The 219,649-nt window shown below is 43.4% G+C and overlaps 2 protein-coding genes across 2 annotated transcripts; both read left to right on the top strand.

The window, feature by feature from the left end:
• Positions 1–40,248: 40,248 nt before the first annotated feature.
• LOC119544182 (B-cell CLL/lymphoma 9 protein-like) lies at positions 40,249–44,743 on the top strand. Its single transcript, XM_037849405.1, has one exon. The coding sequence runs from the start codon at positions 40,335–40,337 to the stop codon at positions 44,388–44,390; it is 4,056 nt and encodes a 1,351-aa protein (XP_037705333.1). The 5' UTR covers positions 40,249–40,334; the 3' UTR covers positions 44,391–44,743.
• Positions 44,744–56,200: 11,457 nt separating this feature from the next.
• Positions 56,201–217,926, top strand: KIF5C (kinesin family member 5C). Its single transcript, XM_037849932.1, has 26 exons — positions 56,201–56,717; positions 118,654–118,744; positions 125,663–125,736; positions 131,876–131,980; positions 136,724–136,772; positions 137,049–137,104; positions 137,815–137,902; positions 139,837–139,961; positions 142,432–142,536; positions 142,883–143,031; positions 161,004–161,152; positions 170,177–170,352; positions 175,100–175,168; positions 178,219–178,425; positions 180,612–180,758; positions 185,109–185,297; positions 188,278–188,395; positions 190,433–190,509; positions 191,574–191,683; positions 193,842–193,943; positions 194,153–194,213; positions 197,042–197,113; positions 199,633–199,737; positions 201,449–201,665; positions 202,764–202,878; positions 214,128–217,926. The coding sequence occupies exons 1-25, from the start codon at positions 56,592–56,594 to the stop codon at positions 202,868–202,870; spliced, it is 2,874 nt and encodes a 957-aa protein (XP_037705860.1). The 5' UTR covers positions 56,201–56,591; the 3' UTR covers positions 202,871–202,878; positions 214,128–217,926.
• The last annotated feature ends 1,723 nt before the right edge of the window (positions 217,927–219,649 follow it).

Genomic DNA, 219,649 nt, shown 5'->3' on the forward strand with positions numbered 1-219,649 from the left:
TCTAAGTTCCTGAGCCAGGAATTAAACCTAGACATTCACCATACTTCTAACCACTGCCTCCGTCTTTAAGGTGAAAGAAGTATTTATTGTACTTTTCATTCCACTTATTGGTAACATCTATAACAGAGTTTTTAATTTTATTTAGGAAACAGCACTCTTACACCACCAGGAGATTAATGTTGGTTTCTTTCTTCCCAGCCTTAGTCCATTAGAGCCGATGATGGCTTCTACCCATCTGCCAAACAAACCCAAACCAATCAGTTTATCCTCCTCTGTGGGCCCTAGCCAGTAAGTTCTAGACCGCTAAATAAGCACATGGCAATGGGAGCTGGGTCTGGCTGAGTTTGGGCCTTACTTTCCCCATCTGTAAAATGAGCAACTTCCTGGAACTACACAAAGGAGGCCACACTGTGGAACATTGGTGAAGGTGTCCATGTACCTCATGTGTCATTCGTTGCTCACCAGGAAGTAAATGTGGGCTCTAAGGCTGGGCATGTAATTAGTCCAGAGCTCTCTTTCCAAAGTAAAATACTAAATTTTAAAAGGTCATGTCATCAAGGCTGAAGATAGTATGGGCATTTATATAATGTATAATATGGCCAAGCCTATGCTGAATTAATAATTCTAATCATCTTCAGTGACTGTAGGTTTCAAAAGGGTACAAGAAATACTTTTCAGAGGGGACAGTGAGGGGAACATGCAAGAGAAGCAATGCAGAGTTTGGAGAGATTTGGATTTTAATCCCATCTCTGCCATTTAACTGGCTGGCAATTTCATCTTTTATCTCTAAATTTGTACAATGAATGGGTGGAATTAGATAACCTCTAACAAGGATCAGTAACAAATCAGATCCTATATACCCTCCTACCCCTACTTTCCTTTCCCTATTTTCTGAAGGAGGAATAATCTTATTTCGAACATGGGCTTGAGTTTTATGACACTGCAAACCTTGACATTTTAACAGGGAAAAGGAAGGTGACAACACTAGGCCACTTATTTCTCAAGTCATAGATTATTTGGTACAGAATTGCAGATTTGGGGTTCTTCAAAATGGTTCTTCTATGACAAAGCAAAATTAAAAGTCATATATGTTATTAAAGATGTCTTGTTATTCTCATGACCCTTGTAATATCACTGCATATTTGAAAAAAGCCCCTACTACACTGGCAGACTCATTGCAGGGCAAGAAGAAGATAAAATATCTCTGAACACTGACCCTCCCTCAGAGAGAATACCTGTTATCCTCAGGAAAGCCTAGGATTCTACAGATACCTTTCCTGCTGGAACAAGAGACTGCAATCACAAAAAAAAATTTTTCACCTTCAGGGTACAAACTATTGACTTAATGAACAGCCTTCTAGAGTAATGATGCTTTCCATTTGCCAATATTGAAAACCTTTAAGCATTAGTGTATAAAAGAACACTGTGTTCTTCCTCTGCTCAGTTCCAGGGCCACAGGGCACACTGGCACACCCTGTTCCTGTCTTACTAATGCTTGTCTTCTGTGTGCAGCTCTCACTGCTCCAAGTAGGTTTTGGTTGGCCAAGTGAGCCCAGATTAAGGATGGCCAAGACTCAGGTATTTGGCTTTTAACATATTGAGGTTCAGGTAGGACATCTGTAATATCTACTGCTGAGTAGCAAAGTACCACAAACTTAAAACCACAACACATTATCTCAGTTTCTGTAGGTCAGGAGTCCCGGCATAAGATAGAAATCAGTGTGTCAGCTGGGCTGTGTTCTCATCTGGAGGCTTGAGTAGGGAAGGATCTACTTCCAAGTTCCCTCAGGTTGTTAACAGACTAGACTTCATGGTAGCTTGCTTCAAAGCCCCGTACTTCAGGGAAAGTCTAGACCCTCTTAAAGGGTGCACCTGATTAGGCCAGACTCATCCAGCATAATCTCGTCATTTATTCAAAGCCAACTGATAAGAGCTTTTAATTGCACCTGCAAAATCCCTTGACCTTTGCCACATTCTGTTAGTTAGAAGCAGGTCCCAGGACTCAGCCACACTCAAGGGGAAGGGATTGCACAAAGGTGAGGATTCTAAGAAACAGGAATCATGGGACCACCCTACAGTGTGGCCACCACAATATCTATATAGTTAGATTGACTCCATCCCACCTCAGTTTCCCCCATGTCAGGACATTGGATTAACTGTTGTGTCTTAGTGAACACACATATTTTTATAAATAAGGGGAAAATTTAATATATCCTCAAGTGCATATGTTCTGGGATTTTTTCAATCATAAATCCTGCAGCCCAGGATATCTGTCAGAAGTCCAGGTCAAGATTAGAGGTAAGACTGATGTAATCAGCAAAAATCTTTTTTGGAACCTGCAGTGGATGAGATCAGCTAGAGAGAGAGTAGACTGGGAAAAGGAAAAGCGTGAACAGCAGAAACTCAACATCTGTGTGCCCAAGGGTGAGGGGTGACAGGAAGAGACGGGAGCATTGGGCAGAGAGTGGAAAGAAGGGGTGTCTGATGATCCAGAGGGTCCTAACTTCCCATATTAGAGCCATGTGGAAAATCGAGTGCAAGTGAGGTTGGGATGGTTAGGAAACAGGTAATGAGAGTTTAGCAGTGATGGGAGTTTAGCATGATGATAAAAGTAGAGTACTAAGGACCAGTTCACAAAGCCTGGGTCCAAGTCCCATCCTGTGGTTTTGGGCATCAGAAGCACCTACGAGAGCTTTTAAAAATACAGATGTGTGGGTCTCACCCCGAGCTGGTTGAATCTAGATTCATGATACATGATTTTGTTGGTTGGTTGGTTTTCGTTTGTGTTTGCCTAGTTGGTTGGCTTTTTTGTTTGTAAACTCCAAAGACAGTATGGATTGCAGCTAAGATTGGGAAAAACTTGTCTAATCTTTCTGTGACTGGACAAATAACTTTACTGAACAGCCCAGAATTTATTTCCTCAGCTGCAAAATAAAGTTATCAAATTCTTTCCACAGCTCCATCAGCTCTAAGGATATACAGAGAATGTAAACTCACTGGGCAAGGTCCATGCCTACTTGGAAATAGTGTCGATTGTGATTAATTCCTTATAACAAATGCTCTTTCCTGCCCTTTTAAGGTTTTGAGACTGTATGCTGTTAGGAAAATAATTCTGTCTTGGCAGTTCATTGCAGAGTAAAATTATGATTACTTAGATTCCCTACAGCCATTTTTAAATTTACTTCACACCTTCCCATCCCATGCAATCTTAAGTTCCCAAATCACCCCCAGAACATCAGCACGCTGGGAGAGAGAATTGGTCTCCGTGGTCTAATCACCACTTTTCAGGTGTTCATTGCTTGCCAAGGGCAGAGAGGCTTCCAGGCCCTCTAGACCACACAGTCAGTGCACCCCTTCCAATCGTGATTTGTCACTGTGATATTTGACTCCAATGACAAAAGTTAACAGTCCTTAAGATGTTGGTTAGGAGAATTTTGCGTGCTTAATATTTATACATGTTGGGTTCCTCGGGGATTTTCCTAGGTCCTCTTTGCCTCTCTACCTCCCAGCCATGGATTTTAAATACCACCTTTAACCTGCTGACTTCAAAATTTTTATCTTTAGCCCAGAACTCTGCTCTGAATTCCATTCTCCTACATCCAAATGCTTTGTTGACATTCCTTGAAAGTCTTACAGTCATGCTCACACTTAACCATGTGCAAAATGGTTATTCCAACATTCCCCTCTCCATCCCACCCGCACTTACCCTGGTCTTCCCCATCTCAGGATATGGCACCACCACCCACCTAAGAGTCATCTTGGTTCCTCTCTTCCCTCATCTCCTCCCTTCCATTCTGATCCACCACGTCATCTGACATGAGCTCCAAAATATAGATTGAATTTGTCTTTGTCCTGACTACCACCCACTGGTCCAGACCACTGATACCACTAACACCGCAGCAGCCTCATAACCCTTCTCCCCACTTCCATTCTTGTCCATTGCCAATCAAAGCTTTTAAAAACCAGATTATATCAATTGCCAATATCTTTATATTGGAAAATAAAGACCTTCCAAAGGCTTCCCATTGCTCCTGACATCCCGGCTCCTACCATGACTGCGAGGTCTGGCGTGTTCTCACCCTGCACCACTCTCTAAACTCATCTCACATCCCTTTCCCGCTCACACCTGCCCACTGGTGTATCTGGTCATGGACTTGAACACACCATTCCTGCCTCAGTGACTTTGTACACAGAATTTCCTTCTTCCTAGAATACTCTCTTCACCTATTAGCACCTTCTTATCTTTTAGGTCTTGAGGATCCCCTCTTCAGAGAGTTGCTCGCTGACCATCCTATCTAAACAAAGTCCCCTCCTCTGCCACTCTCTGTTCCAGCCTTCTCCTGTGAGTGTGATGAAGGAAATAATTTGTGTTATCTTATTTGTGGATTGGTTCTTTCTTGTGTTTCCCTGAGACTCCAAAGGGTAAGGACTAGTTCTCCATTGTATTCATTGCCCTTGGCCCAGAGCCTGGCAAACAATGGTTGTTCAGCTACTTGTTGAACAAACAAGTGAATGAATAACAATTTCTACTAAACAGGGTGAAGAGCTTTCCTTTTAATTTATTTTTTATTCTTTTCATTGTTATTTCAAGCAAAAACATGGCAATCACTAAATAATAGTTTCATTGCTCTCAGACTTACTGGCCAAACTTTTGAAATCTAAAATAGTTTAGTTGTGCTTAAAATGATTGACCTAAAGCTCCAGAAACTGGGTTCCCTTGTGAAGCTTCCTTTTGTGGTTGCTATCTTCTCATATGGCTTTAATACAGAGTCTAGCAGATGGTTGTGGGTGGAGAGTGGCAGAAAATAGGCTTTAAGATTCCCAAAAGCTATTTTTCTACTTGTTTATTTATAAGGAATAAGCCATTGTACTCAAGTGTAAGAAAACCTAGGTTGGAATGCTGCTGGCTTCGTCCCGGTGTTTGTAAGCCGGAAATATTTCTTAATCAATGATTGCTGAAAAGGTTCATATCAAGGGTCTGGGGCTAATCATTGTTTCCTTCTGCATTGTGCTCTTGGGGTGTAATTTTGTCAAAAAAAAAAAAATCAGATTTCAATGCAATTGTCAGGAATTTAGTAACTTACCAAAGCTTTCTGTTTAAGCTATTGCAGAGGTAAGCCGCTCACTCACACCAAAGACACATCAGAAGTTTGCCAAAAATACAAATGCCGTTTATATCCAGCTGTTGATGTTTAACACCAGTTCTCTTCCAGAAGCAACTTGACATGGGGTTAATTTTCCGTCTGTCACCTGTTCTGCCTGGCTGTTGGAGAGAGCGCTGTTCTCCCCAACGGAGAAGAAACTTGTTTCGGTGCTTATGAAAGAGGTGAGCTCTTTCTCAAAGGCTTTTCCCTTTCTCCATTCTGTCCTGGGAAGAGATTGTATAGAATTTTTTTAACTAAAAAAAGGAGTCCTACCGGCGATCTAGTTACATATGAAGAAACTGAGACTCAGAGAGGTAAAGGAACTTGTCCAAAGTCACAGAGCTAGAAGGTGCCTGATCTGGGACTGATCCTAGAAGGAAGCCAATTCTCATGTGCTTTCCATTACACGATCTTGGTCCAACAAATGGTCGTTTAAAGTGGTTTCCAGTTTAGTCATAAGGTCTCGTTTTGAAAGAGTCAGGTGACTATGTTTCTAATTAACAGTTAGATAGTTTATTATACACATTATACAGGTCACTATATTCTTTGGGACACCCCCCCTTAAATACTGTGTGCTTTGAAATTAATATTTTAAATGTCAATTTGCATTAAGGTTGATGTTGAAGATTATTATATACATAGGTGGTAATTTGTCAAATTACACACTTTTTTTAAAAATTGCGAGCCAACTATTCCAAAACTTTACATGTATTCACTAATTCAGACTAATTTTGTTGGATTACAGATAATTATTTTCATGTATCTAAATTAGGTATGTCTTTCAAACTAGCAATTTCACTGGAAAGTTGGTAAATCATTAATTAATTCTGGAAGTAGTGAGCTTCTACTAATGACCTTCAAGAAATCTATAAAAGATTGTTGAAAGTTTGGATCACCCTCTGCTTTTGCTGCTTTTATTTACTAATTTTTCAGAATACCTTAATTTGCTTATCAGCAAGTAATCTATTGAGCACTGGCTGTGTGTTGGGGATATAAAGATTTAAGAGGCTTGGTCCCCTAAGAAAAAACGACAGATGGCATAAAGCAATGAGAAGGATGGGAATAGAAATCAATTGACTCAGATCCTTGTCCCAACTCCTGCTTCTGCACGTGTAACACTGAATCCCCTTAACAAAGTTCCCAAACTCCAGGACTTCGCCTTACTCAAAATAAAAGCAAACACACTCCTCTGGCCCTCTATACAGCCCTTCTTGCCCTGCTCCCTGCCCACCCTTTAGATCTAATTTATCTCGGTTCCTCTCCTGCGGCCTTATTGACCTTCTTAGTCTCCATGGCACCCACCAAGCGTGATCCTACCCCAGGGCCTTTGAACGAGCTGTGCCCTCTGTCTGGAACACTCTCTCTTCCCGTCTCCCTCTTACATTGCTCTCAGTTCAAATACCTCCTCCAGGGCCTTCCCCCACCATCTTTCCAAAGACTCCAGTTAATCTCTCACTTCACTCCTTTCTTTTCTTTACTTTTTCCTTTCTTTTCTTAATAGCATATGTACTACTTGAAATTATGGTGTGTATTTGCCCATTTACTTATTTGTTGTCTGTCTCTGCAATGCTGTCTCAGACTGCTTGTCTGTCTTAGTCTTGAGTTTATCTTCATCACCCAGCTCAGTAGCCTGGCCCATAGAAGGCCTTCAGAAAACCATTATTGAATGAATAAGTGAATGAATGTTGTTAGGCTGATTACAATATGATCGCCTTTACTTTTGACTCCTTGATCTGTCTTGAAATGTCAAAGTGAATTCAAGTCTCCAATTATTATTGTTTTAATCTATTTCTACTTGTGTCTTTTGTAGTTCCTGACTTACTAACTCTACATTGTGTTCTTTTGTGGCTGGATTTTCATAACTGTGTCAACTCACTGTGAAGTGTTTTTAGCTGAGTGCCCTTCTTTTTCATTTTTAATGATTTGGGGTCTAAATGCTGCCCCACCTGACATTAAGGTAAGGACCCCGTCTTTCTTTATGTCTGAATTTGCCAGATGGACTTTGGCCCGTCACTTTTTGTTTGCTTGTTTTTTTTGAAACTAACATTTATTAAGAACTTTGTGTCAGATACTATCCTAAGGGCTTACATGCAGTATCTCCTTTTTTTTTTTAAATTCAATTTTATTGAGATGGATTCACATACCATAAAATCTTCCAAAGTGTACAATCAACTGTTCACAGTACCATCATATAGTTGTGCATTTATCACCCCAATCTATTTTTTGAACATTTTCATTGTACCAGAAAAAGTGAAAATAAGAATAAAAATAAAATAAAGAACACCCAAATCACCTCCTCTTCTCACCCTATTTTTCATTTAGTTTTTTCTCCCCGTTTTTCTACTCATCCATCCATACACTGGATAAAGGGAGTGTGATCCACAAGGCTTTCACAATCACACTGTCACCCATTGTAAGCTACATAGTCATACAATCGTCTTCAAGAGTCAGGGCTACTGGGTTGCAGTTTGATAGTTGCAGGTATTTACTGCTAGCTATTCCAATGCTTTAAAACCTAAAAAGGGATATCTATATAGTGCATAAGAATGCCCACCAGAGTGACCTCTCGACTCCGTTTGCAATCTCTCAACCACTGAAGCTTTATTTCGTTTTGTTTCGCATCCCCCTTTTGGTCAATCCCACGATATGGTCCAGATTCATCCCTGGGAGTCATATCCCACATTGCCAGGGAGATTTACACCCCTGGGAGTCAGATCTGGCCCATCATTTTATTTGTAATCTTTCTGATTCACATTGTTTTGGGTATGTCTCCTGATATAGCATAGAGTTGTGTATTGCTTTTAATAGATCATGTAAGTCTGTTACATTTTTTAGTATGAGAGGTATGTTTTGTCTCACTTCTTTCTTTATAAAATATTTTATTTTATATTTAATGCTGATATTAATGTTCATGTGTTTATGTGTTTATTTCGTTATGTAGGTTTGGTTTCTTTGTTCATTTGCTGCTGTTGTAGTTCTCCTTGCATTAGGAAGCTTTCTGTTTTTGTTTTAGTGATTCTCTTTATACTTATGTCTTTATATGACACCTTTCCTTCCCACTTTCTTTAAATGGCATCTCTTGGTTCCCTACTAGGAGTGACATTTGATTAGCTAATGTCTTCCTTGCTTGCTGCCCCTCTCTTCTCTCTATCACTTGATTTTAGTCAATGATACTAACTTTTTTTCTTTTTTTACCTTTATGTTCTAAAAATAACACTTATATTACTATAAATAATACCCTATGATCACCGTTTATTCACATGAGGCTATCACTAATATTATTCTACTTCCTACTTTCTCTCTCATTTTTGTTGATTTTATAATTTCTTCATTGTTAGAACACATAACATTAACCCCTTATTTTCACTTTTATTTTAATTATTACAGTTTTTAATAGTTCTTAATATCTAGTAAAGATGACATTTTGTAATAACCTTGGTTATTCTTGAAACTTCTTCCCATATGAATTTTAGAATCAATTTCTCAAGTTCTAAGATAAACCTGGTAGGGAATTTGCTTGGAATTGCATTGAATGTTGGATAAATTGGATGGAATTTAATCCATAAATATCTTTGCATATTTGTTATTGATCTTCTTGCTGGGTGTGGTTTTTGTTGCTATTGTAAATTTCTTGAAAAACGATGGTTTCTGCATTAATCTATTGCTTGTTTTTCCGTAATAGCAATGGGATGCCTGACCTCCACTTCTTCCCCTTACTCCTCGTTGCACTTAACGCTGGGTAGTCCCCGTCCCTCTTCCTCCAGTGCACCTCCACCGGGCCACATGGCCCACCGCCATTGTCCCATCACACTGACCATCCATCCTGCAGATTCTGGCCAGCACGCCAGACTGTCTGCCATCAGGGCAGGACCAAGGTCATATTCTTCAGTCTTTTCTGATCTTTATGCTTTAATGAGCTCCATTGTTTTTGATGAAGAGGCTCTTATTTGAGTCTAGTCAGGTGTTGGGGGGGACCCTGAGCTGGGAGAGGAGACAGTCAAGACACAGGAGAATATGGAGGGAGAACTTGCAGAATTGGCAAGTGGTGAAGTGCGGAAGTAAGGGAGAGAGAGGGACGATGCCATCTCACTTGCTTTCTTCTTCACACTCTCAAGACCTGCAGAGGCTCGGAAGCGGACGCCACCTTCTCTCTCAACGCCCTGTCCGTCCCACACCTCTCCCTTCTACCCCCGGTTCTGCATCTGCAGTCCTGCAGGCCCTGGGTTCCCTGACTGCGATGCCCTGGGAATACTCCATGAATAAAGGAGTGAGAGCTGTTGCATATGTTATTGTCTTTGCACCCCTGGAGTAGGTGAGGATGGCAAAATCCTGCCCAACACGTGTTTGGCACCAACATGGCTAATGGAGGTGAACATGTTAAGCCCCAGGCCACGAGGCCCTCCTTTTGTGTGTACTAACCCCTTGGGCAGAAACACGCCATGTCTGCCAGCTACCTACGCTCCTCGAAGAGGGCAATTTGGCCTTCAGATGAGGCTACATTCTCTTTACTTCCCTTTCACAACATTCAAACTTTAAGTGATGTACTTCAAGTTATAATGTACTTAAAGTTATAATGACATAATGACCTCATCCCCTCTAAGCTCCTTGAGGACGGGGAGGGTCCGGCTGCCCCAACACCAGTGCTTGGCGCATGTTAGGCCCCAAATCAGTAACCTGCTGGGTGGCATGAATTGCATGAATGGAATTGTTTCTATCACTGCGAAGGAGAAAACTCCCTTTCTAAAGATCTTCCCTCTTCTGGACCATGCAGAAGCTTCTCTCTCCCATCTTAAAAGAGCCCTCCATTAAGGGCTCCCACCCCCAGCTCACTAGAGGATGTGACCCAGAATTTCAGATCACATTGGCACAGAGGCCGGAACTCGTCGTGCCCTTGACAAAAGCGTCCGGTGCAGATGGCTGCCAGCTGTGGCACGGTGTCCCCTGGAGCTCTGCCAGCCACCACTCCATATAAAATATGACACCCACCCGTTAGAGCCTGGTGGCAGCTCTGCTCTGCCCTTGGCACAGGCAGCCTCGGCCCCTTCTCCCTCACGATTACTGAGAAGCCTTCCCGCAGTGACACAGGGCCAGGGCTCTGGGATCCAGCACCAAGAAGCCTTTTGTGCTAATTTATAACCACAGTGCCCCAAAAGCCTAGCCTTGAGAATGTCTGTAAGGCACGCACACTTCCAGGGCTGGCAGCCACACGAGAACACCCGGGCAAGAGGGCTGCTGGGGAGCCGGTGCCCAGCACGGCGGCCACAGGGCTATTTGGGGTCCTTGATCCCGGCTCTCAGCGTTCCCATCTCTGCCGTTCCTTGCCAACCCAGGTTGCAGCCAGTTCCAGGCAAGAAGAGCTGGGGTCTTGGGCAACTCTGGCAGCCCCCATGGACTGCAGCAGCCCTGAAACATTGCAAATTGCTTCTGGGCCTCATGGCCCTGCGGGGTGGCAGGAACTGAGCTAGGTTTCTCCCTCTCCAGAAATTGCTTGAACATGAAATTTTCTCAGCCATGTCCACCTCTCCTGCCTCCCCCCAACTATCTTCTAAACCCTGGTGAGCATATTGCCAATCCCCAGTGAGAATATAAGTGTCATCCTCCAAAAGAGGAAGGTCCAGGACTGCGTTTTGCCCTGTTAGCACCCGCTGCTCAGGCATCCAACTTTTTATTTTTGCTGTTTTATGATTTTACTTCCAATGACTGTTAAGTTTGAAGACCAACACAGCGCTGTCCAATAAAAATATAATGCCAGCCACACGTGTAATTTAAATTTTTCTAGTAGCTACATTAAAAAATGTAAACAGAACAGATGAAATTAATTTTAATAAAATACTTTATTTAAACCAATATCTCCAAAATATTATAATGTCAACATGTAATCAATATAAAATAATTAATGAACTGTTTTACACTCTTATTTAGTCTGTTTCAATGTAGCGTTTTACATTTCTTCAGTTTTTAAATTAATATTAATTATAGCCAAATAAAAATTTTAAACTCAGTTTCCTCAGTCATTCTAGCCACATTTCAAGGGCTCAAGAGCCACGTGTAGCTAGGGGTTGCCATATTAGACAGCATAAGTAGCAACATATTGGACTCTAAATAAAGTAGGCAAGTTTTCTGAATTTTACTTCATTATCCTAGTTTGGGGCTCATCCACCTTTTTACAGACAGGACCCCTGAACCCTGGTGTCTTCTTTGTCGTCTCTTTTTCATTCTGAGGATGAAGCTCCCATTTGTTCAAGCTCCTGTTTCCTGAGCAGGGCTGCCAAGTACGGGTGTGCAGGTTATGTACTGTGGCCAGTTGTAGGGCTCATATCTGGCATGCATGGGGTTGGCCATGGGTGGTGCCTTTTTCTATGGGTTGATGAGACTGTGCCTGAGATCTTCCTTCTCATTCCCCCTCCCTACTCTTAGCACATCATGTAGCCCCTCCAGATACACTGGAGAATCTTGTGCCCCTCAAACAGAAGGTGGGATTCTACACATATAGATGCTTTGTCATTGTGCTAGAACATATCCTCCTTCCACAGGGAAAAATCTGCAAGAACCTGACTGGAACTGCCTAGAGCTGCTGTGTGAATCAGAAAAGGTGCTCCCCTACCTCCGAACCTCTCTGCTCCTGGGTGGCATCCTCCCCTTCACCCCAGCCCACCCGACTCCCACCCCCATTTGTACTAGAGTGTAAATGACTGAAAATTGCTTGAAGCAGGGCCCTTCCCAGGGTTTTCCATAATTAGGTAAGGCTCAAACTTTCCAAGAATGATGCTCTAGAATTTAGACCAAATCAATGATTCTCAAACTTAAAGGTGCACCAGAATTTTCTGGAGGGCTTGTTAAAATGCAGTTTGTTGGGCCCCACCCACAGAGTTCCTTGGTGCAGGGTAGGGCCTGGGAATCTGCATTTCTACCAAATCCCCGGCAATGCTGATGTTGCAAGTCCAGGGCCCACACTTTGAAAACCACTGCTGGGACCTGAGGTGCCCCTGGCTCTCATCTTCACCCTAGAAACTCCGGAGTCCTTTTTCCTGCAAATCATGGTGCCTGAGCTTTCTGGGTAGAGATTCTGCCCTGACGTGGATACTTTTGTTCCCCCTCAGCAGGTCTCTGGTATTCTCCATGTGAGAGCTTGTTGGCCAGGGATGGGTGTGCAGCCCTGTTTTGCACGCTCCTTGCGTCTGTGACCCTCAAGTGATGATGGTAATTTTCAAAACCCCACAGAAGTATTACATTAAATTCTTCCTCTCCCCACCCTCAACTGAGTGAGACCAGGGTTCTGATTCCAGAACAGATTAGGAGCTTTCCATCTCTTTGTTATGAATTGTAAATGTTGTAGAGAGAAAAATCAAAGAATGGTCTCTCCCTGGCTTCTCTCCTTCCCCACTGGATAAAGACGTTGGTTTTTCAGGAACCCCAGCTTGGCTTCTGAAAGCCAAAGCAGTGTCAGTGGAATATTGAAAAGCAAAGCAGGGACCCCCACTTGGTCCCAGCTTTCCTTGGAGAGCAGGGAGGCCTTAGTAAATGTCAGCAAGTTGAAAACAGTCTGCTGGAGAGGCGATTGGCACGCATAGTTGAACCTCTTGAGTCATTATTTCCAGGTTGTGACGGCCTGTCTGCCAGGACACTGTGGATGGGTCCCCAGATTGCTGCAGCTTCCAAAATTGGGTCTGGTTTTGTGAGTGGACGTCTGGATGTGCTGCCTCCTGGGGAGGTGGGGGTGGTGGAGAAAAGAGCAGATTTTAAAGTGCTTCTTAGATTAAAACCCAAATCATCTCCAGTCTGCACAGTGAGAACTGCCTGAGTCAGATGTGCTTTCTCTAGGCACAGTCCAGAAATGACTGATTCTGAGCGGTGGCCCCTGGCTGGCCGGTCACTTAACTCTTTCCAAACTGGTGGGCTGGGCAATGCAGCAGGAAGCCCAGAGCACATTTTGAATGGGAGGCTCTGAACATTAAATCACTTGGGGAGCTTTTTAAAAATGGTGCCTAAGAGTCTCCCCCTGAGTACCTCTTTGTTGCTCAGATGTGGCCCTCTCTCTCTCTAACTGAGCCATCTCGACAGGTGAACTCGCTGCCCTCCCCCCTACGTGGGACCCAACTCCCAGGGGTGTAAATCTCCCTGGCAATGCAGAATATGACTCCCGGGGATGAATGTGGACCCGGCATCGTGGGACTGAGAGTATCTTCTTGACCAAAAGGGGGATGCAAAATGAGACGAAATAGTTTCAGTGGCTGAGAGATTTCAAATGGAGTCGAGAGGTCACTCTGGTGGACATTCTTATGCACTATAGATAACACCTCTTAGGCTTTAATGTATTGGAATAGCTAGAAGTAAATACGTGAAACTACCAAACTCCAACCCAGCAGTCTGGACTCCTGAAGACAATTATATAATAATGTAGATTACAAGGGGTGACAGTGTGATTGTGAAGACCTTGTGGATCACACCCCCTTTATCTAGTGTATGGATGAGTAGAAAAATGGGGATAAAAACTAAAGGACAAATGGGGTGGGATGGGGGGGATGATTTGGGTGTTCTTTTTTCACTTTTATTTTTTATTCTTGCTCTGGTTCTTTCTGATGCAAGGAAAATGTTCAGAGACAGATTGTGGTGATGAACACATAACTATGTTATCATACTGTGGACAGTGGATTGTATACCATGGATGATTGTATAGTGTGTGAATGTATTTCAATAAAACTGAATTTAATTAAAAAAAAAAAATACATGCCTGGGCTCTTCCCCAGACCAATTAAATCAGAATCCCTGGGTTTGAAGCCTGGGCATCAGTATTTTTTTTGTTTTGTTTTGTTTTGTTTTGTTTACCCCAATCCCACCCCAGGTAACTAATGCACAGCCAGAGTTGAACATGTTGGTTTAAAGTCCGGCTCTGCCACTTACTGGCTGTGTGGTATTGGAAGACCATTTAACTTCATTTCTGTCACTGATACAATGTGGTGGATATTATTTGCCTCCCAGGGTGTGGTGAGTCACAGGGGCGGTCAGTGACTGTAGAGAGCTTAGCACAGTGGCGGACCCACAGTAAGTGCTCACTAAAGGATATATTCTATTTTGAGCCTGGGTTAGCAGTTGAGGAAAGACCATTGAGTGCAGAAATAGTTCAAAATAAAATTGAAAACAAAATCTGAGGAAATGAAATGGCAAACTACAGACTAGCAGAAAATATTCATAATCCATATATCTGATGAAGGACTTGTACCCAGAATATATTTTTTAAATCCCTACAAATCAGTGATGAAAAGATGAAACAGTGATTGGGGGCAAGAATGATACTGGAAGATGGATGAATGAATGCTTGAGGGCCAAGTTCACATCCGTCTGTTTTTGACTGGATCCCAAGAGGTGCCTGTGCCTCAGGGAGGGGCAAAGCATTTTAGGGGTAAAATTGTCAGAGGATGTGTGCCTTCTACAAGGAGTATAACCTCCTCTCTACTTGTGTTGTCCTCTTGCCAGTTTTGAGAAGCTTCCTGCTCTCCAAGGTTTGTGCAAATAAAATCCTTTGCCACAGGAAAGCCATTCCATGTGGATTTTCAACTTGTTTATTTACCAGAAACTTACCTCAAAGTGTGATGTTGTGATGTTTTAGTGCAGCTAGTACTTGGGAGCAAACCCAAAGAGGTTCCCACTGGCCAAATATTGAACAATTTAAGCATTGCTGAGGATGGTAAGTACAGTGGATTGAAGCACACCAAACATGTTTAAATGCATGAGTTTTTAATAGTTAAAACAGCAAAAATAACAAGTCTAATTGACCCATTAATTTGGAAACTGGTAAATAAAGGGGAAAAATTAAGCATATATCCTGCCTTCTTACCAGCTGTGTCACAGGATTAAACAATAGTAGACAAGGAGAAGTTTAGCTTTATAGAAGTATCCCAGCTTACAAATGAAGAAAGAGTAGTGGAATTTGAATATCCCAGTTTTGGATCTAGACATTGAGAATTGTTAGACACTAGTATCACAAAAAGAAAGGCAATCAAACATTATGTGCCTCCCGATGGAAGCACTCTCCACCATCTATCAAGCATTCTTGTTAAAAAAAAACATCTTGCTTGAATCTGATCAAGCGTCTAGATCTAACTACCAGTACAGAAGATGGAATAACTTGTTCATTGACACCTGCGGGATGCAATCAGCAAAATCCAGACTTGGGAAACTTTAGGACAAACAACCCAGTGTTTCAACAAATGAATTGGAAGGAAAAGAAAAGAGAGAAGGAAGGGAAACCTATAGATTACAATAGATTTTAAAGACACCAACCAATTGCAATGTAGATCCTCATTTAAACAAACTGTAGAAAAAAGAAAATATTAATGACATTTATGAGTTCTTTGGAATTCTGCATATTTACTAGATAGCGATATTATTAATTATTTCTTAGGTGTGATATTGATATTGTAGCTATATAAAAAAGGAGTCTTTATACCTTTTTGAGATAGATTTTGAGAAATTTACAGATGAGATTATGTGATGTCAGGGATATGCTTCAAAATGATATGGGAGGAGCAGCTGGGGTTGGGGCCCTATTAATGAAACGAGATTGGCCATGAGGAGCACTGGGGGATCTGTTATATTCTTTAGTCTACTCTTCTCTGTACTTGAAATTCTCCATAATAAAAAGTTTATTTATAAAGGAGGAATGGGACAAAATTTTGATTTTGTAATACCCTGTTTGAGCTTGAAGGTTATGGATGCTGATCAATATTCAATGCTGATAGAAAAACAAAGCTTAATATCTTTGTCAAAAAATGTAAGTATAACATCAGATAAATAGAGATAAAGATTATAATTTTTAGGTAACTAAGGGAGGGAAAGAACTAACATTCCTAAAACTCCAGTAAAAGGCAGAAGGGAGATAAAAGAACAACACAATGAGAAAGCTTTCTTGTACTTAGTTAATATGATCCCATTTGCGTAAAGAATACCTCTGTGTTTGGAAATGAAGAGAAGAAAAATGGAAGCCCAGACTCTTAATGGGGGTCACCTCCAAGGAGAGGAGGGGGATTTCGGTGGGAATTAAGAGAGGCTTTCAGTTTATTTTAGTTACTTAAGATTTTTTGAATTTTTCATGTAGCATATTACTTATATGAACTTTATTAAAATAATTTAAAAAGATGGCAGGCTGCCAGTTACACATAGGGACAAGTTGGTCTTGAATTTCAAACTCAGTTTCCTAGGAATCCACCTTTTTACATCCATCTCAGTTGATTCTAGGGCAGTAGACCAAGAATCAAACTTGGAGAAGCCCAGTCTAGCTGTTGGAGGACTTGGCAAGGCTGGGAAGGAGTGTGGGAGTGAGGCAGCGGCAGAGGTAGCTGGACGGCAGGCTACCGTGATGGGTGGAAACAAGAATCTCCAGACCCCCTGTCCTGCGTGTGTCCTGCTACCTCCCACCCCAGCCTGGAACTTTTTAGGTGTTCAATAAATGAATGCGTGAATAAGTGCACAAATGCATGGGAATGGGACTACTATAAGGATCACAAATTCCAGGTAAGGATGGTGGATGGGGGGGATGGCTGGGGGCTGCTGAAGTGGAGTGGAGATGAGGGTATTAGGATGGAGCAGATTGACATGACATAAATCACATGGGAACACAGAAGCCACCAGTGTGACAGCACGAAGCTCCCATTTCACCGTTTGTCAGAGACAATAACAGTATCTACCTCGTGGAGTTTTGTGAGGAGAACATGTATGCATCTGAGATGGTCATATATGTATTACTTGGCAATGTATTTAATGCCCAATAACTGCATTATTTACATTATTATTACTAAAACATTGCACTGGATGTCTGGGTCCTCAGTAAATGTGAAGGAGATTTGTAAATGGTGGCAATCAAGACAAGAAGGTGATGGAGCTGGGTGGCAGAAGCTCAATGATGAGGGATTTTAAAGAAAGCCTGTAGACATGAGGCTCTGGAAGCCACCAGGTAGAGCAAAGAAAAGACCCCCCAACTCCCACCCAAGAAACTTGCCAGTGGAAGAATGCCACTTCGGAAATAGTTGGAGCAAAGCCAGATGTTGCTCTGGGTTCGAGGTGGAATCAGTATATTGGGAAAACATCGGCACGAGTCCCTCCATCCTGTACTTCTTTATGACCAACCCTTCATTCTCAGCAGCACCAGGAATCAAAATTCTTGTGACTCTGGATTGTCCCTCCAATGGGTGAACTGAGTAAGATTATAGGAGATTAGCTGAATTTGGAGTTGGAAGTGTATATACCCTTTAGGTGGACAATTCAAAGTTTTTTTGTGAAAGGTCCATTAGATGCTATGGTTTCTTTCTTTCTTTCTTTCTTTCTTTCTTTTTTTTTTTTTTTTTTTTTTGTTAAAGACAAATCCTGAGGTATTTGGGCAAAGGCTTTTCATAAGTAATTGAGTTTGGACCCTCCTGTGTTTACCTGTTCTGGCCTCAAAATTTAGCTTTACTAGATAGATAGACCAACAATAAACTGCATATATTGAAAACTGTTCAACTGACATATTTAGATGTATGTATACACCTGTGAAGCCATCACCATGGCTAGGCTGATTTAAAACAAATTCAAAGTACAGCAGCTGTCTGTTTAATTACATGCACACTCACACACACACTTTCACACACAGCACACATAATGCACACCAACTCCGATGTTTTCACATGATAGGAAGGACTAATGACCAGAATTTACCTCTAGGGAGAGGGTATGCAGAACGTGCAATACTCAAAGGTTTGCTCGTTTGTTCACTTTAATAAAACTTTTATTCTAGAATAGTTTTAGATTTACAGAAGAGTTTCAAAGACAGCTTCCATAAACACCGCACCCAGTTTCCCTGATTGTTACCATTTCACGATACGATGGTGCATTCGCCACAACTACTGAACCAATATTCATACATTTTTATTAACTAAACTGCACCCTTTATTCAGGTGTCCCTCGTTTTTCCCTAATGCCCTTTTCTATTGCAGGGTCCCATCTGGGATATTGCACTATGTTTGGTTGTCCTGACTCCTGAGGCTCCTCTTGGCCTTGATGGTTTCTCAGACTTTCCTTGTTGTTGATGACCTTGAAAGTTTTGAGGGGTCATCTGGGGGATTGAATTTGTCCCCCAAAAAAGATATGGTCAAGTCCTAACCCCTGGTCCCACAGGGTTTTTGCAGATGATATTAGTTAAGATGAGGCTGGACTAGACTGGGGGGGCCTGACCCCCATGGCTGGGTCCTTGCAAGAAGGGAAGCACTGGACACAGAAGACAGAGAGAGGACGGCCGTGGACGGAAGGAGACACCGGGTCCTGCCCTGGACACCACCAGGCCGGCACCAGAGCCCCACAGCCCTCGCAGGAAGCGGGGCGCAGCCAAGGCCTGCAGGTTTCGGATGCTGGGACTTCAGAGCTGTGAGACAGTGAGCTCCTGTTGCTTCAGCCACCCAGTCCTCAGCACTCCGCTATGGCGGCCTGGGACACGAGAACAAGGACTGACGGAGATTTTATAAAATGCCCCTTAATTTGTGCTGGTTGGATGTCATTCTCATTTTTAGACTGGGGTGATGGGTGTCTGGGAGGAAGAGCACAGAGGTGACGTGCCCTTCTCATCCCATCCCATCAAGGGCCAGTGCTACACTCACGACGTCACCAATGGTGGTAAACGAGGTCATCAGAGGCGTCTGGTACCATATAAAATTGCCCCAAATTTATTTCCAGACAAGATTCTTAAACATTCTTGATTTTTTTTCTTTACATTTTTACTAGAGTTATGTTAGTTATTGGGTAGAACATAATTTATATATTTTCCTTGCTTCTTTTTTTAATACAGTTTTATTGAGATATATTCACATACCCTACAATCATCCATAGTGTACAATCAACTACTCACAGTACCATCATATAGTTGTGGATTCATCACCAGAATCAACTTTTGAATATTTTCCTTACTCCAAAATAAATAAATAAAAAGAAAGGTTAAAAAGAAAGGTTAAAAAGAACGCCTGAAACATTTCATCGCCCCCACCCCCACCCCATCTCACCCTATTTTTCATTTAGTTTTTGTCCCCATTTTTCTACTCATCTCCATGCACCAGACAAAGGGAGTGTGAGCCACGAGGTTTTCACAATCACACAGTCACACCAAAACATGCTTGACTTTAATGAGATAAAAGTAAATAAAAAATATTCCATTAAGTCTGATATAGTTATAATCGCTCTGTGGCTGCACAGATCCTAGTAAAATGATACAAGAACAGCAAAAGCGAAGCGCTCATTGGGCCCCAACTGTGCCCCTTTAACGATCCAGACTGACCCCAACTGTTTCCTGCAAGCCTGTGACCTCTTCCCTGATTAGGCCATAAAATCCTCCAGGGCAGGGATTGGGTCTTCAGATTAATTTGTCTGGGCCTCGACTCCAGCTCTACACAGCTCAGCACTTGCATTCAGTAGGTGGCCAATTCATGCTTGCTAAGAAGCTGAGCGGGTGCTTAATGAATGGTGTGGGGTGGGGGAGCCCGTCTCCAGGCCTTGCCTCTCCGGGCTGTCAGGCCCATCTCCACCGGCCTGGGCATCGCAGGAGAGGCTGTGAGGAGAAACCCACGAGAAGATATGGGCTCTGAGGGGGCAATTCGAGGGAGGCTCTAAGCAGGGGGCACTGTGCTCTGGACTGGAGGCCATCAAAAGTGGGGCAATTCTATGGTCAAGAAATCTCATCTATCGGGGGGCAGACTAGAGCAAGGCTAGAGCTGTATTGGTGAAGCAGCAGTGGTCTCTCATTTTAGCCAAGAGAGGGGGTGTTTGGTTATTTTGGGTAGCACAGTGACCTTGTTTCTGCCTCCCTCACTCAGAGCGACCGCGTCTGATGTTGGGGTTCTGAGAAACTGTTTTTGTCTGACAGGAGAGCTGCCTGGCCTCGCTGTGAGCAACAGCCTGGCTCACGGATGTCAGGGGCTGCTTTTCTCTTCTCAGTCACCTGGGTGCTCTTTTCCTCTTCCAAGAGCCTTATGTGGGTTATCTCCTGTGATCTTCACAACCACCTCCTAAGGAAGCTACTGGTCTTAGTTTGGGCTCCCACGTCCCAGAGCCCGAGACAAGGACTTGGCTGGGGCTTGTCTGTTAGAAAGGGAATCCCAGGTAGCAGGAGGGACGAACGAGGGGAAAGACACAGGAAAGGAGGGAAAAGTCGATCCAGACTCGGTTATGGAGGTTGCTGCTGCAGGCAAGAGAGGCTCCCAGCCCTGGGCCCCTCCGGATCGTCTCCCGAGACTGGGGAGGCTAAACAACCCCAGCCGGGCCGCTGCCCCTCTGGCTCCCTCCTCCTTTGGTTGCCGGTTGCAGCTGGGGGCAGTAACTTCCCTGCACTCACAGAGCAGCTGCGCCTCTGCTTCAGGAAAGAGTCCGAGGCGCAATGGCTGAAGCCTACCATCCAAGAATCCCCCGGCACGGTCCTCAAGCGCAGAGCTCTTTGCAGGAGCGTGAGCACCCGTGGAACCGTCCTTCCCAGCTGCAGCGGAAACCAGAGGTGGCCCACGGGAGGTGACCAGGTACCAAAAGGACCATCAGAATCATCCTTGTTTTACAGATGAGGGAACTGAGGCTTAGCGAGGTTAATTAGCTTGTTCAAGGTCGCACAGCTTGTAAGTTGTAAAGCCAAGACGTCACTTAGCCGTGTCTCTAATCCACCCCATATCTTTAATCATTATGCTTCTGTGGTCATTTTGTTTTCATGGCACTTAATGCAACGTGGTGTCTCACTTGTGCCCTCTGGTTTACGTTCAATAGCTCCATCCTCAATGCCTTTTCCTCTCGTCCCCTAGCCCATCACTTCTTGCTTGGCACAGGCCCCCCTGGTCCTTTCATCTCCCTTTCCCCTGTCGCATTGAGCCTCCTCCAGGCAGCACCCTGTGCCGGAAGTGCTCCTTTCCCCGCCCACCCTACCTAAGTCAGTTTTATCTCCAATTAAGTGAACAATTCTTGATATTCCCACCCGTGCCCCAAAGGTTGCCTGGATTGGGGATTGGGTTGTAGAATCTGTAGTGAGGAAGAGGCGATCATAACTTTCCTTCCCCCAGGTCAGGTTGCATGTGGGATTCCCACGGCTTCACCTTGTCAGTGCCCCCAAGGCTGGTTTCCCGTGCCCCACCCCTCACCACACCTGCTGACCTGTCTGTGGTGTCTGCACATCTTTGGCCACTCTGGTTTTGATTCAGCTGACCTTCATTCACCTTTCTGTCTCAGCTTCCATATTCCTAGGGGTCATGGGCCATCTCTGTACATCTGTTGTAAGAGTCATAGGACAAGAGGCTTGCTGACACCTTGCACCCAATTTTCCCAGGTTGGGTAAAATGATGAGTGGCTAGAAATAACACAGATGTCCATTGAGAGATGAATGGATAAATTAAATGTGGTATATGCATACAAAGGAACATTACTCAGCATTAAAAAAAAATGAAGTTCTGATGCATGCTACAACATGGAAGAACCTTAAAGACAGCATGTTGAGTGAAATAAGCAGATTCAAAAGGACAAATATTGTATGATTCCATAAACAATATCTAAGCAATATCTGGTTATACAAGCAATATCTAAGGTAAGCAAATTCATAGACCCAGAAAGTAGATTAGAGGTTACCAGGAGTCAGGAGTAGGGGTAACGAAGAGTTGTGGCTTAATGGGTTCAGAATTTCTATTGGGAGCAACGAAAGGTTTTGGTAACGGATGGTGGTGCGGTCGCAGTTGATTCGTCTGGGGGGGGGTGGCGGCCGGTAGCTAAATCCTAGGCTCCCAGGCTTGCTCTGAAGGTACCGGCGGCGGGGGCTCTTTCCCGGAGGCGAAGGCGAGGCGGGGGATTTGGCTAGGTCCCCGGCGGGGGGGCGTGCAAGGTGTGGAGGGCGGCGAGAAGGAACAGGCAGGACACGGTACTTGAGGGATGATGAAACCAAGAGAGAGAGCTTTATTAGGCGAGAACACAAGCTTATATTGGGCGATTAGAGGGCGGGGTAGCTATAGAGGTCGAAGGCTTGGATTGGTTCAGAGAGGGCGCGGAGGTTGAATGACAAGGGGCGGGAGTAGTTTTGGTACTAACGGTGGGGGAGTTGCTCTGGCAATGGGGAGTGTCAGGGGCAAGATAAGGGGGTGGGGAAAAGGCGGTTCCCTCCGGCAAGCCTCCCCTAACGGTGGTATTTTGGGTGAGGAAATGGGGCCTGCCTCCGGCTCCACTTTCTCAGGCCTGGGGGGCAGTGGAGGGCGCTGTCGCCCGTGCCCACCACCCTCCCCAGGGGCTGATCAGGTCCCCCAGCCCAGGCCCGCCAAGTCGAAGCACGTAATCAGTATCCCGCATTTCCCCCTTCTTTTCTAATTAAAGGAAGACGCTTACCGGAGAGGTCCGCTAAGGGATGAGGGAAGGGGGAGGCCGGGGAGGGGAAAAGGGTTGACGGTTGCTCAGAGAGGCTGGAGCTCGACGTTGGTGTGGCGCCCGGGCGCTCGACAGGGGCCTCGCTGCTTGCGGGATGGACGAGGGTGGCGACGCGGCGGAGGGTTAGCTTCTTCAGTGGAGGCAAGTTGTTGATACTGGACTTGCACAAATGATGAGAGGACAACTGGCTTTTAGCAAGTTGGCGACGTCTGCGGATAACCCAGGGTCCTAGGGTGAGAGCTAGAATAATTATTAGTAGGGGGCCTATGAGGGGGAGGAGGTAAGGGAGGAGGGAGGTAAAGATGTGGGACCAATAGTTGGCAGCTTCACGGTCCCTTTTGCGCTGTTCTAGTCCCTCTCGGACTTTCTTTAGGCTGTCTTCGGTGAGACCTGTGGAATTGGCATAAACACAGCATTCTTCTCCTAGAGCGGCGCAAAGGCCTCCTTCTTTGAGGAGAAGGTCGAGACCTCGGCGGTTTTGGAGCACTACCTCAGGGAGGGAGTTAACAGAATTTTTAAGATGGGAAATAGCGTTTTGTAGGTGATGAATGTCCTCGTCAACAGCCGCCCGGAGGTGAGTTAGGGCGGAACCTTGTCTGGCTAATGCAGCGATTCCGGTGCCAGCGCCTGCAAGACCTAGGAGGGAGGCAATCGTGAGGGCGGTGATGGGCTCTCGCTTTTGCAGAGGGGCAGGAGCTGCAGTTCTTTCCAGGCGGAGGAAGAAGTCTTCCTCGCTGTGGTATAGGACCCTAGGGATAAGGACAATTAGGAGGCAAGTTTCATTAGTTGTATTGAGGGTTTGCACGTTAAGGCAGGGGGTAAGTCCTGTAGAGGAGCAGAGCCATTGAGAGGAGTTGTGGGGAATAAGAAACTTGGCAGAGCTGCTGGGAGATGAGTAGTTGGCACAAGCTGTGAGGTTGGGAGAGTTACTTGAGCGAGGGCGGATGCACTTTCCTGTAAAGGAGACTGAATGAAAGGTTAGGGGGACGGCAGAGGTATTCCAATTGCATTCCAAGGGGCTGTTCTCTGTGTTTTCTGAAAAAGAGAGGTTGGAGGCAACTGGCTCATACAGGGGGGAGGAAGTGGAGAGGCAAAGCCAACAAGAGGAGGTAAGATTGGAGTTGGAGGAATTCACTCGGACTGGAGTCCAGGCCCAGGTGTACTGTTGTCATCTGGTAGACCAGGTTGCGGAGACGACGGCGTTCTCGTCTCGTTAGATGCGTGGTTGCTGGTGGCGGGCCGGATTGCCCTTCCTGGGATCCAGATTGGTTGTGCTGCATCATCTGGGAAAACACAAGCAAACCCGCGCCCCTGGGCGAGGAGTGGGGAGGGACCCTTCCAGGCATTATTCTCTGGGTCCTTCCAGTAAACCATCGGGGCCTGGGTGGGCCTATACGAGGGCCCCCAATGTTTATGTAGGGGCGAAAGCCCTTCTTTATTGAATGTGAGTAGATTAAGGTGAATAAGGGCTGCTATGATAAGGTCCCCTGGAGTTGCCTGGGGGAGCATTGCCCTTTCTTTTTCAATTTGTGTTTTTAAGCGGCGATGGACTGCTTCCACAATGGCTTGCCCCTGTGGATTATAGGGGATGCCAAAATGATGGGTGATGTTATATAACTGAAGAAAGGCCGCAAAGGAGGCACTGCGATAGGCAGGCCCATTGTCCGTTTTTAGGTCCCAGGGAATTCCCATGAAGAGAATTCCTTGTCTCAGGGCTTTGATATAGCGTTTGGCCGTTTCCCCGGCAAGGGGGACTGCATAACACATGGCCGAGAAGGTGTCAATTATTACATGCACATATTTGAGGCGTCCAAAGGACGGAACGTGAGTTACGTCCATTTGCCATCTAGAATTGGGCTTTAGGCCTCGTGGGTTGACTCCCTGAGGTTGCAGGGGGCCAAGCGGCGCAAAGGGCGCACAAGTTGCACAATTGCGGACAAGATGTTTACAGGTATCTAGGGGGAGGCCACATAGATGATGCAACGACGTAGCCGAAAAGTGAAACCTGGAATGCAATAACTTGGCCTGGTTAACAGCATCCCCCAGAGGGGCTGCCGTGTGAGTTAGCATAGCTTGGGTATACTATTGCCATTAGCCAGGGGCCCCGGAAGGCCTGAATGACTACGAATGTGGCTAATAATGGCAGCTGAATTCTCCCTGAAATCCTTCCAAGAGGATTTGCATGTCCGGGTTATCACGGATAAGTAGGCGGGTTTGGCCTGCGTCCAGGGGCCAAACAATTTTTTCCGGCGGCTCTCTAAATACATGAACAGCTAGAGTGACTAGATCTGAGGCTAGGCTGATCCAGAGCCGCACTGCGGGGCAAATTTTCCTAAGCCGGCTTTTAGCAGGGTGCACTCAAAGTAGAGGGCCTGGCACGGGAGTGGGGGTAGGGGCAGCGCTGTTCTAAGGGTTGCCTTGAGGTGTAGAAGGCAGCCAGGGGTTGTTTGCCGGCAGGGTGGGAGGGGCGGCGGCAGCTGCCGGTAGCGGCTCCGAGGGGGAGCTTGTCGAAGGGGGAGGTGGAAGTGGGAGGCCCCAAGCGTCGCAAGATGGCGGCGCGGTAGGCGTGGCTAAGACACAAGATGGCGGACCAGCCCCGCCCTGGGAAAGGGCGGGGTCCAAGGCACAAGATGGCGGACTAGCTCCGCCCTGTGAGAGGGCGGGGTCTAAGGCATAACATGGCGGACTAACTCCGCCCTGCGAAAGGGCGGGGCTTAAGGCATAAGATGGCGGACTAGCTCCGCCCTGTGAAAGGGAGGGGCCTAAGGCATAAGATGGCGGACTAGCTCCGCCCTATGAAAGGGCGGGGTAAAGCGCATGCGGTTTCCGGTCTGGCTTAGGGCTGACGTCATCACTAGAGCACTTCCTCCCCTCAGTAGAAGAAGGAGGAAGTTCGCCATTTTGGAGCAGTCTGGGGGGGCAGTTGCAAAGAGGTACACGGCGCCAAACAAAGAAAGAAACACACAAAGGACTACAGCAAAGTAATGGAGGGAAAGAGGGAGAGCGTTAGGAGGAATGGGGGTTATAGAAAAAAAGGACGAGAGGTAGACGGAAGAATGGGTAGTGGGGAAGGGAGGAGCGGCTCCGGAGCGGCGAGGGAGAGGCGGCCCCTGACGTGGAGCGGCGAGGGAGAGGCGGCCCCTGACGCGGAGCGGCGAGGGAGAGGCGGCTCCTGACGCGGAGCGGCGAGGGAGAGGCGGCTCCGGGAGCGGCGAGGGAGAGGCGGCCCTTACCTTGCAGGCGAGGAGAAGGGGAGCTGGAGAGGCGTCCGGGCGAGCGAGTGGCGTCACTGGACCGCTGCGTAGAGAGGACTTCCAAGTGCAGGGGCCCCACGTTGGGCGCCAGTTGCGGTCGCAGTTGATTCGTCTGGGGGGGGGTGGCGGCCGGTAGCTAAATCCTAGGCTCCCAGGCTTGCTCTGAAGGTACCGGCGGCGGGGGCTCTTTCCCGGAGGCGAAGGCGAGGCGGGGGATTTGGCTAGGTCCCCGGCGGGGGGGCGTGCAAGGTGTGGAGGGCGGCGAGAAGGAACAGGCAGGACACGGTACTTGAGGGATGATGAAACCAAGAGAGAGAGCTTTATTAGGCGAGAACACAAGCTTATATTGGGCGATTAGAGGGCGGGGTAGCTATAGAGGTCGAAGGCTTGGATTGGTTCAGAGAGGGCGCGGAGGTTGAATGACAAGGGGCGGGAGTAGTTTTGGTACTAACGGTGGGGGAGTTGCTCTGGCAATGGGGAGTGTCAGGGGCAAGATAAGGGGGTGGGGAAAAGGCGGTTCCCTCCGGCAAGCCTCCCCTAACGGTGGTATTTTGGGTGAGGAAATGGGGCCTGCCTCCGGCTCCACTTTCTCAGGCCTGGGGGGCAGTGGAGGGCGCTGTCGCCCGTGCCCACCACCCTCCCCAGGGGCTGATCAGGTCCCCCAGCCCAGGCCCGCCAAGTCGAAGCACGTAATCAGTATCCCGCATGGTGGTGTTGGTAGCATAATGTTGAGAGTGAAATTAATGCCACTGATTGTAAACTTAAAATGGTTAAAATGGCAAGTTTTACGTTATATATGTGTTACCACAATAAACAAAAAATTAGTGGACAGAAGGGAGCTATTTTCATGCAACAAAGTTGACCAGGTATCAGTATGCACGTGTGGCCATTTTGTGATAAGCTTTCAAGGTGTGTCTATTTTATCAGCTCCTCTTGTTGAATGACAACATATTTGCTCTTTCCTTTCTATCCCCAAAGAATGATCGTGAGTACATGTGCACACGTCAGCCTCCTGTGCCCCAGCCGCTGACCAAGAAGTTGATCAGGAAGGGATTATGCCATCTCATGAGCTTGGGCAGTTCATTGGTAAGGGAGGGGACTGGTGACCTGAGCAAATAAGGGTTGCTAGAGGAAAGAGACTTAGAGAATGATGTATAAAATGTGTAAATTTGGTCAAAGTGTTGAGTCCAGGATCTAAAATCAGGCAGGAGGCACCATAAAAATACCAAGGGTTCCAGTGGGCAGCTGGATTCAGAATCCAAGAGCACCCTTGAGCCAGCAAACTGCAAGTGGCATAAGGGAGGGGCAGGGGACACTGGACTCAGGGCAGAGGACCTCTCATTCAGGTCCCTCCTTTGCAGGGTGTGGACTGATTGCCAGGCAGGCAGTTGCAGCCAGAGACTGAGCTCTGCGGATGGACGGACGTTCTTAACTCTAGAAGAGATGAGGTGGAGCTGGGCCTGAGGCTCTGCCAACCTCTTGGTCTTGGCTTCTCCATCCCCTGTGTCAGGGAGGCTCTTCCTGGGTAGCTCAGGGCTGGGGACTCTGCTCCAGTTTAGAGGTGGCAGAGTCCACAAGGAGGCAGCTGACGGGTGCAAGCACTAGGAGGGACAGAGCCTGGGGAGGAGACCGGGGAGGGCTGGGCGCTCGTGCCCACCATGCTCCAGAGGCTTTGCTGTCCCTCCAGGGCTCAGCTGCCCAGAGTCCATTAGTGCTCAGAGCCAAAGTACCTTGGCCAGCTCAGCAGGCATAATGGTATTAAGGGGAGATGGGGCCAGTGCCAGACAGTAAAGTGCTGGAGCACCTCTTGGCACTCCTGTTTAAGAATTTGGAAAAGCCCGAGTTGATGAAGCAGTTTCATAATCTGATAAATTTTGGAGGAAGGTGAATGGGAGCATGAAGCCTGGTGGGGTTGCCTGAGGCAAATGTGGTTCTTCCCTCCTTATTGGGGTCTCTCCTCCTCGTGCAAAATCTCTCCCAACCACTATCATCAGTGATGTCTGCACATGTGGACTGAGCACCTGCCAGGCGTATGTGCAGGCACCAAGGATCAAAGAAGAAGTGAGAACACCCCTGCCCTCCAGGGGCTGGCAGTTGGGGTAGAGAGGCTTTTTTTAAGAGGGAGCCGAGACCAGGGCCAGGCAAGGGACTGGGATGCGGCCACTGCCCCGCTGCTGCTCTCCTGGTGACAGAAGGACCACGTCTCTCCTTTAATTTCAGTGCTGTTCTTGACTGCCAGCACCCACTGGTGCAGCTTTTTCTGGGGTCAGTGTTCTCGGGGATGATCCACATGCTGCCAGGAGCATCGAGCCAAGCACATTAGACAACTCACTAATCCTCTCTGAGCCTCAGTTTCTTCATCTGTAAAATGAGGCGGTTGGACTTTTGAGTGGACACTTACCAGAGGCCTTTTAAAGACAAAGTAGAGCAGCACTTCTCAAACTGTAGCATGCATTTGACTCACCCAGGGAGCTTGTCAAAATTCAGATTCTGACTCAATAGGTCTGGGGGGCCTGAGATCCTGCATTTTGAATGGTCCCAGATGATGTGGCTGCTGCGGGTCCCTGGACTACACTTCAAGGGACAAGGAAAAAGATCACATCACGTAGGAGGGTGGTGGCAAGAGCCAACACTTTAGTCAAACTGCCCTGGGTTTGAAGTCCAGTGCTACTACTACCACTGGGCTCTTCCTTAACTTCTCTGAGCCTCAGTTTCCTCATCTGTAAGACGGGGGTAACACTGCCTTCCATGCGGGTTTGTGGTGAAGGATAAATTAGGGTTTGTGAAATGGGTTGCATAATGTCAGCAAGTAGCAAATACTCAACGATTGATGGCTTTGCCTGTTCCTCCTTCCCAGAAACCCCTACATGCCTATACAACCACAAAAAATAAAATAAAATAAAATAAAATTTAATAAATAAAATCCAGTTACTTCCCCAGCCTGCCCTGAAGGGAGGAAATTGCTGGGGCTGGGTGCATGGGTGTTGGTTTTGCATCCTTGGACTGCTATAGAGACTCAGGATCTGCCTTTGGATTAAACGTCCCCATTGTGGCAAGGGGCTGCCTTCTCATGGGTACAGTGAGGCCAGTTGGCTCTGCCCTGCACCCTGCCCGAGGTGATCTGCCACACCCTCAGGTGGGCTCTCACACCCAGGGTGGCGGCTGCCTCGGAAAGCGACCTGCACCCTGCCACACTCTGACCTACTGTTTACAGTATAGTTCCTGAACGTCTTTGAGACTCATGCAGTGATGTACCTGTATCTAATTTGTGGATTGGCTTAAAATGTATTCCAGCCTCTCTGTTTTAATGGAAATGAAAACCATCCCACGATTCTTGATGCTGCCCCACAGACACAGAGGCAAAATGTCTTGTTTATTCTTGGGTGTGTCTCTTAGTCCCCATTTCAACCGAGGGATCCATTGATTGATCTCTTCCCTTGCAAAATGCTCTTCTCGTGTGCTCCTGGCTAACTAATTTCTATTTGGCATCTGCTCCCCCAAACCCAATGTATCAGCAACTCCCATCAGCTCTGCTTTCAGAATACGTCAGGAATCAGACCCTGGTTCTCCTCCTCCCAGTCGGAACACCTGCTTCTCTCGCTTAAACTTCTGACAATAGCCGCCTACCTGGTTTCCCTGCTTCCACACTCAGCCAACGCCCCTTCATTTTCCACATAGGTCTGTTTATAATGCAAATCAGATCGTGTCACTCCCTTGTTTAAAACCTTCCCATTACATCTAAAACCCCTTAACTGCCCACTGACTTCCATGGCTGACCTCTTTAACCCCGTCTCCTTGCATTCTCCACCTGCTTACTGTGCTCCAACCACACTGGTGCTCCTGCTGTTCCCCAAACCTTCAAGTTCATCCCTGCCTCGAGCAGCCCCTCTGGGGTGTGTGCACCCCGTCCCCCCACGTTGTCACAGAGCTCGCTTACACCTTCTCATCACTCGAGTCTCAACTGAAATGCTACCTCTTCAGGGCAGCCTGTCTCACTCACCATCACTCTGATTTGTTTTTTTAACCAGCTTTATTTCCTCCACAGCACTCATCACTATATGATGTTGTATTGTGTTAGCTTTGTGTACCTGTTCACTGTCTGTCTTCCTCTACTAGAATGAAAGTTCCCTGAGGGCAGGTTCTTAAGCACTGCTGTAGCCATAGAGCATGGATCATGGCAGTTGCTCAATAAATATTTGATGAATGAATGAATGAATGAATGAATACACTGCCTCACTGGGTGAAATTCTCTGTTTTCCTCACCATGCCCATCTTTTCCTTTTCTTCATAATGTACTACCCTTCGCCTTTCCCCCAGTAACCTAACCTCTCAGTGCGGCCAATTAATCACGTAGTGAATCCTTTTTTTTTTCTTTTTACATAATTCCAAACTTACAGAACAGTAGTAAAAATAATACAAACCCACAGAGAGAACCTCCAACATACCTCCCACCCAGATATCCGATCCACCAACTTTTAACATTTTGCCACATTTGCCATATCACTCTGTTTATCTATCCATCCATCCATCTATCCATGTCTATCTGTCTATTATCTATTTTCTAACCATTTAAGACTAGGTTGTATGCAACACACATGGAAATTTTAGTTATGCAAATGTAAAGCAAAGATCCCCTATTTAAATGAAGGTATTTGAGACTAACACTAAGGAGCTAAAATTTCTTAGGATTTAAGACAGTAAAATGCTGTTCTTGCTAGATGCTGAGTATTATCTCTGCAGACTGCTTTTAGAGAAAATGGGGGGGGGGGGCAATAATGATGGAACAGCCAGCATGGTGCCTGGGCCTTGGACTTGGACTGTACCCCTATATTAATCAGAGGAATGGGGGCTAGGAGATAATGGGACTGTGTACATGGGAGAATTTGTGAGACTCAAGGCTCAAGTCACACTTTCAGGTCAGGTGACAAAGTGTGGCTGAGGGTTAATAGTAAAAGGATAATACTAGTATTAATAATAATAATAGCAAACACTTCTCTAGGGCTATTCCATGCTAGGCAGTGGTCTAACACTTTATTAGTATTATCTCATTTATCCTTATAATACTCTATGAGGTGATGCAATTATAATCCCCATTTTACAGATAAGGAAATTGAGGCACAGAGCGGTTTGGTGGCTTGTCCAAAGTCACAGAGACATAAGTGGAGTGGGAATCTAAACCCAAGCTGTCTAGCTCCAGAGCCTGGGCCATTTCTCCCTCTCACATCTGATTAAGGAGAGAGTCCGTTTCCCTCCACCTCTACATGAAACCCTGAGGATCGACACTTCTGGTCAATGGCATCCCATTTCCCTCATGGAGCTGAATATTGCTGAAAAACAGGAAAGTGAAAAGTGAATGCTTTTCATCTATTTATTTTTTATCTGGCCACCTGATTGAACTCTTGTAAAATCTGTTCTATTAGATTTTCCACTAACTTCCCTGTGCTTTGGGCAGGTGGTAATCATGTTTTCTTCAATTATGTATAATTTCACTTCCACTTTTCCTATAGCCATACCTCCATTTCCATTTGTGGCCTTATCGCCTTGGCTCTAATTTATGGGGAAAAGAATGGAATTCAGTTTCAGAGTGGCTGTTGGAAGGATAAATATGAAATCAGAGAACAGAGGGGCCGAGTGGATGGTTAGGAAACTATTATAGTAATTTAGGTGTGATGTCGTAATGGCCTTGTCTAGGATGGTTGCTAAGGACCTAGGAAAGGAAGGCACGTATGAGAAAGATATTTTAGATAACAAATTTGCTGGACTTGGTGATGTGAGTGAACAGTAGAATAAATGCATCCTACCTGAAACCTAGTGCTTTACCTGATGGTGACAATTCATAACATACGTCAGTATCTATTGAAAACATATATCTGGTCATCTAAAAAGAACACAGAGGAAGGAAATGAATCATAAGCCTCAGCTTATGACAGCAAATCAAATCTTCGTAGTTCCTTCTTCGATCCCTGAACTAGCCAGCCCCATTGCCTGTCTGCCTGCCCCAGCCCCACAAACTTCTCCTTCTTCCTCCAAACCACCAATATCCTTTCCTGCTCAGGAGCATCCGGGCCGTCATGCATGCTGTTTCCTATTCTTCCAATGGTCTTTGTTTAAACTGCGCTTGCTCAGGAGCCCTCCCCTGACTTGCCCTCCCTCCCTCACACTGGGCCTGAGCAGCCTGCACTTTTGCTTCCAAAGCTTTTGCCACAGTCGCAGTTGGGTGGGCATCTGCATGATTGTTTGATGCTTGTTTCCCTCTCTAGACCATACGTTGCATGAGGCCATGAGCCGCGGTGGTATTTGTCCCTGCCGTGTCCCCAGTCCTATTCCAGGGAGCTGGAATATGGGATATATCAATAAATGTGTGCTGAAGCAATTCATGGCTATCTAAAGCCTATCTTAAATAGTTAACACTTGCATGGTACTTTTCTAGTTTATAGATGAACAATTTACATCTCTTGAGTCTCACCTGGTCTTCATGTCAACCCTGTGAGAAATGCAGATGTGGAGCAGCAGCGGCACCCTATAGATGTTTGATATTTCCATCTGTATCATCTCACTTGGTGCTCACTTAGACCCTTGGATTTTACAGTCCGGCAGAACTGGGCTCTGCACACGACATGCACTCACACTTCTCCATCTTTACGGATGCAGGACCTTCCCACTGCCAAACATGGCCCCTTATGTGGGGGACACCCCTGAGCCCCACCCAGACCCCCTTTACCAGACCACAGCCCTGGCCCAGCTTCTGGGAGAGTTTGCTGTTAACAGCTCACAGCAGTTCCCTTCTCTAGAGAGTTGCCCCCTTCCGAAGAACAGAGAACAAGACTCCTCATCTGGGAAGAGGCGGCACATAGTCAACCGCTGCCTGACCCAGGGATGCAGAAAGGCGCCTCCTTCCCTCCAGGTGGGATGATGCTGCGGTGCAATTAGTGCACCTGAGGTTCCTCACGGGACCAGGCTGAAGCTGGCCTCCTGGGGGGCCCGCATCCCTGCTTCCCTCGCTTTCCCCAAGGACCCCCATCTCAGATTCTGAATTGTCCGCCATTCAAGTCTCTGTCCACCCCACAGAGCTTTTCCATGGGAGAAGAACTTCCCTCTTTCCTGGAGGTGGGAAGACTGGTGAGTGAGTCCCAGTAGGCTGGTGGGTGTGGAGGGATCTCCACAGGGCGGGAATTTCCCCAGGGCTGAGGAAACCAGGAAATGGTCTTCCGTGAGGCTCCCAGGCCCACCCTTCATTCCTTAGTGAGCTGGCTCCTGCCAGTGAAGAGAAGCAATACTCATTCCTCAGTCTCCTTTCTCCCATTTCTAATGCCTGGGAAGAAAGGGAGGGGAGTCTTTGCGTTACACTTCGGGGCTGACAAGAATGGGACCCCAGTATCTTACATGCTGCCACTACTGGTCCCCTTATCTCAGGCTTCCAAACAGAGAGGCCCAAGGGGAAGCTGGAAGCTTCTCCCACCTGCCTAAGGTCTGCTTCCCTCTTCCATGTCTGGTGAGACCCTCAGGTGAGACCCTACCCCTTTCCCACAAGGACATAGGACATGGCTGTACTCTGGGAATGCCAAAGTCCACGCCTCTGAATTTAAGTAGAAAAGCCCAAAATTCACCTCAGAAATGTACACATAAAATTAGTTTTTCTCTATTTTTTGTTCCTCAACTAGACAATAAACTCCAGGAAGGCAGAAACCATGTCACGTTTATCTTTGTACTTACCGAGAAAGCAAGAATATAAATTGAGTTGGAAGAGTCTTTAGAAAATATGTGGTACAATTTCCTAGGACAGAGCCTTGTGGTCAATCTCATTGAACAAATGACCGAATGTTTTATTTTTAATAGGATCTCACAATAACTTAACCGAAAGGATATGTGATGGCTAAGTTCATGTGTCAACTTGGCTAGGTTATGGTGTCTACTTGTTTGGTCAAGCAAACACTGGCCTGATTGTTATTATGAGGATATTTTGTGGTTTCAAGTCATCAGTAAGTTGATTGCAACTCTGGCTGATTACGTCTGCAATCCACTGAGGAGCTTGCCTTCAACAGAGAAAAGTCACATGCAATCAGCTGAAAGCCTTAAAAGGAGAACTGATGATTTCAGCCTTCAGAAGGAAGAATTTCCATCTCTCCTTCACCCAGCCAGCTTCTCCTGGGGAATTCATAGAAAACCTTCATCAAACTTCCCAGCTTGCAGCCCGCCCTTTGGAATTCAGACTTGCCCATCCCCACAGCCATGTGAGTCAGTACCTATGATAAATCCCATAATATTTACATTATATATATATATAATCTTGTCTGTTCTGTTTCCCTGGAGAATCCTGACGAATGCAGATATTAAAGTGGGTATGCTAGTTAGAGCCAATTTTATATTAATATTTTAGGGCAGGGAGGCCTATAGGAAGACGTCTTTTAAAAAATCTATGTCAAGGGTTTGCCTGACATTTTGAAGATAAGAAGAGTGTGGACTATGATGAGAGTCTTCCAGGCAGAACTAAAACTTTTGCACAACAGTGTGTCTTATTCCTTGAATGGAAAATTCTCAAGCCATTTCTATGTGTTTCTGGAATAAAGTGAGCCAGTCCCAGTCTCTTTCTCTCTCCCTGGTCCCAACACCCATCCCCTTCCGGTTACCTTCGGCTGTTGGTAGCGTCAGCCACAGATGGAGACTGCAGATAAGTTACAAAGTGCATGATCCACTTTCAGATAAAGATGGGAGGAATTTATTCATTTTTTCAACTATTCACATTTTAAAAATAAACCAACTATCTCAGTTTTCTGGGGCTGCCATAACAAAGTATGGCACGCTTGGTAACTTAAAACAACAGAAATTTATTGTCTCACTGTTCTGGAGCTAGAAGTTCAAAATCAAGGTGTTGGCAGGGCCGTGTTCCCTCTGAAACCTATATCCTTCCTTATCTCTTCCTAGCTTCTGGTATTCGCTGGCAATCTTTGGCAGCTGCAACACCAGCACCTCAATCTCTGCTTCCATCATCACATGGCATTCTCCCCTTGTCTGTGTATCCAAATCGTCCTCTTCTTAGATGGACATCGGTCATATTGGATTAGGATCCGTCTTAATCCTGTTTGACTTCATCTTAACTAATTGCATCTTCAAAGTCCTTATTGCCAGATAAGGTCCCATTCATGGGCTGGGGGTTAGGACTTGAACACATCTTTTTCAGAGGACGCAATTCAACCCTTCCCTCCTTCCCTCCCTCCCTCCTTCCCTTCTTTTCTTGTGGTAGATGGTTGTATTAATGCCTCCAGTAAATGAACTCCTCATATCCACACTATTTGCCCTACAACTTTGCTGTTTCCTTCCCCTCAGATTCTGGCCTCAGCTATGTAACTTGCTTTGGCCAGTGGGGTGCTAGCAAATGTGAGGCAAGCAGAGGCTGGAACTGCCCAGCTGACTGACAGATTGGTGAGAAACAATAAATGATTGTTTTTCAGGCCACTAAATTTTGGAGTGTTTTCTTACACAACAACAGCAAACTAATATCCTCTCTCCATTCCTTTCTCCTTCCCTTCTTTTAAAATATTTTAATATATGTGTGTGTTGTGTTTCCTACATTTCTTCTTGCGTTGTAATTTAAGGACTGTGAAGGTTTATATATTTATGTCCCCCAGAAAAAGCCATATTCTTTAATGCATTTTTGTGGGGGCAGATGTATTAATGTGGATTGGGTTGGAGACTATTGGTTCAGTGTCGATGTGACCCACCCAACTGTAGGTGATAATTCTGATTGGATAATTTCCATGGAGGCGTGGCCCCACCATTCAGCATGGGCATTGTTTAGTTTATCAGACAGAAGGAGCTCACAGTGAGCTGGAGCTGGGACAGACATTTTGAAGATGGTCATTGGAAGCTGATGCAGACATTCTGGAGAACGTCATTTTGAAACGCAGCCTAGGAGCAAGCAGACGCCAGCCACGTGCCTTCCCAGCTAACAGAGGTTTTCTGGATGCCAATGGCCTTTCTCCAGTGAAGGTACCCTTTGTTGATGGACACTTTATGGCCTTAAGACTGTAACTGTGTAACCAAATAAACCACCTTTTATAAAAGCCAATCCATTTCTGGTGTTTTGCCTTCCGGCAGCATTAGCAAACTAGAACACGGACTGAAGCATATCTTCAAGTTTCTCTTATTTCCTGATCACCTTAACTAGAATAGAACCCACCATCCTCTCTAGCATTTCACTTGTCTTTGTTGCACTTATTACTACTTGACAGTGCATGCCATATCCTTATTGGTTCATTGTCTACCTCCTCCAGGAGAACGTAAGCCACGTGAGGGTTTAGACCATACCTGTCTTTTCACCATTGTCTCCCCAGCACCTGGAACAGTACCTGGCACACAGAAGGCACCTTATGGATATCTGTTAAATGAGTGAATGAATGTTTCAAAATACTGGAACAAAGCTCTCCAGCCAATATATATTGCTGAGTGCTTATATGATGGATTAAATGGAGTGAAAAAGAACCTAATATTTAAATTTTGAGCCTGGAGTTGGAATTTTGCTGAGGTGGCCAGATAAATGCCAGTAAAAGTGGACAAAGAAATGGTACAAACTGTTAGTTTTCATTTATCAGAAATAAGAGGCTGAATGTTGCCAATATGTGTATTGCAGGAGTAAGAAGTCCTTCAAAAAGGGCTGGGAGAATCATTTGCCAAATGGGTTCAAGCTGTCACCCCACCCACAACTATGTGCTTACACAAAGAGAGCGTGGGTGCTTCACTAGTGTTGACAGGGTTGGTTTTTTAAAGTACTATACCCAATTCATCTCTTTTCTAGGTCAGTGTCTTATTCAGTTAATTCTTTGAGAATTCAGTGCTTTCTCTTCTCTCAAAGGGGAACACGTCATTTAAGGGAAAAATAAAGCCACCCTCACATTCCTAAGTCACCCATAGAGCAGCTGGACCAAGTGAGTGGCTTGGCTTTCCCAAGCTGAGACTGTTGGCAACAGGCTGTACCAATGGCCATATCATGGGCTCTAAAATTAGATCAGGATTTTACTGACTGTAATTAGGTAATTTGCATGTGTGGGTGGGTGGGATGGGGAGCATTGGCAGTGAAAAGCAGAAGGAGTAGAATCTTCCAGAGTCTGGTAGAATTGAATCTGAAATGAGTGATCTCATGGCTGGCACACAGCATTGAATTGCTGCATCAGCATCCATTTCAGGAAGAATTCCCCAGAGGAAAGGATGAGCTCTGTCTCATGGCTTCTCTTACTCCCCAAGATCCACTGACATTAATGCCATGGTTGTTGCCCATGGCTTCCGCTTTCCTGAGACAGGCCCTTCCACCCCAATCCACTTGGTTAAGGGATTACTTCTGACAACCATGATTTTCCCACATGATGTTAACCTGGCCAGAGGTGATTTGCCAATGGGGGCACCTGACTTGAGTTAAGGCCAGAGTCCTACCAAAATGAAATCAGGTCTGAGAAAGAGAACTTTTATAATTCTCCAAGAGGTTGGACGTCCAAACTCTTCTGAGCTGACAGAAGCTGAATATTCTGTGATATGTGCTGGAGAAACCAAGGAACCTGTGGTGGATTGAATTGTGAACCCCAGTTTGGACATGTTCTTGGTCTCGGTCCCCATTCTGGTGGGTGTGGACCCACTGTAAATAAGATCTCATCAGGATGTTTCTTCATGTAAGGTGTGGTCCAACTGAATCAGGTTCAGCTTTAATCCGATACTGGAGTCCTTTATAAGTGGAGTGAAAGCCAGTCAGAAAGAAAAGCCATGGAAGCAGCCAGAAGCTGTAAGTCAACGAAACTTGGAAGAGAAAGGAGTTGGTGCCACCATTTGCATGGCCAAGTTACAGAAAAGCCAAGGTACCCAAAGATTTTTGGCCAGCCAGAAGAAACCAACCTGGGAGGAAGCAAGCCTTCCAGCCTCTGAAACCATGTGCTAATAAAATCCTATTGTTAAGCCTGTATGGTATTTGCTTTAGCAGCTGGGAAACTAAATAGAACCCAATAAATATCCTGAGACATAAAGAAGAAAGCATGTACTCAGAAAAGAGCACAGACAAAACAAAGAGTAAAACTTTACTGTGCTCAAGTCCCTGATTCCAGTTCATTTCTGAGCCCAAGTGCAGTGTAGCCTTATTTTCTCAAGAATTATAATTAATTCTCCCTCTGTTTTGGCTTGAGCTAAGGTAGATTACTGTTGCTTGCAACCCAGAGAGTCCTAACTTACCCTGGACTATGTACCTCGATTGCTGCCATTGGTGGTGTGACCAGTTTCATGCCCTGTGGGAAGTGAAATCTGACTCACATGCCCATAAGCCTCAAACGTCACGGATCAAAGGAACTTGAAGGGCTGGAGCCTTTCATCCAAGTCTCCAGTCAGGAGAAGGATCACCTGTTTGTGGGAGGGTAAGAGGTCCTCTGGAGAGTGATGAGAATCTCCAAACCTTCCCTGGCTTCACAATATTTCATTGGCGTTTCTCACTGTGTTTAGAACACTGCTCTCATGTGATACTTAAAAGCTTCCAGTGCCTTCCCACTGCCAGTTGCATGTCACCCAGACATGATGACGTGTTGTTCAAGACTTTCATTGACTTGGCATTAACCTACTTTTCCAGGCTGAGTCCCCATTTTTCTCCACACAGTTTTGCGCTTCTTGTCCGCTGAAGGTGCAAGTGCTTGCATGCCAGGTGCCTCTAACCCTTTTGGCAGGAAAGTGTTTTAAGGGTTTTGATTTATATTGCCCTTCCAGAAAAATTACATACATCTACCCTCCTACCAGTAGGATAAGAGAAGGCTGCCTTCCTGGGACACTTTACAGCACCGGAGATTATGGTTCTTTGTAATCTTTGCCAATTTAATAGGCATTCCTTTGGTTACTAATGAGGCTGAATAATTTTCATGGATTTAAGGATAATTTGTAATTCTTTTGTGACTTGTGCTTTTATGCTTATGCTAATTTTTCCACTATGCATTTATAGTTGCCATACTGATTTGTAAGAATTGTTTATAACAGTTATATCAACTCTTTGTCATACATATTGCAAAAACCTTCCCTAGTTAACATTTGAAAATTATATTATGTATGGTTTTTGATGGATAGGACTTTGTGTTTTTATGAGGTTAAATATAACTTTTTTTTTTTTAATCTCTGATGGTTGCTGTCTTGGGTATTTTGTTTAGAATGGCTGTTAATTTTCTTTCAATCTTTATAGCATTTCTCCCAACTAGATTGAGGCTCTTTGAGGAAAGGGGTTGTTTTGTTTTCCAAGTTGCATCTGCTGATTCTACTCTTTATCCAACTTTTGTGTAAGGGGTCAGTAGGTAACTACTAATTCATTTATTTGTTCCTTTGGCAGGCAGCCTTCTAAGATGGTCCCCAGTGATCCATGCCTCCTGGTACTCACATCTTTGCATAATTCCTGCTCTTTGAGCAGGTACTGGACCTAATGACTTGCTTCTAATTAATGGAATCTGGCAAAAATGATGAGATGAGATTGGGATATGAAAGACGGTGTTTTCTGTCTTGTTCTTTTCCTTTTCACTCTGTCTCCGTCACTGGCTTTGATAATGCCAGTTGTTGTGAGGCCCAGGTGACAAGCAACTGAGGGCAGCCTCTGGCCAACAACCAGCAAGGAATTGCATCCTGCTAAAACCACACAAATGAGCTTGGAAGTGGCGCTTCCCCAGTTAAGCCTTGAGGTGACTCCAGCTCTGGCTGACACCTTGACTGAAGCCAGAGAAAGAACCTGAGCCACAGGCCCCCATTATGTGGTACCTGGCTTCCTAACCCACAGAAACAGTGAAATTATGAACGTTGGCATTTTAAGCCCCTACATGTTGCAGTAATTTGTTATGCAGTAATAGATAACAAATACAATTGTTGGAAAAAGGCTTCTGGACTTGGAGTACTTTCCTTTGGCCCCTGTTGAAGAAGACCTCATCTCATTTACTGTTTCAAAAAGAAAGGGAGGCGCCGCCGCCGCCGCTGGCCCCGGCCCCGGCCCCCCGGGGCTGAGAGCCGCCCCGGACCGAAGCCCCTTCCCCCACTCCGCTCCTCCTCCCCCTCCCCAGTCCTGCCTTCGGGGACTGAATGTGGACTAGTTGGTGTTATCCCACCTTGACCTAAAAATTTGCTTCTGTTTGGGAGGCAGGGATTGTCCTTGAAAGTTCTTCTCTGTCCTGATGTAGAAGAGAGAACAAATTGGACATCTTGAAAGGTGAGGGTTGCCTTTGAAAAAGGGGTTCGGGCTCCTCACCTCCAGGATGAGCACTGCAGTGTCGTGACCCTTGGGGTTTTTGTGTGCCCTGGAGATGCGAGATTTTCCTTTGGCAGCAGGAGGCACACACCCAGAGAATGCTGGAGCTGCAAGGGGAAAGGACCCACTTCCACAGCAGAGAAAAACAAAGAGGAAAAAGGCATACAGGAGGCCAGCACTGAGGGACGCACCCAGCAGGCAGGGGGCCACGGCCACTGCTCTCAGCAGCTGTTTCTGCTGCAGCCCGAGAGGAACTCGGCAAGCCTGTCCCTGTTTGTGACTGCAAGCTCAGGATTTCAATCAATGCATTCCAGCACCCCTAAAGTGAGGAACTCTCCATCAGGAAACACACAGAGTAGCCCTAAGTCAAAGCAGGAGGTGATGGTCCGTCCCCCTACAGTGATGTCCCCATCTGGAAACCCCCAGCTGGATTCCAAATTCTCCAATCAGGAATGTAATTCTGCTGATCACATAAAGCCCCAGGATTCCCAGCACACACCACACTCGATGACCCCATCAAATGCGACAGCTCCCAGGTCTTCCACTCCTTCCCATGGTCAGACTACTGCCCCAGAGCCCACCCCTGTGCAGAAGACTGCCACCAAAGTGGTGTACGTGTTTTCTACTGAGATGGCCAATAAAGCTGCAGAAGCTGTATTGAAGGGCCAGGTTGAAACTATCGTCTCTTTTCATATCCAGAACATATCTAACAAGACAGAGAGAAGCACAGCCCCTCTGAGCACACAGTTATCTGCCCTTCGGAATGATCCAAAACCTCTCCCACAGCAGCCCCCAGCTCCAGCCAACCAGGACCAGAATTCTTCCCAGAACACCAGACTGCAGCCGACTCCACCCACTCCGGCACCAGCAACCAAGCCTGCTGCACCCCCGCGTCCCCTGGACCGGGAGAGTCCTGGAGTAGAAAACAAACTGATTCCTTCTGTAGGCAGCCCTGCCAGCTCCACCCCACTGCCCCCTGACGGTCCTGGGCCAAACTCAACGCCCAACAACCGAGCAGTAACCCCTGTCTCCCAGGGGAGCAATAGCTCTTCAGCAGATCCCAAAGCCCCCCCGCCTCCACCGGTGTCCAGTGGAGAGCCCCCCACACTGGGAGAGAACCCCGATGGACTATCTCAGGAGCAGCTGGAGCACCGGGAGCGCTCTTTACAAACGCTCAGAGATATCCAGCGTATGCTTTTCCCTGATGAGAAAGAATTCACAGGAGGACAAAGTGGGGGACCCCACCAGAACACTGGGGTATTAGATGGACCTCAGAAGAAACCAGAAGGGCCAATACAGGCCATGATGGCTCAGTCCCAAAGCCTAGGTAAGGGAACTGTGCCCCGGACAGATGTGGGAGCTCCATTTGGCCATCAAGGACATAGAGATGTGCCCTTTTCTCCAGATGAAATGGTTCCACCTTCCATGAACTCTCAGCCTGGGCCCATAGGACCCGACCACCTGGACCATATGACTCCTGAGCAGATAGCTTGGCTGAAACTGCAGCAGGAGTTTTATGAGGAGAAGAGGAGGAAGCAGGAACAAGTGGTTGTGCAGCAGTGCTCTCTCCAAGATATGATGGTCCATCAGCATGGGCCTCGGGGAGTGGTCCGAGGGCCTCCCCCTCCTTACCAGATGACCCCTAGTGAAGGCTGGGGGCCTGGGGGTGCAGAGCCATTTTCTGATGGTATCAACATGCCACATTCTCTGCCCCCGAGGGGCATGGCTCCCCACCCCAACATGCCAGGGAGCCAGATGCGCCTCCCTGGATTTGCAGGAATGATAAACTCTGAAATGGAGGGGCCAAATGTCCCCAACCCGGCATCTAGACCAGGTCTCTCTGGAGTCAGTTGGCCAGATGATGTGCCAAAAATCCCAGATGGTCGAAATTTCCCTCCTGTCCAGGGCGTCTTCAGTGGTCCTGGCCGAGGGGAACGCTTTCCAAACCCCCAAGGGTTGTCCGAAGAGATGTTTCAACAGCAGCTGTCAGAAAAACAGCTGGGTCTCCCACCTGGGATGAGCATGGAAAGCATCAGGCCCAGCCTGGAGATGAACAGGATGCTCCCAGCTTCTCAGCGACACATGGAGCCGGGAAATAATCCTATTTTCCCTCGAATTCCAGTTGAGGGCCCTCTGAGTCCTTCCAGGGGTGATTTTCCAAAAGGAATGCCCCCACAGATGGGCCCAGGTCGGGAACTTGAGTTTGGGATGGTTCCTAGCGGCGTGAAAGGAGATGTCAATCTAAACGTCAACATGGGATCCAACTCTCAGATGATACCTCAGAAGATGAGAGAGGCTGGGGCCGGTCCCGAGGAAATGATGAAATTACGGCCAGGTGGCTCAGAGATGCTGCCTGCTCAGCAGAAGATGGTGCCCCTGCCATTTGGTGAGCATCCTCAGCAAGAGTACGCCGTGGGCCCCAGGCCATTCCTTCCCATGTCTCAGGGTCCAGGCAGCAACAGTGGCTTGCGGAATCTCAGAGAACCAATTGGGCCCGACCAAAGGACTAACAGCCGGCTCAGTCATATGCCACCACTACCTCTCAACCCTTCCAGTAACCCCACTAGTCTCAACACAGCTCCTGCAGTTCAGCGCGGCCTGGGGCGGAAGCCCTTGGATATATCTGTGGCAGGCAGCCAGGTGCACTCCCCAGGCATTAACCCTCTGAAATCTCCCACAATGCGCCAAGTCCAGTCACCCATGCTGGGCTCACCATCTGGGAACCTCAAGTCCCCCCAGACTCCATCGAAGCTGGCAGGCATGCTGGCGGGCCCAGCTGCTGCTGCTTCCATTAAGTCCCCCCCTGTCTTGGGGTCTGCTGCTGCTTCGCCTGTTCACCTCAAGTCTCCATCACTTCCTGCCCCGTCACCTGGATGGACTTCCTCTCCAAAACCTCCCCTTCAGAGTCCCGGCATCCCTCCAAACCACAAAGCACCCCTCACCATGGCCTCCCCAGCTATGCTGGGAAGTGTAGAGTCAGGTGGTCCCCCACCTCCTACAGCCAGCCAGTCTGCCTCTGTGAATATCCCCGGAAGTCTTCCCTCTAGTACACCTTACACCATGCCTCCAGAGCCTACCCTTTCCCAGAACCCACTCTCTATTATGATGTCTCGAATGTCCAAGTTTGCAATGCCCAGTTCTACCCCATTATACCATGATGCCATCAAGACTGTGGCCAGCTCAGATGACGACTCCCCTCCAGCTCGTTCTCCTAACTTGCCATCAATGAATAATATGCCAGGAATGGGCATTAATACACAGAATCCTCGAATTTCAGGTCCGAACCCCGTGGTTCCAATGCCAACCCTCAGCCCAATGGGAATGACCCAGCCACTTTCTCACTCCAATCAGATGCCCTCTCCGAATGCCATGGGACCTAACATACCTCCTCACGGGGTTCCAATGGGGCCTGGTTTAATGTCACACAATCCTATGATTGGTCATGGGTCCCAGGATCCTCCGATGGTACCTCAAGGACGGATGGGTTTCCCCCAGGGCTTCCCTCCAGTACAGTCTCCTCCACAGCAGGTTCCATTTCCTCACAATGGCCCCAGTGGGGGGCAGGGAAACTTCCCAGGAGGCATGGGTTTTCCAGGAGAAGGCCCCCTTGGCCGTCCCAGCAACCTGCCCCAAAGTTCAGCAGATGCAGCACTTTGCAAGCCTGGAGGCCCAGGGGGTCCCGACTCCTTCACTGTCCTGGGGAACAGCATGCCTTCAGTGTTTACAGACCCAGATTTGCAGGAGGTCATCCGACCTGGAGCCACCGGAATACCTGAGTTTGATCTGTCCCGCATTATTCCGTCTGAGAAGCCCAGCCAGACACTGCAATATTTCCCTCGAGGGGAAGTCCCAGGCCGTAAACAGCCCCAGGGTCCTGGACCTGGGTTTTCGCACATGCAGGGGATGATGGGTGACCAAGCCCCCAGAATGGGACTAGCATTACCCGGCATGGGAGGTCCAGGGCCGGTGGGAACGCCAGACATTCCCCTTGGTACGGCGCCATCCATGCCGGGCCACAACCCAATGAGACCGCCGGCGTTTCTCCAGCAAGGCATTATGGGACCTCACCATCGGATGATGTCACCAGCGCAGTCTGCGATGCCCGGCCAGCCCGCCCTGATGAGCAGTCCTGCTGCTGCTGTGGGCATGATGCCTGGCAAGGACCGGGGCGCTGCCGGGCTCTACACCCACCCCGGGCCCGTGGGCTCGCCGGGCATGATGATGTCCATGCAGGGCATGATGGGACCCCAACAGAACATTATGATCCCCCCACAGATGAGGCCTCGGGGCATGGCTGCCGACGTGGGCATGGGCGGATTCAGCCAAGGACCTGGTAACCCAGGAAACATGATGTTTTAAGCTGCTAAGATTGGATGTGCGGATCCTTGTCAAGATGAGATTCCAGGTCCTGAGAGCTGCTTTGAGGGAGTTCCAGGAAAACTATTGGTCATGCAATAGGAGAACAGAGACCCGAGGGCTGCTGTGGGGGAGGGGGGATCTCGAGAATGTATGGATTTACCTGAAAACAAATTCATTTAATCAACAGGTGTGTTTTTTTTAAGATTTTATTTTTTAAAAATTATTTTTGTGGACTTGGGTATCCCGTGATGGCGCCTACTTTTGGGAATCTGTAGCCGTGCTTTGAGAATTGCCATCGGTCATGTGTTGCACCGTTCTCTGTATGTTTACGTCCTTTGGACTGGCTTCTCCCAGGACTCTTCTGTTTTTGTTTTTTGATTTGGGCTTTATTTTTTTGTGTCTGTACTGTACTATATTGTAAAAGGGATTTTAGCAGAGACTTTAGTCTTTGGGGCAAGAGAAGAACAGGAATGCTGGGCTGTTTATTTTAGGTGGAGAATCCATCTTCAGACCTTCGGACTCTTTTCTTTCGACTCCAGTGTATAGAAAAACCAAACTACGACCTCAGAGCAGAGTATTAATGAAAAGCACAAAAAAAGGAACTAAGTTCAGCGAGGGGTGGGGGGAGGGGGGGACTTTGTTTTTAAAAATAATTAAGCTTAGGACATTTGTTTTTCAGTTCAAGTGCTCTTCAGCACTGTCTGTCTCTCCCAATATAAAAACCCACCTCCACATTTCTCTCGTTTTTCCTCTCCCATCCTTCTCCATCTTGGTTAAGTGTTTCCTTCCGTGTCCCCCACTGCTGATTCCCCTGCCGCCTTCCTCTCTTTTTTCCCTTTGGCAGCTGCAATACATGGTGTTGTTTTGGGAAATAAATCTAGTGAAGCCTCACCTTCTATGCCGAGCGTCCTCCTGGTTTCAGGAGGGGAAAGGTCTGTCCTTGGGATGCTCTACGGTCTTTTTTTCCTCTTAGTCTTTTTCTTCCCCAACATACCCTTCCCTGCCCACCTTTGTTTTCTGTTCTTCTTTTATTAGGAATTCCCAAGTGAATTTTATTAATGTGGGAGTGGAACAGATGCTAAAAGCTATCCAGGATTTTTTTTTTTTTTTTTTTTTTTGTGGTTCCTTCCCTTTTCCTCCCCCTCCCATGCGTAAAACGTTCTGTGTAACCTCCATTAAATTTGGTACAAAACCACTCGCCAGAGCTGTGGTGTCAGAAAAATAAAATATATTGTTTCTTACAAAAAAAAAAAAAAAAAAAAGAAAGGGAGAATATCTTTAGGGAAACACATCAACCTTGGATGACTCTCAAGTGTCTTTAACCTACTTACAAGGAACTGACTTGCTGTGGATACTGCTGTGTTTTTCCAATGTGGGTAATACAAAACATGTCTGTCTATTCTTCTTTCCCACAGTCTGAGGAGGATGGAGCTGCTGACTAGAGCTCCCTTTGTTTTGCTGAGCACAGCGATGGGTTTGGGTCTTCAAATGCAGGACAGAGCTGGGACATCAAGGACCAGCTCTGCGTCAGGGAGGAGGGTCAGAGAGAAGCAGGAGCTGGGAGAGAGGAGCCACACAGGGTATCGGGATGGAAAGTGACCCTCTGAGGCTGTGTGATGGAGATGGGACCTGGAAGACATGAAGCCTATTAAGTGATTTTTAAGTAGTTCGTGGTGCAATAGAAATCCCTCATCTGTGTTTTCTAGTGCAGTTTTAGCAAAATTTACATTGCTCTTTAACGCTTTCCTGTGAGTAGATTTTTAGAGGAATTGCCAATGCTGAGTTCTGCATTCAGGTGGGGCCTGAATGAACTTAGACTCAGGGGCTGGAAGAAGTGGGAAGGACTAACATCAGGTCCCACTGGGATTGTGCTGAGTCAGCCGAGGGCAGAGGCTGTCGACACCAGGCCCCGCCTGCCCCTTGGGTCTGAACGTGACTTGGTTCCTGGTACCCGTAAACTGCCTGAGGATTGCGCAGTGCTCATTCATAGGTCCCCTCCTCCCCCCAGGACACAAGAGTTTGGCTTTTCTCTCTCTTCCCCTCTCCCTCCTTAGACTCAGTGGTTCCCTTCTCCTATTGTCCATGAAGATGAGGGCTAAAATCATAATCGAGTAAAATTAAGCTCAGTGTGTCAATTCTCCTTTCCTCCTTCAGAACTGCTAATGTCATGTTAAAGATATGTCACAGACTCACCTTCTTCCCCCACTGAGCTGGATTATCTGGGCATCTTGAACTGAGACAATAAATTTTAAAAGACATTCAGATTTGCTATTCCATGGCAATAGATTATATTTGCAAATTTTAAGGGAATTTCTCAACATCTTTATAAAAACATTTTCACCCATTTGTTTGGTTTTGAATCCTTAACAGGGCCAGATAATTTTTGTACTTGTAGGAGCGGCGCAGGGCCTGGGCAATCAAAAATGATTAAACCCACATGGTAACCTGCAGACACCAGGGTTTGAGTTAAATGGCTATCCTAGTTACTGCTAAAGGCAGGGAGCTGATGTGAAAATTGAAGCAATTATCTTGATCACTCAGGCAGAAGAATTTCTGAGGCTCTTTTTCCTTGAACAATCCAGATAATTGCTTCAATTTACACTTCTTACTGGCGGTAGAGACCTGGACAGAAACTGCTCTCTTGGAGTGAGTCTGATTATATAGGGAGACAGAGTGCTCAGAAAATGATTCTGGTAACTCGTGGGAGAAAAGGGGGAAAATAATTCACATGCTTTGGCCTCGATTTTTATCAGGCTCAAGCCAGCCAAATTGAGAAGATTCATTTTTGCCTGAATGATCCAGATAATTCCCCATTTTCGGTTTCATCTAATAATAAAGCTTTAGGGTCCTGCAAGTGCTGCTGGTGGAGGCATCAGAAGAAATTATTGCTGGTGAGCTTCAAGTCCGTTTGAGGTCCTTATGCTGTACCAGCTTGTGACTTTCACAGTTCACTAACCACTCTCAAATGACAGAAATCCTTGCAGGGAGAAGGGTCAGGAAGGAGAGGAGTAGGGTAAGTGCTGTCCTTAGTTAACTTAACCATGAGCAAAAATCAGGGCAGCAGAATGGAATTATTCCCAGAAGTAAATGGTTCATTTATTGGGAACCTAGGGGATTCACTTCTGCAACTGAAAAATCCACATTTGTTGAATGACTGAGTGAATGATGAATGAATGAAAGATGTGTATTGAGTTGTTACATCGTACCTGGCGTTATGCTGAGTTTTGGAATAATGATGTAACTTTATATTAATACAGTCTTTTTTTTCCTTTTTCTTGGGTGGGGTGAGTCTCCACTCTTTTTACAGCTTCTCCTAGCCTTTATTTCCAAAGCATTTTATCACATATTTCTTTTTCAATTCTCACTTATCCAGAACAGATAATATTTTTAGCAACATTTCAACAGATGGGGTTAAGAAAAAAAAGTTCGGAGAACTGATTATATGTTCCAGAGTCACAGAACTTGTTTGTAGCAGACCTGGAATGAAAAATGTAGGATCCTGAGCCCAAGTCTCCATCTACAAGGCAACATCATTTCTTCCAGGTTCATGTCCTCATTCATTCGTCCTTGTCATCATCTTCTTCATGATGGACCTGGAGTGATCATTCAAAAAATATTTATCAAGCACGAACATAATACATGATCCCACAACATAGATAAAGGAGCAAGACACACGGGAGACGTTTAACATGAAGAAAAATGCCATGAAGTGGAAAGAACTGGAGAATGAATCAAACAATAATATGAAAAGGATTCCAAGGCAATGAGTGATCAGGCACCCAGCTGGAGGTACTGACCGCTTGAGAAGGGAGAGTGCCCTGTGGGCTAGAGCTGCTCAGGAGGGATCTATAGAATGTTTTTATAGATTCCTGAGGGATCTTAGGATTCAGAGAGGCGGATAGTCAAGAGGAAATCAATGGGCCACTTGTAAAGAGTCAGAGCCCACAGATTGAGAATATCTTCTTGACCAAAAGGGGGATGCAAAATGAGATGAAATAGTTTCAGTGGCTGAGAGATTTCAGATGGAGTCAAGAGGTCACTCTGGTGGACATTCTTATGCACTATATAGATAACACCTGTTAGGTTTTAATGTATTAGAATAGCTAGAAGTAAATACCTGAAACTATCGAACTCCAACCCGGTAGTCTGGACTCCTGAAGATGATTGTATAACAATTTAGCTTACAAGGGGTGACAGTGTGACTGTGAAAACGTTGTGGATCACACTCCCTTTATCCAGTATATGGATGGATGAGTAGCCAAATGGGGACAAAAACTAAATGAAAAATAGGTTGGGATGGGGGGTGGGTGATATGGGTGTTCTTGTTTACTTTTATTTTTTATTCTTAGTCTGATTCTTTCTGATGTAAGGAAAATGTTCAGAAATAGATTGTGGTGATGAATGCATAACTATACAATCATACTGTGAACAGTTGATTGTACACCATAGTTGATTGTATGGTATGTGAATATATTTCAATAAAACTGAATTTAATTTAAAAAATAGTATTAACACACACACACACACACACACACAAAGAGTCAGAGCCCACAAAGTGTGCATGGTGAGAAGTTGGAGGGTTTGTGAAGGAATGTACTGAGCAGCAAGGGTGGTTTTTCCGTGTACAACAGCCAGGTTATCCTTCCCTTTCCCCCTCATGGTCACCTTCCTCTAACATGTTTGGGGAAAGGGTATTGGCCTCACATCCTCCCCTGTGGGAAAGCCACCTCTCCTCAGTGCCTGTGGCTCCTAAACTGCCCTCTTAGCTCTGTCGTGCAATATCCACTCTGCTCTGCTCACTGTCCATCTCCAGGATTCTGGTCCTCCCCTAACGTGCTGCTGCTGTCAGGGTCTCTGCTGGGGAGCAGGGGTGGGGGGAGGGGGCATGGGGCCCTTCTAGTCCCCACCCTGTGTGGTAATTCCCCCAAACCTTGGCACAAGACTGCTGGGTGCAAAGTTGACCAAGATAACTGGAGGAAATTTCACCATGGAGGGAAACCCTCAAAACCAATTTGAAGTGTGATTGTTTCCTGAGTCCAGTAGATTAGGATCATCCATAGGATGCAATAATCCTCACCAGGACATTTTCTGAAACTCATTCAGAAACCAAATTGGATTGGCAGTAGCATCTACACCAGTGCTATTCAATAAAAATGTGAGCCATGTATATAGTTTTCTAGTAGCCAACTGAAAAAAGTAAAAGACAGAGGTGACATTAATTTTATTTAACTATTTAATATGCTTCCTTTAGCCTAATATAGCCAAAGTATTTTCATTTCAATATACAATCAATATAAAATAATTGTTAATGAGATATTTTACATTCTTTCTCATGCTATCTTCAAAATTTTATTTTTATTTTTTTGTATTCACAACACATCTGATTTTGGACACCAAATTTTCATCAGAAATGTTTGATTTGTATCTAGATTTCAAAAAATTTACAGTTAAAAAAGTAGATACACATGTCCAAGTTGTTCCAAATACACTTAAAAGTTTTCTGACAATGTAATTGAGCATCAGCTTCTAAATTTAAATTTTAATTAATTAAAATGAAATAAGACACTGAAGATGGCAGCATAGAGAGGAGTGGAAGCTAGTTAGTCCCCCTGGAACAACTAATAAACAACCAGGAACAACTTGTAAATAATCTGGAATAACTGGGGGGGTGGGGACAAACGTGACTGTCCACTCATCATACACCAACCTAAATTGGGTGGAATGCCTGAGATCACAGCATAAAATCTGTAAGCAAAAACTGTGGACCCAAGCCGAGAGCCCCTTCCCACGTGGCAAACTGCAAACCCTGAGAGCCCCTTCCCTCATGGCAAACTGCAAAGCCTCACAGTGCTAGAGAGCAGCACTCTCCGAGTAAGCGAATATAGCTCAGCTGAGCTCCAATTGGGGTTTTAATTAACAAGCGTGGACTACTCAATACAAGCTATGAATCTCCAACAAGTAGACAGAGGCTTTAGGTGATGACTGACCTTGGAGAGCCAGAGGACCTCTCTGGGAGGGAGGGGGAGCCCAGAGGACCGTGTACTGTCTCAGGCTGACAGGTGAAATATGAGGGTGGCCGCAGACTTGGCCCTGAAGGAGGGATTTCTGTCCCTTTTTCGGTTCAGTGGAGAAAGCCTCAGCCATTTTCAGTTCCCAGCACTCTGACCCAGACAAGGATGGAGATAGCATAGGCAGAGAGACTATTCAAATGTAAATGACCTCTCCCCAGGGGGTGTATCTTCCCTAAGAGGAAAAAGGTGGGGCCAAGCTCTACTACCCGCCTTCCATTCAGAACCAAACCCCAGAGCATGGGGGAAAACAGCCATGGGCCACACCTCCGTAAACCAGTCTGGAGCTACAGGCTGACAGGCACCATATGCTGGGCAGAAAAGCACAGTGACCTGAGGCCTCACAAGGTGCATCAATCAAAGACACCCTCAGGGAAAAGGATACTATTGCCTCCTTTTAGACCTGAGCCTGTTCCGGTCCGGGAGAACCTGATTGGGGTGACCAAGGAAACCAGATACTTAGACAACAGAAAACTACAACCTACACTAAGAGAAACAAAGTTATGGCCCAGTCAAAGGAACAAACTTACACTTCAACTGAGATATAGGAACTTAAACACCTAATACTAAATCAATTCAAAAAGTTTAGGGAAGATATGGCAAAAGAGATGAAGCGTATAACGAAAACACTGGGCGAACATAAGGTAGAAATCAAAAGTTTGGAAAAAAAACTGGCAGAATCTATGGGGATGAAAGGCACAACACAAGAAATGAAAGACACAATGGAGACATACAACAGCAGATCTCAAGAGGCAGAAGAAAACACTCAAAAACTGGAGAACAAGACACCTGAAAGCCTACACACAAAAGAACAGATAGAGAAAAGAATGGAAATATATGAGCAATGTCTCCGGGAACTGAATGACTACATGAAACACAGGAATGTACGTGTCATGGGTGTCCCAGAAGGAGTAGAGAAAAGGGGCAGAAGCAATAATAGAGGAAATAATCAATGAAAATTTCCCATCTCTTATGAAAGACATAAAATTACAGATCCAAGAAGTGCAGCATACCCCAAACAGAATAGATCTGAATAGGCCTACACCAAGACACTTACTAATCAGATTACCAAACGTCAAAGATAGAGAATCCTAAAAGCAGCAAGAGAAAAGCAATCCATCACAAACAAAGGAAGCTTGATAAGACTATGTGTGGATTTTTCAGTAGAAACCATGGAGGCAAGAAGGAAATGGGATGATATGTTTAAGATACTGAAAAAGAAAAACCACAAACCAAGAATCCTATATCTGGCAAAACTGTCCTTCAAATATGAGGGGGAGCTTAAAATATTCTCTGACAAACAGACAATGAGAGTGTTTGTGAACAAGATACCTGCTCTACAGGAAACACTAAAGGGAGCACTATAGACCAAAAGGAAAAGACAGGAGAGAGAGGTTTGGAACACAATTTTGGGAGCTAGTAGCACAGCAATGTGGGTACACTGAACAAAGATGACTGTGAGTATGGTTGAAAGAGGAAGGTTAGGAGCATGTGGGACACCAGAAGGAAAGAGGAAAGATAGAGACTGGGATTGTATAACTCAGTGAAACCTAGGGTGCTCAATGATTGTGATAAAACGTACAAATATGTTTTTACATGAGGTAGAACAAATGAATGTCAACATTGCAAGGTGTTAAAAATAGGGTGGGATTGGGGGAAAATACAATCAATGCAAACTAGAGAACATAATTAATGGAAACATTGTATTATGCTTCCTTTAATATAATAAAGGCAATATATCAAAGCTAAATGCATATGGGGACAGGGGACATGGTGGAAGGGTATGAAACTCTTGGCATTGGTGATGTTGTCTGATTCTTTATTCTACTTTAGTTTAATGCTGTCTTTCCTTTTGGTGCTTCCTGGCTGTTATGTTTTCTTTTCCCCCTCTCTTTTTTCTTTCTCTTTTGTCTCTCTGCCTTCTTTGACTCCTCCTCCTTCTTCGTGGAAGAAATGGAGATGTCCTTATATGGATAGTGACGATGGTGGTGAATATCTAAATATGTGGCTATACAGGGAACCATCGATTGTTTACTTAGGACAGAAGGTACAGTGTGTGAACAAAACCATCTTAACAAAAATGGGTTGATGAAGAAAACTTGAGGACACTGTATTGAGTGAAATAAGACAGACATATAAGGACAAATATTGCAGGGTCTCACTGATTTGAACTAATTATAATATGTAAACTCATAGACGTGAAATATGTTACCAGGATATAGAACGAGACTAAAGAATGGGGAGTGGTTGCTTATTATGAGCAGAATGTTCAACTAGGGTGAACTTAAATGTTTGGAAATGGACAGAGGTGATGGTAGAACATTGTGAGAATAATTCACAGTGCTGAGTAGTGTGTGAATGTAGTGGAAAGGGTAAGCTCAGAGTCACGTATGTCACCAGAAGGAAAGTTGGAAGTTAAAATATGGGAATGCATAAAACAGTGAATCTTGTGGTGGACAATGTCCATGATTAACTGTACAAATATTAGAAATCTCTCTCATGAACTAGAACAAATGTATGACGCTATAACTAGAAGTTAATAAGAGAGGGGCATATAGGAAAAAACATACCTATTGCAAACTATATACTACAGTTAGTAGTATTTTAATGTTCTTTCATCAATAGTAACAAATGTACTCTACCAATACCATGAATCAATAATGGAGGGGGGGTGGTTAGGGGTATGGGAATATTTGAGTTTCCTTCTTTTGTCTCTATTTCTTTTCTGGGGTAATGAAAATGTTCTAAAAATTGAATAAAATATTGTGATGGATGCACAACTGTATGTATGATGGTACCATGGGCAATTGATTGTACACTTTGGATCTCTGGGTAATTGTATGGTATGTGAACAATCTCAATAAACACACACACACACACACACACACACACACACACACACACACACACCAAGCTAAGGTTTTGTAAAGCATGAGCTGAAAAACAAAACAAAGAAACAAAAAAATGAAATAAAACTAAAATTGAGTTCCTAGCCTCATTTCAAGTGCTTAGTAGCTGCTCGTGGCTAGAGGTTACTCTGCTGGACAATGGAGATCTGGAGAGTATAAGGCCACAGAACCAAATGCCATAATTGCTGTGATTATTTGATTTGCTATGTGTCCAGAAATGGTTCCGAGTTAGCCCAGTGGTAACAGCGTAGCTTGATCGTTACATTTTTTTCATGATTGAAACATAAATTGCTGTTTGACCTAATTGCTTACTGATTCCATTGTGGCCACACAGGTCTCCTTACTGTCCCTGGGCATGCCAAGCTTAATCCAATCTCCATACCTTGGCCCTTGCTGTCCTCCTCCCTAAATATCCTCTTGGATCAGTTAGAACACTTTCATCTGCAAGTGACAGAACATTGACTTAAAGAATAGTCATGTTTTTGCTCATGAACAAGAAGTCTAGAGTAAGGTGGGCATTGGGTTTGATGGCTTCTGGTGGCTTGATCATGCAATTGAGGACCCAGGTTTTCTGGTCTCTTGGCTCCCACTGTCCAGCTTTGGCTTCATCCTAAGTCAAGTTCTCCATGTGGTCACAGAATGTTTCCAGTAACCGGGATGGGGATGGTCCCTTTACCCACAAAGCCACACTCCTTCTATATTATGTCAGGAAGTATACTGGGTATTTTAAAGGCATTATTTCCTTTCATTCCCTCAAAAACCCTGTGAGATGATATTATTATTCCAATGATAGAGATGAGGAATCTGAATCTTAAAGAAATTCAGTATCTTGCCATGGTCATACGTCTAGTAAGTGGCAGAGCTGGGATTGAACACTCAGGTATAGCTTCCTCCTAAGCTGGATTCCTTACTCACTATATGCTGCCTACTAAGTGCTATCTGCTAGAGAGACAAAGACGAGGCAGATGTTATTACCTATGGAATTACAGTGATAGAGATATGCACTGGAGACTATGAGAACACTGAAGAGAGCCACCGATCCTACATGGGTATTTAATGAGTCAAGGAAGACTTCATAGAAGGGGGAGGGTTGAGTTGAGCTTTAGAGGGAAAAGGCAGTGTTGGCAAGGTAGAGTGGGCACTTAGTCGTTCTGCCAGTGCAGCACATACCCTTCTTCTGGGACTAGCATCCATTTTCTTTTGGGATTTCTCCATGATTTTACTTAGTTCCTAGATCTGGTTGATTAGTGTATAGGCAATCACCAACTCAAACCCAGGCCAATCATAGACTTTCCCTAGGATTTTTCAAACCAAAACTCAGAACAAGAATCTGTCCTTACATAATGGTAGAAGCCAAGGAATGAACCCCAGGGGGCTGTTGGAAGCTGGGTTTCCTGCCATGTGGAGGGAGGCTGTAGAGTGAGAAAGAGTGAGGTCAATAAGAAGAGAGAACAGGGAGCAGAGGTGGAGAGGAGGGTCCTGGCGGCCTGCCTTTCCCCTGGCTCAGTTGTTCAATCATATCTTGAATAAGCAAGATAAATCTGTATCCTTATGGTAAACCCCCTCTTTGCCTCATTGGCTCCAGTGGCATTTCTATTGCTTTCCACCACAAGAACCCTGACACATTTACTAATGTCTTAGTTTAAACGACCACAAATTGGATGACTTAAAACTACAGCACTTCAATCTCTGCCTCAGTCATTACATGGTCTTCTCCCCTGTGCCTGTATTAGTGACTCCTCTTCCCTTCTTATAGGACACCTGCCATATTGGCCCCATTTTAATTAATCACATCCTCAAAGACCCTATTTACAAACAAAGGCACATCCACAGGGCTGGGAGTTAGGGTGTGAACATGTCTTTTGGGGGGATAACACTTAGTAATGGGCACGAATGGGTGGAGGGACTTCAGGATAGCAAACGGCTTAAACAAAGTATCAGAAGCAAGAGGTAATGTCTTAAATGGAGGAAGCTACACATAGTTTGGTATTTGCCAGAGTGTAAGAGGCAAGAAGTGGCAAGAGATGAGGCTAAATAAGTAGGCAAAAATCTGATCATGGGGGTCTGGGTGTATCCTGTAAAGGACTTTGGACTTGATCTCATACAGATTCTGTTTATTCTGAAGAATCCTAAGTAGGAATCTATGTGGAATTCTATAATCTGAACTATAATTAATAGTATCTGAGAGTATCTTAACCTAGGAGTCACAGGCAGGCTTCAGTTATCCTGGAAACTTCCAAAAAAGCATGAAAATCATGTGGCTGTTTAAGGGTATTTTATTTTATGTTTTGCTGTGGAAACTTTACGTAACTTCCTTCAGATATTAACGGAGCCCCTGACCCAAAAATCCTTTCTATGTATAGGCATAACTGGTTTCCAGTTTTAGCTGGTTTCCAATATCCATGGCAAATCTCATCCCTCCACCCTGATTTACTCACAACTCTTTGTTCAGAACAAAGAAAATGCTCAATACTTGTACTGATTGGACACTGTCTTACTAAGTGGTTCTCCTTTGGGTTCAGGATAAGCAGTAAGAGATGGATATAGATCTGGTTATCTGCAGAAATTTTAACCGGGAATACTGGATATGACCTCCCATCCCGTTCTTGGTTTGGGCAGCTAGACCAGACCTGAAGGGTCTCGGAGATCACACTTGGTGCACGATCCTGTCACCGAAAGCTAACTGCGAGCATCCTTGTCCTTCCACCTGCAGATAGAGCGACTACAAGTCCCGAGATGCTTGGCTGGAGCGCAGAGCCGGGCGGGGGCGGGGCGGGTCTCCGCAGTGACGTCACCGTCCCCGGGCCGGCGGCGGGGCGGGGAGCCAGGCAGAGGGGCGGGCCTGGGAGGCGGCCGAGCGCGCTGGTGCTGAAGCAGGATGGCTGAGCGCGCAGGAGCCCGGGAGGTCTGAGCCCTGCGAGGCTCGCTCCCTGTGCATCGCCTAGTCTGCCCGCCGCGTGGTCGCGGGCAGGTGGGCCCGTGGCGCAGGGCAGAGCAGGGCTGCAGCTGGCGGCGCCGGGGGCTGGTAGGGGGCCCACCTTCTCGGTCTCGGAGCGGCGGGAGCTGCCCAGCCGACTGAGTTCGCGATGATCTGCTGAGAAGCGTCGTTGGAGGCTGCGGGAGGCGGCCTCGCTGCGGGCAGTGCGTTTTGCGGCCTCCTTCCGCGTGGTGCCGAGCCCCGGCCCCTCACCCATCCCCGCGCCCCCTCCCTGCCGCCGGCCGAGATGGCGGATCCAGCCGAATGCAGCATCAAAGTGATGTGCCGGTTCCGGCCCCTCAATGAGGCGGAGATCCTCCGCGGGGACAAATTCATCCCCAAATTTAAAGGCGACGAGACCGTGGTGATCGGGGTAAGTGGCAGGGGCGTTTGGCCTCCCTTCCCGCTTCGTGCCGCAGCCCCGCGCCCCGACGCCCCGGATTGAGCGTAGATGCTCGGGCCGCCCCTTCGGACATCCGCGCCGGGCTCCCCACTCTGCACCCCCGCCCCGGGTGGGCGCGAGGAGAGACCCCCTCCCAACCCCATAGTTTCCTCCAGGGCAGGAGGAGGGTCGGCTGTGGGTGTGGGGCGCGTCCCGGGTGGCATGGGTGGGTGGGTGCGGGGGGGCGAGGAAAGGCTGGGCGCCGCCATTGTTCGCGGGGTGGGGGCCCGGGTGGGCCTATTGTTCCCCGCCCTGGCCACGCTGCATGGGTAGCGTGTTCTAGGTACTCTCATGTCGGGGCGCCTGGGTTCCCGAAAGTATGAGTTCTGCAACCTACAAATGCTTCTAGGCGTCTGTTCGATTTATCGAACACTTTGCATCTTCTCCCGACCTTAGCCAAAAAAAAAGAAGAAAAGAATACTGGAAAAATCCAGGCCTCGGCTCTGAGCCTCCGTGGCCGTGTAGACGCGGCTTCCCGCTGTGTTTCACCTTGCTCAGCTCGCGCAAAGCTAGGGTGGGCGGGGGGCGCTGGTGGCCCTGGTGTCCCCGGAGGTCCGGTGTTTCTCCTTCAGCTTCCAGTCAACCCAGGCTCCCTGGACGTGGATCCAGGTTTGACCCCGCCCCACTGGGGCGGCCCCACTTTGTTTCCACAGACCCTTGAATGTGCTTCTCACTGGGTGGAGGGGAGGCCGGGTTCCCATGTATGGAGCTTGGGGGGCAAGAGCACAGCCAAATAGCCCGTCTGTGCCAAGACCGGAAGTTACCTGTGTGGTTAGGGGTTCCTTCCCTCTTAACCACCCTGCTCCACCTCCCTCCCTATTCCTGTCCCCCACACCTCCCCACTGGCCCCGGTCCGGGTCCTGGATTTAGCTCTCTCAGCTGCGGGGCTCTGGGTGGGGGAGGGGATACCATTGATTTTTAGTTTTTAAAGGAATATGTCAGTCTTGTCGGCATCCCTGACCCCTACGCGGTCCATAGCGTGGGGCTGCCGGTGCCCCCTTTGTACGCGAGCTGCGTGGGGAGGGACCGAGTTAATGGGAGCCTCCAGGTCCCCGCTGACACGTTCCTGGCAGCCCGCTCGAGGCTGCTGATGCAGCCTTCCCGTCCCAGCATTGATTAAGTGATGTCATCCCCACTACTGAGCATGCTCCTCCTAATCACCCCCTCCCCAACTCCCCCAGTGGCGGGTGTATTTAGGTCAAGTGATTGACAGGTGACAATTGACTGAGGGCTCGCGGGTGTCGGCCTGAGCTGTCTCTGAGCACCAGAGGTAGAGGTTGGCCCGGCGCCAGGCGCTCGCCAGCATCTTGGCCGAGGCTGTTTGCCGCAGTCCCCGAGAAGGGCCCCGGGGACCAGTAGGTACTACGGTACCAGTAGGCGGGCGCTCTCCTTGCGCCGGAACGAGGCAAGGCTTTGGCCTGGGGGCTTCATCCTAAACTTCCCTTAGAAAGGCAGCCCCCTTGATGACCCATTCTCCCCTCCCCATTTTCACAGTCATTAGGGAACCATGAACACCAAGTGCTAAGTGGGTGGGCTTTCGTTTGGAGAGCTGACCTGTGAGGCCAGGGAAGAGGGATTTTATCTCTGCCTAGTGTTTACTTGCAGAGAAGATGTATGCCACAATTATTGATGAGGAGAGAAATTCTACAATTAATGGCAGATTCGGGCTCATGACATATCCATAGCCAGCACCTGGGGCAGAGAGTGGTTTGTTTGGGTGACAGTTCTCAGCCCCAGTCTGCCTATTGTCTAATCTGCTCTTTCTGAGCCAGGCTGAGGTTTAGATGGAGTGAGAGTTGCTGGGGACACCTGGTACTTGCCCCTTGGCTGGTAACAAATTTTTAACAAATAATCGTGCAGCACTTGAACATGTCCTTGGTGACTCTATTTTATTTATTTATATATTTTTCCTCCAGAGGTTTTAAAGAAGAGCCTGGAGAAGTTTTCTTTTCTTTGTTTTTCTTTTTCTCTTCCTCTTTCTTCTAATAGAACAAAATATCAGGACAGATGAGGTGGAGTAATAAATCTTTGATCTATTTTCAAAGCAGAGATCCTTACTCTTAGGCTTATCTTTCTTTAATATTAATATAAGTGTATGTTATCTTCCCATCTAAATATATATTTGCTATTGACTGAATACGTTGATGCGAAGTCATCACATAAAATAAATTTAAACAAAAACCTGTGGATTTGAATATGTGTTGCTCTAACTGTAAAGTGATTTGTATAATCCTTTAAAACATGGACAGTTTTCAGGGTTTGTCTTTTTTAGATAAACTTCTTAGTGATGTAAAACCTTCATATACCCAAGTGTTGTAAGTATACCGTATACATGAATCTTCACAAAGAAAATGCCCCCTTGAAACCACATCTCAGATTAAGAAACAGAATATTTCCAGGACACCAGAAGCTCCCCTACTGCCTCATTTTAAGTCACCACATCCTCCCACCTCAGGGTAACCATTATTGTGACTTGTAATGCTATGGATTAGTTTTTTTTTTTGTTTGTTTGTTTTTTTTAACTTTATATACATGGACCCATATAGTATGTTCTCTTTTTTATATGACTTCTTGCACTCAATATTATGCATGTCAAATTCATCCATGTTGTAGCATGCAGCAACAGCTCATTCATTCTCATTCTTCTATAGCATTCCATTATATGAATATACCATAATTCATTTATCCCTTAACTGCTGGGGAATATTTGAATAATTGTTCACTTTGGGGCTAATATGGCTATTGCTGCTCTGAACATTCTTTTACATGTCTTTTGGTGAATGTGGGTACAGAGCAGAAGACTGCAAGATGCTAAAGGATGTTGGGACTTGGGTTGGCATGAGCTAGGACCTTTCTCATTCCTAATAAATAATGTGCCACTAAAGGAAGTGATGGCTCTGGCACCCTGTATCACGCTTTAGAGTAGAATGGTCCCCAGGTCAATTGAGTTGGAATCAGATGATGTGGTTCAATTGTAGGTAGAAAACTGCTTGTGGGTCTCCAGGGGTACATACTGTGGGGTTGACAAAAGAAGTCCAGAAGCATACAGAAATGACAATCACGTTCATTCCCAAGAGACAAGAAAAGAATGCCTTTTGGTGGAGTTAGCTGTTAGCCCAAATTCGAAAGCCCAGAGATACTTTGTATTGAAACCTCCACCAAAAGTTGAAGTCACTTATTTTCTTTAAAGGACTGTTCAATTCTTATGGAGGTGTATGCTAAGAAGGAGATTTTGCAGGTGGAGTTTCTAGATTTCTCTTAAGAAAATGTCCCTACAATCATCACCATTCCTGATTTTTTTTTTCAGCCCCCTTGCAAAGCTTCCTTTCTCTGATGGCCCGTCTCCCTACTTTGAACTCCTGTAGTATTTATTTTGGATAGCATCTCATACTTTTTTTGCTTTTTATTATTATTGATCATATGTCTAATGACATTGTAAGCCATCTATGTGCTTCTTTGTATTTCCCATGGTGTTGGCAACAGAAGACACCTAATAAATATTTATTGTTCTCTTTGTTCTGGAAATACTGACTTTGGTATATATAACTTATTTAGTGAACTTTTAATTGGTTGTCAACTGTGGTTAGTAGTCAAAAACAATTTTAAAGAGAAATACTGTTCCTCTGAGCAGGCTTGGTAAGATAGCATGTGCTACACTTCAGTGCTATTTCTAGTTTGGAAAGAACTGCATGCTTTCCAAATGCTAGTGGATTAGAAAAGAGACTTCCTCCCATAACATATTAATTCATCGGAAAAAAAATATTGGATTTACAGCATTTCTTGGACTACTTCTCCATTAGCTGCTAAAAACCCTGGTGAGTCACCCATTACTTTGGGCTCTGCTATTGGTTTTGATGGTAACTCTATGACTTGGAAAGTTCCCAGAAGAGTCCTTTGAAATGGACTTTTACACTTCACTTTCCTGTTGTTGAGCTTTCCTCTTGTTCACCATCCTGGAAAGCAGGTCTTTTCTCCTCCTGAGGCACTGTGAGTTCTGACTTGTGTTAGAGCCAAAGTGGGTGGGCAGGAAAGGGAGGGACAAGGACACAGGCTAAATTCCAAGTCTGAGTTATTCTGGAGATTAAGGTCAGAAGAAGTAAAGAATTATGGCCAGACCCTAGAACTTTTTTTTTCCCCCAAAGAAATGCTCTTTAGAAGCAAGAACATTTAAAAAAATTTATTTTAAAATTTATATATAGTAAAATCACTCTTTTGGTGTGCAGTTTCTGAATTTTGACAAATGTCTAGAGTCACATAAATATCTTGTATTATTTTTCTATTGCTGCTATAACAAATTACCACAAATTTAGCAGCTTAAAACAATACGCATTTATTATCTCACAGTTTCTATAGATCAAGTGTGGCTTGACTGGTTTCTCTGCTTAGACTCTCATAAGGCTAAAGTCAGTTTGTGGCAGGACTGTGTTCCTTTCTGGAAGGTCTAGGGAGAATCCGTTGCCTTGCCCACTCAGGTTTGTAGCAGAATTCAGTTCCTTGTGGTTGTCAGACTGTGGTCCCTTTTTCCTTGCTTGCTGGCTGTCAGCTGGGAGCCGTTCTCAGCTTCTAGAGGCCACCTTTAGTTCTTAGCCACATGACCCCTTTCCTGTCTTCAAAGCCAGCAACTGCAGGTCAAGTTCCCCTCATGCTTCAAATCTCTCCTGCCTCTTCCCTAGCATGTCGCTTTCACTGACTCTTTTGCCTCCTGCTTCTGCTGTTAAGGGCCTGTGCAATTACATTGAGTCGAAGATAAACCCCCATATATAAATATTTTTTTAAATTCAATTTTATTGAGAAATATTCACATACCATACAATCATCCATGGTGTACAATCAGCTGTTCACAGTACCATCTTATAGTTGTGTATTCATCACCACAATCTATTTTTGAACATTTTCCTTACACCAGAGAGAATCAGAATCGGAATAAAACAAACAAACAAACAAAAAAAACCACCCAGATCACCCCCCCCATCCACCCTATTTTTCATTTAGTTTTTGTCCCCATTTTTCTACTCATCCATCCATACACTGGATAAAGGGAGTGCGATCCACAGGGTTTTCACAATCACACTGTCACCCACTGTAGGCTACACTGTTATACAGTCGTCTTTAAGAGTCAAGGCTACTAGGTTGGAGTTTGGTAGTTTCAGGTATTTACTTCTAGCTATTCCAATATATTAAAACCTAAAGTGTTATCTATATAGTGCATAAGAATGCCTACCAGAGTGACCTCTCGACTCCATTTGAAATCTCTCAGCCACTGAAGCTCCATTTCGTTTCATTTTCCATCCCCCTTTTAGTCAAGAAGATGTTCTCAGTCCCATGATGCTGGGTCCAGATTCATCTCCTGGAGTCATATCCTGTGTTGCCAGGGAGATTTACACCCCTGAGAGTCAGGTCCCACGTAGGGGGGAGGGCAGTGAGATCACCCGCCAAGGTGGCTTAGGTAGAGAGAGAGCCACATCTGAGCAACAGAGAGACACTCATAAACCCCCTATTTTAAGGTCAGCTGATTAGCAACTTTAATTCCATGTGCAGATTCCCTTTTTACTATTATGTATGTAATATTACCATTGAAAGTTCCTGGGGATTAGGACATGGGCATCTTTTGGGGAGCAATTATTCTGCCTACCACACACTACTACAATGCAGATACACACACACACACACACCTCCTCCTCAAGTAAATTATAAGTGTCTCAGGGTCAGGAGCCTTTTTCATTCTTGTTAAATGTCTTTGTCTACTTTAGTTGTATAGTTGCTTAATAAAGAGTTCTTGATTGAAGGTTCCTTTTTTCCCTGATCCCTGCCTGAAATCAAGTCCTTAAATACCTTATATATCACTAGATTTCCCTCTGCCTCAGTCTGTGCTTTTCTAGTTCAACCCCCACCCCCACCCCCTAGTTAATGACAGTGGTTTTCATTCTTGGCTCTTTCCCCTGATCTTTGGTTTCCCTTTAGTCCCTGCCTCAGATTTCTCACCTGTGTCTACTTATTAAAAAGCAAAAACAAAACTCCCTACTCCCTAATGGTTTCTCTTGAGTGTAAAAAATAGCCCCTCGACAGATCCAATTTCACCTTACTTCTTCCAGGTTTTTTCACTGTGGCTTAAGCCTTAACCCATTTGCTGCACATCAACCAAGTTCCTTTCAGTAGGAATGGAGTTGAACTTGTGATTATTTGCACATATTACAGAGTTCTGGGGAGAGAATGAAGTGGTAGATGCCTGGTATTACCTCCCCAGCACCAAACCTGGGCATGAGTCACCCAGCCAGGATGAACTTCCCTGGTTTTGCCATTTCTTAGCTGTATGAACTTGGGCAAATTGCAAAACCACGCTGTTTGTTCTGTTTCCTTACCTGTGAAACAGGGATAATAACATCCTCCACTTTATAGCATTGTTGTGATGTTTAAGCGAGCTAATGCACATGGAGTGTAGAGCCCAGGGCCTGGCCTATTGCAGGCATTCAGAAAAGAGAAACTGGTACTAGACTCGCTACTGGTTAGTGCTCCACACTGCTGTCAGACTAATAATCTTGGGGAAGCCCAAACCCTTTCCCTGATGCTCTCAGGTTGGAACCAGAATGCCTCTGGGGCATTTGAGGCCCTCTGTGCTCTGGGCTTGCTTACCTCTCTAGCGTTATCCCCTAACCCCATGTTCCATTTATACTTCTGTGCCCCTAAAAGACTAGGCTGCTTGATTCCTCCCCAGACCCACCCCTCCACCCAGCTCCTCACACACATGCCTGGGATGGCCGCCCTTAAATCCTTTCTGCATGGCAAGCATCCATTCACCTTTAGCAGCTCATTGTATAGTGCCTCCTCTGAAACTTTTTCTGACCCTCTCCTCCCCCTGGCCAGTGAGAATAGCCACCTCCTCCTCTGCACCCACTGTACCCTGCACAACTCCCGTCTGAACTCCCCCAGTACTGTATTTCACTTATTTGGGTATATATGTTCTCTCCTCTTAGACTGAAGAGACTTTTCTTAGACTGAAAACCCCTTGAGGGAAGGAAACGTGTCCCATTTATTTCCATCTTGAAGGCCTGGAGCAGTACCTGGAACACAACAGTTGCTCAGTACAACCAGTCGTTTTGGAGAATTGAAACATGCTGAGTTCCTTGGCTGTCAGGGTTATTTGCCTGGATTTGTCACCTTGACCTCCGTCCAACTTTGGATATCATGGCTTTACTGTTATCCTCTTAAAGGAAATAGTTTTTTTGGAATCCTATTGTACTGCATGCCCACTGGAAAAAAAATCAGACCACACAGAAAAAAAGCATGAAGATAAAAATTACTTTAAATTTTACTAACCAGAAAATAACACTGTTAACATTTTATAGTATATTCCAAGCTCTTTTATTCTTACAATATACTTTTTAAGCACTTTTAAGATATGATTGTATTAATCTGTTTTGAAACCTGTTGTTTTACTTAACAGCATATCTCAGACATCAGCATTTTTAAAGGTTGCCTATAGTTCCATTATATGTATATTCAATATTTTAACCATCTAGTGATGGACATTTGGGCTTTTCTGTTTATTATCATTATTATTAAAAACAAAGATGTGATAAACATCAGTGCACACACCTCTGTGTACTTGACCAATTATTTTGTTAGCATACATTCCTAAAATTGGGATTGCTGGGTAAAAGGATGATTTTTAAAAAAAGGGATTTTAAAGCATTTTTTAAAGTTTTTGAGTTTTTGAGAGGGAGCAATTTAGAGATGATGAATTGTCTTTTTTTAAATCTTCCTTCTCTGCCCACCCCATGAAATTGCTGCCCAGCCACCAGTTTGTCTTATAAGGCATCCCTTCCTTCCTAAGCTAAATTAAATTCTTACCAAGAGTGTTTGCTTCTTTATGCGCTGTTAACCCACAGATCCAGAATACAGTAATGTCTTCCAACTTAGAATGTAAACTGTAGGATTTTATAGGCTTTTTCTTGTCACTTTCAATATCCTAAAGGATGTTATTTCTTGGAGATCATCAAAAGCTAAATCTATCTTGAGGCAGAGAGAAGGCGGGGGGAGGGAGGGAGGGAGGGAGGGGGAGAGAGAGAGAGAGAGAGAGAGAGAGAGGGAGAGAGAGAGAGAGACTAAGGTTGTAGTCTTAAAAAAAAAAAAAAAAAAGTATGAGGATGGAGGTGCCCTTTCTCCTTGGTGTTAACGTTGAATGGCAGGTGATGTGTTCTGGATAATGGGTGAGTTGTGAAGAGGTAAAATAGCTTTCTCAGAAAAGCTCTGGAGAGAGCTCATTTTCCCTCTCCCATGATTACTAGGTTTTCTTTTTAAAAACTTATAAAGTTTCAAACACACACCAAAGCGGAATGAATAACAAAATGTAGCCCCATGTGCCCATCAACCAATTTTAATGATCATCAACAAATGGCCAATTTTATTTTTTCTGTGCTTTCCTAACCTTTTCCTCCTACCTTACCAGATTATTTTAAAGCAAAACCTGATATCATTTTATCCATAAATGCTTCAAAATGTATTTCTAAAAGTAAGGGTTCTTTTCTCTCTTTTTTTTATTGTGGTAAAATATACCCAAGTTAAAATTTACCATTTTAACCATTTTTAAGTGTAAAATTCTGTGGCATTTAGTACATTCAATAATGATGTGTAACCATCCCCACTATATCCAGAACTTTTTCATCAACCCAGAGAGAATCTCTGTTCCCATTAAGCAATAACTGCCCATTCCTCCCAACCCCCAGCCCCTGGTAACCTCTGTATTAGCTTCTGTCTCTATGAATTTGTCTATTCTAGATACCTCACGTAATACAATGTTGGTAGTTTTGTGTCTGGTTTATTTCACTTAGCACAGTGCTTTCAAGGTTCATCCATGTTGTAGCATGTCTCAGAACTTCATTCCTTTTAACAACCGAATAATATTCCATTGCATTTATATACCATTTATCTGTTGATGAATATACCATTATATACATTCATCTGTTGATGGCCACTTGGGTTGTGTCCACTGTTTGGCTATTGTGAATAATGCTGCTATGAGCATGATGTCCGAGTATCTGAGTCTCTGCTTTCAATTGCTTTGGGTATTTACCAAGGCATGGGATTGCTGGGTCATGATAATTCTCTGTTTAATGTTTTGAGGAACTGCCAACAATGGCAAGGACTCTTTTTAAACATAACCACAATAATATCACAACCAAGATATTAAAAGTAATTCCTTAATATCACATACCCAGACAGATTCTCCCCATTACCTTATAATTTTTTTTTTTTTTTTTGTAGTTGGTTCCTTTAAATCAGAATTCTAAGTACTATTGCTTTCAGGTGAGGGGAAAGAGAAACGCTCACACATGTCCCTTGAAACAAAGAGGTTGGTTTTTGTTGTAGAGCCTCATGCAATGTAGAGCCAGGTGGGCTGTGGAGACACACGCGGAGCAATCAGGGCTGATCCACATCCCCAGGCCGTCTCCCTTAACAGTGGTCACATGCCAGTTATCCTTCTTAGTAAACCAGTGCTGGCCACGCTGTGTCACCCAGTCAGGCTTCACACTCTTCTAGACCTTCTTCCCCTTGCTAATTTAGTCAGCCTGTGTAAACGTCAGGGAAATGGGCAAATTATCTCCCATTTGTCTTCCTAGCCCAGTACTAGACCATGTTAGATCAGTAACAACAACATTTAGAGTAGTTCTTTTAGTTGTGTCCAGGTGTATTTAAAATTGCCTTTTTCAGTCAGTGAATACTTATCCTTGATGCAAATGGAATATTGGAAAATAAATTGACAGAACTTAGGAAGGGAAAACGTATGCAAGAACAGGATTTAATGCAACACAGTACTTTAAAGAAAAAGATTTGTAGCTCTTTTTTTATTTTTAGGTTTTTAAAATTCCTTTTCTTCTTTCCTCATTAAAAAAAAAAACTTTTGAAGGGCGATTGGGTTGGAGAAAAAGTACAATTGGAAAGAAATCCCAATAATTTATGCTTTAACTTCCTTGACTGCACCATTGGTGTAAGCGCTGCAGATCAATAATATTATTTTAGAAGCATTTTATTTAAAGATCTTGGTTACGCAGTTCCAGAGTGACAGATCTCAGGCATGCTTTTATCACGGAGCGGTATATTTCCCATTTCCAGGTCTTACTTTGTCCCATGAGGAAACACAGAGCAGTCGGCTTCAGTTCTCTGGGGAGGTTATATATATCATCGTTTTTCTCCGAACGAACTGTCTGGCACCTCACCCCTCTGAGATTATCGATTTTTTCATTTGGGAACCTGGGTAAATAACAACTCCAACTGACATCAGAAACCCTGGATAGTCTTGTGAGAAGGGAACTTCTGTTCCCCTTTTCCTAGCCGCCTCCCACCCCACAGAGAGGAACAAACGCCGATGTGATTGGCCAGCGGCCACGCCCTGATCCTCCTGGTTACTGGTGGGCAGGGTTCCGGGTGAGCGCGTCCGAGTCATCTGAGGAACGCGGCGGTGGGGAGAGAGGAGGGAGGACCACGGAGGCCCCCAGACTAGGGACTGGCCAGCTCAGCGCTGGGAGGATGGGTGCTGGTGCCGCCCCCAGGTGGTGCTTGGACACCTGCTGTCGTCGCTCGGGGGTAGAGCCCACCCCGTGGAGAGGAGGCATGCTTAGGCTTCTGGCACCAGTGTCATCACAACAGCATCAAACTCTACTCCTAATTAGTAGTAGTTTGTTTATATAACATTGTGAAAAAGTAGAATTTAGAAGGGAAGTGTTTAGCTCTTTGGTAATAATTAATTAATTAAAGGAACAACACAACCTACTAATTATCTGTTCAAATAAGTGGGGAAAAAAATAGACCAAACTATCAGATCCTATAGTAACAACAATTGCCTGTGCATGCATTTGTTAAATTTTCCTTTATAAATATGGCTCTTGGTAAAGACTGGCTTGAGGTTCCATTTTGAACAATATGTTCTGGTATAGACATTTATCCCAAAGAGTTTGCTGCCTTGAACAAGAGGAAAAGATATACTTGCTTCCGTAGCGCTATTAAAACCAAATATAAAGAGGTAGCTTATGGATTACTGGAAAACTTGAAATTAAGTTAGTTTTTTATTCCCATGAAAAGCGTTTCCTTTTATAAAGAGGTGTTTTTACGACTATCGAGTTTTTGGAGCTTCAGTCCAACACTGCCCTGTCCAGTACAGGTGGGCGCTAACCACATGGGGCTCTTTATTGCATGTGGGTGGTCCAATTGGGATGGGCAATAGATGTAAAATGCACACTGGAGTTCAAAAGACTTGGTAGAACAACAACAAAAAGAATGTAAAATATTGCCTTATTTTTCGTATTGATTACATATTGAAATGGTAATATTTTGGATATATTGGTTTACATATTACATTAATAAAATGAATTTCATCTCTTGTTTTAAATGTGGCTAGTAGAAAAAACTATACGTGTGGCTGGCATTGTGTTTCTGTTGGCTAGCGCTGCTCTACCATTTAGATGCGGAGGTTTGCAGGTAATAATTTCAGCTTCAGTATATTGAGGGCCTCCTGTGAGCTAAGCTCAATAGTAAGCATTGTGGACTCATGCTGATAAGTAAGACAAGATCCCTGACATCAATAACCATGTAGACTAATGCGAGAGAGACAAGTAAAAAAAAAAAAGTTGCATGATAAGAGTGTCCAAAGAGAGGTGGAAACAAAGCTTTATTGGAATTAAGAAGACATACAGTTGTATGCAGGGAATTGGGGCGATGTGATCCCGATCTTGAAGCCAGGGTAGGAATCTGCTTTGCGTGGGAAAAATTTGCTTCTTTATTTTCAGTTACTTTGCAATTCTATGTAGCTGCTTTACAGTTTTGTTTTGAATATTAATTAGAAAAGATTTGAGAAGGGTTATGTGTTGTAGCCTGGTCTCATTCCTCATCACCCTCCCTCGTTCTCCCCGCCCAGCAAATATTGTGACATTCAGGATCCCCGCCGCGATCCTCCTGCGCGGAAGGGGCCTACCCGGGCATCCTGTCCTTAAGCACAAGCAATTTGCGGCAGCGGGTGTGTGATGTGTGTGTAGTGGGTGACATTGAAAATACCAAAAGGTGACACGGGTGCGCTGTCTTTGAAAAATGTCACGATGCCGTGCCGCTGTCTGGCTTTGCTGGGATCGGCCGGTATCCGCCGGCCTTGGGAGGGGCCAGCAGGCCCGCGCGCCTCGCCCCTGCCGGCTGCCGGCTGCGCGCAGCTCCCGCCGCTGCTCCGTGTCTGCCTCCAGGGTTCTTTTTAATTTGCAGGCTAGGAGCGCCGCTGTGATTGCAAATCTGCCACTTACCTTCTGTCACCATTCTGTCGCTAATGCTAGGAATCACGAAACCTCTTGTCCTGGAAATGCATTTCCCTGTTGCACAGGCGCCTCCTAATGAAACCCCTCCACTCTACGGAACAAAAGCGCGCATTAGGAGGACCCCGGGGTGAGAGGCGCTGCCTTTGTCTCTCACAGGTGCTTCTCTTTGTCCTGGCGTTTGTCTGTGGGGGAGGTCGCTGTGCAGGTGAACGCTGCAGGGCTCTTTGGAGAAGTCGATTTTGTGCTGGAAGATCTCTTCCCCCAACCCCACTCCTGTTATCTGGGTTGGCACAGAACTGATTTTTCCTCCTTTGTAAATGCAGAAACAACAACAGGATCAACCATGATCTCATCACCTTGAATCATCCATTTTAATTGTTCCATCCTCCTTTCCTGTCTTGGTTGATAACTTAACATTTGAAAAAAAAATGTAATTCCAATCATAGATCCACAGACCTGCCTTCTTTCTCTTTTTACCCAAACTTACTCCATGATGGCTTCTCCAGGTTGTGTAATATCTGCATGGCTATCATTTTCAGTGACTGCTAAGTGTCCATTGAGTTGATAGATCACAATTTGCTAACCCATCTCGCAGTTGTTGGTCATTCAGATCCAAGGGGATGGTTTAGTGAACCTTGGCATGCACAGAGCTGTTGACCTTAGTTGACTATTTTCTAAAGGATAAATTCTCCTGAAGTGCATTTACTGGGCCCAATAGTGTGAACATTTTAATTGATCCTATTATATATTACCATATTGCTTCCCATAAGGAGTCCACCATTCCTATGGCCTCTGGGGGTGAATGAGCGTCCCATTTGGTAGCAAAATTATTTTTGAGTAAAAAGATAAATCATTTGAGGAGGTGATATCTGTAGAGCAGTGGTCTGGGATTCATGTGTCCTGGGTTTTGTTCCAGGCTTTTCCTCTAATATCTATAATTTTTAAATTAATACTATAACTCCTTTGTGATCTGTTTTAATTTGAACTATTGCTGTCGTGGGCACTTCCAGGGTCAAGCTGGTGGGTGGGGAATCTCCTGGACTGTATAGAGGAGAGAATGAGTGGGAAGGTCCTATAGCTGCCCACAACATCCATCAACTGGCAGAGCAATTACTCGGAGGTGTTGATTTACACTTGGGACTCACTCTGGGCTCTTTTCTCATGCTCACTTGGGTGATACAATTTTTTCTGATATTGTATTGGAGAAGCTTCAGAATGTCTCTATCCTAACGGTAGCACCCATGAGGATACATTCTACTTGGATGACATGGGGCATCAGTTCTAGGCTCCACTGTTTGTGGTAGGAATCCATCCTTGCAGGAGGTGTGGTGGTACCCCACAAAAGATGGGGGCTTCATGCTTTGATAATTGTATGTGCCCCAGGCCAGCATGCTCTAATTCTGGGGTAATCCACCCACAGGCTCATCATTGCGTGAGCATTACTGGCAGACCCAGGACTGGGACAGGAGAACTGAGTAAGGAAAACAAGAAGAAAGGCAATGTGAACAGGAAAGCTGAGCCAGAGAAAAAGGAAAGGAGTGAACATCTTTCTAACAAAATTTACTTTGAGTATAAAATGCTGCTTTCTATTGCATAGGTTTAGTTACTCAGAGATCTTCTGGGGTGCCTTAACATTGTGTTGAGTACTATTTATTCAAGAAAAGAATTGATTTATGAAAAGTTTACCTATAACTGATAAAATCATAGATTTTTAAAAATGATAAATTAAGATATGATCATGGTATAAAACTCAGAGAACATAGAAAGAAATAAAGAAAAAAGGAAGGGTAGGATAAGAATTTTTCCAGGGGAGGGAAGGTATTCACAGTGATCACTGTGTGTTCAAAGATGGGAGGAAGCAAGTAAGTTGCTTGAGATGTCAGGCTAGGCAGGAAGGGATCAGATGTGGAGGGTCTTGGAAGTGAGCAATTTGGTTAACTTGTAGCTCTACTCTAGCCTGTAGCCGGTTCACAATATTTCTATTAAACATTTCTCCTTAAATGTCTTAGTTTCCTGGCTGTCATAACAAAGCACGACAAACTAGGCAGCTGAAAAGAACAGAAAGTTATTCTATCACAGTTCTGGAGGCTAGATATTTGAAATGCAGGTATCATCGGGGCACGCTCCTTTTGAGGCTCTAGGGAGGAATCTGTCCCAGTGCCGCTTTCTTAGCTACTGTGGTTAAAGTCAGTCTCTGGCGTTCCTTACCTTGTAGACACACCACTCCAGTCTCTGCCTCCATCTTCACATGGCATTATCCTCTCGGTCTGTGTCTCTGTGTCCATATTTCCCTCTTATTATAAGGACACCAGTCATACTGGATGAGGGCCCACCCTCATCCTTAACTAATTGCAGTTGCAAAGACCTTAATGCCTCATAGGTGTGGGGAGGGAGGGGGAGTTTAGGACTTGACCCTATCGTTTTGGGGGAACACACTTCAACAGCGGTCTCTCAAACAATCCTTTCTTGCTCCCCAGGAAGGGAAGTTACTGTTGATGTTTGCTTTTCATGCAAAAAGGAAAAAAGGAAAAAAGGAAGGGTAGGATAAGAATTTTTATTGCTGGTAGCACAATGCAAAATGTTACCACCCATCCCAAATGAGTTTCAACTGACTTATCATCCAAAGTGTTAAAATATTATGTCTTGTTTAATCCCCTGATTAGGGGAATGAAGTGTTCTTGCTACTGGTTATCATATATGGATCATCAAATTTCAAGGAATTTGCACACAGTAAAACACATGTAACTGAAGCCATATTTGACATAATGTTTTTCTGATGAAATAAGACATTCCCTGGCAGAACTTTGCATTATAGGTAAGAACTCTCTGATTTGGAATATTACACATGTCAGAGACTTTTCATTACAATGTTAGTTTCATGTCTGTTAGTCCTGCTTATTATTTGAGGGAAGAAATGGTAGAAAACAACTCTCTAAAATGGATTGCTAGTGGCAGAATTTCTTTAGCACTAAATTTCCTTCCAGAGAATGTAACTTATTCTTGGAAAGTTAGTATGGGGAGTTGGAGAGAAGGTGCTTCTCAACTTGGATGCTCAGGAGGTCCATATTTAGTGAAAATTCTCCAACCTTTTAAAGGATAGCCTCTTTTATTTTTTCTGTTCTTCCTCCCTTGCCTCACCCCAAACACAAAGGTAGGCATCGGTGCATCCAGTATAAATACCAGTTAATAGAGTGTCTCAATTAGCAGTACTGCAGACAATGCATGTGTTACTGCTCTTTTTTATAGACCTTTATGGACTGTTTGATGAAGAATAAATTTCTTCTTAGACCAATGAGGTTATATTCTTCTCTGCTTGCTTGCAAAACTTTGTAACAGAGTAGTGACAGCATGTAACCAAATCTGCTAGATTTAACAAAGACATGTAAGTGCTTTACACATATTAACCCCTTCATTTTAATCCTTAGTACAACCCTATGAGGTAACTACTAGGCTCACATACCCCCTTTCTCCATTCCACAGATGAGGAAACTGGGGCACAGAGAGGTTAAGTAATTTGACCAAGGTCACACACCATGTAAGTTGTGGATCTAGATTCAAACTCAGATCTAGGCAGTGTGGCTCCAGAGGCCTTGATTTTAACCATTGGTTGTGTTGCATCTAAATTGCACCTACAGCAGTAGCTGAGAATGTTCAGGTGCACAGCATTTGCTAATTAGAGTTTCTCTGGAGGCCTATTTTTTGAGATATTCCCTGAAAAAGGGCATTTGTTGCTTGCATTCTTTGCTTCTTGGAGACTCACCCTGTGCATCAGTGTGGTGGTTTGGAGTTAAGTACCTCAGAAAAATATGTTCTTAAACTTAATCCATTTCTGTGGGTGTGAACCTATCCTGAGTAGGACCTTTAAAGAGGTTACATCAGATCAGGTGTGGTCCAGGATTTGTCTTAATCCTGTTACTAAAGGCCTTATAGGGAAAGTCACCCAGATAGAGAGAAGGCTAGAGAGGGCAACTGGAAGCTGAAAGTTAATGGAAGAGGAGGAGAAGGGAGAGGCCAGGAGAGGCTGCCACATGCATTATCATGTGCCAGGAGCCAAGGACCAAGGATCACCAGCAGCCAGCCCCAGAACACCATTCTTCGGGAAGAAAACATTGCCTTGATGATGCCTTGTTTTGGACTTCTCCTAGCCTCAAAACCGTGAGCCAATAAATTCCCATTGTTTAAGCCAACCCATTGCATGGTATTTGCTTTAGCAACAAGGAAACTAAAACAGTCAGCAATTGCAGTAAATAAGAAAGTTTAGCTTGTTTAACCTGGTGTTTCCTGTTAGCATCCTACTGTACTGAGAGATGTTTGGGAACTGCTGTAGGGGAGAAGGTAAACTTGGATTAGATTTAAAAGTGAAAGATTTTTTTTTTCTCTGTTGCTTGCCTTTGCATTGATCTCAATTTATGGATGAAGGTCAGCCTCAGCTTCTCTGTTATCGCTGTGATTTCCATCTGAAAGGTGGTTTAGGACATTACATCAAATTGGATGCCTTCCTCTCAGGGCATTTGCTTAGGCTAGACTCTGAATGTTTCTATGCCCTATTAATCTACATGGATCTGTCCACAGAAAAGAGGATTATAATGCTTCTCTTGTAAAAAAAAACAAACATGTTTCACAGTGCTCTTTTGCATCTTAAAATGTGAACAGGTTTATGTCTGCTTCTTGGATTTTTAAGTCCATCTGTGTAGGTAGAGGGCATTTAAGTCTAAATGTATGTAGAGGGCATAAGGGATCAGAGAGGACTTGCTTATGTTTAGGGGCTGTGGTTCTTCCCAGGAACCAGGTGTTTTTAATACCTACAATCATCTCCAATTATTTAGGTCTTCAATTATGTCTTTCAATAAAACTAAATTATTTTCTGTGAAGATATTGTCCATCTTTGTTAGTTGAATTTCTAGTTTTTGCTTTTGCTTGTTTTTATAAATGTTTTCTTTAAAAATTATACTTACTAATTTTGTTACTGGTATACAGAATTCATATTTGTGTATTGCTATTATATCCAACTATATTATTAAACTATCTTCTAGTAAACTGTCAGTAGTAATTTTAAGACATATCATGAAGATAATTATATCATCTGCAGATAATGACAATTTTGTTTGTTTCTTTCTAAAATATTTAGAGGCATACCTCAGAGATATTGTGGATTCGGTTCTTGATCACTGCAATAAAGTGAATATCTCAGTAAAATGAGTCATACAAGTTTTTTATTTCCCAGTGCCTATAAAAGTTATGTTTATACTAGACTGTAGTCTATTATGTGTGCAATAGCGTTGTGTCTAAAAGAACAATGTACATACCTTAATTTAAAAATACTTTATTAATAAAAAATGCTAGTTGTGATCTTTTTGCTGGTGGGGGATCTTGCCTTGATGTTGCTGGCTGCTGATTGATCCAGGTGATGGTTGCTGAAGGTTGGGGAGGCTGTGGCAATTTCTTAAAATAAATCAATGATGAAATTTGCCATATCAGTTGACTCTTCTTTCACAAAAGATTTCTCTGTAGCATGTGATACTGTTTGATAGCATTGTACTCCCAGTAGAACTTTTTTTTTTCAAATTTGGAGTCAGTCCTCTCAAATCGTGCTGCTGCTTTATCAATTAAGTTGATGTAATATTCTAAATCCTTTGTTGTTATTTGAACAGTGTTCACAGCATCTTCACCATGAGTAGGTATCATCTCAAGAAACCACTTGCTTTGCTCATCCATAAGAAGCAACTTCTTATCCATTAGTTTTATCATGAGATTGCAGCAATTCAGTCACATCTTCAGGCTCCACTTCTGATTCTAGTTCTCTTGCTATTTCTACCACATCTGTAGTTACTTCCTCCACTGAAGTCTTGAACCCCTCACAGTCATCCAAGAGAGTTGGAATCAACTTCTTCCAAACTCCTATTAATATTCATATTTTGATTTCCTCTCATGAAACACAAATGTTCTTAATGGCATCTAGAATAGTGAATCCTTTCCAGAAGGTTTTCAGTTGACTTTGCCCAGATCCATCAGAGGAATCACTATGGTAGCTACAGCCTTTCAAAATGTATTTCTTAAATAATGAGACTTGAAAGTTGAAATGACTCCTTGATACATGGGCTGCAGAATGGATGTTGTGTTAGCAGGCATGAAAACACCATTAATTTCATGGCATATCCCCATCAGAGCTCTTGGGTGATTGGGTGCATTGCCAGTAAGCAGTAATATTTTGAAAGGAATTTTTTTTTCTGAGCAGGTCTCAACAGTGGGCTTAAAATAAATATTCGGTAAAACATGTTGTAAACAGATGTGCTGTCATCCAGACTTTGTTGTTCCATTTTTAGAGCACAGGCAGAGTAGATTGAGCATAATTCTTAAGGGCCCCAGGAATTTTGGAATGGTAAATGAGCAGATGAGCATCGGTATCAACTTAAAGTCACCAGCTGCATTAGCCCCTAACAAGAGTCAGCCAGTTCCTTGAAACTTTGAAGCCAAGCCTTGACTTCTACACTCTAGTTATGAGAGTCTTCCAATAGAAGAACTTTAACTCTACATTCACAACTTGACTAACTGTTTTGCTTAAGAGGCCTAGCTTTTGGCTTCTCTCAGCTTTCTACATGCCTTCCTCCCTAAGCTTAATCGCATCTAGCTTTTGATTGAAAGTGAGAGACATGCGACTCTTCCTTTCACTTGAACAGTTAGAGGCCATTGTAGGGTTGTTAGTTGTCCTAATTTCCATATTGTGTCTCAGAGAATAGCAACCCCCCCCCACCCTGCCCCAGGAGAAAGAGAGAGGTGGGGGTGGGGGTGGGGGAATGGCTGGTTGGTGGAGCAATCACAACACACCCAACATTTATTACAATAGTAACATCAAAGATCATTGATCACAGATCACTATAATAGATATAATAAAAATGAAAATGCTTGAAATATTGCAAGAATTACCAAAATGTGACACAAAGACATGAAGTGAGCACATGCTGTTGGAAAAACAGCCCTAATCATCTTTGCTCAATGCAGGGTTGCCGCAAACCTTCAATTTGTAAAAAATGCATTATCTGCAAGGCACAGTAAAGTGAAGCACAATAAAATGATGTATGCCTGTATTTTTTCTTGTCTTGTCTTTTTTTTTTTTTTTGCCTAACTGCATTGGCTAGGACCTCCAGGACAATCTAGAATACAAACAGTTACAGTAGGAACCCTTGTCTTGTTCTTGATCTTAAAGTGATATTTACTGTAGGTTTTTGGTGTGTATCCGTTATCAGGGTAAAGCAGTATCATCTATTGCCAGTTTGTTTTCTTTTGTTTTAAATCGTGAACAGGTCTTGAAGAACTTGATTGTTTCTTGCATGGATTGCAATAGTCTTGGAAAATAATTCCCTGCTTCTCTACTCCCTTTAGTCTCTCCTGAACACTGTAGTCAAAATCTTTCTGACGTGTCATTCAGATTATGTCAATCTTCTGCTCTTTTCTTCACTAAAATGAGTTTGAATTCCCCCAGCTTTGTTCCTGTGATTCAGGAAAATCCTCCACAATATATTTCCATTGGCCTTTCACCTCAGTCCTTCTGCTTCATGTAAGGATTGTTTTCTCAAACTGAACTTTAAACAAATTCCCAAATGCAGTCTGCTTTCCCACCGCCAGGCCTTTGTTGCCGAGGTCGCCTCCTCTTGGAGAGCCACTCCTACCTGTCTGTGCCTCCTAAAATTCTTTTTTCACCTTAGAACCCCATTGTAAGGGCTTTCCTTTTGTCTTTAGTCCTTCTCTTTTTGAAATTATCCCAGTTAGAGTGTGAGCTCCTCTGGGGTCAGGGTTTGTTTGACTTGTTTTCGTATCCTCAGCATATGACTCATAATGGGTGTATAATACATGATGGAATGGGTATTTCCTTGACACTTGTGTTCCATTTTATGATTATTTTTGGTCTCAACCGCCTCCCCCTTCCCCAGCCCTCAGTCCCACCTAAGCACTAAGGGAGTTGGCCGCATGTTTTTTTAGTTTCTTTTGTGAAGTTCGCCATCATCGGAGCAAATTGTAAGTACGGGTATACTTTAGGGAGACAATCCATTTATCGTGCCCTAAAGTAAATCATGACTGTCTGGTAGGAGAGAGAGACAGACATATTCTCACAGACAATACACACACTCAAACAGTGGCAATACAATTGATAAGTATTTAAATAGTACTCATAGTTTATTGAGTATGAAATACCTTAAAAATTAGGTCAACTTAAGCAAATAAAGTAGTTCCAAATTCCAAAGAATAAAAATTGTATTGTATTGAAATCCAAATTCTGTTACATTCCATTCAGCTATTCAGTTGTCAGAGCCAAAAAGGAAAGAAATTGGAGATTCATTAACTACAGAAAATGATTGCTTTCAAATGATTTCCTCTCTAAAATGTAGAAGCCACACACAAAACACTCTTCTCTTGATATGCAACTTACTAGTCTTTAAAAATTATTTTAATTTGAACTAAAACTGGCATCATAAAGAAGATTCCAAGAAGTTCTAAATTGAAGACATTAATATAAATGAACCACACTTAAAATTCTATTGATAGGCTTCAGCTCTGAAAAGGAAATGTCTGTAATTTACCTAAATTGCCTTGAAATGGAAAGAAATAAGAGGCTTCCTTTCTTGGATGTCTATTTCCTGGAGTTTTCCTAATAATCATATAGAGTGATTGAATTATTATCAAAGAATCCATAGCTGTTATTTTCATTTCAAGAGAGTGTGGGTTAATTCCAGCTGAAGCTTACATCTCAAATAACCTATGTGTAATGTATATAATATGACAACACTGAGCCATAGAGTTTGAGGACCCAAATTATTTTAGAACCACCAGTGCATTTTTCTTAAGGATGGTCAGTTGTTCGTCCTTGCTTATTACCCAGGGAAAGGGAAGGGGACATGCGTTCCAGTTTGCTAATGTTGCCGTTATGCAAAATACCAGAAATGGATTGGCTTTTAAAAAGGGAGTTTATTTGGTTACAATGTTACAGTCTTAAGGCCGTAAAGTGTCCAAGGTAAGGATCAACAACAGGTACTTTCACTGGAGAAAGGTCACTGACATCCGGAAAACCTCTGTTAGCTGGGAAGGCATGTGGCTGGCATCTGCTTGTTCCCAAGTTGTGTTTCAAAATGGTGTTCTCCAAATGTTGCTCTTGGGGCGTTTTGTCCTCTCTTAGCTGCAGCTCCTCTTCAAAGTGTCACTCTCAGTTGCTCTTAGCTGCTGCATTTGGGCCTATGTGGCTCTTTTAAAGTACCCCGTGATCCAATAAAGACCCACCCTGAATGCGTGGGGCAACGCTTCCATAGAAATGATCCAATGAAAGGTCTCACCCACAGTTGATTGAGTCATATCTCCATGAAAACACTGAACCAATAGGTTCCAACCTAATCAATCCCCCACAATATTGCATCAAAGATAATGGCATTTTGGGGGACATAATACATCCAAACCAGCACACTATGTAAGAGGCAAGACAGCTCTCCCTGGTGGGTGACTTCACTGGGACTTTGAATACTGAGTACTGGGAGTGGCTTCTCCCAAAAGTCAGATGTTGTCACGGTGGGGGGCAGGTGATAAAAAGAAGAGTCCTGCAGCAGTCAGACCATGTTTAAGGAACATCCTGATGCTAACATCTCTCCTGTTCCATTCAGTGAAAAAGAGAATTCCGAGAAATGTTTCGTGAGAGATAGAGTGCCGTGGAAGAGAGAAGAGGGAGGTAAATCTCTAAGCAACATTCATTACCTTGTCTTGTTTGAACTGTCTAGGATGCCAGGTGCCTGCAGATGGGCATGAAAAAAGACAATAGAGGCTACAAATTACCAGTCATTTGGGACTGAGTTGTTGTCAATATCCTCCCATGAAGGACTGGCCTCTTCCAGAATATTGTGATGAGAATGATTTTACTAGTGCAGCTGTTTCCAACTTTTTAACCATTTGAGACCATGTTCCATTTTACCAGGAAATCCAAGAAACACTGTTTACATCACAATCCAGCACATAGACACAAATGTACACATCTGAAATGACAGTTTTGTGAAACAATACTTACAATTAGCATGTGTGATGCACTCTGGTAGTTTTATTCTATTTGATTCCATTTTATTTATTTTTTAAAATTCTAGTTATGAGCCAATACATTTAATTTATAACCCACAAAAGGGTTGTTATCCAGTGCCCAGCTCATGTATAGTAGACTAGTGGTCCTTGGACTTTTGTGACTTTACAACTGTTTCAAGAATAGAATTCTCTGCAGTGTATTTGAAGGACTGAAGGACATAAAATATCTCACTCTTTACCCTGTCCTATTCAGCTCAGTACTCCACCTGACAGCTGTCATTATAAAAGTACCTGATATCATTTATGCAACAAGTAGTTCTTGGGCCTTACTTAAGGGCCAGGCCCTATGCTAGTTACTAGGAAAATAAAATTTAGGACTGGTGGCATACTTGTGAAGGGTTTTAACATGTCTGCTGCGAAATGGAGATGCTGAGCATCATGTTACAGAGTGGATGTGAAGACGAATGAGATCTCGTACACAGATGTTCCCCTCCAAAGACTACGCTCTGAGCCCCTTCTGCATGTAGACTGCTGTGTAAAGTCCCACCTCTCTCCTAGCCCTCACTGCCTGCCAGGTGTCTTGTCCAGCCCACTTAGAAATGAAGACCTCGAGGAATCTAGAGGATGGAAAGACCTAGATTGAACAGCTTTCTCCTGTATGAAACAGCCAAAGTTTGCCAATTGCTGTGCCACTGAATAGGCAGGTTCACATTGAATGTCCCCATTTCTGTTGTGACTTTGGTAAGGGTCTTGTTAAGATCCCCATCTGACCATTTTTTAAATATACAAGGTCACAAGTTTCCTGGGCCGAGCAGCTAATGAGACAATTCCCATCCCATCTATGGTAGGCAGAATAACCCCAAGATGTCCACTTCCTGTTTCCCAGGCTCCGAATATGTTAGTTTAGTTGGCAAACGGCAACTAAAGCTGCAGATTACCCTGGATTATCTGGGTAACCCCACTGTTATTACACGAGTTCTTAAATGGGGAAGAGGGAGGCAGGAGAGTCGGAATCAAGGAGAGAGCATTGCAAGAAAGACTTGACCGGCCATTGTGGCTTTGGACCTGGAAGGGGCCACAAGCCACAGTGTCTGTGCAGCCTTTAGAAGCTGGAAGCAAGACAATGGCTTCTCCCCTAGAGTTTCCGAAAAAGAAACGCAGCCCTGGCAACGACACACTGATGTTAGCCCAGCAAGACCCATTTTAGACTTCAGATTTACAGAACTGAAGATAATAAACTTGTGTTGTTTTAAGGCATTAAGGTTGTGATAACTTGTTATAGCATCAGTAGGAGACTGAAACACTATCTATCCCCTTTCTATTATTTAAATTTTTTTTCAAAGAAAAAACATGTGTGTTTTTTTTTTGCCAGAAATGAATATAAGATGAGAAAAACAGTAATATTTTGAAGGGGACTTTTTCACATTAACAACCAAATATCTAAGGACATTTTATATTAAATGGAGGCATTATGTATAAAATCCCTGCTCCTAAAATAAAAGCCCAAATGCTTACTGTGTAGAATATTTGCTAGTTTTTTTTCAGAATTATTAACCTATCTATTTCTTTTGGCGGAGAATCTTTGAATCTTTTCCTTTTTTTAAGATTCAGTGACCAATCATATACAACCATATCCTACTGTTTCCTTTTATTTTATTTACATTTTAAGACTACTTGCTGCTTTATTCACTTAAAAACCCTTGGCAGTTTCAGCTTTTAGATAAACAAAAACAGAAACCAGTTAAAGTAAAGCAAATTAAAGGAACTTATTTTACTTTGAAAGGGGATATGCTAGACATACTTGTGCTTGATATAAGGAAAAAAAAAGGATAATTAATACTCCGCCTCACCTGTCAGTCCTTAGAAACTGGTTGGAAGGATTTCCTCACCCTAGTAATGGGAATTTCTTCCTCTTGAATTCCATGAGGCTGGGTCCCCCCTTCTCCTGTACGTGTATGTACAGCTCCTGCTTTCACGTCTTAATGCCAGATGTTTCTGGGTCATTGAAGCAGCAGGATGGTTTTTACATCCCATTGAAAACAAGTGGGATAACAAGCCACTTCATCCTGCCCTACTTCAAGCTCGGCTAGAACCAATACAGCAACAGTTGAGCTTGGTAACTGCTCAGTCAGCTTTATGGAACCATTTTTTTCCTGCTTTTCAGGTACTTTCTTTGTTCCTTGGAAAGCTAATTTTCGGCTGATTTTGTGGGCTTTTTCCCTTCACATTTGCCTCTCATTCAACTCCATTTTCAGCATCCCCCAAAGATGTTGCTATTTTGACTCCACCTTCTACTTCTCAGACCTCGAAGCAGATGGTTTTCCTGATGATTTATATTCACTCATTCTTTTTTTTTTTTTTTTAATCTTCATTTTATTGAGATATATTCACATACCACGCAGTCATACAAAACAAATCGTACTTTCGATTGTTTACAGTACCATTACATAGTGGTACATTCATCACCCAAATCAATCCCTGACACCTTCATTAGCACACACACAAAAATAACAAGAATAATAATTAGAGTGAAAAAGAGCAATTGAAGTAAAAAAGAACACTGGGTACCTTTGTCTGTTTCCTTCCCCTATTTTTCTACTCATCCATCCCTAAACTAGACAAAGTGGAGTGTGGTCCTTATGGCTTTCCCAATCCCATTGTCACCCCTCATAAGCTACATTTTTATACAACTGTCTTCGAGATTCATGGGTTCTGGGTTGTAGTTTGATAGTTTCAGGTATCCACCACCAGCTACCCCAATTCTTTAGAACCTAAAAAGGGTTGTCTAAAGTATGCATAAGAGTGCCCACCAGAGTGACCTCTCGGCTCCTTTTGGAATCTCTCTGCCACTGAAGCTTATTTCATTTCCTTTCACATCCCCCTTTTGGTCAAGAAGATGTTCTCCGTCCCACGATGCCAGGTCTACATTCCTCCCCAGGAGTCGTATTCCACGTTGCCAGGGAGATTCACTCCCCTGGTTGTCTGATCCCACGTAGGGGGGAGGGCAGTGATTTCACCTTTCAAGTTGGCTTAGCTAGAGAGACAGGGCCACATCTGAGCAACAAAGAGGCATTCGGGAGGAGGCTCTTAGGCACAACCATAGGGAGGCCTAGCCTCTCCTTTGCAGCAACCGTCTTCCCAAGGGTAAAACCTGTGGTAGAGGGCTCAACCCATCAAACCACCAGTCCCCTATGTCTGTGGTCATGTTAGCAACCATGGAGGTGGGGTAGGTGAATACCCCTGCATTCTCCACAGGCTCCTCAAGGGGGCACTACATCTTTTTTTTTTCCTTGTTTTTCTTTTTTTTTTTTTTTTTTTAACTTTCCCTTCTTTTTTAAATCAACTGTATGAAAAAAAAAGTTAAAAAGAAAACAAACATACAATAAAAGAACATTTCAAAGAGACCATAACAAGGGAGTAAGAAAAAGACAACTAACCTAACATAACTGCTTAACTTCCAACATGTTCCTACTTTACCCCAAGAAAGTTACCTAATATAGCAACATTTCTGTGAACTTGCTCCTACTATATCCATCAGAAATTAACAGACCATAGTCATTCCTGGGCATCCCCAGAACGTTAAATAGCTTATCTGTTCTTCTTGGATTATTGTTCCCCCTTCCTTAATTGCTCTCTATTGCTAGTTCCCCTACATTCTACATTATAAACCATTTGTTTTACATTTTTCAAAGTTCACATTAGTGGTAGCATATAATATTTCTCTTTTTGTGCCTGGCTTATTTCGCTCAGCATTATGTCTTCAAGGTTCATCCATGTTGTCATATGTTTCACCAGATCGTTCCTTCTTACTGCCGCATAGTATTCCATCGTGTGTATATACCACATTTTATTTATCCACTCATCTGTTGAAGGACATTTGGGTTGTTTCCATCTCTTGGCAATTGTGAATAATGCTGCTATGAACATTGGCGTGCAGATATCTGTTCGTGTCACTGCTTTCCGATCTTCCCGGTATATACCGAGAAGTGCAATCGCTGGATCGAATGGTAACTCTATATCTAGTTTTCTAAGGAACTGCCAGACTGACTTCCAGAGTGGCTGAACCATTATACAGTCCCACCAACAATGAATAAGAGTTCTAATTTCTCCACATCCCCTCCAGCATTTGTAGTTTCCTGTTTGTTTAATGGCAGCCATTCTAACCGGTGTTAGATGGTATCTCATTGTGGTCTTAATTTGCATCTCTCTAATAGCTAGTGAAGCTGAACATTTTTTTCATGTGTTTCTTGGCCATTTGTATTTCCTCTTCAGAGAACTGTCTTTTCATATCTTTTGCCCATTTTATAATTGGGCCGACTGTACTATTGTCATTTAGTTGTAGGATTTCTTTATATATGCAAGATATCAGTCTTTTGTCAGATACATGGTTTCCAAAAATTTTTTCCCATTGAGTTGGCTGCCTCTTTACCTTTTTTTTTTTTTTTTTTTTCTTTTTTTTTTTTTTCATTTTTATTGAGATTGTTCAGATACCATACAATTATCCAAAGATCCAAAGTGTACAATCACTTGCCCCTGGGTACCCTCATACAGCTGTGCCTCCATCACACTTAATTTTTGTTCAATTTTTAGAAACTTTTCATTACTCCAGACAAGAAATAAAGTGAAAGATGAAAAAAGAAAAAAAGAAAAGGAAACTCTAATCCTCCCCTATCCCTAACCAACCCCCCTCAATTGTTGACTCCTAGTATTGATATAGTACGTTAGTTACTGTTTATGAAAAAATGTTGAAATACTACTAACTGTAGTATATAGTTTGTAATAGGTATATAGTTCTTTCCTATATGCCCCTCTATTATTAACTTCTAATTGTATTGTCATACATTTGTTCTGGTTCATGAAGTGATTTCTAGTATTTGTACAGTTGATCATGGACATTACCCACCATAAAGAATCAGACAATACCACCAATGTCAAGTGTCTAACATGCCTCTCCTATCCCTCCCTCTTATCTGCATTTACCTTAGTATATCACCTTTGTTACATTAAAGGAAGCATAATACAATGATTCTATTAGTTACAGTCTCTAGTTTATGCTGATTGCATCCCTCCCCCAATGCCTCCCCATTTTTAACACCTTGCAAGGTTGACATTTGCTTGTTCTCCCTCGTAAAAGAATATATTTGTACGTTTTATCACAATTGTTGAATACTCTAGATTTCACCAAGTTACACAGTCCCAGTCATTATCTTTCCTCCTTTCTTGTGGTGTCTCACGTGCTCCCCATCTTCCTCTCTCAGCCGTATTCATAGTTACCTTTGTTCAGTGTACTTACATTGTTGTGCTACCATCTCCCAAAATTGTGTTCCAAACCACACACTCCTGTCTTCTATCACCCTGTAGTGCTCCCTTTAGTATTTCCTGTAGGGCAGGTATCTTGTTCACAAAGTCTCTCATTGTCTGTTTGTCAGAAAATATTTTGAGCTCTCCCTCATATTTGAAGGACAGCTTTGCTGGATACAGGATTCTTGGTTGGTGGTTTTTCTCTTTCAGTATCTTAAACATATCACACCACTTCCTTCTTGCCTCCATGGTTTCTACTGAGAGATCCGCACATAGTCTTATTAAGCTTCCTTTGTATGTAATGGATTGCTTTTCTCTTGCTGCTTTCAGGATTCTCTCTTTGTCTTTGACATTTGATAATCTGATTATTAAGTGTCTTGGCGTAGGCCTATTCATATCTCTTCTGTTTGGAGTATGCTGCGCTTCTTGGATCTGTAATTTTATGTCTTTCTTAAGAGATGGGAAATTTTCATGAATTATTTCCTCTATTATTGCTTCTGCCCCCTTTCCCCTCTCTTCTCCTTCTGGGACACCAATGATACGTACGTTATTGTACTTTGTTTCATCTTTGAGTTCCCGGAGACGTTGCTCATATTTTTTCATTCTTTTCTCCATCTGCTCCTTTGTGTGTAGGCTTTCAGGTGTTTTGTTCTCCAGTTCCTGAGTGTTTTCTTCTGCCTCTTGAGATCTGTTGTTGTATGTTTCCATTGTGTCTTTCATCTCTTGTGTTGTGCCTTTCATTTCCATAGATTCTACCAGTAGGTTTTTTGAACTTTTGATTTCTGCCGTATACAGGTCCAGTGCTTCCTTTACAGCCTCTATCTCTTTTGCAATATCTTCTCTAAACTTTTTGAATTGATTTAGCATTAGTTGTTTAAATTCCTGTATCTCAGTTGAAGTGTACGTTTGTTCCTTTGACTGGGCCATAACTTTGTTTTTCTTAGTGTAGGTTGTAATTTTCTGTTGTCTAGTCATGGTTTCCTTGTTTATCCAAATCAGGTTTTCCCAGACCAGAACAGAGGGAAGAAATATTCAGTATCTGGTTTCCCTGCGGGTGTGTCTTAGAAAATTGCTCCACCCTTTGATGCCTCGGGTCACTGTGCTTTTCTGCCCAGCAGGTGACGCCTGTTAGCCTATAATTCTTGACTGGTGTGAGGAGGTATGGCCGTGTTCCCCCAGGCTCTGGGGTCTGGTTCTGAATGGAAAGGGCCCCACCCCTTTCCTCCTAGAGAAGACAGAGCCCCCAGGTGGAGGTCATTAGCATTTCAATGGTCTCGCTCTCTGCTTGTGGTGTCTCCGCCCTTCCCTGAGTCACAGCCCTGGAAACTTAAAATGACTGGGGCTTTCTCCACTGAGCCGAAAAAGAAACAGATAGTCCCCTTCAGACCCAGTCAAGGCGACCCTCCGGCTCCCCAAGGTCAGTCGTCACCCAAAGCCTCTGTCTGTTTTTTGGGGCTGTGTACCTGTAGTGAGCAGTTCACACTCGCTACTTAAAACCCCAGTTGGAGCTCAGCTGAGCTGTATTCACTTGCTGGGAGAGAGCTTCTCTCTGGCACCACGCGGCTCCGCAGCTCGGGCTATGGGGGAGGGGGTCTTCCGACCTGGTTCCACAGGTTTTACTTACAGATTTTATGCTGTGTTCTCGGGCATTCCTCCCAATTCAGGTTGGTGTATGATGAGTGGATGGTCTCGTTTGTCCCCCTGCAGTTATTCTGGATTATTTACTAGTTGTTTCTGGTTTTTTGTAGTTGTTCCAGGGGGACTGCTTAGCTTCCACTCCTCTCTATGCTGCCATCTTGCCTGCCCCCCAGTCTCTTTACCTTTTTGAGAAATTCCTTTGAGGTGCAGAGACTTCTAAGCTTGAGGAGTTCCCATTTATCTATTTTCTCTTTTGTTGCTTGTGCTTTGGGTGTAAAGTCTAGGAAGTGGCCGCCTAATACAAGGTCTTGAAGATGTTTTCCTACATTATCTTCTAGGAGTTTTATGGTACTTTCTTTTATATTGAGATCTTTGGTCCATTTTGAGTTAATTTTTGTGTAGGGGGTGAGGTAGGGGTCCTCTTTCATTCTTTTGGATATGGCTATCCAACTCTCCCAGCCACATTTGTTGAAAAGACCATTATGACTCAGTTCAGTGACTTTGGGGGCCTTATCAAAGATCAGTCGGCCATAGATCTGAGGGTCTATCTCCGAATTCTCAATTCGATTCCATTGATCTATATGTCTATCTTTGTGCCAGTACCATGCTGTTTTGGCAACTGTGGCTTTATAATAAGCTTCAAAGTCAGGGAGTGTAAGTCCTCCCACTTTGTTTTTCTTTTTTAAAGTGTCTTTAGCAATTCGAGGCATCTTCCCTTTCCAAATAAATTTGATAACTAGCTTTTCCAAGTCTGCAAAGTAGGTTGTTAGAATTTTGATTGGGATTGCATTGAATCTGTAGATGAGTTTGGGTAGAATTGACATCTTAATGACATTTAGTCTTCCTATCCATGAACATGGAATATTTTTCCATCTTTTAAGGTCCCCTTCTATTTCTTTTAGTAGAGTTATGTAGTTTTCTTTGTATAGGTCTTTTACATCTTTGGTTAAGTTGATTCCTAGGTACTTGATTTTTTTAGTTGCTATTGAAAATGGTATCTTTTTCTTGAGTGTCTCTTCAGTTTGTTCATTTCTAGCATATAGAAACATTACTGACTTATGTGCATTAACCTTGTATCCCGCTACTTTGCTAAATTTGTTTATTAGCTCTAGTAGCTGTATCGTCGATTTCTCAGGGTTTTCTAGATATAAGATGATATCATCTGCAAACAATGACAGTTTTACTTCTTCTTTTCCAATTTGGATGCCTTTTATTTCTTTGTCTTGCCGGATTGCCCTGGCTAGCACCTCCAGCACAATGTTGAATAACAGTGGTGACAGTGGGCATCCTTGTCTTGTTCCTGATCTTAGAGGGAAGGCTTTCAGTCTCTCACCATTGAGTACTATGCTGGCTGTGGGTTTTTCATATATGCTCTTTATCATGTTGAGGAAGTTTCCTTCAATTCCTACCTTTTGAAGTGTTTTTATCAAAAAGGGATGTTGGATTTTGTCAAATGCTTTTTCAGCATCTATTGAGATGATCAATTGATTTTTCCCTTTTGACTTGTTAATGTGTTGTAATACATTGATTGATTTTCTTATGTTGAACCATCCTTGCATGCCTGGCATAAACCCCACTTGGTCATGGTGTATGATTTTTTTAATGTGTCTTTGGATTCGATTTGCAAGTATTTTGTTGAGGATTTTTGCATCTATATTCATTAGGGAGATCGGCCGGTAGTTTTCCTTTTTTGTAGCATCTTTGCCTGGTTTTGGTATTAGATTGATGTTAGCTTCATAAAATGAGTTAGGTAGTGTTCCATTTTCTTCAATGTTTTGAAAGAGATTGAGTAAGATTGGTGTCAGTTCTTTCTGGAAAGTTTGGTAGAATTCCCCTGTGAAGCCATCTGGCCCTGGGAATTTATTTGTGGGAAGATTTTTGATGACTGATTGGATCTCTTTGCTTGTGATGGGTTGGTTGAGGTCTTCTATTTCTTCTCTGGTCAGTCTAGGTTGTTCATATGTTTCCAGGAAATTGTCCATTTCCTCTACATTATCCAGTTTGTTGCCATACAGTTGTTCATAGTATCCTCTTAAATTTTTTTAATTTCTTCAGGATCTGCAGTTATGTCACCTTTTTCATTCATTATTTTGTTTATATGGGTCTTCTCTTTTTTTGATTTTGTCAGTCTAGCTAGGGGCTTGTCAATCTTGTTGATCTTCTCAAAGAACCAACTTTTGGTGATATTTATCCTCTCTATTGTTTTTTTGTTCTCTATGTCATTTATTTCTGCTTTAATCCTTGTTATTTCTTTTCTTGTACTTGGTTTAGGATTGGTTTGCTGTTCATTTTCTAGCTTCTTCAGTTGATCCATTAGTTCTTTGATTTTGGCTCTTTCTTCCTTTTTAATATATGCGTTTAGTGCTATAAATTTCCCCCTTAGCACTGCTTTTGCTGCATCCCATAGGTTTTGGTATGTTGTGTTCTCATTTTCATTCGTTTCTATATATTTAGCAATTTCTCTTGCTATTTCTTCTTTAACCCAGTGATTGTTTAGGAGTGTGTTGTTTAACCTCCAGGTATTTGTGAATTTTCTAAGTCTCTGATGGTTATTGACTTCTAATTGTATTCCATTGTGGTCAGAGAATGTGCTTTGAATAATTTCAAACTTTTTAAATTTATTGAGGCTTGTTTTATGTCCCAACATATGATGTATTCTGGAGAAAGTTCCATGAGCACTAGAAAAGTATGTGTATCCTGGTGATTTGGGATGTAATGTCCTGTATATGTCTGTTAAATCTAATTCATTTATCAGATTGTTTAGGTTTTCAATTTCCTTATTGGTCTTCTGTCTGGTTGATCTATCTGTAGGAGAGAGTGATGTGTTGAAGTCTCCCACAATTATTGTGGAAACATCAATTGCTTCCTTTAGTTTTGCCAGTGTTTCTCTCATGTATTTTGTGGCACCTTGATTGGGTGCATAGACATTTACGATTGTTATTTCTTCTTGCTGAATTGCCCCTTTTATTAGTATGTAGTGGCCTTCTTTGTCTCTCAAAACATCCCTGCATTTGAAGTCTATTTTATCTGAGATTAATATTGCTACACCTGCTTTCTTTTGGCTGTAGCTTGCATGAAATATTTTTTTTCCATCCTTTCACTTTCAGTTTCTTTGTGTCCCTGTGTCTAAGATGAGTCTCTTGTATGCAACATATTGATGGTTCATTTTTTTTGATCCATTCTGCGAATCTATATCTTTTAATTGGGGAGTTTAATCCATTTACATTCAACGTTATAACTGTGAAGGCATTTCTTGAATCAGCCATCTTATCCTTTGGTTTATGTTTGTCATATTTTTCCCCTCTGTCTATTAATATCCTTTATTGTACCCATACCGAATCTCTGTAGTACTGAACCTTTCTCCAAGTCTCTCTGTCCTTTCTTTGTTTCTCTGTCTGTAGGGCTCCCTTTAGTATCTCCAGTAGGGCAGGTCTCTTGTTAGCATATTCTCTCAGCATTTGTTTGTCTGTGAAAAATTTAAGCTCTCCCTCAAATTTGAAGGAGAGCTTTGCTGGATAAAGTATTCTTGGCTGGAAATTTTTCTCACTCAGAATTTTAAATATATCGTGCTACTGCCTTCTTGCCTCCATGGTGACTGCTGAGTAGTCACTACGTAGTCTTATGCTGTTTCCTTTGTATGTGGTGAATTGCTTTTCTCTTGCTTCTTTCAGAACTTGTTCCTTCTCTTCTGTGTTTGACAGTGTGATCAGTATATGTCTCGGAGTGGGTTTATTTGGATTTATTCTATTTGGGGTTCGCTGAGCATTTATGATTTGTGTATTTATGTTGTTTAGAAGATTTGGGAAGTTTTCCCCAACAATTTCTTTGAATACTCTTCCTAGACCTTTACCCTTTTCTTCCCCTTCTGGGACACCAATGAGTCTTATATTTGGACGTTTCATATTATCTATCATATCCCTAAGGTCCATTTTGATTTTTTCAATTTTTTTCCCCATTCTTTCTTTTATGCTTTCATTTTCCATTCTGTCATCTTCAAGGTTACTGATTCGTTGTTCAACTTCCTCTATTCTTGTACTATGAGTGTCCAGAATCTTTTTAATTTGGTCAACAGTTTCTTTAATTTCCATAAGATCATCCATTTTTTTATTTAGTCTTGCAATGTCTTCTTTATGCTCTTCTAGGGTCTTCTTGATTTCCTTTGTCTCCCCTACTATGGTCTCATTGTTCATCTTTAGTTCTTTGAGTAGCTGCTCTAGGTGCTGTGTCTCTTTTGATCTTTTGATTTGGGTGCTTGGGGTTGGGTTATGCATAACGTCTGGTTTTTTCATATGCTTTATAATTTTCTGTTGTTTTTGGCCTCGTGGCATTTGCTGAACTTGATAGGGTTCTTTTAGGATTTGTAGACCAATTGAAGTCTTTATCTCTAATTTATCAGATCTACAGCTCCGTGGAGTACACTTTCTCTAACTAACCAGCAGGTGTCGTCCACGAGCCACGTGTTCTCCACAAGCCAGTTCTCCCCTGCTTAGCCTTTTTGGTGAGTGGGGGAGTGAGTCTTGTGGGGTCCAATTGTTGTACCAAGCTTGCGTGTGTAGTTGGTGTTGCCTGCCCTGTATATGGGGCGTGTTTCTGGGCAGTCGGGGCGGGGGGTGGCTCTAACAATCAAATCTCCCTGGTGATCCTAGAGTTTTAAGGCTGCTGCAATAGTCTAATCCTTCAGTTCAGTCCTGCCACAGTTTGTCTCTGCCACTGACCCACAAGTCCTTGGTATTGGCGTATGGCTCCTGAGACTTGCAAGTGGGCCCCTCTTCCAGGCCGTGCACCCCCTGGTCCTCTGTTGAGGGATGACTGTGCTATGTCACAGGTGAGTGCTGTCCCCCCAGGGCAGTTCTGGGCTGCTGGGCTGTGTAGGGAGGCTCCCAGTCTGCTGAAATGATGGCTGAATGGGGCTTTGTTAATTCACACTGCTCTACCTTCCCCACTCTGGGAGAATCAGCTGAGGTTGCAGGGAAGGCTAATGTCCACGCCCAGTTTTGTGGTGTGTGCCTGTTATTTGAAGCACTTCCGTCACACTGGGTTGTCTGGGGCAGTTCTGGGCTATGGGGCTGGCGATGGGCAGGAGTGTTTCCTGTCCACCAGGATGATGGCTGTGAGCGGACACCCCCCTTTTCTTGGGAAGTTGTGGTGTTTAGTGAATTTTCTCAGCCACTGGATTATTGCGTTTTGTCTCAGAGCTCTCCTAGTTCTGCTCTTGACTTGACCTGCCCAAATTGCAGGTCTTTGAAGCTTTCTGTATTGGGCTTCTTAGAGTAATTGTTTTAGAAAAAGAAAAAAGGATTAAAAAAAAAAAAAAAAAAAAAAGGCCCTCCTCAGAGATCTAATGGGTTATTGAAATGCTAAGAGACAAAGCAACCAGGGCCATTAAGGAAAGGTCCACAGGGCAGAGAGATCAGGTTTTCTTCGGGATTTGCATATGCGCCTCAGGGCCCGAGCTCGGGCCTGAGCTCTGCCCTTCCCCCTTCCATGCTCACCAGAACTCCAAAAATCCTCCGCTTTTATTTTGGAGTTTTTCGTGTTGTTTTTTATCTATGCCTGTCTCCTCTCTGCTGGGCTGGCTACTCTTAGATTCTCTGGTGTCTGGTGTCCGTCTATCTATGGTTGGAGTTTGGATCAGCAGAATGAGTTTCCAATAAGGGCTGCCACTGCAGTTCTCCCTTCTCCTTCCCTGAGCTGACAGCCCCTCCTCCCACGGGACTGAGCCTGGCAGGGAGGGGCGCGGGTCCCCTGGCCGCAAAAACTTACAGATTTCGCTGATCTCAGCAGTTCCACGTTTTCATGAGTGTTGTATGAAGTATGCCCAAAGTCAGATTGCTCTGTGGTGTCCAGTCCACACAGTTCCTGGCTTTCTACCTCCTTTCCTGGAGGAGTAACTAAAACATACAGCTCACCAGTCTGCCATCTTGCCCCGCCTCCTCACTCATTCTTAGACCCAATTTGTGGTGGACATTCTTTGTCAAAGCTTATAGTCTAGTGATCTTGTGATTCAGGGAATGCCTTAACTGTAAATGTTTCATGCTAAAGCCCAAGAAAGGCCTCAGTACTGTATTCAAAACGTTAGAAATCAACTCTTAAAATGCCCTCCATCAGCAAAAGCAGGCGACTGCCACAGAGGGCCCTCCTGTCTGCCCACGGAATCCTGTGAATGGCTCTTCCCCATCGTGAGGCTGACCCTGTCTCCTTTCTAACAGTTACTTGAATTGCAAAATGAAATTTGCATTTAGTCATCTCCATAGCAACACCAGTCAGAGAATCAATATTTTCTAATTACAAGCTGCATTTGGGAAGGAATTTGACAAATATTTAGTTGGTGCTTTCTGAATACATACTAGAGATGCATTGGTGATAAAGTAATGGAGCTCGAGCTTATAGATTAGGGAGACAAACGGAATTACAGAAGCCATTATGAGGCAGTGCTAGAGGGCGAGCAGAGGGGTGGGTTCCTAAGGAGGGTACCCAACTGGAATGGGTCAGGTGGGGTGGGGTGGTAGCTGGGTTGGAGGGGATTCACAGAGGCAAGAAATATCTCATGAACCTCATTACTTGTCTCTAACAGGAATAGGTTTATTTCATTATAACATGCATAGAAAAGACATACTGCCTTCTGGTGACAGAAATCAGATGTTGTCATTGCTGAGGTGAGGGTGGGATTGGCCAGCAAGGGACACAATGCAAGTGTCATCTTTTATCTTATTTTAGGTGGTAGTTACACAAGGGTATACAGCTGTCAAAAATCATCTGGCATAATAATCCATACATATGCATTTATTGCATATAAATTAAAAATATAATTTATTGAGGGAAAGCTCTCCGGGTACTAATATATGGAAAGATTTTCAAGATACATTAAGCTAGAGACAAGTGCATCTAACCTTGCTACCTTTTGTTTCATAAAGGGGGATCATAAGAAGCTATGTTTGTCTGCTTCTGTATGCACAAAGCACCCTGGAGAGATGTGAGAGTGGTTGGGGTGGTGGGAGGCGGTGAGCAGCTGGCAGGTGAGTCAATGGATCAGGTGGGAGGAGGTTCTTACCGTATGCCTTTTTATATTTTTTGGTGTTTGAACCATGTAAATGTACTTCTTGCTAAGAAAATTAAATAAAAAGAAAACTCATTGCAACAGAACTGAGAAAATTTTAAACTGAGATGGAAAATTGTTTCATTGTTCTTTATAGCAGGTTATTTAGTAATTAATTGTTTTTAAGCAACTTCCTCCCAGCAGTACTCTGGCAACTACCTGGGGCCTCTGTGCTGCCCCCCACATCGGGGACACCCATGGCAAACACCATTGTCCCCATTGCGCTCCTCCCCACTGAGCCTTCCACACACCTAGAAACTGCTCCCAATCAATCTCTTTGGTACTTTAGAGGAAACCTCTTTGCCATCCCTTGAGGAGCCTGGAAAGTGGCTCATTTGAACATGGACTCAAGTTCAGCCTTTTCTTAAAGGGTCAGTATCCCTTACAGAGACACAACATTTGGAACAGATGTAAGCGAGATACAATTTTCAAGCAAGATTTTTGGATTCATTTAAACAGGGTCTGTTACTTGTGGCCTCTCCTGTGGATGGGCTGTGCATGGAAGGACCTCTTCGTTGAGATTACTGGCTCTTTCTCCTTACTGTGAATTGGGTTCTAACAAGCAGGATTGGATCCACGTCATAGCAGAAGGTCTGACTCTCTTTCTCCTCAATTATGTGCAGCAACTGGGCAACACCTTCTCAGAAGCTCCACGCACACTCCTGGGTTCCCCCTCCACTGGTTTGTTTCATTTCTTGGCGAGAGACCTGGGTTCTCTGCCAGCTGGTCGTCCTGGTGGGGGGGTGGAGGCAAGGCCCAGAGGGCTGCCAGCGGCACCTTTAATCAGCCTCTGTAGTCCCTGTTCTTTCACATTTCTCACCTTTCAGAGGAGGATGCTGGTAAGTTTTTCTTAAGGGAACTGGGGAGAATGAGAAGGTTTTAGGAGTGCTTGTGCAGTCCAGCAAAAAAGCCTCATGAAAAGAGCATTTCACAATTCTTATGCGTATTATAGCTTGGGCTTTCTGAACCTTTTTCCCGTAACCCACATAAGATGCATTATGTGTTTTATTCTTGGCTTTTGTAAATACAAACATGTTATCAGGGGAACCTAAGTAAAAATAATTCTTGACTTCTGCTGAGTTTTAGTCTCATGTTCCCTCTTTGGTTGCCTGCTTATACCTCCAACCCCTAAAAATCAACACTAATAGAGCAATGGGTTGAGAATTGTAAGGCTCTACTTGGGCTCTGTGGGCACGAATGCTGGGATTGATTAGAGATATCCGTCATGGGTGTGAAAAAGAAGTGGGGGCATAGTTCTGGGTATTTGCCAAATTTGCCTTAGACAGTCCTACCCTAATTTTTTTGTATATCTTATAGTACCTAAACCAGTACCTTTTTACAGGGTATGTGCTCAATAAATATTTGCTCATGTTGCTTCTTTTTCAGTTTGCTCTTCTTGAAATATGATTATCCTAATAAACAACCCTACCCACCAGAGTGTGCCTGCTGATACAGCAGTTCATTTTGCCAAAGTTGAAGTGGTGTAATACAAGGCACCACTGTCTGATCATATGCCTATCTCCTTCCTCTAAAGAAATTTGGGCTCCATGCACTGGATATTGGAGATATTCTCTAGTAGCTCCTTGTCAGATAAGAACACATTCTTTTCAGTGTGCTTAACAGTCCTGGTAAGAATCCTGAAATATTTCCAAAGTTGGTCATCCATGTATGGCTTACTATTTGAAGCAATAGTATCAATGGCTAAATGTATTGATCAGTTACCAGGTGTCCAGATACTGTTCTGTTTGACCTACACTAACTTACTTAGTCCTCACAAAACCCTAGGAGATAACTACTAGTATTTTCATCTCCACTTGAGCTCAGAGGTTGGTGATGAGCCTCTTGTCCAAGGCCACAGGCTGCCATGGGTGGAAGCCAGATTCTTCGTCTGACCTTTACCCGAATAATCAGTGAGGTGTGCTTAGCACTTGACTAGGAGTCAGAGACCCATGTGCTCTTGGGAAGTTACTTCTCTGGGCCCAGATTTCCACATCCATAAATTGAAGAGTTGGGCAGCCTGGCTAAGATCCCTCCAAGCCCCAGACTGACTTGATTCTAAGTTATGTATTGAAGGCATCTTTGAGCCACCATGAAATTTGACCAATATTGTAAACACATGCTGGAGATACACAGATTGAAGTGAAGCCTGGTACTCTATGAGCACACACCAGAATTATAGCTTGTCAAGTGAGAGAAACTTATTTTCCCAAACAATTAGAGGATACCAGTAATTATGTTTAATTACACATTGAATGGTTTTCCTATTGTGTCAACCTGTTGTCTCAGTTGGGCTTAAGAGCAGCAGGCTATTATTTTGAGGTTTGTGAGGTTTAAAGTTGCTTTGTGTCTCGGCATCGGTAAGAGGTAAGAGTACAGGCTCTGGAGGCAGACAGATTTGGTGAAGATCTTGGATCTTGGATCTGCTACTTAACTAGAAATCCTTGGCAAGTGCCTTAACTCCTCTCAGTTTTGGTTTTCTCACAATGGGAATAACAGTGGCATCAACCTCATTAGGTTGGTGCAGGCTTTGGCACATAACCCCTTCAGACGTTGGCTATCATATAGTTGATTATTATTGATTAGACATTGATGATGGGCAGCCTCTGGACACTTCCAGGCTCTAGCCTGATGGACTGCTGCTGCTCTTTACGGGCTTCTGACATTTAGGGTGTTTGTTGTCTGTCCTGTGTCAGTTTTATGTTTGTAATCTCTTTTTCTAAGGACATGGGGGTCTGGAGCTAAGAAAAATGGTCAGCCATTTAAGAAGCACAACTGTAAGTACCCTGAAGTCACCAACACCATGGAAGGAATGAGATAATCCTAGTGCTTAGTAGGAAAATTATCTTGGTAGTCGATAATTTTAGGCAGTACACAGACATGGCCTTAAATAATATTTAATCACATGGTAAAAAGTCATTTTTTTTTTTTATTCCTCTTTTAGGCCTTCTGATTCTACTAAAGAGAAAGCCTCAGTTTGATGCTAGTCTTTAATCTCTAATACTTTGGAATTTCCCTTTTTGACAAAAGGAAAGAGCAGGAATTAGGCTTAGAGCCTTTGGTGGGGCAGTGACCTGATAACTAGAATTCACTAATGCTGTTTTGTTTTCATTGTATTTTTATTACTGTTATTTATAGCAAGTAATGCTAATTTTCACTTGTAATAATAATATAAAATTTTCACTGTAAGTATATTTAAAGAAAAAGGACTTGATTTAAAGAAAAATGCCAAATTAAAAACGTGGGTATGGTAAAAATTGTGATATCGACATGCAAATTCTGAGTTGAGAAACACTGGTTTAGAGAGGGAAGAGAGATAAAAACATAATCCTAGACAAGACCAATATTTAGAAAGAAGAGAAATTAGAGCAGAGTTGTAGGAGAAATAATTTTAGCAGGGGAGGCAGGCAGCAGGGGCGAGTTCTGCGGAGAGGGCAATAAAGCGACGGCAGAGGAGAAGGCAGGTGGGTTTGCTGCTTGGTTTAGCAAAGGAACTGGCATGGATTGAGAAAAGAAGCAGGGAATGTTTTCTCCCTTTTTCCAAGAAGTTTAGTGAAGTAAGGAGTATCAATGGCACAGTATGTTGAGGTAGAAGCAAGGTGTTTGGGAGGTGTTTTTAATTTTTAGGAAAGCAGAAAATTGGGCACATTTCTAGCTAGTGGAGAAGAAGGTGGTGAAGATGTTTGTGAGGAAATAGATGGAACCAGAATAAAAAATGCAGTGGAATGGGCTTACTAGGACAGGGAAGAAAGAGCCTTCCCAGGGGCCAGAGGGAAAGAAGGACCTCTGGCAGAGGAGAGAGGAGGTAGATTGCCATTACTACTACCAGTAAATTCTGCAAGTATATTTTAGCCAATTCTTGATGTCTAAATAATTCAGCAGGAAATCAGGGAGGAGAGCAAATATGAGTGCCTAGAGAGAAGTGAACAGCTGTGAAAGTGGAGACTGAGGGAATCTAGGCAGGTACTGACTCATTGATGGTTTGCAGGTCCCAGGGGAGGAAGGGGCTCGGCACTGACATGCCTTGGCCAGTAAGAGCTTGGGGCTCAGAACCTGATATTGCTGGAACACTGAGAAGACCCTGAAGGTAGCAGCTGCTTTTCAGGCTGACTGAAGGAAGAGTGGCTTTCCTTTAGTCATCTGTTTTGGGCCCCTGTGTACAAGGAAGCATGGGAGTGAGAGTGGTCCCCTTAACAGTGGCTTGTCAGCCATCTGTGGGGGAAGTGGAGTCACTTCCACCCGTGTTGTAGAGACTGTCTTCTCCTTAAAGACAGAGGCCTGTCTAGCAGAAGGACAGCCAGCTGTTGCTTCACCAAAGGCATCCACAGTCTGCTGGGAAGGTCTTGGAGCTTCAGACCTGGTGGCACTAATGCACCCAGGTGTGAAATTGTGGGCAGGGAAAGGGCCCGGCTTACCGCTTGACTGAGCCCCAAGTTTTGCCCATTACCCCAGGAGACCAAGTTCTCCTCTAATCTGATTGCTGTACCCATGTATTGTGCCCTTTGCAACTGCTTCCTGGATAAGCTGGATTGTGGAGCATATGGAAGTAGAGTGGGGTTCTAGTCATTTGGAACAAATCTAATCTAATCAGGAAGGAAAAGTCATTTTCTGCATATGGCTCCAAGCCCAGGGCGTCTGACCTCGAATCCAGGCCTCTGGGCACCAGGGAAAGAACAGGGAGAGGGAGGTGAAGATAGAGCCTGCCTGGAGTTGGCCTTGGTAGTCATGGTGACCTTCAGGATGGAAGGTGAGGAGGTAGGGAGAAGAGAGCACCTATTTACCACCCCACTTCCCACCTCCTCCAATTCAGAGGCAGGTGAAGTGGTTAGAGAACCAGGGCTTTCCCAGGGTGGAAGCCATTTCTGTCATTTGGTTCATCCCTGTTGGAATCCTGTGGCCTGTCCCCATCTCAAATCTAAACACTTTTCCAACCTGCTCACTTGCTGTTGGCATCATTTATACTAGAAGCTCTAGGTAGGCCTGGTTTTTCTTTTATTTCAGCACTGTCTGTAGTCACCAATTTGGAATTTATGTGGACAAGATGTCCTTGTATTTATCAGGGTTGAAAGTAGACCTTTGCAGGCGGCTCAGATAATTATTTTTAGAATCAATCAATATGCATTTACTAAAGGCCCATTAAAGACTTCTGGGTGAAAGGCACTGGGAACCGAGAGGAGTAAGACCTGGCTCCTTCCCTCAAGGGAGTTGCCGTTAAACTGGGGATAAGACCTATCGTCTCATTAAAGAAAATAACCAGAAATATGTATTGAAAGACTTCTCAGCAGATGGCATTTGAAATGGTCCTTGAATAAAGAGTGGGTTAGAGGAGGCCTGCCTGGTTTGGTCAACAGCTAGAGGAGTCACTAGAGTTCCCCGGGTTTCAGCACCACCCCACTGTCTGGACATTTGTGTATCTCCACCTTCACCCGTCAAGTTGAGGGTGAAGACCTGTATCCCCTTCCACCCTCTGGGGAGATAGAGAGCAGCTGTCTCAATGAAAAATTACACTGAATATGCCTTAATTAATCACCCTCTTAAGATTTCTCCTCCAGAAAATGAAGCTAGTCTATCAACTCATTTTCTTATTTCTAACCTTTTTAGTTATCTTGAAGGCTTTCGCAGAGTAGAAGACTGGTTGAGAGCATGTTCCATCCCGCACTTGCTGACTTGGTAACTTCATGGAGCCATTTAACTTGCCCTAAACCTCAATTCCTCTGGCTGTAAAACAGGCATCTTAATAGTGTCCACCCCTGAGGTCATCTGAGTATTCAGTGAGAATTTCTGCAGCACACTCCCCACAGTGCCAGGTTACAGTGGTCAATACAAGTTTGCAATTACTATCATTCCTACATTGTGCTTAGTATCAGTTGTAACTGTCTAGTGAGGCGCTTGATCTGTGCTGCTTACATTTTGAATGCTCGCTTAAAATAGAAAAGAGTTACTTTGCTGGAGACTTGCATTTTTTAAGCTGACACATTTTTTTTATTAGACAGTGCTCTACACAATAATAAAATGGGATGAATCTGTGAAGTTACCTACATAATCAGGCCAGTGGTGCACAAAAGCAGTGAAGTCTCTGAAAATATCAGTGCCAGTTTAACTTTGCATTTACGGAGCTTTAAACTACACAAGGAGAGGAAACTACCTTCCTTTCCTGCTTCATTTGCCTCCCCTGTTTGACCTTGAGCTCTTGGGAACTGTGTCCTCACTATTGGTTTCTTAGAATCTAGCAGGTTTCCTGACATATGGGACTATCAATAGTTAAATGTTAAATGAATGTCTATCTACATAGGAAATTGTGAAAAAAAGTGGGGCGATTGAAGTTAAAGGTAGAGCCCAGAGTAGCCCACAGTTGCAGGAGTGGGCAAAGTTGACTGTGGTCACTCCAGCAGTGGGTAAGTCTGTTCTCTTTGCACATGCCCCTGGATTGCATGTGTGGTGTGGGTGAAGGAATGTGGGCATTGGAATCAGGCAGTCCTGGGCTCTAGTTGTGGAATTAAGTGACGGAGAATCAGCTCCTGTCCTAGGGGGGTGATAGTACCTCTTCCATGGGGTTGTTGAGATAAAGGGAGTTGAGGGGAAGGATGTGGTAACTGTGAGTCCTCCCTCCTCCTCGCTTTCTGGACCATCCAGATGATTCCTGCACCAGTGACCATGACAGTTGCATGCTAGAAACGGGAGGTCAAAGGAGGAGGAGGAGGCATTGGACTTCCTGCCTGCTTGGAGGACAGGCACTGATGTTGACGTGACTGCAGTATGAGATGATGTATCAGACTCATGGACACTTGCAGCACTTCATTTTGTGGTTCTTTGTCATCCATGGATTCACCTCCCAAATCTGCCCCAAAGCCACCCTCTTTCCACCTCCATTGGCCACTTTGTAATCCAAGCTGCCCCATGTCTTTCTGGACTTATCCAGTGGCCTCCTAACTGAGCTTCATGTTTGTGTGACATCACAGCTCCTCTCTTAATACCAAATCTCTACGGAGCAGCCAGTGTAATACATTAAAACCTGAAACCGTATCAGGTCACTCCTTTGCTTAAAAAGCACATTACCTGCCATGGCCTTTGGTGCTTTATAACAGGCCTTGGCCTATCTCTTCTACCATATCTGGTACCATCCTGCTCCTTGCTTTCTCCAGGATGTACTGGTCTACTTTCTCATACAGCAGGTGCTTCTCACTTGCTTGGGGACCGTGTCCTTCTCATTGGCTCCCTAGGACCTAGAAGAGTGCCTGACTCATGGGAGCATCAGTAGTTATATGTTCAATAAATGGTAGTATTTTTATCTGGAGATAAAATAAAATATCTGGGGTTGTGTATGCAGCCAAAAAAGGCTTCAATTTTTTTGCTTACCTCTGCCTGGAACACTCTACTCCTCACTCTTCCCATGGCTGGCAATCCTCCAGACCTCCAATCTAATGTCACATCCTCAGAGCCATCTTCACTGACCCCCTTTATTTCTGAAATTTAATAATTTCAGACATTATCTTTGTTCTGATTCAGTTGTTATTGCTTGCTTATTCTCAGTAAGAATAAGCTCCACAGAGTCTTAACATGGCCCATGGAGAATTCTCAGTAAATGTTTGTTGAATGATGCAGTGAGAAGACAAACTTGAAACTGGTGAGAGTATATGAAATGGGTTCAGTTCCATGGGAGAGAGTTCTGGTTACACCAGCATTCCTGAGTGCAAGCTGAGGAGGTGCTCTCAGCACTCATGCACGTAAGAAATAAAGTAATGTTTATGTGCTCATAAGAGACAGGGATCATCTCTGATGCAGAAACGTTGTATTGCAATGGACGTCTAGGAGAACTGGATGTCTGGGAGTTAGAAGTCTGATGATGGTAAGTCACGAGCCTTAAAATCAGGCCCTGCTGCCACTGCTACCTGCTAGCTGTGTGACTGTGTTGCTTATTGTCTCTGAACCCTGATGTCCCCATCTGTAAAATGGGAATAATAGTACAGATCTTGGTGTATTGGCTGTGGAAGTTAGAGATAGTCCGTGCCTGCCACATATGTATTCTCAGTAAATGGCAGCTTTTATTTTGGGGTGAAATTTTCAAAATTCTATTAATTCAAGACATGACGTCAGAAATCCAATTGAGTTAAACAACTATTTATTTGAGCACTTTAATAATTATCCTAAATCCTGCAGGGAATCCAAAGATGGGTAAGATAGAAGACATGACCTTAATTACTTAAAAATCTATAGGGTAAGATAAGTGATAATGCTAACAAGTATGTGTAGAATGCTTTGCAATTTATAATGTGATTTTATAGCTACCATATGAATCCACTAAAATATGGGCTTTGTGACCCTGTGCAAGTGAGGACCCTCTCTGAACCTGATTTTGTCACTGGTAAAATGCAAAGATTGATGATTACATTAAAGAGTTGTTGTGAGAACTGAATGTGATGACCCAGGCAAAACAGGGTCTGGCATGTGGGAGTCACTTAAAAAAATCTTAGTTCTGTCTTGCTGCAATCTCTGACCTAGATTCTAGTCTTTCCATGAGTGGTGCTTCCAGATGACCATCATCTGAAGTAGTTTGTGATCAGAGACATTCTTGAAGAATATCTTAAGTGCCATGGAAGTTCAAAGAGGAAAAGTGGGGGTGGAGGAGAGGACATATATTTAGGAGGCTCAAGGAAAGGAAAAGAGCATTTTATATGAGTTTTAAAGGTCAGGTAGCATTTTGACAGATAACAAGGTAAAGGTATAAAGATGGCATTCCGATCAGTGAATAGTTAGAATAGGGAGATGGATGTAGGAAAGTTGTAAATGTTTCACTGGACTGTTGGGTAGCAAAAGATCCATTTGCAAGAGTTGGTAGGTCCAGTATTGTGGAGGGTTTCTAACTATGGGGCTTATATACAATAGGGTGTCCTAGCAAGTTGTTGAGTACCATCTTTTAGGAGCTGGGCCAAAGGCAGATGTGGCGAAGGATGTAGAATGCACTTGGAGGGAGGCGAGACTAGTGGATCACTCTTCATTAGTCTAGGCAAAAACTAATAAGGATAGTTGAAATGCAAAACAAGAGCTAGCAAAGAAACGAATAGCCACTTTGGAGCAACTGTCTGGGTGACAGTGGTGAGGGAGAACAGAGTGGTAGGTGGCTCTTGAGCTTTTCTGCCTAGATGACTGGGACCTGTGGTAGAAAGAGGAGGAGGAGGAGGGCGAGGGCGACAATGAGCTCCCTCTTCAATATGTAGTGTTTAGGGTACTTGGGGACTTCCAGGTTGGAGGTTAATCAGGCAGTTGATCATGTGGGTGTGAGATGGACTTTTGAGAGTCTTCTGGCTGAAGCTCTGAGAATGTTTGAGCTCTTCCATGGGTGATATTTAGGGAGAAGAGAGTACAAAATGTAGAGAGCCAACGAGAGAGCCTGGGACCTGCTTGTATTTGGAGTTGGCAAGAAGGGGAAGAACTGGTGACAGAGGAAGAGAAAGAGGAACCCAAAGAAGAAAGAGTCTCAGCAGGAGAGTGTAGTGTCCAACAAGACAGGAGAAGAGAATTTCAACAAGGGTGTTGGTGCACAGTTCTAAATGGTTTGTAAATTTTGAGGGTCTTGTAGGCCATCCAGGCGTCTTAGAATTGACACTTGGGTGGTCATAAAGCCCTTTAAGAAAGCAGTTGAGTAAGGGCAAAATTTAGGGTCAGGATATGAAGTGCAAGAGTGAGGAAGTGGAGGCAAGAGAAGACTGCTCTTTCATGAAGTTTGCTAGAGAAAGAGGGCAGGGATGGGGCAGAAAAAAATAAAATCAACAGAATAAGAAAGCATAAGCATGTTTAAGTCAAAATAGTGTGGAGAAAGGGATATTGAAAAGGAACATGGGGTGGAAATTGACACAGGCTGACCCTTCTCAAGGGACATCTGATAACTGGGTCTGGGTGTATGTTAAACAAGCCTTACCCTAGAGAGTTGAGCAAAAGCTGCTTGTAGTAATAGTTTAAACAGTTATCTGCCGGCCCATCCTGGGTGGCTGTGAAGCAGATGGTGTTTGCCTCTGGCGTCTTCTTCCTCATCACACAGATTTCCCCGCCCTGGCCTGGGACACACTCACATTTCATTGTCTGCTCAGAAACGAACACTTGGTTTATCTCCTTTCTGTTTACTGGTGAATCTGATTCGCTAATTGCTGCTCCTGGCAGAAGACCAGCAGGCTATTTTTTGATAATAGTTAGCCTTCTGGGACCATAGTCGTCTTTTGGTGTCTAATCCATTAATGGTTCAAATGGTGGAACTTCAAGTCATGAAGGAGGGGAAGGGGCAAGGCAGAAGGAAGCGTGAGGAATTTTTGGCAGATTTTGCTCTTCATCTTCCACCTGTGCGTGGCTACTTAGCCTTCCAGTACCTCATGCACTGAAAAAAAAAGATGGCTCTATCCTCCAAGTAAAATTTAAAATCTTCTGAAAGATGCAAAGCTTATGTGCCAGCTACAATTAAAATAACATCTTTTAGATTTTCTGATTGCAAAATTGTGACTGAATTCAGCAACACTAAATCTTTCTAAAAAATTTTGGTGTGCCTCGATTACTTTATCTGCCAATGAGGTAATCCACCACTGTCTCTATGGAACAATCTTCCCTTCTCCTGGATGAGGATAGAGTCCCATTGGAGTGGAGTGCGTGAGCCTTATGTAGTCCAAGTTCCATTCCATTGCTCCTAGACTTAGTTGGCCGTTGAAGACCTAGAGTTTGCATTGAGCAGCTCCCCTTTTATAATGCTAATGCTGTTGGAGGGAGTTGCACCTTAGACACTAATCATGACATAGCTAGACTGAAATTTAATAACCCTCCCATTTTCTGTTATTGTAATTATTCTCTTTGGGGGGACATTTTTTCCCAGTAATTTATGGGTGTCATTTTATCCATAATATGCAGTAGCAAGCCATTGCACTCTGATTATGGTACATTATGTTCTAAATCCAAATGCATGGAATTCTTAGAAAATCCATAGTTAGGGGTTAATTCTGTTTTTGGAGGAACAATTACAAGATGAAATGTGATGTTTTGAGTAGAGGGCTTGTCTGAGAACCAGAAATTTTGGGTCCCAGCCTCAATGCACATTGTTGACTCCCACCTGGCCGTGGGAAGCCACTCCCCACCCACCCAAAAGGGAAGCCAGTAATCTTGCCCCACCTCCCAATTAATGAGGAACAAATGGAAATGAGGAACCTGAACATATCGGAAAAGTAAACTTGCTGTCCAAAACATGGATAATTAATTATAGTTATGTAAGCTGTTTTGAAGAGTGAAGTCATGGCTGTAAATATTTGCAGAGCACATTTGTCTGAAGCCTCTTCAAGCTCTACGCTTAGCTAAATGCGTTTGGAGTAAGGTCTGGGCCAAAGCATTTCTACTTTATTTTTCCATTGAAGGGAAGAGAATTTTGCCCGTCACCATGTGGCTTTCATGTTGGAGGTGCCACTGTGAGCCTCGGCATGACTGGGGAGAGGTTTGTAGAGTGACAGTTTGACCGGGTTGTACAGTGCTGTGTTGTGCCAGGAAACTGCTGCCAGGGTGATGTACCCCAGAAAGAAGACTTTGTTGTCTTCCATTTGAAAAAATAATTCCCACCTTCTACCTTTTTCTCTTCCTTTCCAGTGAGGAAGGTTTAATTTTTACCACTTTGATTTGCCAGAAAACTAGATCTATGGAGATAACTATAGAAGAATTTTTTTTTACTTGAAGGTAAAATTCACAAAACAAAATTAACCACTTTGAAGTATATAATTCAGTGGTATTTAGCATATTCACAGTATTGTACACATCACCTCCATCTAGTGCTAGAACATTTTCGTGGCATTCAGCCTATTTACAGTATTGTACACATCACCTCCATCTAGTGCTAGAACATTTTCATCACCCCCAAAGGAGACCCTGTCCCCATTAAGCAGTCACTCCCCATTCCCCTCCCTCCATCTTCTGGCACCGCTAATCTACTTTGTGTCTTTATAGATTTGCTTATTCTGTACATTTCAGATAATGTATAATTTCGTATACTGTGTGACCTTTGGTGTCTGGCTTCTTTTACTTAGCATGGTGTTTTCAGGGTTCATCTACGTTGTAGCCTGTGTCAGTATTTCATTCCTTTTTATGGCTGAATAATATTCCATTGTGTGGATATACCTGGCAGCATTTTTTTTCTGTGCTCTAAGTAGAACATCGAGCTCATTCCACTTAAGGTTTTCCTTCTCCTGTGCAGTATGTGGTAGAGACAGAAGCCACTCTTAATTGGAAAATCCTAGAACTCCTGTGCTGCTAATTGTGATTATACCACGTTAGAGCTGGAAAATATCTGTCTAGGAAGGGTCCCAGAAAATATAGGTGATTCAAGGTCATGATCCAGGTGAGGGTGAGTTCTTGGACTAGAACCAGTCCCCCTCACTCTTTCTGCTGCCCTCTGTGCGTGCTCATTTATGGTACAGAGCAATTAAAGGGGAAATTTTGCATTTTGTACAAAATGAAAAATCACATACAAATGGGAATCTTAATTTTGAAATACGATTCCATTATTCTTTTTAACAGAAGTAGAACTTCTGTCTTCATTATGCCTGTTAGCCTAGCAATAATTCTGAATTTCTTCATTATCTCTTGGGTAGTTTGCCTTCCCAGGATGTTTTTTCATAGCTGTCTGAGATCTTGACAGGGCCTGTGTGTCCACACAGCAGGGATTTTGGCAGAAAGGAAAGAATTCTTAGCCTGGCTTCCTGCAGGGAAGAGGCTTACAAGATTGATTCCTGTGTGTTTCCTTTGTTCATTCTCAATACGTGAAGTGGTTAGCATTGCCTTGGCAACTCCACTAGAAGCCAGTGGCTGCTTTGTGGACGTCTGTTTCATTGCCGACTCTCCTGGGACCAGCTTTGGCTTTCGCCAGAACTGGCACCAGCCGCCTTCCCTGGGGCGAGGAACCAGGTAGGGGAGGGGGTGGGAATGTGTGGGGCTGCTGTGGCTCAGCAATTGTATCCCTGGGCACAGGGTCGTGCAGCGTAGATGGGGGCAGGCAGCAGAGAGGTGAGAATGTGCAGCTGGAGTGGAGGGTTCAGCTTATGGAGAAAGCGGGCTGCATGGCCTTGGGGTCTGCTTGTGAGGCTATATCTGAGGATTGGTGGAACCAGGAGTGGGGTTTAGTGGTGATGGGGAAAGAGCTGGTGGTCACTGCTGGGCATGGGGCACTCTGTGGGGTGCACTGTGGGGTGTTTTTCTGCCTTGGGGATTTGCAGGCCAATGCTGGGTTAATGGCAAAGTGTGTGATGGGGTAAAGAGGAGTAGAGGATGGCACATTCTTGGAGGTGGGGGCCCAGAATGGTCAGCAGCACATGAGCTGTACACACTGCAGGGATGCCACGGGAGTGAGACCCTCCTCCCTTCTGCACACTGGGACCATTTCACGGGGTCTTGGCTCCCACATCTGACCTCCCTGTGCCCAGCTCCCAAGCATTATTTGTCATCAGCAGCAGCAGTCGTGGTACAGGGTAGACAACTCCCCACCCTCTTCTCTTTCTTTTCCAGGCACTCTGCTCCTCCAGGTCCTTCAGGAGTCTATAATGCACATTTGTGTAAATTAGAGTTTGGTAATGTTCTGGGGGATGAGGCCCCGGGGGCCCATGGCTTTCCAAGTGACTAGTAGTATCTTATAAAGATAAAGACACACACGCCGCCTTCCAGGACAGGCCCCTAGGCTCTCAGCTTGTTGAGTTTCAACAAGGATTTCAATTTCCGTTCTCCCCCTTAGCTGGGCATGAACCAAATGTGCTGAGCCTCTATTTGATAGTGATTTGACAAATCCAGAATCTTTTAGGGCCTATGGAATGGAAGACATTCTGGGGACAAATTGTATGGACCTTTGTCTTAGTTTGGGCCCCCCCCCAGAAGCACACCTTGAGGCAAGGATTCAAGGGCAGGTAGTTTCTTCAGGAGGTAATCCTGGGAGACACTGAGGAAAGGTGGAGAAGTGAGGCATCGAAGTGGAGGAGGCCAAGGGGGTGTGGCTTGGTCACACCAGTTACCACCATGAACAGCTGGAGCTTTGCCGCCACCCCTGCCCCAGGGCAAGGGAGCAAGGTCTTTATCCCTGACTCCTTGGTCATTGGCCGAGGGCTGCTGGGGGTGGCTCCTGGCCTGCTGCAGGTGATAGGAAGGCTCCAGCAACCAGAAAAGCCCTCAGGCCGAGAGATGCTGCAGTGCTGGCAGTTGAGTGAGGCCAGCGTGCACTGAAATGGTGAGGGCTGAGGGGATATGGTAAGGGCTCCCACGGCATCTGTGTCCGGTTTGCTGTTGCTTCCAGATGTTTCCAGGAGGCTCCCAAGCTGTAATAGCAAAGCTGGTATGTCTCTTGACCCAGCACCTAAACAGTCTTAACTAAATACTGAAATTTTATTTCTTTTTAAAGGGTGCAGAGGATGGCCTTGGAATGGAGTGAATTTTGTTGGGACCCTTAGAAATTAAATTGCCTCCACATTCTGGGCAGCCGAGAGTCTGACATGTGATTTGGCACTTAAGTGTTGTAAGAGCCACAGAATGCCCAGTTCCTGAGCTGGTATATTGTGAGCCATTGCCACTTACTAGCATCCCTTCCTTTAGTGGGTCACTGCTTTGTAAATTTGTAATTCAAGCGTTGGCTATAAGTAGGTCACCAAAGTTTTTATTACAGAATAACAATATTGATGGCATCTCAGGTGTCTTCTATAATGCCAGACACTGCGATAGACTCTTTATCTGCTTGATCAAATCGAATCCTCACAAGTGGATAGTCTGCATGGTGGATATTATTGTCCCCATTTTACAGATGAGGAAACTGAGCCCCAGAGACCTGGGAATTATACCCAGGTATATTTGAATTCATTTCTTACCCGCATGTACTTGGTAGGCTTTTTCCTTGGAGAGGAACACGGAGTTGCAGGCTGCTGGGGTGAGGAGGTTAGAAACCTTATCTTAAATCCCCTTATAGCCCCCTTGCCCTGGTCAGCTCTTCTGTTTGTAAAAGCACTTGGTTAAGTATAATTTATAGTTTCCATAAGATGCTTCTCTCATTCTAGGGCACTTTGTAAATGTTAAAATAACAGCACAATGCTGTGCTACAGTACTTGGAGCATTTTTTTTTTTTAATTTTATTTTGAAATAAATTCAAACTTACAGGAACAGTTGCAAAAACAATACAAACCCCATACACAGAACTCCAGCATACCCCTCCCCCTCCCCGATACCCTAATCCACCAACTTTAACATCCTGTCACGCCACAATTTCTTTCTTTCCCTCCCTATCATCCATCATCTACTGCTCTGTCTTCTGACTTATGAGAGCAAGCTGTCACGCCACAATTTCTTTCTTTCCCTCCCTATCATCCATCATCTACTGCTCTGTCTTCTGACTTATGAGAGCAAGCTGCACACATTCTTGAACAAACAATATAATTCACATATACACTTCCCATGAACAAGAACATTCTTTTATGCAATCCCATTAAGCTCAGCTAAGAAGTTCAAGAAATTCAACATAGATACAAAGCTTACATTCCATATTTCCTTTTTTTTTTTTTTTTCTTATGTCCCAACTGTGTCCCTTTGAGCCTCCTCTCCTCCATCCTCAGATCCCATCCAGGATCATCCTTGGCATTTAATTGTCATTATCTATTTAGACTTTTTTTTTTTTCCATTGTGGAAATGTATATGCAGCCTAAATCTTCCCATTCGAACCCCTCCCCCTCCCTAGCATTCCATTAGTGGGATTAATCACATTTAGAATGTTGCAATGCTATCGCCTTCCCACCATCCATTACTAGAAACTTCCCTTTACCCCAAACAGAAACCCTACACTCATTTCTTATCTCCCCCATTGCCCCTTCCCCCCCTTCTCGTAACCCATACTCTACTTTTCATCTCTATGGTCATATTCTCTGATACTTTCTTTGTGTTTACCATGGGGCTTAAATTTAACCTCTTAAATCTATAACAATCTTGTTTTTCTTTGATACCAACTTAACTTCAATAGGACACATAAACTGTGTTCCTATACTACTCCATTCCCCCACCTTTATGTAGTTCTTGTCAAAAAGTACATATTTTACATTGAGTCCAAAACCACTGACTTATCATTACAGTTTATGTATTTTAGATCCTGTAGGAAGTAAATAGTGGAGTTACAAATCAAAAATACACTAGTATTGGTATTTATATTTGCCATGTGATTTTTACTGGAAATCTTTATTTCTTCTTGTGGTTTCAGTCAATTGTTTAGTGTCCCTTCCTTTCAGCCTGCTCAATTCCCTTTAGCATTTCTTACAGGACTGATCTACTGGTAATGAAGTCCCTCAGCTTTTGATTATCTGGGAATGTTTTCATCTCCCCCTCATTTTTACCCTCCATTTGTTTGTGAATTTTCTAAGTCTCTGATGGTTATTGACTTCTATTTGTATTCCACTGTGGTCAGAGAATGTGCTTTGAATATATTCAATTTTTTAAAAAAATTTATTGAGGCTTGTTTTATATCCCAGCATATGGTCTATTCTGGAGAAAGATCTGTGATCACTAGAGAAGACTGTGTGTCCTGGTGATTTGGATGTAGTGTTCTATATATGTCTGTTAAATTTCTCTATATATCTCTCTCTCATTTCTTTGTTTCTCTGTGGGTAGGGCTCCCTTTAGTATCTGAAGTAGGGCAGGTCTTTTATTAGCAAAATCTCTCAGCATTTGTTTGTCTGTGAAAAATTGAAGCTCTCCCTCAAATTTGAAGGAGAGTTTCGCTGGATAAAGTATTCTTTGTTGGAGACTTTTCTCTCTCAGAATTTTAAATATGTCATGCCACTGCCTTCTCGCCTCCATGGTGGCTGCTGAGTAGTCACTACTTAATCGTATGTTGTTTCCTTTGTATGTGGTGAATTGCTTTTCTCTTGCTGCTTTCAGAACTTGCTCCTTCTCTTCAGTATTTGACAGTCTGATCAGAATATGTCTGAGTGGGTTTATTTGGATTTATTCTATTTGGAGTTCACTGGGCATGTATGCTTTGTGTATTTATATTGTGTAGAAGGTTTGGGAAGTTTTCCCCAACAATTTCTTTGAATACTCTTTCTAGACCTTTACCCTTCTCTTCCCCTTCTGGGACACCAATGAGTCTTAAATTTGGACGTTTTATTTTATCTATCATATCCCTGAGATGCATTTTGATTTTTTTCCCCATTCTTTCTTTTGTTCTTTCATTTTCTGTTCTGTGGTCCTCAAGGACACTGAGTTGTTGTTCAGCTTCCTCTAATTTTGTATTATGAGTATCCAGAGTCTTTTTAATTTGACCAACAGTTTCTTTTATTTCTATAAGATCTTCTATTTTTTTTATTTACTCTGTAATTTCTTCTTTATGTTCTTCTGGGGTCTTCTTTATGTCCTTTATATCCTGTGCCATGCTCTTCTTCATGTCCTTTATATCCTGTGCCATGCTCTTGTTTTTTGTCTTTAGTTCTATGATTAATTGCTCCAAGTACTGTGTCTCCTCTGATCTTTTGATTTGGGTGTTTGGGTTTGGGTTCTCCATATCGTCTGGTTTTATCATATGCTTTAAATTTTCTGTTGTTTTTGGCCTCTTGGCATTTTGCTTTACTTGACAGGGTTCTTTCTGGATATAAAAAATACCGATCTCTAATTTGTCAGATCTACAGCTTGGTGGCATATACTTTCTCTAAGTAGCCAGCAGATGGCATTCATGAATCACCTATTCCCCTCAAATCAGTTCTCCCCAACTTTGTCTTTGTGGTATGTGGGGGTCTGATTCTTGTGGGGTTCAATTGGTGCACTAAGTTTGGGTGTGTTGTTGGTGCTGTCCACCCTGAATGTGGAGCATGTGTCCGGGTGGTTAGGGAGGCAGGGTGGCTTTAATAATCAAACCTCCCAGGTATTCCCAGAGATTTAAGGCTGTTGCAAGAGTCTAAGCCTTTGTTTCAGTCTTGCCACAGATTGTCTCTGCCACTGACCCACAAGTCCTTGGTATTGGCGTAGGGTCCCTGGTATTTCTGAGTGGGTCCCCCTTCCCAGCCATGCTCTTCCAGGACCTCTGCTGAGGGAAGGCTGCGCCACATCACAAGTGCGCGCTGGCCCGCCAGGGAAGCCCTGGGCTGCTGGGCCGTGCAGGGGCATTCCCAGCCTGCTGTAAAGATGGTCGAATGGGGCGTGTTAATTTCCACCTTTTTGCACACCTCCGCCTTCCCAGCTCTGGGACAATTAGCTCTGGGTGCCCTAAAGGCCACTGCCCACGGCCGATATTGTGGCATGTGCACGGTGCTGCAGGAAACGCTCCCCGTCACACTGGGCTCCTTGGCATGGCTCTGGGCTATAGCTCCAGCCCTGGACAGGGGCATCCCCAGCCCGCCGGGGAGATGGCTGCAAGGGGTGCAGTTTCTTTCTCCTTTTCGCTCCCCTCTGCCCCCCTGGCCCCAAGACAATCAGCAGCGGGTGTGATAAGGGCTATCCTCCATGCTAGACATCGAGAGGTTGGCACAGCCTGCTCCTGCTGTGCTTCACTGCGTGGTTCTCACCGTCGTAACCACAGCTGCTCCCGGGTTTTTTTTTTTAAAGAACTAGTCCATCTCCAAACGCCAACCCACGGTTTCCCCACACTACAGCGCGGCTGCCGGACTTTCAGTGGGCTCACTCACTCGTTTCAGAATGCAGACTCCTGGTTTCACCAAATGCATGGTCCCTGTGGATTTAGTAGACCTCGTCTGGCTGGTGCATCACTGGAACTCGTGTTCTGGGTCACCTTCTGGCTTTTATCTAGTATTTTTCATGGAGGTATTTTTTTGCCCTGTCTTACCTAGCCGCCATCTTAGGTTCTCCCCCTGGAGCATTTTTGTACCTATAATGTATGTTGAAAGAAATTTTATGATATGTGCCAGTTTATAAAACTTCTCCCAAAATGCCAATCAAGACCACAGTGAGATATCACTACACACTCACTGAGATGGCTTTAATAAAAAAGATGGACAATAAGAAGTGTTGATTAGGATGTGGAGAAATTGGAACTCTCATACTTTGCTGGTAGAGATGTAAAGTGGTACAGCTGCTGTGGAAAACAGTTTGGCAGTTCTTCGAAATGTTATACATAGAGTTAGTATATCCAGCAATTCTACTCCTAGGTGCATACCCAAGAGAAATGGCAAACCTAAGTCTATGCAGAAACTTGTAACTGAATGTCCACAGCTACATTGTTATAATAGCCTCAAAGTGGAAACAACCCAGATGTCCATTAACTGGTGGATAGAGAAGCAAAATGTGGTATATACATACAATAGCATATTATTCAGTCATCAGAAGGAATAAAATGCTGACATACGCTACAACATAGATGAACCTTGAAATTGTGTGCTAAGGACACATGCTATTTGATTCTATTTCTATGAAATGTCCAGAATAGGCAAATTCATAGGGACATAAAGATTTGTGTTTGCGGGGGTGAGAGATGGGGGAAGAAGGAGGGGTTGCTAATAGTTACAAGTTTCTTTTTGTAATGAAAATGTTCTGGAATTAGTGGTGATGGTCCCACAATCTTGTGAATGTACTGAAAACCACTGAATTGTACAACTTAAAGGGGTGAATTTTAATAAACAAACAAAACAAATCTCAGTGAACAAAACAAAACTCCTGGCAGGGATATTTGATTAAAAAGTGGGCGTGAACATTAGCCCAGGGATTTCCTGTTTTTTAGTTAATGTTTTAGAAACATTCTTTCAAGTTATTACCAAAGCCCTTCACAATCTGAGTTTATCTCATTTAATTCTTGTGCAAACAAATTTAACACTTTACTTATATCTTAACCTTGGATATCTTCGGAGTCCTTCATGTCAAAACAGATCCACACAACTCCCAGAAGGAAGTGCATCCATCCTTTTCTTTGTCTCCCAGATGAGGGAAAGTGATTGAGACACTGGACCCTTCTCTAAGCTCCCAAACTGAAACAAAGCTGCCATACAGGCAGGTGTCCGATCTTGGTCTGTCCTGTTCTGAAGGCTGTTGCCTGCTCTAATTCTGCAGGGAGACAGAATTCATATCAATATAAGGACACAACTTCCTAGCAGGGTTTGTGAAGATGGGCATTGTGCAAGGAGGGGAGTTGAACTGACTGACTCCACCGATCGTGGCAACTCTAAGAGGCTGTGATTTCAGCTCTCTAGCTGTAATACTGTAGCTCTTGTAATACTACAGCAACTTTGTTTCATTGGAATAAGTAATTGTATATTTAAAATTGGTTAGGAAGAAAGCAGTGTAAAAAAGGACCAGAGGCTCATTCATGCTGATTGTTTCCTCCATGTTCGGAGAGGGCAGGTGATTTTAAAGCCAGAACTTCCAGAGCCTGTGACAGGGAGCTGGAGGGTTTGGGTTCTGGCCACTGGTCTGCTACTTAATTGTCTGGGGTGTGTGTGTGTGTGTGCGCGCGTGTGTGTGTTTGTGTGTGTCTGCAAGTCATCTGTCATCTCCACATCTCACTTGATTTATAAAACATGATGTTGGATTGGGATGACCTGGAATGACCTTTTTGACTGAAAAATTTTAGAATTTTTCTTAAAAACTTCAACTTTTTATAGCAAGCTTTCCATCTGTCTTTTCCTAGCCTCTAATCAGCCTGTGCCTGGTTTTCATTCCTTCTGTTGAAACAAATGCCTGCCATGTGTATGTCCACTATTTTTCTTGCCAGTTCCTCCTCCCAGATCATAAGCCCTTCTTGTCTGAGTAGTCTCATGTCTGTCGTGCTTTACGCTTTCCTGATTGCTATAGGCTAGGGTAAGGATCTCTTTCTTTTGTTAGCTCCTTAATCACCTTGCTGTGATCTTTCTTACTGGCCATAGCATATGCCATTTTGTGTTGTCTCCTGCTTTTCCAATATATCACAAGCTTCTTAGGGAAACAGCACTGTTTGAAGGAAGAACATTTGAAATCAGAGCCTTAGTTATTTCCCCAAAGTAACAAAGCTAGTAATGTGGCTGGGCTGTAGTTTTCCAGTAAAATAGGGATAATAATACCTACCTCATAGAGTTACTGTGAGAATTAAATTGGATCACGTATAAGAGGGTCTGGATCCTAGACATAGGATGAAAGAACTTGTTGTCTCCTGTGCTTTAAGAAAGGAATTCATATATAACTTGACAGGCAGAGGATCCACAAAGAAAAAAAAAAAAAAGAACCCAAAACAGCTAATGATTATTCTCAGTAATTTCTCTTACAAATACTCCTTAGTGTCTGAAGGTAATTCCGCAGAGCAAGTATAAATCTCTCTGTGGGTATTTTTTTTCCTGTTTCTTTCTTTCTCAGTAAGGATAGAAGAAAAGTCATATTCAAATCATTGGCAACCTTTTGCTACACCTCTTGGTTGGTCTTAGAGATTGTTATTAGGTTACTTATTGATTATCTCTCCTTGGGGATAATTAATTCCAGTTTTCCTTAACATCTCTCCTGGTGACTGTATTCTCAGCCTTTAAGTGGGTGCTTTGCTTATAGACAGAGGAAAGCTGGGGAACAGTGTTGGATAATAGGTCACATGTATTAAGGGCAGGCCATATGGTTCACAGATACTTGTTTTCAAGTTGATGAGAATTCCGGTGATTCTTTTTTTTAAACTCTAGAAACCTAAGAACCTTCTGATATTATTTTTTTTTGCATGATCCTGGTAGGTCATTAATTTTAGTTACCCTGAGACTATGCAATTAGTACTGCTCTCCATGGAGGCTTCATGGCAAAACTGGGTAGAAGTCATTGTCAATAGTAATATATGTGTCCAGTCCAGATTCCCTTCATAAATTGCAACAGTGTTGCCTACGCGCAGGCAGGTCTTGGGGTTTACATGGCTTCTGACTTAGCTGGTTAAATGTTTTAATTGTAGTGCTCCATTTGACAGTCACCTAACAACTGCTATGGAGCAAACTAAATAGGGTAATGTGATAGAAAGTGATGCCAGGGTTGGGGTTGGGGCTGCTTTAGTTAAACTCATGGAAACCCTTGAAGGAGGAGAAAATTTGAGTTGTGATCTGAAGGATGATAAGGGGGCAGCCAAATGTAGATCTGTAGTGAGAGAATTCTAAACAGAAGGGAAAGTTAACAGCAAACATTGTGTACAATGTTCACAGTACATAAGGAAGTCCAGTGAGCTAAAATGGAGTGAGAGGGTGGAGAATGCAGGGAGGTGAAGCTGGTGAGGGTCTAGTCTAAGTATAATAATAGCCATTGCATGATCTTAAGCAAGAGGATGATTTCATTTGACTTAAATTTTAGAAAGCTCACCCTGGCTGCTAGGTGGGGATTGGATTGTTAGGAGCAAGAATGGAGGCAGGAAGACCAGTTAGGACCAGTTAGCTATAGCTGTTATCCAGGTGAGAGATGGTGGTGGCTTGAACTAAGCATGCTTTAGATGGTGAGAGGTGGTAGAATTTGGGAAATATTTTCGATATGGGATCTATGTCTTCTTACACAGAGATGGATGGCTCAGATATGGATGGAGTGTGGGGTCTGCAAGCAGAAATCAGTAGTTCTATTTTGACCAGTTAAGTCTGAGACAGCTAATGGACATCCAAGTGGAACTTTCCAGTAGATGACTGAGTATGTGAATCCAGAGCTAAATGTTCATTTAAGTACACCAAAGTCAAGACTATAGATAGGGTGGAGGGTGAGGTCTGGGTTCTGGACACACTGTCGTTTGGTTGCTTGGAAGAGGTGCTAGCAGAGGAGACTGATGGGGAATAGCCAGAGGTTGGAGAGGACCATGTGCTAAATAGCCGCCTGGAAAGGAAAGTGTTTCAAGGGGTGACTTCATCATTTATTTCAAGTGTTAGTACCTGTACCCATATCTGTATTAAAGTGTAATTCCAAAAGTGTATTCTATAGCCACAAACTCAGTGAGAACTAGAATGAGGTAGGTCCAACATCTGCCCATGGAATTCCTCAGCCTCAGTGGGATCAGGAACAGGGGAGATTCTTCCCTCTTTGGGAGCCATTGGAGACTGTCAAGTCTCCATTAGGATTTGTGAGATTTTCATACCATTGTCAAAGAAGCAAAGAGTAATTAGAATTTTTTATGGCAATTGGATATGTAGATGGCATGGCTGTGCCACAAGTCAGTTCTTCGAAAATATTCAGTGACTAGATGCTAATTAATCTCTTCCAGGACTTTTAAGATTCACCTCAAATAAAAACCTGTAAGCAACCCAGTGAATGAAAGGAAGCATAGAAATGTTTGCAGTTTTAACTACTTAATCTGTTAATGTTTAGTCCTGACAAGATAGATTTCATAGCAATTCATTCTTTAAAATTTATCTTTGCTTAACATCATTCCATTTATAATGACTGGAATATAACTTATGTTTCACAGTTAATTTCAGGTTATGGAAAATTGTATTTTCTTTATCACTTGACAAATGATATTATTTAAATGAAGAATAGAGATTTCTCTTTCTTAAAGTGAACGTCTAATGCACGCCAATAAATATTTTAAATTGATGGACAAAATTGGTGAGTCCTACTTTTTTGTTACAATACAATAATTTAAAAGTGAGTTTTTTTATCCCCCTGTAGTAAGTACATTTTCTCTAGAATCCAAAGTAGTAGTGTGCTGAAAACAAGAAGGCTTATTTTGGTGATTCTCATTAAGTTTGGAGAAATAGTAGATTTGTTTTAAATTAAGCAAAGCTGCATTTTCCTTCCAGAAGGTTCGATGGATGACAAATACTTAGGCAAACTCTGTAAATGTTTATCTTACCTTTTACTCTACTGATATTTAGCTGAATTTTACAAACAGATAAAGCTAATAAGTGTGTTGTGGGCTGATAGTTGGCAGTAGATTGTTGTGAGGAGTATTCTGTTGGTTATTCAACCAAATACTTGCTTCACTAATTAATGAGACTTGCTGGGAACAAAACATCAGAATGATCCACATGAGCGATTTCCATAATTTAACAGAATGACTCTGGTCTGGCTGCTTTGCATAAAAACAAAACTTTATGATTCTTCAAAAGATCATACTGGAAATAGCTCCCTTACTTGGTTGGCTTAATTGCGTTTTCAAAAACTAAAGCTCAAACATGGCCCCTAAAACATAGGACCTCAGCTACCTCCTGCTCTCCCATAGTCAGAAATGATTAAAACATTTGGCCAGTCCAGTAGCTGTGTACTTATTTTTGTGTGATGGTTACAGGATGTAACAAAACTTGTCCTTGGAGCCCCTGTGAGCAGTTATCTTTTCAAGGAGTTGCCTGTCCTTGGGTGGATCCTAGTGTCCAGAGCCACTCGTAGGAGGTTCAGGGTTGGGGTAAAGGAGGCTCAGAGCTCTCCTTGTTCTTTCCTTCATTTCTTTTGTCCTCCCCTGGCCATTCGGGTAAAACGAAGATGAAGGGCTGCCTGGGTGGGTGGGGCTGTGGGAAAGGGCAGCGGGAGGGTTATCCTTCCTTGCCTGGGTGGTATTGGTGGAGAAGAGGTGCCATTTGTGTGGGTTCCCCAAGGGCAGAGGCCGTGTTTGTCTTGTCCACTGCCTTCCCCAGAGCTCGGTGCCATGCCTGACATGTAAATGCTCACTAGCTCCTTATTGAACTGTGAGTGATGGAACTCAAGTCTCCTGTCGTGCCATGGTGGAGCGTCTTCCCTTCCTCTCTGCCAGCTGTCTCCTCCAGTTGAGCCACATCCCAAGTCTCCATACCCACCCTGACTTCGTGTACAGAAGGGTCCTCTTTGTCTCAGGCCTCGACCCAGTTTAGGGCCCTTCTTTCTTAAGCACATGAAAGAAAACACTAATTCTTTGACACACACTTGCTTCTCCTCTACAGAATGTTAATATCTTTCTACTAGGAACAGTTTCTTCAAGCTGATCATGCCATCTTCCCAAGCTCACTGCCATGGTTAAGAGTGCCCTGCATGAACTGGCTTTGATTTCCTCTCTAGCCTTATTTTGTACCACTCATGGGACACACCAGACCCTTTCCTGTCGGCTTGGTCTGGATCTTTCTGATCCTTTAAGGATCAGCTTAAATGTTATTCTTAAGCGGGACCTTCCTCTCTATCCTCCCCTTGCCCCATTATTTTATGCCTAGACATTTTGCATTTTTTTTATGTCTTACCTTCCTTTTTTATTAGCTGTCTGCCCTACTTGATTATATGCTTCACAAGGGCAGGAATTGTTTTCTGATTTGCAGCATCAAGATCAGTGCTTGACTCAATGTAAGCCCTCAGTAAAGTTTGTTCAAACGAATGAGTAAAGGATAAGCCCACCTTTCATCAGAAAAAACCTTTTAAATTTAGAAAAAAAAGCTTTCTTTTTCCTTTTCAATTTCCATCATACATAGGGGCTCACAATATATGTTTGATTTGTGCTGTAAAAATTCCCTAGTCTTCATAAGGAACTGCCTTGAAGAATAGGTTTGATGATTTAGTGCCAATGGTCTAAGCACTAACATTAGTGCTTTTTATTCCTAACCTGCGAATGTGTTTTCTCTGCTCATTTCTGTCTTTTGTCTTTCTTTGTTAGCAAGGGAAGCCATATGTCTTCGACAGAGTGCTACCTCCCAACACAACCCAAGAGCAGGTTTACAATGCGTGTGCGAAGCAAATTGTCAAAGGTAAGTGCTATTTCTTTATTTCCTCCTGGGCCTTTCAGAGTAATTGAAAACATTAAGTGATATTTGCAGCCTAGGAATCAATGTGCCTTGGCTGTAAGCAGAGGCTTGCTAATTGGAAACACTGAATTATAGCCCTGGCTCTGGCCCTATTTTGCTATGTGATGTCAGGCAAGTTATTTAACCTTTCTATACCTCCTTCCCAGGGAGATTTCTTTCTTTCGCCACCTTTTTTGCAGAGTTATTCTGTCACCTACAAGCTTAAAAGCAAGGTAAGCCACGGTCCCACTCCTCCTGTAATGGTTTTAAAATGCCGCTGCAGGGATAGGACCCCTTTATTCCTTTGAAAGAGAAGTACATATTCCAGATGCTCTAATTGTACACTTTTGGTTGGTTTATTTTATGCAGCTGTCTCCTTATTACTATTATCTCTCAGAAAGTAGCCTTACATGTAGAGAATTCTTGTGCACCAAAGCGTTTTGTATGGCATCATAAAATCCCATTACCTTGTTGGTCGTTGAGCTGTTCTTGCTACTTAGCATTCCTTAATCATACTTTCATTTAACCCACTTTCATCCATTCCACCAGATCCCGACATTTGTTCCTCCAAACAGGTAGTCTGCAGTCTACATTTGTGAGATTAGCCGTTTTCTCTGGGACTGGCCTTGGCCCTGGAGGATTTGTGTCAAAATAACAGCAGGGAGACGAAGCAATTTACACATTGTTCTACCTGCCCTTTCAAATCAAGGGCAGGTTGGAGCTTGCCTTGGAGGAGCTGCCATCTGGTCAGAGCTGGGGGCCATCTTCTGCTACTTTGCTTTTCATCGTCAGGTCCTCACCTTCAAATTGGAATGCTGTGGCAATTGCACTTTGAAATGTCTTGATGCCACCACCTTTATGGGTAACTCTAGATTTAAAAAAACAACAAATAGAAACAAAACTAAAATATCCACCTTGTCATGTTAGATCTGCTTGTTTTTAGATGCTGAGTTAGCTAACTTGACTATTTGAAATTTAGGAAAATCAGCCGTGGGTACATCTGTTAGATTAATTTTGACCCTAGACACCTGCGTGGGAGACGTGCGTCAGTGTGCAGCACCGAAGTGTGCGATTATTCAACTTCTTGTTGCCGACATCAATTAATTTTGAAAATCTTCACAGTGAGATTATTACAGAAAACTGAAGAGAAAAATATGTCTAGGTTTGAGATCTTATTGAATTAATAGTATTGGTCTGTATCGGGTAGTAATTTTTGTCTTGCCTCTACTTTTACTCATTTGCCTGTCTTTCTACCTTAATGCTTTCCAACTCTTTTTGGAGTATATCTTTCTTGGTTTGCTCCTACTCGATCCCCCTTCTCCTCTATTACCGGACTATGTCATATTTTTATTAAAGTAAGATTAATCACATATGAGCCAGAGATTTTCTTACTTTTCTCTCTCCCTTCATTATCTGAACCAATAGCATTTACCACGTGCCGTGCTAAGCATGAAGGCCATTTAAATACATCCTTGCCCTCTAGGCTGAGGTTATAATTAGAGATGGGTATACTCCATTTTGAAAAAATCCTGCAATTAACAAACAACAATAATAATCTTTGAGTCTTTGGCCTCTTTGAGTGTTTAGATTTTTCTACAGAATGAAATGCCAGAAATAGGCAGTCCCTGGAGAGGTCTCAGAAAGATGGGATCCAAATCTGGTGATAACTTGAGACCCAGGCATATGGTGATCAAAAAAGAAAATCATTTAGAATAAATTTGGGCTCTGACTTATATGGTAAGCAGCCATTTTAGGACACCATAAGTATAATAAGAGCCTACTCATTTGGTAGTGATAGAGGATACCTCATTCTCTCTTGAAGGGAAATTATTAAGGAGATGGTGAAGGTCCAGTTTAACTTTTTAAATATACTCTGAAGTTAGTGTGAAGGGAAGTGGCTGTGTATTTCTGCATTAGGAAGGTAAACAGATCTATAAGCAAGAACTCCTTGGAATAGATTACTGAGTAAGGCTGAGATATCTCTTTCCATGATGAGCCTTACTTAAAACAGGAGTGGTTCAGTGAGGTCCTTTTTCCCTGGTGGCCAGAAATGGAATGAGATGACTTCCGAAGGTCCCTGCCGTCCCTGTCATTCATAGTAATGTGGGGGCTGCCGAGCTTTCCTTTCAAGTCTGTCTAAACCATGGATGCCTTTGAGGATCAGGGAGACTCCTTTTAACTGGACAGCTTTATTCTCTCTTTGTTTTTTCATTCCCTACAATTTCTCTGGGTTTTCTTTAATATTTCAAAAGTTTGATTTTAGAGTCCTGGCTTCTCCCACCCTCCCATCTTTGTCTGGTGTGTGTTTTTCAAAATTTTGTCTGAAAAGACCATGTAGAATTTCCCTTCATTTTTTCTAGGAGAGGTTGTAGGGTTTGTGACTAGCAGCATGGTAAATAGGAAGGCCTCTGTGGATGCCTAGGAATTAAATACCATGGTTACGGGATGCTATTGTTCAAGCACTGGTAACCACGGCCCAGCCTACAGAAGCTGCTCTGGGCATTTGCCTTCCAAATTAACTAGAAGAGATGTGGTATATCCAGATGTCAAAAAGGTGGTTTCTTGTTTTCCAGTTCTCATTTCTTTAAATTTCATTCATTGGTTATTCCTTTACTTACTGAAGAGTACTAAGTACTCACCATATGGTAAGCACTGCTAGGGACTGGAGTCACTAAGATACACAAGAATATGTGCAGGTTACAGTCCAGTACAGGGGAGGTGATTGGCGCATATGTAATTTTGATACATACAGGAATTCTGTGCTTTAAGAGCAAGTGTGCAAGCTATGGGAGCACAGAAGATGTCACTTAATATGGAAATGGGGGCTCAGGAGAGCAAGTGGAGAATTAAAGAAGGCTTCTTGGAGGAATGGGTCCTGAGGACTGTAGAATATAGCAGGGCTGTGTAAGCAGAGGGAATAGCAAAAGCAAATGCTTAAAGGCACAAATTATATGGAGTGCTTGGGCAACTCGGAGCCTTGCAAGGTGCAGAAAGGCAAGGCTTAAAAAATTAGACTGGAACAGAGTTTGATGGAAATTGATGAACTTTATCCCGTAGGCAATGTAAAGACTGAAGAGTTTTAAGCTTAGGATGATCTTATCTGTATTATTATCATATTGTGTACTTCCACCAAGAATAACACTTATTTAGCTGCTATTATCTGCCAGACACTCTCTATGCACTTTACATATGGTATTGAATCTTAAATCTGTCAACTTTATGAGGTGTGAGCATTATTATCCCCATCATGCCACAGAAGAATTTGAGGCTCAGAGAGTTGAAGAAAATCAGCCTGACCAGTTCGGGGTAGGCAGGCTGGGAAGGGAGCCTAGGTTTTCTGAATGATTAGTGGTGTTCTGTACTACCCTGCCCTCACTTTTCTGGAGGACCTACAATGAGCATTTAAGAATAAATATTTTTTGAGTTGATCCTTTTCTATCAGGCTGTATGGACTATTAACCACACATCACAAAAAGACAGAGATAGGAGCGGGTTGGGGGAGAGGAGTGGGCATAGGGCCCGTGGTTCCAGAGCTCCATGGTGGCGCTGGCTGCCCGTGTCTCCATCCTGAAGATGCAGCATGCCCTCGCCTGGCATGGTGATGGCCCTCAGTCGGGCTGGGCCCAGCCTTCTGATGACCCCTGGCATTAGGAGGAGCCACGTGTGCACTCTAGGGCAGGTGCGGAGTCCAAGCTGGGATGATTGTCAGCCATCATCGCCACAGACCTTGGTGCCACGGACAGGCCACCATTTCATCACGAGACCTCCTCTCTTCCTTCTTTTCTGGGGAGAAAAGAAGGCTCTTCCCACCTGGCGTACAGTCTCTCTGGGATTTGCCTGGTGGACTCGTGGGTTTGTTTTGTTCCGGCAGTGTGGTGCAAGTTGAGATCATATAGCCCCAGACCCCATCACAAAGAAAGGTTCTGTCCGGCTCAGCTGATTCCTCGACTCCGTGGTTGGAGTACAGAAACAGTCATTCTCTTAGGGCAGAAGCTCTGATACAAATGCTTTCCTTGGGCCCAGGAACTGTCATCCAGCATGATGAAAGTGCGTTTTTGTGGGTGATTTCTGTTAGAGTTGAGGGGGTGGTGGTGGTGGTGGTTCAGCATAGGGCCACGCTGCCCATGGTCCTTTTCTCTCACCCTGTCTGTCCTTCCCTAGCGGCCATCCGGTGGCCCCCATCTGACGTCTCAGGCTCCAGCCCCCGAAAAGCCTTGTTTGAGCTCTACCTCCACTCCCTGCCTTCCTTTCCATTAAGAATAAAACATTAACTTAAAACAACAACAGCAGGAAAAGGTGTTTGGAAGAAAATGGAAAATATTGGGTTTGAAGAGCTTTTTTTCTTCTTCAAAGAGCTTTTCCTTTTCTTTTTAAATTACCTTTTCCTTCAGAATTGAGTAGATAGAGGGCGACATCAGCTCCATTCAACCTTGAACACTGGAGAGAGGTTCTCCAGCAATGAATGAATGGTAACATGATTGTAAATCCTTTAAAGGCTGAGCGGGGTTTGTTGTAATGTGGCTTCATGTGTCCTCTTTTCTTAAAAAAAGAAAGTGTGCTCAGGATTGAAATAGCAGCTAGAAACAGGGGTCCTCCAAGTCCAGTCCTATGCATTCCTCAGCTCCTTGGTCCAAAACAAGTGATGTCGGGGACGAGCTCTCGTTTTCATGTACGTGGCCCCATCCTTAACCTGCGCGAGTTTGGGGATGAAGACGCCCCGGAGTTAGCAGGACTGTGCGTCCTGCTGAGAGAGTGGATTCAGAGGGGTGGGCTCAGGCTGGCGGCGTCTCATGCGGCCTGATAATTATCCAGATAATTATTCAGGTGCCCTGGCCCCGCTGCTCCCTGGCGGAGGGCGATGCAGGTCCTGGGCTTCATGGAGGTCGGTGGTCTCTCCCGTCACGTCGGGGAGTGGCAGGTTGCTCCAGCACCGTCCCTGGCCCTCCGCCAGCACGGGCCGTGCAGGTGGCGGCGGCCGGGGCAGGGCTGCGACCCCACGAGGAGCGGAGGGAGCTCGACCCCGGCCCTGGCGTCCTTCCTGGGACAGGCCTGGCGGGTCCCAGCGTGCTTCAGGGGGTCTATGTTTCCTCTCCATGCACGGGGGCTTAAGATAAGGAAATCCCATTCAGTTGGGGGAAGAGGATTAATTTTCACTAAGCTTCAGTACCATGAATGTGGCCGGCATTCTAATTGTCTGGAGTTGTTTATTTTATGCTATGGATTTAGGATTTTAAAAATATGCCTTGAATATAGGATTTAAAAAAAAATAACCGAGGGGCGAGGCCTCTTTTCCACGGGTCTCTCTGAGCACAGATGCATGGTGGAGCAGAGGCATTCTGCTCCGGCCGCTGTTTTCAGACCTCCGGAGTCTCCTCCAAGCAAGTTGCCATTTTAGTGAAAACTGAAGCTTGAACCTCCAACCTCGCGCTGTCGTCTAAAAGGTTTTGCTTCCCACTGTTACCAGGGAGACCATTACCAGAAGCCAGATACGTGTGAACATTCCCTCCCTCCGTTCCCTTCTCTCAATGTAGCTAGATGCAGACTCTGGAGGGCTGCTAGGATTTAAAAAAAAAAAAAAAAAAAAAAAAAATCCTGTCACTTGATTTTTCTTTTTTTAGTTTACTAAAGGAAAATCCTGTGGTGTTTCTCTCTCTCTCTCAGATGCTGGGCCTTTCTTCTGATGCTAAAATGTGTTTAAAAAAAAAAACAATATTTAGAAAACCCAACAAAACGAAACAAAAAGTAACCAGCCCATACAGTTCAGAATGTGCCCCCTAACCCCTCACCCCCCACCCCCGCCCTGCCCCCGCATCCGCCTCTCCCCAGGGCCTGAAGTAGCTGGAGCGATGGCCTGGGTGGTCTGGGGCCTCTCCCTGAAGAGCCCCCTCCCTGCGCCCCGGCTCCTCCCGCCTCTGTCAGACGACCCTCCCCCTCACACAGAGATGGCCGGTCACGGACATTTATTACGCATCGTTCCTCTTGTGGTAATGTTTGTGTGGGTGAAGAAGGAACCAGAGGAAGCAGGAGGGAAATGAGCGCTAAATATATTTTAATTACCTCTGCTGCTAATCACCTGTTCTCTTCAGCTCTTCAGCACAAAGCAGTCTTCTCCCTGTAGCTCCCCTTGCCCGTGTGAGGTGGGGTCGGCCTGCTGTGTGTGTGGGGGGGGGGTATGTGTGCACAGTATTCTCATTGTATAATTAAAAGGAAAAGAAATTCACGATGCTGATGGGCTTGGGCCTCTCGCAGGCGCAGCCCCTGGGAAAGCAGAGGCCTTATCTCTGAGTCAAGGCCCGGCAGGTTTCCAGGCTGATTGGACTGTCACTGCCCAGCCCCTTTTACAGAGCAGGGCCTCTTGTCCCCCCCAGCTCAGGACCACTCTCGTGCCCTCCACAGCAGCCCTCCCCAAGGAGCTCATCCGGGCCAGCGGTTTAAACCCACCCAGATCAGGTCTTCAGGGGAGAAATTCCACTCTACAGGTCACTCCAGGAACTTGGGGCACTGGAATGTTCTTTCCCCACTGGTCTTGAGAGATCAGCTTAGAAGAAAACTCAAACATCCTTCCACTGAAAAGAAAGTGTTCTGCTCTATGTCTCTGTGTTAATTTTGATGTTACAGGGAGAATATGTGTCTGCCTCCTTCTTTATTAATATATTCTGTGGGAATATGAGTCCATTTCCTTCTATTTGTGGAGCAATGGAAGCCCTCATTTCAGCTTTTATCTTAGGATTCTACTTAAAATGCAAATGGCGTTGGAAATAGATCATATGTGTGAAAAATGAAAGATGGGCCATTTGGAAAATGTAATTTAAAAATATGCAACCAACACCAGCATAAGATCAAAGTAATGAATTAATTTTAATTTTTTTTCCTTGCTCACAGATGTCCTTGAGGGTTACAATGGGACAATTTTTGCATATGGACAGACTTCATCAGGAAAAACCCACACCATGGAGGTAAGATTGTAGCGTGCTGTAAGGTCAGGCTCTGAGATGAGAGAACGGAGCTATTGCTTTCAGCAAAACTTGAGGTGCACGCAGGTTACTTTTTTACTGGGCCACAGAGATGGTTAAGGAGGTTATTTTTGGCCACTTTGTTACATCTTTGAGGAGTTTTGAAATTCGCTGGGAGTATTCAAGTCCTTTGTTGATAGCTCTGTCAAAATAATAATAAATTCTATTCAAAGATAATCATCCACAAGCTAAGCAGTGGTCCTAGTGTCCTTATGGATGTCAGCCCTGATCTGATTGAGCAGGCCTGTTCTGAAACTCATTTATACTGAAAAGGGCCTCTGGGGAGGTGAGTCCCTTTGGAATAAACAAAAAACTGTAAGTCAGAGATTTAAAGGACATGGCTTGTGGGCCAAAATCATCCCACGGGTATATTTTTATTTGTTTTGCACAGTGTGATTTTTTTAAAAAATTGCATGTGATGTTTAAAATGGGATATCATACATTTCTAGTTTTTCCTTCTTTGGTTATCAGATCGGATGGTCTAGGAACACTGGGTGAATTTCCCTATCTCAAGAAATGCTGGCTTCATTAGAACAAGGATCTTCGTTATTGTGTTTGCCTTTTTGTTCATGGTTCTAGTGCCTGGAAGAGCAGCTGTCACCTAGGAAGGGCTTGATGAAATATTTGTTAAAATGGCACCTGCCTGGTGGCCCGAATGGGGCTGAGCTCTCCACTGTGCCCCAGTCCACTCCACGGAATGAATCGGAACTTATATTCAGCATCCTTCCTCATTGATTTAAACACCTGGCCCCTGTAGGCACTCGAGGGTGTGACTCCAGCTCACGCTGTTGGTGTACAGCTCCGCAGCTCCATGATCTCCTCCAGAGAAGCCATGCCTACAGGCAAAATCAGCCCCTCTTACTTTCTCTTTTCCTGCTTTCTACCATGGACTGCTGTGAGGCCTTCAGGGCTGGATAATTCTTCCAAAGGCTAGGCCCACCCCACAGGTGAGGAGAGGTGGAGATTGTGGTTGTTATAAGCAACTGCACAGAGGAAGTTTGGGGAATTCAGCTTACAAACAGAAGGGTAAGATGAATCTTTAATCCTTCCAGTTTAGGTTTTTTCATTTACTATAGTCTCCTGAGAATATCACTGAGCTGGGCTGCTGCTGAATTGCTTTAGCTTATGAGTCATTCCTATTGAAAAGGAGACTTGAAAGGCACAAGGCTAAAATCCTCGGGGCTCTGATGTTCTGTCATATCAGTTTGAAGTGTGGGGTATGACTTTGGGGGATCTCATTTCAGTTGTGTTGACTCACTTCACCCATTTTGCTGAAGACAAAGTGGTTCAGAGATCGCACAGGTGAATGGAAGCGTGTTTGCTACCTTTTCTTGGCAGAGCAGGGCTGTTTCCTGACATGTGGGCTACATCATCCCATATCCTCTGCATCTCATATCCCACAGCTAGATATCCTGGACATGCAGACACTGATGTTCCCCCGGCCCTGCTCCCAGCCCCTCACCTGCCTCTCTTACTGGGCCATTCCCTGGACCTTTTGGGTTCTAGAAAAGTTGCAGTTACAGTTTTCCTGAATCCTACTCACTCCAGTAGCTGTGGGAGAAAACTCCTTCATATGTCCTAAGGCCTACGAGAGAGAGAAAGAGAGATGGCGTCATGTGAGGGAGTCAGTCTCTTGGTATTTGGAAAATTACCAAATTATAGACAATGCAGAAAAAAATTCAATATTTAAAACCCCCAGACTCTTAGGAAATGCTTACCAGAGTGACCTTTTCAGCTTTTGGATTAATTCATCTTTGAGAAATACAAGGTATTGCTAAATGCCAGAAATGTAAAACTACAGGTCTTCAAGAGAAAGACCTTGCCCCAACGTAAAAGTCTTACTTGGAAGGAGTGGGGTTTGGTGGGTATAGGGTGATGGCAAAGAGGTGTATCTGCTCTTTAATACTAAAATTGGAGAATATGTCTTAAGTGACAGGATCCTAAGCCCTCTCTGCCTCACACTGTAAACTACATAAAGCCTTGTAGTGCTGCTGGTAGTGAGACCTAAAGGGAAGTGGAGTCCATCAAGGCCACACCTCCAGGTGCCTAAACTCTATCTCCTCTTCATCCTTGTCCGCTTCAGACAGTAAGGAGGTGATTTTTTTAATGGTGACTTTTGAAGCTCACACACTTGTGCTTACAATAAGGTGTGAGAGTGGGTATGAGTCCTTTCCTTAGTCACCCAACCCCTTAGCTTAATCTCATCCTTACCGTAGGGAAATTATGGATTGGAAAAAAGGTAGGGGATACTTCAGAGGAAAACAGAGGAAAAGAAGAGCCATAAGCTGAAGTCATAGAGACTGTAGGAAACCAAGAAATCTGGGACTCTGGAATGCAATTAAATAAAAGAACCTGCAGAGCTTGCACCATCTGAAGAGGAGGATTTTATGTATTTGGAATTATACATTGTGATCTTTCAAAGGCTTTAGGAAGGTTATATCAACTCCCCGAATGGACAAAGTTTGTCACATTTTAAAGCTGTTTTTTCATTTTAATCCCCCCATTTTTTGCCTGACATCCAGTAGTGTATTCCATTACTGTCTATGAGGGGAACAAACTAATAAGCCTACATAAAATTGGGAAGATTAACTTTTCAGAAGCAGCATATAAGGAGCTATTTCAGTAGAATTATGAAGCACTTAACAATGTTGGTGCTAAAACTTGTAGTAGATAGTAGCATGCAGTAATGCACAGGGCCCTGCCTGGGCTTGTGAAGCTAGGGTTCATGGAGGCAGCTTGGAGGAAGGTGCCGGGGGTGCTGGCTGCAGCAGAGGGAGGGGAGGCTTTCCTTTTGTTCAGTGTGAGGCTGGGAAGGATGCTGCAGCCCCACGTCTCACTCTGTGGCCCTCTTCAGCACAGTGAATGGTCTAGATCGACAGAGACACCCTGTGATTTTCCTCATGCCCAAAGGAACACCTGGTGGCCATCCCAAATGGTGCAGGCTTCCCAGCTGCCGAGCCACACCTGCCAAGTGCTTTTTAGTGAGCCTGTCTGAGTGCACTGGTGTCCCTGTGAGCGGACTGGCTGCCTGCCTTTCCAGCTTCAGTGCTTGGGAGGTCGCAGAGGCAGTTGGGAGAGAGTCTTGTTCAGTGGCAAGTGGCCTAGGTCTTGTTTCTTCTCTCATACCTACTTCCAGAAGGCCACATTCAGAAATGGGAAAAGTTTTGGAAGAGAATTATGCTGAATCTAATTATAAAAATATTCCTCTTTTTGCTTTCTGGAAGAAACAAGACGATGAAGCAGTTTATGTCCTTGCTACTCAAGTCCATCACTGATCCTCCAACTGAACTGAACTTTTCACTGTTGTGTAAATGGGCACTGTTCTTTCTCAGCTCCTGTACCTTCGCTCTATTACTCCCAACTTCTCTGCCTCCGCCCTCTATGATTTTAATCTTATTCATCCCTCAAGGTTTGTGTCCCTCAAGGAAGCCATCCCATATTATCCCAGCTGGAAGGGACTTTTCTGTCCTCTGAATTACTATAGCTGTCTACTGCTTTCCCTCTGCTTATTGCCTGAGGTGACTATTTATGTGTGTGCATGAGTATTTCATTTGCAAGGCAATCAGTGTAGAAGCAGTGAAAACCTTTATGGAACACCTTTCTCTCTCTCTCTCTCTCTCTCTCTCTCTCTGTCACACACACACACACACACGCACACGCACACACACACCCCTGCAGAGTGTTTTAGCAGGCTCAGTTATGGGGCATAAAGTCCCTCTCTATTCTTGGGCACTGCCCCAGACCTGTGGAATATTTGGGTATCACTTCTTTCACCTCAGGAGTGGGAGGTATCATTTCATCTTCTCTAAATGAACATTCACTTAGATTTGGGGGGTGGCGGGAGGACTTCAGAGAGACAGATTGGGGAGTATCCCAAACCCATCTGCCTTGATCCTTTTCCTGTCAGAGGTTCACAAAAGAATGTCAAGATTTTTGTAAGCCAGGAATCAATTGGAAGATAAATCTGTTGAAAGGCAAAGCATCTAGGGAAACAAGAATTGGACTCATTTGTAGGTGATTTTTGGATTACCAATCATTCTACGGCAGTGGACTGCAAGGGAGAAGCTAAAGGGTTATCGTGAATCATTAAAGGATGCTGGAGGGTTTGGGTGGGGATGTCTTCTGATTGGCTGGGTGCAGGCGTAACATTTGACCTGACAGAGTTCTGTATTTTCACGGTAGGGATCATTTCTGCCATATGTTTCCACGGTTGAGAGCACATGGTGACCGTGTCTGGTTTGATACATGTTTATGATGACCTGTACAATGCAAAAGTTACCAAGATTTGAGAGTGTTAGTCTCAATCATTTGGTGCTGTTTTCATAGGATAAGATACATATTTATGATCTGGGGGTAGAAATGTGTTTTCAGACTCTTGAGGTCAAATAACTCTTAATGAAAACTACTTAATGTAAACTGCTATAAGCTGAATAATATAACACTTATTGAGATCCTACTGTGTCACCAGGTACTTTATATATGCTATTTAATTTAAATTCCACATAATTCTATGTGATAGATCACTGCATATTTGTCAGTATCTAAGATGTTAGCATTAGCAGTGTGTGTGTGTGGGGGGGTGCATAGGGTAGGAATATGTTTATATTGGCCATCCCTGTCTAATTGAAAATAAAATAAAGCACGTCAAATGATTTGAGATTCTTAACAGATGACGGCATGTCAGGGGAGCACCTTTCCTAGATGATAGCTTTGCCAGAGGCCAGACATACCTAATTCAGCTTTCTGGCTTTTCATAAAGTGGAAGGTCAGGAATGGGGTCTGTGCAGATAAATTCGTGAAGTGTTTGTAGCTTGTATTTAGTCCTGGGGTTCATGTGAGTTCTCGTTTTTGGTAACTCACATGTTGACTTGAAACAGCCTTTCGGAGAGGTACTGTGTAGTGAATTTCTGAAGGATAGAGGTTTAAATGAGGAAAACAAAGCAGATCTCCCAGGTATTCGGCAGATCTGGAACAGGGATTTGAGTAAAAATTGTAAAGGTTGTTGAGTATCCCTGGAAGACTGATGAGCAAATTGGGTTTCCTGCTTTTTTCCCAGCTCCATTTGTTCCTAGAATTTTAAAACTTCCTAAAGATTTGGAAAATTCTACAGTCGCCAGTTATCTCTTTAGACCTGTAGACTTTGTGTTCTGATGTTTTGTTTAGCACATGTAATAGAACTTAAGTGTTCATTTGAGTGTGGTCTTAAAAGAAGGCTCTCTGGAAGTTGTGCGTTGATGTCCAAGCTAAGGCCATTGCCTTAAATACTTCTGGAACTCTTCTTTGGGAATTGCTTTCAGATCTGATAACATATCTTTTTAAATAAGTTCAGGGGTGGTGAGTGTTGGCTCTTAAAAATAGATTTAGTAATGGTCCAAATATAAGAAGCATTCATCTATTCCTCTAGCCCTTGGGTAAAATGAATAGAAGTAGAAAAAGGGGGAAAAGGGTAAGAGAATATTTTTAAAGTAAATTTAAATAATAGAAACAGCCAAAAACCTTTTGGATCCATTCAAGCTGGTAAATTACCGATTTTAAAACAGAAACTGATAAAACTGTTTTTCTTGAATGGTTTGTGAAATGGTACTGAAGATACTCACATTCACTCCCCACTCTCTCTTACATACACACTGTCTCTCTCACATTCACCCTTCTACACACTCACTCACACACACATTCATACATATTTACCTCCCATAGTTACTCTCACACTCATGCACACACACTCTGTCACACATTTGCCCCCCCCACTCACACATAATACACACACACACACACACACACACACACACACACACACACTTTGATTTACTGCCCTGAGTGGCAGCAGGAGGGATACTGTGGGGCTTCAGAACCAGACAGAAGTAGTCTCTCCTGCAGGGAAAAAGGCCATATCACATTGAGTTACTCAGACATCTTTCAGTCTACTGGCATGTCAGATCCCCACGGGAGCCCACAGTCCATCTGTGGGGTCCCCTGCTCACCGGACTTGTGTTTAAGAACCCCCCATATGATCCCTTCTCTCTCTCACACATTTCCCAGGGCTTCGGCTTTAACTGCCTTTGTTTGTCTTTTTGGTCACTAGGGGAAGCTGCATGACCCTCAGCTCATGGGGATCATCCCGAGGATCGCACATGACATCTTCGATCATATCTATTCCATGGATGAAAACCTGGAATTTCACATCAAGGTAGATGCTGTTGATTGCCTCCCGAGGGAAGAAACTGTGCTCCAAATCATGTTGCTTAGCCTTACCCCTTTTCTATAGCTGTAAAAGATGATCTTATCCAATTTAAATAGCATCCCTATAGTAAGCGGAACCTTATTTATTATTTAATGATTTGGGCTAATTCTTAGATAGCGGGATAGTTAGCTTGAAATAGCGAGATAATTAAAGTCAAAGCCCTTAATTAGGGAGGAGTCTCCTGGATAGTTGCCTGAATTCTAGGCTTGATGTTGTGGATTCCTGTAGCCATGACTGGGATGTGTCCATGTTTGGGTTCCACGGAACAAAGTCCTTGTGTTGTTAATAGATGGGCTACCTGGGTGACGGTGTTCCATGGTAAATAAACAGGGAAGATGCTTTTTGACAATGTTAGATTTATCAAAAGCTTAAATATGCTCTTGTATAATGTGGCTCTGCAAAAGGAATATGTACTATATTACATTTATTTGACTCTATTTGACTATTATTTCCATCTTTGACTGTAGAGATATTTCCCCCCTGGGGTGTGAAAGACTAATGTTCTGAGGAGCATATTTTGGGAAGTGTTGGAGAAGGGAATTCTCCTCCTCCATCGTTTTTGTTTTTTTGTTTTGTTTTGTTTTGTTTTAACACAGTCTCTGTTCTGGCTTAAATTTGAATTAAAAGAGAGATTTCTCCTCTCCTGATGTAGCTGTTAAGTAATAAAATTTGATATTTAGTATATTCATTGTAATGCCTTTGTAAGTAATGTAAAAGCCACCTTTTTAAACAAATAGAGGAAATTGTTAATTAGCAGACATGGAGCCTGATAGTAGGCTTTGGGGCTCTGGGGCTGGGGAGATGTGAAGAATCAGGAAATCCACTCCCTTCTTTTCTTTCTTTTTTTTTTCCCAATTAAAAAAATTGGGATATACTTCACATACCATGAATGAATAAATACAGTGGTTTTTAGTATATTCACAAAAATTGTACAACCATGAACTCTAATGCCAGAGTATTTCATCACCCCCGAAAAAAGAAACCCTCCACCTATTATAATCCCTGCTTTTCTGATCTCTTGCTTTATTCCTTTCTCTTACCTCAGACCATCTTTCTTATTTTTTTTCCTTGGCAGGTGTGTGTGTGTGTGTGTGTGTGTACAGGAGGGGGGCAACATGGCAGCTCCTGCCCCCAATTCCCTTTTTCCAATTCTGGATTCCCTAGAGAAGGGCCTCATTGGCCCAGCCTGCCGGTGGTGCCCCCCCCCCCCCCCCAACCCCAGTCCAGTAGCTCTGCCCGGATGCACTTGGCTGCCTGGGTGCCCACCACTGTGACAGTGGGGAGGAGGCTGAGGGAAGGTGGGGTGGAGGACAGGGCAGTTCTAAGGAGACAGGTGGCTGAGCACATCAGCCAAGAGCTATCCCTTTAGGCTGGGACCTTAGTCCTTCAGGCCCTTCATTTTAGAGAAGCCAAAGTCCAAGGTAGTAGAATTAGATGGCTCGAGTTTCATGCCATGTTATTGGCAGAGCTGAGAATACACTCTACATCTCCTGGCCACCCTGGAAATGTATGTTTTCCATTATGCTGTCCCTCCTCCTTTACTTATTTCTGTTATGTACCCTTCCTAAATTGTGAAAAGAAGGCAACTCTGTTTGTTCAATGAAAATCACATCTGGAAGAATATCTTTTCCTTACAGTTCCCTTTGTTGGCTAAAGCCCTATTCTACTTTTTGCCAGAGTTCTTTATATCTAAGGCTACAAAAGCTTGTTGCTTTGATGGGATCAAGATTTAGGAGCTTAAGTGCATCTTTTATGTCTGTTTGCATTTAAGTACTTTAAGTGACTGCAGGGTTCTTATGTGATAATCCCAGAGTAAGATGTTAAACCAATTTACTGCCCTCAAAATAGGATTTTGTATTAGAATCTTATTAAGATAAAAACAGCCTTAGCAGACACCAGGGAAAAGAAAAAACAGCAAAACACCTTGTAAGTCTCTGGGGCTGAATTTTACCGTCCAAGTTGCTGTTGGGTACTCATAGCTATGTTTACTTGTAACATAAATAATATGTAAGTGGACAAGTCAGCTGTTGACTGCTCATATTTTGAACTGAGTAGTGCCAGGCTTGATCAAGAAGAGGCTTAAAGCAGGATTGAAACCATGATAAGATAAAAATTGATAGCATATTTCAAAGATAATATCCAATGCTATTAAAGGTTTAAGAAAACAGATATTCTCACACATTCTGATAAACTAGTATAATGTTTGTTGAAAGCAATTTCTGAGTACATTCTTCCAGTTTTCAGATTCTATCTTAAGGATAAAATGGGAATAATCTGCTCTTTAAAATGAGTCCCATGGAAAGTTTTAAATATTATTTTTGAACATGCTATTTATTAATACCAAACAACACTTATTTATTTTTCTCTTACCTGGTCCCACAAAGAATTTAAAATGACAAAATAAACAAAAACAAAACCCCTCAAAAGCAGTCAGTGTCTGCTGTGGGAAAAAAAAAATGTCCGTGAATCAGAATTCTCTTTCTACTTATGTTGAATATGAGCAGGTTTTCAAGTGCTAGATTTGCTTGTATCAAGTTCATGATTGCTCTTTAGATATAATGCATTTTCTTTGCAACCTGTGGAGATAAGCCCACATGTTTAAGGTCTTGAAAATATCAGAAAAGGCTTAGTGAAATTCACAATTCTGAAGTAAGTAGAATGTGTTGGAACCAGGATTGTTGGCTGCAGGAAGGGCTGGCTGGAGGTGTTTAGCATTAGAGGCCAAACAGGACCAAAGGATTTGGGCAGTGAGAGCAGGTTGCAGAATGCAGTGGCACAAGCGGTTGTAGACAGAATGGCTGGCATGGTGTTGTATGGACATTGAGGTAGGTGTGTCCACGGGAGATGGGGCTCAGGAAAATAGGTGTGTTTCACACACCTTCAGGCTGGCAGAAGTTGGTTAGGGAGACTGGCAACCAAGAGAGGATGAGAGATTCCAGGGCTCAAAGCCAGAGCCCTAAGTCTTAGAGAAGCTAGGAAGTCACACGGCCCTTGTGAGGCACGGAGCAGAAGGCAAGGAGGCAGGGCCTAGTCCATTTAGGGTCAGGGCAGGGCTGGGGAGTCTTCCGTTCCCCTTCACTAGCGGGGATATGAGGACCACGGTTAGCCACAGGCTCATGTCCGGGCTGTCCCATTTGGACCTTTATAACTGTTTTCCTTCAGTCCATTCCCTTGTTTAGACTTTGAAGAAACTCATGAACTTGGGAGAGAGAATAATTGTTTGGGAAGGCAGCAGGCAGATGTAGAGAGTGCAGAATCCTAGAGAGAATTTTTGGCATCTAAGAACAGATGGGAAAATTGAGATCTGGGTTCTTGTCTTGTTTATGTGTAAATTAATTGCCCAAGATCATATGTTTGGTTAAAAGTGGAGTTAACACTTAAAATGTGCAGTTTCTATTTGGGATGATGGAAAAGCTTTAGCAGTGAATGGTGGTGAAGGTAGCACAACATTGTGAATGTAATTAAAAAAAAGCATAAAAAATTGAATATAAATGTTTAATAAACTCAGGTGAAATTTCTCATCCTCAGGTAACAAAGCTATACTAATTGAAACAATGATAAGATAAAAATTGATAACATTTAAAAGATAATGTCCAATGCTATTAAAGGTTTAGGAAAACAGATATTCTCATACATTCTGGTAAACTCTTTGTTGAAAGCAATTTCTGAGTACATTCTTCCAGTTTTCCGATTCTATCTTAAGGATAAAATGGGAATGAAAATTTATATACAAGGTTACTTTTCATTGTTTGTATTGCTTGGCATTATTTGTATTGGCGAAAGAAAAAAATATTAGAAATATCCTTAATGTCTGTCCACAGATAAATCATTAAATACGTGATTGTTTATGAGAAAAAAAGTGATTCTCAAATGTCAGCAGCATAAGAATCACCTGGGGAGTTTAAGTGCAGATTTCTAGGTCCTGTTCTCTGAGATTATGATTCAGTAGAACTCAACTAGGGTTTGGGGTTCTGCAATTAAAATGAGTGCTGCATATGATGCTGACGCTGGTGGTGCTGGGGTTGAGGTTTGGGAATAATCAATTGGGAGGTTTCTTTTCCCTCTTACAGTCTAATCATCTTTCCTTAAATCACATTTTGTTCAAATCCTTCCTGAACTTCCCAAACCTGGCCGCCGCCACCAACTCTCTCCGTTATCCTTCTGAACTCTTCATGCATCCAGGCACACTGCCTTCAACCTCCTTTCCCTGCTTCCTTCCTGTGTGTATTTGGATCACGTTCTCCCCGTGGTCTGGTGAAGCTGTCAGCATCGTGGATGCAGGGAGGCCTGCTAATTTTTGCAAGTTACTTGCAAAGGATGCTTTATGATTTGACTGTTGCCATACCCAGAAAATGGCTTGGTGCCTATCTAAGGTATAACCTAGAGTCCTCCTGTAAGTGGCTTTCTAGCATGTGATGTAAGTAACACCTGAACTGGCACTAGTAGGGAGCTGTGGTGTGTGGGGATCGGGAGAGGGCCAGGCTTAGCATAGAGGAGCCATTGGATCAGGAAGCAGCAGGAACCACAGTAGCCAGAGCTCTGCACTCAAGGGTGCCCTGTGACTTTCACTTTGGGTTCTGTCTTCTTAACTCTTCTCAGCTGTACGTGACAAGAGTTCTTGTAAGTTCTAATAATAATACTTTTGAAATATAGTGTGTCATTTCTCTTTCAAACTCCATTTGTTTTTAGGTTTCCTATTTTGAGATCTACTTGGACAAAATAAGGGACTTACTTGATGGTGAGTAATGTGAAAGCTTGTCCTTTGTGTGTCCTATAACTAAAGTCCAGGGAGGTTGAAATGATTCACAGCACTTCTGCTTCAGGAAGTAATGAAGATTTATAGAGATGTTCTATTGCCTTCAGTCCATATCCTTTTTCTCAGCCAGGGCTTAAACTTGCATATTGGATAGAGATTAGATTTGCCTATCTTCTGTAACAATTTCTGTTTTTCCTCCAGTATTGGGTCTTTAACTTTTCTTTTCTTCTTTGCATGTCATCATTATTATCCCTGTAGTATCCAAGACAAACTTGGCTGTTCATGAAGATAAAAACAGAGTCCCATACGTAAAGGTATGAGGAAGGCTTGATTGGTGATGCAATTGATTTCTCTCCAGTCACTGTTAATGATAATTATTACATAAGATGCCCAGGATATTATCTATAAAGGGCATATAGATATTTAATCATGTTCCTTATATTTAATATTCATCTGGTTAAAAATAGACATTAAATGCTTCAGTTTTATCTCTCCTTTATGTCAGCATATCACAGACATCTAATCACCTGAGATAAGAACTGCAGAAGTGAACAAATACTTAATATTCACATTTAAAGAGGCTTTGGGATTGAGTGCAATTATTTATACGTTGCAGTTAGAGGAAGCCTATCAGAGCATTATGTGTAGAACTTCTATTTAGGTTGGTGACTAAATGTTACATGAATAAAAATGGAGAGAGCAAAACCCAACTTGGTCCATTTCTTCTTCTCTCATTGATTTTCTTCTTTTAATTTCCTGTCTCCACTGCTTTTGAGCATGAATATGTACTCAGAAATCTAGGAAGGTCAGGCATTTCTTTTATGGTTTACTTCTGGTTTTCCCAGGGTTTGCTCAGACTTCTCTTTAACGTAGAATTCGATCAAGGAGTAAAAGCGGTTGGATCTGTACCACAGCCTTTCTATTATCTGCCCCTCTAAAGAAAAATGAGAAAATGTTTAGCTGTTTCAAAATATTGTTGCTTTTCAATTTTTGTAATGGCCAACCTGGTCCAACTCTGCTCCAGGGGTGCACCGAGCGGTTTGTGTCAAGCCCCGAAGAAGTCATGGATGTTATAGATGAAGGAAAAGCAAACCGACACGTGGCCGTAACAAGTAAGCTTGGGGATGGAGTTTTCTCGGCTCTCGGTATAAAAATGTCTGCCTCACCACCAGGAGAGGTGGGTTATGAGGTATAAATGACGTCAGACATGTGAGGTTGGCACAGTGGAGGCTTGGACTCACCTCAGGGTCCGTGCAGCACGGCTGTCTCGGCTGGTTGAGAGAAGGTGCCCGCTGCTGCCCAGATGGTGCTCCCAGGTCTTGGCAGTGTCGGCTGAGCCTCACTGGGCCCTGATAACAGCCCAGCCCTGAGCACTGGGGACAGCCCAGCCCTGAGCACTGGGGAAGACACACAGCCACCAACCAAAGTTATAGTGAGTTTCTAAGTTTCTTTTAGCCATGTTATTGTTTCAGCTTAAGCAGAAAAATCCAAACCAGTAAATTCTATATGTGAGTCATGTGTGTGGAAAGGATCCATGTTAGACTTCTGCCCTTTGTGAAAAACGGCAAGAAAGGCAAAGAGAGACCCAGAGAGCAGTGCTGGGAGCTTCACCATAAACCTTGAGATGCCTTGTTAACAATAGGCACATTCCAATCAGCTCATTTCCCTGGTGGTTGTTTCCTCAGCGCATGCGTCATATCTCAGAGAAGCAGATCGTAGAGTACTATGCAGCAGTCGTTCCCTAAAAAGATTGGGGTTTCCTGTTTTGTTCAGAGGGATTGTGGACACATGAGCGTGAGCTCACATGAAGAGGCGCTGAAGTTAACTGAGGATATCCCGCTTGGAGGAGAGAAAATTGTCTGGAGAGGGGGTGGTGGATATTGCAATATGTCCTCACGTGTTCTAGGTGCTGATCTGCAGAGGGTCAGCTTGCTTCATGTGACTGGAATGGGTAGGACCATCCTGGAGTGTTGATACTACAGGGAGGCAGATTTTGACTTACCACAAAAAGAGCTCTCTAATCCTTGGAGCTGCCCCAAGTCAAGCCTGCTCCCCTCAGAGGTGGAGAGTTCCCTGTCACGGCATACAAGAGATTCAAGCATTGGTCCAGACTCTCAAGTCTCTTCCAACCATGGTTTTGTGGTCCTGTGATCCAGAGACGTAATTCCTAACCTTGACTCTATCCCAACAGACATGTCAGATGATGTTCACGTATGTGGCAAATTTTCATAGATCATCCTGAGCTTATTATGTACAGCATAGTTTGAATTCCACTTCTTTCTCTCCTCCTTAAAATACACACATATACCCACACACGTGTGCAGGAAAGTAAGATTGATATTCTTAGAGTAATAGCAGCTCTTGTTTATAAAAAGGTATTCACTCTGTTTCTTAAGCTCTAGTTAATCATGAATTATTCATGGCATACCTGACAACTCATTTTGGCCCCCTGGTTCAGAACTGATGGTCCAGAACATGACTATTATCCTGTCATTCTGGTGAGGTGGTTTTAAGGAATGATTGCTAGTGAGGGTTGAACAAGACTGTCTCTGGTGGACAAGATGCAGGGTCCAGAACACTTTTATTTCCAGAACTCTGTTTAATGAAGCATATTTAATCTTTGAGACCATCTGTGTGCCTAGCATAGGTTGTAGAGGAAGTGCGTCTTAATCCTTCCTTCCTTGTGAAAGCTTGATAAGGCCAGGCTTATGCCCGTGAACAAGATAGAATACATGGGTATTAATCATGATGATGAGGGTAGAGGGATTTCAAGTGAGGTAGGGGAGCTTTAAACAGAGCTGGAGAATTGGTTATCTTATACGAGTGTCTAAGGTTTTTAGATTAGTTTCTGTGCTACTTGAAGACATTTTGAATCTTTCATTTCTAGACTGAGCATTGTTTTTAAGAAGATAGTTTTTAAAATTGACTGGACTTAACTTCAACAAACGGAGCTATTAGGCATGATTTGTTATGCTTTTTAAACAAGGGGTTTGCTACCTTAAATTCATGTGCTCTTTGTAGAGCAGTAAACTATTGTCCTTTTCAGACATGAATGAACACAGCTCTAGAAGTCACAGTATCTTCCTGATTAATATTAAACAAGAGAATGTAGAGACCGAAAAAAAACTCAGTGGGAAGCTTTATCTGGTTGATTTGGCTGGGAGTGAAAAGGTAATTGGTATTTTATTTGTATTATCTATAATTTTACCCTGTTATTTGCTTCAGTATGCAAGGTATAATTTTTTAACCTTCCTATTCCCTGGTTTTAAAGAGCTTTTAAGGTTTGTGATGTGCCAAGATGTTATTAAATTTAACCTTTGTTTTCCTGCTCTTTCTTTTTTGGTTCTGAACTCCCCTGTTGACGTCACAGGCAAGTGCTTTGTGTGCTAACTCTGATTTATGCTTGATAGGCTCTGATGATGACTTTAAGCGAGTGCTGGTCTGAACTTCGCCTAGCAAAGAGAGCTGCGCAAATGTGGGAGGGACATTGACTTCTGAGCAAAGAAAAGGTCCCTGGGTTGTGCCATATTCCAACAGGCCAGGAAAGGACTTTGCCATTGGAATATGGCAGTTCTGCCTCTGCAGCTTTGTTTTGCTGATAGAGGCCCTATGGCCTGGGACCTTCCCTGCATGCCCCGGTTCTCTTGGCAATCAGCATGGACTGTCCCATCCGAGCAGCCTCGGCTTCTTAGGCTCTGAGGTCTGTAGTCAGGGTTCTAGTCACCAGCCCTGACTGTTCCGGTTTTTTCAGGGCTCTCCCTTTGGCATCTGTTCCTTGTCCCATGCTCTCCCAGGCTCTGGCTGGGGCCATATTTCAGACCAAACAGGCCTCCCCGAGCATCCAACCTTTGCCTCCTGCCGCTCTTACCTGGAGGATGCTGTTGGAGGCTCTGACCCCCCTTGGGTGACATCACAGAGCAAGTCCTGCTCCCAGCACCCTTTAGCCTCCGTCATCAGTGACATCAGGCTGGTCGTTCCCATTGGGGTTAGCCTTGAAGCCTGCCTAATCTCCCCAACTGCATCCCTGAGCCCCACGTACCACACCACACCACGGAGTTGCCTGTATGCCAGGATATGGCCACTAACATCCATGTAAGTCATGGCCTCTCATCTGCATTTGTAGAGCCATGAGCATAAGAACATCTTGGTGTTCCGGTTGGAGATCTAAAATATAGTGGACTGGATATGGAATAGAAACTCACCAGCATGGACATAACGGCGCAGTGTTGTTTAGTTCTAGAATGGCTATTAACAACCAGGACGGGCTTTACTGCTCACCAGTTGTATGAGTCCATTCAAAGAGCCGGAGTGGGCCCTCTGGTTCTCCAGCTGGGCCTCTTTCCCTTTAGAGCAGAGAGCTGGATATTTAGGGCCTCAAAGCAGCTGGAAAACACCTTATGCCGGCGTTTCAGAGTGGAGGTCTGACCTGTGCATTGTGTGGGTGGTTATTGCCAATGAGACTATTAACGAGGCATTTTAAAGTTGTGTTCTTCATGTGGTTTCTTTTGTTCACATCTATTTTCCTTTGCCCCAGGTGTGTCCATATGGATGTGATCTAGTAGAACAGAACCCTGGGCTTTAGTCCATCTCTCCCAAATGGCATTCTCCCCTTGGGCTGGCAATGTGATGTCTCAGGAACTTAGTTTTCTTGTCTGTAAAAGAAAGAGGATAGAACTTATCCTGCATATTTCATGGAGTTAGGATGCCCAACCATGAAAGCACCTTGAAAAGCTCTGTGTAAACTGACTTATTTGTGACCTATCAGCTACATTGCCTCTCTCCAGGTGGGAGGACCCACAACACACAATTACAGAGAGATAAGAAGCTATTCTATCTGAACCAAAGGCATTCCTCTCCATTGTAGGAATTTGTCCTTTATATGTAATTGAAATCTATCTTTGTGTTGTTTGAAATCATTTCCCTCCTTTCCCTTTCTTTAGAAGCAGCTGCTTGCCCTGCTTCGTTTGTCTGGTCAGCACAGTTATAAATCACGTTGTGTCCCGTTTTCTAGAGTGGATGCTGTAAATATGAAATGGCCAGTGATAACACGGCAGAGGAGGAACTGTGGTCCCTCTGGCTGCAGTGGAAAAAAGACAAATTCACAATGCCATCTACATTCTTTTGGCTTTTCATTCCTCTCTAAGATTTTTGCCTTTTTTCCATGCTATGGGAATAAGTAGGGGAGGAAAAGAGAGTCTGGGTAACCCTCCCCACCACCTGTTGTCCTTTGCCGGAATTTGGAGCTTGAAATCGACATTTTCCCAATATGTCCATTGTTGTGGCTCAGGACAGCGTTTTCTCTCCATGCTTCAGTCCCCCAGGACCTGGGCCTGTCTGTGGTGAAAACGCTCTTGGAGCCTGCTTTCCCTGGATGGATGTCCCCAGGGAAAGCCTCTGTAGTTCCACCACTTGAGGCATTTGAGCCATTCCCCCAAAGCCTAATCGAGAGGAAAATGACAACAAGTGAGAACAAATCCCCAGTCTCATACGCAAGGGATGGTTTTATCAACATGGCTCTTATTTACTTTTATTTTTATGTGCATTCCAGAAGGATTCCCCCTTTGCCTTCATGTTTGTTTGGAATTTGTGTTTCTTGCTTTGGCTGTCCCTACAGCTCATTGCTCTCTCTTCTCTCTGGCAGGTCAGCAAAACTGGTGCCGAGGGAGCCGTTCTTGATGAAGCTAAAAATATCAATAAGTCTTTGTCTGCTCTTGGAAATGTGATCTCTGCCTTGGCAGAGGGGACAGTAAGTGATCCTTTCCCCAGCAATTAAATAATAATATGAGACGTCGTCTTTTGGGTATATGGACCCTTTTTGCCACATCCCCCAGAGATTGATCTGTTTTTCTGTTTGGAAAGGGACAAAAGGAATCCTGGCTGTGAATGCTCTGCTAATTGGGAGATCCAGTCTACTAAAATTTGTGCATGGTGACCCGGGTCACAGCACAATCATGTAAACTTTGGCAAGATCCAGAGATCCAACAACAAATTCCTATTTCACGTGTGGTTCTAAGCCCATTGTATCTGCCACTGACTTGCTTGCTTGCTTTGAATGGGCTGCCAAAACCAATACTTTTCCTTTTCCTAAATAGAAAACACACGTGCCGTACAGGGACAGCAAGATGACTCGGATTCTTCAGGACTCCCTGGGTGGGAACTGTAGAACCACCATTGTCATTTGCTGTTCTCCCTCCGTCTTCAATGAGGCTGAGACCAAGTCCACGCTGATGTTTGGACAGAGGTGGGTGCGCTTGCCTGTGCCGTGCTCTGTACTGTCACTAGGTCTTAGGAATGAGAGGGGAGGGACTAGTGTCAGAGAGGTGATAAAGTGATGTGGCAGGCAGCTGTTCCTAGATTGTACCTAGCAGGTGATCTGTCAACTTGTGGCATCACTGATTGAGGACAAAGGATTAATTATGCTTTCGAATAATGAGCAGGAATAGGCCAATCCAAGCTATGGTGTTAGTATATTAAAGCCCAAACCTATTATAGGTGTGAGATTGACAATTCAGTGGCATGTTACTTTTGTTCATTATTGAATTGAATTCTAACTCTTAGATTTGCAGGATTACAGTGTATGAAATTCAAGACTGGTAACTACTTTTAACTCCAGTATTTGGGATCCAATATGAAGTTGCTTATAGAACAACTGGAAACATATGAATATAGAGCAGTGACGTAAATGGAAAAGTGAGGGAAAGGAATCCTGAAACTAACCCTGTAGGGGGTAGAGAATGTATGTGGAGGACAGGGTACATGGTAGCCATCTTCTCACCTTTCCTAGGTCTCTGCCAAGTGTTAACAGGTGGGCAGCAGGGATGGCTAAGGAATCTGAAAATAGCTGTGTGGGGGTTGGTGCGTTCATACCTTTTTTCTTTCTTTTTTTTTTTAATTGTGAACTTTAACATATATACATAACAGTGATAACTTTCAATGTATGATTTCACAAGTAGTCAGAGAGCAAATCTCAAAGAATGTCGTGGGTCACAGTTCCACAACTTCAGCCATTTCCATTATTGTGAAATACAACATAAGTACAGAACGGTGTCATCTCTCGTTGTATAGCTCAACAAGCAGTCATGTAGGTAATTTCAAAAATTGTTAGGGGTTACAGTTCCAAAGTTTCAGTCCTTTCCTTATTATGCAATACAAGGTATATACAGAAAGGTGAAGACCTTCAAGGCACATTTCAATGAGCAGCTATAGAGCAAATCCCAAAGGATGCTATAGGCTACAGTTCCACCATGTCATTTACCGCCTTCCACCATTCCAATGCCCCAGCATCCAAAAATACATGTATTATTATATAATGTTTCAGTATTCATAGACCTTTGTTAAATCTTATCTTGTTTGTTGCTACCCCTTCCTCTCACTTAATCTCTTTCTCCATCTCCAGAGGTGTCTAGGCAGTGAGCACCCTAACTTATTCATATTGAAAGGGGATATTGACAGTATGGGGAAGGGGGCTGCATCTGATAGTTGATCTTAAAGAGGCTGTTGCCTCTGGGTTATAGGACTTGTTTGGTATAGGAACATTCTAGTGGATTTAAATTTCTGAAAGATAAAACTTAGTGAATGTGTCTTTTATAGATTGTCAGGTAGTGACCTAGGTATTTGGGGACTACTTTTGGTAAGGGCATGGCTCCTTTCCTTTCTTGCTGTCATCTTTCTCGCCCACCCCCCTCCCAAGGTGTAATCCCCCTCAGTCATGGTTCCCCCATCGGGGTTTGGCACCATGCTCTCAGCCAGGGCTCCCTTGGGCAGCTGATCCCGGACCTGAGGTTGGGAGCTGTGGGTTCTGTTGCCATTACCCCATTCAACTCTGAGCGACTGTGTGGTCTTTCGACAAGTTAGCAGTTCTCTTTGGCCACCAGCTGCCTCATCTCTTCTTAGGTGCACAGAGCAAGCCCTCTGCCTTCCTCCTGGGAGTGCACTGTGTGATTATGCCTGAGAAATAGTTTAAGATGCCTAGCGAGAGGACAGGTGGGGGCGGGTATGCCTGGGAACTATTGTGGCTCATTTAAACTGCATTAGATGGAGTCATTTCCTGAGCCCTCAATAGAACATAGAATTACACAGTTGAGGCACCTGCGGGATGTCTAAATAAATAATAATTACACTGAAATATTGTAGAACTAATGTATCTTTTAAATTGGATTTGGGTCCTTTACTTCTGAATCACTTCCTTGGTTAGTCAAATATTTAGGTCAGAGGGACTGCAGTAGGATAAAATCTACTTTTCTGAAGGGTCACAGGATATGAATAAATCAGCATCTGCTTATGGGAACCACTGAATACTCCAGTGACCCTCTTTCTCTCCCCGCCACCCCTCAGCCTTTCTGTTTTAACAATTTCCTCTGAAGACATGTTTGCGCAAATCAGCTCCAAGTGCATTTATATAGAAAACAAAAAAATCTCACCAGCAAAGCACAAGTATTCTGGATCTTTGTGAGCCAGAGACCCCCGGGGCACTGGAGTGTCTGTCTCAGGTAACTGCTGGTGGTGATCATTTGCAGCTGTCTACAGGGAGGGGTTTAGGTATAAGTTCAAATGATTTTCTTTCTTCTGATCTGAGCGAGGCCATCCTCAGTTCTGTCATTATCACCAGCACAGTTTTTTAGTGCTTAGTGATGTGTCAGACATGTCGATTCTAACGGGTGAGCATTATCTCACCTTTGTACAGAGGATGGGATTGAGACTTAGGCTCTGAGTGATTACAGCCAGTAAACGATACCATGTAGAATGTCAGAGGATATACACACGCTCTCCCATGCTGCTGCTTGACCCAGGAACCTGGGTGAGCCCAGGCCTCTTGGGTCAGTAAACCTAGTTTTGATGCTCTGTTCTGCTACTGATTTGTTCTCTCACTGATTTCTCCTTGCTGAGCCTCAGTCTTTTTGCCTTTAGGGAGAGATAATAATGCCTGCTTTTGAGAAATTTTGGGAGGATTAAGCAAGTTGGTTTAGTTTTTACTTAGCCCAGGAACCGGCATTAGTAGCCTTTCAGTGATTAAAAGTTCCCCTTTTCCTCTGCCTTAAACAGTCTGACATACTGAGACTAGGGAAAGTAACAGATGAAGAGTTGAATACTTTTTTTAAGGCACAGAACTGAAGTAGAATTAGAATTTTCTTAAATGAGTGATTAAAGAAATATTGCTGATAATTTGGGATTTTAGGAAATAAAAAGTGTTTTTGGTTTTTGAATGAAACCAGTTAATCAGTAATCATCTAGATCCTGAGCTCCATGAGGGCAAGGACTGGGTTTGTCATGGCCATCAGTGTCCCATCAGCATCCAATACAAGTCACAGTTGGCACTCAATAAGTAAACGTTTATCAAATGAATGAGTGGATGAATCTAATGCTTAGATTTTTAGGATTCCTTGGAACATTAGGGCAATTGCTGAACTGTGTGACACCATTATGTTTGGTTGGGTTTAGATCTGGCTTGCTTTCCAGACTCTAAAATCCCTCCAAATGTAAGGCGATTTGTTCCTTTTCCTCCATCCCTGAATTAACGGATTCATGAAGGATACCTAACTTCTCTATGGGGCCAATACCTGCTCTATTATTAAATACACGTATTGAACCCAATTACACAGCAGGCATGAGTCTGAATATCAGATTAGACATGGCATCTGATAGCTAATGAGATTAAGCACTTTGAAATCAGAAAAGACCGCTAGGCACATTCTAAATTCAGTGAAACAAGTGCTTATTATTTATATTCTTATTGCAGGGGTGGCCAAACCTTAGGGCAGTGTGTGGCTTCTTAGTTATTCCTGCCCAGTTCTTTGAAGGACATGAAGAAAGTACATGTTTCTTGCTAGGCTTGACTGTATGGATGCTCTGAATAAAATAATAGGCTTTCCTTTGAAGCAGTAGGAACATGATGGAGTCTACCAGTGCCTCAGGATAGCTTCTCAAATCAGCCCTCTTCAGTATTCTAGATTAGGTATTGGAATTTAGAAGAAAAAATTTATCTTGTTAGGTCTGTTTCTAGGTTTCACAGATGAATTCTGGCTTTCCATTTGGTCAGGTTTGTCCCGTTCAGTCCCCTGAATGTCCAGCATTGTGCTAGGTTAAAGAAGATAGTAGAAGGCATCATCCGTGCTCTTAAGGAGCTTTTAGTCTAGTTGAAGAGGCAAAACTTGAATTCCCGGGCAAGAAAGAGTCAAAAGCCAGACTCGGTGGCTATCACTGCTATCAGTGAGAGGGCACTCAGTTGATAGCACTTTCACTGACTTTTTTTTCCTTCCATCTTGCTGTGTTTTATTTTTCAGTCTTTAATTACTCTTCCAAAGTGCTTTATAGCACTATTCAAAAAAAAATATTTATTAGCGTAAAGTCAAATCACGCAGTTGTCTTGGGGGCCTATTTAACATTCCTTGACTTGGGGTTGTAATGAAGGAGAAGGAAGCCCCAAGGGGGCAGACCTGTCGGTGTGGAGAAAGCCTGAATCAGCAGATCTTTGGCACCAAGAGTTGTGGTGGATCCAGCATGAATAATTTGCACACTTTCTTTGTGTGTTGAATGTGGAAGGAGAACATGAAAGTGATAATGTAGGGAAAGTAATTTTCTTTCTCCTCTTCCTGACATGCACTTCTTCCTTTTTCAATTGTGCCACCTGGTGCTCAGTCTCGTGGCAGGTGGATGAGGCAGTGCCCCAGGCCTGGTGGTGGGCGTGCAGAACTGATGCCAGCAGAGCATGGTAACTTGTAGTAACATGTAGTTACCATGTCTGCAGGGGTAGAGCAAACACTTTGGCTAAGCCAGACACTTGCCTACAATTTTGATATAAAATGATAAAAAGATTTAAACCACCCCCTATTGGAGGGCCTGTTACTGGAACAGCAATAGGGTTAAGTTTTGTTCTTAGAGAGAGAAAGATGATGGTTGATTTAAGTTGACCAAATGCCAGGTCCTTGTCCAAGGCAGTCATTTCTGAATGTTTCCCAGGAGACTAGAGCTCTTCAAAAGATACAAAATGTAAAGGTTTAAAAAAAAATTTTTTTTAACATTTTTATTGTGAAATGTAGCATATATTCAGAAAAGTGATAACTTGCAAAGTATGGTTTTGCAGGTAGTTATAGAGCAAATTTCAAATTATGGTATGGGTTACAGTTCTGCAATTCCAGTTATTTCCTTCTAGCTCTTCTGATACTAGAGACTAAAAAGAATTTTCTATATAATGATTCAGTAGTCATAATCCTTTGTTAAATCCTATCTTTTTTGTTGCTACTCCTCCCTGTCATTTGATCACTGTCTCAATCTTCAGGGATCTCCAGGCAATGACCACTCTAACTAGTTCATATTGAAAAGGGGCGTCAACACTATGGGGAAGGGGATGTGGCTGGTTGGTGTTCTTGAAGAGACTGGTGCCTCTGGGATTTTGGACTTATTTGGCATAGGAACAATCTGGAGGTTTTAAGTTTCTGAAAAATAAACTTAGTGAAACTTTTATAGAGTCTCAGATCAAGACCTGGGTATTCTTTAGGGTTTCCAGAAATACTGTTAGTTGGAGCTCGGCATACTGTGGCAATTTGCAGTATCTGACTGAAGCTTGTGTACGAGTAACCCCTAGAACAGCCTCTTGACTCTATTTGAAATCTTTTAGTCATTGAAACCTTATTTTGTTACATATCTATTCCTCCTTTTGGTCAAGAAGGCTTTCCCAGTCCCATGATGCCAGGGCCAGGATCATCCCTGGAAGTCATGTCCCATGTTGCCAGGGAGACTCACACCCCTGGGAGTCATGTCCCATTTGGTGGGGGAGGGTAATGAATTCATTTGCAGAGTTGAGCTTAGAGAGAGAGGCCATATCTGAGCAACAAAAGAGGTTCTCTGGAAGTGACTCTCAGACATGATTAAAGGTGGGCTTAACCTCCCCTTTACAACCATAAGTTTCGTAAGAACAAGCCTCAAGATGGAGGGCTTGATTTTCACATAGCAGATATTCTATCCAAAATAAACGATCACTGTCTCACATTATCCTCACTTAGTTGTATAATCATCATCACTCTCTAAAATTTTAGACCATTATCATAACCCAAAACGTTCATAACTCTTATCCCTCCAATAGTTTACCCCTAGTATTGGTTGGTGCTAGTAAGGTATTCCTATGAAAATATAGTCCATAACTTGTAATAGGTAGTTTTTCCTACATACCACTCTGTTGTTAACTCTTTGTACAAGTGTCATACCTTTGAAGTAGATTGTGTAAGAACTTACTTATATTTGTAGTGCTAATCTGTGAAATACATGACTTTAAACAACCCCTTTCAGTCATTTTCACCTTCAATACAGCCCTGTTATTTACAATCTATTAACAAATTATCATTACCACTTGGCCATTCCCATACCGATAAGTTCAACCTCATTAAGAAGTCTGTACCTATTAGGCAACCACTTCTTCTCTAGCTTCTGTCTATCTCTAGGTCCCTTATATTCTACATTTTAAGGCCCTGATTTTACATTATCTAGGGAGTTCATATTAATGAAATCATACAATATCTCTCCTTTTGTGTCTGACTTACTTCACTCAGCATCATGTCCTCAAGGTTGTCACATGTTTCAGGACCTCATTCCTTCTTACTGCTGCATAATATTCCATTGTATGTATATACCACATTTTGTTTATCCACTCATCTGTTGTAGGACACTTGGATTGTTTCCGTCTCTTGACAGTTGTCAGTAATGCCGCTATGAACATTGGTGTGCAAATGTCTGTTCCTGTCACTGCTTTCAGATCTTCTGGGTATATACTGAGTAGTAGAGTTGCCAGGTCATAGGGCAACTTGATATTTAATTTTCTGAGGAGCTGCCAAACTGTCTTCTGCAGAGGCTGTACCATTATACATTCCCACCAGCAGTGGATAAGTTCCAGTTTCTCCACATCCTCTCCAAATAGTTTCCTGTTTGTTTAATGGCAGCCATTCTTATTGGTGTGAGGTGATATTGTGGTTTTGATTTGCATTTCCCTAATAGCTAAAGAAGATGAACATTTTTTCATGTGCTTTTTAGCCATTTCTATTTCCTCTTCAGAAAAAATGTTTATTCATATCTTTTGCCCATTTTAAAATTGGGTTGTTTGCTTTTGTCATTGAGTTTTAGGATATCAATCCCTTATCAGATATATGGTTTCCAAATATTTTCTCCCATTGAGTTGGCTACCTCAGAGTCCTTTGAGGTACAGAAGCTTTTGATTTTGAGGTATTCCCATCTATCTGTTTTTTCTTTCGTTGCTTGTGCTTTGGGTATAAGGTCCAAGAAGCTACCTCCTATTACTAGGTCTTGAAGATGTTTCCCTATATTATCTTCTCAGAGTTTTGTGGTACTGGCTCTTATATTTAGGTCTTTGATCTACTTTGAGTTAATTTTTGTATAGGGTGTGAGGTAGGGGTCCTCTTTCATTCTTTCAGATATGGATATCTGGGTCTCCCAGCCCTAATTGTTGAAGAGACTATTCTGTCACAGTTCGGTAGGTTTGGGGGCCTTATAAAAAAATCAATTGGGGTCTATTTCGGACCTCTCAATTCTATCGCATTGATCAGTATGTCTATCTTTGTGCCAATGTCATGCCGTTTTGACCACTGTGGCTTTATAGTAGGCTTTTAAAGTTAAGAAGTGTAAGTCCTCCCACTTCATTCTTCTTTTTTAGGAAATTTTTGGCAATTTGAGACCCCTTTCCCTTCCAAATAAATTTGATAACTAGCTTTTCCAAGTCTGCAAATCAAGTTGTTTGAATTTTTATTGGTATTGCATTGAATCTGTAGATAACTTTGGGTAGAATTGACATCTTAATGACATTTAGCCTTCCTATCCATGAACATAGAATATCTTTCCACCTATTGTAGGTCCTCTTTGATTTCTTTTAGCAAAGTTTTATAGTTTTCTGTGTAGAGGTCCTTTACATCCTTAGTTAAGTTTATTTCTAGGTACTTGATGTTTTAGTTGCTATTGTGAATGGAATTTTTTTCTTTATTGCCTCTTCAGTTAGATCGTTACTAGTATATAGAAACATTACTGATTTTTGCACATTAATCTTGTAATATCTGCCACTCTGCTGAATTTATTAGCTCAAGTACCTTCGTTGTCAGTTTCTCAGGATTTTCCAAGTATAGGATCATATCATATTCAAGTAATGAATGTTTTCTTCTTCCTTTCTGTTTTGGATGCCTTTTAGTTCTTTGTCTTGCCTAATTGCTCTGGCAAGAACTTCTATCACAATGTTGAAAAATGGTGCTGAGAGTGGGCATCATTTTCTGTCTCGCACCATTGAGTACTATGCTGGCTGTGGGTTTTTCATGTATTCCCTTTATCATATTGAGGAAGTTACCTTCTATTCCTACCTTTTGAAGTGTTTTCATCAGAAAAGGATGCTGAATTTTGTCAAATGCTTTTTCAGTGTCAATTGAGATGATCATATGATTTTTCCCTTTCAGTTTGTTAATGTGTTGTATTACATTGGTTCATTTTCTTTTGTTGAACCTCGCTTGCATGCCTGGAATGAACCTTACTTGGTTATAATTCTTTTAATATGCCTTTGGATTCATTTTGTAATATTTTGTTAATTTGTGCATCTGTATTCATTAGGGAGATTGGCCTATAGTAGTCCTTTCTTGTAGCATCTTTATCTGGTTTTGGTATTAGAGTGATGTTAGCTTCATAAAATGAGTTAGGTGGTGTTCCTTTTTCTTCAATTTTTTGAAAGAGTTTGAGGAGGAATGGTGTTAATTCTTTTTGGAATATTTGTTAAAAGTCCCCTGTGAAGCCATCTGGCCCTGGGCTTTTCTTTGTAGGAAGATTTTTGATGACTGATTGGATTTCTTTACTTGTAATTGGTTTGTTGAAGTCTTCTATTTCTTCTTGAGTCAGTATAGGTTGTTCATGTGTTTCCAGGAAATTGTCTATTTCCTCTAAGTTGTCTAGTTTGTTGGCATATAGTTGTTAATAGTATCCTCTTATGATTTTTTTTTTTCTCTCTTCAGGATCCATGTAGTGACTACCCCCCTCTCATTTCTGATTTTGTTTATTTGGATCTTCTCTCTATTTGAATTTGTGAGTCTAGCTAAGGGTTTGTCAATCTTGTTAATCTTCTCAAAGAACCAACTCTTGGTTTTATTTCTTCTCTCTATTGCTTTTTTGTTCTCCATATCATTTATTTCTGCTTTAATCATTGTAATTTTTTTTCTGCTTCCTTTAAGTTTAGTTTGCTGTTCTTTCTCTAGCTTCTTCAGTTGTTCAGTTAAGTCTTGGGTTTTAGCTCTTTCTTCCTTTCTAATGTATGTGTTTAGAGCTATAAATTTCCCTCTCAGCACTGCCTTCACTGCATCCCATGGGTTTTGATATGTTGTATTCTTGTTTTCATTTGTCTCCAGATATTTCCCTATTTCTCTTGCAGTTTCTTCTTTGACCCACTGATTGTTTAGGAGTGTGTTGTTTAACCTCCAGATATTTGTGAAAGCTCTGGTTCTTAGGTGGTTATTGATTTCCAGCTGCATTCCATTATGATCATAGAAAATTCTTTGAATAATTTCAGTCTTTTTAAATTTATTGAGAACTGTTTTGTGCCCCAGCATATGATCTATCCTGGAGAAAGTTCCATGAGCACTAGAGAAGAATATATATCCTGGTAATTTGGGATGTAATGATTTATATATGTATATATATTTATTTATTACATTGTTGAGGTTCTCAATTTCCTTATTGGTCCTCTGTCTATTTGTTCTATCTTTAGAAGAGACTGGTATATTGAAGTCTCCCATATTATTGTAGAAACCATATTATTGTAGAAATGTCTATTGCTCCCTTCAGTTTTGCCAATGTTTGTGTCATGTACTTTGGATCTTCTCGATTGGTACATAGACATTTATGACTATAATAAAAGTTGTCCCTTTTATTAATATATAGTATCCTTGTTTGTGTCTTATGACATCTTTGCATTTAAGGTCTATTTTGTCTGATACTAATCTTTCGGTTACAGCTTGGGTGGAATATTTTTTCCCATCCTTTCACTTTTAATCTCTCTGTGTCGCAGGGTCTAAGATGAGTCTCTTGTAAACAGCATATTGATGGATCATACTTTTTATTCCATTCCGCCAGTCTGTGTCTTTTAATTGGGGCGTTTAATCCTTTCATATTCAAAATTATTACTCGAAAGGCAGTTCTTGAACCAGCTGTCTTATCCTTTGGTTTTTATTTGTCGTATCTATTTTTTCCCTGTCTCTTTTTTTCCTTTAAGTTACCGTTACTAACATTCTTCAGTTCTGTGCCCTTCTCCAGATCTCTCTCCCCTTTCTTTTTCTTTTTTTTTTCAGCCAATGTAACTCCTTTTAGTATTTCTTGCTGGGCAGATCTCTTGTTAAGAAATTCTCTCAGCATTTGTTTGTCTGTGAAAAGTGTAAACTTTCCCTCACTTTAGAAAGAGAGCTTTGCTGGATAAAGAATTCTTGACTGGCAATTTTTCTCTTTCAGAATTTTAAATATGTCATACCACTTCCTTCTCGCCTCCATGGTGCCCGCTGAGTAGTCACTACTTAGTCTTATGTGGTTTCCTTTGTATGTGGTGAATTGTTTCTCTCTTGCTGCTTTCCGGACTTTCTTCTGTCTTCAGCATTTGACAATTTGATTAGTATGTGTCTCAGAGTGGGTCTATTTGAATTTATTCTATTTGGAGTTCATTGGGCTTCTTTTATTTGCATATTTATGTCATTTATAGGGATTGGGAAGTTTTCTCCAACTATCTCCTCAAATCCTCTTCCTAGCCCTCTACAATTCTCTTCTTCTGGGTCAGCAATGATTCTTATATTTGTACACTTTGTTTTTCTATTTACTCTTTTAGATTCTTCTTTATGCTCTTCTAGTGTCTTCTTGATGTCCTTTATGTCTTTAGCTAGCCCACTGAAGTTGTTTTGGAGATTTGTATGTACATCTTTGGTTAGTTGTTCCAAGTTCTGTGTCACCTCTGGCTTTTTAATTTGGTCATTTTGCATGGTCACATCTTCTTGGATCTTCATATAGTTTGTGATTTCTGTTGCTTTCTTGGTATCTGCTTATCTTAATAAGGTTATTTTGGGAGATGCAAGTCTATTTGGACAGCTGTTTGAAATTTGGCAGAATCACAGCTTGCTGGAGTGCACTTTCTGTATCTTCCCAGCATATAGCGCTCTAGGGCCACCTCTTCCCCTTAAGCCCACTTTTCCCTGACTGCAGCTGTGCACTGTGAGGGGTCCAAACCAGGTGGAGATCCAATCAGCGCAGCAGTTCTCTGTGTGCAGTAGAGACTGCCAGCCCCTCGGTGGGAAATCCACTTGATGGCATGGTGGGTCTGGTGATTCCTGGGCTTCTGAGTGGATCACTCTCGGGCTGAGCTGCAAGTTTCTCCTTCCGCAGCCCTGAGCCAGCTCAGAAGTGCCCTGTTTTTAGTCAGCCTGCAATATCCCAGCCCGCCATGCACCTGCGGGTCTCTGTGGTGGGAGAAGGGCTCTTGGTGGTTCCGTGTGGCACTCTCCCTTTTCCCTGCCTCTCTGCCCATGCACACTGTAGGCCTCTGTGGAGAAGGGATACAGGCAGTGGAACAGAGACTATCTCTTACACCTGCTAATTGTCAGTTTGGCTCTGCTCAGCTCTGCATCCCTTCTCCTGAGGGGAGGGCCCCGGAGTCCTCCCCAAAACCAGGCCCTTGCAGTGGAAGGGTGCATAACTGAGGGGTGGGCAGTGAGCACTGCAGCAAGGTCTCTGTGTATGGTTAACACAAGTCTGTTGGTTCCTGGATCCCCTCATGGGAGCTCCCAGCTGCAGGACTGAGAAGGATTATCCCCCCAGCTCGCTGTGGAGATGGGAGTGCAGGATTGCGGAATTCCGCACGTAGCTGTCGCCCCGGAGGCAATCATGATTGGATAAATTCACCCCATCCTTTCCATTGTGATTTCTCCACTTTTTCATCCAGGTCCCCCCTATATATTGTAGAGGTCCTTCTCTGGCTGCTCATACCGTGCAGCAGCTCTCCTGGTTGTTTTCTGCCTTTTCTCTTGTTATTCTACAGTGAAGTTTGCTCTGCCTCTCCTATTCCGTCATCTTCCCGGAAGGCCAATGTAAAGGTTTGAATTTCTCCTTCCCTCCTGCCCCTGTCATGAGCAGGAAAATGGCCTCACCAGGACTGGGAAGGTGTTTTGGAGAAGTGGTTCTTCTAGAAGGTGGTTTAGGTGTTGTATTTTGGGAAGTAGGACTCAGAACAGATTAGGATGATGCAGGACTGTATGGTGAAAGAGAAGGGGAGTGGGGACCTTCCCCTGCTCCCCTACTGGGAGGGTCTCTCTCTCTCTTTCTCTTTCTCTCTCTCTCCCCCTCTCCCCCTCCCCCTTCCTTTCCTCCCTCTCTCTGTCTCTCTGTCTCTTTCTCACCCACACATACACACGCCATTCCCAGTACAGTATCCCACATTACAGACTTATTCTTCTATGCAATTGAAGGTGTGGAGGTGTCTAAATCTCCCTATTTAAAGGCCACTACTATCCTGACCACCTGGAGAGGCAAGAAAGATGCTGAAAAGAAGAGTTAAGAAGGTACCAAGACCAAATATCTTTCTGGCTTTTCCAGGGAAGTCAAGAAAATTAGAAGAAACTCTCCCCCAAATAGTCTGTATGCCTTTTAGAGCTGCCTGTGGCCACAAAGCATCAGTCTAGGAAGCCATTGACAAAATAGTTGGGGAGGGGATGTATCAGAACACAGAGTGATCTCAACCAGTGGTTCTAGGACTTGTCCCCCACTCTCCCAATGAGGGCTTGGTTCAAGTGCTGGGTTATGAGGATGCCTGTAGAGCACCATCACATAATGGGTGCTTAGCCTCGGTGGTGGAAATGGGCACGATCCCTGCAGTCTGAGAAGCGTGGGCACGTGCTTCTGAACATGCAAACTGCAAGTTCAGAGATGGAGGGGTTTGAGTGGTGCTGGGAAGGAAAGAACAATGCTGTGGACAGGGATGGAATATGTCTACTAGAATCCTGTTCTGACTTATGTCTCAGTATCTCTGCTCTTTGTGGTGCTTGGTCACCATCTCCAAAGGAGGTTAATATTCATTAATTTCATTAATTTCAAGGTCCTATTTCCCTCCCTGTGGGGAAAGGAGATATCCTATCTGAGGCAAGCCTAGATCATATATTTAAGAGGTTGATTCTGAAGCAAACCAAAATAAAGACAAGCTACAAAACACAAGCCCTGCTAACTGCACCCTCACGATTTGGCTTATCTGTGCTAAGTGGGTCTTGCTGTTAGGATATAAACTTAAGATTTAATTAAGGTTCTTCCCCTAAGTAGTCTTTGGTTAGGATTTTGCTCAGTGCCTGAGCACAATAAATGGGCATTTATTTCTGTACGCAGCTTAGGGACTTTGGTTGAAAATCCTGAGCATCTTTGGAAATGAGGACCCAAGATACTTCTGTGCTCCTTTGGTGAGTGATCAGGGTCCCATTGGATTAACCTGATGTTATCCTCAGCCAGTTTGACCCATAAAATGATGAATGAGCTAGGGTAATGCTCTTGGGGATCACTGGCTTTTTTACCTATATTGAGGAGAAAATGGCCCAGAATTGTAGAGCTGGAGGGTCTTGCATGGCTATACAGCTTCAGATATATGTGCTATCAGAGCATTCCTTGATTTTGCTAGGTTGTTGATTTGATGTTTCCTTGTAAGGTGCCTGAAATTCTGTTGTGGAAACAAGGCTGGGCAGTAAATGCATGCATGTGTGTGTGTGCATGCCCCCACGTGTAACACACAGGCCCCAAATCATGTCCACATGCAGCCCCCAGCCCGGGGTCCAGGCTGATTCACTGGGCTTGAGCAGAGTCTGGATTGAATGGTGTTTAATATGATACAGTGAGGACTATGTGGAAAGTGTCAATATAAAAGAGCAAAGATATTGAAAACTTGGAAGTCACTTCGACATGCTTTAAAGTGGAGGAGGCTTAAAAACATCAGACCACTATTTAACAGTCACAGAGAAGGAAAGTATATTTTGACTGGCAAAATTAGATAGACCCTAATGGATCATTAGGCTCCTTTATGCTGTAAACTTGCTAAATTTCATGGTAAAAAAAGAAAAATATATAGATCGTAGATGTTAGACATCCCTTTACTCTAGATCTTGTAGGAGACTGGGGAATGGAAGACTCTTTATTTCACTTTGCAATGTTTTTTCCAACAGCTTAGATAGAATATTTATTTAAAAAATGAACTTCCAGCACAGAAATTCAATCTCTCTCTTAGTAACTGCAGTTTAAAATATTCCACAGTCTGGAAATTCTTATATCTGACTTGATTTCTTGCTGTATCAGTTTATTTTAATTAATTTCTTTTTATTGAATACAAATATTTATAGTAAAATGCATAAACTTAAGTGTGCAACTCAACGCATTTTTGCAAATGTGTATTCACCACAGTCCAATGTCCTGGAAGCCTCTCTTTTGTAGTCTCCCTGTCAATACCTAGTTCCCAAGGGTAATTGTTGTCCTGACTTCTATCAATATAGGTTAGTACTGCCTTTCTTTGAACTTCATATATATATGTAATCTGTAAATGAAATCATATACTGTTTTGTATCTGGCTTCTTTTTTGCAGCATTTGTGTCTGTGAGGTTCATTATGTGTAGAGGCAGCTTATTTTTTATGGCTACATAATAATCCATTTTGTGAATACATGTGAATGCATATGTATCCATTCTTCTGTTGACAGATACTTGGATTATTTTCTGTTTGGGGTTACTATAAATAAAGCTGCTATGAACATTTTTGTAATGTCTTTAGGCGAATATATGTCCTCATTTTTCTTGATATATAAATAGGAGTAGTAGTGCTGAGTCATAGGTGATGAGATATTCAGCTTTAATATATACTACCAAGCAGTTTTCCAAAATGGTTGTACTAATTTATGCTCCCTCGAGTAGCCTTTGAGGGTTATAGTTGCTGAGTGCCATACGTCCTTACCAATACTTCATATTATGAGTTTTAAAATTTTTAGCTTTTCTGTTGAGCATGTAGAGGAATCTCGTTTTAATTTGCATTTCCCTGACAGTTAATATTAAGCACCCTTTTTTGTGTTTGTTGACACTTATTTTGTAAAGTGCCTCTTCAGGTCTTTTTGCCTAGTTTTTTCATTGGATTTTCTGCATTTTGACTCACTGATTTATAGGAGTTACTCTGGGTAAGTCCTTTGTCAGATATATATATATATATATGGCATGTATCTTCTCCAACCGTTACCTTTTAACTCTCCTAATGGTGACTTTTAATGAAGGGAGGTTCTTAATTTCAGTGAAGTCAAATTTATCTTTCATTTTATGGCCTATTTAAGAAATCCTTGCCTCCCCCAAAAGTCTTGAAGATATTTTCCTATGTGTTTTCTTCCATAGGCTTTCTTGTTTCATCTTTCACTTTTATGTCTACGATCCATCTGGGATAGAATTTTTAAAATGGTTTGGGGGTGTGTGGGTAAAGTTCCCCACTCCCTCTCCCCACTGTGAAATCCTGTTCATCCAGTACCATGTATTGAAAAGTTTGTCCTTTCCCACTGGTACTTTATGGAAAGTAAATCATGTCTTAACTCATAAGACTGTGTATCTGCGTGTTTCTGGACAATCTCTTCTGTTTCTTTTCCAACATTTCTGGACTATTTAATCTACTTTAATTATGGTGGCTTTATAATAAGCATTAATGTCCAGTCTTCTAACCTTGTTCTTCAAAATTGTCTTTGCTATTTTTAGATTTTAAAAATTTCTATGATAAATTTCAGAATCAGTTTGTCAGTTTCCCTACACACATAAAAACCTGGGATTAAGTCCACAAAAGAGTTTTGGGGGGAGTTGGCATCTTTCCCTGTCCACGTACATTGGCTTCTTCATTTTCTGCCTTTGGTGGGCGGAGAGGCACGCTGCACGGATCTGTTTGGGGCTGAATGGAGTCTAGGGCAGTGACCCGAGTCATGGTTTCCCCCTCTTGTTTTGAGTCCAAAATGGGTGTTGGGTTGGGTGCCTTCCTCTGGAAGGGCAGGCTGGGCAGCTGACCCGTGAATCACTGCAGTGGGATCCCCTGCCTTCTGGCTTCCAGTTGGTTTCAGCCAGTGGTGAAGGAACACGAGCAGGCAGCCCGAGGGGGAGGAAGTGCGGTCAGGGCATTCGCAGCCCGGCTCCCCCAGGCAGCCTTCCCCTGCACTGCCCCACTCTGGGTCCCCTGCACCCTAAGAGTGGGGATGCCTCCCCCATTACCACCCCGACATGCTTCCCATGCCTTTAATAAACTCTCCCCAAATTACCAAGTTTGAGTGGGCCATCTGTTTCCTGCCAGGGCCCTGATTAATGTAGAAATGGAAGAAAAAGAATTTTCTCGCAGCATAAAAAAACTTTGAGAATGAGGACCATTAACCCCTGTGATGACCTTGCTGGGTCTGCTCAAAAATACACTTCGGCTAAACCTACTCAAGCCTAGCAGGGGGGCTCTTTCTCTTTCTGATAGCATTCAAAATCATCAAAGAAATCTTTATGCCTTAAAATGTAAGACTAATAGCCCCAAAGTGTACCCTTAAATGGCCATAATTTTCGCCATAGGCTGTTTTCCATTTTGTGGCTTTTAGTAGATTGATAACGGCTGCCACCGTGTTTGTGCTTATATTGGAGAAGCATCTATAGATGCCCACCACTGCCTGAGGATGTTAGAAGACGAGTGGAGAATGTCACACTGGCACAGACTTTAAAGTAATAATAAAATTGCTGCTATTTGAAAATTAGAGTTGAAACACTTCTGGGGACAGCAGCCTCAAGCTACAGTGAACGAGAGAGAATTACACTAATTCTTAAGTGTAGTCTTACTTTCAAGTTGTTTAACTCCTTTTTTGACAGTTGGGTTATTTAGTTGTCTACTTTAAGAATTAATTTTGGAATGATGTCTGTAGTGCTGATAAGGACTGCTGAATTTCTTTTACTGAAACAGAAATCATGTCCAAAATGTCATTTGATGACAACAGTAATTAACCTGAATCACACGTCAGATAGTGCTGGCAAGTATGACAGATAGTGCAAGAAATGTTGGGAATTTTAAATTAAAAAGTCGATGGCAAATAAAACAGGCTATCACATATTTTTTGACGTAGCTTTACCTTCTTGAAAAGTAAGTAATAAGTGGAGTTCCGCTATGTCTGATTTTTTTTCTTAACTGGACAAGGCTGCTTGTGTATTCATGTCTATGCATGACAGTGCGAATCATTTTTGCTTTTGTTTTTATTATGACCTAGAGCTGCCACTGCCTTTGCCCTCACTGGTTGCTTCCTTGAGTCACTGTCCAGCTTCCAGCCATTGTGGCATCACTAGACAGCCCTAGGAGACCACATCATTTCTTACACTAGAAGTGGCGACATGGTGGCTGTTACACGTTTATCTCACAAATTATTTTGAAAAATTATTTTTAACTCCAAATCAAATAAATATCTTGACCTTTGGTTATTTGTGAAGAATGGGTTGATCAGAGAAGAGTGGGTCACCCCTTCCTGCATGGTGGCAGCTGGCCGTGATGGGGCATGTGCTCAGCAGGGAGCCACGGTTTTGCCTGGCCAGCCTCACTCGTTTCCGGGCCCACCTCCCCCAGCACACAGGGGTGGGTTCGCAGTAGCCAGTGTGATTGAGAAGATTGATTAGATTATTTCCACCTGTGGGTTATTGGTGTGAGAAACTGCCAACTCCAAGAGGGCCGAGACCTTGTCTCATTTGTCTTAGTGTATCCCCAATTCCTAGCACAGACTGGGTGCTTCATAAATGTTTATGGAATTGAAAGGAAACTATTTAGGAAGATGACTCTGGCAGGTAGTATGTAAGTTGTATCAAAGGAAGATGCTGAAATTTGGAAAAAGGCTATAAGCATAAGTCAGGCTGAGAACATAGGCTAAGGTGGTGGCTAAGTGAATGGAGAAAGGGGTGACCTTAAAGAAAATATAAGTGAAAGTTCTCTGACTTCAGACTGGGGGGCTGTGAAGAAGAAAAGGAAAGATGAGTTTCGGAGCCTCAAGGAGGAGCACAGCCATGAATATATCTGGGTGGGTGGTAGGTCAAGTTCACATAAGCCCTGCTTTCCAAATCCCTGTGCTTTGAAGTGAAAGCAATTTGTATCTAAGTGCTGTTAATGATTCAACTAAAGCTATTAACAGAATTTTCCCCTTAATGTTTTTAATCCCAGAGCTAAGACCATCAAGAATACTGTCTCTGTGAACCTGGAACTGACAGCAGAGGAATGGAAGAAGAAATATGAAAAAGAGAAAGAGAAAAACAAGACGTTGAAGAATGTTATCCAGCATCTGGAGATGGAGCTAAACAGGTGGAGAAATGGTAAGAAAGCACAGAGAGGAGCATGTGCTTTCTTTTTCCTTGGAGAAAGTGGGAAAGGGAGATGAGGGGGAGCTTGGTCTTGCCTTGCCACAACCTGTCTAACCAATGCAGCACAGCTCCCTGCCGCACCATGTCTCTTGGCTGCTGTACATTGTTAGTGTGTGCAAATGACTATTTGCAAGGCTTCCTTAGTTTATTTCCAATGAGCTGTCCCTCTGTTACTGTAATTCACTCTCCTACCCATTTGAGGTTTAGAGGACAGTGCCTGAAACTGTGGCTCCAATTGCTTTTGACTAAATAAAAAATGTCATTATCTCATATGTAAGTTTTATAAGAGGAATTAAAAGTCACCTCTGACAAATACTTGCCTTTTATTTTTTTTAAGTCTAACTCACCTTCATGCTCTGTTTCTTCAAAGCCAGAAATAGAGGGTTGCTAAAGAAGTCCCGTGCAAATGGAGTCTCAAAGGCTTGTTTCGTGACTAGTTTTTCCTTTTCCCCAAAACATTCTCTTTGGTCTGCTCTACTGGGAGGAAATATCTCCGAGAGCTGTCATGCAGTGGTGGGTGGGTTGTGGGTGAGGTGTTGAAGAGGGGTTTCCAGATCCAAGTGCAGACAGCATCTCAGTGATTTTAGCATCGTGACGGAGGTTAGAAGGTAGAAGTGTCTTTTACTGAAATAAGGCAGGTTGGTGTGTGTGCATACGGGGATGACGGGCCATTGTAGATTGTTCTTCAGGTTCTCTGCTGCTGGGTTCTGAGTTGACCTCAGTCTTGGAGGTCTCGGAGTCTGGGCTGCTGTGCAGGATTGGAAGGTGACACTGCCTGTTTGCAGCTGCAGAGCTAGAAGTAGATTGTCTTGTGATTATACGTCTGTGCTGATTTTTGCTCGTAAGGGTGGGGTGTCAACCAGCTACTGTTTAATTGAAAAACAATTATGTGGCAAATGAGAATTCAGGAGAATTTCCAAAAATGACCCAGTAGCCTAAATAACAGGATTCTTTTCTTTTCAGAAGATTTTATTGCTGCACACGTGTTTTGAAAGCTGCTGGAAGAGTTGAATAATTCAGCACCTGATGGTTCCTTGCGATTTGGCAGGAGTAGGAGAGCAGGGAGGGGTGCTTGGCAAGGCTGGGAGCGAGCGGTTGTATGAAGTTTTGTTCTATTTCTGGGATCCTCTTGGGTCAGCACTCTGCTAGGCAACCAGGACATTCACTCAAGCCTTTTGGTAAAGGGTGTGGTGGCAGTTTGGTAAAACTGGAGAGGCAGCAAACCTTGGTTTTTGTCATCCTTCCCCATCCTGTGCCAAGTTCTCACCCTCCAATTCTCCATCCCCCATCAAATGCCATCTCCTCCAGGGTCTTTCCAGTGCCCAGTTGCCTGACTTCCCCTCATGACTAGCATCTCTTTTGGGCACGCTGTCCCTGCTTCTGGCCTCTTCTCCTGGCATTCTTACCATCATTTTAACTGTTTGTCACATCTCATCCACCATGCAGATATACCTAGAAATTTTGTTTCTCTTCCCTTTTGTGGTGAGACCCAATGTAAGCCCTTAAGGTACATAAACTGGGAAAACCAATAGACAGTTTCTAGCACATAACAAACATTCAGCAGATGTGCGCTAAGCAAGCATGTGTTTAATGCAGGTGCTGGAGGTTAAGGGGTGAGCAGTCAGATAGCCTCTGCCCTCATGGAGCTTACAGCCTACTGGGCTGCTCCAGTCGCAAGTAATCATCCAAAGCTGAGATTATAGTCTGTGCTGCACACCAAGAAGGAAAAGGACAGGGTGCCAAAAAAGTGATTACAACAGGGGACCTTGACCTTGCCTAAAATGTCAATGAGGGCTTTCCCAAATAAGTGACTTGGAGAATAAGATCTGAACAAAACTGAGTAGTCAGTCAGGTGAATTAGGAGATGTGAGGTAGAGGTGGGGGTGGAGGGAGCCATGTTTGCCATATGCAGTGGCCCTTGTGGTGAGAGCAGGAAGGCCAGTGTGGAGAGCTGGGGAGGGGGTGTGGTGGGACAAGCCCGAGTTGCACTGGAGGTGGGGGGCGTAGGCAGGGATGGCTCCACCATGCAGGACTCTGCATTCCCTGTTCAGGAGTTTGTCATTTTCTCAGAAGCAGTGAGAAGCATTCATGCTATTAAGCTTCTGATTCTATGGTAAGACTTGTATTTCGAAGACCCATTGGTGCATTGGAGAACGGCCTGGAGGGGGCAGGAACTAGTGCCAGGAACCAGGGAAATATCCCAGGGATGAGATTATGGTCATTTGCATTGAGAGACATGGGAGGTGTCAAGGATGGCACCAAGCTTTCTGTCTTTTCCAAGCCGAATGGAAGGTGGAGCCATTCCCTGAGATAGGATGTTGAAAGGTGGAGGAGAGAAGAGGCAGTGCCTGATACTGAAATCTGAGTGGCAGGGTTTTGCCAACTTTTCTTTTTAAATGTGGCACACACATTGGTTCTGATTCTAGGTAACAGCTACTTAGTTCACCTAGACATTTCCTAGGCATTGATACTTCCTCACTGCGGTCTGACCCGAGTTAAAGGGCCATTGTCAATTGGATGTCCTCTCCTGTGAAAAGAGATTTCTTTCATTGAATGGTATGCTTATAATTTAAAAGTTGGCTGCTGTACTGCAGCTGCTGGGAGTGCAAGGAAGGAGTAGAGAGAGAGAGAGAGAGAAAGTGTGTGTGGTGTGTGTGTGTGCTTTTTCTTACTTGCTGTTATACAGAATGAGGCAGGAATACAAAGGAGTAGGAAAGGAAAATAACATGGTATCTCAGCTGCAAATGACTTCAGGGTCCAGGCAGCTTGTATAAATATATGAAAGGCTGTATTTCTGATACAATTGGAAGTGATGGGTCAGTATCGCAGGAGAGGGCCTGAGCTGCCCAAAGTCATTCAAAAGGTGTAAGATGCTATCCTATTACATGCCTGCAGGCTGGTTTCTTACCTGTGCATGGGCACAAGCACACCAAGCCATCAGTTTTCAACCCTTCTTGGCCTGATGGGATACTTCAGGCCTGATAGTTTTCTTTTCTCGGCAGAAGAGAACCTTGACTTTCAGAACAGGGTCTGTGACTTGCAGCAGACACACTACACCAGGCCTTAATTTGTTTCCAGCATAGCTGCTAAGGCAGGATAGCTTTGGGTATGTACCTGGTGGCCAAAGGGAAGGCGTGGCCAAACCACACCTTATCTGGTTCAGTTCCCCAGAGTGCCTGTTAGGGTCCAAACAACAGGAAACTGACCCTGCCCAGCCTAAGCACAAAGAGAAAGTGTTAGAAGGATGTGACTAATGCACAGACTCCAAGGGACAGCAGAGGAACCAGGCTTACACAGGCAGGTGCTAGGGCTGCTCCAGGGATGCAGTCAGCAGGAGCAAATCGCCAGGTTTCACCAGGGGCCGCGCTCTCAATGATCCCCTCTGAATGTTTTCCCATCATTGCGTCATTCTGTGTGAGATTCAGAATCCCAGGAGAGAAGTAGGAGTACTGTACGTGGTGGTGTGCTTGAGCTGGAGAAGGATGGGGCACGCTGATATTGCCCGACGAAAGCTGCATGCAGTTGGAGAGGAGGGGTGTTTTCTCAAAAGGAAGCTGTGGTGCTCTTATGAGAATGGGTGTTGGGTTGTCTGAACAGCAGCAAATGTCCACTACAATCTACAAGTGACATCTTGTGAGCCGTAATCGACCTTGGCTTGCTTTGAATCTAGAGGTTCTGCTTGGCACTTCAGCGTCGTGGGCATTTGTTCTGTGCTGAAGGACGTGTAGAACAGGTGGGACAGTGACCGGGAATGTAATTAAAAATTTTTCTTTTTTGTTTTTAGCTCTGTTGCTTTATTGATCATAGGCATGAAAAGAACTTGAACAGGCCTATCTAAGGGAGATAGGTCTAGCTAGGGACAGGACTCAGGGTGAACTATGGCCCCTACTTCCCCACCCCCACCCATCCAGAACATGCCTGATAGGTGGGGAGCCGGGCTGATTGCCAGGTCGGTCTTTACAAGTGCTCTCTTCTCTGCTGCTTCGTTGAATTTTACACTTTAAAAAGTATAATTTTTTACAGGGGCTTAAATCAGAATAAGGAGGGCCTGAAAATCCAGGGCTTAGGGTGCAGGGAAATGACCCGACAGTGTATCTGAGGGTCTCAAAGAATTAAATATAACATGAAATAACAGAGTGGATCCAGATTTACCCCATCTACTGATGTCATACAAAGAGGTAATTTCATTCCAGGCTGAGAAGGCTTGGAAAAGATCGGCCGGCTCTGAGCAAAACAGATTTGTTCTCCAATTTAAAACCTGCAGAACCAGCATGCTTGGTTCTGTACCTCAGTAAATCTGTAACCTAGTGTCAGATCTGGGGGCTTTGGGGAACACTGGGGCCTCCGTAGTGGAAATGATGATTTGCTATTTTGGCATTTAATCTGTAGAGGAGATTGGTTCACTTCTCGAATTCATGATTATAGTAGGAGGTCAGAAATCAGCATTTCGTTTGAGATGCCTCATATGTTAGGCATTCTTCTTCTCTTGAAGGCACAGCCAAACACTGTAATAGAAAGGCTGACCCCTAGGAGAATGATGTGGCCCTGTTAAAGAGGTCATGAATGCACAAAGGATACAGAGTCCTGGGTGACTGGTTTGTTAGAAAATTATTCTGGAATGGATTAGAGAATGTTTTAAGCTGCTTATGGCATTTTTAGGAACTAGGGTGAAAGATGCTATTTGCATGAAAAATAATTCCATAAAGGAGGATTTTTTTTTAACCTCACATTTATGTAATGACATCTTGTAGCAGCTGCTCTTACCCATCTGACAATTTAAAGATTTCCTTTTGCTTTCTTTGATAGAGAAATTATCTACCATTAGGTCTGCCATGGGCCTGTTTAATTGGTATTAAAAGAAAGCACCTCATTTGCCAGAGCTACTGTGGTTTCTGGTGGAAGCTGAGTGACCAGCATATCCATCCTTCCTTGTAGTTGCTGAGAGAATGCAATTACCTTTCTATGTTCTCCAGAGGCTTTAGGGACTCAACTTACAAAAAAGATAACTAGCTTGTTGCTGTTTCACGTGTGAAATTTTAATGAATTACTGTCAGTCTAATGATTTAAAACAAAAACAAACTCTTTTAGAATTTTTAATAACCCTAATGAGAATTTCTTATTTTCTATCATTCTTGTTCTATTTCAATGGATAGGTTTTTATTTTTGTAGAAACATTATTTCTGCTCTCTGTTTTAATTTAATTTTATAATTAAAAATGCTTTGCAAACCTTAAAGGTATGCTTCCAAGTGAGTGCTCCTCTGTACCACACAGACCTTTTTAGTCCTGAAAGGTAATTACATTTCACAATAGTAAACTAGTCCCCTTAATTAAAATAAGGGGAAACTTGCTAGTCTGGGGAAAGCCCTTTCATTTTAGAAAGTCAGATATTTTACTGAATTATAACCTCTTTCCCTATAGAAGGCAGGTATAAACTTCAGGGGATAAACAAAGAGAAATATGCTTTTAATGCAGAGAGGGAATAAAAATAGATGCTCATCTTAATGTGTATTCCTCTTCTCTCTACCGCCAGATTTCAGGGCATTATTTCTCCAGGGTTTGTTTGCAGCTGTCTTTCTTGTTACGATCAGTTATTCTGTAATCACCTCATGGGGCTTCTCCAGAGACTTGGGCCACTGCAGTGCAGTGCCTCAGGGCAGGGAATATTCTCGATGAACATGCTGAGATTGCCATGGAGACAGATTGCCTGGCGTCAGGTCTTGCATGGTGTCGGGAATTTACAATCCCCAGACGTGTTTGTGAGCTGGACAGTGTGGTTACCAGGGATGCCTGTGGAAGTCATTTTCTGGGTCCTTTGAAGGGCAGCAGCGTTTGGAAAACCAGCTTTTGGCTCCTCTCTGGACAGGAGCTGTGCTCTCTCCCACAGATGCCTGCTGCTTTTGTTGCTGCATGTTGCTGCTTTGTTCTTCGTGGTCTGAATGGCTGCTGTAGAATATAATCCTGACTGCCTGACCTTTTAAATATAAGCTGAGACGAGCTTGTTGTTTAGATGTAGCTTTACGGGGGACGGGCTGATGCTTTGATTCAGAGAATTGTTCAAGGGAAACCAGAAAGTCTGCTCTAGTTTTCAAATATTGTTTTAATAATAATGAAAATAAGCCTGAACAAGATTTGCTTGGCTATATTGTATTTTATTTTTGGAACTCAGCTTCAACCACAAAAGTATTGTGAATACTGTGGAAACACTAATCTCAGAATAAGTAAAAATAATTATTTAGACAAAACCTAAATAGTTGAGAATTTGGCAGGGAGAAAAAGGGGTAAGAGATGGAGTTTAAATGATAACTTTCTGTGCTTTGTATATATACTGTCTTCATTCATCTTTAGAATGGTGAGGAGGCTGTTATTTCCTCTCCTTTACAAAAAGCAAATGAAGAGTTAAGCAGCGGATAGACTTGTGATTAATTGGGCCCACTAATAAGTGGAATGGGGCTAGTGTCACACCACATCACTGGAGATGTTTAAGCAGAGTCTGGGTGGTCATGTCCTGGCACACTGGAGCAGCATTTGGCAAGCTCACTGCACCTTTACAATCTGGCGCAACCCTGCCAGGATCCTGTAATTCCTCCATGGGAGCAGAGGGCAGCTCTGCGCGGACTCAGGTCAGCCATGCAGAAGGTTTGAGCTGTGACTTTTGGTGAGAGTGGGTCACTTGCTGCTAGCTCATGGGGCTTCATCTCTGGCCCCTGCCCTCCCACATGAACATGCACTGGAAGCTCCTCACTCCCCCCATCCTCATGCTGTCTCTGGCCATTTGGAACCAAAGAATACAGGGAATATGTTCTTCCCGATGTTTTTATGTCTTACCTCTGGACTTGGGTGATTTGGCCTGTGGATAATGAGACCGTATTCTGACTAATTTCTGGTCCAGGAATAGAAATACAAATATCATCTTTGTCATGCTTACGTGGGAAGATCAAATTCATACTGCACTGAATTGCCCTGTTTCCCAGATTTCAGAAGCTAGAACTGAAGAGTTAGACACAGCCATGATGAAAGTGAGGGAAGACCATTTCCTAAGGCGTTAACATAGATTCCTCTGTGAGGGAACAGAATTGGAAGGTAGTGGGTAGAGGAGAACTTTCAGGTTTGGGGTATACTCTATTGCTTGAATTGCTTATATTGAGAATATATCCTGAATTATTTGTGTGGCTAGAAAAAGGCCCATATAAGCATGTTGGTGTGCATGCGTGCCTGCGTGTGTGTGGGTGTTTGAGCAAGAAAAAAATATCTTAGTAGGAATTGGAACATAGCCCTCCTTTTACAGCCTGTAGATTCAGCAGGCTATGAAGAATGTAGATCTTTTAATTGCAAGAAATCCAGCCTGCACACTCAGATTCTTGACGGATGTTTTAAAGCAGGAATTGGAACTGAATGAAATATTGATTTGGTTCAGGTTCAGTTCAGAGGCTACTGTGATAGTGTGGTTTGTTTCAGGTCAATAATTTTAGAAAGAGGTTTAGGAATGGTGGAATCTAGTTTAGCTTTGGAAGGAAAAAGGGTTGGTTTGATTTTGTATTCAGCAAATTACTGAAGTGTATTCCTGGTTTTGCTTCAAGTAGCTGTTTCCAGCAGAATTGTGATACAAAAGTAGAACTATTGGGTGTTAATTATACTTGCTGTGGACGCCTGTGGTATCATTTTGTGACTTTTCAAGTGCGATAATGGAATCATAAGCAGCAAAGGTAACTCATTGACAAAGGGTTTTGTTTCTTTTAAGATAAATGTCCCCAAGTGTTCCTTGCATCCCAGTGTTCAAGTGGGTTCCTTGAGGCATGATATAGAGAGTTAATGAAACCACAGTATTGGGATCTGTTATTCTGTCATGTTTGAAAAATGCTTTCTGATGCAGAGCAATTTTCCTGGGGATTTTCCACAAAATGGATTTTATGGGCTAAGAACTGAGGTGAAGCTTGGAACGTTGCAGATATTCACTGATTCCAGCAAAATGAGTGTGAAGTTGATGGTAAACATTGTGATGGGAAAGTATGTTTGGTTTTGGTTTGCTTTCCAAGAAGATATTTTTAGAGACTCAGTTGGGCCACATGGTTTTGATAGAATCCTTTTCATGTACTCTTTCTTTGCATGGTGGTTTTCTTGTTCGAGATAGCCATGGGCCAGCTTGGGAACTGCACCATTTTTCTCAATTTCTTTTGCAGTCAAATTTGGCAATGCTGCCTTTGAAGGCCATTAACAAATGCTACTCTGCTGACCAAGAGGCATGCAGGGTCTCTGCAAGATAGTCTAGATTGGCTGCTTTTTTCTTTCCTGGGACTATCTGACATCACAGGAAATTATTCTGTTTGAACTCTCCAGCCAAGCCAATTAGTTCTGACCTTCTAGGGGAGGAGAGGGGTAGTGGAATGTGTGATTGTATAGGTCTAGGGAACCCCTGACTTCCTGCTTCAGATTCAGGGACTCTCAAATTAAGACGGTTTGGGCCCTACAGTGTACTCTTAAACAACAGTGAATTTGTTCCTTGATTTGGGTGTTTCTATTAATGAAACAGTAACCCAATTAATTGGTAATTAAGGTGCCTCAGAGCTCTCTGTTCCTTTGAATCATTCACCAGAGAGAATACGAGTGTAATAAATCCCCAGCATATGCTTCCTTCCTAATAAAAGTGTATGAAAAAAATCCTAGGTATCCTTGCAAATTGGAGTAGTTAAGAGCTTGTGTGGTTGATGGAATCAGGTGATTTAAGTAATGCATCACAAAGCAGGGAGTATTATATAGTCCTAGTATTATATAGTCCTATTCTTCCTTAGTCTATTCTTGGTCAATTAACTATTACCTTTCTAGTCAAATAGAAAAAACACAAAACTATCACTCTGTTACAGCTGTTTATTAAGTCTTTTGTGTGTTTTTTGCCGGGAGTGACTATTTAGAACTCTTCCTTGAGGATTGCAAATTGAATAGGTTTAATTCTCAACTCAACTCTTGGCTGTGTTTTGCAGGGGAAGCTGTGCCTGAAGATGAACAGATCAGTGCCAAGGACCAGAAGAACCTAGAGCCCTGTGATAATACTCCCATCATAGACAACATTGCTCCTGTTGTTTCTGGCATCTCCGCAGAAGAGAAGGAGAAGTACGACGAGGAGATCTCCAGTCTCTACAGACAGCTGGATGATAAGGTCTGTAGCCAGACAGTCACGGTCCTCACTCTGGTACAGACCAAAGATGGTAGGTCCCACACCTATTAGTGGCAAACAGCTTCAAGTCTCCAGGAGCTGACGTAGGGCTGCAGACTAATCTATCTTCCAAATCTGTCATCTGTCTATATCTATCATATCTACTCTATCTATCTACTCTTCCTATCTATCTGTCTATCTGTCTAATAATTTGTCTATCATCATCATCTTCTTCTTCTGTCTAATCTAACCTATCTAATTTATGTGTATTCCGTCTTCCAAATATCTACCCTAGCTCATGATTTTGCAAACTCAGGGAACTTGATTCATGCAGAATGGAAACTTTCATGGAAATTTGATTGGAAGAGTTGGGGTGTTGGCCAGGAAATGCTGTTTTAGCGTCTTTCCTTGTGGACAGTGGACTAGGGCTGAGTACACTAGCAGAGTGTGAATGTCTGAGTGTGTGTGCTCTTTGTTTAATTTTCCTTCTTTCCTGAACCTATCCATTACCTCTTGGAAATGCCAACCATAGTCCCAGCTATAGGGACAAGGATGGTGACTCCTAAAACTCAAGTGCGTGCTTTAATCATGTAGCTCTGAGGCCCTGGAGTGAGGAACCAGTAGCAGTGGTGTGTGGTCTGATGGCTTCTACCCTATTGGTGAAGCCATTTTCGAGAACACCCTCTTGAGAGCAGTAGTTGGAACATGCTGATTGAGGATGTCCAATTTTTCTGCTAACTTTTGGGAGCTAAATAATTATGTAAATGCACAAGTTGGAATAGAGAAAAACAGACCTTGGAGAACACTGTGTACCATTCATCTCCAAAGAAGGTTGGGTTAGGAACCCCAGAGGAATGGGAAATTAAATTGATACTTCACAGATTCTGGACATACTGCCCTTGGAATATTCTAAATCCTTTCAGTTCATTTCATCAAGGTTGCTGATATTTTTAGTCTGATTTAATCTATTCTGCTGCAGTTCTCTCAGAGTGCTTGGGGACACTCCTGACTTGGATGAAACAGCTTTGTTATGTTAACGTTGCCATTAATCTTGCAGGCCTCTCTCTTTGGGGTAAAGCTCAAAGTCTGGTATCACCTTTACAAGCTGAATGTGACTGGTTGCCTTAAGGAAGCTAGTTCTGCTTATTTGTGACTCTGTGAGTGTTAAGCTGCCAGGCTCTTCTGATAACACGTTTAATAAGATATTCCACGCACAAGAGCAGGGTTAATTGCCCTTTAGCCAGTTTACCTTTCTATTTCTACTAGGTATTTTACGCAAAACCTCAAACAGTAAAAGAAAAAGGAGATCAATAGTAAGTTAACAGTATTATACCATTTCTTGATTTCCCCAAAGAAATGCTTTTGTTTAAACAGTAAAAAAAGTTTATACTGTATTATAATTAAAAAAAATCGTTTCTTGTTTTATAATTGTTGAGCCCATTGTTTAGTAACCCTTAGAGAATCCTGGAAGAGGGGTGATGACCTGATTCTATATTCCGTTCTCTACGAGTAGATGTCTGTTCTGATTGGAATTGGTATCGTTTACTTCGGTAGCACAAGCAGCTCTCATTGATTTGAGAAAGACTTCAGAGAAGCCTGAATCCAGCTTCCGAATTTTAGCAACGAGGACAGTTGAGAGAGGTGAAAATGCTGTGTCTTGGAGTGTTCAGTTGGTGGCTGGCAGAACTGGCTGCAGAGTCTATCTCCTGATGACCAGCCTAGGGTATTTTCTGACTTCTTATTTTCCTTTAGCATACATGTTGGAAAGCCCTGAAAAACACACATTTCTAGGTTAGCATTTGTGGTCCTTCGCAGGGCGATGCTGAGAGCCCAGAAGCCTCCACCATAGGGGACACCAAAACTATTGGTTTGACCGTAGAAACTCTACCCCTGGACTGCCTGGTTATGTCTTATCAGCTGTTATTCCTTTTTGTGCTTCTTGAAGTTTCTGGAAGGTATTTCCATATTTTTGATAATATAGATGGTTTGATATTTCTGAGAATAAGGTGTCTTCATAGATTATAAAATGTTGGAACTCAGAGTATCTAGGTCTAGGTGAGAAACCAACCCAGAGTGGCTCCACAATGTATTCAAGTTTCCATCGCCTGTGGGTGGCAGAGCTGGAATGAGCTTATGTGTTTTCTGACTCCATCCCCTTTTGGCCTTAGCCCTTTAGATGAAGAACTTCCTGACCCTCATGAATCTATGTAGATTGTGGTGGGAGAAGGAAGACCTGGTCTCTCCATTGTGCCCTCTCTCCCTCCAGGCTGCCTTTCCAGGGCTCTCAGACAGGTAGTCTCCAGAGCACACCATGCAGCACAGAAGCAGGCACTTGGAGTCAGACGTGCAGTTTAGTAATGCTGAGACCTGGGTGTGAGCTAACCTGCTGGGGACATTTTTCTCATCTGTAAAATGGGGATCATATCCACTACTTCAAAAAGTTTATAGTGCACAGCAGAAGCTCGGTAAATATCAGTTTTCTTCTTTCTTTTCTCTCTTCTCTCTTCTGGATTCTGTTTGCTTAAGGGAGAAGCCACACCATACATGGTATTGAAAGGGTGGTGGTGCCACAGTGGGCTGAGAGCAGAATTACAGTTGAACAAATCGGCTTTTGACACTGTCTTTGTCTCTTATTCCTGGTGCCTGCTCTCCAGTACCTTCTATATACAGGAGATCTATGAGAGGAATTCAGTTTACATGGAAATATAAGTTGACTCTTATTTTTCTGATTACTGTCTGAATGAAAATCTCTTCAAGATTGGACAGTTTCCAGTGACCAGTTGATAATGCACCTATTTCATGTATAAGAAAATTCAAGTGCAAAAATACTTTCTGAAAAGTGCTTTGAAATCTGTTATCTGTGGGCTAGATCTTAACAGCGAGCATTAGAGTGAGCACGCTTTAGCATGTGCTGAGAGATGCCTCATCCACACCTGTTTCGGATGTTTTTATGACATTTAAAACAAATCACAATAGATTATGCTAATTCCTTAGAGTAGTTGCCTTAATAATGGGTAAATGTAGTTGTGGAAATGTCTCTGTGAGTGATTCCTGTCCTTATCGTGTAGTCCCTTTTCTTCTTTGCTCCTCGCTGTCCCTCCAGAATCACTGCATCCTCACCTGTCACCTGTCAGGGACAAGCCTGCATCTTCAGGCTTTGCAGCGAGCACAGTAGAGAACAGAGAACTCATTCCATTGCTTTTGTTCGCTCGTGATTTATAGAACTTGTAGTGCTAGCTTGTATGTCCCAGGGGAAGAGATGGTGTTAAACTCCTTGGGTCTTTCAGGGTAAGTTGTTTAATATTTATGTGCTGAGGAGCAGAAACACAAAATTGTCCCTGGTAACTGACATCCTAAGTTTATAAAGTGGAAGGGAAAAATGTGCCATAGAAAATCGTCTCCTAGTTGTAGAAGTACCATTGTCTGGCAGTTGAATTCTGATGTAATTGCCCTAATTCTCTTGCCAGAAATCTAATGTCGGGAGGAAGGTTGTGAGTTTTTTTTTGGTAGAACCATTAAAGTTCAGTAGAAACAGGATCTCCTTGAGGCCAAAAGATGTTGAATGCAAAGGAAAAGGAAATACTGATTTTAGGATTTTCTTGCTCCATCGGAAGGATTAGTTTGTGACGCCAAGTTAATTTGATTCTAATGTATGCATACACACTACCCCACACGCTGGGATTATCCCATGGAAAATCGAGGTTCTGTGACCCAGGCCCTTGAGTTTACCTCTCCCACCTCCCCTCTGGAAAAGGTAGAAAGGACAGGTTTTTTGGGGGCTGCTGATGAAAACTCCTGGACAGGACCTGGCACAAAGAGGGATCCCATAGTACTGAACTCAGTCTAACTCCGCTTGGGGTTTAGACCCTAAAGATTTATGGAATAGTATTTTCTCCTGTTTCTAAGAGAAAAGCAAATGTGAAGCCAGGTTGTCATTTTTCACAGGCTGTGCTTCAGCATTTCATTTGAAATCCTGGCCATGATTGTAGCAAATGATGGGTGTTTCATGCTGTTAGGCTGCCCGCCTGCTGCTTCCCGGCTTGGGGGTGGACGGTCCTGGGAGAGGCGGAGACTTTGCACAGGGCAGGCGGGGCGGGCAGGGAACCCCGGCTGTGGCAGCAGCAACATCTAGTGGCTGAAAATGAGAGTGAGGAGAGCAAATCTGCTTGGTGGGAAGATCCTTTCTCACTCCAGTAACAAGCTAGAAAGTAAGCACGGATGCTTCTGCACCCACTGGGAAGAAAATTAATCTCTAATCAAGAGAGAGGTCTGCTAATGCAAAGATGAATTCTCCAGTGGATGTCTTTGCAACCGACAAAACTCTCTAAGTTAAATGTTTGTAGGGGCAGCATTCCTGGCCACGGATGTAGTTGACAAGGTTTGGGACATCAATATATTACAGCATAGACAGAATTCGCTTTTAACCAAGGAATTCACTGTTAACATCTCTGACATGGGAGGCTATCTCCGAAGTCCATTTCTATTCCCAAACACTAGATCTCTTGATTTCTGAGTGAGCAGGGTTTGGATTGAATGTGTAGGATATTATATTTCCCAGAATATGCAGATATTTCATCTTCTAAGAAAGGCAGGTGAAGAGCCATCCTTCTGTGGAGATTCACCGCCGCATTCCCTTCATCTTCTTAGCAAACTTCCAGCCGGCATCCTCGTGTCTGACTGTCAGGAAACCAGGATATCAAGAATGAACTACCCACCCCACCCCAAAATTAAACATGATGTTTTGTTTCAGGATGATGAGATTAACCAGCAGAGCCAGCTGGCTGAAAAGCTAAAGCAGCAGATGTTGGATCAAGATGAGGTAAAGAACACAGTAAATTTTTTTAAGAAGTTTTTATTAATTTGTTGTTGATGTTTGTTTCAGAAATTTAATTCACAAAGAATTTTTTTTTTTAAATCCTTGAATCGTGAAAGTTTGGTAGATTGTCTTTCACTGCATGTTAAAAGCTGATTTTCACTGAATTTGGAGAATAAATGTCTGACTTTGAGGAGCTCTGGGGTTTTGAGAGTGGGTAGCTGGTCCTTGAAAAGCAGAGTCAGAGGAGCTTGGATTTAAACAAGGATGGTGTTCTCTCATCATATCGTGTATCTGGCCCTCCTGTTCCCTGCTTTGTAGATATTTTGGCTTTGGGACTCTTCAGGCTCTGGTCTTTGATATAGATCATGTTCGCCTGCTGTCCTTCAGAAAAAAACAAAAGGAGAAGGTAGAAGGAGGGGAAAGCAGAGAGGAAAGGGGTACTGCTGTATTAGCATATATTTGATTCATTAAAAGGGGGGTCACTTGTTTCCAGTCACTCCCTAATGGCATCCAATTCTTGAATAAATGTCTTCATTGCATTGCGTTTTGTCAAGTATTTTACAAATAGGAACTTAAACAAAGGACAGCCAGCCAGTCTATCCAGTGTAGGCAGTTAGTAATTTTCTGCTGAGTACTATCTAAGTATTTTTCTCTTTTGTGATTGGATCAAACAATGCAATTACAGCTTATGGCTTGGGTTCATGTCCCCAACCCCAGGCCCTCCCACTGACACAGCTGACTCTGTAATCGTTTCACTCCTGTTATGCTTTGTGTCTTCTCCTCTCTCCAGGGCCATGATTATGCCCCCTGCTCAAACAGTTCTCTTGGTAGGGAGATACTCCATGCCCTTTGCAGGTGGATTACCTGTATTTAATCCATTCCTATCTTAAATAGTTGAGGTCTTCCATTTGTTAGTGTTTCCTGCCCTTTTCCTCCTATTGCATTCCTTTGCATCTCCAGAATGAAAAGGATTCACTTTGTACCTCCATCTGTGATAAACTTTCCTTTTTATTACAGTTTAAATTTTTAATGTTTTTCTTTTTTTTTACTTTTAAGGCAATAGACGTTCATTCCAGAAAAATCAGAAAATGCAATAGGCACAAAGATAGTGAAAGAATCCATAAGCCCAGGCATTCACTTTTTTTTTTTAATGTTTTTTCTTGTGAAATACAACATATACAGAAAAGTGATAAAGTACGATTTAACAAGTAGTTAGCATATTTCAAAGAATGTTATGGGTTACAGTTCCACAATTTCAGTTATTTTCTTATCGTGAAATATAACATATATATAAAAGGTGATAACTTTCGAAGTACAATTTAACGAGTAGCCATAGAGCAAATTTTAAAGAATGTTATGGGTTACAATTCCACCACTTCAGTTATTTCCTTCTAGCTATTCTAATACCCTAGCAGCTAAAAAATAAAAAAATAAAATAAAATAAAAACATTTGTATAGAGATTCAGCATTCGTAATCCTTTGTTAAATCCTATCTTGTTTGTTGCTACTGCTTCCTCTTGTTTAATCACTTTCTCGATCTTCAGGGATGTCTAGGCAGTGACCACCCTAACTTTGTTCATATTGTAAAGGGGTGTCGACATTATGGGAAGGGGTCACGTATCTGGTTAATGTTCTTGAAGAGGATATTGCCTCTGGATTGTGGACTTATCTGGAATAGGAACACTCTGGAGGATATAAGTTTCTGAAAAATAAACTTAGTGAAACTTTATATTTAGAGTCTTGGATAGGGACTAGAGTATGCTTTAGGGTTTTCGGGACTACTGTTGATTTGCACTTGTCCTACTCTGGCCATTTGGCATATCTAGCTGAAGCTTGCATAAGAGTAACCTCCAGGATACCCTTTTGACTCTATTTGAAATCTGTTAGCCACTGAGACCTTATTTTTTTACCTTTCTCTTTCCCCTTTTGATCAAGAAGACATTCTCAATCCCTTGATGCCACGACCAGGCTCATTATTGGGATCCATGTCCCATGTTGCCAGGGAGACTCACTCACCTGGGAGTCATGGTCCCATGTAGAGGGGAGGGTGATGAATTTATTTGCAGAATTGGGCTTAGAGAGAGAAATGCCACATCTGAGCAATAAAAGAGGTTCTCTGGAGGTGACTCCCAGGCATAATTATAGGTGAGCTTAGCCTCCCCTTTCAGCCATATGTTTCAGAAGAGCAAGCCTCAAGATTGAGGGCTTGACATATTAAGTAGGGGTTTCTTAATTTCACATAGCATATATTCTGTCTAAGGTAGACAATCAATGTCTCACATTATTTTCACTTAGTTGTATAATCATCATCGCTCTCAATTTCAAGCGATTATCATGACCCAAATCTCCCCAAAGCTCTTATCAGCCCCTAATTATTTGTGTGTATTTGTGTGGTACTAGTGAGGTATTCCTATTAAATATAGTCCCTAGTATGTAATAGGTAGTTTTTCCCATTTACTACTCTGTTGTTAACTCTTTGTACCAGTCTCATACCTTAGAAGTAGAGCATTCAAGCACTTACTTATATTTGTAGTGCTTATCTGTGGAATACATACCACACATTCACTTTTAACTAATGTTTATGTTTGGGTATATCCTTCTTTACATCAATGGTGAAGGTTAAGAAAAAGTGAGTGACTTTTTACGTCTTTTTATACTGTTTTGGTTGACACTGAAATTGACCTGTTTACAATGTGATTTCATGATAATATTTAAAAACCATGTGAATATTGTTATAGTCCTTGGAAATGACTTGTCCCATCCTTTAACATATGAAAGAGCCAATCAGCTAAAAGTGAAGAGATTTCAGGTGTGTAATTAATTTGAGCTAAGCCTATATAGCTCTAAAATTAAAAAAAAACACATTTTTGAAATGGTAATTATCTTTTAATTTAACATCTGAGCCATACAGTGAGGTTTCTAATCATCCTAAGCCTTTCCAACATGTTTTTTTCCCTTGTATCTGTTTCTTATAATTACTTTCTTTGATAGAGCTCAGAATATAAACATTGGAACATTAGATTCACCAGTTCTATGCTATCTCATTTCCCCAGCTTTTAGCTTCCACAAGAAGAGACTATGAGAAAATCCAGGAGGAGCTGACACGTCTCCAGATTGAAAATGAGGCAGCCAAAGATGAGGTGAAAGAAGTTCTGCAGGCACTGGAAGAGCTGGCTGTCAATTACGACCAGAAGTCACAGGAAGTAGAGGACAAGACCAAGGCCAATGAGCAGCTGACGGACGAGCTGGCCCAGAAAATGGTTGGAGCATTTGTTTCTAGGGGGCGGGACTTCGTTGGCTGCCTCAAGATGTTTCCTCTATTCGTGTACTTATTTTGATGTTTGTTGACAGACACTATTTAGGAAGGCAGTTACTGAATGGTTGTTCAATGTTAGACTTAGATGCATACTCTGAGAGCCCGCCAACAGTTGAAATAATGTGTGCCTTTTGTCCACTCATGTTGGAACTGCATATCACAACTGGAACTACATATCACAAGTGTTTTATATTCAGAGGATTTGTAGCATTTAGCAGAGGGGCCTTCAGGAATAGTCAAGAGAGTGTAGACTTCACAGCCAGAGAAAACACAGTAAAAAAACTTGATTTCACAATTAGATCTTAGTTGAGACTTGTTAATTTCTTGAGTCTTGGTTCCCTTCTCTATAAAAATGCCTATAATATGCTCCTTGCAGGGCAGGGGGATTAGTGACAGTTTATGTAAAACACTTGTCATGGATCTGCACACATGCTACAATCCCAATGCATGAATGTCAAAGTGTTATTAACAGGCAAGAGTGGGAGACCCAAGGAAGGTATGGACTTCACTTTTCTTGTTTACACCCTTCCAGAAATCTACTCCCTCGCCTCAGCTTATTGTCCCAGTAGTGCCTTCAGGAGTCCAGGGTGAAGCTCTTTTCATTTGTTATTTATTGTTTTAAGCCAGAGCTTCAGTCTGTACAGCTCCTTTCTTTCACACTCCCCCAGTGAAAGATCCTGCAGGTTCTGCACTGGGAGCTTGTGGCAGCAGGGCCAGCAAGTGCTTGGCGAGGTGGCTGGTGGTGGGTTGTATCCACTGTCCTTCCCACGTGGATAGTGGGTGGTGGGGAAGCTGAGTGCCTGTATCTCGCTGCCCTTGGCACCTCTGCCCAATGGTGTGGCAGCACGGGATTGTGCCCAGCTGGCTTTGTGGAAAACATCCAGTCCTCCCGGGCAGTGAGAAGTGGCAGATGGTACAGAAAAGCTCTCATCTCCATGCTGACCATGGAGCTGTTAGGAAATGCTGCTGACTCCATGAATTCAACTGCATGGAGGAAGAATCTTCTCAAGGCTTCCCAAGATGGGAACTACTACTTAAGAAGATTTTTGAAATAAAATAAAAGAAACAGTGCTCATGCCACAGACACAGATTCAGAAGTCAGTTACAAAAGGAGGAGGCTTAGATTTTCTCTGTTTAGTGTTTTCTACAGGATCCTTTTAATTAGTCCTTGGATATTACTTGCTTCTCAAAACAAGGAAACACTTTCCATAATACAATTCTCATTATTCCTTATTTTCCATCATACCAAAGTATTACTAGGCTCATGTAGAGGACTGTTTTTAGTCAGATCATTAAAAAGTGTTCTAGTGCAATAGTTGCCCATGGAAAAATTATACAAATGTCTTTGCATTAACCTCCATGGCTTTAGGAATAGGGGAATGATTTTCTTTGTTGGCTAAGTTGACTAGATGAATACCAGGACACCAAAGTATGCTATTCTTATGATGTTGAGAATTAATGTAGTTGCTTAGGAATATGTAACTTTTGAAATCATACATGAGGGATGGAAAAGAGATGAGTATGTTAATGTTTAGCAGGAAAGTAAAGCTTTGCTGGATATTAAGAAGCCATCTGTTGTTGAACTTGACTAATGTGAAGAGATGAATAGTATTCAATTAGCATCACTGTGAAGATCAGAAGACTTTTTAAGTTGTTTATTCTAAACCCTCTAATATTCCTCTGGGCATTTCAGACCCATCTATTCTTATGAAGTCAGGTGGAAATTTGGAAGTGGCCTATGGTGCATGTTTGTTTGGGAGTGGAGGTGGGGATGCTTGCCAGGTATGTTTAGACCCTAAAGATGGAACAACATCTGGTAGTATGAAGATGTAATAAAGTGTCTGAATCTAAGGGCTCCTTTTTTTCAGCTTTATTTATTTTTAATACCTTCCTTCGCTGACCTGGAAATTGTAACCCAATATATAGATATAAACAACATTAGCCAAGACCAAGTTCCTCTTCTTATTAAGGAATGCAGAACTGATAAGTAGCTTGACTTAAGAGGACTTGTTGAATCTTGTGAAAATGATGAAGAACTCTATCCTACATTATGCTGCTATTCTTTTCAGTTCTGCATGTGTGAAACCAATGGGCACACCTTTTAATTTGTTATTGAAATTTGTTTTTCAGACCACCCTGACAACCACACAGAGAGAGCTGAGCCAGCTACAAGAGCTTAGCAACCACCAGAAAAAGAGGGCCACTGAGATCCTGAATTTGCTCCTGAAGGATCTGGGAGAGATAGGAGGAATTATTGGCACCAACGATGTGAAGACGGTAAGCCAGCCCTTCCTTGTTCTCTCTGCCTGCCCTTATAATGGTGTGCTTAGCTGGGTCTGTGCTTTAGTCTAAGTATCCAGTGTGCAAAGTGCTTTGTGTCTGCCACATGCTTGGTAGTATTTGAATGAATGAACAAAAGGCTAAATGAATGACTGTGAGGAAGAGGCTGAATTTACTTTCCATTTCTAGGGGACATCTTCAAATTTTGATAGGGTTTAAGTAAATTGGCTTAATTTATTTATTTCCTAATGTTAAAGAAGTTGGGAATTAGATACCTTAAGCAACAGTTCTAGACTCAAAATTGTGTTTATCTTTTTCTAGGAGAACCTAGAGGAGTGAAAGTTCTCCAGCCAATCAGTATCATTGGGAGAGCTTCCATTTGCAAGTAGTAGGGTTTTAACATTGGAATCCAATTTAACATTTAGGAAATAAACCCACATTTCGTGATTCAGAATATGAGCAGTCTAGAAACTTGCTGTTCGAGGTATGATCAGCAGCATCACCTGAGAGCTTGTCGGAACTAGTCTCAGACCTCCTGAATCAGAGTTTAGCCATTTTACTTTAAAAGACTGAATTCCACATCATTCTGCTCTATGGGAACACTCATGTTGTGAATTGGGACTGTTAGATACTGGAAAAGGCTCCCAAGATTACCTCTGTCTATAGACTATTTCTGGGAAATACAGAAAGCCCTTTTGAATGGTTTAACAGTCTAGGCTTAGAGTGTAACTCTTACACTTGTAAACTTAATCATTTTATATTGGAACCTCTATCATTTGCATGAATCTAATATTAGCACCAAATTCTCAGGTACTATAGAGTTAATCCTATTAAGGTTTGGTTTGGTGATTTTAAATTTGAGGTTTTAATTTTTAGCATACGTTGATGTTGAGCAATAAAATTCTGACGTCAGGATGATTAAATGGTCCTTGCATTATGAAGGTGGAGTTGATTTGTGGGTAGTTGGTGCCTGCAGCTGATAATGAAAAAAGATGGTATTTTTATGCTAAGTTCTGAAATAGAACTGATGAAAAATGCTAATGAAATCAAGGAGTGTCTGGGTGCTTCAGCATTAAAGAGTCTTGCCTTTGGGAATTGGAAGTATGATTGAGGTTATTTTTAAATACTTAATTGGATGTTTTGGAGATATTTTTGGATTTCAAACATTGGGTGCCCTAGTTAATTTCATTGATAACTCTTACTTATACAGCATGATAGTCATAATCATTCTGATTTTCTTTTTCTTATGATTCTGATTTAATCGCTAGGGCAATGAGAGCTAAAGGGCAGAGGGTCTGACTGGGCAAGTCACTACTTCTCTGGGCTTCATTACTCTAATTTGTAAAATGACAAGATGAACCCAGATGTTCTCAAAGATTGCCAGCTCAGAAATTCCATGAATTCTAAATATATTTCTTATGTTTATCATATGAGCACAGATACTTTTCTTATTGGTTAAGGCTATTCAATTTGATATGATAATTCTTTTGAGCTAAGAAAATGAGTAGATCAAGGAAATTTTTTTCAGTGATCTTGTATTTTTGTTCCTAAAATCCTATTCAGTGCCCACAAGGTTGGCACTTTTGGGTGAAGGGTAAATAGGCTTTTGGGGTCTCAGTCCTCAGCTCTAAAATATGATGCATCTAAACAGTACTAGGAGATAGAAAATCCCTTGTCCCTTCTGCTCACTTGTATCTTGAAATATTTCGAGTCTGGACAATGTTTTGTTTAGTTGGTAAAACAAGGTGAGTCCAGTGTTGACTTTATCCAGTGTTGTTAATGAACCTCTTCTTCCTTCTATGTTCCTCTGTCACTAGGAGCTGAAAACAAAAATTTCCAGGAAGCTAGGCACAAACTGAATAAACCGTTGAGGCCGAGCAGATGAAATGAATATTTGCTGCCTGATTTTCTTTTGATCCACACTGACTTCTTTTAGTTACATTCTGGCTTTTAGGCCTTTGAATGTGAACCTTCATGTCACTGACCTATGACTTGTCTAAAATGGCAATAGTTCCTCACCTTGCAGAGCCACTCCGTGCTTGAGAAAACTGGGGTGGGGTGGGCGGCTCCCTAGCTAGACAGGGTGGAGGCGGTGGGGTAGAAAGCAGCATGGGCTTCCCACATGACTTTATTGTGGCGCGTCCTTTTCTCTTGGATTGGCTGTTGGTGCTGGCTCACATAGTCTAGTGTGCAGACACTGTAGAATGGAATGTGACTATTACATGAGATATCTATATGTACTGCTGGAGACATTGTCAGACCCGGGGAAGAGTCGGGGATAACACTGCAGCAGCAAAGTCTGATTAGTGTTCTTGAAATAACAGTGTGCTGGAATTATTAGAAACTTTTGAGCACTAAATAAATGTATCAACTCTGTTGTGGTAAGAAAGCTCACAATTAAAAACAGTTTGTTTGGGGTATTGTTTTTTTTCCATCAGGCATGGACTCAAAATCTCCTCTTAGATTTCCTAGGATGGGAGAATGTTCCAGAAGTTATGGTTCTGGTTTGGGCAAAGAAATATCCAGCTCTCTTCTTCCTGGAGGAAGCCCAATGCATATATTTTACTCTTCCCCAACTCACATGGAATCTGGGCAAGGAAGACAGAGTTCCCTACTCTTAAGGACAGAGGATGGACTGCTTCCCTTCCCAGGCACCCTTTGTGTCCGTTCAGTGGCCTTTTCCCACCAGGAGCTGGTGGGGGTAGCTGTGATTCCACCTGAAAGAGATGGCTGTTTCCTTACCCTGCTTCAGAAGCTGCACAAAGCACAGGTCCCCTGGTCAGGTAAAACAAGTGTTTCTTATCCCTGGCCACACATAAAAGGCAGAAGATCCAAACCAAACTAAAGATTGGGGGCCTTTCGTCCTCCATTACCTCCATGTTGTTGGATTATAAAAGGAATGTAGTGAAGATGGGTATTGGTGGTTAAAAATAAAACCATCTTAGCAAATAAAATCATCTTAAGGTGAGGTCAGAAATTGATCCTTGTAGATTCTTGCTTGTGACATAGATTCTGTGCCGTGTTGGTGGACATTGGAGTCATTTAACAAATGCTGTTGTTGAATTCTCAGGGGAATGTTGAAGCCAAGTTGCATGTACTCAGCACAGTCTAGGATACTTCACATTTGCTACCAGTTTTTCAGGGCTGATATTTGATTCCATTTTTCCAGCCCTTAAATGAGAAAAAAAATAGTTGTATATAATATAAAAATATAATGTGTATTACATAGAAGTGTTTATATATAAATGAATAAATGACAGCAATAGTAACAAAAGTGGGCAATTACAATGTGGAACATCAAAAAACTATAGTTGGATTCATTGCCTTCCAACCAGTTGAAACCTATATTCATGGGTTGGGTTCTGGACGGTGCGCTGTTTTCTCCTGAGGTGTTAGGCTGCCCTCTGGTGGTTAAACAAAAATATGCACAGTTACTTGGCTCATTTGGTCAATTGCCCTTCAAGCCAGGTTTGCATGTGAGCAGATGGATTTCTGTCCTAAGTCCCTTGCTTCAATTTTGTTTCCAGTAAAGCTCAGCAACTTAGAACTCAAATATATATACAGTAACACTGCCTATCAGAATCTTCTCCTTTAAGGTGAATTTAGACTATTGTTCTCAGATGCTTTTAAATAATAAGCTTGATTCATGTGTGCTTGGAAAGGGGAGGCACAAAGTGGCAAGGAGAAATAGATTAGTAGTAATGAAAAGTCATGTAGGAAAACCTTCACCAAGAGGGGTCTTTGATAATTGCATGTTCTGACTCACTACATTTTCTGTTTAATTGAGGACTACATAGAAAATCCTTTTTTAAAAAAAACTCTTGCCTATCAGAAACATATTCAAGGGCCTTAGACAACTTCTCTGCCTAAACGATCAGTCTAAAGAGAACCTGACTGAAATTTTGATTTGAATGCTTATTGGGATTTCAGGGCCACACTTAGGAACTCTGAGCCTCCTTGTGTCATTCTAGAGACGAAAGGGGTAAGACATTGAATGAAAACGTTTGTTGATTCTCAAACACGTCTTTGAAGTTATCTCTCTTTTTTAATCTCTCTCTCTCTCTTTTTTTTTTTTTTGTCATTGTTGTCAACTTTTTTCCCCCTAAAACTCAATTGTAATGAAAAGTCTGGTCAATTGAGGATATTTATTTAGTAGAGATTTTTAATTGTAAGTTTCACCTGAGGTTTCAGGGAACTTAGGGTCGAATATATAGTACCTTGTAGAGATCATTTTCAGCTTCTGGTCCTATGATTAGAGATTCTTAACCAGAAACCCTTGCACAGGTTTCAAAGGGCCCATGAACCCTGTTGAAGGCAGCATTTGAGTGTGTTCCCTCCCGTGCTCAGTTGGCAGATGTGAATGGCGTCATCGAAGAGGAGTTCACCATGGCCCGCCTGTACATCAGCAAGATGAAGTCGGAGGTTAAGTCCCTGGTGAACCGCAGCAAGCAGCTGGAGACCGCCCAGGTGGACTCCAACAGGAAGATGAACGCCAGCGAGCGGGAGCTGGCAGCGTGCCAGCTGCTCATCTCCCAGGTGGGCCACCCTCTCCTCCTCATTTCTGCCTTGTCCTGTTGAGATCTGCCTCCTCCATGCTCTTTCAGGGCTGACGGTGAGTCCTAGGGATTTGTAAGTGGCTTCACATAAGACTCATCCATGGCCTCCTGGGCAACGACAGCCCTGGTTTCTCCCGAAGGCTGGATTTTATTACGTGAATTACGTGAATTACCTTGAGTTCTTTTAAAAAGGAGATATTTATATATAAAATGGATGGACAAGACTGCGTGGAATCTAAAACTTCTAAAGTATTTAGATATTGTCTGCCTCATACTTTTAAAGTAAATATCAGTGTTCTGGTTTGCTAAAGCTGCTAGAATGCAAAATACCAGAAATGGATTGGCTTTTACAATGGGGGTTTATTGGTTCACAAATTTATAGTTCTAAGGCCATAAAAGTGTCCAAACTAAGGTATCAACAAGAGGATACTTCACTGAAGAAAGGCCAATGGCATCCGGACCACCTCTTTCAGCTGGGAAGGCATGTGGCTGGCCTCTGCTGGTCTTTTGCTCCTGGATTGCATTGCTTTCAGCTTCTGATTCCAGTGGCTTTCTCTCTAAGTGTCTGTGGGTCCTCACTTAGCTTCTCCAGGGCAAACTCTGGGCTTCATCTCTTAGCTTAGCATCTCCAAATATCTTTCTGTCTGCATCTCTAAGCTTCTGGGTCTTTATTGGCTCTGAGTGCTCTCTCTCACCCTGAGCTCTCTTAAGGACTCCAGTAAACTAATTAAGACCTACCTTGAATGGGTGAGGTCACATCTCCATGGAAATAATTGAACCAAAAGATCCCATCACAGTAGGTCTGCCCCTACAAGAGTGTATTAAAAGACATAGTCTTTTATGGGGTACACGACAAATTCAAACAAGCACAATCAGAAAACAACAAACTACATCAGCAAAAGCAAGATTCCTTCACCTTTTAATTTCTAACAGAAGTCTAGTTCACTAAGGAAAAACAGAAATAGCAAGAATACCACCACTGCTACTACTACTAATAGCAATGATAGAAGATAACATTTTCCTGAGTGTTTACTACATGCCATATACTATACTAAGCACTGTACATGCATTATCTCAGTTGATCTTCAAAAAATGCTAGTAGGCAGGTTTCATCGTTCCTGTTTTTCAAATAAGGAAGTAGGCTTAGAGAGTAAATGCATTGTCTAAACTAACACAGCCAGTGACTGGCAGAGCTGGGCCTTGAATCCAAGGGTATGTGTGCCCAGAGCCCATGTCTTCAAGGGTTATTCAAGCCAGAGGGTACATGTCATTCATTCAGTGAGGAAGGCTGCTCTTCTTCTCATTGAAACACCGTTTCATTTCAGTAAGGCAGTTTCAGAAAACAGAACCCAGTTTCTGGGCTGCCACTGACACCCGAACTTGGTATTTAGGTTTGAGGTTTCTGTGAGTGGCGCAGTATGTGCTGCTTGTGGCCTTGAATGAAGCACTGAAAGAGCCAAAGTTATTTAGGTGTAACAGCTACCAGTGTGGATTGGTGCATCAAATAAAATACTGAGACAGAAAAAAGCATACTTCATTCTAGTATGTTTTTAGACTTAATGTAATCATAGAAATATCTCCAACCTCCTTCTCTCCCACCATAATAATCTAAGAGATGCAAATGTAAACAGTGAAGTTCCATTTTATAACTAGCGTTACAAGCAAAAATGTATTGAGTTTTAGTAATGGATGGTGGTGGTGGTAGCACAACATTGTGAAGTCGTGAATAATAGACTGAATTATATATTTAAATGTAGTTAAAAGGGGAAATGTTAGATTGTATATATGGTGCCAGAATACAAATTAAAACAAAACAAAAAAAGAAAAAAATAAATAAAAATTTTAAAAAACTTTAAAAAGTGTTGAAAAGATTATTTAATGCTGGTTTGTTAGTGAAGTTGAAACACTCATACATTGTTGATAAAACTGTAGTTCAGTTGATCCTTCTGGAAAGCACCTTGGAAATCAAAAACATAAAACTAGTTTTTGTGTCCAGTATTCTTTGGTCCAGTAATTTCATTTATGGTATTTTTCCTCAGGAAATGGTTAAAGATATTAAAAGCTTATATGTAAGATGTTGAGTGCAATATTATTTACCATATAATAAAAATAAATTATTGAAATATCTATTGAGAAACTAATAACATCAAGTTATGTTAGAAGAATATTTATGGAGCTATTATAAAATATTTATAAAACCTGACCATTTGGAAACTATAATTATATAAAATTAAGTGAAAATGAAAATGCTGAGTTGTATCTATGCTCTACTTTGCAGCTTTGTAGAATTTGAATTCATTTAGTTGAGAACAGGAATATGGAGGGAGAAAGAGTGGTTTATGGGTGAAATTTGCACCACCATTTTTGGATTTGCTTTACTATTTGACATTTTTTGGAATTTATAAAAACAGAGAAGAAAATTCCTAGAATCTGTGCCCCTCACCGGGGTTGGGAATAGCTTCCCAGGAGGAGGGAAATGCACGTAAAGTCCCCGAGATAGGGACAGAAAAGGAAAACAAGTAATACTTCTGTTCTAAGACAGAATCCGAGATTTGTGCCACAGGGTTTGGGCCTTTTGCTGAGCATTCGGTATTTTCCTGGCTCTTTCCTCTGCGGTACACGCGGCTCTAAAACGGTGCGGAGGAGTCCAGCCTGGGTTTACGAATCTCATGTGGAGTGGGTGGTGGGGAGTGTCTGTGTCTGTGGGGCTTGGAGGGGATGGGGACGTAGAGGGCGGACGCGCCAATCACGGGCGAAGTGACCCGGGACGCAGGGGATGGACGCGCCACCACAGGGGTGGGAACAGGACGCAGGGGACGGACGCGCCGCCAGGGGGCTGACCCAGGACAAGCCTCAGGAACCTGCCTCGCTGCAGCGCCCACCAGAGCGCCCCAGGGGAGCCTGGACGGCCGCGCGCCAGTCCAGTCGTTCACTCGGCGTTTTTGTCTGCTTGTTTACAGCATGAGGCCAAGATCAAATCTCTCACAGACTACATGCAAAACATGGAGCAGAAGAGGAGGCAGCTGGAAGAGTCCCAGGACTCGCTCAGCGAAGAGCTGGCGAAACTGCGAGCCCAAGGTAAATAAACAGCGGCTACTTCGCAGGTGTCAGGCTCGAGGGCAAAGCCACTCTCTCGGTTGGCTGAAGTCATGATGTTTCGTTTTGCTCAGTTCAAGCATCTCTAGGTCTACTGAAAACAGCAGCATAACTGGGGGAAAATAAGAGGAGAAATCTCTAGGAGATTGCCCCTGCCCCAAATCTGTTACTCCTCCCACTCCTCTCTTGGTGTCTCGAGGGTCAAGTCAGAACCCTCTGTCTGCCCCCTGCTGCCTCCAGTCTGCCTGCAGAGGCCCCTCTGGGTCTCACTCCGTCCTCACTGCCACGGTGCGGGTTAATGGAGTGCTCCATCGCCTGCACTTTCTCCGGGATCGTGCCCTTCCCCTGCCTCCACCAGTCCGGACTGTCTGTTGCGTCCAACGCATGCTCCCCACCCCCTACGCTTTTAACCCCTCCACTCTGCCCCCGGGCTCTTAAGAGAAAGTCAACTTTGACCAGGTTCACCTTTTGAACAAGCTTTTGTCTTTGTGGCAACCTCCTGACCACCTTTCCTTAGGATAGTGCTTGATAGACAGGCACAGGAAGCGCTAAATGCATACGATGAATAGAAGTAGAAATTGAAGACTGGTGACTAGAAATGCAGAAACTAGAAAAGGAGGGTTAAGATATGCACTGTGTGTAACTGAAACATGCGTATTAGGGGTTGCAATGTAAATTATTACTGTCATTTTGGAAAGCAGTTTGAAATTACATAGTAAATAATTGTAACATTTTTCCTACCCTTTGATCTGAATCTCAAATACTCAAATACTCATTGCAGAATTACTTATATTAGCAAAAAGGGGGATGCTACCTAACTGTCCAGCAATTAAATAAATTACAGTATATTGTTAATTGAATATTTTTTCAAATTGGAGATGAAATATATGAAGGCTCTGCACCAGTGCTTATGATACCAATTAAAAACTAATGTACGCTTGTGTTTCAAGTCCTAGAAATTAATACTTAAAATGGTTGTGGTTTTGATATGGTAGTAGGATTGATAATGATTGTTAGCTTTTTATTTCCTTTATTGTGGTTTTACCATTATTTGTTCAATAAATACACTTTGTTTAAAATGCCAAGGCAAATTAAAGAAGAGAACATATCCATCCCGACTATATATGATCTTGCAATATTTTCTTCACGTGGTAATGAACGAGTATTTAGGAATGGTATTCCACCAAAAATTTGACCTGGAAAATAATTTTACCCTCTTCTTCATGGTTTCTGTAGTGCTGCCACTGAGTAGAAATCAAATAGAGGTGAGAAGACATGGAATAAAGTGGAATAGACTTGAGAGAAAATGTAGTGGATCTAATGTCACTGCCTTAAGCCACTTTGCCTCCCCAATCTGCAGTCGGCTGCCCCCCCCCAGCCCCCACTGCTGGGGGTGTGTGTGCCCTTGACCGAGACCGCGGGACTGGAGACCCCTAGGAAGGCCCTGCCTACACATGGAGCCTTCCTGTTTAATCCTGAAAGTGTTACTTCATATATGTTTCCCTTATTCATATACCGTTAGAATACGTTTTCCTGCTCCAGGTTCTTAGAGAATAAACATCTCACCCATGGGAGGTGAATTGACTCATTCTGGAGCTGTAGCCATGGCCTGAATCGAAACACCACGTGACATTCGCCTAGTCCTTTATCCACGAAGCCTGCTGGGCACTCACAGAGGCCAGGTGGGAAAACAGCCTTCCCAGGGGTGCGGCGATTGTCCAGCTGGGATGCAGTTTGGGGCCGGCCTGTGTCCAGGGTAGCACCTTTCCCAGTACAACCGCCCCTCTCGCCAGAGGGCTCTGCTCCAAGGCTTCAGTGATGGGATCCAGCTCTCCTGCCTCACCGTTAGCCAGAAGCTGCCTTCCAGAGGCCTGTTCCTTTGGGCCTGGGTGGTAATTGTTGACCTCAGCTGATGCTTCACCCTCACTGCCATTGTTCTTTCTTCTTTTTAAAAATTTTTACATTTGGGTGTAAGTCCTGCCTGTTACATTTTAAATCTTCATTTAAAATTCAAAACAGAAAAAATGCACGAAGTCAGCTTCCAGGACAAGGAGAAGGAGCATCTCACACAGTTGCAGGATGCGGAGGAAATGAAGGTGAGTGTGGGTGCCCCTCCCACTGGACCCAGCATTGGGACTGGATTTCCTTGTTCTTGGAAAACCTGTCACCTTCAGGAACGTGGAAGGCGGTGCATGAGGGTCCGGGGCAGGCTGGCTCCTGGCTCCCGATGCGACCGGGCTGAGAGATAACATGGTGTGCATGTCCAGAAACCTGGGGATATCCATAGATCATGGCAATGTTGCATTAATATCTTCTCTTCCCCATTCCTGATGAGGAGGGAAAGAGTGGCACCCACAATCACTGCGTGGGCTGCATTGTTGGGGTTAATTTCTCTTTGACAGAAGAAAATATCTCTCCCCTCCACTTTTTTAAAGAACACACCCCAAATTTGAGTTTCCATCTTAAACACAGAGGTCTTTGTTGGGGTTATGTTATAAACAGTATAGGAAAATGCAGGGAAAATGTCTGGGAAAAAGGCTTTTTAGGTGAATAAAAATGGGACATGAGAAAATGTAGAATTTTGATAAGTTTTAGGCAGACTGTACACCTCTTTGAGGGTAAATAAGCTTGTAGTTTAAGGCAGTACCCATGGTGTGTCCCTGCTCTAGCCAGCAGAATAAAATAATTCTCCCTTGATGGGCCCCTCTTTTGCTTTCAAAGTGCTTTGGTGAAAAGGTCACCTTCGGGCTTCACTGTAAATCTGTGCAGGGGGTGGGTTGTGGGCTAGCGTCTACAGTTCACAGATGAGGGACTCACACTCACATGGCTGGGCTGAGGTCACCTGCACGGTCAGGGCCCTCGGCCTCTGACTGACCTAGCTACCAAAGCCAGGTGGCTCAGGAAAGCTAGAGAAGTCAGAGAAAACTTTTTGTTTAATTGTGCACCTATTTGCTCCCAGGGCTCACTTAGTTTTATAAACAGATCCTTGCATTTTGTTGTCCCAGTAAAACAAGGCTGGGTTCTGGGGGCCCAAGAGTCAGTTTGGGGGTCTGACTTCCAAGGGATGTGGGGTAGGGGGTAGAAGCAGATCCAGGGCTTGTCACAGAGTAGGCTGAGTGCCAACGAGCGGATGACACATTTCTGCTGGCCTGGGTTGCAGAAGGCGCTGGAGCAGCAGATGGAGAGCCACCGGGAAGCTCACCAGAAGCAGCTGTCCAGACTTCGAGACGAAATTGAGGAGAAGCAGAAAATCATTGATGAGATTCGGGAGTGAGTTGGTGTGGGGGCTGGCGGGGCGTGGGGCTGTCAGCTGAGGGCCCTGTGCCTTGCCCTGGTCCCGGCCTCCTGGCAACATAGTGGGCTTGGCACTCTGCTTCCAAGGTCTGCTCTCCCATCTGGAGCTCAGCCTCCCGGGGGTCCAGCATGCCAGGTGGCAGGTGGGCCCAGCCTCCCTTCCTGGTCCCCGCAGGGCAGGGTCATGCTGGCGACTCAGCTGGGCCGAGCCACACCCCAGGAGATGGAAAGACTGCATGAAAATATGAAGACCAATAAATTGGCCCTAACTGAGGGGTTCTCATGGGTTAAGAAATAAGCCAGAGAAGACAATACCTGCCTCCTCCTCACCCCAGCATGCACATGCACAGCTCTGAGCCACCTGTCCCGCATCTGTCCTCACGGCTGCTGCAGCATGGCATCATTACTCTTTGTCTCTGGTGACGCCCCCTCCCAGCCCTTGATCCATAACGACCTCCCTCTCCCCCTCCTACCTTATTGGCAATACAGAGCTCACAGGGCTGGGTGGTGCCTCAGGGATCTGGCCTCCTGAAGCTTTTGTGCGGTGGATCCCCTTGGCAGTCTCTGAACCCCTTTGCAGAATAATGTTTTTCAATACCCAAAATAAAAGAAGATTGCAAAGGAAACCAGTTATATTGAAATACAATTCCAGCCACTGACCCCTCCGGGCCTCCCCACGCCCCTTTCTATAGATGAAGAAACAGATTCTCCGTGGGAGGCAAGGTTAAATGATTTACTTACGTTCACGCCACTAAATAGGAATGCAACTGGAGTTAGAGTTTGATTCTCTAGACCACTGATCCAAGTCTCTCTTGAGTGTATGTGAGCTGCTCCCACAGGGCATTTGCATTTTGATAGAGGAGAATACTGTAACAAGTAAACAATGCTTAAGTGCCGCCATCCGGCTCTGAGCAGACTGTCCTCCAAAGCCAGTTGCTGAGCTCCCCCTGCCCTCCTGGGCCACCTCCATGCCTCCTCCTGTTGTGTTTTCCTCTTCAGTTTTGTTTCACATTCATTACTTTGATGAATCAAAATGTTCAACTGGAAGGGGAGGTAGATGGAGGGAAGGTTAGAGCAGGATGGTCAGCGAGCAGATGAGTGGATGGGAAGGCTTCCTTCCCCAGTGCCTTTCAAATGGACGCTGGGACGTCCTTCACAACAGCCGTGTGGGAGGGCCATACAAAAGGTTCTGATCTCGTGTAAATGTTCTCCGGTGGCCCCTAATGGATGGCGAGTTTCTTCTCGCAGCAAACCCTGGTCTCTCTTCTTTTCCTCTCCTCTCTACCTCCTCCTTGAGGCCCCACGGACTGGGGGCTTTCTCATGTCAGTGGGGCTTTGAGTTTGGGAGGTGATTTTGTCTTACTGTCCTAGGGCTGCTGTAGCAAGGTCCACAAACTGGGCTGCTTAAAACAAACACAATTTGTTGTCTCACAGTTCTAGGGCAAGAAGTCTGAAATCAAGGTGGCTCTTTCCTGGCCCCTTCCTGGCTTCTGGAGGTTGCTGGCAGACCAAGGGTCCCTTGGCTTGCAGCTGCAGCAGTTTGAGCACTGCCTCTTGTCACATGACTTTCTGCCCTGGGTCTGTGTCAGGTCATGGTGCATCGAGGGCCACCCTACTCTGGGATGACCTTGTCTTAACAACTGATTCCACCTGAAATGACCCTGTTTCCAAATAAGGTCACACACTGCGGAACTGGGGGTGAGGACCTCAACATGTCTTTTCCGGGAGCAGAGGGTACAATTCAACCCATAACAGTTTTCAAACATAAAACCAGAACATCGGACCCGAGAAGAAGAAGGATAAGGATTCTCTTGACGGGGCCTCTCTTTCTCCATTTTAAAATATCAGCCCTTTTCCCGTCTCATTATTTTCCCCCTGAAGCTCTTATACAAGCAAACCATAAATACATCCTCAAAAGCCTTATGTTGCATGCCTCTGAGATGCTCCCCAGAAATTAGTCTTCACTTGGGCAGGGAGGAAGCTGTGAAGTTGTTCTCTGATCCCTCAGAATCCTTCAGAATTGCCACCTTTATTGCGCAGAACTCATGGGGTTGGAACAGAACTGTGTTTTTAGGTGGGTGGCTCGGAATTTCAGACCGATGCAGAATGTATTGCCTTTTCCTCTCAATTTCAGTTTGAATCAGAAACTGCAACTGGAACAGGAGAAGCTCAGTTCTGATTATAACAAGCTAAAAATCGAGGACCAAGAGAGAGAGATGAAACTGGAAAAGCTCCTGTGAGTGCACTTCAAACATCTCTGTGTTCTTTCATCCCTGTGAGCTCTTAAAAATTCTACTTCTGTGAATCGGATGATTGGGCTCAATTTAAAAGCTGTTTGATTGTGTGAGTTGGTTTGTTTTGTTGATTTATCTGCAGATGTAGATGGTATCTGGCTAAATCTCTGACTCTTTGTTGGTGGTTTCTGACTCCTTTTTGTTTTTCTAGATTGCTCAATGATAAGAGGGAACAAGCCAGGGAAGACCTCAAAGGGCTGGAGGAGACAGTGGTATGTTGAAAGTCAAGATGTTTCCCAACTCAGTAGTCTCAAACACCGGCTTGGTTTATGATTTTGAATTCATCTATTCCAAAATTTTATTTGTGCATATCTTTCTCATGTATCATTTTAGACATAAACATTCCAACATAAACATTCCCTGGAAAAACGGAACTCCCATTTTTTCCCCAGCTCTTGACAGAATGATTAACAATCATTCAATCCATTCCTGGTGCTGTCACCCTAGAGTAATTCTCACCTGGAGTGAGGATGAACTGAATTGTAAATCTCCTGCCTGTGGTTTTACAGCCTCTGCACTCACCCAACAAATATTTATTGAGCACCCAGAAGTGCTGGTCCTCTTCTAGGCCCTCGGATGCATCAGTAAACAACAGATAAGATCCCAGCCCTGGTGAAGCTGGCATTTATCTCTCACCTCACTCCACACTTGTGCTCACTCACACACCTGCTCTCTCCCCCTTGCACACTCACACATCACTCATGCACTCATACTCTCGGTTATTCACAAATATGGACAGACCCCTTGACACAGTGACTCCCAGTTACTCTCACTTTCACCCACACACATCACACACTTAGACTCTTAAAATCCAAAGTTGGACCCTACAGTATGTACTTGGATGTTTTCATTTAACCTTAGATCAGAATTCTTCTCAAGCTGTAAATGTTCTTCCGAAACAGGCTCACTGCCCTTGGCTGACCGTTCTTGAACTCCTCTTAACTCCAGGCCTGTTCTGCTTCCTTGAGTGTTTGGGTGGGGTGGGAGGGGAATGGGATCTGCTGTCTAGAGGTTGAGGTATTGAAGCCCACTCCAGAGAGGAGCATTAGAAAAGGCCACCTGCCCAGGGACCCCAGCAACCAGCCATCTTGCTTTAATGGCCTGTCTGTGCAGGCTTCTTTGTCTGGGCTCTGGGGCTGGACCCCTCCTTCCGCTGCTTTGCTAAGCCTCATGTTTTCACCTTTGTGGTCCCATCTTCATGTCCACTTTGGCAGTAAGCAGAGCCCTGAGCTTTTACATGGAGGCCAGCAGCAGATTTGAGGGAAGCGAATGGGAAGTGGAATAATAATGAACATGATGGAGGAAAATTCATTGTCGTGGGAGGCCAAATTGTAGTTACCTAAGCTTAAATGACAAATGTGCATAAATATAACTTGCAAGCTATTTTAAAGGCCTCCAGCTTCCCTTCTCAAGCTGTTATCATTGGATCCACCTATAAACAAACAAAAAATGAAAATTGCCAAACTTGGGACTCTATTACCTGTTACTTAAGTCCCTAGGACATGCCTGGCCCTTTAACAAGGCATATGTATTGGGTGTGATGGTGTTTTTCATGGAAAATATTAACTGTGAGTACATTTTTGTCAGTATTAGGATCATGCAGCAGGTGGGAGAGCATGCAGGGCAGCTGCAGGCATTTAGGAGCAGGGCCCTGGGGACTGGGCAAACCTCTGGCTGAGGCTCGGGACGGTCTGTTGGCCTAAATGCATGCACTGCGCTGGGTCCCGCACCTGCTTGGGAAAGTGGCTGACCTTGGACAGGTGGCGTGTGCTCATTACTCATAGTAACAGATCCATTTGGCTTCCTGCAGAAAGCAATTTACTCATCCGAGGAAGCAATTTACTTAAGGTGCTTTTTATTTCAACACAGACTTAGACCCAGTAATAAGACCCTAAATTAATATAGAATCTTTATTCCAAGAAATTGAGAGTTGTAGCTTTATGACCTGCTTCTTCCTTTCTCTGTGAGCTTGTGTGAGCTGTATCCTTTGACCTTCTGCAGATTGAAAATTTTATATGTGAAGTTTCTCTCGTATTCTCCCTTTTGGGATAATATTTTGTAAGAAATTAATCATCTCTACTCTCATAGATACTTGAAGACTTGAATGGAAAGAAATAATTTGGTTTACTGATCTTGCTAACCAAGATCACCAGGTTTGGCTCAGAGCCTTTTCTCAGCAATCCAATTCTTAAGGGTCCGTTTGTAGAAAATAATTCAAAATGAAGACAAACATGCCCCAAGAAATTCCAGTGAAAGTTTTCACAACAACAAAAGGAACAATAAAAGCCTGATGGAGAAATGTTTATGTCAAACAAGTTGCATCAATAAATTCATAATTGCTAATATTTATTGAGCCCATCCTATGCCCCAGAACCTATTTTAAAAGTTTTATAAAGATCATCTTGTTTAATCTTCCCGACAACTCCATGAGGTAATTACTATTTTTATCCTTATGTTAAAATAAGAAAATTGAAGCACAGAGGTTAAATAACTCGCTCAGGGTCACCCAGCTGGAAAGTCCTGGAACTGCCCCCCCCATGCCCCCAGTGAAGGCAAGTAGACGAACATGGGGATTGGGGCCAGAGGGGCCATAGAGATATGAAAACTGTCAGTAGAAACAATGACTTTTAATTTCATCTTTCTGGTATTTTATCTAATGTTTACATGATAAAAAGGAAAAAGAGAAAAAAAGGAATGGTCCAATAAAACAGAGCTCTCTAGAAATTTTTGTGAGAAAACTTCGATTTTGCAGTTGAGAAAAAAATTGGGTTCTGTTTAGAGAGCAGTAAATGAGCAAGCTTTTTTCTGGTTTATAATTCATTGTGCAAGTTCCCGGTCTCTGCCAATGGGTGGGTCCTGGTGATGATGCTGAATCGAGGGGGTGGGGTGCTGTGAGTGGGGTGGGGGAGTGCGTGCAGCCCCATCGTGTGGCCGTGGGTCACAGAGCGTGTGTAGGGGCTTCTGGGGTAATACTACTGTGCCACCTGTGTCATAATGCATTCCCTGATCTAAGTGGGATTTTACAAATCTTCTCTTCCAGTCTAGAGAATTGCAGACTCTTCATAACCTCCGTAAGCTCTTCGTCCAGGATCTGACCACCCGAGTTAAAAAAGTGAGTTCTATTTTGTCTGATTGAGACTGAGAAGAACATAAAAAATGACCAGAAAGAATCATTTTTTTCAGTTGAAATATGACTTGCTTAAATTGGTTATACTTAAAAATTAATTCTTTCATGCCAGAGAATGTTATTAAAAGAATAATACGCTGGAGGTGAAAAATTCTTGGGAACATTTTCTCATCTGATTTCTCCTTCTTGGTAAAAGGAAGTGATAATGCTTCCCTGGCCTTCATTTCAGATTAATATTTATCTGGCCCTGACCATGGGAGCCACTGGGCTGCATGCGGGACAATCCGTAGGGTTGGCCAGAGGGCACTGCCTGGACTGGCAGGTGGCACTGGACACCTGGCCAAGCTAGGCAGTGTAGCCCTCACCTGTTAGACATCACTGTGGGTCACAGAATACAGAGCACTTGAACATCCAGTATCCTGTTTGCTCGCCCCAGCAACCACGCAGATGGATCTTAGTATTCCTGTTTTGTAGCTGTGGGGGTAGGCTCAGGGATTCAGTAACTGGCCCAAAGTTGCACAGCTAGGAAGAGCCAGAGACAGGATTTGAGTCCAGGTCTGTGTGACTTCTAAATTGGAGCTTCTTTGGCGCTCATGTTACACATGGTGATCTCGGGAAGACTCTAATCCCAACGCAGTTTGCCAAGGCTTGCAGAGGGAAGGCAGCATGGGGCTAGTCTTTGAAATGTTTAAAAGCAATCGACAAGGAGCAGTTGGGCCATTTCCAGAGAATTGAAGGAAAGAATATTTAAGAAAAGTGGGTTTGGGTATGTATATATATGTACATTTGTGTTTGTGAGTGTGTGTGTATACACATGCATGTGTACGTGTGTGTGTGTATATGAAGGCGCCAAAGAAAAGAGGTCAAATATATACAAAAAGAGGTAGTAATTGATGGAGCAGATCCTAGAGGGTACAGAATTAATAGCATGGATGGACTGTATTAGGCTTGGTAAAGAGAAGGGACATGTTTCCCTCGGGGAGGGGAGAAGAAGGAAGAGTGGAGAAGTAGATGGAGACATTTGCATGGAAAAAATGACACTGAAAAGTTGTGTCCGACAGCTTTGATCTTCTCAGTTAATGTGGAGGCTCTGTCTTCACTGGAGAAGGAGACCAGGGAAGGCTCAGAGACAACTGCGGAGGGGAACTAACTAGGGATGAGTTAAGGGACTGCTGAGCAGTGTCCAGCTGAAGGGCAGGGGCATGGATTTGGGGTGGCTCCCGACAGCATGGCCCCAGTAAGCTGAGAATCCTGGAAGTAAAAATAAAGGAGGAAGAGAATGATGAAGACAGTGGTCAGGCAGGTGGGTAGTGACCACAGTCTTCAACATGCAAAAGACATGTTAGGACCTGGACCAGGTTGGAGAGTGAAGCCAGAGCAGAGAGCCTAGAGAGGGGCAGGGGACCCGGCCAGAGGTGTGGTGAGGACTGAAGAGGCTCAGTCAGAGGGAGAGAGTAGATGCATTGGCCAGGGGGCCCATTAACAGCCTGAGGTCAGATTTCCTTGGTTTTGTTGTATAAAACTGTAGGAAGGACCTATTTTTAGACCAGTGGTTCTCAAAGAGTAGTGCTCAGCCAGCCGCATTAGCATCACCTAGGCACTTGTTGGATATTCTCAGACCCTCCCCAGCTCCACTGCATCAGAGATTAGGAGTGGGGACCAGCTCTCTGAGGGTTATCAAGACCCCCTCCTGAGGATTCTGGGACAGGCTCAAGTTTGAGAACCCCAGTTTTATCCTGATGGAAGAGTGACAGGTTTGAGGGCCCTGTATAGTCATTACCTCTCTGAAAAAGGATGGTGATCTCTTCTGTGATCAGACAAAGCAAGCAGGCTTTGCTGTTTTTGGGCTCCAGGATGTGTTTGCTCAAGCATTTCCCAGCTCATCTCTGTCATTCAGCTTGGTGGGGCCAGGAGCACAGTGCTTTTGCCAATGTCAAGATCCGATAAATTTCAAGGGTTTACCCAACTCTTGGATGCTATGACTACTTTTAGATCTGTTCATTAACTGAATTGCATGGACTTGGGAGCTGGAAGGACCAGCAGAGGCTAGTGAGTCTTCCCAAGGGGGCTGTAGGTGCTGACTGCGAGCATGGTGACTTGTCACCTCAGTTGCAATAGTCTGAGGTCAAATTTAAGTCTTAGGTTTATGTTTCCACTCTGGTGTCTTAATGAGTCTTTGAACACTTTCTTTGTGGGGAAAAAAAGTCTCTACCTACCTGGGAGGAAGAGGTCTATTCCACTAAAGAGAAGTAATGTGTAACTTTCAAAAGAAGATTTGAAGCTTTCTTTTTTCCTTAGAACACTTATGACACTAACCAAGGTAATTAATCAGGAAGTTTGTTCAGTCTGAATTTTTAGAGCCTCACCTTATTCTCTTTCTTAGAATAACCTTTGGTGGGATTGGGGATTTTTTAAAAAAGATTTCCAATATGTCATCCACATCGTCCTGGGGCTGAGGGTGGGGGTCTGCAGGTATGTCTGTTGACCCCTTGGCTTTGGTGCAGAGTGTGGAGCTGGACAGTGACGATGGAGGGGGCAGTGCTGCCCAGAAGCAGAAAATCTCCTTCCTGGAGAATAACTTGGAGCAGCTCACCAAGGTTCACAAACAGGTAGGAGTGTTGCCACGGCTTCCTTCTGCTGCTCTTTCTCTCCTGGAAAGAAGGCTGCCAGGTTTGGCCGCGGTGCAGGGAGAATGCTCTGATGTGGTAAAAGGACTAACATTGTCAGAGAATGTTAGTGCTGGGAGGGGCCTTAAAAGTCATTTCACCCTCAGTGACTTCCTTTATAAACATAGTTCTCTTATTGAAGCCAGATATAAAGGATTGTTGAGCTGGGGTTTGGGGAGCCGGATGTTTGGAGTCCTGGCTTTTAAACATCCTGCCTCCAGCCCCCACCTGGATGCTGACTGGCCTCAGCATCTCCCATGACAGCACCCCCGCGGACCCCAGGGCTGCATGGAGTGCAGTGTGGAACTCACGAGCTGGGTCAGCCTCCCAAGGAAACAGACTGGGGGAGGAAGGGGCTTGCTTCCTTCCACAGTGGGAGAACTGGGACTAGGACTGTTAGCCTTTCTGTTCTGTTGTCCTGGTCTGCGAATCCTTGCAACACCCTAGAGTTTGTCTTGAGTGACAGAGAGTGATGACTTTCCAAATGCACTGGGGGCTTAGGAGGGTAATTTGTCTTGGATACTTTCTGTTTAAATGCTGGCATATTGTGACTGTTTTCTCTCCTTAGATTTGAGATGTGATGGAAATGGTCCAACTTTTTTGGACCACATGGCCAAGGGGATGCCATTTCTCTTTGACTTGTTAAGTCTGCTTCAATGTTACTGATATTTTTCCCTAGAGAAGACAGCTTCAACATGGTTGAAGTCATTCAAGCAAAATGTTGATGAGAAATATAAATGCAGAAACTGCCAGGAAGCCCAAAATAGGGCTCTGAAATTCATTAATTGCTTTATTCATATATTCAATGAATATTTATTGAATCCTACTCTCTGCCAGGCACTGGAGCTGGTGCTGGGGATACAGGGATAAACAAAGCAGATGTGGGTCCAGCAGTAGCTCACCTTTGCATAGCATGTTCTGATTTTCAAAACTTTTCTTTAGATTCCCAAAATGGCCTATTATGTAGTATCCTTGTTTTATGGATGAGAAATCTGAGGTTGGGCAAATGACTTACACCAAATTAAGACAGCTGGGAAGTAGCAGAGCTGGCCCTTGAGCCCACTCTTAGGGCCAGGGCTAGCCTATTGCTTCTTAGGCAGTGAAAGTGTGAGTGAGCAGGGGCCCCGTGCTTGCTGTTAGTCTCTAGATACGTTACAAGGCTGTGTCCAAACCACATGCCAGTGTAGACCTGGGGTCCCCTATGGAAGGAGGCTTCAGAGAACTCCAGAACATGCATGTTTCTTCTCACTGAGTGCTTTTGAAACTGCTCTAAGTATCTTAGCTTTCCCATGTGAATGTCCTAGTGGTAAATTTTCTCACACTGTTCTTGCCCAAGACTGAAAGTTTCCTATGGCTGGAAATGGCTTTTAATTTCATCCTCTGCCACCCCCTTCTGCATACCTTGTTAATCAAGTGTTCAGCAAATTGGCATCACAGGGTATGGGACTTTAATTTTCCTTTACTACTCACAGAGCTTGTAGTCATATGGACTTTCAGACACATCTGAGCACAGGGTGGTTGTACAGCTGCACAGTCTCTTTCTAGTTTCTCTCATTTTACATTTTTCATCCTCTCCTGGTGGGTCGGCTCTTCCGCCAGCTTCCCTGCAGCTCACTACCTTTTGCCCCCTCCTCCTCCCTTGGTCTCGCCCCAGCTGGTCCGGGACAACGCAGATCTCCGCTGTGAGCTGCCCAAGCTGGAGAAGCGGTTGCGCGCCACGGCGGAGCGTGTCAAGGCGCTGGAGAGCGCGCTGAAGGAGGCCAAGGAGAATGCCATGCGGGACCGCAAGCGCTACCAGCAGGAGGTGGATCGCATCAAGGAGGCCGTGAGAGCCAAGAACATGGCCAGGAGGGCCCACTCGGCCCAGATCGGTATGTACCAGGCGTCTCGGCAGCGGGGGTCGCGAGCGGTGGTGATCTTGCTGAAAGGTGCAGCCTCCACAGGCCAGACGGCTCTGGATGCTCTGAGGCCGCTCCGTGTGGACCCCTAAGTGGTACCTGAAATGCTGTGAGTCAGACCTGCGACGCCCGGCCTTCTCCTGTGAGAACGGAAACGCCAGGCAACGAGAGACCACGGGGTGCGTTAAGGGCCTCCAGGCTTCCAAGCGTTTCTCAGCAGGGCTCCAAGCCCAGAGGCTCCTTGTGTTCTACACCAGGTAGAACCATAAAGGAACCAGTAGCCTAAAGTGCAGGCTTAGATATATGGCGGAAAGAACCAAGCCTGGCGTCAGCAGTCAGGGTGTGGGAACAAGGTGGCAGGAGGGGGCCTGGAGTTCCAGAGCTTTCAAGAACTGCATGGGTTTGGGCAGTTTGCCCATTTGGGGAAGGAGGGTGTGGCTACTGAGTCACAGTCCCCAGGACAGAGCCAGAGGAATAAAAGGGATTTAAGAGTGTTCTCTGATGAGTTTTTTTTTTTTTTTTTAATTTAAACTTCTCTTAATAACATGTAATAGTATTTCATGTGGCTATGCAGATGTATATAATCCAGCAACTTCATGTTTCTAATTTTAAAATCACACCTTAGATGAGGGGTTTGTTGTACTTATTAGATTTCACACCGATAAGACTTGAGAATCTACTGAAAGCTATAGCCCCTCTCTCCAGAAAAATGAATCACAGGCAAAATCCTGCATCTGTTCTCAGGGCCTCCACGGATCCCCTTGGAATCCACATGGGGACCCTCTGGCTCTGCCCCAGATAGAACTGAAAGTTCTTTGTTTCTTATTTGAGACTTTACCCTTCTATTTTCCTCAGCCCAAATAAAAATAAGGTAATTGATCTGCCCGTTCCCTCTGCGCCCTAGACATTTGCTTGCTCTGGATGGCTAGCTGCACAAGCGGGAGGCCGAACCTACCCTCCTAATAAGAATTGTGACTATCGGTTCTTACATACTACCAGTAGGTAACTGGGTGTTGCTGTTGAGCCGAGTCTGAATGCCTGTTCTCTCTTCTTTTCACCGGTTGGATATAGCCAAGCCCATCCGCCCAGGACACTACCCGGCATCATCTCCAACAGCCGTCCACGCCATCCGAGGGGGAGGCGGTGGCTCTTCCAACTCCACCCACTACCAGAAATAAACACTGAAGTGAGTTGCTGCTGTCGGGTGGTTTCTCTTTGGGGCAGCCCTGGGCAGTCTGGAGGCAGAGCCTTCTTGCCTTCCGAAGCCCCTGCCTGTTCCCTCCGCCCCCTGCCTGTGGACCTGGGTGTTCAGCTCTGCTCCGGGACAGGCCCTGGGGGCTCCAGGCTGTCAGGGACCTGGGCCTCCCCTCAATTCAATCTAGAGCACTGGGGTCTTCCAGCTGGGGCCACCTGGGGCCGGTGGGATCCTGAGCCAGGCCGGGCTGCATCACCTCCAGGGATAGGGGAGGGTGTGGTGAGTGATTCACCTAAGCCTGCTTTTGTTCAAGGGACTCCCTTCTGTAGCTGGCACTGCTTGTTTGTCAGCTGCTCTTACCCAGAGCAGCCAGATGTGGGTGGTTGCCTTAAGTCTCAGGAACTAAATATAAAGAGCAAGCCAGATAGTAAGTCATATTTTTATAATTACTATCTGAACTCAACAAGGTGGGTTTTTAAGAATTCTGCTATTTCATATCTAGCTGGGTCCAGAGCACTTTGTTATTTCTTTGGGATGATGATCAGTAAGCTTCTCTGCTCACAACCCACATGACTGCCTTTGCTTTACCAGCAGAAAGAGAAAAAATAAAAGTCATATGCTTTGGAGAAGAGAAGAATGAGAGAATAAAAGCCTGTCCTTTTGTAGCTGAAACAGAAACAAGAAGACATTCCTGGTTGGGCAGAGTAGACCAACCACTAGGTGGCCAGAAAACTCTGGCTTTGAATCTCTAACCTTGTGGGCAGAGCTGGTGCCCGAGATTTTCCTGGACTCACAAGCTCTTAGTGAGAAAGGCTAGCTCACAAGGTGGGTGGGCTTGCACGGGTGAAACGCAGTGATTGGGAGCAAGTGTATGGCCTGGCAGAGCGGTGGTTCCTCATCCTGTCCTTTGTGCATCAGGGTGAGGAAGGCAAATGGAAAGGGCTGCAGCCTTCACTCAGGATGAGATGACAGCATTGCTAAGGCTCTGCCAAAACTTCCAAGCCTTGGTGTCTGCACCCAAACAGCTTTTACCTGCACTGCTCCAGGCCAAGGAGCAGGCCAGGGGCCAGTGAAATTTGTGGGAATTGGCGGGGAAGCTGAGGCAGCCTACGGGCAGGCAGCATGCCCACCACCTTCTGCCACCTCCAAGGGGATGGGTGGGAAATGATCTTGGTAGCACACCACCCTATTCAAATCCAGACCCCAGCTTTCAATCAGAAGTGAAAAGAAATTGGATGCTATAAAATTTCTTTTGAGTACATGTTAGAATTGGGGGTGACATGAGATGGGAACTACATCAGGTAAGATCAAGTTTGGTAGCTTAGAACAGAAACAGAAGAGCACTGTGGCTCTCAAACTTAAGTGGTATCTGCATTTCTGGGCCTTGGTAGTTTTACCAGGTACCCCAGGTGATGGTATTATCCACCAAAGTGTGATAATTACTAGCCAGAACTTCTAGCTTATACAGGATGGAAGTATTTCTTCCTCTTGTAAAGGAAATTTGCAGGTGGTCTGTCAATGGTTGGTAAAGGAGTTCTACAGAGATGATTGAAACCCACCCCCTTAACTTGAGACTCACTGCCCTCAGCAAATGCCTTCCTTTCTCAGAGTCACTTCATGGCCCAAGATGATTTCTACAGTTCCAGCCATCATGCATACATTCTAAGGTTAGCAGCAAAAGGAAGCACAGAAGAGGCAAAAAAGCAGCCCTGCTGGCTGAATCTGCTTTTCCTTTAAGTAGCCTTCTCAAGAGCCCCATAGAATACCAAGGCTACATCCCTGGTGGCCACACGTAGCTGCAAGGGAGGCTGAAATGTAATCTTTTAGCTGGACTTGCCACTGCCCCAAATAAGAGTCATATTATTTTACCGAGGGTAAAGAAAATGGATGTTGGGGTGGGCAATGAACGGTCGGTGTTTATTGCACACCTAATATTCAGCAGACGGAATATATAGTGACCTCATTTAATGTCAGCAGGCAAAAAGCAGTGTGTGCTTGGCACCCAGCAAGCTCTTAATACATATACTGACACTGGGACTGTGGGGTCCAGACCCTGTACAGTGGAGTCATTTTTTTCACAGGATCTGATAATGGTCTCTCTCCCGGACCCACGTTTTATTTAAGGTGCAAATAGCCAAGTATCCTTTACTCGTCCTGACTGTCAGTGGTTCTGGCAAAAATTTTAAGACCTTCAAAGTGGCAGAACCACCTTCACCCATCATGGCTGTTCATTTCTCTCTACTCGAAGTGTTATGAGGGGTTTTGATTATTTCATCTGAAATTGGACCCTCCTGGACACCTTTACCTATCCATACAACGCCAGTGGCTGGGTGCTTTTCTTACAGGGTCACAACATCAGTGCCCCCCTCTACAGTTGTCAGAGTGGCAGTGTGGCTCGGGTGGCTTTCACACAGGAGACCGGGGTCCTCAGCACTCGGTCTTCCCCTCACTGGCTGTGTGACTTTAAGCCCCAGAGTCTCTTTCATCCGTCCTAGGGGAAGAGTTCTCCCCGGTGAGAGCACTGATGATAGGGTTAAAAGGAGATCGTGTGTCTATTCAAAATAAGTGCTCAGTAAAAATGTCACTGCCAGTATAGCATTGGCAGCACAGTACTTGGCACATAGGTGGTTGATAAGTGTGGGTTTATATACCCCCCCCCTTTTTTACATAGTTATTCACAAAATAGTTTTTAGTCCTTCTATATCAGTAAATTATGAACACTGAATGGGGAAAGTCCCTGTCTAACTGTAGATCCTGTTTGGTGCTGTGAGCAGATGTAAGGGGTTTTAAAGATAATGTCATCTCTTATTTATCTAAATGTTAGGAGGAAAAACCTTGCCCCTTTTACAAAAATGACTAGACATTTGTCAGTGGAGGAGGGGGGATGGTTAACAAAAGGATAGTAACCCATAAAGTGCAGAATTATAATCGGAAGTTACGAAGCTCTAAGTCCTCTTTTAAAAGTAATTGGAAATACAGAATTCATTTCTTAGATGAGATCAAATCTGTCCGAGATGGTCTTTCCTGACCTTGGGGAGCCCATTGTGAAGTGCCTCTGCCCTGTGTAGAAGTCATCCCAGCTGCTGACTCTGCCCAGCCCTCATTTTGGAATCGTAGCGACAAATTCATTGGTAGTGTCTGGATATCTTTGGGATTTTCCTCTGCTTTATTTCAGGGATCCAGGAATGTAGTCACAATGAGTATTTTAGTGTATCCTCAGGTTTCTGAGCAAAAAATTTAATTGAAGATGCCAACATAGAAATAAAAAATCCCAGGATAGTGCTGACTTTGATCTCATCTAGTTTTGACCGAGAGAGGAAGGGGGATCACCTTCTTAACATCCCCAGTCTGCACTTGGGGGTGATATACATGCAGCAAGCTAAGGACAAGTGCTCTGGGCTTGACCAGACCTAGGTTCAGCCCAGCCTTGGTGCTCTGCTGCAGGACATGAGCAATTGGTTTGATTTCTCTAAGCCTCGGTTTTCTCATCTGCAAAATAGAGGTCTGCCTTGAGAGTCTGCTAGTTGTTGATTTAACAGTGAGTGTGATGGAGAAGGCTCTGATCCTGTAGAATGACATGCTTGTTGGGGGACACGGAAAACAGGCAGAGAGACAAACAAGGTCACTTCAAAGAGTGATAAAGACCCTGAACAAAATAAAAACAGGTTAATGGACTAGAGATGGGGGCACACCACTGTAGAAGAGGTGAACTATGAACTGAGAACTGAATGATGGAAAACGGCCATGTGGAGACCTGGTGAAGACTGGCGCAAATGCTTGCTTGGAGGAGGAAATGGCCTGGCGTATTTGAGGAACGGTAGGAGGGCTGACCTGGCTGGAGCACAGCAAACTGGGGAGACTGTCATGACTTCTGCTTGTTGGGGAGGTAGCTGGAGCCAGAGAAATGGGGCCTTAAAGGCCCAGGTGAGCAGTTTAGGTTGTAATCTAAGTGTGAGGGGAACTCCTGGGGGGCTTGGGTTATGGAAGGGGTTGGATCTGGTTCACTCTGGAGAATGGACGGTGGGGCCGAGAGTAGAAGCTGGGGCTCACCTGGGGAGCTATTGCAGGTGTCTGCTTGGGAGATTGCAGCCTCTCAGCCCAGATGGTTGTAACAGAGGTGCAAGAAGTGTCAGAGTCAGCACACATTTTAGAACTAGATTCAGCCGTCAGGGCTTACTGGTTGGAGTGAGGAGGAGGAGGAGGAAGCAAGGAGGGGAATCAAAGGTGTTTCCTGGGTTTAGGCCCTAGTAACTAGATAAGTATTGGTACCTTTTTAACCATGATAGGGGAAGTTGGGAGATGAGCAGATTTTGTGGAAACACCAAGACTTCCGTTTCATCCTGTTAATTGTGAGATGCCTCTTGGACCTGTAGCCTAGATCACTATCTAAGTGTGTTTGGTGAGTAGACGGTCAAATCAGTGGGTCTGGAGCTCGGGAAAAAGGTCAGGACTATATCTTAGACAGTTATGGCCTGTGGAGTGTTTAAAACTGTGGGTGTAGAGAAAGGGTAGACAGCAGAGTCACGGGCATGGGGACTGCTGAATCCAAAGGTCAGAAAACGGAGGTGGCGCCAGCAGAGGGGTCTGAAGGAGAATGTGAGGTCACAGAGGCAAAGGGAAGCCCCTGCTCCTGGAAGGAGGGTGGTCGGCCATGCTAGATGCTGCTCATTGCTCGGGACACAGTGGAGGCTACGGGGTGGTGGCCTCAAGCAGCTTCAGGGGAGAGGGGACAGTGAACCCCATTAATGTGGATTAAAGAGAGAGGGAGGTGAGCAGTGGAGCCAGCACTCGTATATGCTTTTGGACATTACTATATGAAAGGAAGCAGAAATGGGATGTGGGATTTAGATGGATTGGTTTTTCTTTTTCTTTTTTTTTAAGTGAGAGATATTACAGCATAGTTGTATGCTGATATAACTATCCAGCTGGGAGGGGAAACTGATAATGCAGGATAGGGAGGGGGATATTACAGGTACAGGTAAGGTACTGGCCATGTGAGAGGCCATGTGAGGGGGGCTCAGCCTTCACAGTGGAGTAGAAGACGCAGGGCAGACGCAGGTAGGTGGGCGGTGGGGACTGTAGGGAGGTGAGCCAGGTTATCAGCCAAGAGGAGGGAGGGGAGGCAGGGTTGGAGGTTTGAGAAGAGAGGTGTGAAATAGTCCCCTCAGGTAGTGCTGAGTGCTCCGTAGTGTCCTCGTATTGAGTGTGGACAGCTGTTAAATGCTTGTCCAGCTCCCTAGTGACTGAGCCCTGGAGATCGCCTTCCTTTCCTGGCAGTGCTTTGGAACTGGCAAGCTGGTGAGTGCTTGCTCAAAGGTATCCACCAGATGGCGCCAGTGGGGCATTGCTGAAACTACAGCTATTTTTGAAGACCCTTGTTTCGTTTTTCATATATTTAGACCATTTATTTCTCATACTTGAATAGTAAATACAGTGCTTTTAAAGGAATAAAATTCTTTCAGATTCCAGTCGCTGATTTAAATTATCTTATTATGGTATCATTTAAATATTTGCATCTTTAAAGTAGTATACGTTCCCTATGCTTACAGATCTTAGGCAAGTATGTTATCAAAACAAATTCAGATCTTAATAAAAAATATATAAATAAAAAGATATAAATAAAAAAATCCAAATTACCAACCTTAACATAATTTAATGAAAGATGCTCTTTTGCTGAAAATTAAAAGCTAGGTGCAATGTGACTGGAATGGATCTTTCCTTATAGTGTTTGGCCTGCTCACACTTCTCTGTGTTGGAACCTGTCTCAATTTTTTCACCCTTTTCCTCCGTTAAAACCACTGCAAAATCACAGCATACCTTCACATCATTTTTTCTTCATGTGACTGGAAAATATCATTTTCATATGGAGTCCAGCTTGTCCCTCTTTTTGTGATGGTCAAAGTTGTGAAAAGTAGCTCTGACTCAGTCATATCATGGTGCTGAAGTTGCACAGACATGCTCGGCTATAACTAGATAATGTAGAATATGCATATATTAATGTTGGAGATTATCATACCAATAAAAAACACAAAATCCAAAGGCCCAGGAAGCATGTCACATTGTTGATGTGGATGAAGACTCTCATATTTTGAACACTGTACTGTAATCAGAAACCATATGTATTTAGTCTAGAAAGCACATCATATTTAATAAAGTTTGGTAAAATGTCAAAATCAGTGTTGGGCCAGAAGCAAGTCAAATTAAATGTGCTCTAATTTGAAGAAAGAACACAATGTTTTTACATTGTGATTTTATGTTTTGAAACATCAAAAAAACACCAACCCTGAGAAAGCACTTGTGCCATTTGCAGCAGGATCACCCAGCTGCATAGCTTCATAAAGCCAACAAAGGGGCCCAGGAGTTTGGTTCCGGCCTTTGTGTGTCTGATCTGTGTGACAGTCTCTGATCCTTTAGCTTTTACAACTTCAGAATCTTTATTGTAAATCTATCACTTGTCAATAAAGAGATCTTCAACTTCTTAAATGGTGGAATGAAAACAGACACATAGCAAAGAACTATGGGCTTTCACCACCGTTCCCTTTGCTGCCAAACTGTCAGCTGGGGTGGAGGGCCCAGTCATTTGGAATGCACAAATGACTCTCTACTCTTACGTCTAGTCACAGTAAGCTACACCCAAACAGGGAATTCCAGGTGTGCAGTAGAGAGAAGAAATCCAGTCTTTTGTAACCAAGCATTTAAGCCTCTTATTTCCTTGATTCTGGCTCTCCCTGTTCATTTCTCTATGTTACTACTCTCAGCAGAAGTCCTAAACTTCTGGACCACTTCAGATTGCTGCTGCTTCTTTCTTTGAACTAAGAAAGTTCTATTCTTTGAACCCTAGCACCATACCTCTCTCCCTCCATTACTTTCTCTACCCCATTCCTGGCTGAGTTTTCTCTCTAAGCTCTAAACCAACAAGGCTCTTCCTGCTTGGGTCCTGGAGATATCCTTAGGTTCAGGCTGAGCTTCCCAAGTTAGTGCTTACCCGTTTTACTTTGTTTTCTTCTCTGGCTCACTCTGTGTTTAACTTCTTGTTACTGTTTTATCTGCCCTGAATCATCCCTGGATCCAAACTGTCTTCCACTATAGTTTGGGTTTGTCTTGACCTTTCTCTTGGTTTTGACACCCCATTCACAAAGAAACATTATATGTACGATACACAAGTTAACTGCTGCAGAAATATGTGTACACCTCATGTGGAGGGTGGATGAAGGATTGCTTTCAGGTTTAATCTAAAGTGATGAAGTCTAGAGAAAGACTCATTTACAGCAGTGTCATGGTGGGATCTGTAAGTGACACATGTGGTTGACATCTAAACCACAGGGTAGTTCAACTTGTTATCGTTCTTTGAAAATGCTAGCAATGAAACGATTGGATCGTAAGAATGTGCGCACAGGAAGACTGCTGCAGCCAGTGTCTCGGGGTGGTTGCAGCCTCAGGAGCTGATGCGGGATGGGCTGGGTTTGAACCCAGCTCTGCTGCACACTAGATGAGTTACTCCCCTCTCTGTGCCTCAGCGTCCTCCTCTGTCAAATGCGGCCAATGACAGTACGTACTTAGAGGGTGCCTGTAAGGATCACGTGAGTTGATCTGCATAAAGAGCTCGGACTAACGCCTGGCCAGAGCCAACACTCAGAGCTGGTCCTCACCTAATCCGGGCTCCTTGTGTGTTCTGAAGAGGCAGAGTGAGCCGTCTCATGTCACCCAGCTTGTTAGTGGTAGGGCCTGGACTAAGAACTCCCATCTCCTATGCATCAGTTTTCAAAGTTCTTGGACTTGGAACTCCTTTACACTCGTAAAATGTATTGACAAGAGCTTTTATATTTGTAGGTTCTATCAGTAGGCATCATATTGGAAATTAGAACAAAAATTTAAAATATTGTTAAATCCACTTAAAAATATATCCATAATTGTTAACCTAAATGCCAATTTTATGAAAAATAATTATTTTCCCAAACAAAAAAGGGGGCATAGAATGGCATTGTTTGATACTTGTCAAGTCTCAGTACCTAGCTTAATAGACACGGGTTTTCATATCTGCTCTTGCACACTGTCTCCTGCATTTTGTTGTTTTGGTTGAAGTTTAGGAAGAAAATCCAGCTTTGTCACTCCAGACAAGTTTCTTGTCCATTTAACAGCTAAGAAAACTGTGGCAGTACATGTATCACAGGCTTGTTCTGGGAATTGAATGAGAAAATGCAAGTCTTAGAAGAATGTTTGGCAAGAAGTAGCCCCTTGAAAATGTTCGCTAACGTTATGGTGGCTGTAGGGACAGGACTAAGGGGACTAGGGTTGCAGTAAGAGAGGACAGAAATAACTGGATGGGCATTTTGCAGGCGGAAGACTTTGAAGGTGGCAGTTTGAAATCGGTCAGGGAATCCTGGAGGGCTTGGAAGAGAGGCTTCCTTATTTCATCCACAGTGCAGTTGGCTGCTCTATTTTAATACTTCTCAACCTCATGTTTCCCCATAATAGATTCAGAGCAACTAAAATTGTTCCTCCACAGCAGATTGCACCAATGCTCTGATGAAATAAATCCACTTTTATTCATCAATGATATGTGAAGTACAATTAGTAAGTCTTATAATGTGGGTATTGAATTGTTCGAATGGTAAAAGAAAAGATAAAACTATGTACTGTTTGGATTAAGCCTAAATCCACTGCAAGCAATTGCAAAAGCCAAGGTTGGGGAACAATCTCTAAATACTTGTTGCAAAACCCTTCCCCACACTTCTAAAGGAAAGCTATTTTACTTCCTTCTAAATCTGGTCACGTGTTGCCACTCTGAATTGCCATCTCTAATCTGGCAAGACTCAGAGGCCATCCAGTTAGCAGGTTATTTGGTGCAGTCCCTGCCTCTAGGTAAGACATCAACAGAACTGGGTTTTAAATGTTAGTAAGATCCCCCAATTTCTCTGGGTAGCCAGTATTTGAGATGGGAACAGTCAGGAATGGTTTCTATTAGAGCTAGCCCATTTGCCTTTATAATTTATACCCACTTTCTCTCCTGAATTTATCTGAGGAGATAGAAGTCCAGATAGTTGGAGCTAGTCTAATCCATTTGTCTTGGCCTGTTTTGGCAGGCAGGCCCGTAAAGATCCTTAACTCAGGGTGACTAAGAACAGCCTCCTCATAATAAAGAAAGGACCCTTTATTGTTGAGGTTCCTGTGTTTTCCTTTCAGCAACCCATCACAACCTCAGTTTTGCTCTCTCTCCTTGAAATAGCTAAACTAAACAGCTTGGGGCCTCCACAAGGCCCTCTGTTTCTTCCAAATTATTGGCCAAAACTTGCTGAGTCTTGTACATTGGGGAGTGGGGGATTTGAATGAAAGGCCTTCTGGTGGAAATCTTGTCACTTCATGGTCTGCTGGAGTTCCTGAGGCTGCCCTGCTGAGTGTGTGTGTCTAATGCTAGCTGTGTCAACACAGTTGGCTTCAATCATTGCATCAAGCCCTAATCCTACAATTTATGGTACGTGCCTAGCACCTCCCTGCCTCCAGGCACGCAGGAAAACCATTTCTTCAGACCAGCGTGACCCCCCAAGTGATGCTGAGATCGTGTGCTTGGAAAAATGAACCTGTAGGGAAAGTGAAGTGGGGATTTCGATGGTATTCAGAAAGCATTCTTGGACCTATCAGTTTTCAGCTCAAAATGGATTTCAGATGACAACTCTGACCACACTTTTAGGTTTTTCATTTCTGGTCCTAACAATGAGCTCAAAATCTCACTATGACAGCAAAATATTAAAGACATTCTTCTCAAAGATGAATCTTTCTCTGTGTGACTTCTGTATGACACAAATATGACCATATATGGTTGTTTAAACTGTTTCTAATTGAGCAGCTCTGTAATCACTAACAGTTATACTGTAGGAATGAGAGGTGGTAGTTATAAAATGAGCTCCCTGAATATATATATTTTTTGTGAGTCAGGAGGGGGTGGTATTCTTAAAAAGAATGTGGCATGCACTCCCTTTTTTACCACTTGGTTTCTGTTCTGTATTCCAACTTTTTTTTTTTTTTTACCTTCTTTGCTCTCATCTCCTTTTATAACCTCATTATATACCCTGAATATTTTCTATTTATAATTTACATCCTGACTATATAAAATATATGAGGTTGCATACAATATTATAACATATAAATCAGGAGAGTGAAGAGAAAAAAACTAGGGAGAGAACACTGTAGCAGGAATCTGAGATATTTATATATTAAGTTTGGAAAAAGTCTTCTAGAGGCAAAAAGAAAACAAAGCACATCAGATTATGTAGTTCTTTTTACATCACAGGAGTGGTTGGGTTTTTCTTAGTCTCTGTAATTCAGGCAATTCCCATAAGTTTCTCAAGAGATGAGGCTCTACCTCCCTTTGCTGTCATGCCCCCCACCTCCATCCCCGCACCACCTGCCCCCATCCAGGCACCATGGACTTTGCACAAAACCCACAGACAAGATTGCAGGCAGATCTAGGGCTTCCAGCTGGAGTAGTTTCTTCTGAAAGTTGAACTTACTGGGGTCTGACCAAAAGTTGGCAAAGGCCACTCGGGCTTGACTCCAAATGAAGTTCGTCCAGACCTTCCATGTGGGAGATCTGTGACCAGGTGAAGCTCTAGCAGAAGCAGAGGGAAATGAAACGGGATGCACGACTGGGCAACTTTCGTGCTTGGTAGAGGTGAAACACTCTCTCTAGAGGGAGCCTGGGTCAGGGACAGGTGCTGGCCAGTAAGAAGTACATGAGTCCCCCTGAGGAAGAGAAAATGCATTATGTTACTCTGAATATACATAGCTCCAACTGATAATCGACTTTTGGAAGAGAAGGTTGAGATTCTTAGGGCCAAATACTCAGAGCAAAACCAAACACAAGAGGCAGAAAAACATGCCTCAGCGGGCCAGGGGGCTTGGTCTGGACCCCTCCTGCTCAATGTGGTAGCAGCTTGAAACGTGGCTAATCCAAATTGAGATGTGCTGAAAGTATAAAATAAGTATCAGATTTCAGACTTACCATGACACGAAGACTATAAAGTATCTTAGTAGTTTATTCTACTGATTACATGTTCAAATGACGATGTTTCGATATTGAGTTAATGTGGCCACTGGAAATTAAATATGTGGCTTGCATTGTATCTTGTTGGGCAGTTCGGTTTAAACACCTAGAACTTTTAAAAACATTTTCTTAAGCGTGAACTTCCACTGCGTTCTTTAACTCATATGTTCTTTCTTTGGTTCTTTTTTTCTCTCAACAGATACGACTCCACGTAGCATGTCAAGGACTACATTAATCTCACCAATTCCTCTATTTTTTCCCCCTTCTACACAATTTCCATTTTCTCTCACACTTGCTTACTCCAGCCATCTGCAGTACACCAGTTTCAGGTATTTTGAGCTGTGTAGAATTTCTGTGTGTACACACGTGTGCTTGGACTCTTCTCTTCCTGAGAAACCTGAAGGAGATGATTGCAGAAGATCCACTTACTATTCAGAACCATTGCCACCGGCTCGGCCTCCGGGGCGCCGGGTGGTCCCTGGTGGCTGCCGGAGCCTCTTTTCTCGCATGCACTGTCACGGGGAGCACCCTACCTGCCGGTCCCTGGAGGGGGACCTGCAACAACCAAGTGCCCTGGAGGCAGCTGATCACGCTCTGCCGCAACTCTGGTTTCCTGTAAAATAAACATATTACTTTATATTTTTAGGGAACAACAAAAAAAAAGTGCTGCTGTTGGGTACAAAATTTTCATTCTGAACACTTTTCCGAAACAAATTGCCCCAAAGAAGCATTTTGAATATCCTGGCCATATGTTTGGATATGTAAAATACATCTTTTAGTATGGCACCTGTTAAAATGCAAAGCAGATTTCTTCAAGGCAGAAAAACAATCTGATAGTAGAAATGTAGAATTTGTTCATTCAAACACATCTGTGTAAATGCAAAAAGTCATAAAATTCACCTCTGAGCTACTTGCTATAGAACCTGCAGTGACTATCCCCTTCATTTCTCAGCCAGCCTGCTGTGAACACCATTCCCACAAACGTGCTGAAAGTGCTGCAGAGTTGGATGGGTACAAAAGGGGCTGTCCCCTTCCTCACTTCTTTCTCCTTGATCCTTCTGGAGCTTGCATTGGGGATGGCCTCTTTAGGGAACCGTGTTAAAGTTGTGAGGGGTATTGCTGAAGAAATCTAGGATCATTGCAGCAGTTGAAAACAGAAGCCCTGGGTGGGGGTGGGGAAGGGGGTGGGAGTGTTAATTGACAATTTTTTGTGCCTGACTATGATTAAGTTGTTACAAATAACTTATTTTAACCCATCATTGCAGACTGTTTATTTGGATTCTCTTTGGCACCAAAATATAGATAGGTTTCATCTTCTTAGGTGGAATTAGAAGAAATAAGTATGGATGGATTTTTTATATTTAGATATTGTTTTATTGAAAAACACAACTCTAGCTGAGTCAACCTCTACTTCTGATTGTGCATATTAAAATGATTGGTTTTCAGTTAGCACAATTTCAGAGAAACTGGCAAGGATTCATTGAAGTTGGTCTTCTGTGCTGCTACTTATTTTGACACATTTGGGGGTAAGTCAAGGCAAGCAAATCAATGTCAAGTAGAGCACCCCTCCTGCCAGTTGTGCATGCCCATGGTAGTTGGCTGGCATTGTCCCTTGGCGCTTTCACTGCTGGGGAGACACTGGGCTTTCCCATGGCCACATGGACACAAGGTTGAAGATAATTTGTGTGTGTGTGTGTGTGTGTGTGTGTGTGTGTGTGTGTGTGTATAAAATTTGCTGACAACTGTAAATTGACTTCCAAACTCTTACATAAAATTTCCCTAGCAAAGCAAAGCTGTTTTGACTTAATTTATTTATGAAAAATTGCACTGTTCTTATGTTTTTTCTTTTTGGGGGAGGAGTAAGGAGAAAGAAAAGATTACTAATTCTATTGAAGTATTTATTTAGTAAAGATGACCATTTTGTATTCACTTGATTTTTTTTAATTATTTTTGATTTTCTTATGTTGTTGCCATTACCTCCCCACTCCCCTCTGCCCCAGTGTAACTGCTTGATCTCTAGTTGAAGTCTGATGGAAGGTCACAGGTTTCGCTAACCTTATCAGGTAGTAACATATGCCACGGATTATAACCTTCTATTAACATGTTTAACTGTGATTTTGAAAGCTGAAACACTGGTCTTGGAGACGATCGCCAATGAATAATTGTCATGCCACTACTGTACATGATGCAAGTGTATTACTTTGTGTTTGGAAATTAAACAAAGGTCAGTAATTTTTTTTTCTCTCGTTAATATCCATCACCAAATAGATTGATTTAGATTCTTTCCAAAGTAATTTTCACTTTTCTACTTCTAAAGAACTGTTTGGCCCTTTTGTGTTTCAGACACTCTCTTGTAGTTCCATAGTACTTGACCTGTACAAGGGACTCACAAACTTCACTTTACTGTTAGTCACAGAGAAAGTTGGCTTTGATGTCTCTTAAAGATAATTCTGCTAGTTGCTGATCAGCCAGTCAGTTCACCTAGCTTCAATCTTTATAGGACCTCTAAACTAATTTTCCCACACTGTGACTAAAAGGTACACTGATTATTGGGATGGCTTATACAATGTATTCAAACAGATTCCAAAATATAACTTTGTATGATAAGCCAGTTATTATGTCGACCCATATACTCTGTAGGTCACTTGTTTTAAAAAACCACCTTTAAGCAAATTTGGTTTTAAACTATCGTTCCTTTACACTTGAACTCTAAATGTGAAAATGACACTGCTGAATGGCTAAGCCTATGATGTTTTTTGGTTGTATGCTGCTTTTTGCTAGTGTGAGTATTTGCCTTTTTCTCCTCTCTGGGAATAATTATATATTTCTTGGAAGTTTATAGCATCCCTTTGATGTTGTAAGGGACTAACCAGATGGCTTATACCAATAAGCTGCACCTGCAGGGTTGTTAAATTAGAGGAATGCTGTTTAAGATATCAAGATTTATAGTTGGGAACTAAAATATATTAATGCCAAATGTTTTGGTCAGTTACTAAGGAATTCTATCAGATGCATCATCTCTTCAAATGCTGTATGGTTTGTGTTTGTTGAATGGAGGGAGGACTAATTAGTGTGCAGATCAATAAAAGTGGATGACTTCTAAAGGTAATAGTATATGATTAAGAAAATTAGAATTTATAGAAATATTGGGATAAATGAAATACATGTGTATCTAGATTGTAGGCTCTAGTGATTTTCAAAGCTCGAAAGGTCAAATAAGGAAGTGATATTCCTGTCCCAGTGAAGGGCAGTACTCAGAGGGAGACTTGCCACACTCCATTGCTCTGTAGGAATGACTGAAAAAAAATAAAAGCTCTTAACTTCCTCTCTGAAGTGCATTATTTTAGCAGGGGAGGAGACATTTGGACTCTAGCTATATAATCTATAGGGAAAGTTTTTCACTGGCAAAGGACAAGGGGAGGATTTTACTGCGTTATCTCACCCTGAATATCTTCAGCAAGCTAAAGGAATCATCATAATCTGGAATTGCTTTATTTAACATTAACAAGTTAGATTTTTAAAAAAATATATTGGATCAGGGCCAGGTAATTGCAGAAGGAAGCAGTGCTCCACAAAGTCTGCTTACTCATTTAAAAATTGTGTATCAATTTTAAATATTTTTCATTGTGTGCGGATATAAGGGGAGTAGGGCATTCTGTAGAATTATATGTCTAGTTTGTAAAGTGTGTAGCGTGTACTGCAGACGTGTTCTCTGGGCTTTATGTATCTGTACAGTAGCTTTCTTTTAAAAAATATAATAAATTGTGGACAGACCTGTTTTGGTGGTTTGAGGAGGAGATTGGCAGTTTATATCAAGTAATGATGCTGTAATATAGTAAGTATAAGGAAAGATCTGGAAACAACCCTCCTCTGGCCCAGGAAAAAATTTTGGTTATCTTCTAGGTTCTAAAATGAAGATGTATGGATACACTGGCAGACTGCATGTTGTATAATTTGAAAAATACTAAAAGTGGAAAATAAAACGGAATTAAACTTTGGCTGGTCTGTTTCCCTTATTTGAGTCATCCTTAAGACGCTCTCATTTCTGGCATCATTGCCAGCTTTAGGACAAGCCATTTCCTGGCCTCGAAGGAGTTCCTTCCGGGAAGCAGCTAACTACTCAAATATGCAGCATGAGCAAGATCAGCTTGACCTGTTGTCTTTTACTTTGCCAGGATACCTACCTTTTCTTATTTTTTCATTGAGGAACCAACAAAACTTGATGACCTTTGTTCCTGCAGCTCTAAAAAAATTTTGATTGATAAAAATAAATATTTTACCAACAGTTAAAAACTCAGAAGAGCAATGTATTAGCTGAATTTTTTCTCACTTGAGAAAGGCACATATTTTAATCTAACGTTTTAGAGCTTAGGCGTACTTCAACTAATGAGTGGCAGCTCTGCTTATGTTGAAAGATTGTTGGCATCTTTTGAGAAGGGGGTGGGGTGTTCGTATTTCTGTTTAGTATTAATGCACAGGTCTGACATCTCTGACAGGATAGCAGAGTGTCAAGCCTTTGGAGAATAGGCAGGATTATTCTGATCCCCTTTCTCAGCAAGGAGCTTCCCTACCTCGTGTTGCTGGGATCACGTGACCATGAATGACATTGTGTCTGTAAAGCATCCGCATTCTTTTGGTTTGGTTAATGTTGCATGAGATCCAAACAGTAAACCTCTCTGCCTTAATCAATTAAACATGGAAAGGGGGGGATGCCTAATGAATGTTTTGTTAGTGGAATTGAGGACACCGCAGATGATGTGCTTTTATGATGTCATCCATCCTTTTTGAGATTGTTTTACTACAAAGAACTCAGAAGAGGCGGTTTCCAGATGTCAGGTTGTTAAAGGCAAAACTTCAAACGTGGTGGATGACTATTTCAGGCTGAAGCCTGCATTTACGATGGGAAAACAGTACTCTGAAGGAACCAGATTACAAAGCAAATTTCGATATCAGTGGAAATGGACCCCCAGAAATCCCAGAGCACAGTGGCACTGCAATGCAGTAGAACTGCATTTACACCCAGTATTCTCTTTGTTCCTGCAAGTCTTTCTCAAGGTTTCCTGTTCCGCTGAACTCTGAACTGTACTCTGGCGGTGCCTTGGAGTACAGAGGTCCAGGATCTACGGGAGAAAGTGGAACTGAAGCTATAATCTGCAAAGGCAGTTAGCAGTGACGTGTGTATTGGCACATTTAGGTCTAGTATTTGCGACAGGTAACATCTTGTGATTTGTCTTATATACATAATAAATTGAAGTAGGAGGCATTGCTTAGGTGACACATCAGATGAAAATGTGGGCTCCCTTGGCAAAACGCATTCTGAGCCACGGGATTTTTCACTTCCCCTCCAGCATTTGGTGGTTCTTCAATCTGCAAAGAAAACACCAGTCTCTTGTGGTTAGTTGGGCTCAAAAAAAGAAAAAACTCACAGGTAACCCCTGTTAGAGGCCTTTCCTAGAGGCCCAGGAATCCGTTTGCTTCCCTAGCGCAAAGACTTTTTGTTCAGGAGTCCCTAGAAATGCTTCCTCCCTGTTTAGCACCCTCTAAACCTCACCTTTCCCTACAACAAGAATACAAATGATTCTCAGGGTGTAGCTTTTAAAGACATTTACCTGCAACAATATTTGAGTCCATTCCAGATGACACGTAACAGCATCAGAACCTCGTAACATTCAGAAAACTGCAGTCAGCAGTCAATTAATGTGAGGTACTATTCTGTGTGCC

The sequence above is a fragment of the Choloepus didactylus genome, chromosome 9, assembly GCF_015220235.1.
Source record: "Choloepus didactylus isolate mChoDid1 chromosome 9, mChoDid1.pri, whole genome shotgun sequence".
NCBI lineage: Eukaryota > Metazoa > Chordata > Mammalia > Pilosa > Megalonychidae > Choloepus > Choloepus didactylus.

What these genes read in the sequence shown, in the direction of transcription:
- KIF5C (XM_037849932.1), top strand. Translation starts at nt 56,592, where the DNA reads ATGGCGGATCCAGCCGAATGCAGCATCAAAGTGATGTGCCGGTTCCGG. An exon ending in AATAAGGGACTTACTTGATG is followed by an intron (nt 136,773 to 137,048) that starts GTGAGTAATGTG and finishes TTATCCCTGTAG; the next exon opens with TATCCAAGACAAACTTGGCT. An exon ending in ATCATTGATGAGATTCGGGA is followed by an intron (nt 191,684 to 193,841) that starts GTGAGTTGGTGT and finishes TCTCAATTTCAG; the next exon opens with TTTGAATCAGAAACTGCAAC.
- LOC119544182 (XM_037849405.1), top strand. Translation starts at nt 40,335, where the DNA reads ATGCATTCCAGCACCCCTAAAGTGAGGAACTCTCCATCAGGAAACACA.